The 239333-nt window shown below is 46.1% G+C and overlaps 12 protein-coding genes, 3 long non-coding RNA genes, 1 other non-coding gene and 2 pseudogenes across 42 annotated transcripts in view; 11 read left to right on the top strand and 7 right to left on the bottom strand.

The window, feature by feature from the left end:
* Nucleotides 1-842, top strand: part of PELP1 (proline, glutamate and leucine rich protein 1) — a gene marked incomplete in the record, with an annotated part of 3920 nt that extends 3078 nt beyond the window's left edge. Inside the window, 2 exon segments of the mRNA XM_045164864.1 lie at nt 1-598; nt 696-842. Of these exon segments, the coding sequence (XP_045020799.1) occupies nt 1-598; nt 696-788 (691 nt within the window).
* Nucleotides 843-21629: 20787 nt separating this feature from the next.
* LOC102398273 lies at nt 21630-133591 on the bottom strand. Of its 5 annotated transcripts, none has more exons than XR_006549599.2 (5): nt 133023-133591; nt 130763-130843; nt 73897-74061; nt 22695-24341; nt 21630-21688 (listed from the first exon to the last, which is right to left on the bottom strand). It is a non-coding gene; the product is annotated as an uncharacterized LOC102398273 (long non-coding RNA). The 5 variants fall into 5 exon arrangements; XR_006549598.2 differs by lacking the exon at nt 21630-21688 and having other exon boundaries at nt 22049-22831; nt 24077-24341; XR_006549600.2 differs by lacking the exon at nt 21630-21688 and having other exon boundaries at nt 22049-22831; nt 24204-24341.
* ALOX15 (arachidonate 15-lipoxygenase) lies at nt 28833-36621 on the top strand. The gene is made up of 14 exons (XM_006060107.4): nt 28833-28973; nt 30366-30570; nt 30831-30912; nt 30999-31121; nt 31279-31382; nt 31565-31725; nt 32585-32728; nt 32888-33097; nt 34652-34738; nt 34823-34992; nt 35167-35288; nt 35857-35957; nt 36080-36247; nt 36354-36621. The coding sequence occupies exons 1-14, from the start codon at nt 28839-28841 to the stop codon at nt 36531-36533; spliced, it is 1992 nt and encodes a 663-aa protein (XP_006060169.3). The 5' UTR covers nt 28833-28838; the 3' UTR covers nt 36534-36621.
* LOC102396987 (polyunsaturated fatty acid (12S)/(13S)-lipoxygenase, epidermal-type) lies at nt 57493-66954 on the top strand. 2 transcript variants are annotated; one of them, XM_045164862.1, is made up of 15 exons: nt 57493-57610; nt 58401-58566; nt 58947-59148; nt 59351-59432; nt 59517-59639; nt 60153-60256; nt 60399-60559; nt 61385-61528; nt 61624-61833; nt 64757-64843; nt 65303-65472; nt 65594-65716; nt 66309-66408; nt 66515-66682; nt 66775-66954. In XM_045164862.1, exons 2-15 carry the CDS (start codon nt 58432-58434, stop codon nt 66952-66954), a joined length of 1989 nt encoding a protein of 662 aa, XP_045020797.1. In that variant the 5' UTR covers nt 57493-57610; nt 58401-58431. The 2 variants fall into 2 exon arrangements, with proteins under 2 accessions (XP_045020797.1, XP_025136522.3); XM_025280737.3 differs by lacking the exon at nt 57493-57610 and adding an exon at nt 58142-58276.
* LOC102396680 lies at nt 85976-87449 on the top strand (annotated as a pseudogene).
* Nucleotides 86356-87330, top strand: LOC102396376 (annotated as a pseudogene).
* Nucleotides 118389-131314, top strand: ALOX12 (arachidonate 12-lipoxygenase, 12S type). Of its 2 annotated transcripts, XM_006060101.3 has the most exons (14): nt 118389-118523; nt 119083-119284; nt 120566-120647; nt 120752-120874; nt 120992-121095; nt 121358-121518; nt 122369-122512; nt 123307-123516; nt 127333-127419; nt 127625-127794; nt 128302-128423; nt 130438-130538; nt 130660-130830; nt 130951-131314. In XM_006060101.3, exons 1-14 carry the CDS (start codon nt 118389-118391, stop codon nt 131128-131130), a joined length of 1992 nt encoding a protein of 663 aa, XP_006060163.1. In that variant the 3' UTR covers nt 131131-131314. The 2 variants fall into 2 exon arrangements, with proteins under 2 accessions (XP_006060163.1, XP_006060165.1); XM_006060103.3 differs by lacking the exon at nt 130951-131314 and having other exon boundaries at nt 130438-130570; nt 130660-130794.
* A 200-nt stretch (nt 133592-133791) lies between the features above and the next one.
* Nucleotides 133792-135488, top strand: RNASEK (ribonuclease K). The gene is made up of 3 exons (XM_006060116.3): nt 133792-133948; nt 134643-134719; nt 135103-135488. The coding sequence occupies exons 1-3, from the start codon at nt 133871-133873 to the stop codon at nt 135242-135244; spliced, it is 297 nt and encodes a 98-aa protein (XP_006060178.1). The 5' UTR covers nt 133792-133870; the 3' UTR covers nt 135245-135488.
* A 127-nt stretch (nt 135489-135615) lies between these two features.
* C3H17orf49 (chromosome 3 C17orf49 homolog) lies at nt 135616-138522 on the top strand. Of its 8 annotated transcripts, none has more exons than XM_006060117.3 (6): nt 135616-135833; nt 136019-136113; nt 136745-136846; nt 137523-137713; nt 137922-138044; nt 138252-138522. In XM_006060117.3, exons 1-6 carry the CDS (start codon nt 135813-135815, stop codon nt 138314-138316), a joined length of 597 nt encoding a protein of 198 aa, XP_006060179.1. In that variant the 5' UTR covers nt 135616-135812; the 3' UTR covers nt 138317-138522. The 8 variants fall into 8 exon arrangements, with proteins under 8 accessions (XP_006060179.1, XP_006060182.1, XP_025136524.1 ...); XM_006060119.3 differs by having other exon boundaries at nt 135622-135833; nt 138256-138522; XM_025280738.2 differs by having other exon boundaries at nt 135672-135833; nt 137940-138044; nt 138256-138522.
* A 5850-nt stretch (nt 138523-144372) lies between these two features.
* Nucleotides 144373-152049, top strand: BCL6B (BCL6B transcription repressor). 3 transcript variants are annotated; one of them, XM_044939365.2, is made up of 9 exons: nt 144373-144528; nt 145075-145265; nt 145503-145724; nt 145835-146179; nt 146440-146564; nt 147318-147482; nt 147563-147693; nt 147808-147945; nt 150581-152049. In XM_044939365.2, the coding sequence occupies exons 2-9, from the start codon at nt 145087-145089 to the stop codon at nt 150596-150598; spliced, it is 1323 nt and encodes a 440-aa protein (XP_044795300.1). In that variant the 5' UTR covers nt 144373-144528; nt 145075-145086; the 3' UTR covers nt 150599-152049. The 3 variants fall into 3 exon arrangements, with proteins under 3 accessions (XP_044795300.1, XP_006060184.1, XP_006060185.1); XM_006060122.4 differs by lacking the exon at nt 150581-152049 and adding an exon at nt 148348-150417; XM_006060123.4 differs by lacking the exons at nt 147318-147482; nt 150581-152049 and adding an exon at nt 148348-150417 and having other exon boundaries at nt 144374-144528.
* On the bottom strand, nt 151759-152631 carry LOC123332661. Its single transcript, XR_006549596.2, has 2 exons — nt 152414-152631; nt 151759-152163 (listed from the first exon to the last, which is right to left on the bottom strand). It is a non-coding gene; the product is annotated as an uncharacterized LOC123332661 (long non-coding RNA).
* A 16-nt stretch (nt 152632-152647) lies between these two features.
* SLC16A13 (solute carrier family 16 member 13) lies at nt 152648-156183 on the top strand. Of its 2 annotated transcripts, XM_045164863.1 has the most exons (5): nt 152648-152928; nt 153070-153257; nt 153407-153550; nt 154190-154927; nt 155606-156183. In XM_045164863.1, the coding sequence occupies exons 2-5, from the start codon at nt 153101-153103 to the stop codon at nt 155803-155805; spliced, it is 1239 nt and encodes a 412-aa protein (XP_045020798.1). In that variant the 5' UTR covers nt 152648-152928; nt 153070-153100; the 3' UTR covers nt 155806-156183. The 2 variants fall into 2 exon arrangements, with proteins under 2 accessions (XP_045020798.1, XP_006060186.1); XM_006060124.4 differs by having other exon boundaries at nt 152648-153257.
* A 586-nt stretch (nt 156184-156769) lies between these two features.
* Nucleotides 156770-159487, bottom strand: SLC16A11 (solute carrier family 16 member 11). Of its 3 annotated transcripts, none has more exons than XM_044939367.1 (5): nt 159345-159487; nt 158534-158741; nt 158069-158212; nt 157136-157903; nt 156770-157041 (listed from the first exon to the last, which is right to left on the bottom strand). In XM_044939367.1, the coding sequence occupies exons 2-5, from the start codon at nt 158733-158735 to the stop codon at nt 156812-156814; spliced, it is 1344 nt and encodes a 447-aa protein (XP_044795302.1). In that variant the 5' UTR covers nt 158736-158741; nt 159345-159487; the 3' UTR covers nt 156770-156811. The 3 variants fall into 3 exon arrangements, with proteins under 3 accessions (XP_044795302.1, XP_044795301.1, XP_006060191.2); XM_044939366.1 differs by lacking the exon at nt 159345-159487 and adding an exon at nt 159000-159176; XM_006060129.3 differs by lacking the exon at nt 159345-159487 and adding an exon at nt 158995-159175.
* LOC102403883 (C-type lectin domain containing 10A) lies at nt 159362-168419 on the bottom strand. Of its 4 annotated transcripts, none has more exons than XM_044939371.2 (10): nt 168284-168419; nt 167248-167437; nt 166530-166643; nt 166131-166226; nt 165970-166041; nt 165792-165863; nt 165529-165615; nt 165284-165438; nt 164942-165048; nt 159362-159493 (listed from the first exon to the last, which is right to left on the bottom strand). In XM_044939371.2, exons 2-10 carry the CDS (start codon nt 167312-167314, stop codon nt 159472-159474), a joined length of 792 nt encoding a protein of 263 aa, XP_044795306.1. In that variant the 5' UTR covers nt 167315-167437; nt 168284-168419; the 3' UTR covers nt 159362-159471. The 4 variants fall into 4 exon arrangements, with proteins under 4 accessions (XP_044795306.1, XP_025136506.1, XP_044795305.1 ...); XM_025280721.3 differs by lacking the exon at nt 159362-159493 and adding an exon at nt 164537-164785; XM_044939370.2 differs by lacking the exon at nt 159362-159493 and adding an exon at nt 164537-164785 and having other exon boundaries at nt 165284-165423.
* Nucleotides 168420-186878: 18459 nt separating this feature from the next.
* On the bottom strand, nt 186879-197145 carry LOC102404203 (asialoglycoprotein receptor 2). Of its 3 annotated transcripts, none has more exons than XM_006060131.4 (9): nt 196862-197112; nt 196384-196658; nt 194921-195040; nt 194635-194730; nt 193698-193769; nt 193485-193571; nt 193236-193381; nt 187515-187621; nt 186879-187259 (listed from the first exon to the last, which is right to left on the bottom strand). In XM_006060131.4, the coding sequence occupies exons 2-9, from the start codon at nt 196502-196504 to the stop codon at nt 187103-187105; spliced, it is 906 nt and encodes a 301-aa protein (XP_006060193.4). In that variant the 5' UTR covers nt 196505-196658; nt 196862-197112; the 3' UTR covers nt 186879-187102. The 3 variants fall into 3 exon arrangements, with proteins under 3 accessions (XP_006060193.4, XP_025136505.1, XP_044795299.2); XM_044939364.2 differs by having other exon boundaries at nt 187093-187259; nt 187515-187589; nt 196862-197145; XM_025280720.3 differs by lacking the exon at nt 193485-193571 and having other exon boundaries at nt 196862-197128.
* Nucleotides 190782-190889, bottom strand: LOC112584039. Its single transcript, XR_003108398.2, has one exon. It is a non-coding gene; the product is annotated as a U6 spliceosomal RNA (small nuclear RNA).
* Nucleotides 197146-199926: 2781 nt separating the features above from the next.
* LOC112583742 lies at nt 199927-206949 on the top strand. Its single transcript, XR_003107931.3, has 3 exons — nt 199927-200233; nt 205908-206078; nt 206298-206949. It is a non-coding gene; the product is annotated as an uncharacterized LOC112583742 (long non-coding RNA).
* A 20191-nt stretch (nt 206950-227140) lies between these two features.
* On the bottom strand, nt 227141-230896 carry LOC102404528 (asialoglycoprotein receptor 1). Of its 4 annotated transcripts, none has more exons than XM_006060133.4 (9): nt 230704-230896; nt 230342-230425; nt 228887-229003; nt 228652-228747; nt 228509-228580; nt 228208-228294; nt 227968-228119; nt 227787-227893; nt 227141-227557 (listed from the first exon to the last, which is right to left on the bottom strand). In XM_006060133.4, exons 2-9 carry the CDS (start codon nt 230406-230408, stop codon nt 227395-227397), a joined length of 861 nt encoding a protein of 286 aa, XP_006060195.1. In that variant the 5' UTR covers nt 230409-230425; nt 230704-230896; the 3' UTR covers nt 227141-227394. The 4 variants fall into 4 exon arrangements, with proteins under 4 accessions (XP_006060195.1, XP_025136504.1, XP_006060194.1 ...); XM_025280719.3 differs by having other exon boundaries at nt 230342-230514; nt 230708-230895; XM_006060132.4 differs by having other exon boundaries at nt 230708-230895.
* Between the last annotated feature and the right edge of the window lie 8437 nt (nt 230897-239333).

The raw sequence follows: 239333 nt of genomic DNA, 5'->3' as shown, positions 1-239333 counted from the left end.
AGAGGAGGAGGAAGATGAAGAGGAGGATGAGGAGGAGGATTTTGAGGAGGATGAGGAGGAGGAAGAGGAGTACTTTGAGGAGGAGGAAGAGGAGGAAGAAGAGTTTGAGGAGGAGTTTGAGGAGGAGGAAGGTGAGCTGGAGGACGAGGAGGACGAGGAGGAAGACGAGGAGCTGGAAGAGCTGGAAGAGGTGGAGTTCGGCCCGGCAGGCAGGGAGGTGGAAGGAGGAGGGCCTACGCCCCCGAGCCTGCCTCCAGCGCTGCCCCCTGCTGAGTCTCCCAAGGGGCCTCCGGAGCCAGGACTGGAACCTGGGCTGCTGTTGGAAGTGGAGGAGCCAGGGACCGAGGAGGCACCTGGGCCTGAGACGGCCCCCATGCTGGCCCCTGAGGTGCTCCCCTCCCAGGGGGAGGTGGAGAGGGAAGAGGGGAGCCCCCCTACAGGGCCACCGCCTCAGGAGCTTGTGGAGGAGGAGCCCTCTGGGCCACCAGCCCTGCTGGAAGAGGGGGCTGAGGGTGGGGGTGACAAGGTATCACCCCCCCCAGAGGCGTCTGCAGTGGAAGAGACGGAGGTGGAGGCAGCAGCTCTCCCCCCGGAAAAGGTGAGGGGGCCTGGTGGGGAGGAGGGGTGGGAGCGACCCGCATCCTGACCTGGTCTGTGCCTGCAACTGTTCTGAACTTTCTGTTTGCCCCTGGAAGGAGCAGCGTGACACTGCTGCCATGCTGGCTGACTTCATTGACTGCCCCCCGGACGACGAGAAGGCGCCCCCTGCCTCAGAGCCTGACTCCTAGCCTGCCCCACCTCGCCCTCTTCTTTTCCAATAAATTCACATCCTTCGATAGCAACAGCTGCTTCTGCCTTTTGCCACCATGCTGTCCCCAGGCAGAGGCCCAGGTGTCTGCTGGGCTTGGCCTGTACCCACAGTGTTTCCCAGGCATCCTGTGAGCCCCGCTGTCCATAGAGGAGCCATTGACCTACAGGGGTCACTCTACAAGCCAGTGTCAGAAGTTCAGCGCGTTGGCCCACTGCTCCTGCTACACTAAGTGTGTGCTCGGTTGCCTGGAGAAGCGAGCAGCCCTGCTTCTGCTAGTCCGGGGGGCAGGGCTGTGATGGGATGTATGAGACTGAGTATCCCAGTGAGTGAACCTGTTATAACACACACACACACTGCCTTGGTCTAAAAGAGCAGGCTGAGTGACTGATAGAAGTTTAGAAAGTTATGATAAGGTACAGCGTTTAGTCAGGGACTCCTGTGAATTGGAACCTGGGGCGTCCTAAATTAACAGGGGCATCCACCATGGGTATGGACGATGCATTCTAGGGCTGGTCCTTGTACTGACAGTACCCCCGGCAGGAATCTGACAAGCTCACTGTCGGCCTTCCTACCTGCTCTTGAGGTTTGGACGTTTCCCAGCCAGGATCTGATCCCTCTGAGCGTTGGGAGACTACAGATCCTAGGACTTGGGGTGCCTATGTGAGCATCAATACAGCGGTGTGTATGTGAGACAGTATCGAGGCTTATGGCCTTGAGGTAGGTGCCTCGTGGGTTTTTTCAGTCTGTGAACGTAAGTGCCTTGGAAGTGCAGAAAAGGGAGTGACTTCCTAGCTGCACGTATCCTGAACAGCCTCTTTGAGAAGTGACATCTGAGCTAATTTGTGGAAGATTAAGTAGATGTTTAAAAAATATTCCTGCCCTCCTTTCCCTAACCTGCCAGAAGGGAGGAGATAAGATGGAGTAGAAGGACTGGAGCTCACTTCCTCTCATGAAAACAACAAAATCACTGCTCACTGCTGAACAGCCACTGACAAAACGAACTTAAAAACAATGCCGTATATGCAAAGAAGAAAACAAGATGGTGGGCGGGGTGCTCATGTATGCCAGCTGGATGACCCACAAACTGGAAGATAATTATACATCTCAGACCCACAGGAGAGTTCTGAGCCCCATGTCAACTCCCCAGCCTGGGGGCCTGGTATTGTGAGGAGCCCCCAGAGCATTTGGCTTTGAAGGCCAGTGGGGCATGAGTGCAGGAGCTGCACAGGACTGGAGGGAGCACACAAGTTCTCATGGGCACTGCGACCCAGGGCACAGGCTATAACTCCATAGGAGCCTGGGCGAGACCTACCTGTGGGTCTTGGAGGATCTCCTGGGGAGATGGGGGTCGGCTGTGGCTCACTGTGGGGACAAGGACACGGGTAGTGGAGGCCCCAGGGAATGTTCATTGATGGGAGCTCTCTCAGGATCAATGGAACAGGATAGAAAGCCTGGAAATAAGCCCACACACCTATAGTCAGTTAATCTGTGACAATGGAAGCAAGAATATACAATGGAGAAAAGACAGTTCTCTTCAAAAAGTGGTGCTGGGAAGACTGGACAGCTAGATGTCAAAGCATGAAACTAGAACATTAATGTCACACACAAAAGTAAATGGATTAAAGACCTAAATGTAACATCGGATTCTGTAAAACGAGTCCCCAACCTCCAGGATCTACTGCCTGATGATCTGAGGTGGAGCTGATGTAATAATAGCAGAAATAAAGCACACAATAAACGCAAGATGCTTGAATCATCCTGAAACCACTCCCCACCCCCAGGCTGTGGAAAAACTCTTCCACAAAACTGGTCCCTGGTGCCAAAAAGGTCGGGGGCTGCTGCTGTGAAACTCTTAGAGAAACGCAGAGGCAGAACACTCTGACATAAATCACAGCAAGATCTTTTTGGATCTGCCTCCTAGCGTAATGGAAATAAAAACAAAAAGAAACCAATGGGACCCAATGAAACTTAAAAGCTTTGGCACAGCAAAGGAAATTATAAACAGAAAACCCTTGCAATGGGAGAAAATATTTGCAAACGAAACGACCGACAAAGGATTAATCTCCGCAATATTCAAACAACTCATGTAGCTCAATATCAAAAACAAAAAACCCCAAACCAACCCAATCAAAAAATGGGCAGAGGATCTAAACAGACATTTCTCCCAGGAAAACATACAGATGGCCAAGAGGTACGTTAAAGTAATGTCTTGCCACATTTGTTATATTCTGAATTCCTGTATGTGCGTATTTGGGTCTATTTCTTGACCTTGTGTTCTATTCCATTGATCGCCCTGTGCATGCTTATTTATTGTGGCTTTATGAAATGTTCCAATATCCGGTAGAAAGAGTAGGTTATTAAATTGGTGTTAAGCAGGGTAGCAATGCTAAAGAATGTCAAACTGCTGCACAACTGCATCCATCTCACATGTTAGCAAAGTAATGCTCAAAATTCTCCAATCTAGGCTTCAACAGTACGTGAACCAAGAACTTCCAGATGTTGGAATTAGAAGCTGGATTTAGAAAAGGCAGAGGAACCAGAGGTCAAATTGCCAACATCTGTTGGATCATCAAAAAAGGAAAATAATTCCAGAAAAACATCTACTTCTGCTTTATTGACTACGTCAAAGCCTTTGACTGTGTGGATCACCACAAACTGGAAAATTCTTAAAGAGATGGGAATACCAGACTACCTAACACCTGCCTCCTGAGAAATCTGTGTGCAGGTCAAGAAGCAACAGTTAGAACTGGACACAAACTGGTTCCAAATTGGGAAAGGAGTATGTCAAGGCTGTATATTGTCACCCTTATGTTATGCTTATTTAACTTACATGCAGAGTACATCATGCAAAATGCCAGGCTGGTGAAGCACAAGCTGGAATCAAGATTGCCAGGAGAAATATCCATAACCTCAGATATGCAGATGACACCACCCTTGTGGTAGAAAGCCAAGAAGAACTAAAGAGCCTCTTGATGAAAGAAGGAGTGAAAAAGCTGAATTAAAACTCAACATTCAAAAAACGAAGATCAAGGCATCCAGTCCCATCACGTCACAAAGAATAGATGGGGAAATAATGCAAACAGACTTTATTTTCTTGGGCTCCAAAATCACTGCGGATGGTGACTGCAGCCATGAAATTAAAAGACACTTGCTCCTTGGAAGAAAAGCTATGACCAACCTAGACAGCATATTGAAAAGCAGAGACATTACTTTGCCGACAAAGGTCCACCTAGTCAAAGCTATGGTTTTTCCAGTAGTCATGTATGGATTTGAAAGTTGGACTATAAAGAAGTCTGAGCCCTGAAGAATTGATGTTTTTGAACTGTGGTGTTGGAGAAGACTCTTGAGAGTCCCTTGGACAGCAAGGAGATCAAACCAGTCAATCCTAAAAGAAATCAGTCCTGAATATTCTTTGGAAGGACTGATACTGAAGCTCCAATACTTTGGCCACCTGATGTGAAGAGCTGATTTACTAGAAAAGACCCTGATGCTGGGAAAGATTAAAGACAGAAGGGGACAACAGAGGATGAGATGGTTGGATGGCATCACCTACTTGATGGACATGAGTTTGACCAAGCTCCAGGAGTTGGTGATGGACAGGGAAGCCTGGCGTGCTGCAGTCCATGGGGTTGCAAAGAGTCAGACACAACTGAGTGACTGAACTGAGCTAAGCAGGGTAGCAGGCATTGGAGAAATCAGTAGTACATTGTTCAAGATATTTCTCTAAAGGGATTCACAATCTGGCAATAGAACACTCTGAATAAGGGTTCCTCTAGGATAGCCAGCAGCTGGATATGTGGGGTTTGGAGCTGAGGAGGGGTGTGGGGGCTACTGAGAGATTTGGTGGGGCAAGTCATCCTGGGGACACAACTGGAGAAAAAAAGTGGGCTGCATATGGAACTCAGAACACCAACATTTTAGGGGCAAGAGGAGCCTTGAAGGGAACTTGGAGAAGGTGATGTCCCAGAAAATGAGAGAAGAGCTTCAAACGGAGGGGGAAAACATGAGAGTCCATGGGACTTGTCAGTCATCAGCAGGTTTGGGCAAAGCAGTCTCAGAAGCGTGGTGGGGATGGATCTCAGGGATAGTTGGAAGGTGAAAAAAGGGGACAGTGAGATTCTGCTGGGAAGGAGATGAGAGAAAATAGGGCAGTGGGGGCCCTGGGGCGGGCAGACTCCTGCCACCTCCCTCCACCCAGGGACTGTCCACTGTGAAGCCCACTGCCTGTCCTGCCCCGCTCCTGTTCTGTCCTCTGCACCATTCCATCTCTCGGGATGGCACTCCTCAACCCAGCCCGTGGTTCCTGCCACAACCTCCAGGGAGAAGGCACAGCTCCCCAGGCAAGTCTCAGGCTCTGGCCACCCCTAACCGAGGTGGAAAGCCGACATGTTCTGAGGGGCTTTGGACATCCCTTGTAAAGTCACAGCTCCAGGGACTCCCTTGGCAGTCCAGTGATCAATGCTGCGCTTCCACTGTAGGGAGTGAGGGTTCAATCCCTGATGAGGGCACTAAGATCCCGCATACCATGTGGTGCAACCAAAAAATTAAAACCATCCCACCTGTGTCCATCTCCCATCATCCAGCCCTCCCCGCTTCCCTACTCTCCACTCTAGCACTTATCACCATGTGACATATATGATCTATATGAATTTATATGGCCTTGTCTGCTCCCAATAGAATGTAAGCACCATCAGAGCAGAGACCATTTCGTTTCAGTCTGTCCACTGAAGTAACTGTGTCTCAGATTCCTGGTCTGAGGTGGGGGTTTGGCAACCATTGAACAAGTGAAGACAAGTGAATGAGTCACTGAGGCAGAATCTCTGTGGGGCCCTGGGAGTATCATGACATGGGTAACTGAGGTCCTCTCAGTCCTGTCGGAGCTGAAAGTGGGGTCCGAGCCAGCTTCACCCACAACTTGATATGCTCTGCAGGGGCCCATGAGGCTCCCTCCCCACTGATGGGTGTGTTTGTAGAGAGAGAGTTCAGCAGAGTTTATCCTGTCAAGCTGAGGTTGCCAAGCTATTCTTCCCGCGCTCGTCTGAAGGGGTCACCCAGCATTCAGCTTACACAGCGACTGTCCCTCTTAAAAGGCTGAAGGCAGTGTTGAACGAAGCTTGAGCTGGGCTTTAGGGCCCCTGGGACCACTCTACCCCTGCCAGCCAAGGGGACCTTTCCAGAGGCGGCTCTCAGAGCACCGGTCCTGCAGAGCCCACAGTGGCACCTCCCTGGCTTCTGTCTTCCTGGGGTCACACTGATCTCCTGCCCATGGGCCTGGTGCAGTCTCCCCGTTTCGGGCTTTAGCTGCCCAGGCCCATGTGGAGCTGCTTACTGATGCTGGATGTTGCACCTGCCCTGGTGTGTGTGAGTCATCTGCTCTGCTGGTGGCCACCCCATGGACTGTAGCCCGCCAGGCTCCTCTGCCTATGGGATTTCCCAGGCAAGAATACTGGAGTGAGTTGCCATGCCCTCCTCCAGGGGATGTTCCCCACCCAGGGATCGAACTGGGGGTTCCTGCATTGCAGGCGGATTGTTTACCATCTGAGCCACCAGGGCATGGTATCTTAATTCCCAGATCAGGGATTGAACCCATGCTCCCTGCAGTGAAAACGTGGAGTCTTAACCACTGGACCACCAGGGAAGTCGGTTAAGCCACATTTTTGAACCTCAAGACACCAAGAATCTACACCCATTTACATGTTGATCATTTAGTCGCTGTCAACCTGCCTGGAGGTTACTTGCTTTCATGTGTCACACTCCACCCACCTTTCTCTCTCCATCCCACGAGTCGTTCACTCCCTCACTGCTTCCACAGCAGCAGTACACCTGTAACGTACCTCCTGGAGGCCACACATGATGCCACGTGCTGCGGGAACACACATGAGAACTAGCCAGGCACTGCCTCCAAGGACAGCTCAGACTCCTGGGGAAGAGGAAGCTAAACAGAGGAGTAAAGGAAGATCTGCGTGTGATGACAGAGCACAGTGGGAGCCCTGGAGGAGAGATGCTGGGTCCATGAAGGGGCAGGGAGGGTGGGGAGAACTATGAGTACCAGGGCTTTGGGGAGCAGTGCCCTTTGTCTGGGGACATTTGGGATAGAAGGTTGGGGAACTCCACCAATCCTAAGTGACTAGAGCCAGGAGGAAGGATATTTCACAGTAAAATTTGAAAAAATTTCATAACTGTAGAAAAGTAAATGATAGCAGTACAACAGACCCCCATACACCTTTCACTTAGATTAATCAAATATTAACATTTCGCCACATTTACTTTTTCTGTATCTTGAACCCTTTGAGAGTAAGTTGTAATATCATGATACTTTCAATACTCCCACACCTCTAAATATTGATACAGTATTTTGTAAGATTAAGGACGTTCTCTGACACAATCATGATATGATTATCAGTCAAGATATTTAACAATTCAGTTCAGTCACTCAATCATGTGCAACTCTTTGCCACCCCATTAACTGTAGCACAGCAGGCTTACCTGTCCAACATCAACTCCCAGAGCTTGCTCAAACTCATGTCCTTCGAGTCAGTGATGCCATCCAACCATTGACAATTACATTTAACAATTGAGAGAGTACTATTACCTAATGTGTGAGTGAGTGAGTGCGTGCCAAGTCACTTCAGTCATGTCTGACTCTTGGCGACCCCATGGACTGTACCCAGCCAGGCTCCTCTGTCCATGGGATTCTCTAGGCAAGAATACTGGAGTGGGTTGCCATGCCCTCCTCCAGGGGATTGTTTCAACCCAGGGATCAAACCCTTGTCTCTTATGTCTCCTGCATTGGCACACTGGTCCTTTGCCTAATAATATGCTGCCCATATTCGAAATTCAATTGTCCCACTAGTTTCCAATATAGCTGTTTGTGAATTTCAGCTTTTTATGTCACTAAGTCATGGCACCCTTGCCCATCTGTGAACTGAACTCTCTACCTTGTCCTGTTCCTGAGTCTCCTCCCTTCCCTGACCTATATCCATACACATATAGGTCACCTATATGTGGTCATCATTCACATGAATGTAGGTCATCATTCACAGCCCTTAGTTGAATCTCTGTAGCATGGGCCACCTCTGCTAACCCCTGCTTTGTTGTTAAAGCATTTGAGTCTAGAATTAGGATTTACTTCTCCCTTTCACTCTGATCAAAAGCCTAAATAATCCTAACTAACAAGAGATTCATAACTTTCTACTAAAAAGAAGTCTGTCAAACAAAAATGCCATACATGTCAGACAAAGGCAAGGTCCATATTGTGGGCAGGACTGATAGACCATCAAGCTCCTGACAACCATCTCTCATTCATCTGCTCACACAGTCATGAAAGGTGAGGCTCCTGACTGCTGGAATGAGACGCACACAAACATCCAACCTAGACTCACCACTTGCATCACTTCTTCAGCTTTTCCAGAACACGGAGGTTGGTGCTCAAAAACCCCTCTGAACTTGGCTGTGAGGCTGATTAGGTGATACAACTGCTCTTGTGATAACACAGGAGGCATTCATATTTTGGTGGGATGAATGAAACATAAAATGGAAGGGATGGGGGAGCCAGGAATTGACTGGACAACAGGCAGCGGGAAAAGGAAGTCTGGGATTGGTGTGAGCCATTCCATTATTTTATTTCCCTTCCAGTTTTGTTGAGATATAACTGACATACAGCATTGGATAAATTTCAGGTGGAGAGCATAGTGATTTGACTTTGATATATCATGAAATGATTATCACAGTAAGTTTAGTGAACACCGGTCATCTCATGTAGTTACAAAATTAAAGAAATGGAAACTATCTTTCCTTGTGATGAGAACACTTAGGATTTACTCTTGAAAGTGAAAGTCACCCAGTCGTGTCAGACTCTTTGTGACCCCATGGACTATACAGTCTGTGGAATTCTCCAGGCCAGAATACTGGAGTGGGTAGCCTTTCCCTTCTCCAGGGGATCTTCCCAACCCAGGTATCAAACCCACATCTCCCACAGCTACCAGGGGGATTTACTCTTAACTTTCATATATAATATACAGCAGTATTACTTATCATGTATGTCACATCCCTACTATTTAATCTTATAACGAAGTTTGTACTCTTTGACTGCCTTCATCCAGGTCCCACCTGCCTCAGTAACCACAAATTTGATCTTTTTTCCTGTAAATTATTTTTGAAGTACAGTTGCTCTACAATACTATGATAGTTCCTGTTATACAACACAGTTATTTGATATTTGTATACATTTCAAACAGATCACCATGATAAGACTAGCTCTAATATGTCACCATACAAAGATTATATAGATGTTGGCTGTGTTTCCCACGCTGTACATTCCATACCTGTTATTCATTTTACTTTGCACCTGGAATTTGTACCTCTAAATCTTCCTCACCTATTTCTTTCCTTCCCTCACCCCTCTCCCCTCTGGTAACCACCTGTTTGTTCTCTGTATTTACAACTGTCTCTGCTTTGTTATAGATGTTATATATGAAGTGTGGGCCCAATAGTCATGGTGCACAGGCTCAGCTGACCCATGGCATGTGGGATCTTCATATCTGGATCAGAGATCAAACCTGTGTCCCCTGCATTCGCAGCTGGATTCTTAACCACTGGACCACCAGGGAAGTTCCTGTTTCGCTTTTCTTAATCTTGTCTCTTAGAGTCTTACGGCTCAAGTTACCTATATTGAATCTGAGATGTTTCTGAAATTTCACAGTCATATATTCATGATGTCATAGATGGGTTTGGGTGGTCCAAGCTTCTTAATCCTTCACTTTTAAATCCACACACTAAATTACTTCCAAAGTAAACCAACTAAACAACAACCAACATCTAATTTCTTTTAAAATTGTTTGCAAGATTTCACTGGAAAAAGTATCATTTTTCCACTGACACCATATCACTTGGAATTTCACTAGAAAAATTTCCAGCTGCCATTTCTTCTTCTGGGTTCTGGAGTTTGCAAAAAATGACATCTCCTTTTCCAATTCCCTGACCTAAGTCTCTCAGAAACGTCCTTTGTTTTTCAATACACTGTAGCCAAGTTTAAGCTTATTATATTATCACTTCCAAATGATAAAAACACCAGTAACCTCATTCTGAGAACAACCATAGTTTGAGCCAATTTTACAAATAATTCTTGCTTCCAGTGGTTTGGATTATACCCAGAATATAACTGATCACACACACACACACAGATTTTATCCATTAGATAGAGCCAGATAGAAATCTTGGAGAAGGCAATGGCACCCCACTCCAGTACTTTTGCCTGGAAAAATCCCATGGACAGAGCCTGATGGGCTGCAGTCCATGGGATCGCTGAGAGTCGGACATGACTGAAGCAACTTAGCAGCAGCAGCAGCAGATAGAAATCTAACTTATTGAATTCTCTATATTTAGCTATTCCATTTTAAGACAAAATTAGGAAGACAAAACCAAAATAAAATGAATCTGTCTCACTTGCTGCTTTCCTTCTTTGTGGTATTTAATGTTCTATTCAATCTATTTCCGTAATGTGAAGTACTACTGCTTATTGATTTAGCCAATCCACCTATTGGTGCTTTTAATTTAAAATCCTTTAAGAGTTTTCTACAAGGCATTTTTCTTTTATAATCACCTCTTAGACTTTACTCCCATATAAACACTTGGGATTTAAAAATCCCAGGTGGGCGTTCTGAAATTTAAAATGTCGTTTTCCTCAGCCACACCATCAGCTGGGTCCACATACACATGGAGGAGCAACTAGACCCCACCATTCAATCAATGAGAGGAATACCTATTACAAAAAACACTTCAGATGTTTTTATAATTGTGGGGCTTCCTAGGGAGCTGACTCCTTATTGCCAAATTCAGACTGAAATTGAAGAAAGTGGAGAAAACCAGTAGACTATTCAGGTATGACCTAAATCAAATCCCTTATGTCTATACAGTGGAAGTGAGAAATAGATTAAAGGGACTAGATCTGATAGACAGAGTGCCTGATGAACTATGGATGGAGGTTAGTGACATTGTACAGGAGACAGTAATCAAGACCATTCCCAAGAAAAAGAAATGCAAAAAAGCAAAATGGCTGTCTGAAGAGGCCTTACAAATAGCTGTGAAAAGAAGGGAAACGAAAAGCAAAGGAGAAAAGGAAAGATATACCCATTTGAATGCAGAGTTCCAAAGAATAGCAAGGTCAGATAAGAAAGCCTTCCTCAGCGATGAATGGAAAGAAATAGAGGAAAACAATAGAATGGGAAAGACTAGAGATCTATTCAAGAAAATTAGAGATACCAAGGGAATATTTCATGCAAAGATGGGCACTAGGACAGAAATAAGCAGAAGATATTAAGAAGAGGTGGCAAGAATACACAGAAGAACTGTACAAAAAAGATCTTCACGATCCAGATAATCACAATGGTGTGATCACTCACCTAGAGCCAGACATCCTGGAATGTGAAGTCAAGTGGGCCTTAGGAAGCATCACTACGAACAAAGCTAGTGGAGGTGATGGCATTCCAGTTGAGCTATTTCAGATCCTGAAAGATCATGCTGTGAAAGTGCTGTACTCAATATGCCAGCAAATTTGAAAAACTCAGCAGTGGCCACAGGACTGGAAAAGGTCAGTTTTCATTCCAATCCCAAAGAAAGGCAATGCCAAAGAATGCTCAAACTACCGCACAACTGCACTCATCTCACACGCTAGTAAAGTAATGCTTAAAATTCTCCAAGCCAGGCTTCAGCAATACGTGAATCATGAACTTCCAGTTGTTCAAGCTGGTTTTAGAAAAGGCAGAGGAACCAGAGATCAAATTGCCAACATCTGCTGGATCATGGAAAAAGCAAGAGAGTTCCAGAAAAACATCTATTTCTGCTTTATTGACTATGCCAAAGCCTTTGACTGTGTGGATCACAATAAACTGTGGAAAATTCTGAAAGAGATGGGAATACCAGACCACCTGATCTGCCTCTTGAGAAACCTGTATGCAGGTCAGGAAGCAACAGTTAGAACTGGACATGGAACAACAGACTGGTTCCAAATAGGAAAAGGAGTATGTCAAGGCTGTATATTGTCACCCTGCTTATTTAACTTATATGCAGAGTGCATCATGAGAAACACTGGGCTGGAGGAAGCACAAGCTGGAATCAAAATTGCCGGGAGAAATATCAATAACCTCAGATATGCAGATGACACCACCCTTATGGCAGAAAGTGAAGAGGAACTAAAGAGCCTCTTGATGAAAGTGAAAGAGGAGAGTGAAAAAGTTGGCTTAAAGCTCAACATTCAGAAAACGAAGATCATGGCATCTGGTCCCATCACTTCATGGGAAATAGATGGGGAAACAGTGGAAACAATGGCTGACTTTATTTTTGGGGCTCCAAAATCACTGCAGATGGTGACTGCAGCCATGAAATTAAAAGACACTTACTCCTTGGAAGGAAAATTATGACCAACCTAGACAGCATATTCAAAAGCAGAGACATTACTTTGCCAACAAAGGTCCATCTAGTCAAGGCTATGGTTTTTCCAGTGGTCATGTATGGGTGTGAGAGTTGGACTATAGAGAAAGCTGAGCACAGAAGAATTGATGCTTTTGAACTGTAGTGTTGGAGAAGACTCTTGAGAGTCCCTTGGACTGCAAGGAGATCCAACCAGTCCATCCTAAAGGAGATCAGTCCTGAGTGTTCATTGGAAGGACTGATGTTGAAGCTGAAACGCCAGTACTTTGGCCACCTGATGGGAAGAGCTGACTCATTTGAAAAGACCCTGATGCTGGGAAAGATTGAGGGCAGGAGGCGAAGGGAGGATGAGATAGTTGGATTGGGCATCACCGACTCGATGGACATGGGTTTGGTTGAACTCCGGGAGTTGGTGATGGACAGGGAGGCCTGGTGTGCTGCAGTTCATGGGGTCACAAAGAGTCGGACACGACTGAGTGACTAAACTGACCTGAACTAGGTGGCACTAGTAAAGAACCTGCCTGCCAACGCAGGAGACATAAGAAACTCAGGTTGGATCCCTCGGTTGGGAAGATCCCCTAGAGGAGGATATTTGCAAAACACAATTGGTCACAGTCCACCCTCTGACCACAAGTCACATCCCTTCCATGTGCAGGTGAAACCATGTAACTCAGATTGGGGTTTCAACCCATGAGCTGGGACTAGAACTCAGCCGAAACCCAGAGTGGGATTTGAACCTACAGTCTTTTAACTAAGATCACACCTGATCTCAGGACTTAATGCAGCTGAGGTTCTTAATGTCTCATTGAAGAAAGAATTCAGTGAGAGACAAAATGATAGGTAAGAAGTGGATTTATTTAAAGAAAAACACTCCACAGACAGTGTGAGTCATCTCACAAGGCAAGAGCAGCAGCCCCATGGTATTGGGTTTTCAGTTTTTATAGGAGTGGGTTATTTCATAGGCTAATGAGTTGTAGTATTCTAGCTATTTTGGGGAACGGGTGGGAATTTCAAGGAATTAGGCCAGACCCATTTTTTTTATCTTTATGGTTGGCCTGGGCTTCTCTGGTGGCTCCAGATGGTAAAGAATCTGCCTGCAGTGCAGGAGACCTGGGTTCAATCCTTGGGTTGTGAAGATCCCCTGGAGAAGGGAATGACAACCCACTCCAGTATTCTTGCCTGGAGAATTCCATGGACAAAGGAGCCTGGAGGACTACAGTCCATGGGGTCAAAAAGAGCCAGACACGACTGAGCAACTTCCACTTCACTCACTTGGAACTGTCATGGCACCTGTGGGTGTGTCATTTAGCTTGCTGATGTGTTACAGTGAGCCATACTGAGGCTCGCGGTCTACTGGAAATCAACTCATCCACCATCTTGGACCTATTTGGTTCTATCAGTTTCTGTTGTGTCCTTGGGCTTTGTCGTTCTTTTAAAGGCTGTGCCCTGACCCCTTCCCTCCTGTTTCACAGGTACACGCAGTACCTCCCTCAAGTTGCTTCTCATTTATGGTGTATAAGCTATGGTTTTTCCAGTAGTCATGTATGGATGTGAGAGTTGGACCATAAAGAAGGTTGAGAGCTGAAGAACTGATGCTTTCGAACTGTGGTGCTGGAGAAGACTCTTGAGAGTCCCTTGGATGGCAAGGAGATCAAACCAGTCAGTCCTAAAGGAAATCAACCCTTAATATTCATTGGAAGGACTGATGCTGAAGCTCCAATATTTTGGCCACCTGATGTGAAGAGCCAACTCATTGGAAAAGACCCTGATGGTGGGAAAGATTGAAGATCGAAGGCAGGAGAAGAAGGGGATGACAGAGGATGAGATGAGTTTGAGCAAGAGTTAATGAAAGACAGGGAACCCTGGTGTGCTGCAGTCCATGGGGTTGCAGAGTCGGACACGACTGAGCAACTGAACAACAATGGCCTCAGCTTATAGCCCAGGGTCTCATCCAGGTGTGGATGAAGGGTTTGGGTGTGGTTTCTCAGGTATAGCTACTTAATTAGGGCTCAGTTCTATTTCCTGCAAGTCCACTGTGGCTCTTGGCATTGCCCCTAGGATCTTTGTTTCCTCTTCTAAGTCCTCCTTCCTTTTCTGTACAGAGGCCTCTGTTTGCAGGTGAGTAGTTTTCTTAGCCTAATCCTAGCCTATAGCATTTCAGGGTCCAAATTCTTTTTTCTGTTTGTATTGTTCCTTTCAGTTCTAGTGCATATAATATTTAAAAAAACAAAACTTGTGGGTATTACATGCAATTATAATCCAATTTGTCAGACAAAAGCCATACACAAATCTCTTCCTGATAATTCCTGCTCTAGTATTTGCCCTTACAATTCTTAGAAACCTATTGTCCTATTAGAGAAGTTTTTCCAGCCATACCCTTACTATCTGTCAAAGGCCTTTATTTGAAACACCACCTTAAATTTTTATGAGGCTTTAACAAAAGTCTTCTATTACATTTTTGGCTTAATCTTTAGAACATGTTTTCCTGAGAAACACCCTGGATTTGACCTCTGCCTATGAGCCACTTCTTAATTTTGGCATTGTTAATCATCTAGAGTGGCTAAGAAACAGCTTTATTTCTGAACTCAGCAAATCCTGAATCATTCACGTATAATATTTGATCTTTTAGCTTCACTCTCTTATTTTTAATCTCAGGTAGCAAGAAGTCAAGTGGTACTTTCAACATTTTGCCTAGGAATTTCCTCAGCCAGTTGAGCTACTTAGCTACATTTCCCACTTTTCATCTAATACAGGGGACAACAATGCACTACTTCATAAAGATACTACACATATAACAAAGTTTCCCTTGCATACATCATTCTTTTCTTCTAGTTTCCAGTAGCATTTTTATTTTCTTTATGTCCTTACCAATATCCTCCTTAAAGTACTTTAGACTTCTGCTCAACATTTGACCCTAAAGCCAGTGCCACACATTTCAGGTTTTTGTTTCAGCAGCACCCCACTCACAGTCCCAAAATCTGTTCTGGGTGCCTCTTGCTAGTAACAAATCACCCCAAAACTTGGAGACTTACAAGACAGACAATTTCATCATCTCTAATGGTTCTGAGGGTCACCAGAGCTAGGTGGGTCTCACTTGGAATCTCATGTGACTACAGTCAGGCTGTGACTGGAACTGGAGTTGTCTTGAAGGCTTCCTTAGGCAGACATTCGTCTCTGATGCTTGTTATTAGTTGGAACACCTACATGGGTCTCGCCGTGTAGCTTGGGCTTCCTCACAGCATGGTAGCTGGGCTCCAAGAGAATAAGGTGGAGGGGATGCATGAAATTTTTATGACCTAGCCTTGGGAGTCAGAGAACATCATTTCTATTGTACTCTCTTGGTCGAGGCTGTCACCAGGGTCCACTCAAAAGCAAGGTGACTGAACATAGAGAGCATCTCTCAATGGGAAGAAAGCAGTAAGGCAGTCATGTTTGGAAAATACAGTCCGTCTTAATGTCCCAGGTTAAGTTTTAATCACAAGTGCCATTCTTGCTACAATAGAAACCAGGGGGCAGCTGTATACCTAGCTTATTTGACACCCAAAACAGGTAAGCATATTAAAAATTATGTTTTAGTAGTCATGATGTGAAAATAATTATAATAATCATGGCTAGAAAATGGAAGATAATGAAGCATTTCTTTTATTGAACTTAAGTCTGTATCATGTGAGTAAAGGTTTTAAGTGAATTTAAAAATTATAAAAATACAATTATATAAATTATAAATATAAATTTTACTATTTATATAATATAAATTATATATAAAATTATATAAATAGTAGAAAAGTTATGGATTCTTACTTTTTTAAAAAATTCATCTCTTCTTTGCCATTTGATTTTTTTCTATGTAAATACCTATTTTCTTAACATTTTGCTGTTGGATAGTTAATGACCTTCTCCACAATTTCTGTGGCCTGTCTTCAACAGTTTAGAGCTTGGTGCTTCACTATGAGTTGCTTAAGGTTAATTCCAGTTGATTGCAACTATTTTTGCACCTGATTAATTACATTACCTTCACAGCAGAAAAAAGGTAACTCAGGATAGAAAAACTGCATACAGCTGAGGGCACCATCTCGGCCAATTCTCTTTAAAAAATTAATTGATTTGCCTGCACTGGATCTCAGTTGTAGGCAGCATGAGGGATCTTTAGTTGTGACATTGATCTAGTTCCCTCATCAGGGATCAAACCTTGCCCCTACTCCTGCCCTAGGAGTGGGGAGTCTTAGCCGCTGGACCACCAGGGAAGTCCCAGCACTGATCCTCTTGTGTCTGCATTTTTAAAAAATGCAAGTGTACTTCAGAGATTTAAGTTGAAAAAAATCATCTTTGCTGTTTGCACAGGTTAACTATAGACTCTACTCATTAAAAGACTAATAAGGGAATATTACGAACAGTAGCACCACATATCTGACAGCTCAGATGAAATGGACTAACTACGTGAAAGACGTGTGTGTGTTAAGTTGGTTTAGTCATGTCTGACTCTTTGCAACTCCATGGACGTGGCCTGCCAGGCTCCTCTGTCCACGGGGATTCTCCAGGCAAGAACACTGGAGTGGGTTGCCATTTCCTTCTCCAATGCATGAAAGTGAAAAGTGAAAGTGAAGTTGCTCAGTCGTGTCCGACTCTGTTGGACCCCATAGACAGCAGCCCACCAGGCTCCTCCGTCCACGGGATTTTCCAGGCAAGAGTACTGGAGTGGGTTGCCATTGCCTTCTCCAGGGAAGCCCTATAATTCAACACAATTCTCACTCTTATCTACCTGGAGATAGCACCAGATCTCACATGTTAAAAGTTCAGTCTTGGACTTTCTGGGTGGTGCAGTGGGTAAGAATCTGCCTGCTAATGCAGGGTTCAATCCCTGGTCCAGGAAGATCCTACATGCCTCAGAGCAACTAAGCCCATGGAGCACAGATTCCAAGCATGCATGCCACAACCACCGAAGCCAATGAACCCTAAGGTCCGCAAGCTGTGACTACTGAGCCTGTGCTCCTCAACAAGAGAATCCACCGCAGTGAGAAGCCTGAGCATCACAACAAAGAGTAATTCCTGCTCGCTGCAATGAAAAATAAATATTGAAAAAGAAAGGTTCAGTTTTTTTCTTTTTTGGCCACACTGCACGGCTTGTGGGATCTTAGTTTCCTGACCAAGGATTGAACCCAGATGCCCCATAGCAGTGAAAGCACAGAGTCCTAACCACTGGACCACCAGGGAAGTCCCCAAAGTTCAGTCTTACATGACTGCCTCTCCCTTCCTTGGCCCCCACGCACGCACACACGAGCACACGTGCACACATGTCAGATGCCAACTGTGAGTCCAAGTTATCAATTGTGCTTCTAACCAACTGGCTAAAGATGGGAGGTTCCAGCAAACCGCTGCTGCCCGCCCCCACCCCCACCCCCACCCCCGCAAATTGGGTTCAATTAACTTGCTAGAGAGCCTCATAGAACTCAGAGCAACATCTTCCTTACTAGACCACTGGTCTGTTGTAAAAAGACATAACTCGGGAATAGCTAGATAGAAGAGATGCATAGGGGAAGGTATGAGGAAGGGCTCAGAGCTCCCAGGCTCACTCTGAGGGTAACACTCCCCCTAAATCTTCATGTGCTCACTAACGCAGACACTCAATCATTTTGGGTTTTTATGGAGGCTTCATACATTGTCATGGGGCTTCCAAGGTGGCACTAGCAGTAAAGAGACCTCCTGACAATGCAGGAGATATAAGAGACGCAGGTTCGACCCCTGGGTCTGGAAGATCCCCTGGAGGAAGAAATGGCAACCCACTTCAGTATTCTTGCCTGGAGAATCCCATGGATGGAGGAGCCTGGTGGGCTGTGGTCCATGGGGTCACAAAGAGTCAGACACAACTGAGCAACTGACACACATACATATCATTACGAAGCAGAGTTCCTCAAAAAATCAAGTTCCTCACCCGAATTTATGATTAACCTTTCTATCCAAAGCTTTACTCATTTTCTTGACCCATACACGATCCCCCTCAAGATTGAGAAGGATCAGAGAAAAGGGGGGGTTGTGACTGAGCAGGACCCTATGAGGACTTCCCAGGACAGATCCCCACTCTCCTGCCCACCACCTGCCTTGTTTGTAGAAAGCCTTTAGCCTTTGAGGCCTTCCCAGAGCTTGAAAGAACAAATTTAATGGGAAGAGAGAAAAATGCAGAAACAAAGGAAAACAGTTAAGCAAAACGAAATAATAATAGCTTACCCATTAAACAAAGTCAAAGACCTTTAGTACCTCCTCAAGGGCTACAGGAAATATTCGGAGTCATATCCCTTGAGCTGTTTTGCAAATGCTGAAATCCCACCAGGTGAAAGTAGTTGACTGGATGCTGACCACAAGCACGTAGACCCCCAGACAGGTTGGAACCAGAAATTTGATGATGCTGACCCCCAATTCCCTCACCACCAACCAGTCAGAAGAATGTCCACGAGCTGACCATGCACTCCACAACCCTCCCCACTGCATCTTCAAAAACCGTTCTTTTGAGTACTAGCTGCCTAGAGAACTTGCTTGGCTTTAGAGCAAACGCTGCACTTTCCTTCACTACAACCCTGTGTCAGTAGAGTGACTTTATTGCACCCAGGTGAGCAGACCCAAGTTTGGTTTGGTAACAGTCACAATTGATTAAATCATTAGCTTTTGGTGATTGATCCAACCTCCAGCCCCTCTCCTCTCCCCTCCCCAAAGGTCAGGTCTATTGGACGGAAATTCCAACCATCTAATTACTTACTCACCTTCTTTAGCGCCCAGCTCCCATCCTTAGGTCCTTTCCCAAAAGTCACTTTATTGACAGTAAAAACACCTTATTGCTCTTATCATTTAGGAAATTCCAAGCATTCTAGGAGCTCTGTGCCAGAAATGGGGATGAAGACCAAATACATATTTATTAAAATCACATTAATATATCTATTAAATAAATTGAATTTATTGTTAAAAACCTTCCAACAATAAAAACTCCAGGTCCAGAGAGCTTTGCTACCAGACATTTGGGGGTGAAATAATACCAGTTCTACACAAAATCTTCTGGGAACCACAAGAGAGAAGACTCCCCAGTTCATTTGATGAAGCCAGTCTTACTGAATCACTAAAGCCAGGTAAAGTGCTGAACCAGGTTCGTTTATCTGACGTACAGCCAGCCAAACACCAAGATGTTGAGGTTTGTGGTAGAGATAGGATTTATTCACAGAGCAATCAAATGAAGAGAACAAATCTCATCTCTACCTCCCTCAACATGAGAGGCTTGGGGTATTTATAAGAGGCAGCTGGGAGTGGGGAGCGTGGGGAGCATAAGGAGCATGGAGAAAGGGGATGGAGATAAGCAAATATTCAACAAGCACCATTCTGCACAACTAACCTCAGGCTTCTTCATGGGATGCCTGTCCAAAGAGTGGCAGCAACTCCAGACAGTGGCAGCATAGCATGTTCTGAGGCTGACGCTCCCGGCCTTCTGACCTCAAAAGGTTGCTGGATATGCGCATGTGCCCAGTTGGTCTGTAGGTAGTTCCTACCAGTCGTTACCAGCTCTACCTTGAACTGGAAACAGCTGACTCCAAGTTTCTGAAAAACAACTTGGGCAAACACTTTATTGTTTAGGCTACGTGATGCTTGGAGGACACACAAGTTTTTGCAGAACCAAAGCAAGCCTACTGCATAGCACAGGGAACTCTAGTCAAAGCTCTTTGGTGACCTAAATGAAAAGGAAATCCATAAAAGAGGGGATATATGTATATGTATAGCTGATTCACCTTGCTGTACAGCAGAAACTAACAACGTTGTAAAACAACCATACTCCAATAACAATGAGTAATAAAAAGAAGAAGAAGATGTGCTGGAACACCATTTCCATATGCAATCACATGCAAAAAAAAAAAATCACCCTTGGCCCATTCCTCACACTTCATACAAAAATTAACATGGAATGGGTCACAGACCTAAATGCAAAATGTGAAAAAATGGGAATTCCCTGGTGGTCCAGTGGTTAGGACTCAGCGCTTTCACCACCATGATCCCTGGTCAAGGAAATAAGATTCTGCAAGCTGTGCAGCCAAAAACAAAAAAGGGGGAAAAGTAAAACTTCGAGAAGAAAGCACAGTAGAGAATCTTTATGATCTTTTGTTATGCATGCTGCTGCTGCTGCTAAGTGACACGACTGTCACTTCAGTCATGTCTGACTCTGTGCAACCCCAGAGACGGAAGCCCACCAGGCTCCCCCATCCCTGGGATTCTCCAGGCAAGAACATGAGTGGGTTGCCATTTCCTTCTCCAATGCATGAAAGCATAGGAAAACACAATTCATAAAAGAGAAGTGTATCTCATTATAATTGGAAACTTCTGCTCTGCTGAAAACACCGATAAGAGATGAAAAGATATCCTCACTTCCTGAGACCTTGCTTGTTGAGAGAAAGTATTTGCCAATCACATATCTTAGAAAGGTCTTATATATGGAATGTATAAAACACTTTCAAAACAATGAGAAGCAACACAATAAAAAAAATGGGCAGAAGATACTTCCCCAAGAAAGATATACAAGGATCAAAGTAGGACATGAACAGATGCTCATAGTCATTCAGTTCAGTTCAGTTCAGTCGCTCAGTCATGTCCGACTCTTTGCGACCCCATGAATTGCAGCACGCCAGGCCTCCCTGTCCCTCACCAACTCCCAGAGTTCACCCAAACTCATGTCCATCGAGTCGGTGATGCCATCCAGCTATCTCATCCTCTGTCGTCCCCTTCTCCTCCTGCCCCCAATCCCTCCCAGCATCAGAGTCTTTTCCAATGAGTCAACTCTTCGCATGAGGTGGCCAAAGTACTGGAGTTTCAGCTTTAGCATCATTCCTTCCAAAGAAATCCCAGGGCCGATCTCCTTCAGAATGAACTGCTTGGATCTCCTTGCAGTCCAAGGGACTCTCAAGAGTCTTCTCCAACACCACAGTTCAAAAGCATCAGTTCTTCAGCACTCAGCTTTCTTCACAGTCCAACTCTCACATCCATACATGACCACTGGAAAAACCATAGCCTTGACTAGACGGACCTTTGTTGGCAAAGTAATGTCTCTGCTTTTGAATATGCTGTCTAGGTTGGTCATAACTTTCCTTCCAAGGAGTAAGCGTCTTTTAATTTCATGGCTGCAGTCACCATCTGCAGTGATTTTGGAGCCCCCAAAAATAAAGTCTGACACTGTTTCTACTGTTTCCCCATCTATTTCCCATGAAGTGATGGGACCAGATGCCATGATCTTTGTTTTCTGAATGTTGAGCTTTAAGCCAACTTTTTCACTCTCCTCTTTGACTTTCATCAAGAGGCTTTTTAGTTCCTCTTCACTTTCTGCCATAAGGGTGGTGTCATCTGCATATCTGAGGTTATTGATATTTCTCCTGGCAATCTTGATTCCAGCTTGTGCTTCTTCCAGCCCAGCATTTCTCATGATGCACTCTGCATATAAGTTAAATCAGCAAAGTGTAAACTAAAACCATGATGGTATACTTCTATATACCTACCAGGATGGCCAACACTCCCCACCACCAGTCACCCCATCTCTGCCAGCTGTACTGGCAAGGATGTAACGCAACTGGAACCCTCCTCAAAAAAAAAAAAAAAAAAAAAGAATCAGAAACTGGAACTGCTTGTAAGAGACTGCTGCTGCTGCTGCTCCTGCTAAGTCGCTTCAGTCGTGTCCAACTGTGTGCAACCCCATAGACGACAGCCCACCAGCCCACCAGGCTCCCCTGTCCCTGGGATTCTCCAGGCAAGAACACTGAGTGGGTTCCCATTTCCTTCTCCAATGCATGAAAGTGAAAGTTAAGTCGTGTCCGACTTTTTGCGACCCCATGGACTGTGGCCCACCAGGCTCCTCCATCAATGGGATTTTTTCAGGCAACAGTACTGGAGTGGGGTGCCATTACCTTCTTCAAGTGAGAGACTGAATCAACATAAAGGCAATGACCAGAATTGTATAAAGAAACAGAGCCATGACCTACAACCTCTGAAGCAACCAGCCAGAGAAATCAAACCACAACCTCTGTAGCAATTGGACCCAAACGGTCAAGACTTGGTCAGTAACTGCCAGCTTCCCCATTTTGCCCCTGTTTCCAATTTCAGATGAACCAGAGAAAGACATACTTGCTCCCTTAACCAATCACATAGGATGCCCCGCTTCTATTCAACTCGCCTACAGTCTTTCCATGCTAACAGCTTCCAGTCAGGAAATACCTGAAATCTTCCCTTTTTTTCCTACCGTAAAGCTTTTGAACTACCCTGCTTGCCAAACTCGAGTGATAACGGCTGGTTCCCCTGCTATATAGTAAGCTCTGAGTAAACAGCCTGTTTGTTCTCATTTGGGCAATCTTTGTTTATTTCCTCATTGGTGGCAATGCAAAATGATAACCATTATTTGTAACTGTTGGGGGGGGGGTTCTTATAAAGTTAAACACACACTTACCATATGATCCAGCAATCTCACTCCTAGGTATTTATCCATAAGGAAATGAGTTCCCGTGTGCAAACCTTTATAGTAGTCTTATTTTAAATCACCCAGAATATAAACAACCCAATGTTCTTCAAGTGGATAATGGAACCCTGTTTCAGCAAAGAAACAGAGTAGAGGATGATAATTTCAAGCATATCGTAAGTTTCCTGGAAAAAACCCACCCTCCTAAGGAATGGGATGTCTACAGAGGTGAACGCCAGACGTTGAGGTCTTCTGCCACTAATTATTTCACCAGGCATTTCTTCGGCCCCAGTGGCTCTAAGTTCACATAAAGCTTCCTGTTGAAACATCTAATTCGAGATTGTACATTCATTCTCTGAAAACTATATGGGTGATTTTAAAGTAATTAACACAACTTCCCTTTATCTTTGAAATTGATTCCCTGGGACCATAGAGGGTTCTGTGGAATTAGCATCAGTATCCTGGCATCAACCATCTAAGAGTTGGCAGTAGTGGGGAGGGTGTACTCTTCGCTCAGGATCAACGTGTAGCTGGTTACATACAGCACCTTAGTTCATTTTGTTGTGTGTGTGTGTTTACACCACCTTAGTTCAAACTATCCTGGATAGGTCCTCAAAATGTAGCATGATGATCAATTAGGAACACCCCTATTCCTTACATTCTAGAGGAAATCTCCTTATACCTCAAATTTTCAAGGCCTAGAGAATTCCAAAAGTTTCCCTAAATTTCTGTGGATGTCTTCCACAGAAGACTCAGTTTCGTCTCAGTATAACTCTGGCCTCTGACCCCAACTCCCAACATGGGGATGGCTCCTGAACAAACTTAGATGCAAAATTCGGTTCACATCAGATCACATCACATCAAGTATTTCAGAACATTTATGGAAGGTCCAGAAGGTTTACTGGAGGAACCACATCACGCAGCACAAAATACTCAGTAATCTCTTTGGCCTTCTGTCCCCTCCTACCTTTCTCCCATGACTGTTAGGAGCAATATTTATAATCAGTTAAGTTACATAGCTGGGTTCCACTTTGATGTAATACTTGTAAAATACAATGGAAACATAGGTTAAGGTCCTGATACTTTCTTCCACAATTTCAGCTGGCCCTACTCTACTTGAGCCTTAGTTTTGGATTTCTGAGCCACAAAGCCTGGGATTGGAAAAGACTCCCGTGCATAGATAATGGCTGCGGGAAAAGACAAGCCATGCCTGTCCCTTTGATTGTGGCCAATGTGTCACCTGTTGACTGTTTGCCCTAAAACCCTGCTTAGCCCCTGTCTGAATTATCTCAGGTGGGTGACCCTTCTTACTGTGTATGTGTATTAGTTGTTCAGTTGTGTCCAAATCTGAGACCCCATGGACAATAGCTCACCAGGCTCCTCTGTCCATGGAATTCTCCAGGCAAGAATACTAGATCGGGTTGCTATTTCCTTCTCCAGGGGATCTTCCCAACACAGGGACTGAACCCAGGTCTCCCTCATTGCAGGCAGATTCTTTACCGTCTGAGCCATCAGAGAAGCCCATCCTTCTTACTACATCCATGTTATTTGTTAACGCTTCGCTGATTGATCAGTTTTCTAATAGCACTTCCATGGACTTGGTTCAGTCTTCTCTTTTTCAACACTTGGAGTTTCATTCTGCAACCAAAGGGATAAGCAAGGTTGGTAACTGGTACTAATAAGGGAGAAATAGCTGAGTAAGGGGCTTCCCGGGTAGCTCAACTGGTAAAGAATCCATCTGCAATGCAGGACATGCAGAAGACATCTTTTAGGACCTAGCTTCAGAAGTCATATGCCATCACTTCCACCACACTCTATTGGTTACAAAGACTAACTCTGATACAATTTGGGAGGAGACTATGCAAAGGCACGAATACCATGAGGTATGGGTCCCTGGGGGCTGCTCTGGAACCTGGCTACCACTGTATGCCCTCTGCCCCCTGATAATTTATATTCTTCCCACATGCCAAATACACCCATCCCCTCTCAAGGCACCCCAAAATCTAATCTCATTATTGTATCAGCCTGAAGTCCAATGATGTGAAAGTCACTTGGTTGTGTCCAACTCTGCAACCCCATGGACTATACAGTCCATGGAATTCTTCAGGCCAGAATACTGGAGCAGGTACCGTTTCCTTTCTCCAGGGGATTTTCCTAACCCAGGGATTGAACCCAGGTCTCCCACATTGTGGGCGGATCGGTTACCAGCTGAGCCACAAGGAAGCTCAAGAATCCTGGAGTGGGTAGCCTATCCCTTCTCCAGGGGATCTTCCCACCCCAGGAATTGAACCGGGGTCTTACTGCATTGCACACAGATTCTTTACCAACTGAGCTATCAGGGAAGTCCTGAATTCCAGAATTCCATCATCTAAATCAGGTTCAGGCATGGATGAGGGTTCTCAAGTATATATCCTTAAGCATTGTTTCTCCAGTGAAATTCCTCTCCTTCTGAAGATCTGTGAACTAAAGAGGAAGTCAACTGCCTCCCCACCTCCCCATCCCCTATATGAGGGTGGAAAAGGCATAGGGTAACCAAGTCATATGCAGAGTACATCATGAGAAACGCTGGGCTGGAAGAAGCACAAGCTGGAATCAAGATTGCTGGGAGAAATATCAGTAACCTCAGATATGCAGATGACACCACCCTTATGGCAGAAAGTGAAGAGGAACTCAAAAGCCTCTTGATGAAAGTGAAAGAGGATGGAGAAGGAAATGGCAACCCACTCCAGTATTCTTGCCTGGAAAATCCCATGGATGGAGGAGCCTGGTAGGCTACAGTTCATGGGGTCACAAAGAGTCGGACACGACTGAGCGACTTCACTCACTCATGGATTTCCCTGATAGCTCAGCTGGTAAAGAATCTGCCTGCGATGCCAGAGACCTGGGTTCAATCCCTGGGTTGGGAAGATCTCCTGCAGAAGGGAAAGGGTACCCACTCCAGTATTCTAGCCTGGAGAATTCCAGGGACTGTACAGTCCATTGGGTCGCAAAGAGTCAGACATGACTGAGAGACTTTCACTTTTACATATGTATAACTGAATCACCTTGCTGTGCACTTGAAAGACGGCAAGTCAACTATACTTCAATAAAATATATATGGTAAGAAAAAAAAAGAAAGTGAAAGAGGAGAGTGAAAAAAGTTGGCTTAAAGCTCAACATTCAGAAAACAAAGATCATGGCATCTGGTCCCATCACTTCATGGGAAATAGATGGGGAAACAGTGGAAACAGTGTCAGACTTTATTTTTTAGGCTCCCAAATCACTGCAGATGGTGACTGCAGCCATGAAATTAAAAGACGCTTACTCCTTAGAAGGAAAGTTATGACCAACCTAGATAGCATATTCAAAAGCAGAGACATTACTTTGCCAACAAAGGTCCGTCTAGTCAAGGCTATGGTTTTTCCTGTGGTCATGTATGGATGTGAGAGTTGGACTGTGAAGAAGGCTGAGCGCTGAAGAATTGATGCTTTTGAACTGTGGTGTTGGAGAAGACTCTTGAGAGTCCCTTGGACTGCAAGGAGATCCAACCAGTCCATTCTAAAGGAGATGAGTCCTGGGTGTTCTTGGGAAGAACTGATGCTAAAGCTGAAACTCCAGTACTTTGGCCACCTCATGTGAAGAGCTGACTCATTAGAAAAGACTCTGATGCTGGGAGGGATTGTGGGCAGGAGGAGAAGGGGACGACAGAGGATGAGATGGCTGGATGGCATCACTGACTCGATGGACATGAGTTTGGGTGAACTCCGGGAGCTGGTGATGGACAGGGAGGACTGGCGTGCTGCAATTCATGGGGTTGCAAAGAGTTGGACACGACTGAGCAACTGAACTGAACTGAACTGAACCTAGTCATTCCTATTCAAAGGGGGAGGGAAGGATCTCTCTGGTGGTCCAGTGGTTAAGACATCAGGCAATTAGATTCCAATTGATCAGGCCATTAGATTCCACATGCAGCAACTAAGAGTTCATTTTTAAAATTCTAAAAAGAAAAACAAAACAAAAAACCAAAAGTAGGGAAAATGTCCTGGGTTTGCTTTATTCTTTTTAGCTGCGCTGTGCTGCATGTGGGATCTTAGTTCTCACCATCTCTGCAGTTGAAGTTCAGAGTCCAAACCACTGGACCACCAGGGAAGTCCCTCAATCACACTTTTAATCTGCAAGAAAAGTAGTATGTTCGTGCTATTGCTACAGGTAATGACTTTTATCCACTATATTTCTGAATTTCATTTAGAAAAGAAAACTTGAACTTCAGTTTTGGGGCTTCCCTTATAGCCACACTTGATTATAGTTACTGCTTTTATGATAGCATTTCTCTCATAGCCTTAAATCTTATTCAAGATTAAATTTTTGAGATTATGAAAATAACTCATGCTTCTCTAAACATTTGAAAAATTCTAAAGTATGTAAAAAATGAAAGTCTCTTCTCCACCTTTTCCCATTCCATAGAAATAATCCTTGCTAATATTTTCATATCCACTCTTTCAGCTATTTTTCTATGCTTATTGTGAACACATATTATGCTCATTGTTGACAGAGTTTTTAAAGTTTGAGGAAAACTTTTGTCCTTGAAGAGGACACCCCACAAATATCTGTATTTTGCTTAATGCCTGACTTACTAAACATATATCTATAAACAGAACTTTGAAAAATACATTTAATTTTTTTATTTTTTTATTGAAGGATAATTGCTTTACAGAATTTTGTTGTTTTCTGTCAAACCTCAACATGAATCAGTCATAGGTATACATATATCCACTCCCTTTTGAACCTCCCTCCCATCTGCCACCCCATCCCATTCACATTTTAATATTTAAACATTGATTGCAGAGTTGATTAAATTTCCTTAAAAAGAATCTAAACTGCAATTACAAATTTAATATGATGATTCTTTTGAACACACTTTAAATAGTACAGAAAAGAATCACAAAGGCAATGATTAAAAGATTGTCATTATATCTATTTTTGAACTCCAATATCATGGATTTAATTACTTTATTGGTTTTCTTTGTTCTTGTTTTTTTCTAGGAATAAGATACTTTCTTAAGGTTGTTAAAATACTTCAGATATTTTCTTGGTGTTAACGAAATTTTGCCAGATTCCCTCATTCCCTCCGAAGAATATTGTCGCAGATCCTCAAATGCACTGAGGCTACAGAATCTCAGGCTTCTCAGCAGGTTGATTCATGCTTGGGCCTCTGAAGCATGTTTCTCCCAAGGAGCTCTCTTTGCTCCAGTAAAACTTCTCCTGTTACCTCAAAATTTCATTTTCTACATAACTTTTTAATTTCCGCAATCTCTTTCTCCTCTGAAATGATGGATTCCTTTAGTTTCACTTGGCCAGTCTGGAACTCCTGAGTTTGTCATTATGATAAATTGACTTATGTATGCATTACTAATATCTTGTTATGGTTAAGAGGGCGTCTAGTGCATTCATTTCCTGGAAGAGGAGGGATGTGTTTGCTTCTCTTTAGGGCATGTGGCTAACCCAGCATCTCAGGACCCTCTTTCTCCTTGGTGACAGAGTGTGAGTGCCAGTGTTGGTTAACTGGTTGAACCTCCTTTCTGCCTGGTTATCCTGGGCAGCCAGATGGGCTGCTCTGTCTTTCCTGTCCTTGGAACAGTTCTTATTCTTTTCCTGGGACTACTTGGCACACAAATGCTGTGATGACCACATCTCCTTGCCCTTTCCATCTTCCCTTGCAACCTTAAGCACGACCCTTAGCAGAGGTGAGCCAACTTGGGAGGCACGCATGTTCGTGAGTTTGTGTGTGTGTGTGTTTAAATGGAGGGGGCTTCCAGCCACATCATCTGTCTGCTGGCCATACATCGATTCCTTCTTTCAGGTTTTCTGCCCAAATCCTCATCTGCTTGAGCCTACCATCTTCCTCCCACCAAGATACTGGTTTGCGCGCCCTACACTCCCCCCGCCCCCTGCCAGGGCCCCGCCTTCTCGAGATCAGGGCTTAGCTCTGGGAGGCGCGGAGGTGGGGGCCCCAGAGCATGGCCAGACCGGGCTGGTTGGAGATCTGCCACCCACACCCTGAACTTCGCAAGGCTTTGGAGGGGCGGGGTCTCGCGCCCCGTTATTTGGCGTCCTCTCTTCTTCCCCCTCAGTAGAGGGGAAACGTCTTTGGGCAAGATGGGTCTCTACCGCGTCCGCGTGTCCACCGGGTCCTCGTTCTGCGCGGGCTCCAATAACCAGGTGCATCTGTGGCTGGTCGGCGAGCACGGGGAGGCGGCGCTCGGGTGGCGCCTGCGGCCGGCGAGGGGAAAGGTGAGCTGGCCAGAGCCGGGCGGGGTCCGCTGCGCCCCTGGACCCCAGGCCCGCGAGTCCCCGAGAAGAGACGCGCCCCAGATGGCCTCCAGCTTTCCCCAGCGGCTCCTGGCGCACGCCCCCAGCCCGGAGAGAGCTCGGAGGCCGCTGGGTAAAGCGCTTTAGTGCGGGACGCGGCACACAGCAAGTGCTCAATAAGTGTTCTTCTGCCCGGCCTGCTTGGAATTGGGATAGTCCCGTGGTTCCTCAGAACTCGGTCTTTTCCGGAAACTCCGGGGTCCTTGGAGCGGACATCGGTCTCCTGTTTCCTCTTCTTAGAAGCTGCTATTTCAGATCTGTAAGGTTGCTAGATCTCCGACCTTGCAGGTTTTATCTCCCGGATGGAGCGCGAATGGGGACGCGGGAAGCGGGGGAGAACGGAAGAAGCCGCCTGAGAGCACTCTTATTTCCCGGCCCACCCTCTTTCCCATCACATCTACCTGGTATTCGCCCCTGGCTCCTGTTACTTTTTGCCTCCACCGATTCCCAGATTTCCATCTCCCATCCGGCTCTCCCCAAGACCCCCAGACCCGACGTTTATCCCATGGACACTTCAGAGAACCGTGCTCACGTGAGGTCCTCCCCTCTTCCCACCTCCCAAACCGGTCCTTTTTTCTCCCAGGTGCACTCGCGCCTCCGCCTCTTTTCGCCTGCGTCTAACCAAAAATCCAGCGTAGTCCAGTTCGTCTCTTAGACATTTCTCGAATCCGTGCCCTGATGTCCATCCCACTCTGACGGCCAGTGTTCCCTCGAGCCTACTACATCACCTTCTTCCTCTTCGCCCGCCTCATTGCTCCAGCTCCAAGCCCTTCTGCAGTCAGCGATTTCTTCCCAATACATTCCCACCCTTAAAACACACCCCCAGGGCTTCCCTGGGGGCCCAGTGGTAAAGAATCCACCTGCTAATGCAGGAGCTTTGGCTTCCATCCTTGGTCTGGGAAGATCTCACATGCCTCCGAGCAACTAAGGCCCTGCGCCACATCTATGGAGTCGGTGCTCCAGAGCCGGGGAGCCACAAGTGCTGAGCCCACGGCCCTGGTGACAGGTTAGGGGGACGCGGTAACTGTCTGGTTACCAGTGAGCTCGCCCAGGGCGCAGCCCAGTGCTCCACACAATCAGGGACTTCGGGGAGTCATGCCCCTCTCCATCTTTTGTCCCCCACCTCACCCGGGGCTGAGGAATTCTATGACCGAGAATGGGGTCGTGGAGCCAACTGCTTGGTGCTTGCGCCCGCTTCCTCTCTGGCTCTTTTTGCGCCGCTTTGCCAGAGGCCCAGGGGGAAGGGCGTCCAGGGCTCATCCGAGGATCCCTTCCAGAGAGCCCCGCTTGCTGATCCTCTTTTGTCTCCGGCAGGAGGTGGAATTCCAGGTGGACGTGTCCGAGTACCTGGGGCGGCTGCTGTTTGTGAAATTGCGCAAACGGCACTTCCTCTCGGATGATGCGTGGTTCTGCAACTGGATCTCCGTGCAAGGCCCCGGGGCCAGTGGGAACGAGTTCAAGTTCCCGTGCTATCGCTGGGTGGAGGGCGATGGCATCCTGAGCCTGCCCGAGGGCACCGGTGAGCCGCGGGGGCTTGGGAGTGTAAGACGCCTGGGGCTGGAGAGAAGTTAAGGGGGAAGGGAGAAGGGAGCGTGGCCTTTGGGGTCACAGAAGAGGCAGGATGCAGTAGCTGGCACAGGGCAGTGGAGGCTGGGAGAGGGCAGAGATGCTGAAGGGTCAGGGGCCAGCCACAAGGGTGGGCTGAGGGTCCCCTGGCAGGGACAGGGGAGAGGCTCTCAGGAGGAGCCTTATAGCCAGTGCCCTTCTCCCCACTTTCAGGTCGCACTGTGGTCGATGACCCTCAAGGTCTGTTCAAGAAACACAGGGAAGAGGAGCTGGCAGAGAGAAGGAAGCTGTACCGGTCAGCCCCACCCCTGCCTCCTGGCCCCACCCGCGAGCTGCTTGACCCTTTCCCAGTACCAATGCCTGGTTTCTTTTCCACTGCAGGTGGGGTAACTGGAAGGACGGGTTAATTCTGAATATAGCTGGGGCCACAATAAATGACCTTCCTGTAGATGAGAGATTTCTAGAGGACAAAAGAATTGACTTTGAGGCCTCACTGACCAAGGGGTAAGAACAAGGCAGGCCGGGTGACAGGGATGTTTCCTGGTCCAGTGGTCAGTCCAGGCTTGTGGACTTCACAGGGCTGGACCAGCCCAAGAGGGCTGTATGGGGTTGTAAAGATGGATTCTGAGAATAACAAACTCTTCACCATCCTTCCTCAAAGGCTGGCAGACCTAGCCATCAAAGACTCTTTAAACATTCTGACTTGCTGGAAAAGTCTGGATGACTTCAACAGGATTTTCTGGTGTGGCCAGAGCAAGCTGGCTGGTTAGTACCCCTACCCCAGTACTTATCCCAAGACCCTTACTCCCAGATCCTACCCATTCTAGGGAACCAGGGGTGGGAGGCCAGAGGCTTGGTAGGCTAGGGTCAAGTGGGAATGGTTCGGTGGGGGTTGGAAGGACCAGGGGCTCAGATTCCATAGCAAGCTCCACAAATGCCATCCCCAGAGCGGGTGCGGGATTCCTGGAAGGAGGATGCCTTATTTGGGTACCAGTTTCTCAACGGCACCAACCCCATGTTGCTGAGACGCTCCGTTCGCCTTCCTGCCCGCCTGGAGTTTCCTCCAGGGATGGGGGAGCTGCAGGCCGAGCTGGAGAAGGAGCTCCAGGTGAGCACAGAAGAGCCCTCAGGAGACGGCACAGAGGCATGGGGGTGGGGTCAGCGTTTGTGCTGCTGCAGGGTCCACCGTGGACCCAGCCTGCTGCCAGATGGCAAGACAGAGTTCCACAGTAGAAATCTTGACTGATCCTGGGGTGACCCTCCATACTCTCCTCTCCTAATGAGAATAGCATGCTGTGGAGGGAGAGAATGTGATGGGTGACAGAGTCAAAATGAAGAGTTATAACGGGATTTAGGGAGAGTGTGGAGTAAGAGAATCAGGATCAGGGCTGGGGTTTTTGATGGGGTCAGCACGGAACAATTCAGAGAGAAAACTCAGGAGACTTTACTAGTGGTCTAGTGGTAAAGAACCCTCCTTCCAATGCAGGGGACGTGTGTTCAAACCTTGGTCAGGGAACTAAGAAATCACTTGCTGTGATGCAACTAAGCCCGCATGCTGCAACTAGAGAAAGCCCAGGTGCTGCAAGGAAGAGCCTTAGTGTTAGTGAGTATTAAGAGCCTTAAAATTACCCAGCACAGCTCCCCCCAAATAACAGTATATTTGAAAAAAAGAGAAAACTCATGAGATTTTGGGTGAGACAGACTTGAGCTTGAATCTTGGCTCTGCTGTATTATAAGCTGTGTGACTTCAGGCAGCATATCTATCCTCTCTGATCATCGGTTTCCTCTTTCATAAACCTGGGGCTAATTCAAGTGCACCTAAGAATTATATGAGGCCGTAAGTACAGGAACCATTACCCAGTATTAAATAGGTGATGGAAACAAGTTAGTTATTTCTTCCTTCAGGGAATCAAGGCAGGAAGAGATGCCTTATGTTGATGTAGCCCTTGCCCTCTGCCCCCATCCAGCAAGGCACGCTATTTGAAGCTGACTTCTCCTTGCTGGATGGGATCAAGGCCAACGTCATCCTGTGTACCCAGCAGTATGTGGCTGCCCCTCTGGTTATGCTGAAACTGCAGCCCGATGGGAAACTCTTACCCATGGCCATCCAGGTGAGAGAACCCAGGCTGTAGGGGAGTGGTAGCGGTCAGATAGAGAATGCTAAGTGACTTTGGAGAGAGAGGGAAGCGTTTAAACATGCAAGGGGCGTGGGAGTCTGCTGTGCACTGGCCCTCACCCCTCCCTTCCCCCAACTCTTGTCCCTGCTCCAGCTCCAACTGCCACACAAGGGGTCCCCACCACCACCGCTTTTCCTGCCCACGGATCCCCCGATGACCTGGCTCCTGGCCAAATGCTGGGTCCGGAGCTCTGACTTCCAGCTTCATGAGCTGCACTCTCATCTCCTGAGGGGACACTTGATGGCTGAGGTCATCGCTGTGGCCACCATGAGGTGCCTTCCGTCTATACATCCTATGTTCAAGGTAACACTTTAAACCGCCTCCCCCTGCCCCCAAACTCTCTACCCCACAGTGAGGTTCCATCTCTGGAGGCACCTTTTCCATGGAATCTCAGCGTTTGGGGAGAAAACCAATAAAAGTCAAGTGAACAAGACGTGAGAGCGTGGCTTGCTCTGCATTTTTAACAATATCACTTGTGAGGAGATAAAAGTGACTCCCTAATGGGGTGGAGAGTGGTGGGAGGGTGAAGGGTGGGGAGTGAGAAATCTTACACTTCTTATGTATAAAGCACAGTTACATATACAGTATATAAACAGAATATACAAATGACTGAGGATTCCCTCAAAAAGAGGGGACCGTGCAAATAATATAGAAGACTTTTTCCAGTCAGTTTTGAAGGGTTCTCAAATAGTAGTAACACAGAGGCCAGTTACAGGGGCTCAGGTCAACAAGAGCGGCCTGGCTTATTACAGTTAGAACAGGGTGTTCATCCATTAACTTTTCTTGAGAGCCTCTGACGTGACAAAAAAATAAAAAGGCATTCTAGATACCAGTGCTAAACAAGACAGGCAAGGTCCTAGTCTTTGGGGGTTGTCATTTCCATTAAGGGCTAACAGACAGTATTGTAATAGATCAGCTGTGATGAGTCCACTGCAGAGAATCAGAGCAGGGTGACATGATAGTGAGTTTAGACTGGGTGGTTGGGAAATGCTCCTTTAAGGAGGTGGAAGAGAGAATGAAATTATATGGATGGACTTCCCTGGTGGTCCAGTGATTAAGAATCCCTCTGCCAGTGCAGGGGACATGGGTTCAATTATTGGTTCAGGAAGATGCTGAGGAGTAAGCCCGTGGGCCACAACTACTGAGACCACGTGCCCAGAGCTCATGCCCCACAACAAGAGAAGCCATCACAATGAGAATTCCCTGCTCCCCAAAGGAGAGTAGCTCCCCTTTGCCTCAACTAGTGAAAGCCCGAGTGCAGCCAGGAAGACCTAGTGCAGCCAAAAATCAATAAATAATAAAAAGGGAGCCAGTCATAAGATGAGGAAGGGGCATATTGCTCTAGGCAGAGGAACAAACAGTTCCTGAGGCAGGAACAAGCTTGGTGTGTTTGAAGGACAGAAAGAAAGTGAGTGTAATGGACAAAGAGGAGGGAACTGGGTGAAGTTCTGGAGGTAGTAGATTAGATCATGTTCTGGGGGAGGCAAAAAATCTTATTTTTTATATAAAGGACATACATACATAAAGTACATTACAGATGGCATATCTGTAGCACTAAATGTCATGCGGCAGGTGAGAGTACAAAAAAAAAAAAAAAATCTCAGAAGCCTCCTTAGAAAAATGATAATGAAAAAACAGTGGAGAAACATTGAGCTAGACCTTGAATGGTCTTACACGAAGAGAAAAGGAGAATGGCTTCCTTCAATCATCAAAGAACATTATTGTCTAGAGGCTACTGGACTTCAGTCTGCTTTTCCTGAAGACTTGGCACCTTTCCTGCTTTTCAGTCCATATTTCCTTCAGGGACCAGCCACAGCTGTCTTCTGACCCTGTCCTTCCCTGTTCCTCTCCCTCCAGCTTCTCATTCCGCACCTGCGATACACCATGGAAATTAACATCCGGGCCAGGACTGGGCTGGTCTCTGACTCGGGAGTCTTCGACCAGGTACGAGGAGAGGAAGTGGGATTCATGCTCCCTCTGGCCTGAGGGCAGGTGGATATGCCTGACCACTCTGTCTTTGCTCCTCAGGTGGTGAGCACAGGTGGGGGCGGCCATGTGGAGCTGCTCCAGCGAGCAGGAGCCTTTCTAACCTATAGCTCCTTCTGTCCCCCTGATGACCTGGCTGACCGGGGGCTCCTGGGAGTCAAGTCTTCTTTCTATGCCCAAGATGCCCTGAGGATCTGGGAAATTCTCTCTCGGTGAGGTGGGAGGAAGGCAGGGCTGGTGGTGGGGGGAGGCTGGGAGAAGAGGAGGTCTGTGCCCCAGCCAGGGGGCTGCGGGCCCTGGCCTGTCCACGTAGGTAAGGACCGTAAAGGGCCTGGGGCTCCATGTCATCAGCCTCCACTCTCCCGCCCTGACCCCTCCACTGGCAGCTACGTGGAGGGGATTGTGAGTCTCCACTATAAGACGGACGAGTCTGTGAGAGACGACATTGAGCTGCAGGCCTGGTGTCGAGAGATCACTGAGATTGGGCTGCTGGGTGCCCAGGACCGAGGTAGGATGAGCCCCAAGACTCCAACATGTGACTCTTCCCTAGAACTTCCCCAGAATCTTCTCTACTTCTATGGAACCTTCCAGAAGCATTTCCAACTCCTATGAACACACCCAAAGCTTTCCCAGACTCCTTTTCCTCTCAGCTAGAGGCAGGTCTCCATCCTGTGCAGAGGGAGCCCCTCTAGGTCCCAGATGCAGTGGGACCAGTGGTTGCTCTCTGAGAAAAAACAACAAAACAAACAGCCCTGATTTGTAGCATTTGCCCATCCCCATGGTGTAAATAGTCCCATCGTGGCTACCAGGGTGATGTCATTTGGCTTGCTTAATACTTGAACATTTGACATCCTTGGTCCCTGTGAGCCAGTGTGAGCTGCACCAGCACCCCACTGAGTGGGACCCTCCCCCAAATCTCCCTGCTTCCACCACCCCAACCCACATTCAAGTCACTCCCCACCATGGTTGCTGAGAGCCCTTGGTCTCCTTCTCACCTCTCATTCTCCTCCTCAGTTCCTATGAGCTCTGCCTCTAGCCTTGGCCTCCCAGCTTCTAACTCTCCGTATCCACTGCAGGGTTTCCCGTCACCCTACAGTCCAAGGACCAGCTTTGCCACTTTGTGACCATGTGTATCTTCACCTGCACTGGCCAGCACTCCTCCACTCACCTGGGCCAGGTACTTATCACAGAGGGCCAGCTGGGCATTTGTGCCTGGAGTGGGGAAGGCGGCCATGTGCAGGTGGCCTAAGGGATTCTCATGCTTAGCAGACAGTGAGTTTAGATATTTGCCCTTTGTAGCTGGACTGGTACTCTTGGGTCCCTAACGCACCCTGCACAATGCGGCTGCCGCCACCGACCACCAAGGATGTGACACTGGAGAAAGTGATGGCAACACTGCCGAACTTCCATCAGGCTTCTCTCCAGATGTCCATCACCTGGCAACTGGGCAGGCGCCAGCCCATCATGGTGAGAGCTAGGCACCGGGTCCTGAGGAAGGGGTCAGGACAGGGAGGTGTGACACTCCAAACTGAGGGCCAGTAAAGCTCTCAACTGCCTTTTCTCTCTGTCCCAGGTGGCTCTGGGTCAGCATGAGGAAGAGTACTTCTCAGGCCCTGAGCCCAAGGCTGTGCTAAAGAAGTTCAGGGAGGATCTGGCTGCCCTGGAAAAAGACATAGAGATCCGGAATGCCCAGCTGGACTGGCCCTACGAATACCTGAAGCCCAGCCTGGTGGAAAACAGCGTGGCCATATGAGCAGCCCCAGCCGTGGGTTGTTTCAGCCCTTTTCCACCAACCCCATCCTCTTCCCAACTTCCATCTTCTCCCAAATCACCTTTCCACTGTCCACACCCACTGTAAACAAATCTGACTTTAGATACACCACCTAGGGAAGTCATTCCCATTTCTTCCTCTCTGCCCCCGCCCTTCCTCCTTGATCATTCAGATCTCCCATTGAGCAGGTAATAGCCACATTTATACAGTTTCAAGAATAGAATAGGGATAATACATATTACTCTATACCTTTAGAATCAAGTATGACTTTGAACCTAAATTGAGTTTAATGACAAGAAAAATGGCATTTTAGACTAAGGAAAGAAAAGAATTTAGTCCAAACTCCTAAATCAAGGGCTTCCCCAGTGGCTCAGTGGTAAAGAATCCACTGGCAATGCAGGAGATGCAGGTTTGATCCCTGGGTGAGGAAGATCCCCTGGAGGAGGGCATGGTAACCTACTCCAGTAGTCTTGCCTGGAGAATCCCATGGACAGAGCCTGGAGGGCTATGGTCCATTGGGTCACAAAGAGTTGGAACCAACTGTAGTGACTAAGCATGCACACACACATCCTAAGTCAAATACTGGCAGAAGAATATATAGCATAGCTTTCTAACTGGGTGGGATTCACCACTTATCCTGAAACCAGACACAACACGAAGCAATTAACATTAACACAGCAGTTCTCACAATTTTCATTTCATGACTCACTCAGTTAGAAAATGATCAATGGAAGGAAACTGGTTAAACGACAGAAACTGCTCTCAGTTGGAGGTATCTGGCCTCAGTGTTTTTCCCAAAGGATCCTTATCTGTAACCCATTTGCACTTCATCAGTTGAGAAGCACCAAATAAAAATGATTAGCTGGAAAAGTACTAAAAATCTCATTATTTTAACAAGCGACAACAAAGGAGTCGGTAAAATCCAACTTCTGTATCTGATTAAAATTTTGGAAAAATAAACTAGGAAGTTTGATTTCTTAATATGATTGTCTGGATATTTTAAAATAGAAACTAACAGTAAACACAAGCCAGAAGTGTTTCCTTTACAGTACGATCAAAGTTGCTTCTTGCTTCTGATTCTGTTTAGTTTGGCAGAAGACATGTGGGTGATGCTGGGTCTGATCCTTGAAACTTCTTTTCTTCTTCTGATTCTTGAAATTTCTTAGGAAATAAACAGGAGAGGTGGGAGTAGAGTTTAATGATGGGTCTATCTCAGTTCAGTTCAGTTGTTCACTTGTGTCCGACTCTTTGTAACCCCATGGACTGCAGCACGCCAGGCTTCCCTGTCCATCATCAACTCCTGGAGCTTGCTCAAACTCATGTCCATCAAGTAGGTGATGCCATCCAACCATCTCATCCTCTGTCATCCCCTTCTCCTCCTGCCTTCAATCTTTCTCAGCATCAGGGTCTTTTCCAAGGGGTCTATCTAGGACAACCCAAAGGGGCTTCCCTGGTGGCTCATGGTAAAGAATCTGCCTGCAGTGCAGGAGACCTAGGTTTGATCCCTGGATCAGGAAGATCCCCTGGAGAAGGGAATGGCTACCCACTCCAGTATTCTTGCCTGGAAAGAGGGGCAGTCTCCAGACCAATGTGGTTCACGTCAGGAAATTAGGCTTGACCCTTAGGGAACAGCCACAGAAGAACTGTAAGTAAGGGTATGACAGGGTCCTGGAAGTCACACCCACAGAGGCATCCCTTCTCCTTGGAGGCCACACCCCCTTCTCCATAGAGGCCAGAGGGAGGTGGGGAGACAAATTAGGAGTATAGGATTAAAATATAGAAACTACTATCCATAAAATAGATAAGCAACAAGGATTTGCTATATAGCACTGGCTATTACACCAAATATCTTGTAATAACCAGTAATGTAATGTAACCTACAAAAAAACCCCAAAAAACCTGGAATCACTCTGCTATACACCTGAAACTAACACAATATTGTAAATCAACTATACTTTAATTAAAAAAAAACAGTATGCTTGCCAAAGTTGTCAATCCCCCAAGGATTGACACTATACATACTTCAAGGATAACAAAGAAAAATAATTTCCTTCAGAAAGGAGTATCTTTGAATTTGAGATATTATAAAGGTCATGAAATCTTCCAAGTTAAACAGAGTGTCTATTTTGTTTAATTATAAGAAATCAGTGAGCACTTGTAAAAACCTAAGATGATGAAGTGGCAGGACTTCCTGGTGGTCCAGTGGCTAAGACCCCAAGCTCTCAACCTAGGGGCCCTGGTTCAGTCCCTGGTCAGGAAAGTAGATCCCTCATGCCCACGAGGCAAGAATTAACATGCCTCAAGGGAAAAAAAAAAGATCCTGCGTGCTGTAACGAAGATGGAAGACCCCTTGTGCCAAAACTAAGACCCAGCGTAGCCAAATAAATGAATATTAAAAAAAAAAAAAAAAGGAAAAGTGCAAAGACTAGGTAGGCTGGGGCTAGATAGAGATAATACCAAATTGACAATGTTCTATTTGTTAAGTTTTTAAAAAATTTTTGGCCATGCTGTGCAGCGTGTGGGACATATAGTTCCTCAAGCAGGGATGGAACCCACATCCCCTGCAGTACAAGGCAGATTCTTAACCACTGGACCACCAGGGAAGTCCCCTAGATATGTCTTTTTAAAAGGCTAAAACAAACGTCACTTTCTAAATTCCCTATATTTGCTTTATAGGTCAGAAAAGTTACACAACACTATTATTTAAAAATATATAAAAGTGAGAAGGAAATGGCAACCCACTCCAGTATTCTTGCCTGGAGAATCCCATGGACAGAGGAGCCTGGAGGGCTACAGTCCATGGCGTTGCAAGAGTCAGACACAACTTAGTGACTAAACCATACATGTGTTCAACTAAATTGGTACAATTTAAATTTTATAAATCTTTATAAACTAGCTCTTACAAGTATTAGATAAAATTGAAAAATATGTGTAGCTATGAGTTATTCCATTTATACTATCTGGATAGAAAGTTTTAAGATGGCATATATTTCTGATCCTGTTGCTGGGAAAGGCTGAAGGCAAAAGAAGAAGGAGCCAGCAGAGGAGAAGATCATTAGATAGCACCACCAGCTCCATCAAAACTTGAATTTGAGCAAACTCTGGGAGATGGTGGAGGACAGAGGAGGCTGGTGTGCTATAGTCCATGGGGTTACAAAGAGTCGGACACAACTTAGCAACTGAAGGCCAACAATTTTTCTGATGAATGCTTATTGTCAATAATGATTATGTTTTATGGTATTAGTTTTATGGTATTATTATATACTTTCTAAAATTCTTTTTTTTAATTTTATTTATTTATTTGCCTTGCCAAGTTTTAGTTGTGGCATTTGACATCTTTACTTGTGGCCTGTGAATTCTTAGTTGTGGCATGTGGGATCTAGTTCCCTGACCAGGGATAGAACCTGGGCCCCCTGCATTGGGAGCACGGAGTCTTAGCCACTGGACCACTAGGGAAGTCCTAGTACTTTCTAAAATTCTTAATTGCTTATGAGACCTTAATCTAAATCAAAGTTGAGGTAACTGGGTAGTTTTATTTTATATGGAGGCTACTAGTGAAAATAAAAATTACAGAGCAGAGGAAATAAAGCATGGTCATTGTATAGCTTCCAGCTATCTTTTTGAGTAACATATTTTTTTTTTTAGGAGAACCAGTAAAACTTATTTAAAAGAACCAATGCTTCCCATGCACTTCTCATGTGTGCAGTTAAAGAATCCGCCTGCCAGTGCAGGAGACTTGGGAGACTAGGGTTCAATCTCTGGGTCAGGGAGATCTTCTGGAGGAGGAAATGGCAACCCACTCCAGTATTCTTGCCTGGAAAATCCCATGGACCAAGGAGCCTGGTGGGCTATATAGTCCATGGGGTCACAGAGTCTGACACGATGGAACACACACACACACACACACAATGCTTCTCATACTGATGGATTTCTTAGTCTCAGTAGGGGAGAAAATTCTGGATCCTATAAAGGGAAATAGCGTGTGAATGGGTGGGACATATATTGGAACTAACCCAGCATTCTTATGTCTCGGGGTCTTAGTTTCTTCCTGTGCAAAATGCCCAGGTTTTATGGCATCTAAACTTCCTTTTCACAGCTATTTGTAAGGCCTCCCCAGACAGCCATTTTGCTTTTTTTTTTTGCATTTCTTTTCCATGGGGATGGTCTTGATCCCTGCCTCCTGTACAATGTCACAAACCTTAGTCCATAGTTCATCAGGCACTCTATCTATCAGATCTAGGCCCTTAAATCTATTTCTCACTTCCACTGTATAATCATAAGGGATTTGATTTAGGTCATACATGAATGGTCTAGTGGTTTTCCCTACTTTCTTCAATTTAAGTCTGAATTTGGCAATAAGGAGTTCATGATCTGAGCCACAGTCAGCTCCTGGTCTTGTTTTGTTGACTGTATAGAGCTTCTCCATCTTTGGCTGCAAAGAAAATAATCAATCTGATTTCGGTGTTGACCATCTGGTGATGTCCATGTATAGAGTCTTCTCTTGTGTTGTTGGAAGAGGGTGTTTGTTATAACCAGTGCATTTTCTTGGCAAAACTCTATTAGTCTCTGCCCTGCTTCATTCCGTATTCCAAGGCCAAATTTGCCTGTTACTCCAGGTGTTTGTTGACTTCCTACTTTTGCATTCCAGTCCCCTATAATGAAAAGGATATCTTTTTTGGGTGTTAGTTCTAAAAGGTCTTGTAGGTCTTCATAGAACTGTTCAACTTCAGCTTCTTCAGCATTACTGGTTGGGGCATAGACTTGGATTACTGTGATATTGAATGGTTTGCCTTGGAAACGAACAGAGATCATTCTGTCGTTTTTGAGATTGCATCCAAGTACTGCATTTCAGACTCTCTTGTTGACCATGATGGCTACTCCGTTTCTTCTGAGGAATTCCTGCCCGCAGTAGTAGATATAATGGTCCTCTGAGTTAAATTCACCCATTCCAGTCCATTTTAGTTCGCTGATTCCTAGAATGTCGACATTCACTCTTGCCATCTCTTGTTTGACCACTTCCAATTTGCCTTGATTCATGGACCTGACATTCCAGGTTCCTATGCAATATTGCTCTTTACCAGCATGGGACCTTGCAGAGGAACCAGAGATCAAATTGCCAACATCCACTGGATCGTGGAAAAAGCAAGAGAGTTCCAGAAAAACATCTATTTCTGCTTTATTGACTATGCAAAAGCCTGTGACTGTATGGATCACAATAAACTGTGGAAAATTCTGAAAGAGATGGGAATACCAGACCACTTGACCTGCCTCTTGAGAAATCTGTATGCAGGTCAGGAAGCAACAGTTAGAACTGGACATGGAACAACAGACTGGTTCCAAATAGGAAAAGGAGTACGTAAAGGCTGTATATTGTCACCCTGTTTATTTAACTTATATGCAGAGTACATCATGAGAAACGCTGGACTGGAAGAAACACAAGCTGGAATCAAGATTGCTGGGAGAAATATCAATAACCTCAGATATGCAGATGACACCACCCTTATGGCAGAAAGTGAAGAGGAACTAAAGAGCCTCTTGATGAAAGTGAAAGTGGAGAGTGAAAAAGTTGGCTTAAAGCTCAACATTCAGAAAACAAAGATCATGGCATCTGGTCCCATCACTTCATGGGAAATAGATGGGGAAACAGTGGAAACAGTGTCAGACTTTATTTTCTTGGGCTCCAAAATCACTGCAGATGGTGACTGCAGCCATGAAATTAAAAGACGCTTACTCCTTGGAAGGAAAGTTATGACCAACCTAGACAGCATATTCAAAAGCCTCTGCCAACAAAGGTCCATCTAGTCAAGGCTATGGTTTTTCCTGTGGTCATGTATGGATGTGAGAGTTGGACTGTGAAGAAGGCTGAGTGCCGAAGAATTGATGCTTTTGAACTGTGGTGTTGGAGAAGACTCTTGAGAGTCCCTTGGACTGCAAGGAGATCCAACCAGTCCATTCTGAAGGAGATCAGCCCTGGGATTTCTTTGGAAGGAATGATGCTAAAGCTGAAACTCCAGTACTTTGGCCACCTCATGCGAAGAGTTGACTCATTGGAAAAGACTCTGATGCTGGGAGGGATTGTGGGCAGGAGGAGAAGGGGACAACAGAGGAGAAGATGGCTGGATGGCATCACTGACTGGATGGACGTGAGTCTGAGTGAACTCCAGGAGTTGGTGATGGACAGGGAGGCCTGGCATGCTGCGATTCGTGGGGTCGCAAAGAGTCGGTCACGACTGAGCGACTGAACTGAACTGAACTGAAACTTCCTTTATATCACCCAGAACTGTACCTGGCAATTTACTGCTCAATCTATCAAGCTGTTAGAATCACACCCACATGTGACACAACATACTGAACTCAGAATTTCTGTTAAGCCCACCTATATCAACAATTTCAGCTTGATGTAAAATAATGCTCCTCTTCCCTTGGCTGGCTGCCCTCAAAATCTGCTTCCCAGAAAAGTCCTTGGAATTGTGTTGACAGTAATAAATAAAATATCTCTGATCTTCTCAATATGCAAACTTTCTCTTCCAGAATCTGGTATCACACTTACGTGTGGTTTACATTTACATGTCACTGGTCCCTTTCTGAGGACTGGCTCTTGTTGAGGAGTGGGTACTGAGGGGAGGTGTTGGTTGGTTTTCTTGCATGGGATCTTCTCTAGTGAGGTGGCTCCATCGTGTCTAAGCCAGTGAAGAGGAGGGGAGGGGAGGTTCATCTCTAATAGGACAAATGCCAGGAGCCTGACTCCCTTTTTTGGATATGCACTTAACTATGGAATTTCACCTAACAAGGAGAGTAGAAGATAAAGTTCCTATGAACTTTCTTTCCAGGCAATAACTGAACTGACTAAGTAATACAAGATAACATGGAATTATAACATAACTGTTTTGGGTACGAATAAACATTCTATTACATAAGAGTGTTTGAAGCAAAGCATTTGGAGCTTGGCTAGCAGCTTCTTATCATCATAAAAATTATTTATTTCTTTTTGGTTGCACTGGGTCTTCACTGCTGTGTGCTTTCTCTAGTTGTAGCGAGCGAGGACTACTCTTTGTTGTGGAACACAGGCATCTCAATATGGTGGCTTCTCTTGTGGCGAAGCCCAGGCTCTAGGGCGCATGGGCTTCAGTAGCTGCAGCTCAAGGGTCCCCTGCATTGGCAGGTGGATTCTTATTCACTGGGCCACCAGGGAAGTCCGCTAGCAGCTTTTAAAATGCAACATTAGGTGGCAGTTAACTCTAAAAGAGCAGAGGAAGGAGAGTAGTGACTCTCCACATTTGGTGAGGCTCCCAGATTTCTAACCTATCGTGAGACGGGGAGTGAGTCTGAGGGAGAATTATTATCTTATTGTAAATCTGGCTCTTCCTCTAGTGAGGTGGTAACACCATGTCTAAGCCAGGGAGGAGCAGCATCTTCAGGAAAAGGTTAATAAGGACTTTCAATCCACTTCCTCTGGCCAATTGGAGGCAGACCAGTCATTCAAAATTCACAGCTCTCACTGGGGAAGCAGGGTGCTTAGAAAGTTGAAACACCAGTGTTTCCCTGAGGGTGAGAAGCAGTCCGGGCTGGCGGAGAGCATTCAGACATTCCTTTTTCCACCCAAGATCTGCCCTCCTGACCTAAACTGCTAGAACCTATGTCAGAGAACCAAGCTAAGATATTCAGTCCATTGGCCATGGTGGTGCAATTCCAGTCATGACCCAGAATGGATGTTGGGGCTCGGGGCACCCGGCTTGGCTCTGATAGGCATGATCTCCTGGTAACAGTGTGTGAAACACAGATATCTGGGGACCAAGCTCAGAACAAAGTCCAGAAGCAGAGGCTAGGAGCCAGAGAAACGTGGTGCTGAGCCAGGGCCAGGATCTGAGAGGGAGAGAGGGGGCCACTGGGCGTTGTGGATCAGAGACGCAGCATCCCAGGGCACAATGTTGGTCTCTGCGAAGGTAGATCCATCCTTAACTACGAGCTGAAGAGCGGCATTTGTGACTGGGGAGGAACAGTGTGTGTGTTAGTCACTTAGTGGTGTCTGACTCTTTGTGACACCACCGACTGTAGCCCAGCAGGCTCCTCTGTCCATGGGATTCTCCAGGCAAGAATACTGGAGTGGATTGCCATTTCCTTCTCCAGGGGATCTTCCTGACCCAGGGATTGAACCTAGGTCTCCTGCATTGCAGGCAGATTCTTTACCGTCTGAGCTATAGGGAAGCTGAAGAGAGGCATTTGTGACTGGGGAGGAACAGTAAAGCCAACAAAAGGGGCCAGTCCTCTCCATCCCATCTATCCTGCTCATATCCTACCTTGGGCCATAGATGCACACACTCCTGATGCCTGAATTTCCACCATTACTTGGACTTTGAGCCTCTTTCTTCTCAGTTAAGAAGCAGTTCCTGGGGTTTCCCTCCTGGTCCACTGGTTGAGAATTTGCCTGCCAACGCAGGGGATGTGGGTTTGATCCCTAGTCTGGGAAGATCCCATATGCTGTGAAGCAACTAAGCCCGTCCACCACAAGAACTGAACCAGCACTCTAGAGTCCACAGAGCCCGTGAGCTGCAACTACTGAAACCTGAGCTCTGGAGCCATGATCCGAAACAAGAGAAGCCACCGCAATGAGAAGCCTGCACACCGAAACTAGTAGCCCCTGCTCCCTGCAACTAAAGAAAGCCCACGCAGCAACGAAGACTGAGCACAGTCAAAATAAATAGGTATGTCTTAAGGGGAAAAAAAGAAGCAATGCCTCCATCAGTGATGGACAATGTACTTCATCTATGAGAAGTGAATCTGACTGCTTGAGTCCCAGGGCATTTAACCATCCTTGAATTATCTGTCCTATATCACCCTGTCTCCACTTTATTTTCTTGGGTTCCAAAACCACTGTGGACAGTGACTATAGAAATGAAATTAAAAGGTGCTTGCTCCTTGGAAGAAAAGCTATGACAAACCCAGACAGCACATTAAAAAGCAAAGACATCACTTTGCTGACAAAGATTTGTCTTGTCAAAGTTATGGTTTTTCTAGTAGTCATGTGTGGATATGAGAGTTGGACCACAAAGAAGGCTGAGGGCTGAAGATCTGATGCTTTCAAACTGTTGTGTTGGAGAAGACTCTTAGGAATTCTTTGGAGAGTAAGGAGATCAAACCAGTCAATCCTAAAGGAAATCAACCCTGAATATTCACTGGAAGGACTGATGTTGAAGCTGAAGCTCCAATACTTCGGCCACCTGATGCAAAGGACCAACTCATTAGAAAAGACGCTGATGCTGGGAAAGATTGAAGGCAGGAGGAAAAGGGGACGATAGAGGACGAGATGGTTGGATGGCATCATCGACTCAATGGACGTGAGTTTGAGCAAACTCCAGGAAATGGTGAAGGACAGGGAAGCCTGGTGTGCTGCAGCCCATGTGGTCACAAACAGTCACACAGGACTGAGCGACTGACACCACCACCTGGGAAGCCCCCATCTTCAAAAGATAACTGACAAATCCAGGAAGGCTCTTTAGCCTACTTTGAGCTTTGTGCGCCACCTGCTGACTACCAAGCAGTACTAGATGGAGGAACCTCAGGGTGCCCACAAAGCCAAGAGAAACAGGCCAGCTGTGGGGAATTCAGAGCTGGCCTAAGAACTTTGAACACTTCCTGCCTCCCTGTGAATAAAACAAGAGCGGCCAGAAGGGCCTGAATTTTTCTTCTGCAGTTTATGGATGGGCTGGGGACTCTAACATAGTGATCACAATCCTGGGGCAAAATGAACAACACCAGCATTGTGCATTTATTTTGTATATACATTTTTACATTTAAAAAAAAGATTTCATTTTTCAAAAATTGAGTGACTGAATAGATACGTGAAATCCCAGGAGGAGGAATGGAGTTCCTGATGGGCTCAGAGGCTCCCACTTCCAACAGTCTCTCCATCACAGGATTTCAGAAGAGTGGTGGTTAAGAACATAGGCTCTGGACTTGCACTGCTTAGGTTCTAGTCCTGGAAGAAGGAAGATTGAACGTGTGTGCTCAGTCGTGTCCAAATCTTTGTGAACCCATGGACTGTAGCCGGCTCCTTTGTCCAGTCCTGGATCCACACAGCACTTATCAGCTGTGTGGCCCTGAGCAAGATTATACTTTGTCCCTAGACATCCTTGCCTACTGGCTGGGCTGATTAGACAAGCATGCTAAAAAAAAAAGCAACAGGTGTCTGTCCAATGGAACTGTGAACAAACCAGGCATACTTCCTTGACAGACAAAAGAAATACAAACCCAATAACATGTTCACTCCGGAGAAGGCAATGGCAACCCACTCCAGTACTCTTGCCTGGAAAATCCCATGGACGGAGGAGCCTACTATGTTGCAGTCCATGGGGTCGCTAAGAGTTGGGCACGACTGAGTGACTTCACTTTCACTTTTCACTTTCATGCATTGGAGAAGGAAATGGCAACCCACTCCAGTATTCTTGCCTGGAGAATCCCAGGGACAGAGGAGCCTAGTGGGCTGCCATCTATGGGGTCGCACAGAGTCGGATACAACTGAAGTAACTTAGCAGAAGCAGCAACATGTTCACTCACTTAATATATATGTATTGATTGTTTATTACTTACTGTCCCTGTGCTCTGGGAGGTGAAGATGAGTTGACATGTGGTCTCTGCCACCACCGAGATGCTTATAATCGAGTAGATGTCACCCTAATGTTTGACCAAAACAGGACAAACCAACCTTGATCACAACTCCTTCCTCCCCACATACCTTTCTCTCAAAAGTAACTAACATACTGACTCTTATAGCCATCATTTCATTGCACTTCTTCTTGGTTTTATCACTCAAGTGTGCATGTGTAAACACTGTAGTAATGCTCATTAATTAAACATGATATGTCTTTTCCATCTCCTTTACTCCATAGTTTCTCCTTCCCTCTTTTCCCTACCCTTATAATTTATGTTGGAGAACCCAGGCTGTTTGACCAGTGGAGTTACTGGATTTTGCTGATTGGCTATTGATGGTGCAGTTCAACACCTCTGTCCCATGTATTTTCCACAACCAAGCAGCTAGATCAAGAGACTTGATCTGATCCAGATTTAATCCTTTTTGCAAGCCTATATTAATGTTGTCATCATTCCTTTTGCCAGGAAAGAAAGAGTGGAGTAAACAAGCAGGTACCCTAGACTTTGGGGGCACCTTAGGAAGGCCGTGTATATATTTCATCCCATCCAGACTAGCAAAGCTAACATATATGGATACGGTTAGGAACAAGGAAGAAGAGCAGGGTCTGCTAATAGTAATGATACAGTAGGAATGACTGTGGTCAGTGACCAGCTACCCTCGAAATAAACTCAGCAGCTTTAGATATTGAAATAGGAACCAATGACAAGTACAGCTACTTTGAAACTCCTGCAGGTTTATCAGCTTTCATCCCATAGGTATAATCTTTGGATTTGCTAATGCCAAGATTAGCATTGTGAGTCTCTTTGAGTCTCTCCCCTTCCCTCTCCACCCAGCCTGGAACAGTACCTATAGCCCACCCAGAACTCTACGGCTGTACAAATTCAAGACACTAACGTACATGAAAAGACGCTTAACTGCTAATTATTAGAGAAATGCAAATCAAAACCATAATGAGGTATCACCACACACCAGTCAGAACAGCCATCATTTAAACGTCTACAAATAATAAATGCTGGAGAGGGTGTAGAGAAAAGGGAACCCTCCTACACTGTTGGTGGGAATGTAAGTTGGTGCAGCCACTGTGGAAAACAGTATGAAGATTCCTTTAAAAACTAAAAATAGAGCCACCTTATGATCCTGCAATCATTCCTGGGCATGTATCTGATAAAGATGAAAACTCTAATGCAAAAAGATATATGCACATCATATTCATAGCAGCGCTATATACAACAGCCAAGACATGGAAGCAACCTAAATGTCCATCAACAGATGAATGGATAAAGAAGATGTGGTACATATATACAATGTTATACTATTCAGCCATAAAAAGAATAAAATAATAAATACCATATGTAGCAGCATGGATGGACCTAGAAATTATCACACTAACTGAAAAGTAAGCCAAACAGAGAGAGATCAAATATCATATGATATCACTTATATGTGGAATATAAGAAAATGATACAAATGGTTACCAAAGGGGAAAAGGGTGGTGGGATAAATTGGGAATTTGGGATTAACAGATACACATTACTAGATATAAAATAGATAAACAAGAATTAACTGTATAGCACAGGGACCTATTTCAATGTCTTGTGAACGTGAACATGAAAGTTGCTCAGTTGTGTCTGACCCTTTGCTCAGATTGTAGCCCACCCAGCTCCTCTGACCATGGGATTCACTAGGCAAGAATACTGGAGTGGGTTGCCTTTCCCTTCTCCAGGGGGATTTTCCCGACCCAGGGATCGACCTGCGTCTCCTGCATTGCAGGCCGATTCTTTAACAACTGAGCCACCAGGGAAGCCCAATAATATCTAGCAGCAATAATTAAAAGAATCTGAAAAAGTATATAGAGATGTGTATCACTGGATCACTTTGCTGTACACTTGAATAATTGTAAGTCAACTCTACTTCAATTAAAAATCTAAAATATCCTCCTTTTAATCCTTATTTTGTTCTACAAGTAACAATCAGTTCAATGCTTATCACCAGTTCTGACTCTCCAGCAATTTTGTTTTTGTTTTGTCTCAAGGTCATTTTCTAGTACTGGATAGTTTAGGAAGGACTCACAGGAACAGTATTCTCCAACTTCTTGCATTTTGATAACAGTCTGTCTAGACTTTTTATATTTGAAACCAGTTTTGTTAGATCTAAAATCCCTAACTCACATTTTCTTTCTATGAGCATCTTAAATATATCTCTTCATTTTCTTTTGGTACAAAGCATCGATTGTATCAGTCAGCATTCAACCAGAGAAGCAGAATCCTGTGAGTGATACAAAATTAGGGATTAATACAGGAATTAGACCTTACACAATTGAAGGAGCTGTTGGAGAAGACTATGCGTGCCTGCTGCCTCTGTGACTAGCATAGAGATTAAAGTCTCTAAAAGCCAGCTCAGCTAGCAGATGGAAACTTAGATGTGAAGTGGAAGAGAGAAAGGACAAATTGGAACTTGTGAGGACAAACTGGAACCTGTATATATCTCTTTCTACTGTCAGCATCAATGGTGTGAAGCCCCCCAAGAGAATTTAGTGCATTCATCATGGAGCTCTGTATTCTGCTGGCCCAGGAGTTAAAGATCTGAAGGAAGTGATCTGGTGGAAATTTGAAGAAGCTGTGGTCCCAGGTGGTATCCCACGTCGATAAGGTGAGCCAGCAGACAAGCAGCAACCTGCTTGAGTTGCCACAGTGCCTGGGGCCCTCCTCCAACCCTCCAAGTGTGAAAACAACAACAAAATAGCTGCTCTTTCTCTTAAGCATTCCAAATCTTATGCAAATTTCTCTCTTGATCAACCCTCATCCAGAACCACAGAGGTAAATTTGAGTTTAACTAAATTGACATAGTACATTACTATGCTGTTAAAAAGGTCTGATGACAATTTAATTATACTTCCCTAATAAGTCATATGCCTTTTGTCTAGATGCATCAAATATCTTCTTTTCTTTTTCTTTAAAAGTCAGTGATTTTATCAGATCATGTCTTAGTGCTGGTCATTCTAAGTTGATTTTCTTAGGTATATATTATACTCATAATATGTTGCATCATATTTGCTCATGTCTTTTACTTCAGGAATATTTTCTTGATTATAAGTTTTAATATTTGTTCTGACCCCTTGCTCTGGTTTTTGATCATCTTTCTGGTATTCTTTCATTTTCTGTAATGATGTTATTTTGTACTTTTTTTTTAAGATAATTTTTTAAGAGTAGTTTTAGATTCATGGCAACATTGAGAGGAAAGTAGAGATTTCCCATAGACCCCTACCCCTACACAAGCACAGCTTCCCCCATTATCAGCACCCCGCACCGGAGTGTTACTTTTGTTAAAACTGAGGAACCTACACTGACACATCGAAGTCACCCAAAGCCCACAGTTTACATCAGGGCTCACACTTGGCATTATATTCTGTGGGTTTGAACAGATGTATAATGACACATATCCATCATTATAGTATCATACAGAGTTTTCTCACTGTCCTAAAAACCCTCTGTGATCCACCTATTCATTCCTTCCTCTTTCCTAATCCCTGGCAACTATGATATTTTTATATCGTAACCTGTGTCCACAGGTTTGCCTTTTTTGAAATGTTATATAGCTGGAATCACACAGTATGTAGCCTTTTCAGATTGGCTTCTTTTACTTAGTGAAAGTATTTGGGGTTCCTCCATGTCTTTTCATGGCTTGATAGCTTATTTGTCTTTAGTGCTGAATAATATTCCACTGTCTGAATGTACCACAGTTTATTTATCCACTCAGCTACTGAAGGGCAACTTGGTTGCTTCAAAGTTTTGGTAATTACGAATAAAGATGCTATAAACATCTGTGTGTGTATTTTAATAGTTTTGTTCTTTAGTCTCTCTTTTCCTTATAGTAACTTTGCATGGCATTTCACCTCACTCCCTTTGTATTGCCGTTTCTATGTGAATTTAGTTTTCCTGTATTATTGGAAGAGGCTCTGCTCAGCTAGCATTTCTAACTTTCTAGATCACCTTTTTTTTTTTTTCTTGTAATGTTCACAACCATGGTGTCTTGATTGTTGAGATTTCCTGGATCTGTTCCCCTTCCCTACTTTTATCGGGATCTTTTCTTTCCTTCATCTTTGTTGAACTTGTCCAAGGAGTTTCTCCTCAGTGTGAAGCTTTGTCCTGGCATTACTTGGTCGGTTTCAAGAGTCCATGGACTGTTCCAGTTCCTTTAGGTCTAATCACAGGCCCGAGCACTGACCTGCTATTAGAGTAGGGAAAAAAAAAAAAAAAATCCCTCTCTAGTTTCAACTGCTGTTCCCACATTGGCCTGCTCCCATCTGTCGTGCTGTCAGGCTTCCTGTTGCTTCCTTCTGTGTTCTCTCGCCAGATGAGCTGCTGAAAACTCATAGTTCTTGTGGCTCTCGGTGGTTTGTCCCAATTCACTTGTATTACAGGATTTGTGGGACAACTTGCTGTCCAAATTTCAGTAAATATAAAAATATAAATGTAAAAATCAATGGATTTTGGGGACTTCCCTGTCAGTCCAGTGGTTGGGAGTCTGCATTTTCACTGCAAGGGGCACGGGTTCAATCCCTGGCTAGGGAACTAAGATCTTGCATACCATGCAGCACAGCCGAAAAAAGAAGAAAAAATCAATGGGTTTTTGGTTTTGATACGTAGTTGTTTGTCTGTTTTTATGTGAACATTCAGGAAAATCCAAAATCTATTGCTGCCTCTGCTGATATCATCTTCCAGAATCTCTATGCACTACGTTTTATAGTAAAAAACTGAGGTATAGGAAGATTCATTGGTAATTAGCTTGTAGTGGGATTTTCTGAGGTTGCAGTGATGGCAGGGAGCCAGTGTTGATTGCTGAGAATGGGAGTGTCATCATCAGATCAGCTCATTTGAAAGATCAACTTGGCAGAGGTTTAGTGACTAGAGAAAGATACTGGAATGGGAAGACCAGTTATGACAGTATTTCCCTATTCCTAATAGGGGATTATAATAAGGGAGAGGTGAGGGGGAATGGCAAGAAATAGACATGAGAAATACAAAGGAGGCTAAATCAAGTGGCTTGGTGACTGAGGAGAGTTAGAGAGGAGTCAGAGTCATTTGAAAATTCCCAGGATGAATGTCGAGGGCAGTGGCATTGCCCCAGACATCAGTAGAGATGAGCATGAGGATCTGGTGACAGTGAGAGTGAGGGGGTTGAGGGAGAGGAGTGAGTAATTTTTTGAAAACTTGAGTTTGATGCAAGATAGAGATGTTGTATATGAATGTATGGAGCTCAGCAAAAGTTCCATGCTAGACACACATTTGGGAGTCATCCGCATTTTTTAATTTAAATAATACCAATTTAGCTGAACACATATATACTTTCATATGGGCTTCCCAGGTGGCGCTAGTGGTAAAGAACCTGCCTGCCAATGCAGGAGATGTAAAAGATGCAAGTTCAATCCCTGGATGGGGAAGATTCCCTAGAGGAGGGCATGGTAATCCAGTGCAATATTCTTGCCTGGAGAATCCCATGGACAGAGGAGCCTGGTGGGCTACAGTCCATATGGTTGCAAAGAGTTGCAACTTAACACACACACATACACTTTTATATATTCTTAAATAATAGTGTAATGTAACTTATCTGACCTATAAAGCAAGTATAGGGAATTTAGAAAGTTACATTTTTTAGCCTCAATTCTTCCATAAACTTAAATATCATTTTGTACTTTTATTTCACATTTTGGAAAATTCCAGGACACTATGTAGAGCCACCTTCTACCCAAAATTTACAGAACAACTTAATATACCAGAGGGTTTGCCTTGATTTAAAATTTAGAGTGATTAAAATGATTCACTTATTTTTTCTTCTACTGATTAAAAGTAAGTTCTTCTATGTCTTAATTAAAAGTCTCTGTAAAAAGTGTTTGAGGCTTTTTAAGATCACTAAAAGTTGGCTTGATGTAAATTCATATGAGTAAAAATTTCCCTTTTACTCATCCAAACACTTTGGAGAGGTAGGGAGAATGTATTTTGAGATAAGAATATTGAGTAAATTTTTGTTAATAATATAACAGTTGTTTTGCACAGTTTATTATATAGATTTTATTTTTCTCATCAGTATGTAATATTTATCTTCTTAAAATGAGGTATAGTTGGTTTACAATATTATATTACTTTCAGGTGTGCAAGATAGTGATTTAGAATGTTTATAGATTATAACTCCATTTACAGCAGGACTGATGTTGAAGCTGAAACTCAAATACTTTGGCCACCTGATGTGAAGAACTGACTCATTGGAAAAGACCCTGATGCTGGGAAAGATAGAAGGCGGGAGGAGAAGGGGATGACAGAGGATGAGATGTTTGGATGGCATCATTGACTAAACTGGACATGAGTTGAGTAAACTCCAGGAGTTGGTGATGGACAGGGAGGCCTGGTGTGCTGCGGTTCATGGTGTAGCAAAGGGTCGGACACGACTGAGAGACTGAACTGAACTGAACTGAACAGTTATTTTGGCTGTAGTCCCTGTGCTGTACAATATATCCTTGTAGCTTATTTATTTTATACATAGTAGTTTTTATCTCTTTTTAAGTTTTAATTTATTTATTTTTGGCTGTGCTGGGTCTTTGTTGCTGCACGGGCCTTTCTCTGGTTGCAGCAAGTAGGGGCTACTCTTCAGTTGAGGTGCATTGGTTTCTCACTGCGGTGGCTTCTGAAGCCCGGCTCTGGGGTGCGTGAGCTCAGTAGTTGCGGCTCCCTGGATCTAGAGGGCACGCTCAGTAGTTGTGGCACAAGGGCTTAGTTGCTCCACGGCATGTGAGATTACCCAGATCAGGGATGAAAACCATGTCTCCAACATTAGCAGGTGGATGCTTCATCACTGAGCCACCAGGGTAGCCCTCCAGAAAGTTTAAATGGTTGTTATTTAAAAATAATTTGCACTAGTTTCACTAGAGATTAGGTCCACTGAACTCCTCAAAGTGTCATGTCAGGAGAGGAACTCCCCTCCTACATTTTCTATTCCATCTTCTTTAGTTCCTTCTTTTTGTGCACAAAAGTACTCATTCTATTTCTTTCCCTTTCAATAGATGCTTATGGCCCGTCAGAAAGTGTTTAGTTTCCATCAGCAAGAATTATACCCTAACAAACTATTTACTCAATCAAAAAAATAGATTTTCTGATTGGATATTAAGAACTGAGGGCTCTTTTTCTCTTTTTCTTCCCAGTTCAGTTCAGTTCAGTTCAGTCACTCAGTCGTGTCCGACTCTTTGCGACCCCATGAACCACAGCACGCCAGGCCTCCTTGTCCATCACCAACTCCCGGAGTTTACTCAGACTCACGTCCATCGAGTCGGTGATACCATCCAGCCATCTCATCCTCTGTCGTCCCCTTCTCCTCCTGCCCACAATCCCTCCCAGCATCAGAGTCTTTTCCAATGAGTCAACTCTTCGCATGAGGTGGCCAGAGTACTGGAGTTTCAGCTTTAGCATCATTCCTTCCAAAGAAATCCCAGGGCTGATCTCCTTCAGAATGGACTGGTTGGATCTCCTTGCAGTCCAAGGGACTCTCAAGAGTCTTCTCCAACACCACAGTTCAAAAGCATCAATTCTTCGGCACTCAGCCTTCTTCACAGTCCAACTCTCACATCCATACATGACCACAGGAAAAACCATAGCCTTGACTAGACGGACCTTTGTTGGCAAAGTAATGTCTCTGCTTTTGAATATGCTATCTAGGTTGGTCATAACTTTCCTTCCAAGGAGTAAGCGTCTTTTAATTTTATGGCTGCAGTCACTATCTGCAGTGATTTTGGAGCCCAAGAAAATAAAGTCTGTTTCCACTGTTTCCCCATCTATTTCCCATGAAGTGATGGGACCAGATGCCATGATCTTAGTTTTCTTCCCAAGATGCTATTAAAATGATCATAAAGGAACAAGGAAGGACCCATACTGAAAAGGGCTGGAGAAGGTCCGAAGTGAATGGAAAATTCCAACAACTTTTAGATGGAAAGGAGATGCGGGGTTGAATGATGAAGTTGGGTAAAGGAAGCTGCAGACTTGAAAAGGTGAGAAGCTTGTATTGTGGATGAGCTGATCCTTTTTTCAGATCCTTAGATAGGGTCATCCATTCCAGGTACAAAGTATGACGAAAGAGAACTGAGAAGCAGGGTTAAAAATAGATATTAATTTAAATATTGTTTTCAAAATAGTTGATTTCTTCTACTCCCATTCACAGAATACCCAGCACCCAGGTGTTCCTAGGGGGTTTTTGTTCCAAAATGGGACAAAATGGAAAACTATTTCTCTATCCAAAATGGAAAACTGTCTGGAAAGTACTTGAAACAGTGAAGGTGTTGTTTCCCCAGAGTAAATTCCTGTATTAAGGTGTTTCTATTTGAGGTGTGCATGTGTGCTAAGTCGATTCAGTCGTGTCCAACTCTTTGCAACGCCATGGACTATAGCCCACCAGCTCCTCTGTCCATGGAATTCTCCAGGCAAGAATACTAGAGTGGGTTGCCATTTCCTTCTCTATTTGAGGCAGAGACTGCTAATTGCTCTCCAATATCCACTGTCCTCTTTAGGAGGGAACATACCTGCATGGAAAATACCAAGTGCCATGGAGTGAGATGGTGGAGCAGACAGAACCCTCATGCACTGTGGGAGTATGAATTGGTACAACTACTTTAGAAAACTATTTGGCAGTATTTACTAAAAATGAACATATACATACCCCATGACCCAGCAATTCCACTCCTAATTATACAGCCAATAGATGTATGTATATACGTTTGCTAAAATTCACTAGAATGTTCATAGCAGTACTATTCACAATATCCCCAAACTGGAAACTACCCAAATGCCAATTAACAATGAAAGAGATATGTTAGTTATAGTCTATTTGCACAAAGATTTTGCAATAAAAAATAAAACAAATGAGACCTAATCAAACATAAAAGCTTCTGCACAGTAAAGGAAACCATCAACAAAACAAACAGACAACCTACTGACTGGGAGAAAATATTTGCAAACGCTGCAACCAACAAGGGGCCAATTTCTAAAATATACAAACAGCTCATACAACTCAGCATCAAAAAAATTCAAACAATCCAATAAAAAATGGGTATAAGACTGAAATAAAATATTTCTTCAAAAAAGATATACAGATGACCAAGAAGCACACAAGATATTTAATATCACTAATTATTAGAGAAATGCAAATCAAAACCATAATGAGGTATCATCTTACATTGGTCAGAATGGCCATCATCAAAAAGTCCATAAATAATAAATGCTGGAGAAGCTGTGGAGAAAAGGGAACCCTACCACACTCTTGGTGGGAATGTAAATTAGTGCAGCCGCTATGGAAAACAGTAGGGAGAATCCTTAAAATAGAGCTACCATGTGATCCAGCAATCCCACTCCTGGGCTTATGTCCAGAAAAGATGAAAACTTTAATTCAAAAAGATATGTGGACCTATTTATAATAGCCAAGACATGGAAGCAACCTAAGTGCAAATGAATGAATAAAGAAAATATGGTATATATAGTGGAATATTACTTGGCCATAAGAAGAATGAAATATTGCTATACACACTACTATATATAAAATAGACAAACAACAGGACCTACTGTACAGCACAGGGAAATATTTTCAGTATTTGTAATGACCTATAAGGGAAAAAAATCTGAAAAAGAATATATACATGTAAAAACTGAATCACTGTGCTGTATATCTAAAACTAGCTTGACACTATAAATCAACTACTTCCATACAAAAATCAAATAAAAAATAAATGTCAACTCACTTGGGTGTGATATATGTAAGAAAGACTGAAAGAATCTCTTATTTTGGACCTACTCTCGAAAACTCCCTGCCCTATACAAAAACATTGACCAGTAGCTAGCTATGAAAGGGAAAGTTGCAAAGGGAAAGATGCTCAGTCATGCCTGACTCTTTGTGACCCCAAGGACTGTATAGTCTCCAGGACAGAATACTGGAGTGAGTAGCCCTTCCCTTCTACAGGGTATCTTCCCAACCCAGGGAATGAACCCAGGTCTCCCACATTGTAGGCAGATTCTTTACCAGCTGAGCCACAAGGGAAGCCCAAGAATACTGGAGTGGGTAGCTCATCCCTTCTCCAGGGGATCTTCCCGACCCAGGAATCAAACTGGGGTCTCCTGCATTGCAGGCAGTTTCCTTACCAATTGAGCTATGAGGGAAGCTCATCAGTAGCTATACATTTATGATTTCATTTAAAAATGTTTACATATGTCTGTATACTTTTTGATTCTCACTTGATCCAACTATTCTGATTAACTATTGCAGCAGAGGAGATGGAAGCAGGGTTTAAGCAAAAAGTGGATTCAAAACCTCTTTGTTCACAATGGAACAGGACGTCCAGGGAAGAGGCAAGTGGACTGGAGAGATGAAGTACCTTAAACGGGTGGGTAGAAATGAACATCCAAAGAAGGAATCTGGAAGGGATTTGTACCTGGGACAGGAGTGGTCCCTAAAGAGGCTTCGGAGAGCAAAGATTGGGAGGTGTGGGGTACGGGGTGGAAAACTGGATGCAAAGGGAGTGTGTTGACCGGGTACATTACTGGTGCTCCATCTATGGTGCTGGCCCCAAGGAGCTCATTTCAGGGGAAGTCCAATGGAAGCTTCAGGACTGGACTTGAAGGGGAATTCCAAACTCTCCTCTTGGCTGAGGAGTCTGGACAACAAACTCCTCCTCTGTTTCACCTGTATGGCATTATCTCATCCTCATCCTCGAAAAAATGCCAAGATGGTTAACTCACTCTTCACTGAAAACACCCCCACACTTCAAATGACCCCACCTCCCTTATCTCTCTTGCCTGTTACTGTCTTATTTATTCACCAAAATTGGGTGGGCATGACAGGCAAACAGTGATGATACTGTTCAGCTGTCATCATCCGCAGGCAGGCGTGTGTGTTCAACTCCTAGCTGGGAGTGCAACTAGCATCACGAAGTGCTTGCCAAATGCATAAGGGTGGGTGAGTTTTGCTCTCTTTTGCTCACCTGCCTGAGCTTGTGAGAAACCCTGCAGACACAGAGCAACTGACAGGACAGGGACCTGCGCATCTGAGGGTGAGACGAACCAGTGGGTGTTAGGTGGGGACCCTGAAACCAGACACAACAGAGACAGTGGTCTGGGTGTGGTTTCCACGGGGGCTGGGCCTCAGATTCCCATAAATAGCTTATTTTCCTTCAGGTCCCCCACCCCAGGTCCAAGTCCGGGCAAGATGGGCAAATACAGGATTCGCGTCGCCACCGGAGACTCGCTCTTGGCTGGCTCCAGCAACCTAGTGCAGCTGTGGCTGGTGGGCGAGCACGGGGAGAAGGACCTGGGGAAGATACTGCGGCCGATACGGATCAGGGTTAGTGGAGAAGGTGGTGACTGCGGCGGTCGCGGAGGGGCGCACATGCGGGGCGCTGGGGCCTCGGCACCGAGGGACCCCTGGGTATCTGGGGAAGGAGGTCGGGCACGGGTGGGGTGCCAGGTAGCAAAAGGGAAGGCGAGAGGTCTGGGAGAGAAGCGCTGCACTTCCTTGCCCGGGTGGAGGGGCAGAGAAAAGGAGACGCCTGCCGGCCTGAGTTCCCCTCGGAGTGGCTTGTTCTTCCTCGCCTCCAACGCGGATTCAGGTCTCTTCCGGGGAGCGGTCGGAGGGGAAAGAGAAGCCCGGCTTCTCGGGGGGTTCTCTGACCCGCCCTCTCCGAGAACCCTGCACCCCATGTCTGAGCGCGTCCTGTGTTGCAGGAGGTGCAGCTCGAGGTCGAAGTCTCCCTATACCTGGGGCGCCTCCTGCTGGTGAAGCTGCGCAAGCACAAAAGCCTGGTGGGTTTCGACTGGTTCTGCAAGTGGATCGCGGTCCAGGGTCCCGGCACCCAAGGCGAGGCCTTTTTCCCCTGCTACCGCTGGGTGCAGGGCAACGAGATCATCTGCTTGCCCGAGGGCACCGGTGAGAACAGTGGGAAAACAGGGGGCGGCACCTGGTGGGCTGGACGTTCTAATGTAAGAGGGAAAGGAGAGAGAGAGATGGAGGGAAGGGCAGAAGGGAAAGGATGGGGCTGAGCAGCTCAGCTGAGCAGCCCAGCTCGGAAGGGGTCCCAGAACGAAGCTATGTTAATGGAGACCCTGTTCTATTGCAACCCCTTCCCCAGCCCGGACCGTGAAGGATGATCCGCAGAACCAGTTTAAGAAACATCGGGAGCAAGAGCTTGAGGAAAGAAGGAAGGTGTACCGGTGAGCCCCAAGAAGACTTTGATCCCTAACAGATCCTAAGAAACCCACCACCCTACTTACACCAATTCCATCTTGTTCCTCCAGATGGGGTTTCTGGAAAGAGGGATTAATCCTGCCTATAGCAGGGAATACGCAATGGGATCTTCCCAGAAACGAGAGATTTCTTGAAGATAAGGATTTAGACTTCAGTCTCTCTCTGGCAAAAGTGTGAGTGCCAGGTTGTTGCTGTTCAGTTGCTAAGTCATGTCCAACTCTTTGCGACCCCATGGACTGTATGTAGCACATGAGGCGTCCCTGTCCTTGATTAACTTCCTGAGTTTGCTCAAACTTTTGGCCATTGAGTTGATGATGCCATCCAACCATCTCATCCTCTGTCACCCTCTTCCTCTCCTGCCCCCAATCCTTCCCAGCATCAGGGTCTTTTCCAATGAGTCAGTTCTTCACATCATGTGGCTAAAGTACTGGAGCTTCAGCTTCAGCATCAGTCCTTCCAATGAATATTCAGGGATGATTTCCCTTAAGACTGACTGGTTTGATCTCCTTGATGTCCAAGGAACCCTTGAGTCTTCCCCAGTACCAGAATTCGAGAGCATCAGTTCTTCGGCACTCAGCCTTCTTTATGGTCCAACTCTCGAATGCCAGGTTAAGGCTGACATCTTCATCCCAGGATGCAAGGTGGGATTCTTTCCTGAACTTCTTGCACTTGCCTTCTCTGCACAGGTTGAAGGACTTGGCCTTAAAGGGGTCATTAGATCTCACAAATTCTGTAAGAAGACTGGAAGACTTCAATAAAGTATTCCCGCAAGGAAAAACTCCTCTGGCTGGTCAGTTACCTTAACCTCCCCAGACCTAACCACATATTTCTAACTCAGGGATCTGAAAGGAGAGGGGAGAGGGTCGGAGAGTAATAGGGCAGTGACATCAGGAGCTCGGAGCTTACAGCGTCCTCCCACCTGATGTCCCTAGAGCGGGTCCGCAATTGCTGGAAGGATGATGCCCTATTTGGGTACCAGTTCCTCAACGGGGCAAACCCCATGCTCCTGAGACGTTCCACGAGTCTCCCATCACGGTTGGTGCTGCCTCTGGAAATGGAAGACTTGAAGTCACAGCTGGAGAAAGAACTCCAGGTGCTGTGCTTCATCTGTTCACCCATCACCCCAGCCATCATTCTGGTCTCCTTCTCTTTGCCTCATTCTTCTCTTCCCCCTTCCCTCATTTCCTCCATCAGCACCTGTTTAATCTACACCCTCCTCCATCTATACTTCAGGGTTTCTCAACTTTGGCACTTATATTTTTGGGTCAGATAACTCTGTTGTGGGAGGCTGTCCTGTGCATTGTAGAATGCTTAGTGGCATCTCTGGCTACAACCCACTAGCTGCCAGCAGCATCCCCCAGTTGTCTTCAGGCATTGCCAAATATCTTCTAGGGGGTAACATCTTGGGTTGAGAACCACTGATCTACACCAACTCCTTCTGTTATCTCCTTCTGCTATTATTCCTCTTCCATCTCCATTTTCATCTCTTCTTTCTTCATTAGCTATTTCTCAGCCTTAGCAAAGAGCCCAAGCTTTTGGAGGGAAATAGCAAGAGAGACTAAACAAAGCCCTGGGAGACAGTTGGGGCTATGTTTTTTGGGGGGAGGGGAATTCAGATCAAAGAAATGTGCCACATTTGGCTAAAGCATGAAGGAGGGTGATAAGGGAAGAGTTTTGTTGTGGGGGAAGAGGGTACAAGGAAAACCACAAAATTCACATCAGAGAGCTCCAACTCTGATGAAAGATACTGGTCATGGAAACTCTGCATTTGGGGTTTTGGTTATGGGAGAAGTGATTGGCATTTAAGTAAAAGACTTGATGGATAGGGAAAGGAATCAGCCTGACCAATGAGAGAAGGGCAGGGCAGGTCAAGAACTAACCTCAACCCCTTTATCTATCCCTGTTCCCCACCCCCTAGACTGGATCTCTGTTTGAAGCTGACTTCTCCCTGCTGGATGGGGTCAAGCCTAATGTCATCATTTTTAAGCAACAGTATGTAGCAGCCCCTCTAGTCATGCTGAAGCTCCAGCCCGATGGAAGACTCTTACCTATGGTCATCCAGGTGAGAGGACCCAGGTGTCCTGCCCCCAGTCATTGATCTTCCCTAGGGACTTGGACACCCAGGTCCTTGGCCCCCAACTCTCTCTCCTGCTCTAGCTCCAGCCACCTCGGAATGGATGCCCCGCACCTGTGTTGTTCCTGCCTTCGGATCCCCCCATGGCCTGGCTCCTTGCCAAGACCTGGGTCCGGAGCTCTGATTTCCAGCTCCACCAGCTACAATCACACCTGCTGAGGGGCCACCTGATAGCCGAGGTTATTTCTGTGGCCACCATGAGGAGCCTGCCCAGCCTGCATCCTATCTACAAGGTATTTCGTGCATGCGTGCTAAGTCGCTTCAGTCCTGTCCAACTCTGTGAGACCCTATGGACTGTAGCCCACCAGGCTCCTCTGTCCAGGGGATTCTCCAGGCAAGAATACTGGAGTGGGTTGCATTTCCACCTCCAGGGGATCTTCCCGACCCAGGGATAGAACCAGCATCTCTTATGCCTCCTGCACTGGCAGGCAGGTTCTTTACCACTAGCGCCACCTTTCAGCATTTCTTAATTCTGCATCTGACTGCCCTTCAGATTTCACACTCCTAGACTCTGGAGATGTTTACACATGACCTTGTGGCATGTTAGGTTAGTAGCAATCTCAGTTTACATAGACACACATATACACAGTGTTATGGACATGGCTAAGATTAAAGAAAGAGTGAGAATGGGTTTTACAAAGAAATTGAAATTTGGGCTGAGGATGTTGTCGGTTGGATAGTAAGGGGCAGGACATTCCAGTAAGAGAGATCTGTGGAGGTACATGGATGCTGACTGATATCAGGTGTGACTGGAGAGTAGGGTGTGAGTGATCGAAGTGCTGGGTACGAGGAAAGGGAGGTGGGAGAAGATGAGGGGGAAAGCCCTGTTACTTGGTGGGGAGAAGAATCAATAGCTCTGCTTGAAATGTCAGGAAAGGGAGTTCCCTGGTGGCCTAGTGGTTAGGATTAGAGCTTATACTGCCAAGGCCTGAGTTCATTCCTTGGTTGGGGAACTGAAATCCCACAAGTCATGTGGTGTGGCAAAAAAAAAAAAAAAGAAGTAAAGAAAAGAAAAAGAAAAAGTCAGGAAGGCAGGTAGATATATGAGCCTGGAGTTCTTGGAACGGGTCAGGATTAAAGATATAGATTTCTTTCCTTTTTTTTTTTTTTTTTTTTTTTTAGGTAAGAAGTGGATTTATTTTGAGAGAAACACACTCCACAGTGTGTGGGCCATCTTAGAAGGCAAGTGTGGCTGAAGGTATAGATTTTAAAGTTATCAGAAAACAGACATATCTAAAGTCATTATGAAGACAAGATTAAGCTGTCTAGGGTTTGTAGCTACAGCAGAGAATTTGGCCCAGATATAATTCTAGGGTGTCACAACCCTTATAAATTGAAAGGAAGGAATGAAGTAAGAAAAGGAGCAAGAGGAGAGCTATCTACTGAGGAAGGAGGGAAACAAAAAGTGTGATACCAGGGCAACCAAAAGGAAAAAATGTATCAAGAGAGAGGTGTGATTGTATCACATGCTGTTGAGAAGCAAACACAGTTACAGAGAAGTGACATTTGGATTTGTTGATATGGAAGTCATTGGTTAATCCACTGGTTAATCCTATCTCAGGGGAGTGGAGGTGGCAGAAGCCTGATCAGTGTGGGCTGAGCAGAAAAATATCATGTGAGGAAGTAGAGACAATACTGCTTCTGCTGCTGCTAAGTCGCTTCAGTCGTGTCCGACTCTGTGCAATCCCATAGATGACTCCTTTAAGACTTGCTATGAGAAACAGATTTACAGACTGACAGAACGAACTTATGGTTACCGGGGTGGGGGAGGGGGTAAGGAATAGTTAGGGAGTTTGGGATTGACATGTACACACTGCTATATTAAAGGTGTCCATTGGCAGATGAATCGATAAGGAAGTTGTGGTACATATACACAATGGAATATTACTCAGCTATAAAAAAAAAAGAACACATTTGAGTCAGTTCTAATGAGGTGGATGAAACCGGAGCCTATTATACAGAGTGAAGGAAGTCAGAAAGAGAAACACCAATACAGTATATTATTAATGCATATATATGGAATTTAGAAAGACGGTAATGACGACCCTATATGCGAGACAGCAAAAGAGACACAGATGTAAAGAACAGGCTTTTGGACTATGTGGGAAAAGGAGAGGGCAGGATGATTTGAGAAAATAGCATTGAGATATGTATATTACCATATGTAAAACAGATGACCAGTGCAAGTTCGATGCATGAAGCAGGGCACTCAAAGCTGGTGCTGTGGGACAACTCAGAGGGATGGGGTGAGGAGGGAGGTGGGAAGGGGGTTCAGGATGGGGGGACACATGTACCCTGTGGCTGATTCATGTTAATGTATGGCAAAAACCACCACAATACTGTAAAGTAATTAGCCTCCAATTAAAATAAATAAATTTAAAACAAAACAAACAACAAAAAAAAGATGGACAATCAACAAGAACCTACTTTATAGCACAGGGAACTCTGTTCATTATTATGTAACAACGTAAATGGGAAAAGAATTTGAAAAAGAATAGATACATATATATGTACAACTGAATCACTTTGCTGTACACCTGAAACTAATACTTTATTAATCATCTATACTCCAATATAAAATTAAAAGTTTTTTTAAAAAAGAAGACTTGCTATGAAAGGGGAAGCAAGCAATGAGGATGCTGCTAGAGAGTGGTTTAAGTTTAAGCCAAGGGTTTTTTTTCTTTAGAGTATCAAATACTAAGCGAGAGAGAGGACAGAAAGAGAATGAGCAGGAGTGACATCCCTAGGGAAGGCAAAGAGGAGGTGAAGAGTTTGCATTGGAAGGCAGTAGAGATACTTTACTGATAGGAGTAAGACTCAGGTATAAGATAGAATTTCACATGTAGGAAACTTTCTAGTTTTTTGTGATGTGAGACAAAGGACTCCTAAAATTCTTATATATTACATGAAACTGTGCAAATAAGTGAACTCCTAAAACCTTTGATCTTGGGTGACCCCAAGAAGACAGTTCCTCATCTTCCTTCTCCCAAATCTTAACCTGACCCAATACAATCCAACAGGCACTCTCTTCTTTTCATGAAGACCCATCCTCTCCCCTGTTTATTTCCTCTCTCAGGTCTTCAAATCTCCTTTCAACTCATGGGTCCTGGGACCCCTCTTATTTGACTGTGTTCCAATTCTTTCTTCCATAATCAGCTCCTGATTCCACACTTTCGCTACACCATGGAGATCAACGTGCTGGCCCGGAGTAATCTTGTCTCTAAATGGGGAATTTTTGATCTGGTATGGACAGGGATGGGTAAAGAGGGAGGAGGGTACAAGGATGAAGGAATTCACTTTCCCATTCCTCCCTGAAGCTCTGTGTCCTCTACCAAAGGCCTTCCCCGATCTGCCTCACACCTGAGTAGCTTTCTTCATAAAGGGACCTGAGTAGGGCCACTGGGCTTGAATCTCCTGACTGCCATCCCCCTCAGCTGACATGTGCTGTGTGCTTAGTCACTCAGTCATGTCCTACTCTTTGCAACCCCATGGACTGCAGCCCTCCAGGCTCCTCTATCCATAGAATTCTCTAGGCAAGAATACTGAAGAGGGTTGCCATGCTCTTCTCCAGGGGATCTTCCCAACCCAGAGATTGAACCCAGGTCTCCCACATTGCAGGCAGATTCTATACCCTCTGAGCCACCAGGGAAGCCCTCAGCTGACATGGCAAACACTAATTTATCTGCTGTGGGTTGCCCTCAGGTGGTGAGCACTGGGAGTGGCGGCCATGTAGACATTCTCCAGAGAGCCACAGCTGGTCTGACCTATCGCTCCTTCTGCCCTCCTGATGACCTGGCAGACCGTGGGCTCCTGGATGTGAAGTCTTCTCTCTATGGCCAAGATGCGCTCAGGCTCTGGGGAGTCATCAGCCGGTGAGAACACCACCAACAGGGAAGACCCAATGGGCCCTCTGGTGAGAACAAGGGGGACTGCAGATCCAGAAGGCCCTAGGCTGGCCATCTGAGACCCAGTGTCTTCTTCCCCGGGGAGCAGGTATGTAGAGAAGATGGTCAGTCTTTTCTACAAGAGTGATGGAGCTGTGAAGGATGATCCAGAACTGCAGGCCTGGTGTAGAGAGATCACTGAGACTGGACTGCAGGGGGCCCAGGACCGGGGGTAAGGCCCAGATCCTCCCCACTGACCCTCTGTCAACTCACACCCACCTGTCAACAGTCCATACCTTTTCACAAAACTGTAAGTCACCCTAGGGGAGTTTGGGGGGAAATGAATACATGTATATGTACCGCTGAATCCCTTTGCTGTTCACCTGAAACTCACAAGTTTGTTAACTGGCTATACCTCAGTGCAAAAAAAAAAAAAAAGTTTAAAGCCAAAAAAAAATTTAAGACACCCTACCTCAAGACTCAGAGCTTCCTCCAGAAATTCTAATTCTAACCATTCCTAATTCCCCAGCCCCTTTCCTTTCTCACCCTCTCATACAGCATTCCCCATCCTTATGCAACTTGCTAAGAGCTTCCTCTAGAACCAAATATATTTCCCTTAGTTACTTTCCCTCACCTTTTCCTGCCCTCTCTCCCTAATGCCGACGTTCACCCAAGCCCATAAACATGTGAATACACACTATGTGTGTACTAGAGGCACAACCACACACAAGGAATTCTTTTCTGTATCCCCAGATATCTTTCACTGCCTGAGATCAACTGTCTCCTGTCCTGGTCTCAAAGCCTCAAATTCTTACCTCACACAGGTTCCCCATCTCCTTAGAGTCCCGAGCTCAGCTCTGCCACTTCATCACCATGTGCATCTTCACGTGCACTGGTCAGCATGCTTCCACCCACCAGGGCCAGGTAACCTGTTGTGATCCTCGCCCCCTGGGGCTCCTGGGAGGTAGAAGATAGGGGACCAAATGCCTGGGTCATCAGCCTGGTTTCTGAGAGGCTCTCCTACCTGCAGCTGGACTGGTACTCCTGGATCCCGAATGGTCCATGCACCATGCAGAAGCCTCCGCCCATCTCCAAGGATGTGACAGAGAAGGATATAGTAGACTCACTGCCCAGTCTGCACCAGGCCCGAACACAGAAGACCTTCATAAAATTCCTTGGCCGACGCCAGCCTGTCATGGTTAGAGATGGATGCCTACACCCTAGGGGAGAAGGAGCAGTGTTCTTGGCTGAGGGGTCCATGGGCTGAGCCTTTTTGTTCTCCCCTGTCAGGTGGCCTTGGGGCAGCACAAAGAAAACTATTTCTCTGACCCTGGACCTCAAGCTGTGCTGAAGCAATTCCAGGAGGAGTTGGCTGCCCTGGACAAGGAGATTGAGGTCCGAAATGCAGGCCTGGACCTGCCCTATGAGTATCTTCGACCCAGCATGGTAGAGAACAGTGTGACCATCTGATGCCTTGCTCACATCATTCCCAAATTCCGCCCTCCCTAAGTACCCTTTGAGTACCCCACCCTCCTTGGCCACAGCCTCTGGTGAACAGACTGACCCCTAAGCTGTGTGGTCAGTGCTCAGGGATGCTGCATCACTCAACTCTAGGTAATACATAATGAATGGTTCTCACTGAATTTTGGAACCCATCCCTACCCACAGCTGCCCTACCTTAATGTCCACCTAGCCCTACACTTCTTTGTCCTTTGTCCCCATCTCCTCTTTTTCAAAGAATCTAGTTTGTATATAAATGAAATGAAAAGATATATAAAATAAATGAAAAGATCTAATTAAATAATAAAGTTTGTTATGCATGGTGAAGGAAGGAGGTAGGAAAAAAAATCTTAGTTTGTTTCCTGTTCTCTCATTCAGATTCCAAGGAAGAAAAATAAAGATGTTTTCCTGGAACAAACATTTCTTCCTGTAGTTAATACATCCCTCAAAGATTTTCTTAAACCTTTTAAACCTAAATTAGGGAAGTTCTGACTGACTGCCCAAAGCATTTAATACCAGCAAAGCTGTATAGGACACTGTATAAATCAGGGTTGAGAGCAGCGTGGAAGAAAGGAGAAGGCAAGGAGGGCCTATTGGTAGAACTGAGAAATCACCAGGGAAAATATACATGTGAAATGTCAAGGGGTTACCCTGAATGACTAGGTCTGTACCTTTGACAAGGGCCAGTGAAATAAATAGGGGCATGTAGGATTTAGAATAGAATCCATTTGAATTCTCCTTCTAGTTGTAGGAAAACACATTTTAAGAAAACAGTCCTTAAAAACAGGAGTTGCACACCCTGGAAGATTCTTCTTGTTCTTTTCCACCTGCATCTGTACAGAGACACATGTGGAAAAGAACAAAAAAAATCTTCTGTATGAAGAGGACTCTCACCAGAAACATACTTCTAGGGAGCAGATCAAAATTATACTTCCAATATGAGTTTAGGAAAAAACCTCATGATTAAATCACAACTGTGAAGGAATATCAAAAAGAAGGGGTAAGAAGGGAACTAGCAGAATTATTAGAGAAATGGAAATCGAAACTACAATGAGGTACCACCTCACACTGGTCAGAATGGCCACCATTAAAAACTCTACAAAAAACAAATGCTGGAGAGGGTGTGAAGAAAAGGGAACTCTCCTATACTGTTAGTGGAATGTAAGTTGAGGCAGCCACTATGGAGAACAGTATGGAGGTTTCTCAGAAAACTAAAAACAGAATCATCACATGATCCAGCAATCCCACTCCTCAGCGTATATCCAGGCAAAACTCTAATTCAAAAAAGTACATGCGCACTATTCACAATAGCCAAGACATGGAAACAACCTAAAAGTCCATTAACAGATGAATGGATAAAGATGTGGTACATATATACAATGGAATACTACTCAGCCATAAAAAGAGTAAAATAATGCCATTTTCAGCAACATAGATGCAACTAGAGATTATCATACTAAGTGCAGTAAGTCAGAAAGAGAAAGACGAATATCATATGATATCACTTATACGTGGAATCTAAAATAAAACATGAATGAACCCATTGATGAAACAGAAACAGACTCATGGATACAGAGAACAGATTTGTACTTGCCAAAGGGGAGGGTTTTGGGGAAGGGATGTAGTGGGAGGTTGGGGTTAGCAACTGTTAGCTATTATATATAAAATGGATAAACAACAGGGTCCTACTGTACAGCATGGGGAACTATATTCAATATCCTATGATAAACTATAACAGAAAAGCATATTAAAAAAGAAGGTATATATGGACTTCCATGGTGGCTCAGTGGTAAAGAATCCACTTGCCAATGCAGGAGACACAGGTTGGCTCTCTGGTCCAGGAAGAACCCACACATTGCGGAGCAACTCAGTCCAGGCACCACAACCTCTGCGCCCATGTGCTGCAGCTACTGAAGCCGGCATCTAGAAGCAGAGCCTGCAGCAAGAGAACTCGCCACAATTAGAAGCTTGCGCACCACAACCAGAGAGTAGCCCCCATTCACCATAACTAGAGAGGAGCCCGAGTGCAGCAATGAAGATCCAGCACAGACAAAAACAAATAGATACATAATCATTTTTAAAAAATAATATACAAAACTGAATCACTTTGCTATACAGCAGAAATTAATACAATATTGTAAATCAACTATACTTCAATAAAGAAAATCAATGGAATATGAAAAAAAGTTAATTAAGAGAGCACAGGATAGGGGGAAGATCAGGAGCACAAAAAAGAAAATAAAAATATTTAAGAACTATATATACATATATATATATAAAGAAGGGAACTAGCAGAATTCTGGGAAGAAACACAAGGCAAAAGAAAAAAACATGGAAGAAATGTAAGATAAAATTAGGAAGAACAAAACAGGGACTAGACATAGAAAGCACAGTAGAAAGGTTAGAAATTTAAAAGCTAATAAAACATAATGCAAACCAAAATAAAGAAGAAAGGGTTAGAGGGAAAATACACAATGGGTATGAATGACTGAGATTGAAGAACAGACAGATTAATTGCAATTCCTAAAAAAGAAATGAGATAGAACAATGGAATAGAATACATATGTTAAAATGTATATAATGGAAGAAATCTCTCTTGAAATAAAAATCTACATATTGAAGGAAAAATCAAGTACCAGTGAAAACTGACCTACAATTGTCAACTCAGAGGTATATCCCTAAAGTTACTGGATTTTAAATATGAGTAAACAATCCTGTAGGCAGAAGGCCAATGGCAACCCACTCCAGTACTCTTGCCTGGAAAATCCCATGGACGGAGGAGCCTACTATGTTGCAGTCCATGGGGTCGCTAAGAGTCGGGCATGACTGAGCGACTTCACTTTTACTTTTCACTTTCATGCATTGGAGAAGAAAATGGCATCCCACTCCAGTATTCCTGCCTGGAGAATCCCAGGGACAGAGGAGCCTAGTGGACTGCCGTCTATGGGGTCTCACAGAGTCGGACACGACTGAAGCGACGCAGCAGCAGCAGCAGCAGCAGCAGCAGGCAGAAGGGCAAGAAGATCAAGTCACAGTATTCAATGCCAAACAGCAGTGGGTCCATCCCTTCAAAATATTGAAGGAAAAAGCAAGCCAAGGATTTTTCCTGTCTGTGAATTCTTTTTTCTTTCTCTCTCTCTTTTTTTATTGTGTTAAAATACACATAATATAAAATTTGCCACCATAACCATTTTAAAGTATAGCATTTCAGTGGCATTAAATATATTCACACTGCTGTGTAGACATCACCATCATCCACTGCTCTCTTCATCTTATAAAACTGAAACTCTATAGCCATTAAACAATAATTCTATATCCTACCCTTCCCCCCAGACCCTGGAAACCACCATTATACTTTCTGTCTACATGATTTTGATTCTTCTAAGTATTTTATATAAGTGGAATTATATAGTATCTATATTTCTGTGGCTTTGCATGAACACTGACTTCTCCATTTATTCATCTTGAAACTGACTTTTTTAAAATATGGGGACTTCTCTGGTGGTCCAGTGGTGAATAATCTGCCTGCCAATGCAGGGGACACAGGTTTGATCCCTACTCCAGGAAGATTCCACACGCACAGGACAACTAAGTCCGTGCATCACAACTACTGAAGCCCACATGCCCCGAGTTCAAGCTCCACAACAAGAGAAGCCACTGCAATGAGAAGCCCCCGTACTGCAAGGAAGAGCAGCCCCCCTTGCCACAGCTAGAGAAAGCCCACTCGCAGCAATAAAGACTCAGTGCAGCCAAAAATTAACTAATTAATTAAAATAAAATTTTAAGATATGGTGTGAAATAATGGTCCATTTTTTTCCCACCTGGATAATTAGTTATCCCAGCACTGTTTGCTGAGAAGTCCATCTTTCCCAACTAGGTTATAATGCTGACATAAATTAAGTTGCCATGTATGAATGGGACTATTTCTGGCTGTTTTACTTCCTTTATCAGTTTGTCTTTCTCTGTTCCACACTAACATAATTACTACATTTTTATGATGAACATAGCCTATTATTTGAAAATACATATTCATTTAATTTGTCCTTAAGGGTGCTTTCACTTTTCTTCGACTTCTGGCCTTCCATATAAATATTAGATTCTGTTTGTGAAGTTCCATAAAGAAACCTGTTGTGAATTTGTTGCTGTTGTTGCTCTGGGTCTTAGGTTGCTGTGCACAGGCTTTCTCTAATTGAGGTGAGCAGGAGCTACTCTCAAGTTGCGGTGTACAGGCTTCTCCTTGCAGGGGCTTCTCTTGTTTCAGAACATGGGCTCTAGAGCTTTCAGGCTTCAGTAGTTGTGGCACTCAGGCTTAGTTACCCCTCAGCAAGTGGGAGTCTCCCGAACCAGGAAATGTTCACTGCATTGGCAGGCAGATTCTTATCCATTGGATCACCAGAAAAGTCAAAACCTGTTGTGATTTTGACTGGCATTGTATTGCATCTACATGACTTTTTAAGTCTTAAGCTAACTCTGTACGTTTGAGATGTATCTAACCCAATCATTTTTTATATTGCTGAATTCAATTCGTTACCATTTTGCATTTTTTACCTCTATGTTATTGAGAGAAATGTCTATAATTTTCTTTTCTTAAGCGATCTTTCTCTGATTTTGTCAAGGTTTTAACTGCCCAGTAGAGGTATTTGGGTATGGTTTCTCCTTTTGTTGTTGTTGCTATTTTTGGAAACATCTTATCTAAGACTGGAATTATCTTTTCCTAGAATATTTTACACAACTCTAAAACATCTAGGTCTGCTTGAGTGTGTGTATGTGTGTGATTTTTGTTGCTGTTGTTTTGTTCACTTGTTTGTTTTGGTAGGAAGATTTTTAACTATATGATAAAATTCTTTTAATAGTTTAAAATATATTTAGGTTTTCTATTCTTGAGGAAGATTTAGTTCTACTTCGGGAATATGTCAACACTTCATCAAATTTATTATCATTTTGTATTTACAGTATTGTTTTATTTATCAATTACCCTCAGCAGCAAAGGACACAAGACCAGAAATGAGAGCGTAGACCTTCCCTATGAATACCTAAAACCCAGCTGCATAGAGAACAGCATCAGTATATTAGCCCCAATCTATTCCCTTTTCAAAGACCTCAGACTACCATGATAGTTAGAAAAAGGAGAAGAAAAAAATCCATAAAATATCAGGGAACTGAAACAATGAGTTAAAAATTTTAAGATAATACATTAGGAATAAAGATACAGTTTATAGGATCAATAAAGTGAAAAACTGACTCCTTGAGAAGACCAACAAAACTGACAAACTTCTGTCAAGCCTGGTCAAACAAAAAAAGGATGAAAGTATAAATAAATACTTCTAGCAACGAAAAGCATCATATTAACAGCTCTAAACCTGTTCTACTTATAACAATTGACATAAACAGAGATAAAGAACATGGAATATCAGTCTCTGATCCGGAGATAAAGATGATGAGGGGTTTGGGGGGGTGGGGAAGGAGGGGGGGGCTTGCTAACAGAGCGTGAATTTCTGGGACTCTCACTTAAAACTTTGATACACACTAATTACAACAGCTCATTGGTAAAAGAATCTGCCTGCCAATACAGGAGATGCAGGAGACTCTGGTTGGATCCCTAACTTGGGAAGATTCCCTGGAGTAGGAAATGGCAACCTACTTCAGTATTCTTGCCTGGAAAATTCCATGAACAGAGGAGTTTGGTGGGCTGCAGTTCATGGGGTCACAAAAGAGTCAGATACAACCAAGTGACTGGGCACAGAACAGCACATTTACAATAGCCAAGACAAGGAAGCAACCCAAGGGCCCATTAACATATGGTTGGATTAAGAAATATCATATATATTTTTTTCCAATATACTCAGCCGTTTAAAAAAAAAAAAAAATGGGGCTTCCCTGGCAGTCCAGTGGTTAAGAATCTGCCTTCCAATGCAGGGGACCTGGGTTTGACTCCTGGTCAGGGAAATAAGATCCTACATGCCATGGAACAACTAAGCCCGTGAACTGCAGCTACTGAGCTCGCGTGCTATGGAGCCTGTGCGCCACAACTAGAGAGTCCGTGTGCCACAACAAAGCAACAATAACAACATAAAACAGTGAATAACGTAGAAACAGACACATACGGCCCATTAAAAATCACCCACTGCTGCCAACCTTTCAACAACTCCATCACCACCTCACCCAGCAGGAGGTGGAGTTTGAGCTTAGAACTTGCCTTCTCAGAAGGATTATAAAAGACAGTCTCAGAAATAAACTCTCAGAATTTTTTCACTGGTCATAAGCTTTTCTGGAGAAACTCTGTGAGGTAAAGACTGAAAGAACTTGAAGACTGAGTTTCAGAAGAGGAATGGATGAAGGAGGTTAAAAGACTGAGTCTGGGTTTATGAGTATGGGCACGACTGGGCTGGAGAGAAGAAAAATTGAGTTAGATGAACAATGGACATTTATGTGAAGAAATTAAGCAGACAATTGGACCAGGATTACTAAGACCCAAATTAAACTAGCAAGACTGAATGTGGGTAGGCCAAGGACTCACTCCAGTCTTCAAATCATTTCACCATAATAAACAAGGTCCTTCAGTACAGCACAGAAAACTGTATTCAGTATCTATGATAAATCATAATGAAAAATAATATGCTGAAAAAGAATGTACATACATATACACATAACTGAATCACTTTGCTGTACAGTAGAAATTAACACAACACTGTAAATCAACTATACTTCCAAAAAAAAAAAAAAAAAGCCCACCATAATCTTCCAGGAGAATATGGTACAATCATTCTTATTTTACTGACAAAATCTGCCCAGGCATCATTGGACATAAGAGACTCTACATCTTTGTTAATGTTGATTCCTGTATGAACTCCACACCCCTAATTCTCCCATCAGTGATCTTTCTCCCCTCCTTTTATACCAGACTCAAAACACCTTCAAGAATCCTGGTCACATCCCTTTGATGTGACTTTGATCGGTTCTTCTCTTTTACTCCATCTGTACTCATGCAGGGCGGTACTGTTGCACCAAATCCAGGTGGGCACTCACACTGGATTCTCCGTGAATGGTTTACACTGCCGTATGTGACATGGTGGCCACCTGTAAGCAGTAAGAGAAAGGGCCAAGGGTTGTAATGCTAAGTGTTCTCCTTGAGCTAGAAGCTCTAGACTTGAGGTCACCATTTTGTCTCCTCTCTCCACAAAGGCCGAACAGCAGCTCCTGTTATTCCACTGCTGCCCCCTAGAGGGCTCTCTATTTAAACCGTGAACAATAAACTGAAGAATTAAAATGTGTGGTTCTCGAGTCTCATCTTCAGACCAGGTGGGTTATATTTTTCACTATGTGGACTGGCTGAAATCGAAGCAACAATTCCCATTACTTAAAAAGAGGACCGCTGACACTTAACTGGATAGAACGTTACAGCATAAACACTAGACATGGCAAAATGATGAAGTTCCAGCAGTAGGCTCTGTATCAGGGATTCCTAGGGCACTCCCTCTTTTCTATTTCTGCTACAGTTACTGTGGGTTGGTTTTTGTTTTTGCTTTTGTTTTAAACCTATATTGTATAAGTAATGTTTCTTTTATTCCTTCCTAATATGGCTTATTTTTATTCTCTCACTTTGTGGAAAAAAGATTAAACTCGTTTGAGATTTGCTTATTTTATTGGTTTTATTTTTAAATGTTTTATGTGTATTCTTGTTTCTCCATTTCCTACATTAGCAATTTGTGTTATTTGCTTCCTCCTATTCTCTTCATGTTTAAAGCCCTCTACTAATCTAAGATTTTAATAACAGACAAAACTAGGTGTATAGGTACATGAAAACTCTTAGTACAATCTTCATAATTTTCCTGTAACTCTAAAACTAATCTTAAAGTTTATTTTAAAGATTGGCAAGGGTATACAACAAACTATTTAAAACAGAAGTCATGATCTTAATAATAGACAAGGTAGAATATGAGCCAAGAAAGCAAGGTTACTTTAGAAAGCTAAAGGGTACAACTGGCAATGAAAATACAACAATTATGAATATTGATTTACAAAATAACATAAAAGTAACCTTCATAGAGCAGAAATTACAAGATAAGCAAGGAAAAGGAAACAGAAACATGCTAATAAAAAGGAGGCTTTAGGGACTTTCCTGGTGGTCCAGTGGCTAAGACGCCATGTTCCCAGTGCAGGGGGGGAGGGGCCTGGATTGGATCCCTGGTCAGAGAACTAGGTCACATATGCTGCAACTAAAAGATCCTGTGTGCCGCAACTAAGACCCAGCAGTCAAATAAATAAATACATTTTTTTTTAAAGAGGCTTTCATTTACTTGTGTCATCCAATTCAAAACAAGTTATAATTTTTTAAAAAGCTAAAAACAGAGTGGCCCTAAACAATATAATTAACATAGTAGACCTTACTGCTGCTGCTGCTGCTGCTGCTGCTGCTAAGTCACTTCAGTTGTGTCCGACTCTGTGTGACCCTAGAGACTGAAGCCCACCAGGCTCCCCCGTCTCTGGGATTCTCCAGGCAAGAACACTGGAGTGGGTTACCATTTCCTTCTCCAATGCATGAAAGTGAAAAGTGAAAGTGAAGTTGCTCAGTTGTGTCCGATTCTTAGCCACCCCATGGACTGCAGCCCACCAGGCTCCTGCATCCATGGGATTTTCCAGGCAAGAGTACTGGAGTGCGGTGCCATTGCCTTCTCCGAGTAGACCTTACTAATATATATCAAACATTGCATCCTGAAAGTGGAGGACACTCCATTTTTTCAAGTGTCCAATAGTATTTATGAAAATTCATACTTAAGACTTAAGGACTATTGCAACCCCCCACCTACAGAAATAATGCACAAACTATCCTATAATCACATTGCAACAAATGAATTTAATAAGAAAATCAAAGAGTCCTCTCTATTTGGAAGTTTAAAAATAAAACTCTCTTTCATATAATTATTGGGTCAAAAGGAAAACATACCCAAAACTAAGGAATTAATGGAAATAATAATAAAAATAATGTAAAGAATATATACCAGAATCTATGAAATGCAGTTCAAGTAGTACTCAGAGGAATACTTAATCACCTTAAATACATACTTCAAAACAAAATGCAGAAATCAGAGTTCCTCTTTAAAAGTTAGAAAATAATAACAAAATAAACTAAAGGAATGCTGCAGAAAGGAATAAATGAAAAAACAAATTATAATAAATTTTAGAAAACAAGAAAAGCAGAACTATTATATAAATCTAAAATACTTTTTTAAAAAGTAAATAACTCATTAGTCCAAACAAAACTAGGAAGTGAGAAAGCGTAAATACAAAAAAGAACAAATAACGGAAGGAAATAAAGAGATAGAAGATATTTAAAATACACAGAAGGGGAAAAAGTGGAAGCAGTGACAGATTTTATTTTCCTAGGCTCCAAAACCACTGTGAATAGTGACTACAGCCAAGAAATCAAAAAACGTTTGCTCCTTGGAAGGAAACCTATGAAAAAACTAGACAATGTATTAAAAAGCAATGACATCATTTTGCAGATAAAGGTCCATATAGTCAAAGCTATGGTTTTCCCAGTAGTCATATATGGATGTGAGAGTTGGACAATAACGGAAGAACTGATGCTTTCGAGTTGTGGTGCTGACTCTTGAGAGTCCCTTGGACTGCAAGGAGATCAAACCAGTCAATCCTAAAGGAAATCAACCCTGAATATTCATTGCAAGGACTGATGCTGAAGCGGGAGCGCCAGTACTTTGGCCACCTGATTTGAATAGCTGACTCCTTGGAAAAGACCCTGATGCTGGGAAAGATTGAAGGCAAAAAGAGAAAGGGGTAGTAGAGGATGAGATAGTTAGATAGCATCACTGACTCAATGGACACGAATCTAAGCAAATTCCAGGAAACAGTGGAGGACAGAAGAGTCTGGTGTGCTGCAGTCCATGGGGTCGCAGAGTCATGACTTAACATGCGTTAGTGACTTAGCAACAACAACAAAATACCATAACTGACTTTGCTCAACATCATGCAAATCAATTTGAATTGAATGATAACTGTTTAGTAAAATAGAATGTTTTCAGACTAGAACTTTTCATGTATACTGTTTTGGTTTTCAGTGAGTATAAATTTCCTTTCCAGGAATTCTAAATGGTTCTTTTACATGTGCTGGTTAGCAGGGAGCTAGAGTGTTGTGGAGAAAGAGAGGCAAGTTTTCAGCCTGTGTGGTCAGGCAGCCAGGAAAGGCAGGGATGCACAGAGTCCAGATTTCTAGGGGAATAATGTTGTAGGGGGCATTTAACCTTGAAACACCAGCATGCAACTCCTAATCTGAGCCAATACCTTCAAAGAAAGGATAAAGTGGTCTTACATTGGAGCACTCCCTGACTGTTCCAGAAACCAAAGCAAACACTCTCTGGAAGAAAGCTTCTTCCACATACTAAGAGCAAGCAATGCCTAGGAAATCCCTTGGACGGAGGAGCCTGGCAGCTAGTCCATGGAATCACAAAGAGTCAGACACCACTGAGCATGCAGGCAATCAATCAAATCAATGGATTCACAAAGATTATCAACTATATAAGGAAGCCAGCCACTATGAGTAAAAATCAGAAGTAGCAAGAAAAAAAAACAGAGTTAGATTCCAAGGGGATAAAGCTATTAGAAGCAACAAATACAGGGCTTCCCTGCTGGCTCAGGTGTAAGGAGTGCACCTGCTAAAGCAGGAGACATGGGTTTCATCCCTGGTTTGGAAAGATCCCACATGCCTCAGAGCAACTGAACCTGTGCATCAGATCTACTCTGAGTCTGTGCTCTAGAGCCTGGGAGCTGCAACTGCTGAGCCCACAAGCCGCAACTGCTGAAGCCTGCATGCCCTAGAGCCTGTGCTCTGCAAAAGAAGAAGCCTGTGCACCGCAGCTGGAGAGTGGCCCCCGCTCACCACAACTAGAGAAAAGCCTGCATGCAGCAGTGAAGATCCAGCACATCAAATAAATAAATAAATAAAAATTTTAAAGTGACAAATATAGAATATAGAACACACATACACATAGGAAATGTTAAAGAGTAAAAATAGTTGATTTACAAATGAAAGCATATAAAAAGATGATCAAGATTGAATGGATAGATCAGGAAAAAATATATTCTAGAAATAAGAAAAAACAAGATTGTTGAAATTAAAGTCTTAAAGGATGGCTTAAAAAGCAGATTTGGGACAACTGAAGAAAGGATTAGAGAATTAGAAGATTTGTCAAAAGGATATATCCAGAATATGAGAAAAATAGATACGGAAATGAAAAATATAAAAGAAAGATTTAGAGACATGGAGGATAAAATGACAAGGTATACCATAGAAATAACTGGAGTTTTGAAAGGAAAGTATGGTCATAAGAGACAACAGAAATATTTTAACCAATATTGGTTAACAGTATTCTAGAACAAATGAAGCATTAAAACTCACAGATCAGTGTATCCCAAAGAGAAAAAAATGAACATAAATTCATAACCAGAAACATTAGAGTAAAATTTCAGAATACCACAGATGAAAAAGTCCTGAAAACAGCCATAAAGAATGAAAGATCATCACCAAGGGCAAGAGTTAGCATGACAACAGAAGTCTCAGCAGCAACAATGGAAGCCAAAAAACAATGGGATTGGGTATTTATCACATTGAAAGAACGCACAGGTGAACCAAGAAATGTGAACATGCCAAAACTCAAATGTGTTTTCAAACTAAAAAATAATAATAAAGAGGAAATTTACTCCAAAAAATATACTTGAAAACAACTTCTGGAGTCTTCCCTAGTGGTCCAGTGGCTAAGATTCTGTGCTCCCAGTGCAGAGGGTCAGGGTTTGATCCCTGGTCAGGGAACTAGATCCCACATGTTTGTATACCACAACTTAAAAAAGACCCTGCATGCCACAATGAATACTGAGAATCCCACATGCTGCAACTAAGACCCGGTACAGCCAAATAAATAAATGAAGATAAATATTTAAAAAAGAAAAGAAACAATGGAGGCCAAAATAAAGTAGAATCATATTTCTTTAAGGGCTGAGAGGGGGGGAAAAAAAACCTGTTAACTCAGAATTCTATATCCAGAAAAAAAAACAAAAACCTGGAGGATAATGATGAAATAAAGACATTCTCAAATGAAGAAAGACTAAGAGAATCCATTGCCAACAGAGCTGCTCCAAAAGAATTGCTAAAAGAAGTTATTCAGACAGAAGGGAAATGATATGAGCAGGAAACTTGGGTCACTGGGAATAAAGAACAACAGAAATTTTAAATATCCTCTCCTAGTGAATTAAACCTGTTCAACATGTTTGATGGTTGATAGCAAGTATTATAGTGTTACTAGGGCTTCCCAGGTGGCAGGGTAGCAAAGAATCCACCTACCAATGCAGGAGACAAGGGCTAGATCCTGGGTCAGGAAGATTCTCTGGAGGAGGAAATGGCAACCAACTCCAGTATTCCTGCTTGGAGAATCCCATGGAGAAAGGAACCTGGTGGGCTACAGTCTGTGGGGCTGCCGAGTTGGACACCACTAAGTGACTGAGCGCACACACACACATTATAACACTATAATGGGTTTTAATCTATGTAGACGTGATATAACAGGCTGACCTCTGATTCCATCTGCTTCTCTGAAAGCAACTGCTTCTCCCTCTGCTCAGCATGTCTTTTCTCTGCCATGTGGCTTCTAGTTTTTTTTGTAACTTCTGTTTCCTGTGGTCATCTTGGCTTCTCTGCTTCTCTCCATCTTTGATGCTATGGCTACTGCCTGATCTCTGTGGTTTCCATACCGTTGCTGCCACCACAACCATACACACTCACAGCACAGTGAGAGACTAGCCCTGTTCCTTCTGGTTTGGTCAGTTGTTCCACTAAAGTGTAACTCTTAGGGTCCTAGACAGCTTATTATTTGCCTGTGGCTGAACAGCAGTTTCATTTTGTGTAAAGTAAGAACACCCAGAGCTTCCCCTCAGCACAGGCTGTGGATGGACACTATTTCCTTCTAAGGGGATGGCAGGCATGATGGCTGCCAGGTGGAGTACAGCTGCACTAAACTGTCAGTCTGAGAACCATGTCATGCACTTTCACCCTTCTAGGCCCTTATATGTTCTATTCTTTCTTCCTGGAATGTCTTTTCCTCTTCTCTGCCCAGAAAACTTTAAAACCCAGCACAACTCACTCCTTTTCCCCATGAGTCCTCCTTGCCCATTATATCCATTCTATTCAAGCATTTAATATGCTGTTTGACCCTGTCTATGCATTTGTCTCCCCAAGCTTTTGGGATTCAGGAGATACTCATTGCTATTTTCATTACCAAACATGTTCATTCATACATTCAGTTAGTCATTCAACAAACACTAATTAAATGTCCACTGTGTATCAGTCACTGTATCAGGTATTGGGATGCAAATGTGGACAAGGCAGACAGAATCTCTCCCCCCTTGGAGATTAGTGTGTGTTGCACCGTGTGGTACATAGTAAATGCTCAATAACTTATTTTGAATTGAATTGCACTTGCTTATAGTTCCTCTACCAAAGAAGAACTTTTGGCAGGTAACTTTTGACCTTTCTCAGACATCAAAGCCTTACACATGCAAAGCAGTGGACAGTAAAGTGGGCCATAAGGTACCCGTCTACAATTTCAAGAGGTTCTTCAAACTTTTTTTTTAATCTTCTCTTTTAGTGTTTATTTGGCTGTGTCAGGTCTTAGTTGCAGCATGCAGGCTCTTCCTTGCAGCGCGAGGGCTCCTCTAGCTGTGTCGCACGGGCTCTAAAGCACTCATGCTTAGTTGCCCTGCAATATGCGGGATTCTAGTTCCCCAACCAGGGATCGAACCTGCATCCCTGCACTGGAAGGTGTCTTCTTAAGCACTAGAGCACCAGGGAAGTCCTGGTGCTTCAAACTTGACTTAATCAAAAACCAACTTGATCACATGTCCCCACATCTCTGTAAATGACTCCATCATACACCTACTTGCCCCATTCAAGAACCAGGGAGTCATACTGAATCAATCTCTTTTGCCATCTCTCCCTCTTCTCTGCCCTCTCTCTCTCTCCTTTCTCTCTCCCTACCATCACCAATGGAACAACAGTCTTGACAATTCCACTTCCTTAGCATCTCTTTCACCCTCCCCCATCTCTATTCCTGCTAACCCTGCCCTGTTTCTGGTCCTTATCATCTCTCACCAGCACTCCAAAGAACTTTTCTCATGGGTCTCCTGTTTCCTTTGCAACCATATCACTTATCTCTTCCTGGCCCCAACCTCATGGATTTCCCTGAAATTTCACCAGCATCCTGGAACTCTTGCTGTCTATTTGCCCAGAATGCCTACCTTCTCCCCAACTCTCCTCCATCTCTGCCAACCTGGCAGATGCCTACTCAAATTTCAAGACTCATTTCAACTTGCTCCCCAAGCAGTCTCTTCTGTCTTCCCAACATAAACTGACCTCTCCCTGCCTTGTGCTCCACATCCTATACAGAATTCATTCTTCACAGTAGTACACAGTTGCATTTTATTTTTTTTTATCATTTTGTTTCCCCCACCAGGTTAGGAACTCCTTGAGGGCACAAATTGCATTTTCTTAATGGCTTGTGTATAATAAGGGCTTCCCAGGTGGCTCAGTAGTAAGAATTTGCCTGCCAATGCAAGGAGATGCAGGAAATGTGGGGTTTGCCCCTGGGTGGGGAGGAGTGGAGGAGGAAATGTCAACCCACTCCAGTATTCTTGCTTGGAGGATCCCATGGGCAGAGGAGCCTACTGGGCTACAGTTCATAGGGTCACAAAGAATCCACACGACTGAGCACGCAAGCATATAATAGGTACTCAGTAAATACTTTGTGAATGAATCCAGTAAACAAACAAAATACTTTCCTATCTTTACCCTTCTTTTTCTGTGAAACAAACAACCAGTCCTGGGGAACTTCCCTGGTGATGCAGTGGTTGATAAGAATCTGCCTGCCAATTCAGGACGTGGGTTTGATCCCTGGTCCAGGAAGCTCTCACGTGCCACAGAGCAACTAAACCCAAGCGCTGCAACTAGTGAGCCTGCTCATCACAACTAGAAAGTAGTCCCCGTTTGCCTTCAACTAGAGAAAGCCTGCATGTAGCAGTGAAGACCCAATGCAGCTGAAAATAAACAATAAATGATATGTAAAAATTACTAGCAATGCAAAGAGGCAAGAAAATATTACCAATAATCCGAAGAAAATAAAGTCAATGGAAGCAGACCAGATATGACAGAGATGATGGAATCAGAAGACAAGGGCTGTAAAACAACTATTGTAAGTATTACAATAAGATAATAAAGAGGGAATTAAAGATACAAAATAATAAAATGGTAGATCGAGATAAGATAAATATAACTACAATAAACATTTCACGAGACACATGGACTCACAGATTTAATAACACACTCTTCTGTGCATGCATAATAGGATAATACAATGATCACAGTCTCAAACATTGCTGCTGCTGCTGCTGCTAAGTCACTTCAGTCGTGTCTGACTCCATGGGACCCCATAGATGGCGGCCCACCAGGCTCCCCCATCCCTGGGATTCTCCAGGCAAGAACACTGGAGTGGGTTGCCATTTCCTTCTCCAATCAAAAATTGCTACTGGGGATGTAAATAGATATCGTCCTTCTGAAGGGCAATTTGGTAACATCTAACAAGATCACAGGCTTCCCGGGTAGCTCAGACAATAAAGCATCTGTCTGCAATGCGGGAGACGCAGGTTCAATCCCTGGGTCAGGAAGATCCCCTGGAGAAGGAAACAGTAACCCACTCCAGTACTCTTGCCTTGAAAAATTCCATGGATGGAGGAGCCTGATGGGCTACAGTCCATAGGGTTGCAAAGAGTTGGACACGACTGAGCAACTTCACTTCTTCAACAAGATCACTAGTGCATCTACCCTGTGAACCAGCAGTAATGTTTCTGAGAATTTATTATTCAAATCTACTTGCACACAGGCAAAATAATGTGAGGGGAAGGTTAATCATCTCCTTGTTTGCTTTAGCAAAAGATTGGGGGGAAAACTTAAATGTCCATCATTAGATGACTGGTTAAGTATATCATAGTAAATTTATTCAATGGAATATTCTACACTTCTAAAAAGAATGAGGAAGTACTCTGTTCTGATACAGAAAGATTTCCAAAATACAAATTCAAAAGCCAAAATTAAGAATGGTGTGTTTACTATGCTCTCTTTACATGCATTCATTTTGCTGGCTTGTTCATGAGAAACTCTAAATCATATGAGAAATGAATACCATGGTCTCCAGGAAAGATGTGTGTAGGAACTAGAAAGATTGGAACAGGAAGAAGGTTTTCATTCTCTACCTTTATATTTATTCTTAAAATTGAAGGGAAACTAAAGCAATTATAAGTTCTTGGAGACAGTAGGTATTAGTACTATCTTATAGGAAATGATTTGTCTTTAGGGGGCCAGAAACATAAAAATATCCATGACCTTTTCCCCATTAATTCTTCTCCTGGAAATTTACTCTCCAGAAGGACTTCAATAGGGACTTCCTTGGTGGTCCAGTGGTTATGAATCTGCTTTCCAATCAATGCAGGGGATGCAGGTTTGATCCCTGGTGGAGGAACTAAGATCCCACATGCCACACAGCCAAAAAAAAAAAGAAAGTTGAACTCATAAAAACGAAGAATAGAATGGTGTTTGCTAGGGGCTGGGGGATATATATATCTAATGTATAACACAGTGACTATAGTTGATAATGCTGCATTGTATGATTGAAATTTATTAAGAGAATAGAACTTTAGTGTTTGCACCAAAATAAATTTGTTGTTGTTGAGCAGCTCAGTCATGTCTGACTCTTTGTGACCCCATGGACTGCAGCACACCAGGCTCCTCTGTCCTCCACTATCCACAGAGTTTGCTCAAATTCATGTCCATTGAGTTGGTGATGCTATCCAACCATCTCATCCTCTGCCGTTCCCTTCTCCTTTTCCCAAATAAATAAATAAATGATAAATATGTGAGATGATGGATGTGTTAACTCAATCATGGGAATCACTTCACAACATACATGCATAATCAAATCATTACAGTGTACACTTTAAATCTATTAATATTAAAAATTTATTTATCAATTATATTTCAATAAAGCTAGAAGAAATATTTGGGAGCCAAAGTACTCTTATGGGGGTTAGCCACTTCCATATCCTCTGATATAGCTTATTGTACATGTGTACCATTCTCTCATTTACTTACTAAATATGGCATGCTAGATTTTTTCCTTCATGCCAAAACAATTCATATCCAATGCAGAAAATGTAGGTAATGTGGATAAACAAAAGAGAAGAAAAAATAATATGAAAATCACCCAAAATTTTACCACCCAGCGATGTTACGTTTTTGTACACTTCCTTTCCGTGTAACCAGGGAGGAGACCTACAGTGCATACTCCTCCTTCTAAAACAATTTCCCCTCTTATAGCCCCTGCTGCTAATGCTGCCTTAGTTTATACCACATAACTCCATCCCACAGGTCACCAGGATTAGACACCCTCCCTGTATTAGTCAGGGTTTAGTCAGGAAAGCAGACACCACCCTGGGTTTTTCAAACCAAATAAAGGAAATTGGTTCCACGGGAAATGGAAAAGCTGAGAAGCCAAACACAGGATGGTGAGGAGACTGAAGGTTAGCAACTGGCCAGAAACAACTGCTGCTCTAGGCAGAAGGGACAGCAGGAGAAGGAGGTTTTATCAGACCACAGAGTTTGGGGCCAGTCAGAAGGAGCCAGAACCAAGGAGGGGGATTTCCAGGGAACTGGAATCACAGAGGCAGGGTCTGTTTGTTGGGGAGAGGAGACTTCTTGGGAGAGAAGTAGCCACAGTCAAGGACCTCACAGCAAGAGAGAAAGAGGGGGAACTATCCCAGCCTTTTCCCTCCTCCTGTTCTCCAACCATCTGTCTTCTCTTGGCCGAACTTACCTAGAAGGCTCTGGGCTAAGGAGCCTGAGGAGTGATGGGGAAGGGGACAAGGGAAGGGGGATGCAAGTGAGTACAAATAGGCAACTGGCCAGGAATTGTCTAAAAGCAGCCAATCAACAGGTTAGCCACACATCACCTATGTAGTATTCTTTCTTTTTTTTTTTAGTTAATTAATTAATTTTGGCTGCACCAAGTCTTAGTTGCAGCTTGCAGGATCTTCCATCTTCCTTGCAGCATGTGGGATCTTTAGTTGCAGCGTGTGAACTCTTAATTCCCATACCAGGGATTGAACCCGGGCCCCCTGCATTGGGAGCACGGAGTCTTAGCCACTGGACCACTAGAGAAATCCTACCTATATAGTATTCTTACCAAAAAGGTTTAAGCTGAATCTAATCAAGAGGAAATAATCAGGCAAATCAAATTGAAAGAAACTGTGCAAAACAGCTGGCTTAGCCTCTCCAGAAAGTCAATGTCACAAAAGATGAAAAATATCCAGAGAACTTGTCTAAATTAAAGGACATTAGGGAGACATGAAAACTAATTTCTGTGTGTGCTCATTATTTGAATACTGGATCCAAAAAAATCATATGTCAATTGTGGAAATATGAATCTGAGTAGCAGATTAGATTACAGTTGTATATAATTGCTAAACTTCTTGAGTGTGACTGTTTGACTGTGGTTATGCAGGAGAATGCCCTCTGTTGTTATGCAGGAGAATGCCCTCGATCTCAGGAGATATATACCAAAGTATTTGATATCTTCAACTAACTGCATACATATATACATGGAGAAAGAAAATGTGATCAAGCAAATGTAGCAAATGATAAAATCAGTGACTCTAAAGAAAAGGTCTATAGACTTTCAATGTACTATATGTGCGACTATTCCAAAAGCTGAACATTTTTCAAACTAAAAACTTGAGGAAAAAAATAGGCTTTGACCAGTGGCATAAGGTGAAAAAGATGAACTGAACCAATCAGTTCTTAGGAATTTGAATCTAAAAGCATAAAAAGAAACTGCTAGCTCCAAGGGAGGTGGGTACGCTGCTGATGTGGCTGGCTGGTGGGATGGTGGATGAAGAAGAGAATCCTGCCTTTGAGGAAGAAAGTGAAGAAATTGGAGGAGGTACAGAAGATGGACAGGGTAAAAGAAAGAGACTTTTTTCTAAAGAATTAAGGTGTATGATGTATGGGTTTGGAGATGACCAGAATCCTTATACTGAATCAGTAGAATTCTTGAAGACCTTGTCAGAGTTCATCACTGAAATGACTCATAAGGCAAAGTCAATTAGAGGAAGTCATGGTCAGGTACAAGTTGAAGATATCATCTTCTTGATTCAAAAGGATCCAAGAGGCCTTTGATCTCGTTGGTGGGGCTGGGGGCATGCGAGCTGCACCCCGCGGGACAAGTCGCTGGCGGCGCCCGACAGAGCAGCAGAGGAGAGAGCATGGAGCTGGAGAGGATTGTCAGTCAGCCCTTCTTGCCTTTGTCCAGACGCACCTCCCAGAGGCCGATCTCAGCGGCTTGGATGATGTCATCTTTTCCTATGTGCTTGGGGTTCTTGGGGACCTGGGCCCCTCAGGCCCATCAGAGGAGAATTTCGACATGGAAGCCTTCACTGAGATGATGGAGGCCTATGTGCCTGGCTTCGCCCACATCCCCAGGGGTACAATAGGGGACATAATCCAGAAGCTCTCAGGGCAGTTGAGTGGTGCCAGGAACAAAGAGCCCCTGTAGCGGCCTGAAAAGCTCAAAGAAGAGACGATGTCTTCTGCTGGGGACACCCAAGATGAGGCAGCCGGCCCTGAGGAAGAGCTGCTGCCAGGGGTGGACGTACTCCTGGAGGTTTTCCCCACCTGTTCAGTGGAGCAGGCCCAGTGGGTATTGGCCAAAGCTCAAGGGGACTTGTAAGAAGCTGTGCAGATGCTGGTAGAGGGGAAGCAGGGGCCTCCAGCCTGGTATGGCCCCAACCAGGACCTGCCTAGGCGTCTCAGAGGCCCCCCAAAAGATGAGCTGAAGTCCTTCTTCCTGCAGAAGTACATGATGGTGGATAGTGCAGAGGATCAGAAGATTCACTGTCCTATGGCTCCTAAGGAGGCTCCCAAGAAGCTGATCCAATACATCGACAACCAGATAGTGAGCACCAAAGGGGAGCGATTCAAAGATGTGCGGAACCCTGAGGCTGAGGAGATGAAGGCCACATACATCAACCTCAAGCCGGCCAGAAAGTACCGCTTCCACTGAGGCACTTGCCAGACTCTGCCCGAGCCATCTAGGCACAGATCCCAGAGGGATGCAGGAGCCCTACACACCACACAGGGCCAGCCCTAACTCCTGTCCCCCTTCCTTCCCAACTTCCTTGCTCTACAGTGTTAACCTCCTCTTGGAGCTGCCACAGGCACAGTAAAGGTAGCCCCAGGAAGGTGAAAAAAAAAAAAAAAGGATCCAAGAAAGTTTGCTAGGGTTAAAGACTTGCTTACTATGAATGGCAATTTGAAACGTGCTAGAAAAGCATTTGATGAAGCAAACTATGGATCTTGACACCTATTGTACTTTCTGAAGCTTCATTATCTTCTGGGGAAACCATACTTAGTAACTATATTTTCCACAGTAAGGTCCTGATACCTAACCATGTGAATGAAAAACAGAGAACCACAAAGTTTTCAGGTTTTATTTTCACATATTCAATTTTAGAATGATATATGAGCCTTTAATTGTCTGCCATTGTATTACCATACTTGAATTACTTATTGGATTTTAATGACCACATGTAAGTCAAAGTATCTTTGGTTTGCAAATCATTCAGTTTCTTCTGACTCTTGACCATGTCGATGAATTAATATTTATATAAGGCAATGGCACCCCACTCCAGTACTCTTGCCTGGAAAATCCCATGGACGGAGGAGCCTGGTAGGGCTGCAGTCCATGGGGTCGCTAAGAGTCAGACACGACTGAGCGACTTCACTTTCACTTTTCACTTTCATGCATGGAGAAGGAAATGGCAACCCACTCCAGTGTTCTTGCCTGGAGAATCCCAGGGACAGGGGAGCCTGGTGGGCTGCTGTCTATGGGGTTGCACAGAGTCGGACATGACTGAAGCGACTTAGCAGCAGCAGCAGCAGCCATTAATTATATTGTGCCATTGTAGGTTGTACTGTAGCTGTTTAATATGTGAAATCTAAATGGCACCTTTGACTTTGATAGCTAAGATGTGTTTCATGTATTTCTAAAGCTTTTAGACTATAGTAGTGTAAGTTATTAAAAGATAGTGAACTGGTTTGTTTCTTTTAAGGAGAAAATGATATTAGAAAATACAGCCTCTTGTAGGAATGTTTATTTGCCTTAAGATAATGTGTTTTAATACTCTTCTTTAGATAACAAGAGTAATTTGATTTTAATTTTTTATTTTTTGAGAAACTAAAAATTTCCTATGAATGTTTCTGTGTTGGAAGACTTACTGGATTAAAAATCTTTGGGGTTTATATACACTATTTGTCAGATTTTAAAAGAACTCATTTCCCCAGGTCAGATTATAACTTCTGAAAGTGCTTTCAGTAGCAGGAATGGTATTGCTGAAAAAGTTGATTGCAGGTAAGCATTTGGGGTTTCATTAATGTATTTGTTAGCATTTATTTATTGTGAAAGTGTGTACTTGACTAAAACCATGTGTGGCTATGGAAACCACTTTTGTAGTTCAGGATATACAAATTTTGTGTGTATTTAGCTCATTGTATTATTCCTGTACTTAGCTTAAAGTAAGGATTAAAATTGCATCTAAAGGGATCACTGGATACTACTCTTTGTGAAACTGAATGTTTTGTGTGCCACTTATAAACATTATCTATGAATCAGTACTTAGGAAGATTTCACTTTCTTAACCTATTAATATAAGGAATAAAATATGAAAAATTAAAAAGATTACTTAAAAAAGAAAGAAACTGCTAGTTAGCAATATAGTTGTAGGTGACAGAAAAACACGGCTGGAGTTAAGTGAAAGAAAATGAAAGTTGCTCAGTCACGTTCAACTCTTTGTGACCCCATAGACTGTAGCCCACCAGGGATTGTCCATGGGATTGTCTAGGCAAGAATACTGGAGTGGGTTGCCATTTCCTTTTCCAGGGGATATTCCTGACCCAGGGCCATCTGAGCCACCTGGGAAATCCAGCGCAACAACAAACTAGGGAATTCCCCGATAGTCCAGTGGTTAAGACTCCGTACTTCTGCAGCAGGGCAACAGGTTGGATCCCTGGTTGGAGAACTAAGATGCTGCATGCTGCAAGGGCAAAAACAGAAACAAAATAAAAAGTCCCAACAAACTAAAATTATATGCAAATCAAAATTATGTGGTGGGAGAATGCTACATAGCACTGTTTGAAAAACAGCAGCCAAGTATTCTTTCCATCTCTGTAAGCACATGCCACTTCCCCCATCAGGAGGTGAAGTCTATTTCTCCTCTCTGATATGAACTTGCTTTGGCCAAAGATATGCAGCAGAAGTGACACAGTGCCAGCTCTGGACCTAGAGCTGAAGGCGCCTGACTGCTTTATTCCTCTTGGAGCCTTGAGTCACCATGTAAAGAAGCCCTGCTGGAGAGACTGGTCCAGCCAGCTCCCAGCTATTCAGAAGCCACACTTGTCAGTGAAGCCAGCATCATCCTCCAGCCCCAGTCAAGCTGACCCAGCCAACACCTGACAGAGCAAGGATGAGCTGTCCCTGCCAATCCCTTCCTAAATCACAGTATCATGAGTCAATAAATAAATGGCTATTGTTGTTTTGAGTTAAAGAATTTGGGGGAGGTTTACTATGTAGCCAATAGGGAACAGAGTAGACAATCAAGGACACAGAGATGCCTATAAGGAGAGTGAAAAAATTCCTGAGTTTTATCATTCTAGATCATTCCACAGGTAGACTCGAAACAACCCCCACTCCTTTCTTGAGTTAAATTAAGCAGGGAGGGATGGATTGGGAGTTTGGGATTAGCAGATGCAAACTATTATATAGAGAATGGTCCTAAAGTATAGCACAGAGAACTATATGTGATAAACCATAATGGAAAAGAACATGAAAAAAAATATATATATAACTGAATCAATTTGCTGTATAGCAAAAATTAACACAACAATGTAAATCAACTATACTTCAGTAAATTTTTTTTAATGAATTAAGCAGGTCTCTGTTCCCTGTAATAGAATTAGCCAGACACAAATGTCCCCTCCTATCTTTTCTCTTTGCAGATGTTTTCATTTTTCAAAGAGTCTGATGAATATCTCTTAGTTGTGCTTGTCCTCACTCATTTCCTTATTTATTAACAGCACCTGATTTTTTCAACGGTTTGTTGTGAAATGCATCATCAAATAAAAGGGGGGATAAAATCATTCATGCAACCTAAATATAATTATAGTATAAACAACCATCTACTAAGTTTGAGATATAAAACAAAGCCAGTCTTTCCAAACTCTCTGTTTAGTCCTCAACTGCAGTCTCTTCTCTACCTCCCAGGACGAAACACTGTGATGACTTCTGCATTGATCATTTTTTCTCTTCATTTTTCCACCTAGACATTTTTCCCTAAACATGACTTAGTTTTGAAAATCTGAGTAGCAAGCACCAGTGAAGGAGGGTAAGGAAAGGGTGATGCTGCAAATGTTGAAGGAGATGAACTCAACTGTCTCTGGGTCATTGTCTGGGCTTCAGCTTCCTTGAGCATTTACAAGAGACTTTTATAGGAAAATCATTGAGGAAGACGATGAGTAACACTGGGCATGGGGCTCAGCACCGTTGAGACATGAGGCAGTGCCGCAGCATGGGCCAGTGTTTAGGTGTTCAGCCAGGACACAGTCAGAAGGAAAGGCTGTTCTGTATCTTCTGTTCACCAGGACTTGCCCTCCAACTCTTCCAAGAGGTCAAAGCAGAGCATTTCTAGACACTATCCACAGCAGGTCAGGCAGCAGGGCATGCAAGAGTGATGAGCGGATTGATGAAGTTCAGAGAAAAATTTGGGCCAGACTCTCTGGGCATTTTGTCCTTGATTTAAAAGTCTGTATGAGAGTGGGGTAGGGGGCGATGGTGGTGGCGGCCCTCCACCATTTGTCTCCCTCTGGGGTGGTACTGCTTCAATCTGTTTCCTTCCGAATCTAGCACACAGCTGTCATCCTCAGGTCGCCCATCATCCTCAGATTCCTTTCACCTTTCTCCTGTGTCAGATGCCTATTTACAGCATTCCATGCTGGAGGAGGAAATGGCAAACTACTCTAGTATATTTGCCTGGAGAATCCCATGGACAGAGGAGCCTGGCGGGCTACAGTCCATGGGGTCACACAGAGTTGGACATGACTGAGTGACTGAGCATGTATGCACGCCTTCCTTAGTTTATTCTCTTGTTCAAAAAGCACAGCTTCCAGTAGCTTCTTCAGAAAGCATGCATGGGAGGGAAATGCATCCTTGAAATCTTGCCTATCTGAAAATGTCTTTATTTACCCTCAAATTTGACTGATAATTTAGTTAAGTGGAGAATTCTAGATTGGAAATCATTCTGCTTCAATATTTTTTAAAGATTTGCTTTATTATTTTTTTAGCTGAGCTGGGTCTTCATTGTGGTGAATGGGTTTTTTCTAGTTGCAGTGTGTGGGCTCAGCAGCCCCTCAGCATGTGGGATCCTAGTTCCCCAACCAGGGATTGAACCCAAGTCCCCTGTATTGGAAGGTGGATTCTTAACTCCTGGACCACCAGGGTAGTCCCTGCTTCAGTATTTTGAAGGCATTGCTCTGCTGCTTCCAGTGTTATTCACTGAAGTATGAAAAGTCAAACCTAATTCCTGATCTCCATCTCTTTTTCTCTCTCAAAGATTTTTAAATCTCTTTGGCCCTGTGTCCTGAAATTTCATGATGATGTGTCTGGCTGGGTGGGACTCTTTTCATCCTTTTTTCTGGGCATTCGAAGGACCCTTCAGTCTGGAAACTCATGTCCTCGAGCTTGGTAAATTTTTCTGTACTGTTCTATTGATGGCTCAGACAGTAAAGAATCTGCCTGCAATGCGGGAGACCTGAGTGTGATCCCCGGGTTGGGAAGATCCCCTGGAGAAGGGAAAGGCTACCCACTCCAGTATTCTGGCCTGGAGAATTCCATGGACTACACAGTCGGAAAGAGGTGGACACGACTGAGCAACTTTCACTTTCACTTTTGTTGATGACTACCTCCTTTAAATGTTCTCTGTTCTGTCTAGAGCTCCTATTATTCAGATATTGAACCGCCGAGGCTTATACTCTAATATTCTCATCTTTTCTCTCCTATCCATCTCTTCATCTTCTTCAGGATTTTTTCAAGTTTATCTTCCAACTCTTCTATTACTTTTTTCAGGTCTACTATCCTGCCTTAATTTTTAAGGCTCTTTTTTATTCTCTTAATATTTATAAATTATATAATCCTGTTCTTACAACAGGCCTCCCAGGTGGTTCAGTGGTAAAGAATCTGCCTGCCAATTCAGGAGACACAGGCGACTCGGGTTTGATCCCTGGATCAGGAAGATCCCCTGGAGAAGGAAATGGCAATCCACTCCAGTATTCTTGCCAGGAAAATTCCATCAGAGGAGCCTGGTGGGCTATAGTCCATTGGGGTCACAAAGAGTTGGACATGACTGAGTGAGCATGCATACGTGTCCTTACAACATGAATTTGATATATTCTCTTATCTTTAGGAATGTATTAGTGAGAGATTTTTAAAGTATTTTTACCCCTGTACCCTGTGTGGTTGTTTTGGTGTGTTTTTTATTTTGTTTTTAACTCTTACCTTCAATGTCAGAAGCAGCATCTGATTCTTTTGCAGGGAACTTGCTTCCAATCACATTTTCAACCCATACAAGTGGACTTACCATTTGCTAATTCTTTTGTCCTGAATAATATACTTAACTTGCCTGGGCTTTAGTTTCTTCATCACTTAAATGAGGATGATGATAGAATCTATTTTATTGGGGTTGTCAAGGATTAAGTAAAATAATACAGAGGACACTGATTAAGTGCCTTTTCAAGCTTGGGAAGTCTAAATTGTCCAAGGTTACACATCTAATCATAGAAAACTCAGACTTAGATTTATGATTTGACACATAATTAGTACTCCATAAATTTTACTATTATGTAATAATAGTTTAGAAGAGAGGAGCACACAATCCAAGCCTGGCCAAAGAGATTCAGCACTGGGATTGTTACTGGAATGATTTGAAAGGAAAGACTCTTTTCTTATTAGGTTATTAAATTGATAAAACACCATCCCAGAGCTGCTACTAGCCTTCTGTGATGGTTAATGTTTTATGTCAAATTGACTAGGCACTGGATGCCCAGGTAGCTGGTTGAACCTTATTTCTGGGTGGTCTGTGAAGACGTTTCCAGAAGAGACTAGCATTTGAATGAGTGGGCTGAGTAAAGCAGAAGCCCTTCCCCAATGTGGGTAGCCTTATCCAACCCACTGAGGGCTGACTAAAACAAAAAGGTGTGAAGAGGTTGCACTTTGCCTGACTATTTAAATTGTCCTCAAGCACTCCTAGTCCCTAAGCCTTCAAACTCAGACTAGAACCTATGCCATCAGCTTTCCAGCTCTCTGGCCTTTGATGCACCATCAGCTCTCTTTGGTCTCCAGCTTACAGATGGGAGATTATGGGACTTCTCAGCCTCCATAATCACATGGGCCAGCACCTTATAATAAATCTCTTTCTAGTATTCATATTCACATATAATTTACAACAATATATAATTTAAGATTCCCTAATCTATACAGACAAAAATCTGGGGACCATGTAGGAATGGATAATAAGAGTGTGAGATAATGGAAGGAACAAAAAATTGATCAGGCCAAATTTATTGCTATGGGCTCATTAAGCAGAGATTCTACATTTAGTCTACAGCTTGGGAAGTTAGAAAGGGCTCTGACAGTTAGGTTGATTGGCTGAAACATGGGCCAAAAGGGGTTGGGGGATGGCGCAGTGAGTGAACTGGAAATGCTGAACCCACCTTGGTTAAATGTGGAGGAAAGGATTCAAAGGATTAGTGAGATGGGAATATTACAGGGCATCTGTCATTTATGGCTTACCCACCTGGGAGGGCCTGGAAGACACCACCACCGATACTGTGAGAAGTAAACTTGTGAGGGGAGCCTCCTCAGAGCCTGGAGGAGCTCTGAGATTGCTCTTCCCTATAGGCCAGACCTCCCAGTGGGAACTGCAGCCAATGAACTGGAAAACCTAAAGGCGATGGGAATAGGAGATCCAGCATCGATCCCTGAGTCAGGAAGATCCCCTCAAGAAGGAAATGGCAACCCACTCCAGTATTTTTGCCTGGGAAATCCCATGGACAGAGGAGCCTGGCAGGTTACAATCCAGGGGGTCGCATAAGAGTCAGACACGACTTAGTGACTAAACGACAACAACAAAAGGCGACAGAAGTAACTGGATTCCAGGATGGCGAAGGCCAGGTGGTAGCACGCAACTGCCCAAAGGCAAGATGGGCTTGATTATCATAATGGATAGCAGAGTCAAAGTAGTAATCAGAAGTATTAATCAGACCTAGTTGGATGGTTGATGATGGTGTTCCAGAAATGAAACAGATAGGAAGCCTATTAAACTTGATCTGTGTAAGCAAAAGAATTCCAGGTCAAGTGAACAAAATGTAACTAGAATAATGGTTCAACAGTCAATTCCCAGACTTGAGCCAGTTTACAGACCCAGAACCCCTTGAATGAAGGGGAGGCCAGTCCCCTTGAGGAAAGACCCTCGTATGCTACCCAAAATTTATGCTGTTGATCTTTCTCCCAGCCTTCCCCTAAGGGGACCTATAGCTTTTACCAGGGTAACTGTGCATTGGTGGAAAGGAAACAATCAGACCTTTCAAGACTTTGGGGCATTGGCTCTGAACTGAAATTAATTCCAGGAGACCCAAAATGTCATTATGAACCCACCAGTCAGAGGAGAGCCTAATGTAAGACAGATTAATGGAGTTTTAACTCAGGTCTGTCTCATAGAGGTTCAGGGGCCCTTCAACCCATCTTGTAGTTATTTCCTCAGTTCCAGAATGCTTAATTGCAATAAATATGCTCAGAAGCTAGCAGAATCCCCTCACTGGTTCCCTGAAACTGTGAAATGCTAGCTAGTATGGTGGAAAAGGCCACGTGGAAGCCCCCAGAGTTGCCTCTATTTAGGAAGGTAGTAAACCCAAAGCAATACTGCATTCCTGGAGGCATCACAGAGATCAGTGCCACCATCAAGGATGTCAAGGATAAAGGGGTGTTGATTCCCACCACATCCCCATCCAACCTGCCTTTCTGGTCTGTGCAGAAGACAGATGGGTCCTGGAGAGTAACAGTGGATTATCATAAGCTTAACCAGGTGATAACTCTGATAGCAGCTACCGTACCAGAGGTGGTTTCTTTGACTGAGCAAAGTAACACATCTCCTGGCACCTCACCTGCAGCTACTCATCTGGCAAATGACTTTTTCTTCACCTCATCAAGCAGTCTGCTTTAGGTGGCACTGCCAATAATAGACCTTTACTGTCCTACCTCAGGGATATTTCACCTCTCTAGCCTGATGTCATAATTTAGTTCACAGGAATCTTGATCACCTTTTCCTGGGGCTTCCCTGGTGACTCAAACATAAAGAATCTGCCGGCAATGTAGGAGACCCAGGTTCAATCCCTGGGTTGGAAAAATCCCCTAGAGAAAGGGATTTTATCCCTTTATGGCAACTCACTCCAGTATTCTTGCCTGGTATCCCATGGACAGAAGAGCCTGCCAAGCTACAGTCCATGGGTTTGCAAAGAGTCGGATACGACTGAGCGACTAACACTTCACACACTTCCTTTTCACAAGCTATCACTCTGGTGCACTACACTGACATTATTCTAATCAGACTAATGACTAGAGCACTAGTGAGCAAGAAGTAGCAACTACTCTACACTTGGTAAGACTCATGCCCACCAGAAGGTGGGAAATAAACCCAACATAAATTCAGTGAGTAGAAGGTAGTTATCAATACCAGCCACATGGCTAGTCAGAGAAATGAGGAATGTTAACTCATAGAGGCTTCCTTCTTATTTTGTTATGATTGTGTGTGAGTTATCTTTCCTTTCCTCTCTTATTTCCTTACCATGCAACTTAAGATGTACTGACTTGAGATCATAGTATTTAAGTATTGTTAATTCTACATCATACTGTTTAAGTTATAGGATAACAAGGAGAGTAAACATCACTCAGGGGCTTTACCTCCTCTTCTGAGGAAGGGGCTAGTGCATTTTCAGTTGTATTGTGGCCAGCGGAATTAAACCTTTGTTATTCTTTACTTGGAGATTAGTATGGTTTAAGAAGATACATATGAGCCTCAGCTTAACAGGGGGTGGACTTGTGATGGTTCATTTTATGTGTCAACTCGATTGGGCCACAGGGGTGCCCAGAAAGCTGGCTACAAATTATTTCTGGGTGTGCCTGAAGGTGTTCCAAGAGGAGATTAGCTTTTGAATTCATGGACTGAGGAAAGAAGACGGCCCTCCCCAGTGTGGGTGGGGCTCATCAAATCCACTGAGAGCCCAATAGAACAAAATGGTGGAGGAAGGCTGCATTCACATTCCACCTGATCCTTTGAGTCGGGACTTCAATCTTTTGCTCTCAGCAGTTTGGGTTCTTGGGCCTTCAGACTCAGCCTAGAATCTACACTGTCAGCTCTCTGGCTGTCAGCCTTTGAATTACACCATCAGCTTTCTGGGTCCCCTTGGCTCTGTTTATCTGGAGAAAACTAACTAATACATCCTCTTTAACAGCTCTCAAGGAGAGTCTATGTGAAAGTAAAACCAACACAAAATAAGAATTAAGAGATGGAAATAGATTACTCATGATGACGTGAGTGCCCAGATCCAACCTGCCTGGGGTATATGTGCCCTGACTTTCTTGTACTATGAATCAATACATTTCTTTCTCTGAAGTCACTTTTAGTTGAGTTTTCATCACTTGCACAGACAAATTGCAACACAATGAGAACATATCATTTTGAACTTAGGTATTTCACTTAATATATCATTACCATATTTTCATGTCATTAAAATTATACTCCAACATTATTTTCTTTGAAAATGTTTGCTCCTTGGAAGGAAAGTTATGACAAACCTAGAGAGCATCTTAAAAAGCAAAGACATCACTTTGCCAACAAAGGTCCATATAGTCAAAGCTATATAGTTTTTCCAATAGTTATGTATGGATGTGAGCTGGACCATATAGAAAGCTGAGTGCCGAAGAATTAATGCTTTTGAGCTGTGGTGCTGGAGAAGACTCTTGAGAGTCCCTGGCAAGGAGATCAAACTAGTCAATCCAAAAGGAAATCAACCCTGAATATTCATTAGAGGACTGATGCTGAAGCTGAAGTTCCAATACTTTGGCTACCTGTTATGAAGACCCAACTCATTGGGAAAGACTGATGCTGGGAAAGACTGAAGGCAAAGGAGTAGGGTGCTGCAGAGGATGAGATAGTTAGATAGCATCACTGACTCAATGGACATGATTTGAGCAAACTCCCAGGGATAGTGGAGGACAGGGAAGCCTGGCGTGCTGCCATCCATGAGGTCGCAGAGAATGGACACGACTTAGTGACTGAACAATAACAACAAATCAGAATTAAGAGACACTCAACAACTTCCACACAAGTTTTAACCCTCACTGTTGAGATACACTTTTCCCCCCAACCCTTTCAAGTATTTTTGAGGCTCCACCTTCCTGAAGATTGCCCCCAGACTCAGGAGGAACAAGCAGGTAAATCCTTCAAACAGACAGAAATGATAGCAGTGATAGCCACCTAACTCCACGTGTGAACGGGGTGGGGGGGGGGCAGGTTCAAGGAAAACTCCCTCTTATTCTTGAATAGCAACAATAAAGTTTAAGTAAGCAAAGCTGAACAGGATTTATATTCAAAGAGCTCAAGTAGGAATTCTGCAACAAAGTTCTTCCTTTGTTACATTTATCTTTTGCAAGGAAGGTAGAACTTTGTGGCTATTTGTTTAATATGTAGTCTGTCATCTCCATCTTTTTCTCCAGAAAGAAAAAAAAAAACAATTTTATGACTAATGTCAGAGAGTTTTTATGCTTATAAACAGGAATTTAAACAGTGTTTCCTGAGAGTCATAGAGTAGAAGTATTTTGATATGGGTCATACAAATCCACTTAAACCAGCTTACATTTGTGAAGGAAATTGTATTTTAAGGACCTGGAGTTAGTCACAGAACTCAAGGGCAGAGATCTGGCTGGTCCTCAAAAACAGGCTCAAAAGAGTCTGGAATCAGGGACTAGATGCTTCTGGAGACACCGGAAGTCCTGTTTATCTCATCAGTCTGAGCTGAAGTCTCAGCCTTCCAAATTTCTGGGAAGGAAGGATTGGCAAGCCACAGTCAGGTACTTATCTCTAAAGCAATCAACCTCACCCAAGAAAAGGGTATGAACCTGAGGATTGGGGGAGGTCAAATTCCCAGAAACCTGGCACTGGGAGCAGAGCAATAGATAAATGAGTCCTTCGGGTGACTCAGAGCCCCTAAGCCTCACAGAAGAAAAAGCTTGTAGTTCAGTCGCTAAGTTGTGTCTGACTCTGTGACTCCATGGACTGCAGCATGCCAAGCTTCCCTGTCCTTCACAATCTCCCGGAGTTTGCTCAAACTCATGTCCACTAAGTTGGTAATGCCATCCAACCATCTCATCTTCTGCAGCCCCCTACTCCTTTTACCTTCGATCTTTCCCAGCATCAGGGTCTTTTCAAAAAAAAAAAGAAAAGCTTAGAGGAGGGAAAAAAATGGGGAAGGGGCAGACTTCCTGATTTGATCAAATATTCTAGACACTCCCTTTTGGGTGGAGGAGGCTGGATTGAGTCCTGGCATCCTGGCTACTTCCTTATTTAGCAACCAGGTGCAGGCAGTGCCCCCTGGGTCAGGATTCTGGCCATGGCCATCTTCTCTTCACATAACCATCCTTGGCAAAGCTCATCTATTTCCAATGCCTTGAAACACCATCTATATGTTGACTGTTGTTGTTCAGTTTCTAAGTCGTATCCAAATTTTGCAACCATGGACTACAGCACGCCAGGCTCCCTTCACTCTCTCTCAGAGTTTGCTCAAATTCATGTCCACTGAGTCAGTGTTGCCATCCAACCAACTCATCTTTGGTCGTCCCCTTCTCCTCCTGCCCTCAATCTTTCCCAGCATCATCAGGGTCTTTTCCAATGAGTTGGCTCCTCGAATCAGGTAGCCAAAGTATTGGAGCTTCAGCTACAGCATCAGTCCTTCTAATGAATATTCAGGGTTGATTTTCTTTAGGATTGACTGGTTTGATCTTCTTGCTGTCCAAGGGACTCTCAAGAGTCTTCTCCAGCACCGCGATTTTTTCAACTGATGAAAGCATCAATTCTTCGGCTCTCAGCCTTCTTTATGGTCCAACTCTCACATTCGTACATGCCTGTTGGAAAAACCATAGCTTTGACTATACAGACCTTTGTTGGCAAAGTGATGTCTCTGTTTTTTAATATGCTATCTACGTTTGTCATAGCTTTCCTTCCAAGAAGAGTCTTTTAACTTCATGGCTGTAGTCACTGTCCATGGTGATTTTGGCGCCCAATATTTTGACAGCGGAGTCATCCATATAGCAGGGCATAAGCCTAGAGGCACTGGGAGCCAACACATATGAAAACCTTCTGGGAATGGATCCAGCCATAAGAATCCTAAATAATTCAGATCAATTGGCTTTGGTGTGGTAAATGAACCAGATGCAGGTCAGAAGGGGTGGGCAAAGGTGGACAAATTAGGGTCCTGCTGCAATAGCCCAGACAACTTCAACAGGGGAAAAGATCATGGAGATGCAGGGATACTAAAGAATTCAAGAGACATTTAAGAGATAAAATCAACAAGGCTTGGAAAAGGGGAGGAGACGAGTAACTTCTAGATTTTGACATGCATAACTAATATCTGATGAAAATGATTCAGAGGTTGGGAACATTAGAATAGGATCAGGTTTTGGGAGGAAGATCATGAGTTCAGGTTGAATGTGTTGAGACTGATAAGTCTTTTAATAGTGAAAAGATGATACACAGCAGGCAACTGTGTACGGGGAACCTCGGTGGAGAGGTGTGGGCTGGAGGTATAAATGTAATCTTGTTAAAATTATTTGTAATTGGAGGATAATTGCTTTACAATATTGTGTTAGTTTCTGCCATATATCAACATGAATCAGCCATAGGTATACATATGTCTTCTCCCTCTTGAACCTCCCTCCCACCTCCCACCCCATCCCATACCTCTAGGTTATCACAGAGCACAGGTTTGAGCTCCCTGTGTCATACAGTAAATTTCCACTGCCTATCTAATTTTACATACGGTAATATGTATGTTTCAATACTACTCTCTCAATTCATCCCACCCTCTCCCTTCCCCAAGTCTGTTCTCTATGTCTGCATCTCCACTGCTGCCCTGCAAATATATTCATCCATACCATCTTTCTAGATTCCACATGTATGTGTTAATACATATTTGTCTTGCTCTTTCTGACTTACTTCATTCTGTATAAGAGGCTCTAGGTTCATCCACCTTATTAGAACTGAGTCAAATACATTCCTTTTTATGGCTGAGTAATATTCCATTGCATATATATACCACAATTTCTTTATCCATTTATCCGTTGATGGATGTCTAGGTTGCTCCCATGTCCTAGCTACTCTAAATAGTGCTGCAATAAACACTGGGGTGCATGTGTCTTTTTAAATTATGGTTTCCTCAGGGCATATGCCCAGCAGTGGGATTGTTGGGTCATATGGTAATTTTATTCCTAGTTTTTTAAGGAATCTCTATACTATTCTCCATAGTAACTGTATCAATTGCTGGTGAGGGTGTGGAGTAAAGGGAACCTTCTTGCACTGTTGGTGGGAATTCAAACTAAATGTCATCTTAATCCTTGTCGCCATGCAGTGCTCTAGTCCACCCCCAACTTCCATCACAGCCTCTTGACTGTGTTGCCTAATCCACGGGTCTCCTCCAATCTACTGACATGGAAACTTCAGTGAATGGCTCAGAATGTCACTCCCCAGTATGGAATCCTTTCCATTAATTTCATGATAGAATTTCCCAGCAGGGCACAGATTCCTGGTATTTTCCTGACTACATCAGACTGGACACAATAGAAGGTCAGATAATAATCAACCTGACACTAGTATAAAAGGGCAGGATTCAATAGGACACAATCAAAAATCTCTTTATTTATTTATTTTTTTTTAATATGTATATACAGGGCTTCCCTCATGACTCAGTGGAAAAGAATCAGCCTGCCAATGTAGGAGACACGGGTTCGATCTCTGGTCTAGGAAGATCACACATGCCGTGCAGCAACTGAGCCCATGCATCACAACTACTGAGCCTGTGGTCTAGGACCTGGAAGCCCAACTACTGAGCCCACTCGATGGTGCCCTAGTGCCAGTGCTCCGCAACAAGAGAAGCCACTGCAATGAGAAGCCCACACACCACAACTAGAGAGTAGCCCTTGCTCTCCATAATTAGAGAAAGCCTGTGCAGCAATGAAGACCCAGTACAATCAAAAATAAATTTAAAAATTATTTTCAAATATGTATATATAAATCCCATTTTATTTTTGATTTTATTATTTTTAAATTATTTTTATTTATTTGGCTGTGCCAGTTCTTAGTTGCAGCATGAGAACTCTTATTAATGGTTGCAGCATGTGGGATCTAGTTCCCTGACCAGGGATTGAATCTGGGCCCCCTGCATTGGGAGGACAAAGTCTTAGCCACTGAACCACCAGGGAATCCCCAAATCTCTTTCTTCTTAACCTTCCACTGTTCTCAGACCTGCTGTGTAGCATCTCCCTTCTGGACCTCTGGATTATATTACCACCTGTAGCTTTCTTTTAAATTGTTATCAAAATATAAGATACACATAGAAAAGTATACATATCATGTATATACAGTCCAGTGAATTTTCACAAATCTGAATAGACTTGTAGAAGTAGCATCTGAGATCCTATAGCCTGTTGTGTTACTTTGGCTGTTGGAATTAGGATAATTTCAGATATTAAAAGGCCTAGTCTAATCTATTACTAAATTTGCATTTCTCATCCAATTCAAAGCGTATTCACATTCTCCTAGGTCAGGTTTGAGACTCAGAAACCCTACAAAAAGGAAAGTGGAGGGAGTAGTCTATAACTTTAAATATTTTCTTTCTGGTTTCTCCCTTCCTTCATCTCCCCTACCTATACTGCTCTGGCTTCTCCAGAATCAGGATGAGGAAAAGGATGAAAGGTGAAAGAGCAAAGATCAGGTACCTTTCTGTGTACCTCCCCAATCTCCAGATGGTGTAACTCAAATTATCCCAAGAATTCTTTCTCCACACTTTCCTCATATCCAGGAAGCAGCACAAAGCAGCCTCCTTTTTGTGGCTCAACCAGCATCCACCTAGGAAGGAGAGGGGGGATCCTCTTGGAAAGTACCCCAAGTCTTACTTTTATTTTTTGGCTGGCCGCACCATACAACATGTGAGATCTTAGTTCCCTGACCAGGGATCCAACCTGCACCCCCTGCTTTGGAAGCATGGAGTCTTAACCACTGGATTGCGAGGGAAGTCCCAAAAGTACCCCGGGTTTGTACAAATGGTTCTTTCCATACCACCTAACTTGGCTACACTGAGCCACCAACTCTTCAAAAAAATGACTGCACACTTTCTTCCTGATTAATCCCTTTCTTCTGTTAAATATAGATTGGAATAGAAGAATTACAATTCATAAGTACAAAAGCAAGGACAGAACATCACCATTTTGTAATCCTTGATGAAGCAACAGATCTAGGTAATAGCCATAACAACTAGTCAAATCATTAGGCAAATGGTCAACACAGTGGATGGATCAAACTGATAACCTACTCTATTATTACATATTAATATATGTTAATTTATGGAATAGCAACATATATAGTGTGTGTGTGTGTTTGGTTGCTAGCAGTATATTGGCATAAGGATAGATGTATAAATCACTGGAATAGAGTACAGATATAGACCCATATATGTACAGTCAATTGATCATGAACAAAGATTCTGAGGTAATTTAGGACAGTTTTTTCAACAAAAGATTAGTCTTCTCAACAAAAGGTCCTGGAATAATTGGATGTGTGTGCATGCTCAGTCATGTCCGACTCTTTGCAACTCAATGGACTGTAACCTGCTAGGCTCCTCTGTCCACAGAATTTTCCAGGCAAGAATACTGGAGCAGGTTGCCATTTCCTTCCCCAGAGGATATTCTTGACCCAGGGATCAAACCTGTGTCTCTTGCGTCTCTTGCATTGGCAGGCAGATTCTTTGCCACTGAGCCACCTGGGAAGCCCAGAATAATTGGATATCCTTATGCAACCCATTTCAGTATTCTTGCCTGGAGAATTCCATGGATAGAGAAGCCTGGCAGGCTACAGTCCATGGGGTCACAAAGAGTCGAACACGACTAAGCAACTGACACACACACACACATAATGCAAAAGAACGGATCTCAACCCTTACCTCATACCATACACAAAATTAACTCAAAATAAATTATAAGCTTCAGTAATAACTGAAACTATAATATGTTTAGACAAAAACATAGGAGAATTTTTTAGTTTTGATTTGGGTAAAGTTTTCTTAGGTAAGACAAAAAATGTATCAACTATGAAAGAAAAAAACTGATAAATCAGACTTCATCAAAAACTTCAAAAGACACTATTAAGACAATGAAGATGCCACCGTCGAGACCAAGATGACCACAAGAATCGCAGCCTTCCTTAAGAATGTCTGGGCCAAAGAAGCAGTGCTAGCGGCATCCTTCACCCTTGGGGGCCTCGCTATGATTCCGCCCGCACTCAGTCCCTACACCGAGTACTCACTGACCATCAACCAGGCCACACCCTACAACTACCCAGGGAGAGGCCCCCTCCTCGATGGCACCAAATAAATATGTGAAAACCACACACACACACACACACACACACACAAAAGACAGGGAAGAGATATGCCACAGACTGGGAGAAAATATCTGTAAAACATGTATCTAATAAAAGAATTGCATCCAGAATATATAAAGAACTTTTACAATTCCATAATAAGAAGACAAACAACACAGTAAAACAAAATAGGTCAAATATTTTAACAGACACATAACCAAAGAAGACATATGAATGGCACACAAGCATATGAAAGGATGTTCAAGATCATCAGTCACCAGGGAAATGCAAATTAAAACTGGAATGACTAAACCTTAAAAGACTGTCAATACCAAATGTCGGTGAGGATGCAGAGCAACTAGAACATTGCTGGTGGGAAAGTCAAATGGTACGACTACTTTGGAAAACAATTTCACAGTTTCTTATAAAGTTAAACATATAATTACCATATGACTCAGCAATTTCACCCCATGTGTTTATCCAAGAGAAATGAAAACATGTGTCCACACAAAGCCTTGATGATATATATTCATAGAAGCATTAAATCATGTTCAAAGCAGAATTATTCATAAAGCCCCAAATTGGAAACAATCCAAACATACATGGACAAGTAACTGAATAAACCAACTGTGGTATTTCTATAGAATAGATTATTACTCAGGAAAAAAAAAGTGTCAAAAAAAAGGAAGGAAGATGAAATAGATACACTTCCTCCTCTACTTCCCACTAAGTACAGCTAAAAACTATGAGCATCATACATAAAAAAAATTAAGGCTCTAAAAGGTAGAGATAATAAGACAGACAAGCTAGGGACCTTGGGAACAACATGGCAGTGAGTTTCCTGGGTTTTCTTTTTGCCTCACATAGCTCAGTCTGGACACTGGAGAAGCTACCAACCTGGAACACCAATGGGCACAAACAAAATAATCCCCAAGAAATCTATCTGGTCAAAAGAATAGAAAAGGGGCAAATCAGCAAGACAAAAACCTCCTTCCTTCCTTCCTATTCCAGCCAAACACCATGGGAAGAACCATAGCCCCATCACCACTGATATCAGCTGAATGGGGAGCCCAGACTTCCACTCTTTTCCTTTTTTTTTTAAACATTCATTACTTATTTATTTAGCTGCACCTGGATCTTAGTAGCAGCACACAGGATCTCCAGTCTTTGTTGCAGCATGTGGGTTCTGTAGTTGTGGCATGCAGGATGTTTATTTTAGCTGTGGCGCGTGAACTCTCAGGTGCAGCATGTAGGATCCAGTTCCCTGACTAGGGATCGAATCCAGGGCCCCTGCATTGGAAACATGGAGTCTTAGCCACTGGACCACCAGGGAAGTCCCTAGACCTCCATTCTTGCCTGGGTGTAACAAGGTACCTCTAAGGTACTGCTGGGGTGGTATGGGAGAAGATGTGGTAGAGATCTAGGACTTTCATCCCTACTTGGAGCCTCCCTTCACAAGGTGATCACAGACTCCCATTCCCACCCAGTGATAACAAGGTGCCACTCCCACTAACCACCAGACTCAGAGGAGGCCAAGGGCATTGATAGAGTAGATTAAAAAACATGACTCAACTAGATGCAAGAACACTACGCTGAGTGAGAAAAAAAATAAGCCAGTCTCAAAAGGCCATATACTATTCATTCCATTTGTATAATATTCTAGAAATGACAAAATTACAGAGATGGAGAACAGATTTGTTGGTTGCCAAGGATCAGGGATGTTGAGGGGAGGAGGGAGAATGTGAAACCAGGAGGGATGCGTGCGTGTGTGCTCAGTCATATCTGACTCTTTGTGATCAAACCTTAGCATCTCCTGCATTGGAAGGTGGATTCTTTATACTACATCACCTGGGAAGCCCTGAAACTGGGAGACCTCTGGGATAAGGGAACAGTTATGTATCTCATTTGCAGTGGTGGTTACACAAATCTACACATATGATGAAATAGTGGACAACTATATACACCTTTTGTGCCAGTGTTAATTTCTGGGTTTTGATCTTGTACTATAGTTAACATTAAGGACCTCTTTGCAGTTTCCTGTGAACCTATAAATATTTAAAAATAAAAGGTTTTTAAAAATGAATGAACTAATGATACCCATAATAAAGTAGAAATCACAAAGAAATAATGTTGAGTGGATAAAGCCATATATATATGTGCATTTTAAAAATATGATTCCATTTATATAACTCTAGAAAAGAGAAATCTAATCTATAGTGACTGAAAGCAAACCAGTGGTTGCCTGGGGCTAAGGAGGTTGACAGGTGTGGGGCACAAAAGAACATTTTAGGTTAATAAAAATGTTCTATATATTTATGTGGTTACAGATAGAAGGTCAAAACTCATGGGAATTTACACTTAAAATGAATGCATTTTATTGTACCTAGCCATGAAATTAAAAGATGCTTACTCCTTGGAAGAAAAGTTATGACCAACCTAGACAGCATATTGAAAAGCAGAGACATTACTTTGCCAACAAAGGTCTGTCTAGTCAAGGCTATGGTTTTTCCCGTGGTCATGTATGGATGTGAGAGTTGGACTGTGAAGAAAGCCGAGCACCGAAGAATTGATGCTTTTGAACTGTGGTGTTGGAGAAGACTCTTGAGAGTCCCTTGGACTGCAAGGAGATCCAACCAGTCCATTCTGAAGGAGATCAGCCTTGGGTGTTCTTTGGAAGGAATGATGCTAAAGCTGAAACTCCAGTACTTTGGCCACCTCATTCAAGGAGTTGACTCATTGGAAAAGACCCTGATACTGAGAGGGATTGGGGGCAGGAGGAAAAGGGGATGACAGAGGATGAGTTGGCTGGATGGCATCACTGACTTGATGGATGTGAGTTTGAGTGAACTCCGGGAGTTGGTGATGGACAGGGAGTCCTGGAGTGCTGCAATTCATGGGGTCACAAGGAGTCAGACACAACTGAGTGACTGGAGTGAACTGAACTGAACTGAACTGAAACTATTCCTCACTAAAGCTGATTCCCTGGTAGCTCAGACGGTAAAGCGTCTGCCTACAATGCGGGAGACCTGAGTTCAATCCCTGGGTCAGGAAGATCTCCTGGAGAAGGAAATGGCAACCCACTCCAGTATTCTTGCCTGGAAAATCCCATGGATGGTAGAACCTTGGTAGGCTATAGTCCATGGGGTCACAAAGAGTCGGACATGACTGAGCGACTTCACTTTCACTTTCAAATCTGATTTAAGATCACAATAAAATGAAAGAAGATTATCAAATCAAAGAAAAAAGAAAATATTTTAATGTACAGTAAGATTAAATTTTGTTTTCATTATAAAATATGGCATTTTTTGGCCATTTGAGTATAAGAGGGATGAGAAAGTCACATCCAATTGTAATATCCAATATTTACATAAAAGCCTTGCTAATATTGACACTTTGCATAGATTTTCCAGGTAATATTCGGACATTGTATACCCTCAGATCATCCTCAAAGACTGAGAGCTGAGCCTTCAAGGCACACGTGTTGATCAATTACTTCACTAGCTATGTATGGTGTAGGCCACCTGAAGCCAGAAAGTGACCACAGTTGCACAAATATAATGGAGGGGAAGTGATTTTTCAGTATAAGGATTTCTTGATATAATCCAGTCTGATTATAAGAGAGAGAGGGTGAGATCTAGCCACCGCCTGAAACAGGCAACTTAGTACACAGAAGTACAGAGTCACCACCATATAACCCCAGAGAGAACCCTCAATTTAAAACTTTTCTAAAAAATGGCAAATTATTGATGACAAAATCTCTACACTACCTTCACAGTTTTCCTGTAAATCTAAAACTATTATAAAATTAAAGTTTACCTTTTAAAAAGAACTTATTCCTTTATAAAATAACCCACTGGGCTTCATATACAAATACTGTTGATGCTGCAACCTGAGCAGGAGTTGTGACATTTTTGAAACATGAATCGGTAAAACCTTTATGACGTCACCGGCTTTAGGTGCTGCTTTTTGATGTTAGGTGGAGACCACAAAAGTGCTCATGTATGCTTGCTCTAGAGTGGATTTGTGGAAGAGAGACTTAGAAAACTACACTCAAAATATACCCCCCACTATTGCTGCTGCTCATAAAAATGCTTTTAGATGCCAGGAACAATGGAAAAGATAACCAATACTACTATAAAACTCACATAAACTTGTTGACCAGTGGACAGCTGCTCTCTGCCTACTGATGAAAAGATCTGGAATAATAACTGTGAACAAATACAAATTTAATGAGAGAAGCCACATTAAGAAGACCTACTTTTTTCTTTACTGAAGTATGGTTCATTTACAATGTTATGTTAATTTCTGCTACACAGCAAAGTGATTCACTTATACATAAAATATATTCATTTTCATTTTCTTTCCCATTAAGGTTTATCAGAGGATACTGAATATAGTTCCCTGTGCTATGCAGTAGGGCAGTGTTGTTTATCCATCCTATAAATACTAGCTTGCTTCTAACCCCAAACTCCTAGTCATTCCCTCTCCCACCCCCACTCTTGGCAGCCACAAGCCTATTCTCTATGTCTGTGAGTCTATTTCTGTTTCATAGATACACTCATTCGTAAGGAGACTTACTTTAAAGTAGCTCATCCAGGTCAGCTGGTGGGCAGAACTGTCCTGCCACCCCTTCGAAGCTAGGCAGATAGGCACTGAGACAAAACCCACACCCCCTCAAAAAAAAATACCTACCACAGTTGTTCAGAAGAAAAAAAAAAACCACCCAGAATTTCTACTGCCAATTATATATAAGAGGAAAGAGGAAATATTAAATAGTGACTCAAAGTAAAAATATAAGGCCAGTCACTGGGCAGTCTTCCCATACCCAAATGCAAGGCCTTTCAAACTAACTGACTCACCCAGAGAGTTTCTAGAAATAGGAAAAAAGCCAGATGCCAGGTTCCTGCCCCTGAGAAGAGAAAGTCCCAGCAAGTAAGAAAAGAGTACCAGGACTTCCCTGGTGATCCAGTGGCTAAGACTCCGAGCTTCCACTGCAGGGGGCCTGGTTTGATCCCTGGTCAGGGAACTAGATCCCACTTGGCACAACTGTGAGTTTGCATGCCAAAATGAAGATCAAAGATCCTGTGCACCACAACTAAAGACCTGGCACAGCCAAATAAATAAATAAAAATAAATATTTAAAAAGGAAGAGTACAACTTGGAAAAGGACCCTAGAAAGAGAGTGAGAAATCCATATCCAAACCCACTTATACATATTCTAGGCTGCCTGGAGAGAATGGCGCTCACAGGCTAACATCATGTTTTAAGTCACTCTCTCTTAAACTCAGATCACAGCTGCCAGGTGCTCTAGCCTACAGACTGTCACTGCCCTACACTTCACATTATTAGCATTCTTTGTATCCATGTATCAGAAAGTCAATTCAAAGTGGCTTTTAAAAAAGGAAAAGACGTTGATTGATTCCTGTAATCTGAAAAGCCAGGAGCAATCTGACCTCAAATGTGGCTGAATCATGGGGTTCAAACAATACCATCAGGACTCAGTCTCTCCCTCCATGATTCAGCTTTGCTTTCCTTGACGTTGGCTGTATTCTGTTAGGTTTTTTTTAAGTGGAGGCCACTGCCGTCAACAGGGCTATAGTCTGCAAGTTTGGGAGCCACCATGGAAACACAGAGACTTCATTTTTTCCATTTCCATCCAAGTCCCAGAAGCAAGCATCTTTGGCTCTGATTAGCCCAGCCTGGGTCATGTGTCCACTTCTTAAGAAATCACTGCCCAGGAGGATATGTTACTGTCATTGACTGGTGTTCAATGGGTCACTTATTAATAGACAAGGATCAAAATCATTAGGCAACCTGAGATTCACCAACAACCCACATCTGAGTAAGGGCAACGACAGTCAACACACACACAACACCCAGGCCTCTCTGGCAGACTGAGCAGTCTTTCAGAGTTTGTTCTCCTCGAGATAATAATAACAAGCATTATACTTTAAAAAAACTTCCCTGAGGAGTCTGGAATTATTATGAGCTAATATATGTAAAAAGCACTTACAAGAATGTCTGACCCAATGTAAATACTATAGAACTGTTAATTATCATCATGGAAGAAGGATCCCAGAGAAGGAAAAATATAATAACAAGCAGGGTGGAGGTATAGAACAGTTTAAATACTGAAAGGAGGGACTTCCCGGTGGTCCAGTGGTTGAGACTTCACACTTCCATTGTAGGGAGCACGGGTTTGATCCCTGGTTGGAGAACTGAGATCCTGCATGCCACGGAATGGTGTTGCCAAAAGAAAAAACTGAAAGGAGTGTGACCTAATTTTGTAACAAACTGGTAAGGCAGGATATATTGGTTAAACTACTTTTTGCTTCTTTGATCCAGAGTTTGCCACAAGATTGTTTTAAAATATCTTTTCAGTCATCTCTACAAGGGGATTTGGGAGTGAATAAATACTCAATACTGATTACAAGATGGTAGACTGATAGATGCTGGAGTCCACCCTCCTACAGCAAACTCTACCCATAATGGAAATGAATCTGAAAAAAAAAAAAACGTGCACACACACACACACACACCCCTAGATCATGCTGCTGTACACCTGAAACTAACACAACATTGTACATCAACTAAAGTTCAATTAAAAAAATAAAATAATAAATAAAATAATGGATGATTTTTTAAAAAGTCAAATGGCTCCAGGGTATGTGTGGAGCAATCAGCTCAGGTCCCCAAAAAGGCTCAGAAATTAGAGTTCCAATGATCCCTGAAGACAGGGGTGCATGTTAAGACTGAACACAGTAAGACTGACTGAAAATCTGTATGAAAAGCAAACAGACAGCCTCCATTAATCCCTGGGTTAATGAGCTGAGGCTCAAGTTCATCAGAGAGAAATTTCTGGTGCCACAAATGATCGCAAAAAAATTTCAGAATACATGGAGATAGATAATATTAAGTCTTTCAACTGATCCTGTCATTATTTAAAATTTTGATATTTTGTTGACTATTAATTTTTTGCACTAATTTTTATTTTTTTCAAATATTGCATTAAAATACTATTTACCTTGATTACCGGGTTTTGAGACACCCAAGCTAAGTGCCTCACTTGCCTCTCTCTAGTCCTCACCTAGGTTACTGCCTTTTCAAACCTTTAGTACAAATCTGTTACAAGGAACAGCTTTGGGTTAGTGATCACTTTTAAACATGGTCCAACACAGGGTGGAGCAGAGATTCAGCAGCAGCAGACAAGACATGAAAATCATCAGTGTGATTCAGAAATCTGGGCCTTTCCTGGTAGCTCAGTGGTAAAGAATCCACCTGCCAATGCAGGAGACATAGGTTCAGTCCTCAGTCTGGGAAGATCCCACATGCTGAGGAGCAACAAGGCCTGTGTGCTACGACTACTGAGCAAGCTCGTGCTCGAGAGCCCGGGAGCTGCAACTACTGAGCCCAGGTGCTGCAAACACTGAAGCCCACATGTTCTACAGCCCGTGTTTTGCAACAAGAGAAGCTACTTCAAAGAGAAACTGGTGTGCTGCAACTAGAGAAAAGCCCGTGCAGCAATGAAGACCCAGCACAGCCAAAAATAAATGAATAAGATTATTTTAAAAAAAAAGAAATTTGAATACGTAGAATTAGAACAAAGAGTTTAGGCTGGTTTCCGGTATTGGCAGGGATCCCAGAGAAGGGGTGGAATTTCTGTGTTCTCTATACCCTCTGATGAACCCCACAACTCATTTGTCCCTTAATCTTTGTCTCTCCAAGATGGAGTGACAAGCCTGAGATGCCCCAGGTCTGGGCTTGCAGTTCAGTCCTGAGAAGAGAGTCCAAGGGTTTGAGACTGGATCCCTGAGGAACAGAGATAAGCAGTGGGAGCGGGAGAAAGGCCCAGGATTAACCTTACAACGTCTTTACAGAAATGTTGAGAAGAACCAGCGTCAGAACAAGTAAATCCAAGTAGTTTCAAGATGCCAATCTAGTGGAAAGGGATTCTGAGAGGCCTTTATTGATACAAGGTTTACATAAAATGCTAATTGGTAACACAAAAGTGTGGGTCCCTGCCTGTTCTACCAGTGATGCTGGGGAGATAAGAATGAGAGAGGGGCTCACATCAGCCTCTGCCAGACAGAGTCTCAGGATAATGTTCTGGATTCTTTGATTTTTTTTTGCATCAGCAACCAAGCAGTGAGTACTCCTAGGGAAATCACACCCCAAGTCAAGTTACTCTACCTTTTTTCTGTGATTGCCCCCTTACAAAGCCTTTACCATCCTGTATCTGCTTATGTATGTGACCCTTTGAAGGGCCATAAACCATTATGGAATCGATGATGTTGTGGCTCCACCCATGAGAATGCATGGCCTGTAGCCAGTTCCTCCCCACACTTCCTGGATTTTATATCCCCCTCAGGGTCTTCCCCTCATCACTTACACTCTTGTTCCTCCACATCTCAACCTTTCCACCCACCACCAGCCACGGCCCCCTCTCTGTTCCCTGACTGGCCCTCTTTCTTTCTTTCTTTCAAGAAATTCTGGTTTAATTGAAATGGGGTATAAATGACAGGCTTGCAGTACACTGTTAGGTTTAGAATTTTAGATGATCTACTTAAAAAAAAATTTAAGGGTAATACATTGTAAATAAGTTTTATTTTTATTTTAGTTTTTGGCTATGTGGCATGAGGGATTTAGTGCCCTGACCAGGGATGGAACCCATGCCCCATGAAATGGAAGCATGGAGTCTTAACCAATGGACCACCAGGGAAGCCCCCAGCCTTATTTCTTGAAGGGCATGCTACACTCTGATCTGCATTCTGATCTGCGTTCCTTCTGTCTACTGAACCTGTTCTCCATAATATCACAAATGAACTCCAAGCCCCCGGACCAACATATACTCTTCTACCCAGCAATCTCCATGTCAAAGAAACCTTACCAGCATGTGCCTAGAAGATAGCAAAACTGGACACAATGTTTCACCACAACTCTTTCTAACCAGCCAGATTTTAAATGGTTGTGAATATTGAGTAACATTGGTCTGCCCAATCCCTAGTGGTCCTAACTTAAGACTCCCTTGGAACAATAGGACTTGTCTCTACTGTGTACAAACCTGTGGACTCTCTCAAGCCTCTCCAGGGTAAAACTTGCAACTTTTAATCATCATAAACATTAAGAACAGCCCCTTTCAAGCAGTCAGAAATCCCTGACTTAGGCTCCTCCCTGAATAATTCAGTTAATGTCTTCTCTAGTGGGTTCTTCTGCCTGACCAAAAAAGACACTTAATTTTGTTGACTGTTTTTATCTGTTCATTTTATTTTGTTCTTGTTTTTTTATTTGGTGGTCTTTCACCCTTTGTAACTTTTCTTGAACTTTAACCCATAGAAATAAAGCCACCAAGTATATAAGGATATAAATACAAACATGCTCTCTGTAACATTCATCATATGTCTAAAAAGTGTAAACTGAATGATCACTGGCAGAGGAATGGTTAAAACCAACGTGGAGCACCATGCAGCTGTTAAAGAAAAAGCCCAAGGAGTTCCCTGGTTGTCCAGTGGTTAGGACTACATACTTCCACTGCAGCGGGGTATGCGTTCAATCCCTGGTCAGGGAATTCAGATCCCACGTGCCAATGGCCTGGCCAAAAAAGAATGAGTCCAAGGTATAAGTACTGAACCACAGAGATGTCCATGAGATAGAGCTCTTAAATGAGGAAGAAGCATACAGTATGGCACAGATTTGTTAAACAACAAAAACCAGCCACTCCTAGAAGTGTACTCATGATTGAAGATGATTCTATGCAACCCACAGAAACCTGAGCAGACTCTCTTTGGGCTTGACTTGGGGATACTTGCTGGGATCAAGGCAGCAGAGGTGGTGGGGACAGGTGGCAAGGGGCCAAGAATCTGCCAGCTTTCTTCTCTCTGAATGAACATAGCTCCCTGGGAGCAAACCTTCTTTGACTCTCCTCTGAGCTTTGAGTATCCCCTCACCAGCACCCGTTTGAGGTCCCACAAAGGCTCTTCTCTCTTAGCCCCATCCCAACACTCCCTTTGTAGGCAGAGCTGGTGGATGGGGACGAGGGGGCAAATACGCCTGAAGTACCAAGACTCTACCTGGAAGAAAAGAGATTGAGACTGAATTCTTTTTCACATTGTTTGATATGAATGAAGTTCTCTCTGAAAGTTGAGATGGTTCCAACAGAGATCCACTGGCAGGAAAGAACCCTAAAGTTCTCCAAAGGGAAGCCCCTGTGAGCAAAGTCATCTGGTCAAATGACCAGGCTCAGAATCAAGACTCAAGGTTGAAGGGGCTGAGGCTGGACATGGCCCTGACCCTGGCCCCTGGCACCACAGTCACTCTGGGAGACCCTGTGTGAGCTAAGAGCTGGGAATCCCAAGTGTGGGCCACTCTTGTGGCCTGTGTAGCAGGCCCATGCAGCACTAGAAATGACCCATCAGATGGTGCAGGAACAACGTTTCCCTAGTGCCACCAGTGAACAAGAACAGAAGTGAGTACCACACTCAGGCGGAGGTGGGGGGAGGGGGGGTGCTGGGCTTCCTGCACACTGGGGAGGGGTACTCAAATTACTAACTGGAAAAATACGTGATATAGTCAACCCTCAAATCAGAGCCTATGTTTAGTTTAAACTTAAATAGTTTATAATGCTGTGTTTATGTCCAATTTGTCCTCAAGGAATAAACACAAACTTCTGTAGTCCTATGCCAAATATGGGCTCCAAACACTCATGGAGTGGGGACAGTGGGGTGACCCTCTAGCCAACTGAAGTCTAAGCCACACTGGTACAGGAGAAAAGAAGGGGATGAAATTGCTCTTGTGTTCAGAACACTTAAACAAGACTTTTTGGCTATGAAATGCAAGGTCCACCTCCCTCACCCACAGTCCCTGGGGAAGTATCTAGTGAGAGAAGCTTTGATCAAGAAGCTAAATTGTCCTGCAAAGAGAGGTGGTAGAAAAGTGAGACAGAAAACAGGGCCCTGGGGATCTGGAAGAAGAGGAGAGTTCAGCTTTGGAGTGCACATACGGGCTTCCCTACTGCAAAACCCAGCCCCTGGTCCTTCCTGTGGTAAACAGAAGAACAAATGGTAACTGTAAGGACCAGTAAATGTTTTAAAATAAGAAGCTTAATTCTCTCTGTTGAAAATAAGAGACTTCTTCCAACCCTTTCTTTTCTTTTACTATTTATTTATTTGGCTGCGTCGGGTCTTAGTTGAGGCACAGGCAAATTTTCAACCTTTGTTGCGGCATGTGGGCTGTTCAGCTGCAGCATGAGACCTCTTAGCTGTGGCATGTGGGGTCTAGTTCCCTGACCAGGGATGGAACCCGGACTCCCTGCACTGGGAGTGTGGAGTCGTAGCCACTGGGAAGTATCTCCAATCCCTTCCTTAGAGCATTAATGTTAGAAAAGACAGAAAAGTTCTTTCTCTGTCTCTTTGAAATGTATGGGAATCTTTTTAGAAGCTAAACCAGCTTCTTGCAGCTTTATGACCCAGGAATGCCTCTCTCTCAAGGCCCTGGCAGTCATCTCTTTGAAATGGAGAAATCAGGACAGAGAGCACCCCTACCTCCCAGTTTCTGTGAGAGGATAGGACCCTATCTGAGGTGAGCACCTTGCTCTGAGATGCAAAACTACTTCCTGTCATAAAGATATGAGGATGTGGGTTTTCCTGTGATTAACCCTACTAATAACACCAAGGATCACCAATCACCAGGTAAAGTTAGGATGAACGGTGTGTGACAAATGGTGCTCTCAAGCCTCTTACTTGAGAACTAGTTACTGTTTATCTTGAGAACATGTGTAAAAGCTGCATCTGTTTGGCACTATAACAGGATGGGATTACTTTATCTTTACAATCTCTTAGCAGATGGCCTGTGACGCACATCACATTCTGGTAATGCTTATTCAAGTATAAAACTATTTTCTTTTCTCCACTGCCTTTGTGGAGAGCTTTTCCTGGGTTGGGAAATCTTGTTTTTCATTATATTTCCCAATATAATGCATGAGCTGAAAAAGAAAAAAAGAATAAGTGAGAAGGTTTTGAGGAGTAAGACCTCTAAATGGAAAGGATGTGGGAAAATAATATGGGGTGAGGAGAGGCAGAGAAAGTTCTAGAAACACTGATGCTGACATTCAATTGAAAACTGTTTCCAGAATGTAAGTAATAGAATAGCAATGAATACATATGGAGACTACTGCCAGGTATTGTTCTGTTTTAAACATTAACTTATTAGCATATGTAGTAGCTTGGATTATCCATCCCCACCCCCACCCTGCCTCTGAGTACGCTCCAGCAGGCAGAAAAGGTGTCACAGAACAGTAGAGAAGCAGGCTGGAGTATGGACTAGTCTTGGAAGCATCACGCAAACTTTCTTTTTAGGTAAAAGTGACACTTGAAGGTCACGTGTGGAAAGGCCAGGTTCAGCTACTACAAAAGACGGGGAATGTGAGCCACTATTTGGATATTACAGGATACCCCCAAACTGGAGGAAACTGGGAGCCAGCAGACACCAGCCCCGAGCACTGAGGATGCAGTAGGCGGGAGTGGGCCCAGAAGATAAGAAGGGGAAGGGCACCCAGTAAGGATCAGACACTTCTGTAAGGTCTGGAGGCTGGAAGGCAGGACTGGAATCCCTCTCATGCCCACCAAAGACCAACATGTTGAGTCATTTTTGAGGGTCTGGCTCAAGAAAGCAGGTTTACCTTGCCCTGGCCTAGCCCAGGCTGCCAAGCACGTCCACTGTGAGCCAAATGCTTATAAAGACTAGGGCCAAGAAGACTTGGGTAGGGACCAGCAAGAGGCTTCCTGGGTGGGTGCTAAAGCCTGAGCCCTGAATCATCCTTCTGCTCCCTGGTTCCCCAGTTTCTGGCCCTGAGTGCCACATACGACCAGGAGACAGTGGGGGTGGGGGTGTGTGCTCAAAGTGGGATAAAGACAAGGGGGAAGATGAAAAAAGTAGAAAGTCATGACTAATAAGAACTTTACACCTGAGTTTTTTAGGAGAAAATTGGATTCTTGTGGGGAAAGCAAGCACCAGGGTCAGTGCTGCTGCTGCTGCTGCTGTCACTTCAGTCGTGTCCGACTCTGTGCGACCCCAGAGACGGCAGCCCACCAGGCTCCCCCGTACCCGGGATTCTCCAGGCAAGAACGCTGGAGTGGGTTGCCATTTCCTTCTCCAATGCATGAAAGTGAAAAGTGAAAGTGAAGTCGCTCAGTCCTGTCCGGCCCTCAGCGACCCCATGGACTGCAGCCTTCCAGGCTCCTCTGTCCATGGGATTTTCCAGGCAAGAGTACTGGAGTGGGGTGCCATTGCCTTCTCCGCCAGGGTCAGTGAGGCCAGAATAAAAATGTACCTGGAACATATAGAAGAGAAAGAGGCTGTATTCATTCTGGAGGGACAAAGTCCATGGGAATCGGCCAAGGATGCTGGGTCCCTAAGTGGCTCCACATTGCACCTTCACACCTGGGTCCCTAACATTCTCTGCACCCACTATGAAGACAGGACAAAAGGAAGCTCTCATCGCCCTGCCTCAGTTAGGCCTCCCTCAGTATCTGAAGGGGTTGGCAGGTGGCGCTAGCGGTAAAGAACCCATCTGCCAATGCAGGAAACATAAAGTGATGCGGGTTGGATCCCTGGGTCCAGAAGACCCCCTGGAGAAGAAAATGGCAACCCGCTTCAGTATTCTTGCCTGGAGAATCCCTGGGACAGAGGAGCCTGGTGGGCTATAGTCCATAGGGTCCCAAGGAGTCAGACACGACTGAAGCGACTTAACATGCATAGCATGCAGTATCTGATGTGTATGTGTTTGTGGGGGGGGGGGGGGGGTGTCCTAACCCAGCCATGTTTGACACGAGGTTGGGGGTGGGGTGAGGAGCAAGTCTCTCAGCCATTACTTTTCCAAGTTTTAGGCAACCTGGGGAAACTCTGGTCATTTATTGAAGGACTGCGCTCAAATCAGGTAGCGATCAGAAACTGAAGACTGACTGGGCTGCACTGGGTCCAGAGAAGCCCACTCCCCAGGAATGTCCCACGGCAGCCACCCAGGTCGACCTTCCAGGGCTCGGCCCAAGGTCTTCCCCAGGTCCCAGCCCACAAAAGCAGGGACTTTCTCCTCCGTTTGGAAGACTGACACACTCCCTCTTCCTTCAAGCTCCCCAAAAGTCCCGGCGACCTCGGGGAGTGTCCTCGTCCTGCTCCCGTCAACCCCGAGGTCTCTGACCTCCTCGGGAGGAGAAACTCGGGCATATCCGTCCTCTCGGCTTCCCCCAGGCCGGGGCCCCTTTATCTCCCTCGCAGCTGCGCTCGGGCCGGGAGGCGCGGCTCTTCCCCACAGCCGGCTCTGCGGCGGCTCGCAGGTTCGGGCTAGTCTGGGGCGGAGACTGGGAACGCCTGAATGTGGTGAGGAGGGCGGGGACGCGGGCCCATCTTTAAAGGCCCGGGACCGGCCCTGAGGCTCCTCGACACCTGCCGGCGGCCCCGGGCGGCCTCGAGAAGCGCGCACGGACCCGGCTCCCCTCGCTTCAGCCGCCGGGGTGGCCATGGGCCGCTACCGCATCCTCGTGGCCACCGGGGCCTCGCTCTTCGCCGGCTCGCACAACCGCGTGCAGCTGTGGCTGGTCGGGGCTCTCGGGGAAACGGAGCTGGAGCTGCAGCTGCGGCCGGCGCGAGGCCAGGTCAGCGGGCGAGCTGGGACGCGGGAGGCCGGCGAGGGGGCGGGATAGGGGGCGAAACGACGGCAGGACCATGTCCTCTGGGGCTTTCAGGTGTTGGGCCGCCGGTGCCTGGGCGGAGAGGATCGGGAGCCAGGGTCCAGGCAGGGTGCACACCCTTCTCCCTCCCCGACGGCCCTGGTCCTCACAGCCTCCAACTCCTTCAAGTGACCCGTGCCAGTGTCAGTATAGGATCTGAAGTCAAGCGGGATGCTCCTAGTAAGGAGGGCGCGGGGGGAGGTCAGTTAAATGACCGATTGAGGTGCTGATGCTAGGACATCAATTCAAGACACTGCGGGCCACGCGCCGGGCTCCCTCATTCTGCCGGTGCGGTAGGGGTGAGACCCACCGCGCAAGCGTCCGGAGGCAGAACGAGGAATGCTGTATTTAGAGGCCTTGCCAACCGAGGCTACACAAAGGTCCCCTCCTCTCTTATCTCCACCGCATTACTTACCCCCCACCCACCCCGGGAAAACGGCCTTTCCTGGAACCCTGCTACTGTCTCTGGGTTCTGGTCCCACAGAAGGAGGAGTTTGAACACGAAGTTCCGGAGGACCTGGGGCCGTTGCAGTTCGTGAAGTTGCGCAAACACCACTCCCTGGTGGACGACGCGTGGTTCTGCGACCGCATCACGGTGCGGGGCCCTGGAGCCTGCGAGGAGGCCGCGTTCCCGTGCTACCGCTGGGTGCAGGGTGACGGCGTGCTGTGCCTGCCAGAGGCCACCGGTGAGGGGCAGTGTCGGGAGGAGGGGTGCACGGTCCTGGAGAACAGATGGGAAAGGGTGGGATGGGGAGCTGAGGAAGGTCAGAGGGCCTTGAGGAAAGTGAGTGTTCAGCAAGTGTGGAGAAGGCAGGGCACTGGAAAGTTATAAAATGCCAAATTTATACACAGGGAAAAAAAGGCTGCAAGTGGAGCTGGACAGGGACATAAGTTCAGGTGTAGATCCCACCCTCCAAGATGAGGGCAGGGGATGGGAGTCGCAGCAATGATGGGAAACAGAAGTGCTGAAGTAAAAGCAGAAAGGAGATCTGTATGGGATGAGGAACAAGTTGGGGCAGGGCAGGTACAGGTAGCAAGTGGAATAGCGGATGGAGGCGACCCTGAGAGGAGACAGCTATGGGAAATAATAAACAATGTGACTTGGAGAGCTGGTTTGGTTGGAAAAACACGGAAGCAAACCATGAGGGACAGGGTGCACACTGACAGCGGGTGGGGTGAATGAGGACAGCCAATTCAGAATCTATTACCATGGGAAATAGTAAGAGAGATGATCACGGAGGAAAATGCAGGCCAGGGCAAGTAAGGATAGAAAGACATCACTTTGACACTGGTGAGTAAATATGCAGCTAAGAGCAGGAACAAGGTGATAATAGACTCTGAGGGTCTCAACAGAGTGAAATCAGAGAAAGAAAGCAAAGAGCTGTTCCTCATAGCTTTCCAAAGATGGCTGAGGTGTGGTAGGTGAGGTTCAGCACATATGAAATTAACCAGGGCAATATACAGAAGAAAACAGGTAAGGGCATATGGGTGACTAAGACTTTACCCCCCACCCCGCCCTGCCTTTTTTTTTGGCTACACTGCTCAGCATGTGGGATTTTAGTTCCCCAACCAGGGATTGAACCCGTGCCCCCTGCAATGGACTTGCAGAGTCTTAACCACTGGACTGCAAGGGATTCACAAGATTTTATCACCTTAATTACAGTGATTTTTCCAACAATAGATCCTGATGAAATAGGATCAAGTGGGGAAAGGCGAGTTAACGGACAAGAAAAGATGTCAAACGTGAGACTGTCTCAAGGCAAGAGATGAGGGTTGAGATTAACAAAACCCAGAGTACACAGTTGGCAATGACAAAGTAAATGTGTCTCAGAAATCAATGGAGTGATGCAAGGCCAGAGATAAAAGCAACAGAGAAGGGCCCATGACTGCTGAAAGGAAGATGAAGACAAGCGGGGGAGAGCCCAAGACCACAAAGACTGTGGCCAATTGTCTTAACATTTCCACAGCCCGCCTGGCAGGAAACAATGCATTGGATGTGTTCCAGAGACATCGAGAGAAGGAGCTGAAAGAAAGACATAAGATATACCGGTGACCACCCACCCACAGGGCCTCTCAGTGGTATCCCCCTTCCCTGACCCCACCCCCACTACTGACCTGGGCACCCTTCCTGAAGCCTTGTCCCCATTTCCTAGCTGGGCCACCTGGAAGGAAGGGTTACCTCTGACAATAGCTGCAGGCTGTGAAGACGATCTACCTGCAAATATGAGATTCCACGAGGAGAAGAGGCTGGACTTTGAGTGGACACTGAAGGCGGGGTGAGAACAGGCTTGGAGATCAGAGTGGCGAAAGGGCCGGGAGGTCTAAAAAATGGTGGTAGATGGTGAGGGGCTGAGGGATGGGCAAGTGGGTTCACGCCTTGATTCCTGTTCTAGGGCTCTGGAGATGGTCCTCAAACGTGTTTACACCCTCCTGAGCTCCTGGACCAGTCTGGAGGATTTTGATCTCATCTTCTGGGGCCAGAAGAGCCCCCTGGCTGGTCAGTGGTTCCCCACGTCTCTATAACCTGTTGATGGCCTCTCTTGATGTCCCGACCTTCACACTCCACAGTCCCTCATAAGTGTTTCACAGATGAGACTATATTGTGCTGGGTCATTTCTCAGAGGCCTCAAGATGAAAAGATAGGGACTGGATATGGGGTGGTCACATGCCTACATTGCTGGGGTAGGGCCTGGAGGAGGGACATCCCTACCATGTAAACCTCCTCCTCCACTCCACTCCACTCCACCCCGACCCCACAGAGAAGGTTCACCAGCGCTGGCGGGACGATGAGTTGTTTGGCTACCAGTTTCTCAATGGCGCCAACCCCATGCTGTTGAGACGCTGCACCTCTCTGCCCTCCCGGCTGGTGCTGCCCTCAGGGATGGAGGAGCTACGGGCCCAGCTGGAGAGAGAACTCCAGGTATCCCTCCCACCCTGCGCTGTTCTCACCTTGGCAGTGCAGCCAGAAGTGGTGAAGGGGAAGGACCAAAGATGAGTTGAGGAAGGGAGGCTGTGGTAACCCTTGGTCCAGACTCCAGTGCTGGAAAAACTAGAGGTGATACAGTATGTAGGGAAAACTCTGAGGAGCTCCCAGCATGGAGGAGAAACAGGATGGAGCCCCAGGGCACAGACAGGGCCAGTGGTGTTACCAGGGACAATGTCGTCTCCTGGTTGACGTCAGTGCCCTGGACACCAGTGTCCAAAGGGAGGAAGAAAGATGGAAAATGTGCCATCAGGGGGGTAGAACTCTGGGGGAGAACTGTGGAGGTTACTTGGGTTTGGAGGAGGTGAGCTGCAATAGAGGATGATGAGCGAGGCCAGATGTGAGCATGTCATGGGCATGTGGGCACTGGACTGGGCAGCAGTGCTGGCAGGGCAACCTCTGCGGATTCTTTGACACAGGAGGTGAGTTTTGGAGGAGTGAAAGAGCGTTTGCTGAGCTGGTGACAGCTGAACACAGGGAGCAGATCACTGCAGGATGGTGGGGTAGGGGCCTGGCCATGTGGACAAGGGGCCAGCGTGCACACTGGGCTGGGCAGGCCCGTTCTGAAACCGGACCTGCACAAGACGTCTACCTTCACTAGGCTGTTTGTCACTTAAAATGAGAGGAATCAGGCCAGATGCTCTGGTTCTGCCAATAAGACTCTGTAACTGACACAGGATGATGGCAAGAATCAAGATAAATGTCTTGAAATGTCTTCCCCCTTTGCCCCTGCCCTCTTGGGTTAGACTTGAAACTCAAAGGATGGATACATTCCTCCTTTCCCCAGAACGGTTCCCTGTTTGAGGCTGATTTCATCCTCCTGGATGGAATTCCAGCCAACGTGATCCGAGGAGAGAAGCAGTACCTGGCTGCCCCCCTCGTCATGCTCAAGATGGACCCCAGTGGGAAGCTGCTACCCATGGTCATCCAGGTGAGGTGCCCCAGGCACCCCCTCCCAACACTGCTGCTGTTCACCTCCACCTCTGCACCTGACGACCCACCCCCTGGTTCTTGGCTCCCAAGCTCCATCCTCACACAGTGAGACCTGTCCTCATGTCACTCTGCTTACAGCCCGGTTTTTCCTGACTCACCCAACTGGAAGGACTTGTTCAAGAGTCATAATGGCCTTTTGGAGTTCTCATCCTATATGCAGTGGTTCTTGAACTGCAGTGTGCCTCAGAATGACCTAGAGGACTTGTTAAAACACAGTTTGCTGGGTCCCAGCCTGAGACTTTCTGATTCAGTCCATCTGGGATGGGGACCGAGAATTTGCTTTTCTAAATTCCAAAGTGACGTGGATGCTTCAAGACTGGGAACACATTTTAAGAGTCACTAATTAATCCCTCAGTCCACTCTTTTCTCCCACTGTTCTCAATAGTCAGTTTAACAAACCCTGTCAATTATCTCATACACCCAGCTTCCCCTTCCATCCCCCACCATAACTCAGACCCCCATCACGTTTCTCCCAAACCACCATCAGGACCTCTTCACTGGACTCCCTGCTTCAGACCCCCTGCATTCACCCTGAAGACCATGATGGGTGCACGGTGCCACAGCAGTGAGAGGCAGGGTGGAAGGGGCCTCATTCTTCCTCCTCCTAATCCTCTAGATTACAACCTCCTGGATGGCAAAAATCGTACTTACTCATCTGTCTCCCCAAGATGGCTGACCATAAGGTCACACATAAAGTGGGAATTAAATGAAGGCTTAATTTCTTTTTCCCAGATCCAGCCTCCCAGCCCTATCTCCCCGACCCCCCCACTGTTCCTGCCCTCGGATCCTCCACTTGCCTGGCTCCTGGCAAAGACCTGGGTCCGAAATTCAGATTTCCAACTGCATCAGCTCCAATACCATCTGCTCAACACCCATCTGCTGGCTGAGGTCATCGCTGTGGCCACCATGAGGTGCCTCCCAGGGCTGCACCCTGTCTTCAAGGTACCACCTCTACCCTCCACGTCCTACTTCATTCAGACCCCAAAGAAAGGAAAGAGGCCAATATATGATACTGCATGTGTGCATGCTAAGTTGCTTCAGTCATTTCTGACTCTTTGCAGCCCTATGGACTGTAGCCCAGGCTCCTCTGTCCATGGGATTCTCCAGGAAAGAATACTGGAGTGGGTTGCCATGCCCTCCTCTGGGGGATTTTCCTGAACCAGGGATCGAACCAGAACTTTTACATCTCCTGCACTGGCAGGCAGGTTCTTTATCACTAGCACCACCTGGGAAGCCTCATCATATGATATTATAGCAGCAAAAAAATTTTATCACTTTGTAAAAGATGGGAGAACAGAAGAAAGAAAGACTGTATCAATATTTTGAGACTTGTGTTTTAATTGAGTCACTTAACATTTCTTCAGGACATATTACAAAGGAACCTTCTGAGATTCTCAGATCTGACAATCTAGCAATGGGCCGAGAGTACAGCCAGAATATTGCCAGTAAAACAAAAGCCTTGTTCCTGCCTTAGTAGATTACGATTTAGCCAGAAAGACACATGGTGCCCATAAGAACTACCCAGAGAACAATACCTGGACCTAGAATTTGAAATCACGAGACAGCTGGTAACACTAGAATATTGATAGAGAACGTTCCACCCCAACTGAGAGTGCGAAGTAGGAACAGAGCAAGAGGCAAAGAGAGTGGCCTAACAGGGTGCTTATCCCAGCCCAGGAGAGAAATGGAGAAAGACATGTGTTGGCAAGGTGGTGACAAGAATTAAAAAAAAAAAAAAAATCAAGGACTTCCCTGGCCATCCACTGGTTAAGACATCACACTTCCAATGCAGGGGGTACAGGTTCGATCCCTGGTCTGGGAATTAAGATCCCACATGCCACATGGCTCAGCTAAAAAAAATAATCATCATCAGACTTGGGGAAGGGAAGGAACAGTAGCTGCAGCAAGCTTGGGTATCAGAGCACAGACAGAAAAGTCAGAGGTCTAAGCTTCTACAACAGTCAGGAGCCTAAGGGTGGGTGTGGGAGACTGATCTAGAAATCCTGTAATTTTCTAAAAGAGTGAGCTCAGCATCTACTGCTCAGCTGACAGCAGCAACATAAGGCTCATGCTTGCTTAAAAATGTCCTCAAAATCTTGATGACATTTTAGATATAGAGAACAAGGCAAAAGGGACAAAACTGCATATGAACATATGCATATGAAACAAGCATATGAACCAGAGCAATTGTCAGAAACAGGAAAGCCAGGAAAGAAGCCAGCTGGGAAGCGAAGATGAGATTCAGTTTGAGGTTCATGGAATCGGAAGTGTTGGCAGGACACACAGGTGAGCACCTGGCAGGAAGAAGGACTGAACTGTACTTCAGCCGGGGGCCTGCCAGGTCCCTTAAAGCCTGGCCAGCAGTAGCTGTGGCCTCTCGGGAGGCTGGGGTGGCACCGACAAGATGGAGTCCGGTGTGATGAGCAGAATCTTGGATTTTACTCATCTCATGGTGCTCCTACACCACTCACTATCTTCTGCTCACCTTGGATAGGCTAAGCCTCTTTTCACACTGAAAATATCCCCCCTTTACGAGTTGAGCCCTGTGCCCACCTGTCTCCACTCCCAGAGCAACATCATGTCAAAGAGCTGCACTGTTATCAGCACACAGAGGAGAGCCAAGCTGGCCAATGTCCCAGAGGTGATCTGTGCAGGCTCTGGATTCAGACTGCCAAGGCCTGAATCCTGAGTCCTAACCTTTGTACAGGTGTGAGCTCAGTGTCCTCATGTCTAAAAGGGGACAAAAGGAACACCATGGTGGGGCTGCTAAAGGATAAAATGACCTAATAGCATAACACAGGCTAAAAGCTAGAAAAAAATTAGTTCTTGCAATTTTTATTATTATTACCTTTTTGGGGCGGGCTGTGCTGGGTCTTCATTGCTGTGCACAGGCTTTCTGTAGTTGTGGTGAGTGAGGGCTACTTTCTAGTTATGGTGCGTGGGCTTCTCACTGCAGTGGCTTCTCTTGTTGTGGAGGACAGGCTCTAGGGCAAGTGGGCTTCAGTAGTTGCAGCTTGTGGGCTCTAGAGCTCAGGCTCAGTAGTTGGCATATGGCTTAGTTGTCCCCCTGGAATGTAGGATCTTAGTTCTTGGACCAGGGATCAAACCAGTGTCCCCTGAATCGGCAGGCGGATTGTTAGCCACAGGACCATTGAGGAGGTCCCAATTATTATTAAGAATTGTTTGTCCTCAGGCTTCTCCTCTCAAGTGGATGTTGGGCTTTCTATGACACTCAGCAACTTTCATGAACTTTCTAAAGTTTCAGTCCAGTGTGAGCTGCTTTGACCTTCTGACCCCATAGTTCTCTCTGGCTCATTCTGAAGTCTCCAGCAACAACTACTTAGATAAATATCAACCCTTTGTGAAATCTGTACATAAACTGGGTGGAAATGAAAACAAAAAGGTCTGAGATAAAAAGAAATGCATGGAAGATCAGATAGCCTTTTTTAATAGCTAAGGAAAAGCTATTTCTTGAAAAGCTTGCAAAATAGAGGGAGTCTAACTGCCTAATTTGGGGTGGGAGGAGATTTGATGACAGCCTCTCTGCTGTCCTGGTGGCTCAGTTGGGAAAGAATCCGCCTGCAATGCAGGAGACCTGGGTTCGATCCCTGGGTTGGGAAGATTCCGTGGAGAAGGGAACAGCGACCCACTCCAGTATTCAGGCCTGGAGAATTTCATGGACTGTATAGACCGTGAGGTTGCAAAGAGTCAGACATGACTGAGTGACTTTCACTTCACCTCTGCTGCTTACACAGGTGGCACAGTATGGCTCCTCTTCACTGAAGGTACCCAACTCTACCCCTCAAAACCTGACAATGAAGCAACCAGGGGATGGAGGTGTGACTTTGGAAATAAGTAGAGAGATTAATTTAAGCTGTGAGGATGACAGAGTATAAAAGCAAATCAGCCGTGGAGTAGGAAATGGCAACCCACTCCAGTATTCTTGCCTGGAAAATCCCATGGACAGAGGAGCCAGGTGGGCTATGGTCCATGGGGTCGAAAAGAGTTAGACATGACTAAGTGACTGAGCACATCTGCACATACTATGATTTAAAATGGTTGTTTTCTTTTGTATTCCTACCAGAAGAGTCTGGGACTTCCAATGCTTCCATATCCTTGCCAATATGTTTAGTCTCTTTAAACTTTTGACCTTTTTAATAAATGTGTAGTATTAAAAAAAAAAAAAAAGCAAATTAGGGACCCTGGTGGTCCAGTGGTTAAGACTCCATGCTTACAATGCAGGGGCTGCAGGTTTGATCCCTGGTCAGGGAACTAAGATCCCACATGCCACACAGCCAAAGAGGGGAAGAAAAAAAGTAAAAGCAAATCAAAAGGGGCTGCTTCTCAAAGGCCACCTACACTCCAGGTGGAAATCATCAAGATAAATAACAGCTGCTATTCAAGGGCATCACTCATGTAAGCATCACTGTAGCCTCCTGAGACAAAAGGCAAAAGACCCTATAATCAGCCGCTGTTATCACATGAGGATAGGAGGTGAGAAAGGTCAACACTTAGAGGCTCCTGTACCTTGGACAAATATAAAATGACTGCTGAAGTGAAACCAGGTCAGTGTGGCTAGAGAGAATGACGACTCACAGAGGTGACAAGATCATGAGATGGGAGTGATCATGGAGACAGGAAGAGACCAGCCTGTCAAGGGAGGAAGCGTCAAGAGAAGAGAAGGCCATCATGCTGCCTACAAGGAAGGACCTGAGCATGTCCCCCATAATCAACCCCCTCTATTCTCCCCCATCCCAGCTCCTGATGCCACACATCCGCTACACGATGGAAATCAACACCAGGGCACGGACTCAGCTCATCTCAGACGGAGGCATATTTGATAAAGTGAGTGGGGCTGCATCACTGTCTGACTTTCTACCATCTCTTGCCACTTTCAAGATCCCAGACCAACCTGGATGAATGTCCTGACCCTTAAACCTATGAGCCCTTTATATCCATGTCTCTAAAATGTGAAAATGCCACATCTGAAAACCCTTTATATACTGTGCACTGGCTTCTTCCTCAAGGCCTTGCATCTCTCTTGTCCCAGGCAGTGAGCACCGGTGGAGGGGGCCATGTGCACTTGCTCCGCCGGGCCCTGGCTCAGCTGACCTACCGCTCCCTCTGTCCTCTTGACGATCTGGCTGATCGCCGCCTGCTGGGAACCCCGGGTGCTCTCTACGCCTGCGATGCTTTACGGCTCTGGGAAATCACTGCCCGGTGGGTGAGAGGGAAGCCAAGAAATGAGTCGGTGTGGGGGTGAGGTGGGGAGAAGGCGAGTGGGGCTCTGGTCCCAAGGTCAGCATGGGGCAGAAGGAACATGAAAACAAGAAAGTCCAGGCAGGAAAAGCAGAGGAAGGGATCCTGGGGAGAGATGAGGAAGCATGAGGAGTCAGTGGGTGGGGTCTGAGGAGCAGACTGGGGACAGACAGCATAGATTGGGAAAGCTGTGGATGCAAAGACTGAGGGATCTGGACAAATCAGCGGTTTTGTTAGAAAGAAAGGCTTTCAACAATGTCTGGGAATGCCTAGAACTAAGGACCCACGTGTCCTTCCTCTCTAGGCTAGTTTGTAGAAACAGCTATGAGTGACCCAAAAGGCAGGCCTAGAAGACTCGATACCCAGACGCAGCAACAGTAAGCTGGCCAGAGACCATGGAAAAGTGTAGAGGTCAGAAGCCAGAGCCTTCTCCTCTTAAGGAGCTCACCTCCCTTCTCCCTGGGGCAGGTATGTGGAGGGGATTGTCCACCTCTTCTACCATGGGGATGACGTTGTAAAAGGGGACCCTGAGCTGCAGGCCTGGTGTCGGGAGATCACTGAGGTGGGGCTGCTCCAGGCCCAGGAGCGAGGTGAGATCCCTCCCAGAGATGGGAGCTCCTCAGACACTCTGCCCAGAGCAGAGTCTGAGTTCAGAACCCCGCCCGCTCATCACACCCTCTGCCCTCCACTCTTCAAACATCTGAATACCATTTCCACCTCCTAAGACTCAGGACAATTCCCAATGCCCAAGGATCGGCCTCCTCAGAGACCCTGGCCATCATCCTTCACTTTCACCCCCTCCCCTAACCTGCCACAGCATGGCACCCCTCAGGAACAGTGGGGGATCTTCCCAAGCCCTGCTGGGGCTCACGTTCTCTCCTCGTGGCTGTCTATTCCTTCCTGAGGACATAAATGGGAACAGTTTTCCACCAAAGTCCATGATGACCCCTTCTGTTTTCCCTCTTCTTCTCCTGCCTCCCACTGTCCAACACACACAGAGAAAGTCCAGGCCAACTGCACAATGACCACAGTGCAAGGTCATTTCTAGATGTAAACACAACGCTCTACAGGCTTTGTATCAACCCTGAAGTCAGTGCCCCCTTGAGGCTCATGTCGCTTTGGCTGATCCAGCCTCCCCCACAATCAAGTCACTGCCTTTAGCACCCCTACTGGCATTCTATCCTCTGGGGAAGTAGCAGCCTTTCTTGGCTCTTCCTGGCTTACTCCTCCTCTAACACAGGCCAGCATGGCCTGCTCCAAATCTTCCTTCCGTCCCTGTCCCTCACATTTCACACTGACATCTCTGCCTCTGTGAGGTAACTACAGATATTTACTGGGAAGCTGCTGTGGCCAGCCTCTGGGGGTGCTGTGAGCACTAGCCTGACACTCGCCCTCAAGAGGGAGCGTCCCTCTGGAGCATCAGTGGCTGCACCACCCCCCTTCCAGGACCAAACTTTTTCTAGTACATCTGAGTCTGTCCCCTGGGTTCCACAGGCTCCCGGGAGACCCCTCCTCCTCTCCTTGGCCATCTTTTCCCCACCCAGCATCTACATTTGGAAAATGAAAATAAACATCCACATGTCAACTTTAGCCTCCAATAAGTGCTTCTCATTTTCTCTTCATCCACTCTCCCTCAATTCTCACAGCTCACCTTTGCCTCATTTTCTCAGCAGACTTTTTAGAAAAAAATGTGCTAAAATAAAAACAAACCTGAGATTAGCAGTTAGGAACCCAAGTTCAAGGTCAGCCTCTGCCTTTTCCCAATTACCACAGTCCTGTTGTTTGTTTAGCCGCTCAGTCGTGTCCAACTCCTATGAGATGGCCCAGACTGTAGCTCACCAGGCTCCTCTGTCCATGGGATTTCCCAGGCAAGGATACTGGAGTGGGTTGACATTTCCTTCACCATGGGATCTTCCCCACCCAGTGAACTGAACCCATGAACCCACACCTGCATTCTTTATCACTGAGCCACCAGGAAAGCTCTACAAGCAGTTTAATCTCTTTTGTCTTTGATTTTTTTTTAATCTATAAAAAGGTAGTGATTACATTTGTTCACCTTAACTGACAGGATTACTGGGTCTCTGAGCCCCACCTCCACCATAAATTGAGTGGCTTGAACATAATCTTTGCAGAAAGCCTCTCTTGCCTGTGACATTGTAAATCTATAACTTTGCTTATCTTTCATATTATAAATTAGACACCTGCAATTCCCTGTCTGCAAACAAAAGGAAACATCCCTAAATTCTCAACCACTTTTTGAGGCAAAGGGTTTCTGATCATTCAAACCTTTTCAGCTCCCCCTCCACCCTTCCAAAGTAACAATAATTGCTTATTGGAAGACTTGTTCCACACCAGGTGATTAACTCATTTATAAAGTAAGTATCACTCACATTTTACAGGTCAAGAAATTGAGGTTCAGAGAGGTTAAGTAACCCAACTGTACTACTTGAGTCTGAGTTGAAGCCCACGTCTGATGCAAATATATTTCAACAAATGAACTAAACAAACATCCATCAATTCTAAAATCTAGACATCTGAAGACATCGGCCTTTATTTCTCTCCTCTCAGACTGTAGCCTCTAAATCCTGCTCCTTTTCTGCCCAGGCTTCCCTGTGTCCTTCCAGTCCCAGAATCAACTCTGCCATTTCCTTACCATGTGTGTCTTCACGTGCACTGCTCAGCATGGGGCCATCAACCAGGGCCAGGTATGGAGCGCTGAAAGCCCAGACCCCTGAAGGCAAGTGTTTGGACTTGGGATGCCCATGGGAGAGATGGGGGTTCAAACCCTAAGTACTAGGATCCTAGGGTTGCAGTTTCTTCCCCCAGCTGGACTGGTATGCCTGGGTCCCTAATGCCCCATGCACAATGCGGATGCCCCCACCCACCACCAAGGAAGATGTGACAATGGCCACAGTGATGGGCTCACTACCTGATGTCCGACAAGCCTGTCTTCAAATGGCCATCACATGGCATCTGGGTCGCCGTCAGCCAGACATGGTAAGAGAGGACTCTGGGGAAATGGAAATGACAGTTGGAAGGGAACAGCAGAGTAGGGCAAGGCTCTAAGTGTCTCTGCCTTTGAACTCAAAACTGACTAGATCCTTTGTTCTTTCTTAGGTGCCTCTGGGGCATCACAAAGAAAAGTATTTCTCAGACCCCAAGGCCAAATCTGTACTAAACCAATTCCAAACAGATCTGGAAAACTTGGAAAGGGAAATTACAGCCCGCAATGAGCAACTTGACCTGCCCTATGAATACCTAAAGCCCAGCCACATAGAGAACAGCGTCACTATTTGAGCTCTAGGGCGCCCCCCATAGGCAGACAGCAGATCAGCTCTGGGACTGACAATTCCATCTTGAGTTTCAGTTCAGTTCAGTTCAGTCCCTCAGTCGTGTCCGACTCTTTGCGACCCCATGAATTGCGGCACGCCAGGCCTCCCTGTCCATCACCAACTCCCGGAGTTCACTCAAACTCAAGTCCATCGAGTCGGTGATGCCATCCAGCCATCTCATCCTCTGTCGTCCCCTTCTCCTCCTGCCCCCAATCCCTCCCAGCATCAGAGTCTTTTCCAATGAGTCAACTCTGTGTTGCTGTTCAGTTGCTAAGTCGCATCTGACACTTTGCAACCCCCAGCACTGTAGCACACCAGGCTTCTCTGTCCTCCGTTATCTCCCAGAGTATGCTCAAATTCATCCTGCTGCTGAGGTTATTTCCTTTCCCAATTAAACCACCTACATCTGTATCCTGTGAGCCCAAAGGCCTTTGCAGGCGTGCATGCTGAGTCACTCAGTCATGTCCAGCTCTTATGTGACCCCCATGGACTGTAGCCCACCAGGCAAGAATACTGGAGTGGGTCACCATTTCCTATTCCAGGGGATCTTTTCAATACAGGGATCAAACCTGCGTGTCCTGCACGGGCAGTTGGATTCTTTACCATTACACCACCTGGGAAGCCCCTAAGGAAAGGGTCTGATAATATGTTAGGCTTTGGAGGCCACACTGACTCTTGTCACAGCTATTCAACACTCCTGTTGTAGCACAAAAGCAGCCACAGGCAACGTGTAAATGAATGTGACTATGTTCCAATAAAACTTTATTTATGGACCGTGAAATATGAACTTCTTGTGTCACAGAATATTCTCTGTTCAGTTTAGTAACCATTTTAAAATGCAAAAAGCACAACAACAAAACCCCGTGGATTTTCGCCCTCAGGGGCAGTACCTGCACCAGGGTGCCCCTGAAGCAGCCTGAGGCACTGACCTTATCTGAGAAACATCCAGAGAATGTTGGGGGGTGGGGGGGTGGTAAGGGAGGGAGGGTGGGCAAGATTTCTTGGAGAAATCGACCACCTCAATTCATCCTCCTTTCCCAGAAGCTTGACTTCACGCTTGGTGGCCAACTTAAAAATTCCTGACTCTACCTTGGCAGCTTTCCCTCCACCCCTGTTTCTCCTATTCATACACCTACCCCCAAAGTCCCCGAATGAGAATGGTGCTTCTAAGGCAAAAGAAAAACTTTTCACTCCAAAATGGTTTCCTTCCAGACAGTCTCAAACAAAAGAGACACAAAATACATGTCTGAAGGTCACTTCCTCAGGAGCTTCAGTGCCCTGGGGTCTCTAAGTGCTTCCCAGGTTCCAAGTGCTCTTTCAGGATCCTTTAAAGAACAATACGTACAAAATAAAGGGGAAAATATCACAAAGTTATGCTAACCACTGGCAGTGTCTGTCTGGTTCTGGGGTCTTGGGATCAAAATGACCCCTCTCAATTATACTATGACCACTGTCCTCACTAGAAAAGGTACAAAAAACTCAGGGAAAAATTATTTTCTTCAAACACCACTATTCCCCTGAATAATGTCTATAGACCTGTTTCTCACCAGTGCTGCTGCTGCTAAGTCGCTTCAGTCGTGTCCAACTCTTAGCGACCCCATGGACTGCAGCCCTCCAGGCTCCTCCGTCCCTGGGATTCTCCAGGCAAGAGTACTGGAGTGGGGTGACATTGCCTTCTCCGTTTCACCAGTGAGGTATACAAAATTTTTCTTTGGAAGGTACATAACCTATTCATATCTTTAAATCTTGGACTCTATCGTGTTCAAAGTTTCCGTCTTCTCAGTTTACAGTAAGGAAGAAAAGTGACATTTCTGTGCACTTATTGCCTTCTCCAGCACACTTGGCAGGGCCACTCACCTTAACAGTTTGTTCGTTGAGTCCGCTTCCCCTGGACTTTCCTAACGCCCATATTTTTCCTGGATTTGGTATCCAAAACTCTTCAGTATTCCATGTTTGGTAACAAAACGTTACTTAAGGATCTCCAATGCCAAGAACTCTCAGCAATTTTAAAGCGTTCTAGCCACGACAGCACGCCTGGGCTTGGGAAGGGGTTGCCATCTCCTTTTACCGTGTCAGAGTGTCTATTTCAAACGGTACGGATGAGTAGAGAGGAGACAGAAGCGTTCTCTCGGTGTAAATCTGTCTCAATTACCATTTTCCCAGCGCAGGACACCACTCAAAACTAAGGTATATGAGACCAAAATGACATAATCTCAATCCTCGGCTGCTGACAGCCCATCGCCAAGTTTACCTGGAGCTCCGCCAGAGATAAACGCTGTTCCAAAACCGGGCTACCCGTTCTTCCTCGTCAGCTGACTTGACAAACTTGGTCACGTGACACCATGGTTCCTCCCATTCCAAACTGGAGAGGGGGGTACCCAAGAAATCGGAGGACTTTGCTCCTACAAAACTCGAGCCCCAGTTATTGATCCATACTGGTCAATAGTGGACTCTAATTTCAGAAATACCGCCCTTCTCCTCGGAAGTCCCGAGAGGACCCGGAGGCGCCAGCGTTCTCCGCCTGGCTGCCCTCCCCCCCGGCCCGATGGTTGAGCCCGGAGGCTACGCCCCCTCGGTCTCCCTCACAGCTCTACGTCCTCCGCAGCTCGAGCCCCCAAGTCCAGCTCTTTTTCCAGCTCCTACGGCCTTCCTTTCACCGATTTCCTGCCTGGCCCATATCTAGGCGATCCCCGACTCCTTTCTTCATGGCGTCGCTTCTGTGCTGTGGGCCCAAGCTGGCCGCCTGTGGCATCGTCCTCAGCGCCTGGGGAGTGATCATGTTGGTGAGGGGACTGCCGGGCGACAACCGGAGAGGAGAGGGCCTGAGGGGCTCAGTGTCGGAGGGCTGGAAGGCTAGGAGACTCCAGGCCTTGAAAAGCAGCGAACAGGCTGGAGGGGGTAGTTGATTAGCCTCTGGAGAATGAGACAGAAGTGGATTGAGAAATGGGGATTTGGAGGGGCGAGGGGAAGCTGGAGCTTGGAATGGGAGCCGGGGCTGGTAAATCTGGAGTACCCTCAAGGTAAAAGGAGACCTAGGTTCTTGAGAGATCCTTGAGCTGAATGGAGGGCAGTGGGGAGAGGGACCGCTTGTTCCCGAAATGGATAGCTAGGCCTTATTTCCTCAGGACTCTACCCGCTCCACTAAAGGGAGAAATAATATGGAGAAGTGCCGATTCCCTCTACCCCCGCCCCTTCGCCCTGTCCCGTGATAATGACGCCTCCAGAGAGGAGGATAATCAGGGTTCCTGGGTTGTTCACTATTCCTGCCCTTGCCCCAACCACGTCTTCTCTGTGTCACCATTCAAGCTCTATTCCAGGTGACCGGAGTCCAGATCCGGGAACAACCATCCCTAATCCCAGCTCATTCTGGTAATTCCCAGACCCAGATGTTGTGGCAACATTCGAAGTGGGAGGAGTTCAGGCAGCGACCAGGTCAGATGCCTGAGTTAAAACAACCTACCCTTTCTCTTTTTTCAGATAATGCTCGGAATCTTTTTCAATGTCCATTCTGCTGTGCTAATTGAGGACGTCCCCTTCACGGAGAAAGATTTTGAGTAAGTTGGAGAGGCAGGGGATGGGTCAGAATTGGGGGCGGGGGGAGGGGGCGGAGAATGGCAGGAGGCTAGACACTTGGGACCCGGTGCCTGGGAAACTGGGTGCTCTCTCTAGCACCCAGGAACAGTCTTGGGAGTCAGACCTCAGAGACCATCCTAAACCCACCGCTTTAGATGTGGCTGTTAAGAATTTTACTGGACTTCTCTGTGCCTCCGTCCACCCCTGCAAAGTGGATGCTATAACAAAACTCACCCCAAAGGGTTATGAAGATTGAATAATACACGTTAAAGCGTTTAAAACGGTACAGGGCACCTAGTAAGTGCTCCGCAAATGTTGTATGCTGTTAATGTTTGATATTTCTCTGCCTAATCCCCACCCCTAGGAATGGCCCCCAGAACATATACAACCTTTACGAGCAAGTCAGCTACAACTGTTTCATCGCGGCGAGCCTTTACCTCCTCCTCGGAGGCTTCTCTTTCTGTCAAGTTCGGCTCAATAAGCGCAAGGAATACATGGTGCGCTAGAGCACGGTCGCGCTCCCCCTCTCCAGCTCCCTCCTCTATTTAAAGATTCTCCTCACCAGGTCACAGCCCCCGCCCCCCATTCTGGCGCCCTCTGCGGACTAGGTTTTCTTGGCGAGAGACTCAATCCCTTGTTCTCCAAACTGGCGCCCGGCTCCTGTGGAGGGAGGTTGGGGTTGGCCGTTCCCTGTCCCTCCGGCCCCCTCGCCTCGTCCCGTTCCACAATAAAGAGAAACTGCTCTCTTAAGACTCGTGTGTGTGTCTGGGTTAGAAGGCGGGTACCCGGGTTAGAGGTCGGCCTCCAAATAGGGAATCCCGACCCCTCGACGGAAGTGGAGTGAAACCGGGCCGGAAGTGAGGCGGCGTCTTCCACTCTCCTTCCCGCGCGCCGAGGCGGCCTAAGTAACCGCGGCTGGTGAGGCGGTGAGCGCCCAAACTGGAGCCAATCAGCTGCGGGGAGGGGCGGGACTTCCTGCGCGGGGGCCGGAGCCGTTGCACCGCCTGGCTTTTCGTGGTCCCGGCTCCGAGGTAGCGGCAGCGGCGGCGTCTCCGTGAGGAGGCGCGCGGGGCCATGACGTCAGCGTCCACAAAGGTTCGACCTCCCTCGCGGACAGCGCTCCCTGGCGGCCACGGGAGGGCGGGCCCCCCAGTTGGCTCGCGGCTCTTCCGTCCCGGGCGGGGGGCGGGCGGGAGTCCAACCTGGGGTGGGGCTAGGGGCTCCGGGCGGGACGGCGCGGGGCTGTGCGCCGGCCCCCCGTAACGCTGCCCCGCCCCCAGGTCGGAGAGATCTTCTCCGCGGCGGGCGCCGCCTTCACGAAGCTCGGAGAGCTGACGATGCAGCTGCATCCCGTGGCCGACTCTTCCCCCGCGGGGTACGTGAGCCCGGGCTGGGGACCTGGACGCTGAGAGCAGACGCTGGGACTCGATCACAGACACCGACACTCTTCTAGGGCAGGGACAGATGTTAGTTTCCCTTCGTGCCTGGCACAGCGCAGAGTAGGTCTTAATAAATGATTATTGAATGAATGAATGAATGACAGATAAACCACAGACTGAGGCTCGTAATCCGGACTCATTTCACAATTCTGTCCTGCTGCGCATTGGCAGAGCATAGACCATCACCACTACCCATTCACCCCAAATCATGTGGAATTCCGTCAGATTGCAACAGATTGTGTTTAGGGGTTCTGTTTGTAAGACACCCCCCCCCCACTTGTTGAATTAGTTTCAGTGGGCTGTTTACAGCAGCTGTTTCACGTTGATGGGGGAGCCGTTTTCTTCTAAGGTTGTTGCATTATCGTTTGGATGGGAGTCCTCAGGGTTCCCACAGGGCCTTAAGAATTTTTTTGCTTTTTTTGTTTGTTTTTTAAAGAGGACCTCTTTATGGAAGGGGCCCTGGACATTGCAGGGAGGAGGCTGGTTGCTGTGGAATGCGTAGCCTGTGGGCTGGCTCCACATCCCTCCTCCTCCCACTTTAGCTATTGCCCTCTCCCCTTCTGACAGTGCCAAGTGGACGGAGACGGAGATAGAGATGCTGAGGGCTGCTGTGAAGCGATTTGGGGACGATCTTAATCACATCAGCTGTGTCATCAAGGAACGGACAGTGTGAGGGAGGGCTGGCTGGCAGAGAAAGGGCGGGTGGGCAGCTTTCTTCCTCCATACCCATTTGTTCCATCTTCCTCAAACTCCCTTCCAGCTCAACATCTTTCCTACTCTGTGAGTCCCTCGAGAACTGAAAGAATAAAAGAATTGTCACAATTGGTCAGAAGTTAACTAAAATGCTGTGGTCATCAGGACCTTACATGAATTTAGTTTTAGGTTACCCAGTAGTTTAAGATACCCAGTAATTGAATTTGCTAATAGGAATCCCCTGGTTACTTATACGGATCTTTTGAACACTCCTGTGGTGTTTCCAGAGATATTATGATCCTGAACTAGTCGATCAGGATCTGTTAATAAGTTTCAATCTACCTGTAGGTCACCCAGGCTAACCTGGTAGCCTTCCACATCCATACATCTCTCCCACAAGAGAATTAGGGGGTGGGCCTTTCCCACTCCTCAGTTGAGGGACTCCACTCTTCACGCTCCATTTGCCCTCATTGGCTGCAAAGCTTCCAGGAAAACAAGAACCGTAGCAAAGGTCGTTGAGGCCTTCACCTGAATTCCTATGAAGGGGCTCCCTAGTGTTCCTTCAGAGTGGCCCATCTCCCCTGCCCCCACCCCCTTATTCCCTCAGCCTTTTTTATGACTCCCTTCCTAACTTGCTCTCTCATCTCTTTAGGGCTCAGATAAAGGCCACCGTGAAACGAAAGGTATATGAAGACTCTGGTATCCCCCTTCCAGCCGATTCACCCAAGAAAGGGCCCAAGAAGGTGGCATCTGGTGTATTGTCGCCTCCTCCAACTGCTCCTCCACCAAGCAGCTCCAGTGTCCCCGAGACCGGGGGTCCCCCCATAAAGAAACAGAAGGCTGGTGAGGGCTGTGGAGTTGTTGCCTGGGGATTAGATGTCTATCCGCGGTTCAGTGAGAGAGTTGGGCTTTGGTCAGAGGACAGATCTCTTTTCCTCTCCCAGTGAAGCTTCCAGAAACTGGCTGGGGTGGGGAAGGGAGGGAAGGAGAGGTTGAAACTTTGGGAAGTGGGTGGGGTGGGGGGAGAACCATCAGGGAACCTAGTACCTAGCTTGTGCCCCCCTCCCAGATGTGACACTCAGTGCTCTGAATGACTCGGACGCCAACAGTGACCTGGTGGATATTGAGGGGCTAGGAGAAACTCCTCCAGCCAAGAAACTCAACTTCGACCAGGGTAGGAGTCCTCTTCCTCCCACAACAGCTAAAGGGATGGGGGATGGTGGGGAGGGTCTCAGCAGGAGCCCCCTCCTGTGAACTGGGGAAGAGAAAGTTCCCTGCTATGCATGCAGGGGTCAGGTCTGTAAGGAGCCAGGTGCTCTGGGGAGGCGGGAGTCCTACTTGGGACTCGCTCCATCTCGGCCCATTTTACTTCCTGTTCCAGACAGCCTGACCCTGGATTCTGGCCTTCTCTTGACCTCCGCTGATCCTCCTCTGCTCTCATGCTGAGCCTTCCACCTCTGACCCCTCTCACTGTTCACCCTGGACCTGTGGATCGCCTGGGACTCTGAGCAAGGCCTGCATGTGACAGGGTGGAAAGGCTGCCGGGGCAGCCCACCTTGCTGTTCTTGTATGAGCATCTGCACCCCAACGCCTGGGTCCCCCCGCAACTGATGGACGTTTTTATACAAAAAACAATAAAGATCTCCCTCTCAGCCTGGTGCTTTCCGCCTGACATTACTGGAGTACGGGGGACACTTCTCTCTCGGCTTAGCCCCTCCTCGGCAGCTCTCACCACCCTGCCTGGAGCAGCACAGCCAATATTGGCAGGCTTTCTTCCCAGTGCCAATATTTCTGTGCTGCTAGAGCCAGGGGAGCTGGGCGTGGGCAACAAAGACTCCACTTTGCTCTCTGGAGGCAGCACGTACTCCGGGGTCTCTGGCAGCCAGTACTCCTGAGACTGCTCTGGGGACTTCAGAGGGGCAGCTTCCAGGGCTTTCACACCTCCCATTCCCCGCCCCACCCCACCCCACCTCCCACCTCACCAGAAGGCCCCAGATGTTTTCTGTGTCGCTTCTCCAGGGTGGCCTCCCGGGCCAAGCCTCAGCGGTGCCTCCCCCACCCTCGCTCTAACACCACAGTGTGGTTTGGACGTGGCCACAGTGCCGTACAAACCACAGTGTGCTGCTGGGGCGGGAGCAGGACTGGGGTGGGTTGAGAGAAAGGGAGCACAAGACAGTGCTGTGAAGAACCCCCACCACCAAGGGTGGGGAGAGAGAAGGCTGAAAGGCAAACATGGCCCCAAGAAGGGTTGGGGAAAACAAGAAACTAGAGCTAGGAGCTGAGCAGGCAACTGAAGGGAGAGGGGCCTATGGGGTGAGCTTACAGTGTAGTAAGACTGGAACCATCTTCCCTGTAGGAACTCTGCTCAAGGGATCCCTAGTGTGTGGTGGGGGTGGGATCTGAGGAAATAGGGAATGACTGTGGAGGACCAACAGACTGCCTCTCGACTCAGCAAGGGCAGGGACCCAAGGCTTCCTGTGTCTGTTCCTCCCCTGCCTGGGTCAGAACCCAAGAGAAAGCAAGGAAAGACAGAAGGCCAAGGACAGCAGTGTTGGGAGTTGGCAGTCCAGAGGTGGTGGGGCCGGAAGATGGTTGGGAGAGGGGGGCCGGAAGTCGCCCTGGGCCCTGGGCCTGCCACAAGATGGAGGCCAAAGGCAGGAAATGGAGGCCAGGGGGAAAGGGGAGCAGCAGGGCCCAGGAAGAGGGCCTTCTGGACCTGGGGGCCAGGTATTCAACCCCCGGGACTGTCCCCACTCCTCATGGCCCCCCAGGACCCAAGTCCCACCCCCCGCGACAACCCCTACCAGCCTATTCACCAGGCCCAGGAAGGCGGGCCCACCCCAGAAAGCCACGTTTAAGCTGACAAACATGCCTCTCCCCACCCCCACCCTAGGCCTTCCCTCAGCCTTTTTCTCCTGTCCAGGACTTGATTTTTAAAAAACACCCCCCAGAAAGCAAAATCCAAGGGCCAAAATCCCTTCCGCAAATCAAAATAATATCCTCTAAAACCCAAAAGTTATCCTCCCTTTACCACCCCCTCTTCCGACACACCCCCCAAAACTCTTAGCAATCAAAAAGATCTAAGATGGTGGTGTAAGCAGTCTTTTTAGGCCCCAGGGGATGCCAGACCCCCTCAGACGAGACCCCTATCTGTCCCACATCAAATTCGGCCAAGGCTTCCTGCTCTTCACATCCCCCTCCATAACCCCAAAACTGAACAGCTGCCCCCAGCTCCCATCCTCGGCAGAGCCTTTGTGGGGATGGATGAAACAGAAATCAAACACTATACTAACGGCTGGGGATGTTGGGGGGCCCTCTGGTCTCAGTCTTTGGCTTCCATCTGGGGGACTACAGTTTCGGGGTGTAAGAGAAAGCCTCTTCAATCATCCCCCCAATTTCAAGACTGACAAAGCCCAACCCCACCCCAGCACGCACCTCCAAACCTCCCCCCCAACCGCCACGTCTCTCCTGAAAACAGGGGACACTTTCCTCCCCACTTACCTCAGCTACTCTCCCCTGAGATCCTGGTCCCCTATTTTGAAGGGAACAAAATTTGGGGTGCATCCCTCACATTTGGGGTGCAGGAGAAAGGAGCCGCCCCAGTCGCATCGCTGGCCTCCTTCCTCTCGGCTGGCTCAGGGAGTGGGGAGTGCCCTAGGGAGGGGGGACCCCCACAAGAGAGCACAGGAGGGGGTTCCTCCACTTCCAGTCAGAATTGGGGACACCCCCCCCAAACCCGTCCCAGCCCATCCGTCTCCAACTCGGCGGGAGAGGCAGCTGCAGTGCCCCAGTCAGATTCCCCCAACACTACATTCCTCACCCCATCTAGAGGGGTCCCGGGGGCCCCAAAAAATCCCAAAAAAATCTAGGATGTTGGCAGGACGGTCCTGGACTAGCTCCCCAAATTTGGGGTCCTCAGATCCCCCCGTTTTTTCAGGAAAATTCCGTCTTTCACCTGCCTCCCGCCAGCCCTGCTCTGTCCCGATGCCAATTTTGGAAGTCACTCCCTCCTTCCTCCTCCCGTCTCTCCAGGCCCCCCCGCTCGGGGGCTAGGGTCCAGGACACCTGGCTTCCAGGCCGGGGGAGGGGGGCACTCCTCGAAGGGCTAGGGGCCAGGAGGTCAAGCTCATAGCCCCAGTCTTAGGGAAGCAGGAAAGCCCGATCCTCCCTTCCCCTCCCCCCTGGCTGGTCTCCGTGGTGGTTTAGGAAAGCCTGGAGGATTGGAATCTGCCATTGCTGTTGCACAGGCAGTTTTTTTTTCCTTGGGTTGGGGGGGTGGGCGGTGGGAGGGAGAGAGGGGAGGAGAGCTGAAGAGAGCAGGGACCGGGGTGTGCAGAACTGGCCTGGCTTACCCCCCAGCCCCTGCTGCCGTGGGGAACCCCCCCTCATCTCACCCACACTCCCAGTCCTCTGTCTGCTTTCTGTTTGGGGCTCTTATCCTAGAAAATCAGGGTACAAGATTCACCTCCTTGTACCTCATCACCACCTCTCCTTGCCACAATTTCAACAGCATTGCCCTAGTCAGGAGTGTCCACTTGACCACGATATTCCACTTCCCCCCGCCTTCCCCTAAGTAGAGGTGTGTGCCCTTAATAAATTGGGGTTCAGAATCTGAAACCGCCTTTTCTCCCTCAGATCTATCCAGGCCACATAAAAATAAAAGGAGATACACTCCCTTTCCAAATTTCTTCCATCAAATCTTGGGTATATTTGGAGGTTCACTAAAGAGACTTCTAGAGTCTAGGGTGAGAGGGAGCTAAAAGCAAAGGATATCCCAAACCATTATCATAGTCCAAATTAAGTGAACCCTAAAATTGATCTCACATCATGATCTACCACTCAGCTTCAACAAATGCAACAAGCAGTGGCAAAACACCCCAAAATAAGGACACCGCAAAACTGTAGTCTCCTACCCTCAGCCCTCACCTTGTTTTTCCCCCTGGAAAAAGCCTCCTGGCTCTCATGCATACATAGAAATATCCCCCTCCTCAAAGTAAGCTTGCACAACATTCAAATATAAAACCTTGCTCCCCGGCAAGGACCCACAATCACAGAAGGCCTTCAAACTTGCACAACATTCAAATATAAAGCCTGGCTCCCCAGCAAAGACCCACAATCACAGAAGGCCTTCAAACTTGCTCCCAGGTTCCTATTATGTTACACCTCAAGCTAATAAAAGCCCCAAATTGAATTTCATGCCCCCCCAAATATAATCTGAACCTCAAATTTTATCTGGTACCCCCATCAGACTATACCCTAAAACCACCATGATTACTGTACTTGAAATCAGATTGTCCACATACACCAATGACTATGAATACCCTAAACCAAATTTTCATCCATCTCCGAAGAACCTAGCTGACTGTGGGTGTAAGAATCCCAGAACTAATATAGCTTCAAAATTAGCTCCATGAAAGTGTTAGTCACTCAGTCGTGCCCAGCTCTTTGCAATCCCATGGACTAAAGCCCACCAGGCTCCTCTGTCCATGCGATTTTCCAGCCAAGGATACTGGAGTGGGTTGCTATTTCCTTCTCCATGGGATCTTCCCGACCCAGGGAGTAAACCCAGGTCTCCTACATTGCAGGCAGATTCTTTACTGACTGAACCACCGGGAAGCCCAAGGTCAGCTCCATACCTCAGACTTACTACTGACCCTCAACCCTGAATGCAGCCCTCAGGGCCCAGAATGATCACAGTAACTCAACACCCCACATCTGACAGATAGACCAGATAACAATAAAAGTAACTCCACCCTGATACCAAAGGAGCTGCAGGTCTAACTCCCACCTCCAACTGGGCAGAGACCAAAGTAACCCTCATTTGCAGAAGCCACCACACCATCTCGAATTCCTAGTTCCCCATTCCCAATGTCTCAGCAGTTCTTTCCTGCACCCAAATAAAGACATCCTCAGTTCTGAAGAGGGCCCAGGTCTCTATAAGCAGCTTCACGGATTATGGCCAGTCATTACTGGGCAATTGTAGACGTTCCTGAGCCCAAATGCAAGGCAGCTAGACTCAGCTCTGGCCCCCGTTATCCAAATGAACCTCATCTCCGTTCTCCAAATGAACCTCATCTTCCCAAACAAAATACGAGGGTGTGACCCGTGCCTATCTCCCAGATCAGGGACTTAAATTGGGGTTATCAGCCCCTTCTGCCCTCTCTCGTTACCCTGAGACCCTCCCTTTCCTCTTCTGTTGGTTCAGTGTATCTAACTTTTACATTCAGTTCAGTCGCTCAGTCGTGTCCGACTCTTTGCGACCCCATGAATCGCAGCACGCCAGGCCTCCCTGTCCATCACCAACTCCCGGAGTTTACTCAAACTCATGTCCATCGAGTCGGTGACGCCATCCAGCCATTACATTAACGTTCACTTAAAAAAAAAAAAAAAAAAAAAAATCACCTCTAAATATAGATAATAGCATCTAGGTTAATAAGAATCCTGGGCTCCCAGGACTCAGAACCCTGGCTCTTTGTCTCACTCATTTCTCTGGTTCCCAAAGCCCGCGGATTTCTCACCCCAGGCAGGAACCCCAGGTTCAGAGGGAAGTCCCCTCTGTCGCCTAACTCTCCCTCCCTCCGCCCAACCCTAGTCCCCTGGACAAAGTAAATGCGAGCAAAGAAGGGGAGAATGACCGCCCAGACCTAAATGATCCTGCGCCCCCGGATGAATGGACCCCCAGCCGAGTGGAGACGAAGGGCGCGGCGAGGCTAGTGCTCTTCCGCCCCCTCGTGGAAGGAGCCGAACATTGCCTAGCTTCGCCTGCTTGCCGCGCTGGACCGCGGCGTCCCGCCAGCCTCTAAGCGTCGCCGACGGGCGGGTGCTCAAGGCCCTAAAGAGCTGGGACTGGGGGAGGGCGAGCAGGCTTTGGGCGGGAATCTGCCTCTCTGGATCCCTAAAAGGATTGAGAAGAGCGTCGGGAGCGAAAAGTTCGGACCCTAGGTCTCTTGAGCGTCTCTCGGCCGCCACCCGGGGCTTTCCCCACCTCCTCGAGGGGAAGCAGCTGGCGGAGCCGTCCGGTCGCAGGACAATGAAAGGAAACGAACTAGAAATCATATCCGCCCCCTCCCTATCGCGCCCGGTCAGAGCCCCTCTTTTGCAGGCCCCGCTAGAGAAGTCTGTTGAATGACCACACCCTCCCTGTCTGAGACCCCACGGGAGCCCACTGTCTCCTCCCCAAACCCGGTGTTTCTTTGGGCTCCCCTCAATCTTCCTTAATACCGTACATTGCAGGCGCAGGGGTTTGCTGTATTCCCTCTCCTGTAAGAGGCTCCTTTCTAAAGCCAACACATAAATTTTCGCTGTCCCGGGTCCCCCGACGACCTAAGTCACCCAACGACTTAGTCACCCATGTTTCCCATCTCAACATCCCCAACCTCCTCCCCAATACCAATGTCCCACCCTCGGTTCCACTTTCAGTGGCCCAAGACCCCTTACGTTACGACCACCCAAGCGTTTCCGAGGTCCCGCCCTGGAGCCGGAGACCCCGCCCCGGGTTCGCCATCTGGAGAGCGAGGAAGGAAGGATACAGACCCAGGCGTTCACCCCACCTCCACCCCCGCCCCCGACATCCCGGCCAGATAAAGGAGCCGAGGCCAAGAGGGGAGAGAGACCCCGCCCCCCTTGAGAAGAGAAGCTGAAGCCCCTGCAGGACGGGGGTAAGAACCAGAGACTGAGGGAGGCAGACTCCTGGGTCCCTTAAGAGGGTTGGGGCTTGTTGATGGTAGGAAGACCGAGGCCCAGAAATTGGGCTAAACTAGGGATCCAGGACTAGAGAGTGGAATTTCGTGGTTCGGGGAAGGGAGCTTCGATTGGGATATGGAGGGATGAGGACCACAGGTCGTCTGGGGTCTCCAGGCAGGATCGTACACCTGAGACCAGGCTCGCGGTGAGGCAGAGGGGAAATGGGGATACTAGAAGGGCATTGGGAGTCTAAGTAAGGGCGCTGCAGACTGGATTCCCAACGCTTGCCATCGACGCAGCGGTGTGGGACACTTCAACTCGCTCCAAGCGCTGTGGAATCTTAGAGGAGGAAATCGGTCGATACTGAGGTTGAGGGCTGACAGAACGAGATGAATTAAGTAAAACTGTGTGAGCCGGGGCCGGGGACTTTCCCCTGCACCTCAGGAGGAAGAGGCAAACTGCGGAAGGGAAGGCGTCTTGGGACGACAAGGATCCCTGAGCCCTTTCCTTGGCACCCGCAGGCCTCCGTCGCTATGGGTTCCACCGCTACCCCGGAGGGAGCGCTGGGCTACGTCCGCGAGTTTACTCGCCACTCCTCCGACGTGCTCGGCAACCTAAATGAGCTGCGCCTGCGCGGGATCCTCACTGACGTCACGCTGCTGGTTGGCGGGCAACCCCTTCGAGCTCACAAGGCAGTTCTTATTGCCTGCAGGTTCGAGGGGTGGTTCATGAAGTGGGGTGGGACCAAATAGGAAAGGGGCGGGGCTATAAGGTCTTTGGGAGGACACGGAAGCCAAGCCTTCCACAAACAGGAGGCGGAGCGACAGGGAATTGAGGGAGGGGTGAGAGTTAGGGAGGCGGGGCTTCTTATAGGAGCGGGGCTTTCGACAGGGTAGAGTTCCCCCTTGGTTCCCCAGCCCCTAACCCGACATATCTTCCCTCTCTCCAGTGGCTTCTTCTATTCAATTTTCCGAGGCCGTGCAGGAGTGGGGGTAGACATGCTCTCCCTGCCCGGGGGCCCCGAAGCCGGGGGCTTCGCTCCCCTTCTGGACTTCATGTACACTTCGCGCCTACGTCTCTCTCCGGCCACCGCACCAGCAGTCCTCGCGGCCGCCACGTACTTGCAGATGGAGCATGTGGTCCAGGCATGCCACCGCTTCATCCAGGCCAGGTGAGGGAGCCCCAACTTGGTGTTCCTCGTGGGTGAAATGGCATCCCAGGTGTCAAGGGCAGAGGCCAAGATTAGGAAATAGCACTAATGTCCATCGCACTTTTTCTCAGCTATGAACCTTTGGGCATATCTCTGCGGCCCCTGGAGGCAGAACCCCCCACGCCGCCAACGGCCCCTCCGCCAGGCAGTCCCAGGCGCTCGGAAGGGCACCCTGACCCACCTACTGAGTCTCGCAGCTGCAGTCAAAGGCCCCCCAGTCCACACAGCCCAGACCCCAAGGCCTGCAACTGGAAAAAATACAAGTTCATCATACTGAACTCTCAGGCCTCCCAAGCAGGGAGCCTGGCGAGGGAGAGTTCTGGTCAACTTTGCTCCCAGGCCCGGCTCCCCAGTGGAGATGAGGCTTCCAGCAGCAGCAGCAGTGAAGAAGGACCCATTTCCAGTCCCCAGAGCAGGTACAGAAACTGGAAACCACCCCATCCCACCCCAACCCCAGAATTCGTAGCAGTAGCCTCAGCTCAAGAGGCACAACCATTGGGCCTGGGTGATCAGTAACAGGAAGTGAGGGAGTGGGCTTCACCTTAGGGAGCTGGCCAGAGGCCAGGCTTACTTGCTGAGGTGCGCCCTTGGCAATACAACTGGATAGGGCACATTGGTCAATAACCCACCATATGATGTCTCCTAATCATTTTTCTGGGCCTTGACATCTGCCTAGGCTTTCTCCAACTGCTGCCACTCTACAGTTCAAATGTGAGGCTCCAGTCAGTACCCCCCATCAGCTCACACCCCAGGCTCCAGAGACCACTGGGTCACCTTCTGGGAGGGCTCATCCACCACCAGGTAAGAGCCTCTCCTTCTACCCCCTTGGCTTTTCTCCTGTGGCTCCTCAAGGCCAGTTGGGGCCAAAAGACCTCAGGGAAGGCCTAGTCCATTTTCAAATTAGAATCACCTAGAGAGTGTTTTTAAATCGCATTGTGCAGGTCACACCCCATAGATCGGAATGTCTGCAAGGGGAAGCCAGGCATCAGTATTTTTTTAAAGCTTCCAATGAGCAGCAGTGTTTGGGAACTTCTGGCGTGTTCCCATCCAGGGCTGAGTGGTCAGCCCAGGGCTGGCAAAGCCTCTCTGGCAACCTGTCATCCAGGGTGGTGCAAGAGAGAAGAGAGGGGGGGACTCCCTGGTGGTCCAGTGGCTAAAACTTCATGCTCCCAATGCAGAGGGCCTGGGTTCAATCCCTGGTCAAAGAACTTGATCCCACATGCCTCCACTAAGACTGATGCAGCCAAAGAAATAAATATTTTAAAATTAAAAAAAAAAAAAGAGAGAGAGTGAGAGAGAAAGAGAAACTTCCACCCATAAGTAGGGGCCTCCACCTCCTACCACCACTATTGGAGTGATTAGCAGAATACTCTCAAATTATACAGACATAGAGACAGATCCTGGCTTGTCCTCTCAAATAACCGTGTGGCCCAGAGCAGGTCAAATGAGCCTCAGCAGCCTTAACAGTAAATTGGGGGCAAAACAAAACAAAACCTATTACCCTGTAGTCTGAGAATTCACTGGTATTGTTGTCATGACTCACCCCCTCCCCAGGAGGTGAATTTTTCAGCTGCCAGAACTGTGAGGCTGTGGCTGGGTGCTCATCGGGGCTGGACCCCGTGGCTTCTGGGGATGAGGACAAGCCCTACAAGTGTCAGCTCTGCCGGTCTGCCTTCCGCTATAAGGGCAACCTGGCCAGTCACCGCACGGTGCACACAGGTAGGGGAGGAGCAAGGAGAGGACCCTGGCCTTGGTGCCCACTGCTATTCTCCTTGACCTCCCTTCCTCCCCGCCTCCAGGGGAAAAGCCCTACCACTGCTCCATCTGCGGAGCCCGCTTTAACCGGCCGGCTAACCTGAAAACGCATAGCCGCATCCATTCGGGAGAGAAGCCCTATAAGTGCGAGACATGCGGCTCGCGCTTTGTACAGGTACGACAGTTTCAGAGCCTGATCGCAGACAAATTTGCGAGAGGGCGAGGTGGGCCGAATGGGGAGGGCTTCGTCCCTCCCAGGGGCGCGGTCTGAGATTCCCTCCTTTCCCAGGTAGCGCATCTGCGCGCGCACGTGCTGATCCACACCGGGGAGAAGCCCTATCCTTGCCCCACCTGCGGGACTCGCTTCCGCCACCTACAGACCCTCAAGAGTCACGTTCGCATCCATACCGGAGAGAAGCCTTACCACGTGAGTACCCGACCTGGCCTAGCCCAAAGCCTTGGAATTACCTCCTGTTTACCGACGGGCGGGGCTCTGAAAGGAGCGGGCCTGGAGGCCTTTAGATCGAGGCTAGGTGGGCGGTGTCCTTGTGAGGAAGGGGTGGGGCCGAAGGTAGGGGTGGCAGGTATAGAAGTTAGGCTCCTGGAGGGGGCGCAGTCCTGGAGAGGAGGTGACAGGTGGAAAAACGCTTTGCTGAAGGGGACCTCCTAGGCCTTCCCCTGAGGATTTGGGAGGATGTGGGGACTCAAGAGGCTTCCCTATATCCCCAAGAGCTTCTCTCAGGTGGAGTGCTGGGCGGTTCTCCCTCGCTCAACATCTAAAAGGTGGTCGTGGGTGGGGAAGAGACCTGACCCGGCTGTCATCTTACAGTGCGACCCCTGCGGTCTGCATTTCCGGCACAAGAGTCAACTTCGGCTACATCTGCGCCAGAAACACGGAGCTGCTACCAACACCAAAGTGCACTACCACATTCTAGGGGGGTCCTAGCCGAGTGCCGCCCCGGCCCCACTCCCTTCCCGGAAGACGGAAAGCTGCGGCTCACGCCTGGGTTCGCTGCCAGGCTTGGGCGTGGGGGTGTGCGAGGCCCCTGGATATCAGCGACGGCCACCACCTTTAATTTCTCACTGCGGGGATCAGGGGTGGGAGATCCTGGCCTGATCTGCCTCTGTTTTGCTGGTCAAAACCTCTTCCCCGCAATCGATATTGTTTCTGAGCAGAGAACAAGCTAGGAGCTGGAGCGGAGAGACTGGAAGCCTGATTTCCTTAAGGAATCAGGCCTCCACCTGCAGCCCCCGTCTCATTTGATTTATCTGTAAATATAATTTATTGAGGCTTCTGGGTGGCACCAGGGCCTTCATACTAGTGCATTTCCCATGTCCCTCTTCTACAAGTGTGATCAAAAGTGACCTGAAACTCAGAATGTGAGGTCACAGCTCTGCTGGCAGAGATTAGCACTTGGCTGCCTCCTTTGGCTTGAGTGTTTTATATTATTATTGTCTAACTTTTATCTTTTCCCACTTGCTCGTTGGTTTGTTTAAAATGGAGAAAAGAGTTCCCTGTGCCCTGCCCCTTCAATTCTAGGTCTGGAACCTTTATTTGTTCTAGGGCAGCTCTGGGAACATGTGGGTTTGTGGAATTGGGTCAGGAACCCTCTCAAATATTCTGAATATTGTAGGTTTTCTAGCAGGCTAGCACTGGATATAGACTTTTTCTGTTCTTCAAAGAACCTATGATGAAGTGGAGGTAATACATACCTCCTGGAGGCAGTACATACCTCCTGGAGGCAGTGGGTGTGGGGCCTTTGTCAGTCCTGGAAATTGGGGGATGATTTGAGAGGCTTTCTCTTAGGCCCCTGACTGTCCTATTAGTCTGGCCACCTAGGTTTGGCTCCATGGTAGTTTTGGCTATCTGATAGAACTCACCCAGGAGCTTGAGCTGAGCCCACAGTCCTCCCTCTAGGGCCTGTTCTTAGCACGAAGTTGATCCCTCTATGCAGGAGAGATCTGCAATTCCATATCAGAAATGATGCAATCTTTTCGGAGTCTTCCCAGTCTCTTAAGAATGCTATGACCTAGGGGAGAATTATCTTGAGTAAAGACTATGACCTTTCCTTTACTGCAGAGCCATCTGGGTTAGAATGTTCCCTGGGGGTTCTACATGAGATGACCTTTTCTTCCTTTGGTAGGTATTTGGACATCTTCTGGCAAGTGTCCAGATTTCAGAGATTTCTTTGCCTCTAGAAGTCACAGGTGCTTGGTAACTTTCTTACCTTAGAAAAGCTGAGTCTGTGACCTGGTCTTCCCGTCACTACATTCCTGTCTGGAACCAGTGAAAGCACTAGAACCTTCCACGGGACAGAAAAGGGGCTGAGTTCCATTATGGATTTGCTATAGTTGGGATTATGATCGAGATTAGTGTTGGGATTAAAGCTTTAAAAGACTGACTGATGGACCATCTAGTTGACCAAGTCTCCCGTAGGATTAAGAGGTTGTTTGAGGGACACAGTCTCTGATTTAGGCCAAGTAGGTAGAAAGTTAGAAATGGGTTGTCTCTTAACTGTGTGGAGTGTCTGGAATGTTAGGTGATACTCTGAAGTATTACAGTCCTGCCCCTGTTGCTCTGGGGCCTGTTCGTTTAGGGACATGTGGTAGAGGGTAAGAAGCACTTTGAATTTGTGGGATGGAGCTTCCTCAAGACAGGTCAGTCCTAGTGGCTGTCACTTGGGGACTGATTAGAAAGCTACTCTTTTCCCTCTTTCCCTCTTAACCTCAGTGCAGAATTGAAGGAGGGAGGGAAAGCAGAGGAAAGAGTTGAGAAGAAACTATATATATATATATATATTTAAGCAGATTGGATGGGCAGGTGGAGAGTGCCAGGGGGTGGAGATGTTAGATCTTGCAAGATCAGAATCATGGAATAAAGAAGCCTCTCTGTGCTGCTTGTTGTGTCCTGGGTTCTTGTCTGTGGCGATCTGGGGACTGGGGAAAGAGGGTTCTTCCTCATGGATACCATCTTGGATTTTGTGCCCATCCCACTGTCCCATCCATTTTAAGCAGCCCTTGTTCTCCCCTTCCCTGCCCTTGCCTTCCGGCTCATTGTGTAGGAACCAGTGACTTCATGAAGTCTCTCCGGAGCCACCTGCATCCTGCTGCTCTGAAGTCACTTCCTGCCTTGAGATGTGGAGGTAGCAGGGAGAAACCAGGAAGCCACAAATAATACCAAGATGCTGGGGGATGCATCTGTGCAGGGGAACTTGATGCTTGGGACACCCCCTACCACCATGGACAATGGATAGGACTTGGGTCCCCTAAGGACAACAGATGCTAGAGGTGGCGGTGAGAAGACCATGTGGTTAGAGCCAGTGTGCCAGCACTACCCGTCCCCCAGCAGTGATTTCTTGGAATCCATCCAGTGCCTAGTACTCAATTCTCTTCAACCCTTTCTCTTGTCCTGTGTGTCTTGGATGCACAGCTTGTTCTGCCCAGAGGGTGAAGGGTCACTAATTCTGATAAATTACCTCCCTCTTGGACTTAAAATTCCTCATCTGTGAAATAAGTCCATTAACATGGAAGGAATAATTTCCTCCCAACATTTATAGTTTGTGGTTGTGTGTCTCAGTCTTTTAAAACCCATGACATGGGTTAGATGTTTTTTAAGCACAAAACAAACTAAAGGAAAACCTCCCTTCCCCTCCCTCTATGGCTTATCCCCTGTTTAAAATAAGACCCGCTAATATTACTTATCTCCTGCTTCATGTGCATGCTAAGTCACTTCAATCATGTCTGACTGTTTGTGACCCCATGGACTATAACCCACCAGACTCCTCTGTCCACAGGAGAGACTGGGATTCTCCAGGAAAGAATACTGGAGTAGACTGCCATGCCCTCCTCTAGGGGATCTTCCTGACCCAGAGATCTAACCCACATCTCTTACATCTCCTGCACTGGCAGGCAAGTTCTTTACCACTAACACCACCTGAGAAGCCCAAGGCATTTTAGTGTATAGATTTTCTAATTCAACCCCCTGACAACCTAAAAGTAGGAATTATTATTAACCTCAGTTTACAAGTAGGGAAACCAACTGAGAGATTCAGTATCTTGGCCAAGTTAGTAAGTGATGAAGCCAGGACTGGAACTACAATTTGATTCTACAGACTGTGCTCTTAACTATTATGTTATATAGCCATACCAACTTCTACATCTTTGATATAGTCCTTACCGGTCAAAGTTCTGCTCCACTTACAAAAAAAGAGAGAGAGAGAGAAAGAAAAAAACTTTTTGGGTATGACTATTTTTATTTCCCACATATAAAAAAGTATAAGGCTCAATATGCTTTTTAAAATTACACAGCCGCCCTCCCCACCCCAGCCCCACTTGTCTGACCCCTTGAGCTCAGATTTCAAGGTCAGTGTTTTAAGGAGCTTGAAGCCAAATCATTAGTGCTACATAAGGTTGGAGGAACTGGGTACTGGTTGGGAAGGAAGGGCTGATTGTACCAGTGGTCATGGCTTGTCTCTTTAGTCTATCCCATTATGGGATCGAAAAATGTGGTTAGGAAGTGGTTGTTACCAGAGGGCAGAGGGAAAGTTTCCAGCCCCACTGGAGACGGGTGCTGGTGGGGCTGAGTGAGTTCACAGATGCACTTCCTCTGCCCAGTTATTTTTGGTCTCTATGATCTGTAGGTTTCCTGTTAGTGGGAACAGAAGAGACAGGAACAAGTTCCCATTACAGAAATATATGCCAGGAATCCAACAGCCCATTCTCTTTCCTTGGCCTCTGAACCCTCTCCGGGATCCAGGCATCTAGATTTAATCTTATTTTATAATCGCTCTACGCCCCCCACCCCCGCCCCGCGTTTCAACTCCTGGACCCCTAATTAAATATGTTTTCCTCTCCTGAACCAGCTTACCCACTACTAACCCCCACGGACTCCTTACGTGCGCATCTCTGCAGAAATCCGGTCAAATTAGCCCGCTAGGTGGACACGAGACCGAAGCTGCAGCAGAGCACACCCCTGGGTCACGTGGACCCAACTATTTGGCCTCCGAAAGTCCCCTCTGCACGCATGCGCCCCATTCGTTGCCCAGTACAAGACAGGTTCTAAACTCCGCCCCGCCCCTCTGGCTCCGCCCCCTGATGAGGAGTCCCGCGTCCTTATTGGTGAGCTTCGGACAGGGATGCAGACCCTGGCTGGCCAGGTGCTAACATTTCAATGATAAAATAGATAAGCCACCTGGAGACCGGCGCACCTCAGGGGTGGGGCCCAGTTCAGGCCCCTCCCTCGTCTGTCCCGCCCAGGCCTCGACTCCAGATTTGAAGCCACCGGAGCCACGCCCCCCGGCGCTGAACGTCGGGGCCAGCGCGGGCCTGGTCTCCCCATTATAATCGCCCCCAATAGGGGAGAAGCGCAGGCGTCTCACGCAGCCTCTCTGCAGCTTTCAAGCCCTCGTTGGTACTTTCCTCTCTGCCACCCTCGCCTCTCCCGCGCGGCCCCGAGCTGTCCGGCCGGATGGGTGGGCAGAGGTGGAACGACCCGAGCTCCGCTCCGGAAGGGGCTTAGAGGCAGCACTGTTAACACCCAGATGGCTTATAGGGCCGAGCCCCCCGACGGGGGCTGGGGATGGATGGTGGTGCTCTCAGCGTTCTTCCAGTCGGCGCTCGTGTTCGGGGTGCTCCGTTCCTTCGGCGTCTTCTTTGTGGAATTTGTGGCGGCGTTTGAAGAGCCGGCCGCGCGAGTCTCCTGGATCGCCTCCATAGGAATCGCGGTGCAGCAGTTTGGGAGTGAGTGCTGCGCCTGGGTCCGGAGTCCTGTGTCCCTCGACCCTCGGAAGGGAGTGGGGGTTGCGGGGACAGTAAAGGACATGGGGAGGGGGAGCGGTGCGGGAGAAGGACGCCTGAGATCTTCTCGCAGAACTCTTGCTCTTCTCCAGGTCCAGTGGGCAGTGCGCTGAGCACCAAGTTCGGTCCCAGGCCTGTGGTGATGACCGGGGGTATCCTGGCTGCACTGGGGATGCTGCTTGCCTCCTTTGCTACCTCCTTAACCCACTTGTACCTGAGTATTGGGTTGCTCTCAGGTGAGACCCTGAGCAGGGCCGGTGAGTCAAAACCTGAGTCTTTTTGGCCTCAGGACTTTTACCTTCTTCCTGCTCCTTCCGAAGGACTTAGGGGAAACTCTCAGAGAAAGTTTTAGCTAGCACCTCTGCCTGGAAGGGTATTCTTAACAGAGGTAACTAAAGTGATAAACAGGTTAGGGGAAATCAGGAAATTCAAAGATGCAAGGCAAGAACTAGTGGAATTGGAATGTAAAAGGAAGAATTACTGTAAAGTTGTATAAGATACTGTGGCTGTGAAATAAACATTATTATCCTATTTACATATGCGGAAAGTCTTTAAAGCTTATGCAATTTGGCAAATGAAGTTCACACAGCCAGCAATGGTACAGCCCAGGTCTAACTCCAAAGTTCTGTGGTAGTGACTTTACAAACATTGTCTCTAAGCTTCCAGAGTCTGCTAAGTTATATTACCTCCATTTTGCAGATGAGATTGAGGTCAGGAGGTTAAGGTACATAAGGTCATACAGCTAGAAAGTATGGAACCAGGGTTGTAATTTAGGCCTGTGTTCCATTTTGTTGCTGGGCAGTGTTGGGATGACTGGGTGTTCTGAGTTCCTTAAGGGGTCCTCAACTCAACCCCCATTTCTTCCTTTTTGACAGGATCTGGCTGGGCCTTGACCTTCACTCCAACCCTGGCCTGCCTGTCCCGTTACTTCTCTCGCCGGCGATCCCTGGCCACCGGGCTGGCACTGACGGGCGTGGGCCTCTCCTCCTTTGCTTTTGCCCCACTCTTCCAATGGCTGCTCAACCACTATGCCTGGCGGGGGGCCCTACTGCTGGTGTCGGCCCTCTCCCTTCACTTGGTGGCCTGCGGTGCTCTTCTCCGTCCACTCTCCCTGGCTGAGGACCCTGTTGTGGGTGGCCCTGGGGCCCAGATCACCTCCCTCCTGCGTCACGGCCCCTTCCTGCATTACACCGTTGCCCTCACCCTGATCAACACTGGCTACTTCATTCCCTACGTGCACCTGGTGGCCCATCTTCGGGACCTGGGTTGGGACCCACTGCCCGCTGCCTTCCTCCTCTCGGTGGCGGCTATTTCTGACCTCGTGGGGCGTGTGGCTTCTGGGTGGCTAGGCGATGCTGTCCCAGGGCCTGTGGCAAGACTCCTGATGCTCTGGACCACCCTGACTGGGGTGATACTGGCCCTGTACCCTGTGGCTGAGGCGCCTACTGGCTTGGTGGCCCTGACTGTGGCCTATGGCTTCACATCAGGGGCCCTGACCCCAGTGGCCTTCTCCGTGCTGCCTGAACTGGTGGGGACTGGAAAGATATACTGTGGCCTGGGACTGGTACAGATGGTAGAAAGCATCGGGGGGCTACTGGGGGCTCCTCTGTCAGGTAAGGGGAATAAGATTTCCAGGTGGGCCATGGCTGCTGTGTTTTACCATGGGGGGTGCAGAGAGGAATTGACATAGTATATGTTAATACTGCCCTCTGCCATGGTAGATACACAGCCCATATGGTCAGTCACAGCAGCCTTGAAACAGGTCTGAGGGAAAGAAACTGGGGCTGTGGAAAGATTAAGAGGACCTCTGAGGCACCCTTGGCAGTGTACCTACAGCTGGGGTTTTCAGAGGATTCTGCCAGACATAGCATGCTAGTGCCTGACTTTTCCCTTGGCCTACTGGGCCCCAGGCCAGGGGCCTGAGCCATCTGGTCAAAGTTCCCCACACTTCAGAAGCCAGAACCTCCAGACCCTTAATGTTTTCCTCTAACTATTAACTGAAGGCATGGAAGGGAAAGAAAGGCACAGGTGTGGCTGATTCGATCTGTATCCCCAAATCTGGGGATGCCCTAAACTGGCTAGTTTGGCGGTCCTTTATGAAGGCAGGAAGGTAGTTGAAGTGACATTTTGAGGCCCCTTGGGAAACCAGAGTTCTCATGCTCACCCAGTCTGAACTCTTCCAAGATGATGGGTTAAGGATCATTTTCATCCCTCCACCCCAAAATGTGTCAGAGCCATCAGTTCCAGGAAACAGATCACCCATGTGTATTCTTCTTCTCTCTTGAACCTAGGCTACCTCCGGGATGTGACAGGCAACTACACAGCTTCTTTTGTGGTAGCTGGGGCCTTCCTTCTGGCAGGAAGTGGAGTTCTCATCACTTTGCCCCACTTCTTCTGCTTCTCAGCTGCTACCTCCAAGCCCCAGGATCTTGTAACAGAGGCACTGGATACCAAAGTCCCCCTGCCTGAGGAGGGGCTGGGAGTAGATTGAACTCCAAGAAGGGGCAGACAGACCCACAAAACAAGAGGTTGGTGGCTCCAGGTCTTCTCCTGCCCCATCTTGGCACCCACAGAACCACAATGCCTTAAGCATCTTGATCTGCCCCCCTTCCCCGCCCCTCAGAGCAGGCGTGGGGCTCCTGCAGTGTGTGTGCCAACCCTTTGTATTTTCTCGAGGATTCTTGTCTGTTTGCTCCCACAACCTTTTCTGAAGGATCCAGGAGTTCAGCCTGCTCCACTGAGCTGTGAATCAACTGTGGAAAATCAAAAGCCAAGATACTTATCAAATTCTTTTTACATGTGATCTCTAGTGTTGCCCTCCTTGGAAAAAAAATCTGTCTTTGGGATAAAACTGAATAAGAAAACTGGACAAAGTTCAGAACCTCAGAAAGTGCTTGGGCCCATAAGCCTGAGTGGGCTGAATGGAGTCACACTGGGGAGTGGAGGGGAGGTATCCAGGACCTCTGGTGACCCAGAGCATTTAACCCTGGACTCTGCTCTCTGGACCACAGTTCCTCCCACTTGCCCATGGACTTCCCTCTTTCCTACTTTCCCCTATAACTTAGAAATTAAGAAAATGGTGTGGGATGTGGGGGAGGGGTGCTAGTTTGGAAGAGAGAGATAAAGCTAAGAGAGCAGAAGCCTGAGATGCTTGTATTTTCCTCAGACCAGTAAAGGGGGACTGAAATGCAGAAAGACTTTATCTGGGAAATGAGGATGGGGCAGCTAGCACTCATGAGCACCCCGGTGCCCCCAACAAACCTGAAGCAGACAAACAGGCAGTTCCTGGAAGGTTTCCTGTTATAATGGCAAGCACTTGGGCAAAGAGAAATGGACTGACAGGACAAACACCCTTCCCGCCTGCCATGGCTTAGGGGGATCCTGTTCCCATCAACCAGCTTTTCTGGATATCTTAAGCAGAATGTTTGCAGCATAGATTGCCTAACAATTGGAGCTTGCTGGAACAGCAGATAAAAAGTCTTTATTAGGGGAGGGGCTCAACAAGTGGTGTCCAGAGTGGAGTGAGGGTCTCCCGGGGAGAGCAGGGCAACCTGAGGGACCGGGAGCAGCTCCCCCATCTCAGGGGGTGGAGTGCCTGGACGTGAGGCCTGACGGCAGGAGGGCAGCGCCTTGGGCAGCCCCAAATAGACGAAGCTGCCAGAGAGGACGAAAGAGCCGCACATGAGGAAGGAGGCGGTGAAGTCTCCGGTCTCATCCCTTAGGAAGCCTGAGAGGAGAGGGAAAGGAACTTAGAGGCCTGGGTCCCCAGATGCAGGTTGGGGGTGAGGGTGGCGAGCGGATCTGCTGGCTCTGGCCCTTACCTGACAGGGGAGGGCCTAGAAGCCCCCCGAGGCTCAGCAGCATCATCACCAGACCAGTGGCCTGTACCACATTTCCGATGCCCACTAGCTCCGGGAGCACACAGAAAATCAACGGGGCGTAACTTCCGGCGCTCAGGCCGTAGACCCCAGCCGCGGCCAGCAGGGGGCCCCCCCAGCTGTCCTCGTTCCCCATCACAGGCACCAATCCCACCGCCAGCAGCCCCAGGCCTGTCAAAGCCCCGAATATCGTCAGCAACCGCGGGAGGGGCACCCAACCCTGGTCTGCCAGCCACCCGCAGAGGAGCCGAGCGCCGATATCCCCCACCGCAGCCGCCGCCACCACCAGCGCCGCCGCATACCCGCCCAGGCCCCGATCTAAAGCGTGAGGAGCCAAGTGCACGTAGGGGATGAAGTAACCGACCCCCACTAAGGCCGTGCCTAGTGTCAAAACTAGGAAGGCCCGGCGTCTGAAGAGACCGAGGCCGAGGGCAGCTAGAGGGCTTCGTGGTAGGACCAGGGGGTCGCCAGGAAGCGCCAGGGGTCGTAGCAGGGCGCCACAGGGGATGAGGTGGAGGGTGACGGCTCCGAGGAGGAGCAGGGCGCCCCGCCAGCCAAAATTATCAAGGAGGAGCTGTAAAGCGGGTGCCAGGAGCAGCGAGGAGGCCCCGTTGCCCGTGAGTGCCAGCCCCACGGCCAAGACTCGACGGCGGGAGAAGTAACGGGAGACGGTCCCCAGGGCAGGGGCGAACACCAGGGCCCAGCCGGAGCCTGCGAATGGATAGGACCGGGTAAAGACAGAAACCAGGGTTACCAGGCCCTGCCATCCTAGCTCTGTTTCTCACAGGAGGCCCCCGCCCTCTTGGCTTCCGTACCCGACAAGCTCCTATCTCCACCATCACCCCCTTAAGAACCCGGGTATCCCTCTTCCCTCACCAGCAAGGACGCCCAGGCCAAGGTAGAGGTGCAGCAGACTGTGGGCGAAAGCCGAGAAGACGAAGCCGAGCGAGGTGAGGACGCCCCCAACCATCACGACAGGGCGCGCCCCCCAGCGGGTGCTCAGGGCACTGCCCACTGGACCTGGAAGGGGGCGGAGTCAAGGGAAGGCACGCCCCCTGGACCCCCAAACTCGCTCCAACACTTCTCATTGGCTGTTTTCCTGGCCTAAACTTCTCCCCCGCCTTATAGCAACACCACCACCACCACCACCCCGCCCCGCTTCATCTCAAGACCCACTCAATTCTAGAATTTAGAACTCTAAATTCGACCTAGGTCTGAAGGTCGAACTCTAAAGGTCGACTTTTCTTAGGTTGTTTGGTAACCAAGTATGTCCTCTACCACTGCTCTCACGGCACTTCCCCCCACCCAGTTCCTGCCTCCCACCTCGGGGCCCCTCCTCACTGGCTGCCTGCTGCACTGCCAGGGCTAGGGCGCTGACCCACGCCGTCTCCTGAGCGTTTCGGTCAAAATACTCCGCGAAGTCAGGGAAGGCGAGGCCCAGGGAGCGTAACACCCCGTAGGAGAGTCCATTCACCGCGAACCCTGCGGCCGCCACCACCCAGCCCCAGCCCCCGTCCGGGGGTCCGGTTGGCTTGGGGGTCATCGTCTCCTGGGGAAGGGGGAACATCTATCAGAGAAGTCGCCACATCTGTGTCTCCTTTAGGAACCTTAGCATACCTGAGATCCAGCCCTGAGCACGACAGGACGGAGGCGGGGGGCGGGGGGCGGGGGGCGGAGGTGGGGTGGGGGCGGTGTTCGGGCCTAGGGCTAGAACTCCAGGTCTGCGCCGTACAAGAGCAGGATAACAGCCAGATCCCCCAATTCTGAGACTCCCCCTCCCACAGACACCAGGTTCCCCTTACCCGACCTTTCCGGGCGGTCCGGGGGAGGGGAAGGGCGAAGAAAGGCTTGGCCCGGTTTTCTCCCCGCTTCCCCGGAGGGCGGGGCCTTAGAGGGGAGGAAATGCAGAGATGGAGCCCAACTTGGACCTGCTCTCAAGGTAAACAGAGCGCGCCACAGGGCGCCTGAGCCACCTGGGGCGCGCGGGGTGGGGCCGGGGGTTGGGGGGGGAGGTAGTGTCCAGGGCCGGGGCGAGCTGAGACAGCCAATCCACCGAGCCGAGTCCCACGGGGATTGAATTATCCATTTACACCCCCAATCCCAAGGAAGGGAGGGGCGAGGAATGAACACCTCCCCGCCCATGCCCACGCACCTGCAGCTGGCTGCGCACCCGGGAGATGCATGGATTGCAATCGCCAGCCTCCCCAACGTTGGTAGGCAACGCACGGAAATAGGGGTGGTCCTCCCAAAGCCTGAGGGGATGAGTAGCTCCAACGTTCTCAGGCAATGTTGCTGGAGAACCTGGTAAACCTCAGGTGTTAAATCACAGACCTCCATGCAGTGCATGTTGCGTGCTCAACGACAATAAGCCCTCCAGGACAGAGCGAAAGGAAAAGGACTTCCTTGTGATGGGCCAGGGACATATACACGTCATGTTGCATCTTCACAATCACCCTGTGAAAAGGTGTTCCCCCCATTTTACAGATGAAGTCACTGACACAGAGAGGTTATGTGATTTGCCCAAATCGCCAAACTTAAAAAAAGAAAAGAAAAGAAAAATATTTGAGTTTGGATCTGTCCAACTGTGGAACCATCCAAGAACAGACCTACTACTGAAATAGACTCTGCCACCACGGAGGGAAACGGCCTGTAGACAATTTGATGCCAAACTGACCTGGAAATGGTAGATTGATTCTGTGCTAAGGGCTTCTGGGACTAGAAAGGATTCTTGAGATCAGAATCCCTGAAGATTTAGATGGGAATTTTAAAAACAAAGTAAGAAATCCGAAAATTGAACCCAGGTATTGATTTCTTGGAGAAACTTTCCTTTTTACATTAAGGTTGATTTACTTTGAATCAAGGGATGTGGTCTCTCGTTTAATTATTAAACAACATCAGAGAAAAGCTGGCAGTTTGCATTAGTTTGGCCAACAGCCACATGGTGGCAGTGTTTCCTAATTGTTGAGAAACTCTCGGCAAATAAAGAAAAACAATTAGTGAAACTGTAAACCTGACAACACAATATGGTCTTCGAGGGCTCTCTATTGCCTATAAGAGGAAACAAAACAAAATTCTTTACTTTGAATAAAAGCCTTTCCCAATCAGAGGTAGACCCAGAGTATCTTTCCATCCCTGCCCCCCTCCCCTCTTTTCTACACTCTTCCATCAGCTATCAGCAGCTCATCTGCTCTATAGGCATTTCTAGCTTTTCAGTTTAGTTGCTCAGTCGTGTCGAACTCTTTGCGACTCCATGAATCGCAGCATGCCAGGCCACCCTGTCCATCACCAACTCCTGGAGTTCACTCAGACTCACGTCCATCCAGTCAGTGATGCCATCCAGCCATCTCATCCTCTGTCATCCCCTTCTCCTCCTGCCCCCAATCCCTCCCAGCATCAGAGTCTTTTCCAATGAGTCAACTCATCGCATGAGGTGGCCAAAGTATTGGAGTTTCAGTTTTAGCATCATTCCTTCCAAAGAAATCCCAGGGCTGATCTCCTTCAGAATGGACTAGTTGGATCTCCTTGCAGTCCAAGGGACTCTCAAGAGTCTTCTCCAACACCACAGTTCAAAAGCATCAATTCTTCGGTGCTCAGCCTTCTTCACAGTCCAACTCTCACATCCATACATGACCATAGGAAAAACCATAGCCTTGACTAGATGGACCTTTGTTGGCAAAGTAATGTCTCTGCTTTTGAATATGCTATCTAGGTTGGTCATAACCTTCCTTCCAAGGAGTAAGTGTCTTTTGATTTCATGGCTGCAATCACCATCTGCAGTGATTTTGGAGCCCAAAAAAAGAAAGTCTGACACTGTTTCCACTGTTTCCCCATCTATTATTTCCCATGAAGTGATGGGACTGGATGCCATGATCTTCGTTTTCTGAATGTTGAGCTTTAAGCCAACTTTTTCACTCTCCACTTTCACTTTCATCAAGAGGCTTTTTCTCACTCCTAAATTTTTTAATATGTCATGCTTTGTGCTTGAAATGTCCTGGAGTGGATACAGGAGCCTTGCCATGTACCACCCTAGGAAAGTGGTATCATCAGTTTCCCTAGTCTGGGGTGCTATTGTGAAAGGCACCTGGAAGGCAGAACCAGCCTATCCTCAGGCACCAGGGAGGGCAGGGACCCCACTTCCAGCAATGGCCAGTGAGGACCCTGCTTAAAGCTGAATGAGGCCAAGTGAAACAAAGCACTCCCTCCCCATGGTGAAGTAGAAATGCAGGGGGGTGAAAGAGGAGCCTGGGTCCTTAGGGCCTGGGAGTTGTACAAAGTGATGCTGAGCACCTTTACAAGATACTTATGAACCCACACCACTATTAATGCCTGGAGAATCCCACAGACAGAGGAACCTGGCAGGCTACAGTCCATGGCGTTGAAAAGCGTCAGACGCAATGAATGACTGAGCGCGCACACACGTTTTACTGTGTAAGAATTACATCTCAATAAAGCTGATTTTTAAGGTTAAAAAAAATCTTAGATTGGTGAGGATGTAGAGAAAAAGAAACTTAGCAAGCACTGTTGATGGAAATGTAAACTGGTATAGCCAGTATATAGAAGTGCCTCAAAAAATTAAAAATAGAACTGCCATGCTGTGCTGTGCTTAGTCTCTCAATCATGTCTGACTCTGCAACCACATGAACTGTAGCCCAGAAGGTTCTTCTGTCCATGGGGATTCTCCAGGCAAGAGTACTAGAGTGGGTTACCATGCCCTCCTCCAGGGGATCTTCCCAATCCAGGGATCAAACCCAGGTCTCCTTCATTGCAGGCAGATTCTGTACAGGCTGTCAAAGAGATATCTGCACTTATGTGTTCATTGGAGCATCATTCACAATAGTCAAGATATGGAAAGAACCTAAGTGTCTATCAATGAATGAATGGATAAAGAATAATACTCCATTAGTTTGTTGTCCAGTGGCTAAGTCTTGTTCAACTCTTTGTGACCCCATGGACTGAAGCATGTCAGGCTTCCATGTCCTTCACTGTCTCCCAGAGTTTGCTCAAAATTTTGCCCATTGAGTCCATGATGCTATCCAACCATCTCATCTTCTTTCACCCCCTTCTCCTCCTGCCCTCAATCTTTCCCAGTTTCAGGGTCTTTTCCAACAACTCAACCCATCACATCAGGTGGCCAAAGTATTAGAGCTTCAGCTTCAGTATCAGTCCTTCCAATAAATATTCAGGATTGATTTTCTTTAGGATTGACTGGTTTGATCTCCTTGTGGTCCAAGGGACTTTCAAGAGTCTTCTCCAACACCACAGTTTGAAAGTATCAGTTCTTTGGTGCTCAGCCTTCTTTATGGTCCAACTCTCACATTTGTACATGACTACTGGAAAATAGTATATATGATCTATACATCATATATACCTATATATAATATTCTACCATATAGCCAATATATATTGTGCATGCTGAGTAGCTTCAGTCATGTCTGACTCTTTGAGACCCTATGGACTGTAGCCCAACAGGCTCCTCTGTCCATGGGAATCTCCAGGCAAGAATACTGGAGTAGATTGCCATGCCCTTCTTCAAGGGATCTTCCCAACCCAGGGGTGGAACCTGCATCTCTTACGTCTCGTGCATCGGCAGGCGGGTTCTTTACCGCTAGCGTCACCCAGGAAGCCCATATCCAACATATACGTAAATGTATGCATAAAATGACAGCATATTATTCAGCCTTGTGAAAGAAGGAAACCCTGCTATTTGCAACAACATGGATGGACATCAAGAGCATTTATAACAAGTAATATAAGCCAGATAGAGAAAGACAATACACTATGGTATCACTTATCTGCAGAATCATTAAAAAAAGACAGAAAGTGGATGCCAGGGGCTGGGGGTTGGAAGGGAATAGGAAGAGGTTGGTAAAAGGGAACAAACTTTCAGTTATAAGATGAATAATGTCTGAGAATCTAATATTAAAAAAACATGGTAACCATAGTTGATAACAAGGAGATCCAACCAGTCCATTCTGAAGGAGATCAGCCCTGGGATTTCTTTGGAAGGAATGATGCTAAAGCTGAAACTCCAATACTTTGGCCACCTCATGCGAAGAGTTGACTCATTGGGAAAGACTCTGATGCTGGGAGGGATTGGGGGCAGGAGGAGAAGGGGATGACAGAGGAGGAGATGGCTGGATGGCATCACTGACTCGATGGACGTGAGTCTGGGTGAACTCCGGGAGTTGGTGATGGACAGGGAGGCCTGGCGTGCTGCGATTCATGGGGTCGCAAAGAGTCGGACACAACTGAGCGACTGATCTGATCTGATCTGATAGTTGATAACACTGTATTGTATATCAACAACAATATACAATATACTTTTGGGCCCCACCAAAAGTCATCTCTACTCCTTAAGTGGTGCATTTTATTGTGTAAGGCTTACACTTGAGTAAAATTGATTTTTCAGGTTAAAAAAAAAAAACCTTAGGTTGGTGAGGATGTAGAGAAAAAGAAACACCTATGCACTCTTGGTGGGAATGTAAATTGGTACAGCCAGTATGGAAAGCATATGGAAGTTTCTCAAAAAATGAAAAATAGAACTACCATATGATCCAGTAATTCTATTTCTGGGTTTATATCCAAAGGAAATTAAAACAGGATATCAAAGAGATACCTGCACTCCTGTGTTTATTGAAGCATCGTTCACCATAATCAAGATATGGAAATAGCCTAAGTGTCTATCACTGGATGAAGGGATAAAGAATAATATAATATTCTATCATATATACATATATAATATTCTGTCATTATATATATATAATGACAGAATATTATTCAGCCTTGACAAAGGAAATCCTGCCATTTGCAACAATATGAATTGAACTAGAGGGTATTTATATCAAGTAATATAAGCCAGACAGAGAAAGACAGTACTGCATGATATCACTTATCTGCAGAATCATTAAAAAAAAAAAGTCAGGAAAAAAAATAGAAAGTGCAAAAGTCGTTGCCAGTGGCTGGAGGTTGAGGGGAATAGGAAGAGTTTGGTAAAAGGGAACAAGCTTTCAGCTATAAGATAAAAGTCTTATAGCTGAGAATCTAACATAAAACATGGTGACCATAGTTGATAGCACTATTTTATAATTGAAATTTGCTAAGAGAGTAGAACTTAAGTGTTCTCACCTAGGAAAAATAATAAACATGAGGTTATGGATATGTTCATTAACTAGATGTGAGAATCCTCTCACAAAGTATACATGTATCAAATCCTGACATTTAAATATCTTACAATTTCATATGTCAATTATACCTCAATAAAGTAGAAGTTTTTTAAAAATACCTTAGGAACTCTAGATAGTCTTTTCAAAGTTAAGGGGAAAAAAAGAACCTCAAATCAATGGCAGTGCTCTAATCTCCCAGGGTTTATTGCTCTCCTACAAGGAGAAGGGTCCTCCTTCCCCACCCTGCCATTTCCTAGGCAGGGGGCCACTCTCTTAGTTGCCTTGGCTCAGTCCAGCCTCGCAGATCCAGTAGTTGAGTCTTTGGCAGGCATCGTCATTCCACTCGCCATCAGGGTAGAAATGGGCACAGTCCTCACCCCCACCCAGCCCATGCCCATGAAAGTCATCCGGTTGGCCTGGCTTCCAATTCCTGGTTGGGGGGGAGGGGAGGTTGGTGTGAGAGGAAAACAGCCAGCTAGGAAGAACAGATGGAACAGAATCCAGGTTGGGGAGAAGGGGCTGTGGGCCAGACCCTGGAGGAGCAGAGCTGAAGGAGGAAGAAGGTACAGAAAGCCAAGGCACTCACTTGATGTTGGTCTCATAGTCCGACCCATCCACCCATTTCCAGACTCCATCCAGATCACTGAGGCCCATCCAGGTGAAGTAAGGACGTAGGTTGGCCTGGATAAAATCCTGGGACAACAGAAGGGCAGTGGTGACTTCCCCCCGCCGCCCCCAGGCCAGCTCCTTGGACTAGCAGTTCTGAACTTCATGGGTTCATTAAAGCCATGGAGGAAATTCAGGGTGTTGATCCCAATGCTGGAACCAGTGGAACCTCTGAGGATCTGGCTCAGATTGCAGTGGTTATTAAAACTCCCCAAGTGATGCCAATGAGACCAGTCCTGGGACCTGAGCTTGAGGGGCTCACCTGTTCGTCTCTGGAGTTGATGACGACCAGCTGGGCATTCTTCAGTTGGCAGTCCTTCTCAGCTTCTGGCCAGGGCTTCCGCAAGGAAGAGAACCAGTAGCAGTGGCCTTCATGTTCCAGCCAGTTGGCAGGACAGCAGGCTGTGTTTTGAGAGCCTAAGGGGCCGGGGTTGGGGGAGTGGCTGAGATGCTGCCCAGGGGATGTGGGCAGGAACTGGCTCCAGGCATGCCCCACACAGCTCTTACCATTGCTCTTGAGAGCATCCATCTTGCATGTCAGGGAGTTCAGGTTCTTGACCAGCTGCTGGACTCGAAGGAGCATTTCAGAATCACCTTCAGGATGAAGCATTTCAGGATGCACACAGATGGGCAGTAGGTATAGTGCCCTGGGTGTGGCTTCTGCTCCAAGAGTCCCTGGAGACTGGGGGTCCATGCCCAGGACCCAGCCTAGGAACCCCCTTGCCCTCCCACACACCTCATGCCTAGGTAGAAGGCAGTAGGGGCCTGACCTGCTTTGAGTTCTTCCAGTTGCTTCTCCAGCCTGTTCTCCAGAGAAAGCACCTTGTCATTCAAGCTATGGGCTGGAGGGGAGGGCACTCAGCACCCTGTGACTGCTCCCATCCCCCACCCTCCAGTCTGAGAGCCCAGCCCCCACCTCTCCACACCCTCTCCCTGAGGGTCTCTTACCAGCTTGCAGTTCTTGCTTGTGACTTTCCACCTCAGCTTTCAGTGATGTTATCATTTCTTGCAAGTTGCGACCTGGAGGACTCAGGGACTCAGGAGTCAGCCTCCACCCCTGCTCCACCCCACCCCACCTCAGTCCAGAGCCCCTTTCATGCCAGGCTCACCCTGGGAGTTCAGTGCCTGGACCTCGGCCATACTGTTTGAAGTGAAGTTACTGAAACTTGTTCTCAGGGTCTGCAGGTCACTCTGAAACTTGAAATCTGATCAGGAGGATGGGACAATCAGTGCTAAGGGTTATCAGGCCCTCTCTGTGCCAACATTGGGCCCCTAACATGCATCATCTCGTGGGTCCCTTCAGTGACCCCACCCAAAAGGACAGGCCCTATTTTTATCTGATACTGCAAGTGAGGCAATTAAGGCTCAGAGAGAGGACATAATTTGACAACATTCCCCAGCTGACAAGTGACAGAATCAGCAGTCATTCTCATCCAATCACTCTTGCATTCAGCATCCCCACCACACCTCGTTATTTCTCTCTTCCTTGCCCACCATGTGCCACTCACTTTGGTATCCCATCACACAGATGCTGGCCAGCAGGAGGCTGAGGGCCAGGGAGAGCAGGAGGAGGCAAGGGCTGGAGAGGAGCCGCTTCAGAAAGTTCTGGGAAGAAAACAGCGCTGCAGGAGGAGAGGGTGTCAGGAGGAGGGGGTCCAGGTGGTGGGACAGACGGGGCCGAGGATGGGGCCACAGGGACCTCTCAGGGAGGAGGCCGGTGCAGCTCATGCTGGTGGGAGGCTGGATGAGAACTGTGGGGCCAGGGGTGTCCAGGTCTCTGACTCCTCATGGACCAGCCCAAGTGCTCAGATACAGGGGCCCCTCACATGCTTGGGGACACGTGTACACAAAGACACACAGACAGAGGACCATCACGATGTGTAAGGTCCTCTCATCACAGTTGGGGAGGTAGAAGGAGGACCCAGAGAGAGCGAGGGGCAGCCCACACTCCAAACCCACAAGGCAAGCTCACACTCAAGGGTGAAAACACATTAGAAAGACAGTTTACGCTCTTGCTCTTCCTCAGCGCATAGGAAGTCAGGCCCACTATGGATCTTGAATTCTCTTCATACTGGGTCCCCCGGAGGCTGGGCCCTGACCCCCTTCAGAGTCGGGGACCCCACCAGGACACATGGTAGAGGTGCAGACATGACACACTTGACAGCAGAAAGCCTTCTAAACATATTAAGAAGAGGTTTAGCAAAGACTGTTTCCCCTTTCCCTTACCTTCTGTAAACCTCTGGCTTTTTTTCTCACTCTCCAAGTACTGAAGGTCTTCGTACTTCACTGACATGTTTGGACCAACACGGTCTCTGAGACTGTTGGAGCAGAAGTGGAGGCCGAGCCAGTAGGCAGGCTGGGGCAGGAGCTGGATTAAAGGGGGAACGCGGGGACCAGGAAGGAGCTGCAGGCAGGGCTGGAGATGAGAGAAGAGTGAGATTTGAAAAGGAACCCATGGTGAAGGCTGGGAATGGGGATGGGCTTGGGTTTGCAGCTGAGGTGAGAGGTGGGGTCAGGGATGAGGTTTGAACTAGGGTCAGGTTGAGTTTGGAATGACGGTGGAGGTGAAGTTGGAGCTAAATGCATTGCTAGGACTGGGTCTGATGTTGGGGCTGGAATCGAGGTTGCATCTCCTACTAGGATCAGTACTCATGCTGGGGTCAATACTGGGATCAGTACTCATGTTGAAGCTATGAATGGAGATGGACCTAGACTTGGTGCTGAAGTTGAAAACAGGACAGAGTTGAGGTTCAAGCTTTGGGGGGTGAGGGAGCGGGGCAGGCTGGTGTTAAGAGTCAAGTTAACTTGGGAATTCTCTGGCAGTCCAGTGGTTAAGGCTCCATGCTTCCACTTCACAGGGCAGGAGTTTCATCCCTAGTTCCTAGGATCCTGTGTGCCCTCCCGGGCTGCCCCCAAGTTTTTTTTTAAATGATGTAAGAACTCTGGGGGTGAAGCTGCCACTGGGGTTGGTATGGGGTTTGAGATGTGGCTGGAGTAGGGACTGAAGATAGGGCTAGAACCGGGCTAGGGAAGGGGTTGACTGTGAGCATCAGTTTGTGACCAAGGTTATAGCTGCCCTAATTTAATCCAAATCCAATGAAGGGAATAGAGTCGAAAATCTCCACTGAGTCATTAAATCCCCAACCTGCCCCCTTATGTATCTTACCATTCAGTTCCACCAAAGACCCATGGTCCCTCCTCCCTGCTTTCTCTGACATCCTCCCTGCCCTTTTAGCCTCACATGCATCCCCAGCCCCCTTACCTGTGAGAAGTCAAGAGGCTGTGATTCTTGAGTTCTTTGTGCAGAAATGACCAGAGTTGGAAAAAACTAAATCCCGGACAGTTGGGATGGGGGTGGCCAATGGAAGAGTCACCTAACTGAGTGGAGACCTACTGGTCTTTGTGTTTGAACGACCAAGAGTCTATAAACTGGGAAACTCCCATTTCCTCAATTTGGGGCAGTAACTAATAAGAAGGAATTGAAATCAAAACTCAGGCAGAGGTGGCGTGTGTGGGGCAGCTGGACTTTTTAACTTCCTGTGACTTCCTTAATTTTACTATTTATCAGTGGAACTGGATCAGAAGGAACCAGAGTTCCAGTGTTGCTTTTCCTCTGTCCCACACCTCCTTTCACTTCCTTCATGTGAACATCTCAGAATTGTTGATGTCTCCATCATTGCAAACCCAGGTCCAGAGGAGCCCTTTGCTCTGCTCTTGCTCAATCCTGACCCAGGGCCCCTGGCATCTTCCTCTGGGGCCTCAGCCAGCAAGCTCCCTGAGTTCTGCCCAGCTCTCCTTGTTATCAAGTCCAAGTTTGCTCTGATCACTAAACGACAGGGACAAGGTGTTGAGGCAAGGAAAAAGACTTTATTCAGAAAGCAGGCACTGGACTGCCAGAAGATGGCAGAATAATGTCTCAAAATAACCATCTTCTTTTATAGAACAGAGATGGGGTCAGGAAAGGGGTGAGGAAACAAAGTAAAAAGGCCATTAGTCTTGCAAATATCTCCTAGAATGGCAAACCTCAGGCAGGGAGGTGTTGATTTCTTCCTTCCTTCCATCCACAGGTGGACAGGGTCCTGAACACTTAATAGTCAGGCAGAGGGGCAGATGCTCTGAGGCAGGTCTTTATGTATGATTATAATAACAAAATCCAACTCAGAGAAACAGTTCCAACATGGAGTGAGAATTGGCTTTTCCCTGGCACATCCTCATTTCATTTGAATGGAGGGAAGAGGTGGCGGAGAATAGGATCTCCTGGCTGGAATGGGAAGGGAGGATCCAGAAGAAAGAATAGAATTTATTGAGCATCAAATCTGTGATGAGGATTGTGCCTGACATTTGCATTAACCATTCAATTCCCACAAGATTGTTGGGAGGAATTTCGGATGAAGAACTTAGGCTCAGAACCATCCTGTGACTTGCCCAAGATCACTCGCCTGGTAAGTATAAAAGCCAGAATTCCAGCCTAGGGCTGCCCCAAACCCTAGTCTGGGCTGTCTCTGAATATACTATCTTCATGAAAGGGGTTCAGTTTAATACTGTCAGCTCTCTAAATCCCTCTAAGGGGTTTTCCCTGAATTCACACATACAATCTTTTCATAGGAAAGATTCTTAGTGTCTTAAAAGGGGAAGAAGGAAAGCAAATACGTTTCAGATTCTGTTTTCTAGTTAAATGGGATTGTGCTCTGATAATTGCATTTTAAAACTCATTTAATATTGTATCAAGAATATTTGGCCACATCAGTTCATAAAATGTCCTTTATCTCTTTTTAACTTCATCTCATTTCATAAGCTGTGCCATAATTTATTGACTAAGGTTTTTCTCTTATGATAAACATTTAGGTTGTTTCCAGTTTTCTTTAGCTTTCTTGCTTTGCATTTATTCGGTGTTTGGATTTGTATGTTACAGGCTGGGTTTTTGGAATCAATGTGGAGACTGAATTTGGGGTACAGTTTAATTATTAGGGATCAGCACCTGTGAAAGGAAGGGAAAAGAAGGTGGTGGTAGAGGGAGAAGTTAAAGAGTTACAAAGACCCTACAAAGCTTTAGCACATCTGACAGGGGTTTCTAGGGGTTCAAACTACATTGGCTGTCAGAGCTGCCCATTACTGCATGGAAATGGGGCCCTTATTACCTGATCTCGCTCAGTTACCAAATACAGCTACCACAGCAGGGGTGGGACCTCAGGGGAGGTGGCTGTGTGTACAGGTTACACACTCCATGACTGGGCACCAAGTCCTTTTTGGAAGTGAGGTCTGGACGTCTTATCTTTGTGTCTACCACAGTACTGCTTTGCATTCACACATTAATTGGGGGATAATCAAATTTTTTTTTATTGAATCTTTCCCACAAAGAACATTGTATGTTTCTCCATTCATTTATCCAAGTGGTAGAGACAGAATGAAGGGACAAAATAGGTGATTAAACAGTTAATCCCACTAGGGGTTTGTAAGTAGAAAAATATGGGAGACTTCCATAAGCTAATGATTATTCGAGAAAGCAGGTTTGCTTAACAACAGAACCACACAACAGAAGCACGGGACATGCCCCAAAACAATAAAACAATGGTTGCATAAGACCTACTTAGTGAGTGCCCAGTGAACTCAGTCAGTTAATGATCTCTAGTACATGTTCTCTGAATGTACAAAAAACAATAATTTGTAGGCCTAGCTTGACCACACAGGGACAGGGCAACTCCCCTGCTCAACCAGGAGGAGGAGCTGATGATGGAAGCATGACGTCTACTCAAGAAAGACAAAGAAGGGTTCTCCCTTCCACTACTTTCCCTTTGATTAAAAAACTGCAGCCCACTAAGTTTTCAGGGTGCAGCATTTCTCGCCTACCCACTTCTAGGCCCCTAAGTATCCTAGTCTAATAAATAGCTTATCTACCACTTTGATCTTGCTGAATTCTTCTCTGCACCAAGACATAAAGGACTACGATACTGGAGCTCTTTGGAGCCTGCCTGACACCAATTGGTTTCACAAGTATTTACCCACCCATTTAAAAATATTTATTGGGTGTTAATAAAAGAAAGTGTCATATATGGAGGTATGGGAAAGTAATTCTGGCTTTTTCATGAGCTAATTTGAATTTTATGCCAAGTTATGACAGTGTGTTTGTGAACTATCAAATACATTGTGCATTCACTTTAATTATTTACAGGGAAGAACACACTGACCAGAAGTAAAGAATGTCCATGTCAAAAATAAAGATGAAATTCTCCTTTTCCTGGGATGCCAATGCTGTTCCTCCTTTGACCATAAGAATCCCTTCCCAGGTGCCAAAGCCATGCTTACTGTGTATGTTTTGGTCTGGTTGTTTTTAAAATCTGGAAGAAACATATTTCTGAATTATTTAATGTTCTAACACAATAGAAAACTGTGCTGAAACTCCGGACCAGATAATTTCTCAGAGAAATCTGAGAAGTTGGCTTCAGGGCTATAGTCCTCAGATGGGCTCAAACAGAATTCTTTTCTATTCTTATTATGGTTTATTGATTATTTTCATCAACAGTGTCTACAATATGCCAGGCCCCCTCCTTCAGAAGAGACATCCTGCAGAAGTAAACAAACAGATAAGAAAGGACCTGGTCACAGAGCTTATATTCTAGTGGGTAGCAGATAAACAGAATAAGTGAGTAAAACACATATAATGTCACACAGTGATAAATGCTAAGGAAGACAATATAGCAAGGAGGTGGGTACAATAAGGTCAATTTTTAACAGGCTGTCAAGACTAGGATGTCAAGAACAACCTAACTGAGGGACTTCCCTGGTGGTCCAATGGTTAAGAATCCACCTTCCAAGGCAGGGAACACGGGTTCAATCCCTGGTCGGGGAACTAAGATCCCACATGCCTTGGGGGGCAGCTAAGCCAGCAGCAACAAACCATCCCGATGCAATAAAACATAATTTTTTTTTTCTTTCAAAAGAATAATCTTAGTGAGAAGTTTATATCCGAGCAAAAGCCCAAAGGAGGTAAGGGAGAAGTAGATGAGACTCGGCTAGGAAACCTGGAGCTCCAACTCTTCAGGGCCTGTAGGCTATTGTCACAGATTTGACTTAGAGGGGCAGGCTTTGTGGGGGTGAGAGCAGAGGAGTAAGTGAGCTGATTTACATTTTAACTGTGACAATGTGACTCTTGCGAATTTTGTGAAAAGGGACCAGAGTCGGGTGGGGAGGGGAGAGATGAGAGATAAATTAGGAGCTTGGGACAAGCATATATACACACTGCTACGTAGTGGCTCAGCTGGTAAAGAATCTGCCTCCAATGTGGGAGACCTGGATTCGATCCCTGGGTTGGGAGGATCCCCTGGAGAAGGAAAAGGATACCCACTCCGATATTCTGACCTGGAGAATTCCATGGACTGTATAGACCATGGGGGTTGCAAAGAGCTGGACACAACTGAGCGACTTTCATTTTCACATATAAAATAGATAACTAAAAAGAACTTCCAGTGTCACACAGGAAACTACTCAACATTCTGTAATAACCTATATGGGTAACAAATCTGAAAAAGAATGAATATATATACAGTATATGTATGATTGAATCACTTCTCTGTATACCTGAAACTAACACAACATAAATCAACTAGACTGCAATAAAATTAAGAAAAAACTATTGTAATATCTGGGTGAGAGATGATGGTGGTTTGTGCATGGTGCTGGTGAAAAACATTTTGATTCTGAACACATTGTGAAGGTAGAATTGATGGGATTTTTTTGCTGATAAACTGTATGTGGATATCACACACACATGAAACTGTTCTCCTTCTATGCCTCTAAATAAATGAAACTTTGAGCATTTTCCATAAGTTGCTAACTCTCTAGGAAAAACAATTTTCCCCCTGGCTATGCAATGCTGATGTCTTAAGATCTGTCATGACATTTTGTGAATAGGATAATCATTGAGAGAAGTTCTGTTCTGCCATCAGGAGCAGACTGATAAAAATTTGCTAAATCTGGTAATTGTGCAGAATTTTTCTTTGGATATGTGGTGTGATTTACTTGATAAAATTGTCCTACCAAAGTCTGATTCCCTTACAATTTTTTTTTTTTTTTTTTAGTTTCAGCACAGCAGTTTAATTTACTACTCATTCCTTGAGTAAGTAAATGAGTAATTTACTTACTCATTCCTTGTAAATATATTTATTATCCACATTGCTATTTAATTTTTCTCAAAAACTGTTACACAGAGGCTTGTATTGTTTACATATCAATCATGACACAGGTCTGAAACAGACACTTGTCTCTGTCCTCCTGGGAACCCACACATAAAAGAATCAACAAATGAGAACTTAGTCAAATATGCTGTTGAAACTGTTTACCTCAGACTGGGACTCGAACCCAGCCAAAACCCAGTCTGGGACTCAAACCCACGTGGCTGGGACTCAAGCCCAGCCAAAACTCTGCTTGAGACTTGAACCCATATGGCTGGACTCAAACATAGCCAAAATCCACGGTACCTGGTTTCAGGACCTAATGAAGCTTGGGTTCTTGATGTCTCACCATAGAAAGAATTCAGTGAGAGACAAAGTGATAGGTAATAAGTGGATTTATTCAGATACAGAGAGAAGCACACTCCACAGAGTGCGGGCCATCCCAGAGGGCGAGTGCGGTGAGGAAATGCAGCATGGTTAGTTTTTATAGGCTGGGTAATTTCATATGCTAATGAGCCAATCCTAGATCAGATCAGATCAGATCAGTCGCTCAGTCGTGTCCGACTCTTTGCGACCCCATGAATCGCAGCACGCCAGGCCTCCCTGTCCATCACCAACTCCCGGAGTTCACCCAGACTCACGTCCATCGAGTCAGTGATGCCATCCAGCCATCTCATCCTCTGTCGTCCCCTTCTCATCTTGCCCCCAATCCCTCCCAGCATCAGAGTCTTTTCCAATGAGTCAGCTCTTCACATGAGGTGGCCAAAGTACTGGAGTTTCAGCTTTAGCATCATTCCTTCCAAAGAAATCCCAGGGATGATCTCCTTCAGAACGGACTGGTTGGATCTCCTTGCAGTCCAAGGGACTTGCAAGAGTCTTCTCCAACACCACAGTTCAAAAGCATCAATTCTTCGGCACTCAGCCTTCTTCACAGTCCAACTCTCACATCCATACATGACCACAGGAAAAACCATAGCCTTGACTAGACGGACCTTTGTTGGCAAAGTAATGTCTCTGCTTTTGAATATGCTATCTAGGTTGGTCATAACTTTCCTTCCAAGGAGTAAGCGTCTTTTAATTTCATGGCTGCAATCACCATCTGCAGTGATTTTGGAGCCGAGAAAAATAAACTCTGACACTGTTTCCACTGTTTCCCCATCTATTTCCCATGAAGTGATGGGACCGGATGCCATGATCTTCATTTTCTGAATGTTGAGCTTTAAGCCAACTTTTTCACTCTCCTCTTTCACTTTCATCAAGAGGATTTTGAGTTCCTCTTCACTTTCTGCCATAATGGTGGTGTCATCTGCATATCTGAGGTTATTGAGATTTCTCCTGGCAATCTTGATTCCAGCTTGTGTTTCTTCCAGTCCAGCGTTTCTCATGATGTACTCTGCATATAAGTTAAATAAACAGGGTGACAATATACAGCCTTGAAGTACTCCTTTTCCTATTTGGAACCAGTCTGTTGTTCCATGTCCAGTTCTAACTGTTGCTTCCTGACCTGCATACAAATTTCTCAAGAGGCAGATCAGGTGGTCTGGTATTCCCATCTCTTTCAGAATTTTCCACAGTTGATTGTGATCCACACAGTCACAGGCTTTGGCATAGTCAATAAAGCAGAAATAGAAGCTTTTCTGAAACTCTCTTGCTTTTTCCATGATCCAGCAGATGTTGGCAATTTGATCTCTGGTTCCTCTGCCTTTTCTAAAACCACCTTGAACATCAGGAAGTTCACGGTTCACATATTGCTGAAGCCTGGCTTGAAGAATTTTGAGCATTACTTTACTAGCATGTGAGATGAGTGCAATTGTGTGGTAGTTTGAGCATTCTTTGGCATTGCCTTTCTTTGGGATTGGAATGAAAACTGACCTTTTCCAGTCCTGTGGCCACTGCTGAGTTTTTCAAATTTGCTGGCATACTGAGCGCAGCACTTTCACAGCATCCTCTTTCAGGATTTGTAATAGCTCAACTGGAATTCCATCACCTCCACTAGCTTTGTTCGTAGTGATGCTTTCTAAGGCCCACTTGACTTCACATTCCAAGATGTCTGGCTCTAGGTCAGTGATGACACCATCGTGATTATCTGGGTCATGAAGATCTTTTTTGTACAGTTCTTCTGTGTATTCTTGCCACCTCTTCTTGATATCTTCTGCTTCTGTTAGGTCCATACCATTTCTGTCCTTTATCAAGCCCATCTTCGCATGAAATGTGCCTTTGGTATCTCTGATTTTCTTGAAGAGATCTCTAGTCTTTCCCATTCTGTTGTTTTCCTCTATTTCTTTGCATTGATCGCTGAGAAAGGCTTTCTTATCTCTTCTTGCTATTCTTTGGAACTCTGCATCCAGATGTTTATATCTTTCCTTTTCTCCTTTGCTTTTTGCTTCTCTTCTTTTCACAGCTATTTGTAAGGCCTCCCCAGACAGCCATTTTGCTTTTTGCATTTCTTTTCCATGGGGATGGCCTTGATCCCTGTCTCCTGTACAGTGTCACGAACCTCATTCCATAGTTCATCAGGCACTCTATCTATCAGATCTAGGCCCTTAAATCTATTTCTCACTTCCACTGTATAATCATAAGGGATTTGATTTAGGTCATACCTGAATGGTCTAGTGGTTTTCTCTACTTTCTTCAATTTAAGTCTGAATTTGGCAATAAGGAGTTCATGGTCTGAGCCACAGTCAGCTCCTGGTCTTGTTTTTGCTGACTGTATAGAGCTTCTCCATCTTTGGCTGCAAAGGAAATAATCAATCTGATTTCGGTGTTGACCATCTGGTGATGTCCATGTGTAGAGTCTTCTCTTGTGTTGTTGGAAGAGGGTGTTTGTTATAACCAGTGCATTTTCTTGGCAAAACTCTATTAGTCTCTGCCCTGCTTCATTCCGTATTCCAAGGCCAAACTTGCCTGTTACTCCAGTTGTTTGTTGACTTCCTACTTTTGCATTCCAGTCCCCTATGATGAAAAGGACATCTTTTTTGGGTGTTAGTTCTAAAAGGTCTTGTAGGTCTTCATAGAACCGTTCAACTTCAGCTTCTTCAGCATTACTGGTTGGGGCATAGACTTGGATTACTGTGATATTGAATGGTTTGCCTTGGAAACGAACAGAGATCATTCCGTCATTTTTGAGATTGCATCCAAGTACTGCATTTCGGACTCTTTTGTTGACCATGATGGCCACTCCATTTCTTCTGAGGGATTCCTGCCCTCAGTAGTAGATATAATGGTCATCTGAGTTAAATTCACCCATTCCAGTCCATTTCAGTTCGCTGATTCCTAGAATGTCGACATTCACTCTTGCCATCTCTTGTTTGGCCACTTCCAATTTGCCTTGATTCATGGACCTGACATTCCAGGTTCCTATGCAATATTGCTCTTTACAGCGTCAGACCTTGCTTCTATCACCAGTCACATCCACAGCTGGGTATTCTTTTTGCTTTGGCTCCATCCCTTCATTCTTTCTGGAGTTATTTCTCCACTCATCTCTAGTAGCATATTGGGCACCTACTGACCTGGGGAGTTTCTCTTTCAGTATCCTATCATTTTGGCTTTTCATACTGTTCATGGGGTTCTCAAGGCAAGAATACTGAAGTGGTTTGCCATTCCCTTCTCCAGTGGACCACATTCTGTCAGATCTCTCCACCATGACCCGCCCGTCTTGGGTTGCCCCACGGGCATGGCTTAGTTTCATTGAGTTAGACAAGGCTGTGGTCCTAGTGTGATTAGATTGACTAGCTTTCTGTGAGTATGGTTTCAGTGTGTTTGCCCTCTGATGCCCTCTTGCAACACCTACCGTCTTACTTGGGTTTCTCTTACCTTGGGCGTGGGGTATCTCTTCAGGGCTGCTCCAGCAAAGCGCAGCCATTGCTCCTTACCTTGGACGAGGGGTATCTCCTCACCGGCGCCCTTCCTGACCTTCAACGTGGGATAGCTCCTCTAGGCCCTCCTGCGCCCGCGTCAATTGATAAGGAAATCAGTCCTGACTATTCATTGGAAGGACTGATGCTAAAGCTGAAATCCCAATACTTTGGCCACCTGATTCGTAGAACTGACTCATTGGAAAAGACCCTGATGCTGAGAAAGATTGAAGGTGGGAGGAGAAGGGGACCACAGAGGATGAGATGGTTGGATGGCATCACCGACTTGATGGATATGAGTGTGAGTAAACTCCAGTAGTTGGTGATGGACAGGGATGCTTGGCGTGCTGCAGTCCATGGGGTCTCAGAGAGTCGGACATGACTGAGTGATTGAACTGAATGAGTGGGAGGATTATTCCAACTATTTTGGGGAAGGGGTGGAGATTTCCAGGATTTGGGCCACTGACCACTCCTTGGTCTTTTAACAGTGGTCAGGGGACCTCTGAGTGTGTCATTTCACTTGCTGATTGAGGATCAAGGTCTAGTCTTATCTGCCATCTTGATCCCATTTGATTCTAATCAGTTTATGTTGTGTCCTTGGTCTATGTCATTCTTTCAAAAGTTGTGCCCTGCCCCTTTCCCTCCTGTTACACTTTCAGTTATCTAGATAATGTTCTTTCTTTGATCTGAGGTGGGATTTAATTTTTTTAGAGTAAGAAAAGATTAAGTATAGGGACTTCCTTGGTAGTCCAGTGGCTAAGACTTTTCTCACAATGCAGGGGGGATGAATATGATTCCTGATCAGGGAACTAGACCCCACGTGGCACAATTAAGAGTTCGACAGCCACAACTAAAGACCCCACATATTGCGATGTTAGGCAAATTAAGAGGGAGGAAGTCTTGTCCAGGCTTCAGAAACAGGAGAGCAGGCCCTTGACCTTGCTTCTGATCTGCCTGGACACTGTCCAGATACTGCCTGGATTCCATGCCTTCCCTCAAGCGCGGCACTTGAGATAAGAAAAGGAGTGGGTCTTGGAATTCTAGGGCTCCTGGAGTCTGACCAGCCGCTCAGGGTTTAATGAAATCCTAAGACTCACAAGATAAAACACACCGCATTGTAACAAGGTTAAAGTGAAACCAGTACTACATTTTTGCGCACAAACTGCTGATGATACCAGTTTGCGGCCTGGGATTACAAGCGGGAGCCCCTGAAACTGCAATCTGAAGTCTCAACCCATGGAGTGGACGCACTGCCTGGGACCTTTTCCCAATTAGGATTCCAGATTGCTGTTACTTGGGACTTCTCAGAGCTGTTACTCCGAAATTTGAAATTCATAAGAGCACATCCACAGCCTCCCTGCAATTTTCTTGCCTCCCTCAAATAGCACTCCAGGATCCCAACAAAGTTTGCAGCTTAACTATGGGCTTCCCAGGTGGCTCAGTGGTAAAGAACCTGTTTGCAGTGCAGGAGACGCAGGAGACTTGGGTTCAGACTCTGGGTTAGGAAAATCCCCTGGAGAAGGAAATGGCAATCCATTCCAGTATTCTTGCCAGGAATATCCCATGGACAAAGGAGCCTGACAGGCTACCGTCCATGGGGTTGCAAAGAGTTGGACATGACTGAAGCAACTGAGCACATTGGGCTAAGAGGAGGTGAAGAAACAGTCTTCTCCCCTGTATGACTGTCTGGCTACATGCATGAATTCCCTCGAAATCATCTCAACTCCCTACTTTTCACTTACAGAGTCTGGGAAGGAGAATGGTTTCTTTTTTATCACCTCTTAGTAAGTCCTGCGGAGAAGGCAATGGCACCCCATTCCAGTACTCTTGCCTGGAAAATCCCATGGATGGAGGACCCTGGTAGGCTGCAGTCCATGGGGTCGCTAAGAGTCGGACACAACTGAGCGACTTCACTTTCACTTTTCACTTTCATGCATTGGAGAAGGAAATGGCAACCCACTCCAGTATTCTTGCCTGGAGGATCCCAGGGACGGGGGAGCCTGTTGGGCTGCCGTCTATGGGGTTGCACAGAGTTGGACACGACTGAAGCGACTTAGCAGCAGCAGCAGTAAGTCCTGACTCCATGTCTCCTGCTCCTCTCTGAGTTTCTTCTCCAGGTTTATTGAGATATAATTGACATGTAACATTTGTAAGTTTAAGGCATACAATGTGTTGATTTGATATATTTATAAGTTGTAAAATGACTGTCTCCACAGTATTACCTACCACTTCCAGCTCATTTCATATTTACCATTTCTTTTTTTTTTGGTGGTGAGAATATTTAAGAACTCCTCTATTAGCAACATTCAGGTATATGAATAAAATATCGTTAGATATGATTGCCATGCTGTACATTAGATTCCCCAAACTTGTGAATCTTATCATGGAAGTTTGTGCCCTTTGCCTATATCTCCCCATTTCCCCCATTCCTCAGTTCTTCTTGGCTTTAAATGTATTAATTGAAGCATTTGTCAACAATCATTCTCACTTTGCAGAATTCAACCAAAGTTCTATCAAAACAGGAAAAGCATCACTTAACTTCCTATTTCAAATGGCCTTGCCATGTCTCTCATTTCCTTAATTGGGCTTGGCAAATTTTTATTTATCCCATTAGTCTTTTCAGAAGTGAGATTTTGGGAATTACCTGGTGGTCCAGTGGCTAAGACTCTGCACTCCTAATAACGGGGACCTGGGTTCGATCTCTGGTCAGGGAACTAGATCCCACGTGCCACAACTAAGACCCTATGCAGCCAAAAAAAAAGCCTTCATCAAGAGGCTTTTTAGTTCCTCTTCACTTTCTGCCATAAGGGTGGTGTCATCTGCATATCTGAGGTTATTGAGATTTCTCCTGGCAATCTTGATTCTAGCTTGTGCTTCTTCCAGCCCAGTGTTTCTCATGATGTACTCTGCATATAAGTTAAATAAGCAGGGTGACAATATACAGCCTTGACATACTCCTTTTTCTATTTGGAACCAGTCTGTTGTTCCATGTCCAGTTCTAACTGTTGCTTCCTGACCTGCATACAAATTTCTCAAGAGGCAGATCAGGTGGTCTGGTATTCCCATCTCTTTCAGAATTTTCTAGTTTATTGTAATCCACACAGTCACAGGCTTTGGCATAGTCAATAAAGCAGAAATAGATGTTTTTCTGGAACTCACTTCCTTTTTCCATGATCCAGCAGATGTTGGCAATTTGATCTCTGGTTCCTCTGCCTTTTCTAAAACTACCTTGAACATCAGGAAGTTCACGGTTCACATATTGCTGAAGCCTGGCTTGAAGAATTTTGAGCATTACTTTACTAGCATGTGAGATGAGTGCAATTGTGTGGTAGTTTGAGCATTCTTTGGCATTGCCTTTCTTTGAGATTGGAATGAAAACTGACCTTTTCCAGTCCTGTGGCCACTGCTGAGTTTTCCAAATTTGCTGGCATATTGAGTGCAGCACTTTCACAGCATCATCTTCCAGGATTTGAAATAGCTCAACTGGAATTCCATCACCTCCACTAGCTTTGTTCATAGTGATGGTTTCTAAGGCCCACTTGACTTCACATTCCAGGATGCCTGGCTCTAGGAGAGTGATGACACCAGCGTGATTATCTGGGTCATGAAGATTTTTTTGTACAGTTCTTCTGTGTATTCTTGCCACCTCTTCTTGATATCTTCTGCTTCTGTTAGGTCCCTACCATTTCTGTCCTTTATCGAGCCCATCTTTGCATGAAATGTTCCCTTGGTATCTCTAGTTTTCTTGACAAGATCTCTAGTCTTTCCCATTCTGTTGTTTTCCTCTATTTCTTTGCATTCATCGCTGAAGAAGGCTTTCTTATCTCTTCTTGCTATTCTTTGGAACTGAGTTCAGATGCTTATATCTTTCCTTTTCTCCTTTGCTTTTCGCCTCTCTTCTTTTCACATCTATTTGTAAGGCCTCCCCAGACAGCCATTTTGCTTTTTGCATTTCTTTTCCATGGGGATGGTCTTGATCCCTGTCTCCTGTACAATGTCACGAACCTCATTCCATAGTTCATCAGGCACTCTATCTATCAGATCTAGTCCCTTTAAATCTATTCCTCACTTCCACTGTATAATCATAAGGAATTTGATTTAGGTCATACCTGAATGGTCATACCTAAAGTGGTTTTCCCTACTTTCTTCAATTTAAGTCTGAATTTGGCAATAAGGAGTTCATGGTCTGAGCCACAGTCAGCTCCTGGTCTTGTTTTTGCTGACTGAATAGAGATTCTCCATCTTTGACTACAAAGAATATAATCAATCTGATTTCGGTGTTGACCATTTCGTGATGTCCATGTGTCGAGTCTTCTCTTGTGTTGTTGGAAGTGGGTGTTTGCTATGACCAGTGCATTCTCGTGAAAAAACTCTATTAGCCTTTGCCCTGCTTCATTCTGTATTCCAAGGCCAAATTTGCCTGTTACCCCAGGTGTTCCTTGACTTCCTACTTTTGAATTCTAGTCCCCTATAATGAAATTAGCCAACAGAGAATTGCAAATTAAAACCACAGTAATATATTACCTCACACCTATCAGAATGGTTAAAATTCTTTTTAAAAATAGTGTGTGCATGCTAAGTTACTTCAGTTGTGTCTGACTGTGTAACCCCATGGACTGTAGCTCATGAGGCTCCTCTGTCTATGGGATTCTCCAGGCAAGAATATTGGATTGGGTTGCCATTTCCTTCTTCAGGGGATCTTCCAGACCCCAGGATCGAATCCACATCTTTTAAATCTCCTGCATTGGCAGACAGGTTCTTTACCACTAGCACCACCTGGAAAGCTCAAAGCAATGAACACCTCTGGAGGTACCACTGGGATTAAAAAATAGTGATAGCAACCAAATGCAGGTGGGGATGTGGACAAACCTCTCTGGAGGTTTCCATAGGAACCCCAAGGGCAATGGGCAAGGCAGAACACAGCATGGGACACAGGAGCAGAACTCGAGCAAATAGCATCAGTACCTTCATGATGGCCCCAAGGACCACCAAGCGCCTGGCTCTCAGCCACGCATCCCTTACACCATATCTTTCCTCCCTCCCAGATGAAAGAAGCCTGGAGAGAGCTAAGTGTAATGACTGTGAGCCCCCCAACTGAGGCTTCAGTGGTGATTTTCAGACCTGTGAGATAAAGGGAACATCACAAAGTTGGGGAGGAATTTCCTGTCCAAGAGATCAGGCCTAGAATAGGGTCAGCTCTCGCTGCAGCTCATTGCAAATGGAAAACGTGGGAAATGGTGACAGATCATTTTCAACCTAGAATTCCATATTTCCACAAATGATCAATCCTTCTATCCCAAAAGAGTCCATTCCTTTCCCAGGAAGCTACTGGAGGGGATGCTTCAACAGAATGAAGGAATAAACCAAGAAAGAACACATGGATCCAGGGAAGAGAGGATCCAGCCCAAAAGAAAGAGGTGGTCCAGGGATTTCTCAGGAGGAATGGGAAGTCCCAAGAAAACTGCTGGCAGGGGGAGGGGAGCGGAAGGGGGAGCCAAAGTTACAGAAGTGGATCAACAGGAAGTCTATGGGAGCTTGAATTCAAGGGGCCAGCTATAGGCCCCTTACAACGTCTCTGAGGTCATGATTACAATTTTTTTTTTATATAATTATGAAAACAACTAACTGACTATTGACTTAGCCACTGAACAACCACAACAACATATATAATAGTCAGTTCTTTGCAACCCCATGGACTACAGCACACCAGGCTTCCCTGTCCTTCATTATCTCCCAGAGTTTGCTCAAACTCATGTCCATTGAGTCAGTGATGCTATCCAACCATCTCATCCTCTGTTGCCCCCTTTTCCTCTTGCCCTCAATCTTTCCCAACATCAGGGTCTTTTCCAGTGAGTCAACTCTTTGCATCAGGTGGCCAAAGGATTGGAGCTTCAGCTTCAGCATCCATCCTTCCAATGAAGATTCAGGGTTGATTTCCTTTAGGATTGACTGGTTTGATCTCCTTGCTGTCCAAAGGACAATATAATATATATAATAATGTATATTATATATATAATATAATTGGTTAGGATGACCACCATCACTTTCCACTTCAGTTTCCCCTCCTTCACATCTTCCTCTGTGTCAGGTGGCATTTTTTTTAATCCAACCAAGAAATTGGGTTGGAAAAACAGGTTTGGCTTGAATGGAGAGGGACCCTGTTATTTGCTTTAGAGTCAATTTATCCTTAGGGTTGGCCCACCTACCCAGTCATGGCTTTTGGGGGTACTGTTGGCACCCATTGTGTAGACTCCCTTAGGGGTGAATGAAAGTGGGCCATGAGCCTCCCTCAAGCACTGGCATCAGTAGTAAAGAAGAAATATGCTGGAGGAAACCCTCAATGATCTTTCTCTTCTGAAAGTCTTACAATACCTTTGTCATAGGCAGAAGGAAATAATAAGTATGCAGCCAAAAAGCGGGGGAGGCGGGGAGAATGGATTTCACAGGTGTATTGGAAGGTTATTAAAAATGTTATATCAGTTGTCTGGATTTTGTGATGTTTGTAGTAGCTTTCAGCTTTTGGGTCTTCTTTTCTTTATGCTTAATTTTGTATCCACAATTTTGCATCTTTTCCTAAGGAGGGCGCCCCAAATCGTGTACATTTCATGCCCTGTAAAACTTGGATTCACCCTGATGGCTCTTGGAAAAGAGTACAACGGAAGTGCTGGTGACGTGACCAGATCACATGTGCAGAATATTACATTGTCAGGCTTTTTACAGTTAAGGAAGACTTAGTAATTGATTCACAGAATCTGATGCAAAATTTTCAAGTATTCACTTCAGAAGAAACAAAAGTTGTTCAAAAAAGGAAATGTAAGCATATTATATTACTTGGCTCAGCAATTAACAATATTGCCACAGCCCTAACCAGCACAGATTCTGAATTAGGATTCAAGTAAAAACTGTTACAGACTAAAGTGGAAAATTATACCCATCTACAAGATAAAAAGTGATTGAATAATGTCTACAATTGATAAATAAAGAGATATCAATTTGTGTGTGTGTTTTGAAAGTACAAATGTCTAAGGGAAATAGCTAAAATACTGAAAGTGGTGTCCCAGAACAGCAGGAATGGCTGAAGGAAAAAAACAGGGTTTGCTAACTGCTTCTAGCCCTATAAGACTTTAAATTGTATGTATTATTTGTGTCATAAGTGTTTAAATTCAATGCCAATTATATACATTTTGAAGGAGAAGTCCTAGAAAAATTTGCAACTGAAAACTGGGAAGTCTTGACCCAAAACAAGCTTAGACGCAAAAATTGCTTGAAGTATTAGATGTGAAAACAAAAACAGCAACTACTTGCCCACCACAGAGGATGATTTAATAACATCTGGCACATCTATCGGAGAACGCAATGGCACCCCACTCCAGTACTCTTGCCTGGAAATCCCATGGACGGAGGAGCCTGGTGGGCTGCAGTCCATGGGGTCACTAAGAGTCGGATACGACTGAGTGACTTCACTTTCACTTTTCACTTTCATGCATTGGAGAAGGAAATGGCAACCCACTCCAGTGTTCTTGCCTGGAGAATCCCAGGGACGGGGGAGCCTGGTGGGCTGCCGTCTATGGGGTTGCACAGGGTCGGACACTACTGAAGTGACTTAGCAGCAGCAGCAGCGGAACATCTATATTTTGGAATTCTCTACTCCGGCTAAATTCAATGAATTAAAACCTCTCAGGCAACAGCATAGACTGGATCAATGTCCATAGGACATGGGAAAGTGAAAAAAGCTAACTACATCATGATACACGGTATTGCATATGGGCACATACACAGGAAACTTCCTACAGAAACCCTGAAATGGTTCATTTTTATGTGTCAGCTTGACTGGGACACAGATGGTGGGTCCAACATTATTCTGGGTGTGTCTGTGAGGGTGTTTGGGGATGAGATGAACATTTGAATTGGGAAAGCAGATTGCTCTCCCTAACATGGGCTGGCCTCCTCCACACCATTGAAGCCCTGAATAGATCCAGAAGGCCGGTCCTCTTAAGGTAAGAGAGAGTTCTTCCTGCCTGGCCCTCTCCAAACTGGGACAACGGTTGTTTTCCTACCTGCAGACTCAGGTGGAGACATTGACTCTTCCTGGGTCTGGAGCCTTTAGACTCAGACTGCATCTTACTCTGATGGATTTTGGGGGTTTCCAGATCACCGACTCATCTGTGGAACTTATCCATACTCCCATGAGCCAATATATCTCCTATTGATACACACAGATCCCATTGGTTCTGTTTCTGTGGAGACCCTTGACTAATACAATATCCATGAAATGGTTAACTCTGGGTAAAAGTAGGAGTGGTGAGGGGAGGACACGCAGTGTGTGTGTGCGTGTGTGCAAAACATTTTTTACTATTAGTTTATACTACTTTTGTAAATAAAAATAAAACCAAAAAACCTAATTGCTTCAAGACTCGTTTAAGGTTGGTCGTAGTGATCTTGGAAGGTGCAGTTTACCCACTGTGGAGGCTATTGGAGACACCCTTTACTGGAGAGCTGTCTAGGTCAGTCTGGGGTCTTTTTAATCCTGCTTCTCTTAGCAAACTTTTTCACTGGCCTTTGCCAGCCCAGTTCACAGTTCACAGACTGACAGGGTGTTCTTTGGAACAGGGATGTTCAGTGGAGCAGGGGTGTTCTTTGAAACCTCTTTTGCAGTGAAGCCCTCAGGGCAGACTCTGTGGCCCCAGCCACGTTGGCTCCACCCCCACCCCATGCCAGCCCACCAGTGCCATCCAGGGGCCCCTCTGTGCCCATCTCTGGCCTGTGTGCTTTAAGATTAGGTGTTAAACATAGAGCGCTGGTTACCAGGGGTTGGTGGGGGAGGGGGTGACGATGATCAAAGGGTACATGCTTCCAGTTTTAAGAGGAATAAGTTCTGGGAATCTAATGTAGAGCACGATTATTATAGTTAATAATACTATATATGTAGTTGAAGGTTGCTAAGACAGTAACTGTTAAATGTCCACACTGCAATAAATGGTAACTGTTTAACATGAAGGAGGTGTTAAATAAAGCTATGGTGGTTAAAAAAAAAAAAAAGATAGGTATCAAGCCTTATTTTATATCCCTGGATACATTCCAGTGTCTCCTGGTCTACAGCCTATGGGAACTTGAATGGAATTTGCATACTACTGTTGCGTGAAAACTGTATAAATATTAATTATGTTAAATTGGTTCATAGTGCTTTTCAGGTCTGCTAGAGCCTTTTACTTTTCTGTCTATTCAGTTTATTAATTTTTGAGAGTTTGATATTGAAACTCCAATTAAAAATCTTTAAATACTTAAAAAAATAATTTGTAATATATAGTGAAACTATATATAACTTTGTTCTGTATTTTCCAAGTCTCTTATAAATGTGTTATCATACTTCCATAATTCAAAAAATAAAATATTAAAAAAAAAACAGCAAATTACCAAGCAAATAAGCAAATAAAAATATAAAACTTCATAGGTAGGGGAATATAAAAAAAAAGATTAAGTGTCAGGGACAGCTGTCCAACGCTTGAGCTCTCTCTTCGAGACCCTCTCCCTCCCTCTTCTTTGAATCCTACACTTCCCAGTTCCAAATAACCAGTCCACACAAAGTTTCAAGTATTTGTCCTTTTCCTACTCCCTGATGGCTCAGCAGGTAAAGAATCTGCCTTCCATGCAGGAGACACAGGAAATGTGGGATCGATCCTTGGGTTGGGGAGAACCCCCTGGAGAAGGAAATGGCAAACCACTCCAGTATTCTTGCCTGGGAAATCCGATGGACAGAAGAGCCTGCCAGGCTACCGTCCAATGGGTCGTAAAGAGTCGCACATGACTAAGTGACTAAGCACAAGTTACACACTACTCCACTGAGGAAGCTGAAAATTATAATAATAATAATTACAGTGAATTTCAGAAGAAGGCAGGAGCTGTCTCCCCAGGGTCAGAGCTTCTTCAGCCCCTCGCTTCTATCCCTCTTCAAGCTTTCCCCATGCTTCTGAAGACTCTCCTCTCCTTCCTTTCTTCAAAATGCCCAGGCAGGAGGGTTTGCGGATCAGAGGTCTGCTGGAGGCTGGGGGAGGTGGGCGGCTACATGGTGATGTTCCGCTTTGTCTCACACACCCAGCGTTTCACTTGCTGGCAGAAATCGTCATTCCAGCGCCCATCCCATCTGATCTCTGCACAGTCCTCGCTGGCCCCCAGTTCGTGCCCCCGCCAGTCATCAGGCTGAGCGGGATCCCAGTTCCTAGGAAGGCAGGACAAAGCTCCGCTCCAGATGGCCCCCCCATCCCAACAACCCTCACCCCCTACCTCAGAAATGCATGGCTTTTGGGGGTTCAGGGAGCCATGACTGCAGTCTTGGGAGCTGAGAATCTGGGTGAGGGGGGAGATGGTGGGAGAATTTGGTCCCTGAGGGACGAGTGGGAGTGTACCGGGAGCAGAGACCAGATGGCCATCCCCAGGACAAATTAATGGGGAGAGACAAGGAGAAGCCACTTACTTGTAGCTGTGCTTGTAGTCTGTGCCGTCCACCCATTTCCAGGAGCCATCGCTGTCGGTGAGACCTATCCAGACTCTAAAGGGGTTTGTGTGTTGTACAATGAACTTCTGGAAAACAGGTGGGAGGGAAGTTTCTAGTCCCTTGTGCCTCCATGCAGGCCTTAGCTGTGGCTCCCTCACCCCACCCCCAGTCTGATCTGTCCCCACCTTGAAGCAACAGCTCCCAATACAAGTTCCTGGCTTTTTCTTCTGCAACCATATCCATTATTTAGTGAACATTACTGGGCTAAACATTGTACTAATTGCTTTACAAGATTATCTTATTTCATCCCCATAACGCTCTGTAAATTGGACACCCTAATGGTTTACACTTTACACGTGAGATTAAGGAACTGAGGGTATCTGTGGAGCTCAGGGTAACAACCCAGGGCCTGAGTTGGTGACCCTTGTCCCCTGACCTGGCCTCCCACTTCATTCCTAACTCACGGCTGCTAGACCCCTATTCTAATTTTTTCCCTGTCTTCTGCCCACAACCTCAAACTCTGGGATCCTGACCCCTGCCACCCTCAGGGTGACCCAGTGACCCAGTAAAGATCTGGGTTTCACTTGCCTCTCACGTACATTTATCTGCTCCTACTTCTACATACAGGTTTCCCTGGTGGCTCAGATGGTAAAGAATCTGCCTGTAATGTGGGAGACCTGGGTTAAATCCCTGTCTTGGAATCATCCCCTGGAGAAGGCAACAGCTACCCACTTCAGTATTCTTGCCTGGAGAATCCCATGGACAGAGGAGCATGGCAGGCTACAGTCCACAGGGTTGCAAAGAGTCAGACACAACCGAGCAACTTTCACTTTCACTTCACTTCTACATACAGCTGTCATGTCTGTTGTTCTCCAGGCCCTACAGCTTCTAAGCTCGGACCCACTGCTCAGAGCTCTGTTATGACTTGGCTACAGGGGCTTTGGCAGTCTGGCTGAAAATAAGAAGATGCCCTATATGTGAGGGGCAGCCAAGCTGTCCAGCTGGTGGGGGTGGGACAAAAGTGGTCTTTGAGATAGCTTCCCAGGATCCATGCATACCTCCTAAGAGGAAGTGGCTTTCTCTTAAGAGATATGGCTCTTTCTGAGGCCTTAAGAGGGAGGCGTGGCATGCTGCAATTCATGGGGTCGCAAAGAGTGGGACACGACTGAGCAACTGAACTGAACTGAGGCCTTAAGCCCCCTGGCTTGGGAGGGCAGCAGCATAGAGTGTGGTCACCTTGTTTTATGAAGGAAGCAGAGGGGGTCGGTTCACCAACATGCATATGTAGCAGTTTCCTTTGATAGCATATGAAGGGTCTCCAACTGCATCTGGAGGAAAATTTCCTAATTCCACTCTCCCTTCCTAGACACCTAACTAAAACTGCAGTTAGTCACTTCATCTGAAGGCAGATACAGTAGCATTCTTGAATTCTAGACTCCTGCAAATAGGTTGATATCCTGTGCATGAAGGGACAGCTCTCAAGGCCTCCTAGGGCTATTCCCCAAATTCAGGAGGGTCAATGAAGCTGGAGGGAAAATGCCTGGAGGCAAGATATTATCTTTGCTGCTGCCCACTGCCCCAGTCCCCTCTTCCCATCACCACAAGAAGTTGAATAACTGAATGAACAATACAAAGCATCAATATCCAGCCCCCTGTGTTGAAGACTGAGTGTGTGTGCGCATGTGTCTGCTCAGTCATGTCTGACTCTTGGTGACCTCATGGTCTGTAGCCCACTAGGCTCCTCTGTCCATGGAATTTTCCAGGCAAGAGTACTGGAGTAGGTTGCCATTTCCTACTCCAGAAGATCTTCCCAACCCAGGGATTGAACCCACATCTCCTGTATTGTCAGGCAGATTCTTTACCACTGCGCCACCTGAGAAACCCAGGTGAAGACTGAGGGGAGGGATGAAATAGTGTCAGATGATCAGAAAAGACAGTCCATGAGAACACGTCTGCCCTATTCATGAGTAAATAACAGGCAAGAAAGAATTCAGCCCATTCAAAGAAGGAGCATGGGGGAGTTTTATCATGGAAACTGAGAAAAAATAAAGAGGATGGAAAGGAAGAGGAGGAAGAAAAAAGCACTGTGATATCAAGAAGAGAAGTGAAAAATATACTTTGTAAAGAAAGCATGTTTCTAAACCTAAGAAGCTATTGGAGAATAGCTTATATCCTCAGAAACATTAAAGAGGAGATGAACGACATAAAACTACAAAAGAAGAATCAAAGAAGAAAGATAACAATGATAAATAAAGAGAAGAAAGGGAAAATTTTGAGCTACATTAAAAAAAAAAAACTCAACAAAAAATCAAGTCTGAGATACAAAAGACAGTCATGAAAAAAGAGCCCAGAAAACTAAGGAAAAGAGAGAAAGAAGGTGAAGTGAAGTCACTCAGTCATGTCCGACTCTTTTTGTGATCCCATGGGCTGTAGCCTACCAGGCTCCTCAGTCCGTGGAATTTTCCAGGCAAGAGTACTGGAGTGGATTGCCATTTCCTTCTCCAGGGGATCTTCCCAACCCAGGGATCGAACCCGGGTCTCCTGTACTGCAGGCAGACGCTTTACCGTCTGAGCCACCAGGGAAGCCCAATATTTCTTTGAGCCCCTTTTTTGGGGCAGGGGAGGCAAGAATACTGGAGTGGGTTGCTCCCTTCTCCAGGAGACCTTCCCAACCCAGGGTTTGAACCCGGGTCTCCCACATTGTAGGCAGATGCTTTTAAACAGAAACGAGATGAAGGCTATGGAGGGTAGACAATGGAGATCATTTTGAATGGTGTGCTCCAGAGGAAAAGAGAACAAATGGGCAAGAAAAACTATTCAAATAAATGGCTTAAGAAAAATTTCCAAAACATATGAAAATCTAACTTTATGTGTTAAAAGAACTCTCCTAGCCTCAGAGCAAAAGTATAGAGAATGTATAACACTGAAATATATCTGAGATTAATGAAATTCAAAGAAAAACTATTTGCACACACATGTAAGGAATGTGAGAGAGATATGAATGAGGCGTTATAAACTTCAAAGTTGCTAAGAGACTAGATCTGAATTGTTCTCAGTGAAAAAGAAATGATAATGGTGTGATAAAGGTAAGAGCTAACACTACTTTATTCATCATATTGCAATATATAAATATATCAAACCAGGGTGTTGTGCACCTCAAACTTACAGTGTTACATGTCAATGATATCTCAATTTTATTTTATTTTATTTATTTATTTATTTTTGTGTGTGTAATAAAGTTTTATTAAAAATATGGAATGCTTCATGAATTTGCATGTCATCCTTGCGCAGGGGCCATGCTAATCTTCTCTGTAATCGTTCCAATTTTAGTATATGTGCTGCCGAAGCGAGCACGATATCTCAATTTTAAAACAGAGAAAAGATTGAGGCATGAGAAGAAGTGTACTGGTTTCCTCATCTTTTATATGAAAGTTATATAAATTCTTTTATTTTTTAAAGCCAAGAAGTTTCAGCCCATTATTTAAAGTTATGACAGTAATTACTAGTGTAGCTAAAAACAAGCCACATTTAGTCCAAAATAACACAGTGGAGAAACCAAAAAGAATACATCTCACATAGCAAATGGGAGAAAATAAAAGAAGCATATAAAACAGAAAAGAAGTAGACTGATTAAAGATATGTATTTTAAAATAAATGCAAGTGCGAGAGCCCAGAAATAAACCCACACACCTACGGTCAATTAATCTACGACAAAGGCGGCAAAAATATACAATGGAGAAAAGACAGTCTCTTCAACACGGTAGTGTTGGGAAAACTGGACAGCTACATGTAAATCAATGAAATTAGAACACTCCCCCACACCATATACAAAAATAAACTCAAAATGGTTTAAAAACCTAAATATAAGACATGACACCCTAAAACTCCTAGAAGAGAACATAGGCAAAATATTCTGGGACATAAATCACAGCAGTATTTTCTTAGACCAGTCTCTCAAGGCAAAAGAAATAAAAGCAAAAATAAACAAATGGGACCTAATCAAACTTAAAAGCTTTTGCACAGCAAAGAAAACTATCAACAGAACAAAAAGACCACTTATGGAATGGAAGAAAATATTTGCAAATGATGCAATTGACAAGGGGTTAATATTCAAAATATAAAAACACCTCATACAACTCAACATCAAAAAAACAACTCAACAAAAAAATTGGCAGAAGACCTAAACAGACATTTCTCCAAAGAAGACATGCAGATAGCCAGCAGGCACGTGAAAAGATGCTCAATATTGCTAATTACTGCTGCTGCTGCTGCTGCTGCTAAGTCACTTCAGTCGTGTCCGACTCTGTGTGACCCCACAGACGGCAGCCCACCAGGCTCCCCCGTCCCTGGGATTCTCCAGGCAAGAACACTGGAGTGGGTTGCCATTTCCTTCTCCAACGCATGAAAGTGAAAAGTGAAAGGGAAGTCACTCAGTCGTGTCCAGCTCTTAGCGACCCCATGGACTGCAGCCCACCAGGCTCCTCCATCCATGGGATTTTCCAGGCAAGAGTAGTGGAGTGGGGTGCCATTACATGTGGCTAAACAATAGAGTAGCATCATTTATGGGGGGTGGGGTGGGGGTGCCTAAAAAATTCTCAGTACTCAGGATTAATTAAATCAGAACCTTTGAGTGCAAGACCAAGTGTCAATATGTTTTAAATTCCTCAAGAGGTTACAATACACTGCGATGGCTGAGAATCATTCATCTAAAACAGAGGCTCAAAACGGTTGGAAATAAGAGGGATGGGCAGAGATACACGAAGCAAATGTAAGTGAAAAGAAATCAAGGACCAGTCCCTTCATATCACATGAAGATGAATTCAAGGCAAAAAGCATTAATCAGGACACTGACGTTCATTTCACAATGATAAAGGTACCATCCCATCCTCCATAAAGTTGTAGGTAGCATGAACTTGTGAGTCAAATCACAGACTGAATCTTAGGTTGATTCACATGAAACTTTATAGGCCAATACTGATAGAATATTGGCAATTTCAACCTGATCAGTAAAGTAAAATATGTCTGTAATCCATATCCATATATATATCTCTACCCTCACCTCAAAGTGGGGATAACGAGAGTGCCTGCCCCATAGGGTTGTGAGGGTTAAAGCAATGGATATATGAAAGTGCCTGACACATAGTAAGGGCTCAGTAAATGTTATCTTTAATACCCTCCTTTGCCCGAACATGTCCACTTGTTCGAATGGGTTGAATCTTCCCTCTGGACTTTGGAGTTGTGATCTGGTGGCAGCAGTGGGCAGGGAGGCTTGGGGTGCTTTGGAGGGACCCAGTAACTCATGCCAGGTGCGTTCCTGTGAATCCCACCCACTCTGTCCCTTTCACCCAAAGACCCATCACGTTCCCCGGGCCAGCACAGAGCAAGCAGGGACTGTCAGCGCCTCCAGTGTTCTCCACAGAAGTCCTGGCCCTTTAGTTCATCCTGCCACTCATTCTGTCTCCTGCCCTGATCCTCATCACCTGGTCTCCTGGCTCCTATCCTTTGCCCTGGCTCCTGGATGTAATCTCCCACCTCTTAGAATCAATGGCTGCTCCATCATGAACCTCCCAGAGCGGGCACAGATTTCTGCTTCTGGTTTCTTCCTCGGGTTAGAAAAAAATAAAAAACAAGCCTGACCCAGCCTCCCAGAGTTTGCATTCCCAAGGTTTCCTTCTGCCTTTGGGAAGGTTGTGGTTTCACCTGTTCCTCTCTGGAGTTGATGACCACCAGATGGGCATTCTCCAGCTGGCAGTACTTCTCGGCCTCGAGCCAGGGCTTCCCCGAGCGAGAGAACCAGTAGCAGCTGCCCTCATGGTCCACCCAGTTCACTGGGCAGCATTCTGTGCCTGAGGGGGTTGGAGGGACAGAGGGAGATAAGATCCAGCTGGAGGGGACAGGCAGAGGGACTGGAGACGCTCACCCCCCAACCCCGCCCCACCACATCCCTACCATTGCTCTGGAAGTGTGCCATCTGACAAGTCAGTGTGCGCAGATCCATGGGGAAGTGCTTCAGATGGAGCCGCAAAGTGGCATGATCTAAGGGTCAGAGTGTGGCAAGGGTGTGGTAGGCCGTGTGCATGGCCCACAGACCAGGACTCCAGCGTCTGGCTGGGGAGATACAACGCTAGCACACACACGCACACTCAGGAGAGAGTCTCTGACCTGCTTTCAGGTCTTGCTGCTGTTTTCCCAGCTTGGCTTCCAGAAGTCTCACCTTGTCACCGGCGAAGCCTCCTGCAACAGAGGAAAGCTAACCTGTCTCCCTTCCGCTCTGCCTCCCCAACATTTCTCCATCCTCATGCCACTGACACGTCAGTCCGGGCCACCATCACCTTGACCTAGGATGTTGCATGCTCTGCTCTCTGTTGCATGCTCCCAACCCCACCACTCTTCTCTTGGCTGCACGCTGGTGTTCTGAAGCACAACCTGCTCAGGCTACTCCCGTAGCTCCCTATGTTCTCAAAGTAAAGCCCCACAAGTTAACACAGCTTGCCTGCATGGCCTGGCCCCGACCCACCTCTCTAGCCCACCCTTGGCCCACCCCTCCAGCCACACTGGAAATGTTGAGAGTCTAGGACATGCAGTGGTCTTCCTCACGTCCTGGTCATCAGACTCTGCTCTCTACCTGGTTCCCACCTCCATCCTCTACTCTAACCCTTATTCATCCTTCAGGGACCCTCGGCTCAGGAAGCAGCATCCTTGGAACCCTTGCCTGGCTTCTCAGGTTGGGTTATCCGCCCTAGTCTGTGCTTCCTTCCCAGTGCCCCTAAACACTCCCCTATTGCACCCAGCATGCATGCGTGTGTGTTTAGTCACTCAGTCATGTCTGACTTTTTGCAACTCCATGGACTGTAGCCTGCCGGGCTCCTCCATCTTTGGGATTCTCCAGGCAAGGGTACTGGAGTGGGTAGCCATCCCCTTCTCCAGGGAATCTTTCTGAACCAGGGATCGAACCCAGCTGTCATGTATTGCAAGCAGACTCTTTACTGTCTGAGCCACCAGGGAAGCCAGCAAGGAACCCAGCCAACCCTCGCTGCTAAACCAACCCCTTAACCACCCAGCACATCCCAGTCTCTCCCCTCGGGGCTTGCCCATTCACCGTGGGAGCTGAGATTCAGGATGTCCATCAGGGTGCCCGACGAGAAGTTGCTGAAAGCTTCCTGTAGGGTCTGCAGCTCCCCTTGCAGCTGTGCTCCTTGTCAGGAGACAAAACAGGACAAAGTGGATCGCACCCTGTCCCACCTGACAGCCCTCATCGCCGTCTGTGGGATGGTCTCCTTCCCTGCCCCAGCACTGCCTCCATCTCTTCCCTATCGTGGCCCTCACTGGCCCCAGCACTGCCCGAATCCGCGCCCCCATCGCTGCCCCACCCCTGCGACCCTCACTTTGGGACCCTGTCACACAGATGGCCACCAGCAGCAGGACGTTGAAGACCAGGACAAGCAGACTGAGGCGGAACTTGGAGCAGAGACGCTGCAGCACAAGAGGCTGGGGAGGAGGCATCCCTGTAAGAGAAGGGGTGTCAGGACAAGGGGCATCAGCCAACCTCATGGAGCATCAGAGGAGCAGAGCCTGAGGAAGTACAGCCTTGCTGGGCGAGGGCAGGCGGAGAAAGTAGATTCCGAGATGAAAAACACTCTGGATAAAATTAATAGATGAGACAGGTATATGTCTCAATGAACTTGGAAGCATAGCAACAACAACTGTATAAAAAGAAACGCCAGGAAAGAAAAGAATCCCACACTCCTCCATAAAATAGAAAGAGCACCAATGAGCTGTGGGATCATTAATATATGCGTAATTGATAGAAAGGGGAGCTGGAGAGGCAGAAAGAAATTTTTTTGAGGAAAGAATAGCCAGTGTATCTCCAAATCTTCTGAAAACTCTAGGCCTATAAAAGGCTGGGAAGAGTGGAAGCTGCTCCCAGGTGAGCAGGTGCCAGCTGTCAACCCACTTTCAGGCGGCAGAGGCTGCTAGAAGCTGGCTGATGGTTGCACCCCTCAGGCATGCTTTGCCAGGCTGTCCATCCCTCCTCTTTCGGGCGAGGCCCCTGTCCCGTGAAATCCAAAACCGCTGGACTCTCTCCAAGCCTCCTGCTGAAACACGAATCCTCTCATTCTCAGAAGATCCAACAATATCCAAAGTTACTTTTGTGTGTTCACTACCTACCAGGCAGCTTGTGGGACCTGAAGGGGCAGAGGGGTGTAGGTGGGTGTGGCCTCTGCCCCACGCAGCCTGTTGAAAAGGCTTGTGAATCTGCTGCCGGGGAAAGGAGAAGCCTGGTGGGACAGCAGCCTTCTCCCCTGCCCAGCTCCCACCCGCAGCTGCAACAGGGGCAGTTCTTCCAGCGTCAGGCAGGAAGGGGTCCCTCTTCCCAGCCCAGGCTAACCAGTCCCCCTCCTTGAGCTTCAACCCCCAACCCCTCCTGGTCACCACCACCCACACCTGACACCCCCTCCCGCATCCTGGCTCCTGCCCTTCACCTTGGAAATGGCTCAGCTCTTCCTCGCCTGAAAACTTTCTCCTAGACACTTAGGGACTTTGGTCAAGATTTGCTAGAGAAAGATTCAGGCAGGGGGCTTGGAGGGGAGTGGGGATCTTCCAGAATTTCTCTGTGCCCTTTCCCTCCAACACACCCTTCCCCTATCCCCCACCACACACAGCACATACTGGTCAGGTTGGAAGGAAGAGGGGAGACCCCTTTCCTGGGATTCTGGGGGTGGAGAAGGGGGTGAGGTCAGAGGACAGTCCCTGGTCACAGGGTGAATGTGACAAAGGCCTCGGAGGGACAGAGAGTGACCGGGAGCTAGACTAGGGTGGACCAGAGCCCCAGATACCGGACACTTGCCTTTCCAGAATGGTTCTCTCCTGGGGCTGTGCCCACAAGTGCCTGGGCCCTCGCCTCTGCCGAGCTGGTGGTCATTCTCCTCGGAGTCCAGCTGCTGGATGTCCTGGAAGTCCCTGGCCATGCTGGGTCCTGTGTGTGGCTGGACCCTGCCTGGGCTCAGGGCTGCTTTAGGGCTGGGACTGAGCTGGGGTTGATGCTCGTGCTAAGATGCTAATTGAGGTGGAGGCTGATGGATGTAGGCTCAGAGTGGGTCTAGGCGATGGCTTGGGTTGGATCTGAGGTTGGAGGGGAGATGGAAGCTGAAATGCTGCTGGGTCCCATCCCCTCTCAGGAGACCGCTTGGGCCTCGAACCTCCCCTCCACACTTGCCAATCACCCCACAACTTCCCATCGACTCTCTCCCACTGTCTCTGAACCAGGGTCTGTCTAATCCCAGACATCCCCAGGCCCGCCTGCCTCCCCAGTGACCTCAGTTTACCTGTTCAAGGTCTAGAAGGCCACCCAGGCCCCAGGATGCAGGAGGGCTTGAACCAGGAGAACTGGGGGCCAGGTGGTGCTGGAGGAGAGGAGGGAAGGGGTGAGCACCAGTTCAGGCGAGGGCCCTGAACCCGTGTGCCTGAGCGTCCAAGCGCTTCTAACTTGGCATCTCCTGCCCCTGGGACTTTGGACAGTAAACAGAGTGAAAACTGAGTTGGAAACTCAGTCAATATGTGGTGGGGGCAGAGGGCAGGACTGTGTCTCTGTCCTTCACAGAGAAGGGGTCTCCTGGCCTGACCCTTCTACCCTCGGAAGCTAGTCACCTCACTCTTCACGGGACATTTGGGAGGGGGGCCAGCCAGGAGGAACCAGGGTGCAATTGGCTATTTCCTCTGTACCCCACTCCCCTTTCACTTCCTGCCTCAGATTCCTGGAATTGTTAGTCAGACAACCCTGACCAGGATTGGAGGGGCCGCTTCTGTGCTCTTGCCCAATCTGGCCTCTGAGCCAAGGCCCCACATCCTGTAGGCCCAGCCATCAGGCTTCCCAGCTTTGGGCCAACTGGCTTCACTCTCCATGGGAGTAAAGCCCCTCAGAGACCGGAAATTCAGGGAGGGCGGAGAAGAGGGAAGAGCATCCAGAAAGCAGTGGATAGGAGAGTTTCAACCTTGTAAATAAGCCCCTTCTGTGGCCCTGGCTGGGCTTCCCTGGTGGCTCAGTGGCAAAGAATCTGCCTGCGATGCAGGAGACACAAGTATGATCCCCGGGTCAGGAAGATCCCTTGGAGGAGGAAAGGGCAATCCACCCCAGTATTCTTGCCTGAGAAATCCCATGGACAGAGGAGCCTGGTGGGCCACAGTCCATGGAGTCACAAAGAGTCGGACATGACTGAGCGACTGAGAGGCCCTCTCGTGGCCCTAGTTCCAGAAGCCTTGGGCCTCACATCCAGGCATGGTGCTAAATGACCCACAGACATGCTCTCTGGTAACTCTCACAACATGTCGCAACAGATCACTTCACTTCTGCTGATCCCACTTCACTTCTGCTGATCCCACTTCACAGAGGAGGGAACAACCTGGAGGAGATTAAGTGACTTGACTGTGTAGCAGGGGACGGGGCGGGGCAGGGGGTGGACAGTGGGAGGCAAAACGGATGGAGGGAAAATGCCATCCCATCAGACTGGGGGGTCTTCACAGTCCTGTGAGGAAGACAGGGCTTCACGAACTGAAAAATCAGAGCTCAGTTGGTAAAGAATCCGCCTGCAGTGCGGGAGACCTGGGTTTGATCCCTGGGTTGGGAAGATCCCCTGGAGAAGGGAAAGGCTAGCCACTCCAGTATTCTGGCCTGGAGAATACCATGGACTGTATGGGGTTGCAAAGAGTCGGATATGACTGAGCGACTTTCACTTTCACCATCTACACTTGGGCTAACAACAGCTTAGGAGAGAAAACCCAGTTCTCATTCCTGATTTTATATACATATATACACATCAGTTATTTGGCTGCACTGGGTCTTCATTATGGCATGAGGGCTCTTCAGTTGCAGCATGTGGGATCCAGTTCCCTGACACCATATGGAGACAGAGAGAGCACAGAGAAGAACCGAGGCCCCCCACACATGAACAAAGCCTTCTGGGAGCTTCTAGTCTAGCCAACAGCTGAATGCATCCAAGTGTATGACCCTAGCCAAGACCACATGGTCTACCTGGCCTAGCCCTGCACGGGTTCCTGACCCAGAGAATCTTGAGAAATAAATACAATTGGCCCTTGAATGGTGCAGGGATTAGGGGCACTGACCCTCTTCCTGCAGTTGAAAACTTGAGTATGACTTTACAGTACCCTTTGTATCCCCTGATCTGCATCTGCAGATGATGTAACACATTTTTTGTGGGAAAAAATCTGCTTATAAAGTGAAACTGTGCAGTTCAAACCCGTTGTGTTCAAAGGTCAACTGTAGTTGTTTGTTTTAAGCCACTGGAGCTTTGGGTTAGACTGTTATGTATCAATAGGTAACTGAAATAAAATATATCCTTAAGTATGAATCCTTATCAAATATGTAGCATAGTTTGCGTGCCTATTTTTTAGATAGATAAGTGAAGCTTTCATACATCTCATTTGTTCCTGACTTTTTCACACAAGAATAAATGTTTAAGATCTATCTGTGTTGCTATTTGTACATCTGGTTTGTTGCTATGAACCTCTGCACAATATTCAATGGTGCGTATTCGTCATTGTATATTTACCCAGGCCCCAAATGAGGAACACCCAACTACTGCAATGGACACAGCATGTCCCATGAGGACCTAGGTGAGACTCTCTCAGGACTATATCCAAGACTGAAATTGCCAAGTCACAGAATATTCTCACACTTAATTTAATGCATACACACACACCATTTTTTTTTCCCATCAGTGAGATCCTATTCACAATACTCTTTTTCAGTACAGTTTTTATTCCCTTTCATTTCTCACTTGCCTCATGCTCCTCATCCACTCACTGCATCCTCCATCCTTGCCCCTCCTGTGATATTAATGGTCTTCTGTTTTATCTCTGCTATTAATGCTTCATCAAGTTCCCACGTGGAGCTTGGTGAGAATTTTCCTGTGAACCATATCCGGGAGTGAAAGTGTCATGTCACAAAGGATTCTCAAGCTTAATTTCACCTGAGTCCAGCCAGGCTATACCTCTTCCAGAACGGCCGTGCCTGTTGACACTCCCATCACCAGCATATGAGGGCTCCCTCTTTTGCGTCATCCTTCTCAACACTTGTTACTATTCAGCTTCCCACCACCCTGATGACATCTCACTGCTCTTCTATGCTACATTTCTGGTTAATAGAGGGTTTGAACATTTCTCCATCTATTTTCTATTTGCACAGATTTCCTCTGCTATGGGCAGCTTTTCCACATCCTATATCCATTTTTCTATTGGGTTTCCTGGATTCACTTTGCTGACTGGAGGCATATCCTGTATATTCTAGATACATGTTCAGAAAACAAGAAAGGTCTTTTGAAAATTAAAAACAATTTTTTTGTTGTTAAAGCCAAAACAGTTAATAGAAGTTCTGGAAGATAAAAATCAGGAAATCGTTCCAAAAAAGGGACAAAGCTGTTTTTTGTTTTTTTTAAATGAGGAAACAGCTAAATTGAGGGCATTTTTTACCCCCTGGCCTCATGTTTCCATGTATACTTCCTGCTAGGGAACTCTCCAGGCCTTTCTCAGACATGCCCACCACACCTCCCCAGGAGAGGAAGCTTGCCTGTGGGCTCTCTTTGGTTTTCTCTCTTCTCAGCCAGTGATCTGTGTTCTGCCAGGTGACATTGAGCCCGCCCCTGCAGAGAAAACCTGCTTTGCCCAGCTCTGCCTGTGACTAGGTAAATATGTCTGTCTAATTCTTGGATGAAATATTAACAAGTCCTTTTGATTTAAGGGGCTTCCCTGTAGCTCAGCTGATAAAGAATCTGCCTGCAATGCAGTAGACCCCAGTTCGATTCCTGGGTCGGGAAGATCCACTGGAGAAGGGAAAGGCTACCCACTCCAGTATTCTAGCCTGGAGAATTTACAGTCCATGGTCTCGCAAAGAGTCGGCCATGACTGAGCGACTTTCACTTTCACTTGATTTAAGGTTTGACGCCAAGTCCACCTTAACTGTATATCAGCAAGAAAGCTAGCAGCTTGACATCATTTATCTGTCTACTGTGTCTTGGTTCTCAATTGGTTTCAAACTTGAGAGGAAAATAAAGCACCCTGCTCTTTTTTCACCAGCCTTGTTAAATCTCCAAGAATAATATAAAAGATCAATTGATCCCAAACATTCAATTAATAGTTCTAGAAGATACAGAAGGAAGTAAAAGGAAATAATACAAGATTGTTACTTAGAATTAAAAGCATGAGGCTCCAAATTTAAATAACCTACTAACTGCCCATCTTTTCATTAAAGAATGACCGAAGGACGTAACTGTGAAATTTCAGAATACCAGCAATAAAGATTCTAAAAGCTACTGGAGGCAGGGGGGAAAATCACCTATAAAGAAACAAGAACTGGAACAGATTCTGCTTTCCAGTTGTTACACTCAACATCAGGAGACAGGACAATGCCTTCAAATTTGCAAGGGAAATTTTTTTCAACCTAGATTTGTCAGTGCAAATGATCATTGACATGAAAAAATAGGGGGGAAAAAAGAGTTTTCAAGGACTTCCCTGGTGGTTAAGACTCCATGCTCTCAATGCTGGGGGCCTGGGTTGAATCCCTGGTCAGGGAACTAGATCCTGAATGTAGTAACTAAGACCCAGCACAGCCAAATAAATAAATTAAATAAATAAATACAATTTTTAAAAACTTAAAGAACTTTCAGACATTCCAAGGCTCAGAATATTTATATCATATTTCTACTATGTTTACAAGTACCCTAGAAAGTGAAGAAATAATCCAGAAACAAGATACATAAAGGAATATCTCAGTATGGGACTTTCTGTTATTATTAAATAAAATTTTATTAAACTCTTTCTGTATTTCTGTCTACAAGTTGACTTTTTGTCTTAGAATGCTAACTAGTGAAATTTGAGAGCCTGGCCTTAAAAGTGCAAGTCATAATAATAAATTTAAGAGATCTAAGGAAGAGATGGAGGGCTTCCCAGGAGGCTTAGTGGTAAAGAATCCACCTGCCAATGCAGGAAACACGGGTTCAATCCCTGGTCAGAGAGGATACTACATGCAACTAAGCCCTGTGCACCACACGATTGAGCCTGTGCTCTAGAGCTGGGGAACCTCAACTACTGAAGCCCTTGCATCCTAGCGCCCGGCCTGTAAAGAGGGAAGCCATCCCAATGAGAAGCCGGAGCATCGCAACTAGAGAGTAACCCCCACAAGCCACAACTAGAGAAAAACACACAGCAACGAAGACCCAGCACAGCCAAAAATAAATAAATAAATGTGGTCAGTCTTATTAAAAAAAAAAAATACTATAACAGGCTTTCAAAGTCACTTCGTATTTTGGTTTACTCTTTCTTAAGCAGCTAGGTTTTTCTTTCTTTTTGCTATTATATTCCTAACATCCAGGATAGTAGCGCCACCTTGTGGTCATACCTGCATGATGCACGTGTCTTCGAGGAGGGAGACTGCCAGCGACCTGCGCCTTAATATTCTTTTAACTTCTTCAGTTCAGTTCAGTTCAGTCGCTCAGTCATGTCCGACTCTTTGCGACCCCATGAATCGCAGCACGCCAGGCCTCCCTGTCCATCACCAACTCCCGGAGTTCACTCAGACTCACGTCCATCGAGTCAGTGATGCCTTCCAGCCATCTCATCCTCAGGCGTCGTCCCCTTCTCCTCCTGCCCTCAATCCCTCCCAGCATTAGTCTTTTCCAATGAGTCAGCTCTTCGCATGAGGTGGCCAAAGTACTGGAGTCTCAGCTTCAGCATCATTCCTTCCAAAGAAATCCCAGGGATGATCTCCTTCAGAATGGACTGGTTGGATCTCCTTGCAGTCCAAGAGACTCGCAAGAGTCTTCTCCAACACCACAGTTCAAAAGCATCAATTCTTCGGTGCTCAGCCTTCTTCACAGTCCAACTCTCACATCCATACATGACCACAGGAAAAACCATAGCCTTGACTAGACGGACCTTTGTTGGCAAAGTAATGTCTCTGCTTTTCAATATGCTATCTAGGTTGGTCATAACCTTCCTTCCAAGGAGTAAGCGTCTTTTAATTTCATGGCTGCAATCACCATCTGCAGTGATTTTGGAGCCGAGAAAAATAAAGTCTGACGCTGTTTCCACTGTTTCCCCATCTATTTCCCATGAAATGATGGGACCAGATTCCATGATCTTAGTTTTCTGAATGTTGAGCTTTAAGCCAACTTTTTCACTCTCCACTTTCACTTTCATCAAGAGGCTTTTTAGTTCCTCTTCACTTTCTGCCATAATGGTGGTGTCATCTGCATATCTGAGGTTATTGATATTTCTCCTGGCAATCTTAATTCCAGCTTGTGTTTCTTCCAGTCCAGCGTTTCTCATGATGTACTCTGCATATAAGTTAAATAAACAGGGTGACAATATACAGCCTTGACATACTCCTTTTCCTATTTGGAACTAGTCTGTTGTTCCATGTCCAGTTCTAACTGTTGCTTCCTGACCTGCATACATATTTCTCAAGAGGCAGATCAGGTGGTCTGGTATTCCCATCTCTTTCAGAATTTTCCACAGTTTATGAAAGCCTTCCTCAGTGATCAATGCAAAGAAATAGAGGAAAACAACAGAATGGGAAAGACTAGAGATCTCTTCAAGAAAATTAGAGATACCAAGGGAACATTTCATGCGAAGATGGGCTCGATAAAGGACAGAAATGGTATGGACCTAACAGAAGCAGAAGATATCAAGAAGAGGTGGCAAGAATACACAGAAGAACTGTACAAAAAAGATCTTCATGATCCAGATAATCACAATGGTGTGATCACTGACCTAGAGCCAGACATCCTGGAATGTGAAGTCAAGTGGGCGTTAGAAAGCATCACTACGAACAAAGCTAGTGGAGGTGATGGAATTCCAGTTGAGCTATTTCAAATCCTGAAAGAAGATGCTGTGAAAGTGCTGCACTCAATATGCCAGCAAATTTGGAAAACTCAGCAGTGGCCACAGGACTGGAAAAGGGCAGTTTTCATTCCAATCCCAAAGAAAGGCAATGCCAAAGAATGCTCAAACTACTGCACAATTGCACTCATCTCACACGCTGGTAAAGTAATGCTCAAAATTCTCCAAGCCAGGCTTCAGCAATACGTGAACCGTGAACTTCCTGATGTTCAAGCTGGTTTTAGAAAAGGCAGAGCAACCAGAGATTAAATTGCCAACATCCGCTAGATCATGGAAAAAGGAAGTGAGTTCCAGAAAAACATCTATTTCTGCTTTATTGACTATGCCAAAGCCTTTGACTGTGTGGATCACAATAAACTGTGGAAAATTCCCAGCATCAGAGTCTTTTCCAATGAGTCAACTCTTTGCATGAGGTGGCCAAAGTACTGGAGTTTCAGCTTCAGCATCAGTCTTTCCAAAGAACACCCAGGACTGATATCCTTTAGAATGGACTGGTTGGATCTCCTTGCAGTCCAAGGGACTCGCAAGAGTCTTCTCCAACACCACAGTTCAAAAGCATCAATTCTTCGGCGCTCAGCTTTCTTCACAGTCCAACTTTCACATCCATACATGATACTGGAAAAACCAAAGCCTTGACTAGACGGACCTTTGTTGGCAAAGTAATGTCTCTGCTTTTGAATATGCTATCTAGGTTGGTCATAACTTTCCTTCCAAGGAGTAAGCATCTTTTAATTTCATGGCTGCAATCACCATCTGCAGTGATTTTGGAGCCCAGAAAAATAAAGTCTGACACTGTCTCCACTGTTTCCCCATCTATTTCCCATGAAGTGATGGGACCGGATGCCATGATCTTCGTTTTCTGAATGTTGAGCTTTAAGCCAACTTTTTCACTCTCCTCTTTCACTTTCATCAAGAGGCTTTTTAGTTTCTCTTCACTTTCTGCCATTATGGTGGTGTCATCTGCATATCTGAGGTTATTGATATTTCTCCTAGCAATCTTGATTCCAGCTTGTGCTTCTTCCAGTCCAGCGTTTCTCATGATGTACTCTGCATAGATGTTAAATAAGCAGGGTGACAATATACAGCCTTGAAGTACTCCTTTTCCTATTTGGAACCAGTCTTTTGTTCCATGTCCAATTCTAACTATTTCTTCCTGACCTGCATATAGGTTTCTCAAGAGGCAGGTCAGGTGGTCTGGTATCTCCATCTCTTTCAGAATTTTCCACAGTTTATTTTAACTTCTTACCTCTCTCCAAATAGCTGAAGCTAACATGAAACATCAAAAGGGATCATTCTGATAGCTAAAAATTTCCCACAAATCAATTCCTGGGGGCAATGTGGCAACTTCTTCCTCTGATCAATTTCTCTTTTATTAACTTTCATTCACTTAGTTCCAGTCCTATACACTTTCTGGTTACTTTGAGTTAGAGTCAGTAAAGGTTTGCAAAGACCCTGAAGGTGTCGCAGGGGCATGAGAAGATGATAGTTTCTGTGTAATGACCAGATCCAATGAACTCAAGTTCAGAAACCAGAATGACTGAGTTTATAAGCCCCAGGTTTATAAGAAAGGCCTTCCCAGGTGGCTCAGTGGTAAAGAATCTGCCTGCCAATGCAGGAGACATAGAAGATGAAGCTTCAATCTCTGGGTAGGGAAGATCCCCTGAATGAGGAAATGGCAACCCACTGCAGTATATTGCCTGGAGAATCCCATGGACAGAGGAGCCTGATGGGCTACAGTCCATGGGGTTGCAGAGTTGGACACCACTTAACGACTGAGCATGTGCGCGCGCGCACACACACACACACGCACACACACAGGTTTACAAGAACTGGAGTGGGGAGGGGTTCTTGAGTTCTACTTTTGTCAACTACAAACGTGCTTGCCAAGGGCATTTGGCATCTGCCTCTGTAGAGACTGAACCCTGTGCTGCTGCAGCTATTGACCTTCAACATCCCCTGAAGCAAGTCCAGGGTGGAGAGTGAGGCTCTCTGTGCTCCAGGGAAACTGGTGGAACAGGTATTTAGGTAGTTAGGTATTTTCAGGAACTGATTTCATGATCCCAATCCTTGCATCTCCTCATATCTAGAAAAGCACGAAATCCCTTCATGGTGACATCAGCTCCTCGTGACTAGCAGAAAATCTTTTGTAAAGTAAGTGCTTGATTGCACTGAACTCTCCCTTTCACCCAAATCATGTACATTGACCTTGCCCCACTACCTCTTTCTCAGAGCTATCTGAGATGCCGTCTCCTGGGCTGCAGTCCTCAATTTGCTCCCAAATAAAACTTAATTCGCAACTCTCACCTTGTGCATCTTTTGAGTCCACACTTTCCACAAAAGGACTTAATTACTGGGCAGCTTCTATCAGATCTTTGCTTCCCTTCTGTCTCTTAGTCAAATTAGGAAAGTGGAGGGACCTACACAGAGCAACTCCACTCTCCTCCTGTCTTCGTTCTCCAGGAAGGAGAGCCTCTTGGCTTTTGTGGGAGAAAGATGGGCCACTCCTGCCAAGCAAGATCAACAAACACCTCCAAGGCCAAGGCATCTCTGCCAGCATCACCCTGCAGATGACTCAGTAGCCTGGCAGCTTGACAACTGGCCTCAGCGAACCCTCGAGCTATTGCCTTCGGGGTAAGACGTAAGCATATCTTTGTTGTTGTTTTTCAGTCTCCAAGTCGTCTCCGAACTTGAGACCCCATGGACTGCACCCGCCAGGCTTCCCTGTCCCTCACCATCTCCTGGAGTTTGCCCAAGCTCATGTCCATAAGCATATCTTTACCCATCATCCTTTTAGCATCCCCCTTGGCAAGTTTCTGACAGGGAAATTCCATGTGGTTTTGCAATATGCAGATCTGCCTGAGAGCACCTGAGCAGAGGCTGAGGAGGCCAGTGTGCTGGGAGGCCAGCGGGACCCAGCAGCCTTCGCCCACGTTGGAATCTCCCCCTGTTTCCCAAAGTCGGTGCTGGAGGCGGAGGTGGGGGTGCCCTTGTCACCAGCTCCGTCCAGAAAGCGTGATGAAGGGCATCTGCCAGGCCTCGGGGTGAGGGTAAGGGGTGGGTGGAGGTGGGGATCCGTGGCCCACTCCCTGCTCTACCACCCTCGGCCTCCACTAGGGACCCTCTGTTCCCCCACCCCCATCTGGAGAGTACCCTCCGTCCTCTCCAGGCCCAGGCTCGACTCAGACTTGGTCTTGGGCCTCCTCCTGGGCTGGTTCTGAATGTAAACCGCCATCCGGGTCTTCAACTGGTCAGCAGGTGGCGGTGGGTGAGTTCTACACTTCCTGGTTCCATCTTGGATTCATCTCCCAGGTTGCTCCCCACGCCTTCACACCACACAGGCCTCTGGGGTCTGTCCACTGACGCTCCCAGTCCAGCCCCCTGCCTCGAGCCCCCGTTCAGGGCCACCTGGCTGCCTGTGACCCTTCTAGGCAATAGCTTTTCTTCTAATTAACTTTTTTTTTTTTCTTTTTGAGAAAAAAATAAAACCTTTATTGGACTCTGTTACACTTATTTTACAGTTTAGTATTGCTTTGCTTTTAAGGTAGGGGAGGGGTGGTACACGGTGATGTTTTTAAAGTTCAGGACCCTTAAAAAGTCTTAATCTGGCTGGCTCTTCTTTAAGGAAAATGGGGTGACTGCTTTATACGGGCAGAGTAAGGGGCTATACCTTCCCTAACTGTCCCCCACATCCCTGGCAATTTTCTCTCTGAGCCATGGTATAAAGAACTGGTTTAAATGGTGGCAGTTCCAACAGTTCCTATCAAGCCCTGCTTCCTGACCCCGCACCTACAGCTCAGCTGAGACTGTCCCCTCTAGGCCCTGTCTAATTCTGTAAGAACCCTCAAATCTCACCTCCATTAGATTATGGCTGAACATCTCTGACCTCTGACTATTGACCAGTCTCATTTTAGCCCATGTGGAGATGAGCAGCTAACACCAGCATGCTTACAATGGTTAAGCACTTTGCAAAGTAATTTTACTCTCTAAATGCTCTTCTGTACCAAGATAAACTTTCAAACAAAGGAGACACTGAGGTTCAGATGGCTTGTCATTTGCCTAAGGTTGTAAAGCATAGTATATACTCAGTAAATATTTACTGACCAGCCTGACAGAAAATAACAAAGCATACTTCCAAACCCAAACAGCCATCTTCAGAGACCACCTCCATCTTTCTTCTAGCGCAGGCTGTTCCTCCCCTTCTGGTTTTTCTCATCATATAAACAGAACCACCAGAGATTTCAGGTGGCTAAACTAGCATCGCTCAGGAATCGACCTCTCTCCCACAGCTAATCAACTGCCAAGTTAAAACGTTTAATTACTGAGGAGCTCTCAGCTGTCGATTTCTGTTCTCACTTGACTTCTCTGTTTCAGATCTCGTAAGGACTGCCCCGGTCTCATTCTCTAGATCCCTTCTCCATACATCAGCCGCAGTGACTGATGAGACCATCTGCCCACGGCACTCTGCGTTCCCTGCTGCCCCTGCACAAGGTCCAAACTCTTCAGTGTGGTTTACAAAGCCCTTCGTGGCCTGGTCCCAGACCATTTCTCCCCATTAAAGCTCCACTGAACACGATGTATTTTTTTTAAATCTCCCTACCCTTAACATACAGTTTAGTCTATCCTTCAGCAATGCCACTCCACTCCTCTATTCTTCTCATTAGTGAACTCCTAACATTTCTGGGCTTAGATATCACTTTCCTCAGGAAGCCTACCATGACACTCCCCACCCAGGGGAGTCATTAACTTTTTGTTTTGTTTTAATGTGGACCACTTTTAAAGTCTTTATTGAATTTGTCACAATATGATTTCTTTTTTATGTTTTGGTTTTTTGACCATGAGCCATGAAGAATCTTAGCTTCCCAACCAGGGATGGAACAAACACCCCCTGCATTGAAAGGTGAAGACTTAGCCACTGAACCTCCAAGGAAGTCCCTATAATTAACTGTTTATGATGAAACACGATGTCTGATTAGAGGAACAGAAGCTTGTTCTGTTTGCCCAAGCTAACAGGTAAAACTTGCTAACAAATCCTCTGTCAGCAAATGACCTTGCAAGGGATGGTGCTCTGCTAGAAGCCCTGCAGTCCCTCCTCAACTGTTTAAGTCGGGAGCCCAGTGCCCTGCCAGGGGAGGGAACGCAGGATCTGGCCCCAGGTTCGGCCAAGACCACTCCTCTCCGGAGGCCTTGGTGCAGAGAGGCTGCTGAGAGGACGCGGGGACATTCCACTCACCACTGTGTATACCCTACGTCTGGCAAACACCAGTCTGTTCTCTGGATCTGTGATTTCAATTTCTGTTTGGGGAGGTTTTTTTTCTTACAATTCCACATGTGAGTGAGATCATGCGATATTTATCTTTGTCTTATTTCACTCAGCATGATGTCCTTGCTGTTGTCAAAAATGACAGGATCAAAAGTCTTCTTTACTTGAGGAAATGACTTAAAAAAAAAAAAAAAAACCCAGTTAGGCTCTCCCTAGTGCATCCCTGCATGCTAAGTCACTTCAGTCAGGTCCGATTCTGTGCAATCCCATGGACCATAGCCCTCCAGGCTCCTCTGTCCATGGGATTCTCCAAGCAAGCATACTGGAGTGGGTTGCCATGACCTCCTCCAGGGGACCTCCCCAACCCAGGGGTCAAACCCGTGTCTCTTACGTCTCCTGCATTGGCAGGCGGGTTCTTTACTACTAGTGCCATCTGGGAAGCCCAAACCCAGAAAGGGCTGATGACAAAAGAGTTTATTTGCTTCTAAAACAAACCTAAGTTATTATTTCCCTCATGGGAACATGACTCTCTTTTTCTTTTTGAGGTCCTTGATTGTTTGCAATAAAAATACAGTTAGACGTTTGTTTAAGGACTGAGCCTCTCCCTTGAACCACAAACCTTGTGGTTGGAACACCATCCTGTTGTTAGGGGAGGTTAGAATATCTTTATTATGTTTCTGAACAGTATCCAAGACAACGAATACCAGTTGGACTGTTGTTGTCGAACTGGAGTTGTAAGATCAAAAAATATTATTTATACGTTGAATTGAATTGCAAATAACTAATTTTGTATTTTAGTTTGTGAGTTGTTCTCTTTTTCTCCCTAAGAGCAGAAAACACAGCCCTGCTTTGGGAGTGGGTGGGAGGGCAGAATGGTTTCCCCACGTGATAAAGCCGCCAACCGCAGGAGAGAGAGAAGGAGCTGGCTGAGAAGGATGACAAAATGCAAACCGAAGTTCAAAGCTGCCTGTTGAACTTTTGCTCCTTTCACTCCAGAAATTTCTCCACAGCAAAACAAACTGCTGAAAATACAAGGCTGGCTTGTTTGATAGCAAAGCCCCTACTCCACTTTATGGATGATAGAATGCCAGTCGCTATGACGATGAGGGTTTAGATTGGAGGAAAGAAGGCTTTTCCTCTGCTGCATGGCCTAGAAACCTCAGAGGGGATAGGGTGGGGGCATGTGCCTAAAAGACCACAGGGAGCTAACCTCTTGATAGAGCTCCCAGTGTGCATCTGTGTTCAAAGCAGTGCTATCTTGGGACTTGCCTGGTGGTCCAGTGGTCAAGACTCCATGCTCCCAAAGCAGGTGGAGCAGGTTCAATCCTGGTTAGGGAACTAAGATCCCATATGTTACAGCGTGGCCTAAAAAAAAGAAAAAAAGACAGTGCTATTCTTTCACGTCGGCCTTCTCTGCCCACACTGACTTCATGCAAAGGAGACATGCCATCAATCAATTGGGATTCCAAAACAGGAATACATTAGTACAAATCTTGCTGAGTGCCTTCCTCCCTGTAGGGTTTTATTCCTTAATAATCCTAAATGCTTTGGAGAGAGATTTTTTATTGGTAGATTTGGTTCTTTGGTAGCATCACAGGTTTTCAGAGGTGACTGAATTTTACAAGCATCCATCCAGGAAGGAAGCTGCTTTTGTTTGCTAGCGCTGCTCTGACAAAGTACCGGAGACTGGAGGGTTTAAACAACAGAAATTCATTTTCTTGGAACTTCCCTGGTGGTCCAGTGACTAAGACTCTGTGCTCCCAACAGAGAGGCAGGGGACCCGGGGTTTGACCCCTGGTCAGAGAAGCTGACCCCACATGCTGCTAAGATTCACTTGCCGCAGTTAAAGATCCCTCACGCCACAAAAGAGAAGATCCCACGTGCTGCAGCTAAGACCTGCACAGCCAAATAAATAAATTTTTAAAAAAGAAAGTTGGAGACCAAGATTTGGACAGGGTTGATTCCTTCTGAGCGCTTCTTACCCTGGCTTGTAGACCGCCATCTCCTCCTCTGTCTTCATGGCATCTTCACTATGTGTGTCTGTGTCTAAATTTCCCCTTCTCAGTCATATGGATGGCATCACCGACTCAACAGACGTGAGTTTGAGCAAATTCCGGGAGATGGTGAAGGACAGGGAAGCCTGCCGTGTTGTAGTCCATGGGGTGGCAAAGAACTGGATACGACTGAGCGACTGAACCACAAGGATGTCATGTGGATTAGCGCCCATCCTAATTACCTCTCTTTAACTTGATTATCTATTTAAAGTTCCTGTCTCTCAATACATTCACATTCTGAGGTACTGGAGGTTAGGACTTATGTATGCATATGAGGGGGACACGACACACCTCATACATAGTAAGAGTATAATACAAAGTTTATGCACCTAGTCTCTGATGGCTAACTTGAAGATTTGCTTTCTGGACAAGCAAAGGCTGCATTTGAGGACTGCTTCTGTATTTGTACACAGGTAACGAATGGCCTCTGAATATAGCTCTTTCTGTGGCTTTCAGTTCAGTTCAGTCGCTCAGTCGTGTCCGACTCTTTGCAACCCCATGAATCGCAGCACACCAGGTCTCCCTGTCCATCACCAACTCCCGGAGTTCACTCAGACTCACGTCCATCGAGTCAGTGATGCCATCCAGCCATCTCATCCTCTGTCATCCCCTTCTCCTCCTGCCCCCAATCCCTCCCAGCATCAGAGTCTTTTCCAATGATTCAACTCTTCGCATGAGGTGGCCAGAGTACTGGAGTTTCAGCTTTAGCATCATTCCTTCCAAAGAAATCCCAGGGCTGATCTCCTTCAGAATGGACTGGTTGGATCTCCTTGCAGTGGCTTTACCCCCCACGAAAAAAAAAAGAAAAGAAACTGACTTTCACTGACTGCTGTAATATTGACCTTTGGTCTCTTGGGCTCAGGGAGACCAGTCCTAAAGTCTTTGGTCGTAAATGTCAAGAGTGAGACAGAAGGACTCTGCAGCCCAGAGGAGTCCTCCTGACTCCCCCTGAGAGATGCCCGCCTGCCCTTCCCACCTGTCCAGGGCTCTCCTCCAACTGTGGAGGTCTGCCTGTGACCACCTTGAGGCACCCTGGGGTGACCCACAGCCAATGAAGATTTGACTAGGAAGCTGTTCCTGATCTGATTAAGCACAAGCTTCCATGGTCACGACATGGCCAGGCTGCCGTCGGTGACACAGAGGAGACTTTCACCATTGCCCATTTCAAGCCATAGGATTAAAGAGACAGGTCTGTGTGACACCAGTTATCCCAGGTATTTTATTGTTACAAATGTACTTTTGAGGGATTCTGGCTTCACTGAGTTAGTCAAAGGAGCTGAGAGCCACTCTAACAATTTGGTTGATTGAAATCTGGTGGAGCTTGTTGTTTGTTGTTCAGTCACTAAGTCCTGTCTGACTCTTTACAACCCCATGGACTGCAGCAAGTCAGGCTCCTCTGTCCTCCACTGTCTCCTGGAGTTTGCTCAAATTCACGTTCATTGAGTTGGTGATGCTATCTAACCATCTCAATCGTCTGCCACCCCCTTCTCCTGTTGCCTTCAGTCTTCTTTCCCAGCATCAGGGTCTTTTCCAATGAATCGACTCTTCACATCGGGTGGCCAAAGTATTGGGTCTTCAGCTTCAGCAAGTGTCCCTGGTATCATGCAGGGGAAAGAATACAAAAGCTGGACCTCATGCTGGGGCTGTTTCCCCTGGTTGGAAACCAGCCAGTCACCCACCTAGTAACCCTTTAGCAGGTTAATGGTGTTAGACATCGTGGAGGGGGCAACATATATATCAGGTTGTAATTCAGCATATAGATTTGCCTTCACTGCCTACAATGGTTCTGCCAGCACCACCATCCATGCCCAGACTTTCAGAAAGCCTTACAGAATGATGGATCGTGGTTTCAAGGTAGAATGGGATTGCTGCTACACAATGGGTGCAGGAAAGAGTATATCTAGAATTTAAGGGATTTGTGGGCAGCCCTTGGTCCATCCATACCTTGTAGTAAAACTTACTAGAAGACTACAACAATCTAATAAAGGCAGAAAAACCAGAGACTCAGACTCTTCAGGAATGAAGGTTTGTGTTTCCCACAGAGAAAGGAGCCCTGTCTGCCTGCTACAGTGCTTGCAGAGGGCAGAGGGAACAGGGGATGGGTGAGTGGAAGAATGACATTATAAAAATGAAGTACGGGAGGCTTCCCTGGTGATCCAGTGGTTGAGATGCCATGCTTTCAGTGCCAGGGGCGTGGGCTCAATCCCTATTCAGAGAACTTGGATCCCACATGCTGCCTGATGTGGCCAAAAAAAATTTTTAATACAAATAAAATAAATAAAAATGAATTACAGCTCTGTACCCACAACAGAAATAAGGACTGTAGCAGATATGTATTTCTTCTTCCTTGCTTGTTACAAATTTCAATATGTTAACCAAGTCTTTCCTTTTCTGCCTCCCCACCCCCTCCTCCCATTTCATATAAAGAGTAGTGTTGGTGGTTAAGTTTAAGTATTATTTTCCAGATCACATAATATCCAAATGTGTTTGTGACAGAGCTAGGACAGAAACTGGCAGCCAGTGATGGATAAAGGGGCTGCTGAGACTTTCTGTCTCCTCTTCTTTGGGCATCTTTACTGGGATGAAAAATAGCTGTCCCATGTTGGGCAGAAGTGTGATACTGTTATTATTGTATATAAATTAAACATGAGCAGAAGGGCGATAATACTGAACCGTCGTTGCATTTCCTAAATCAAGTCTATTTGGTCATAATGGTCCCAATTCTTTTTTCCAAACAATTTTTTAAACTGAAGTATAGCTAACTTACGGAGAAGGCAATGGCACCCCACTCCAGTACGCTTGCCTGGAAAATCCCATGGACGGAGGAGCCTGGTGGGCTGCAGTCCATGGGGTCGAGAAGAGTCAGACATGACTGAGCGACTTCACTTTCACACATTGGAGAAGGAAATGGCAACCGCTCCAGCGTTCTTGCCTGGAGGATCCCAGGGATGGGGGAGCCTGTTGGGCTGCCGTCTATGGGGTCGCACAGAGTTGGACATGACTGAAGCGACTTAGCAACAGCAGCAGCAGCATAGCTAATTTACAATGTTGTGTTGGTTTCAGGTATCCTGCAATGTGTTTGTGTGTGTATATGTATTCTTTTTCAGGTTCTTTTCCATTACATATGGACAAGATAATGAATATAGTTCCCTGTGCTATACAGTAGGTCCTGTTGTTTATCTATTGTATACATAGATATTGAGTCCCAGTCCTTTTCATGTGTTTCTGGATTCCATTTGCTAATATATTATTTATCAGTAGAATTTTGTATCAATATTTATAAGTAAAATAGGTAAATAATAGTTAAATAGGTAAATTCTTATAAAACTTTGGAATTAATGATGTATCACCTTAATTAAAATAATTTGGAGATTTTTTTTTTCCCCCTCTTTTTCTGTGCCCTGGAACAGTATTCAAATAATCTCTAAAGGTTTGTTCGAATGTTTTGCAAAACCACCTGAGTCTGATCCTTTAGGGAAAGATGTTGGCTCTTGAAAAACTCTCTTTTATTAGAAATGTGTTTAAATTTCCTCTCTTCTGGGATATTTTTGATGAATAATTTTTAGAAAATGATGCAGCTTTTCAAATGTATTTTTTGCGAACAATGAATAAATTAGCTTACAGTCTCATCTTCCCTCCTTCCCTCTCTCAACTCTACCACCAACTTTTTGTTTTAGTCTTAGTTCTGTGTTAATTATATTCAACATTCATTCCCCTCCTCTTGCTAAAATTTACTCAGTTATCCCTTGGTTGACTCCAGTTCATCCTCTAGTAATTTCTTCAAGAGCTAATGAGAACAACATTCCTAAGATTGTACATCTTCAAAACTGCCGATGATTTAGAGAATAAAAAGACAAACCACAGTCTGGGAAAAAAGTATTTGCAAAATATATATCTGATAAAGGACTTGTGTCCAAAATTTACAAAGAACTCTTAAAATCAACAATAAAAAAATAAACAGGGACTTCCCTGGTGGTCTAGTAGTTAAGAATTCACTTTGCAATGCAGGGGATGTGGGTTCGATACCTGGCTGGGGAACTAAGATCCCGTATGCCATGGAGCAACTAAACCCATGAACCACAAGTAGAGAAGTCATACACCGAAACAAAAAATTCCACATGACACAACCAAGATCCCACAAAGCTAAGACTAACTAAGAGTTGATTCAGCCAAATAAATAAAACATTTTTTTGAAAAAAGAAAAGAAAATGAACAGGAATTTTCTTTGTGGTCCAATGCTTAAGATTGTGCTCCTAGTGCAGAGGGAGTATCAATCCCTGCTCAGGGAACTAGATCCCCCATGCCTCAGCTAAGACCCAGTGTGGCTACATAAATATTTAAAAAGAAAGAAAGAAAATAATTCAAAAATTAGCAAAAGATCTGAAGAGCCATCTCACCGAAGAAGACACATGGATGGCAAAGAAGTGTCTGGAAAGATGTTCCACATTATTTTTCACTAAAGAATTCTGTATGAAGAAAACGGTGGGTGCCATGTCACACTTATTAGATGGCTAAAATCCAAAACACTGGCAGTGAATATTGGCAAAAAGGTGGAGCAACAGGAACTCTTAACATCTCTGGTGAGAATGCAAAACAGCACAGCTTCTTTGGAGGATAATTTGGCAGTTTCTTACAAAACTAAACGTAGGCTTACCTTACGTTTAGGTAAATGCCCTGGGTGTTTACCTAAACAAAGTGAAAACATAAGTCCATGTATGTCTACAGTAGTTTTACTCATAATTGCCAAGAATTGGAAGCAACCATGAGTAAGTGAACTGTGGCACTTCCCTGCGATGTAATATTATTCAGTGCTAAAAAGAAATGAACTATCCAGACACATAGGAAATTTAAACGCATATTACTAAATGGAATAAGCCAATCTCCAGAATTCCTTGGTGGTCCACTGGTTAGGACTCTGCACTTCCAAGGCAGGGGACACAGGTTCAATCCTTGGTCATGGAACTAAGATCCCACGATCCTCTCAGCCCAGCCAAAAAAGAAGCAGCAGCAGCTAGTCTATAAAGGCTATATGCTATATGTTTCCAACTCTGTGAAGTTTAGGGGAAAGAAAAACTATTGAGACAGTAAAAAGATCAATGGTTGCCAGGAAGAGTGGGAGGTGAAGGAGAGAAAAAGTGGCCTTTTTATAAAACTCCTGACTCATATTTTCTTTCCCTGAATATTTTGTGCCATCTCTTCTGGCATTTGATCTGGGTCTGCAGACATCCAAGCATAGCCTGTTTTTTTATCCCCTTATAAGTGACTTGACCTTTTTTCCTGGCTGCTCAAAAAATTCTGTATTTTTTAAAATTCAATAACTTGATCAGTTTTTCCTGGCACTTACCTTTTCTCTTTCACTGGATAGAGTCAAGTCCCCTGTATCTCAGAAACACTTTTCTTGAATCATATATTCAAATGTGTATTCCCCACAGTGTGTTTCTTTTCTCTAATGTTTGTGTGTTTTTCTTCCATTGCTTCCTGTAATCCAGTCAGCCCTCATTCCATATGCCACTGTTGTCCCGTGATCTCTTTTCCGAGCAATTGTATTTCTGCCTTCTCATCTTTCTTCATCAGAATGATTGCTTAATGATTTTTTTTTTTAATTCCTAGCAAAATGTTCAGTCATTGCTTTCAACTGCTACCTGGCAAAATTTTTCCTGGTGAGTACTCTTCACCTGTTTGTGAATTTTACGCCTATCTCTCACATTTTGCCCCCTTTGGTATATCTGCTCGACGCTGTGCTAGTTATCTTTTTGGACTCATCATTGAATGAGTTGGGTTTTCCTAGATTAATATTTGCAGTGTCCTGTTCTGCATCACAGCCCGAGTCCTCTCTCTCTCGGACTGCTTCCTCTAAACATGACTTCACTATGGGAGTCTATGCGGAGCCCCAACTCCTCTGCTTCACAGAACAGAGAGTGAACAGAATAACGGCTCCCGCCTCACTCCCTCTAGTTTCTGCTTCCTGCTCTACCACAAGGATACACTAGAACTGTCATCGCGAGACTTCCCTGAAGGTCCAGTGGTTGGGACTTCACCTTCCAATGCAGGCGGGGGCAGGCTCAATCCCTGGTCTGGGAGTTGGGATCCCACATGCCTTGTAGCCAAAAAGCCAAAACATAAAACAGAAACAACGTTGTAACAAATTCAATAAAGACTGTAAGAATGGTCCACATCAAATCGAAAAAAAAAAAAAAAAAGGAATGGTCCTCTCACCTTCTGAAAGCTTATTTTTGTTCAGACTCTCAGAAAAATGCAGCCTCCCTCCATTTGCTTGCCTTGTTCCTACCTTCCCTTTCTCCTAATCACCGTCTCTGCCTTTTCACAGCTGGAATTTTGGTGTCTGTGAATAGGTCTATTTTCTCATTTTGTTGAAAACGGAATTTTCCATTTTCTTTATTCCTTTTACATGATCTTCAAGAAAAGCATCTAAAAAGCTGACTTCTGAGGCCGTGTTTGGATTGGAAGTCCTTTCTGGAGATTTGAGGACGCTAAAACAGAATGGTCAGCAGCTGCGGTTGTGGCCTCATGGTGAAGCGGGTCTGTCAGAAAGACGCCACCATGAGGAAAAAGAGTGTCCTAACAGCATTTGGGTTCCTTCCAGGAGCCTCAAAGATCAGCTCCACCTCTGTCCTTCACAAGGTTTGGTTTTATGAGTCAATAAATTCTCCTTTTGGTTTCCGTCACTTTCAAAAAGGGAGTTCTGGCTAATACAGGAAGTAGCTGCGCCCCCTGGTCATCTTTCCCTGTTTGCTTGGTTCCTCCATGGCCCGCTGCCCCAGGCTGACACATAACACAAAGCGGCTGTTGATCCCCAGTAGGCGTATAAAATAGGTCCCCTCCTATAAACCAGCATCAAACAAGCCAGGATGTCAGAAACAGCCAACCACTGGGAGCCCTACATCCTTCTACCTCGTCCAGCATGTCACATCCACCCTCCACGCCACGTTTCCTGCATCATCACCACATTCTCTCTGTCCCGTGTTCCCTTTCCACCTTGGACATCATTTCTAGGCTTGGCTGTTGCTCCCAAGGCTACCTCCAAGCTCTCAAAAAGGATGTGTTGGCTAGCGGTCTTGGACCCACAGAAAAGGCATTTCAGAGTTAGAGAGGCTTGTTATAAATGATCAAAGATTCATGAAAGATATAACAACTGTAAGATCTTATGTACTCAATGAAATCACCTCAACAAATATAAAAGGAACACTTACTAGAACTACAAAGAGAAACTGACAAATCCACCATTGCAGTGGAAGATTTCAACATGCTTCTTGCAATTATAGCAAAGACATGGAAGCTCTGGAAAACCCAATTTAAAAACTCAATTTGATAACATATATAAAGTCCAACGGAGAAGGCAATGGCAACCCACTCCAGTGTTCTTGCCTGGAGAATCCCAGGGACAGAGGAGCCTGGTAGGAAGCCGATAAAGTCCAAAGAATTAAAGATTACACAATTTACTTGACACCTGGAATCTATACTAAATTGGCTAAGTAACAGGCTGGAGGCAGATCTCAACAAGTCTCAAGGAAGGAACATCATATAGATCTCTCACCGAAACTCAGTCAGAAGAGTCAGAAGTCGTTAACAAGTAGAGAAATTGAAACATTCTTGTACAGTTGGAAATTTTTTTCTGACTGCACCTCGAGGCATGCGGAATCTTAGTTCTGACCTCTGTGAGACGATGGAGTTTTATTTTTAATTGGAGAATCACTTGAGTTGGTTGGTTTCCCTGCTGCCAGGAAACATCACAGCACCTTTATACAGCATGGAACAGAGCTGGGGCCGTCTGCCCCGTGGTTCTTGGGGTAGGGTTCAGGGTTCAATCCCTGGGTCAGGAAGATCCCCTGGAGAAGGCTCTTTCCAGAGGGAAAGTCCTCTCAAGGGACACAACAGGGCGGGGGGTGGCGGGAAAGGCTAACTTGAGCTCTCTTCTGACTCCCCTTCCCAGTATGCATGTGTGTGTGTGTGTGTGCACATATACACACATACACAAAAAGACATACACACTTACACACAGACACATATATACACATACATACACACACTTACACAAACATACAGACCTACACACAGACACATAAACACACACGTAACACAGTGACTCAAATATTCTTGAGTTTTCCAGCCTCCTGTGCCTTACAATCTCTTTTAATGCTTCTGACAAGTCTATGACTCCTCAGTCCTGCAACGCCCCTGCAAGCCTGCCTCCCTCAAATCCAGGCCACGGCCCCTCCCTTTACTCTGAAAAGCAAGGTTAGCCCAAGGCCATAAAGAGGAAGATAAGACAATGACTGCAGAGGGAACAGGAGGTCAGATGGGGAATTTTTGATGAAAAAGCCTTTGACTGTGGAGAGCATCCATGGAGAGGGAAAAGATGAAAACATTGAGAAAAGCAACAATCAGTGGACTGATTTAAGAAAATATAGAGCAACTGGAGGGATTTTTAAGAATCTGCCTGGAATGCAGGTGATCCGGGGTTCAATCCTTGGGTGGGGAAGAGCCCCTGGAGAATGGAATGGCAGCCCACTCCAGTATCTTTGCCTGGAGAAGTCCATGGACAGAGGAGCCTGACAGGCTACAGTCCATGGGATCTCAAAGAGTCAGAGACGACAGAGCAACTAACTCACTTTTCACTTTATTATACATAGATGGGATTATATTGTACATATTATCTTGCAACCTGGAATTTTTTTTTTTACTTAATTTCTTTCTTTTTTTTTTAAGATTCTTTTTTTAACCTGGACCTGATTTTCTAGTCTTTACTGAATTTGTTACAATATTGCTTCTGTTTTATGTTTTGGTTTTTTGGCCAGTAGGAATGTGGGATCTTAGCTCCCCTACCAAGGATCGAACCTGCACCCCCTGCATTAGAAGGCAAAGTCTTAACCACTGGACTGCCAGGGAAGTCCCTCTTCTGCTCCAACTACTCCCATAAATTTGCATCTTGCATTCCAGACTCTGTGCTCTAGGGGAATGGGTCCAGTGGGCAATACCTAACATACAAGACCATCCCAACTACATCACGGAGGCAAGGGGGCAGATATGGTCCCCCTTGGGTTTCTTGTGCCCTCAAGCATGCACAGAATGAGGGATTCCCTAAAACTGATGACAAGTGTTTACTACAATATCCTGCCTCTCTGTTGGGCTTTTTTTCCTTCTTGTTATTGTAGGAGTTCTTTATACTCTGAATATTAATTACTTGTTATAAATGTTGCAATTATTTCATCCAACTCTACTGCTTGTTTCCAATTTTAGTGAAGTCAAATCTGTCCATATTTTCTGGAGAAGTAAAATATCATTTCCCCATATTGCACTTGTAAAAAAACTACAATGTCCTGTATTTCTGTTAAATCATATCTGCAGATCTGCATTTTCTGTTTCAACTGTAGTGAATAAAACACATACAAAAGAGAGAGAATAGTACGATGAACACCCAAGTACTGTTGCTCCCCTCAACAATCATCAACATAGGACAGGTTTTGTTTCTTCTACACCCATCCCAACGTGCCCCCCGACCCTGCTGAACTGTTTCAGAGCACATCCCAGACATGTGATTTCACCTGTAAAGATTTCAGCATGCATATCTAAAATAGAGAATCTTCTGGTGTTTTGGCTGTGCCCTGTGGCATGCGGGATCTCAATTCCTCGACAAGGGATTGAACACTTGCCACCTGTGCTAGGAGAGCGGAGTCAGCGGCTGAAACGTCAGGGAAGTCCCGATTCTGTTTTTAACTTAACCAAAACACATCCTGTTATTCCAAAAATAACTGACGATAATGCCTTATCCAGGTAGTATTCAAAATTACCTGGTATTCCCATTATGTCTTTTTTCAAAAAAGTTCTATTTTTATTTTAATTTATTTAACTTAATTTTTATTGGCATATAGTTGATTTAGTGCATGCGTGCTTAGTCGTGTCTGACTCTTTGTGACCCCATGGACTATAGCCCACCCGGCTACTCTTCATGGGATTCTCCAGACAAGAATACTGGAATGGAAAAAAAAAAAAAGAATAATATTGGAGAGGATAGCCATTCCCTTCTCCAGAGGATTTTCCTGACCCAGGGATAGAACCCAGAGCCTGGAAGATTATAGCCCACAGGGTTGCAAAGAATCAGATGTGAATGAAACACTACACACGCTCACATGTTTTTTTGTTTTTGTTCTTTTCCTGGGCTTCCCGGTAGCTCAGATGGTAAAGAATCTGCCTGCCATGTATATATACAGTAGTGTGTATATATCAATCTCAATCTGCCAGTTTATCCCTCTCCCCCTTCCCGCCTTGTACCATAATTTTAGAAATTTTCTACATTCTAGAAAATAAAGTTTAGAAAATAAACATAAGTTTATTTTCTACATCTAAGGCTTCTCTTGTTAAAGAATCCACCTGCAATATGGGAGACCTGGGTTTGATCCCTGGGTTGGGAAGATCCCTTGGAGAAGGGAAAGGCTACCCACTCCAGTATTCTGGTCTGGAGAATTCCATGGACTGCATAGTCCATGGGGCTGCAAAGAGTCAGACATGACTGAGAGACTTTCACTTTCAACTTTCACTATGACTCTACTTCTGCTTTGTAATAAAGTTCATTTGTGCCATTTTTTTTTAGATTCAACATATAAATAATGTCATATATTTGCCTTTCTCTGCCTGACTTACTTCACTTAGTATGACAATCTTTAGGTCCATCCATGTTGCTGCAAATGGCATTATTTCATTCTTTTTTATGGTTGAGTAATATTCCATTGTATGTATATGTGCTGATGTGCTCAGTCGTGGCCAGCTCTTTGCCACCCCTTGGACTGTAGCCCACCAGGTTCCTCTGTCCATGGAATTTTCCAGGCAAGAATACTGGAGTGGGTTGCCATTTCCTTCTCCATGTATGTATATACTGCATCTTCCTTATCCATTCATCCATTGATGGGTATTTAGGTTGCTTCCATGTTCTGGCTATTGTAAATAGACCTACAATGAATACTGAGGTGCATATATCTTTTTGAATTATATTTTTATCAAGATATATGCCCAGGAGTGGAATTGCTGAATTATATGGTAACTCTAGTTTTAGTTTTTTAAGGAACCTCCATACTTTTCTTCATAGTGGCTGCACAAATTTACATTCCCAGCAACTGTATGGGAGGGTTCTCTTTTCACCACACTCTTTCTAGGATTTATTGTTTGTAGATTTTTGGTGTTGGCCATTCTGATCAGTGTGAGGTGATACCTCATTGTAGTTTTGATTTGCATATCTCTAATAATTAGTGACAGTAAGCATTGGGCTTTTGGGCATCTATATGTCTTCTTTGGAGAAATGCCTATTTAGATCTTCCACCAATCTTTTGTTTGGGTTGTTTGGGGTTTTTTTGACATTGAGCTGCATGAGCTGTTTGTATAGTTTGCAGGTTAACCCTTTGTTGGTCACTTCCTTTGCAACTATTTTCTTCCATTTTGTGTGTTGTCTTTATTTTTATGATTTCCTTTGCTGTGCAAAAGCTTTTAGGTTTAATTAGGCTCCATTTGTTTATTTTCATTTTTATTTTCCCCATAATGTATTTGTACAATTGGTGTGTTCAAATCAGGATCTAACATCCCCACATTGCACATACTGGAATGCCTCTTAATGCTCTTTTAAATACATGACAATTCCCCCTCCTTCTTTGTATTTTGTCATTTATTTGTTGAAGAAACCAGAAATTGGCTCTGTAAAATCTACCCGCTACTGGATTTGACAGAATGCATACCTGTGTGCCTGCTCCTCTCCCCACTAAATTTCCTGTAAATGAGTAGATAGCACTAGAAGCTTAATTAGATTCATGTTCAAGGTTCTCTTAGAAAACTCTTTCCCAGGTGATGTTGTTTAGCCCCCACTGCATCAAAATGGGAGATACATAATGTCTGAAATTTTTTTAATTGACCTCCTTCTTTCTAATCATTTTATTCTTATTTCTCGCTCTGGATCAACAAAGTCCAGGTGATGATTCCCCTCTTTTTCTGGGTTCTGTTTCTTGAAAGTGAAAGTTGTTCAGTCATGTCCGACTCTTTGCAACCCCATGGACTATACAGTCCATGGAATTCTCCAGCCCAGAATACTGGAGTGGGTAACCTTTCCCTTCTCCAAGGGATCTTCCCAAGCCAGGGATCAAACCCAGGTCTCCTGCATTGCAGGTGGATTCTTTACCAGCTGAGCCACAAAGGAAACCCAAGAACACTGGAGTGGGTAGCCTATCCCTTCTCCAGTGGATCTTCCCGACCCAGGAATCAAATTGAGGTCTCCTTCATTGCAGGCAGATTCTTTACCAACTGAGCTATCAGGGAAACCCTGATAAAAAGCCCCTGTTTCTTATCTCTCCCCTTTAAGGACCCCAGCAGGGTGGAGGCTGAGATGTGCATGAACATTTTTCCTGGAGATGGACTAGAGGTGAAGTGTGGGCTCCTCCCACTCTCAGCACTCAGCTCCGGTCTACTCAAGGTCCTTCTCTCAGTGATGCCCCTTCTTATCCTGGTCCCGTCCTAGTCTCCTCCCTTCCTTAAGCAACCACTTGAATGGGGTTGACATGTCCTTGAAAATGTATAGATTCTTGAAATGTATGTAGTGCTACTGTGTGTGTAGACTATTGATTTTTATCAGTGTTCTTGTGTTCTAGGCAGCATTCTGTTTTTTAGTTTTTTCATTTAATGCTGATTTTAGGCATCTCTGCATCCACACTACATGTGTGGACATATAGTCACTGTGGATTTTTTTCCTGTGTGATATGCTTTAGAAGTTTTTTTTCCAGGTTTATTGAAGTATGACTGACAAATAAAAATTGTATATACTTAAGTTGTACAATGTGATTTTTTAAAGGTGTACAACAGGGTGATTTAATATGCATCTACATTGGAAAATGATTCCCACAAAATATCACATCCATCACTTCACATGACTACCAATTGTGTGTGTGTGTGTGTGTGTGGTGAGGAAACTTAAGATTTACTCTCTTAGAAAATTTCAAGTATACAGTATGGTATTGTTAATTGTGGTCACCATGCCATACATTAGATCCCTATTCCATGCCATTGGTCTATTTGTTCTGTATCATTACCATACTGTCTTTATGAATATGGCTTTGCAATATAGTCTAATAGTGCTTCCCTGGTGGTCCAGTAGTTAAGACTGAGCTTCAATGCAGGGAGTGCAGGTTTGATCCCTGTTTGGGGAACTAAGATCCTATGTGCCCTGTGGTGCAGCACGTGGGATATATAGCTGATTCACTTCATTGTACAGCAGTAACTAACACAACATTGTAAAGCAATTATACTCCAACCAAAAAAACTAAAAAGTAAAACTATGCATCTGTGTTTCCTTTATTCTCCTTCATATTTGTTTTCTACCTTTGCCAAGTATCAGATTTTCTTTTATTGATGATATCTACATTTTTATTTTCTAGTGCTTTAAGTTTTGCTTTAAAAAAACAAACACGTTTCTCCCCCGCCCCTGCCAATTAAAAAAAAAAAAAAGCTCTTTCTACTTGGGGGAATTTATTGTGTCATTCTTTTTCTAAAGTTCTTTTTAAAATTATTAATTTTGGGCTGTGCTGGGCCTTCATTGCTGTGCAGGCTTTTTCTCTAGTTGCAGCAGGCAGGCTTCTCATTGCAGTGGCTTCTCTTGTTGTTGGGCTCTAGGTCACGCGCAGGCTTCAGTAGTAGTTGTGGTTCCCAGACTTTAGAGCACAGACTCAATAACTGGGGTGCACAGGCTTAGTTGCTCTGCGGCCTGTGGGATCTTGCCGGGCATTGGCAGAAAGATTCTTTACCACCAAACCACCAGTGAAGACCTATTTTGTTATTCTTTTTCAAGTATCTTGAGTTAAAAATTAAGCTTCTTTCCATTCAACCTTTCCTATTTTTTCAAAATAAATGCACTTAAGTCTATATACTTTTCCTTTGGGGAATTGCTTTATACTATACCACAATCTCAGTATGCAGAGTTCTCCTTGTTCACTTCTAAACTGCTTGACTTTCATTTTTATTTTTTCTTAAATTCAAAGTTATCTAGAAAGATGGTGAGAAATGTATATGTTGATAGATCTTTTTTGGCTATACTTTCATATTTAAATCTAACTTCATTTATTTATTTATTTTGTGGTCAGAGCATTGCTCCTTTTTAGAATTAGTGGAGGTCTTGTTGGTAGGCTAACACTTTGTCTATATTGGTTGATAAACCCATGTTGCTGTTGTTCAGTTGCTCAGTCATGTCTGACTCTTTGCGACCCCATGAACTGCAGCATGCCAGGCTTCCCAGTCCTTTACCATATCCTGGAGCTTGCTGTCCATTGATAAACCCACAAGTGTCCATAAAGTCTTCAATTGTTTGTCCTGTTAACTCCCATCAGGGTTGTGGGTTCTATTTGTTGGGCTTTCTCTCCCATGGTATTATTGGTTTTCCTGCCGTGTTGGTGATTCTGGGTTGTGGGTTCATCTTTGCATTTGTTACCTATCTTTGGATGCTGCTTTTGTTCACATTGGGGTGGTTCTGTTCCTGTGGGCATTGCTGGAGGTAGGATAGTCCCAGTGAAACTGAGCAGGACCCTGCAGGGACCTCCAGATACAAAAGCTCCTCTGTATCCCCAGTCTCTTGTTTATTAAAAAAGAAAAAAAGCTGTAGACTCCCATGCCTCCCCTGAGTCACAAAAGAGCAAGCTCAAGAAGTTAACAATTAGAACAACAGTCACAGAATCTTTAGTTCCTCCCTGAAGGACATAGATAACAGTTTCTGATGCACATTCCTGAGTTGTTTTGCAGATACTAAAATTGCCACCAAATGAAAAAAGTTAACTGCATGATGACCAGACTGTAACCATGACATAGGTGCTCCATCTTGCACAGTTCAAGAACTGTAGGAACAAATCAACTCTGGAACTGAAGATTAACTATACTTAAGACATTACAGAGTTTGGGATGGACGTGTACACACTGCTATAATTTAAATAGATAACCAACAAGGACCTACTGAACAGCACAGGGAACTCTGCTCAATGTTATGTGGCAGCCTGGATGGGAGGGGAGTTTGGGGAAGAATGGATAAGTGTATATGTATGGCTGAATCCCTTCACTGTTCACCCAAAACTATCACAACATTGTTAATCGGCTATCAGTTCAGTTCAGTCACTCAGTCATGTCCGACTCTTTACAACCCCATGGACTTCAGCACACCAGCACTCCAACTCCCAGAGCTTGCTCAAACTCATGTCCATTGAGTCGGTGATGCCATCCAACCATCTCATCCTCTGTCGTCCCCTTCTCCTCCTGCCTTCAATCTTTCCCAGCATCAGGGTCTTTTCCAATGAGTCAGCTCTTTGCATCAGGTGGTCAAAGTATTGGAGCTTCAGCTTCAGCATCAGCCCTTCCAAAGAGTATTCAGGACTGATTTCTTTTAGGATTGACTGGTTTGATCTCCTTGCAGTCCAAGGGACTCTCAAGAGTCTTATCCAATACCACAGTTCAAAACATCAATTCTTCGGCACTCAGCTTTCTTTATGGTCCAACTCTTACATCCATACAAGAAAAACCATAGCTTTGACTAGACGGACCTTTGTCAGCAAAATAATGTCTCTGGTTTTTAATGTGCTATCTAGGTTTGTCACAGCTTTTCTTCCAAGGAGCAAGCGTCTTTTAATTTCATTGCTGCAGTCACCATCTGCAGTGATTTTGGGGCCCAAGAAAATAAAGTCTCTCTGTTTCTACATCTATTTGCCATGAAGTGATGGGACCGGATGCCATGATCTTCATTTTTTGTATGTTGAGTTTATGTTATGTTGAGTGTTAATGTTGAGTGTTAATTGGCTATACCCCAATACAAAATAAAAAGTTTATATTAAAAATAAAATAAGAAAAAAAAAAGCTTAAAATATATGAAAAGGATGACACTGACCAGAAGACCATTGCATGACCAATTTCAAGATGATTGTCAGAGCTAACTCTGTTGTTATGCACGTAACCCCTGCCCCACCTATGTACCCATGAAACTCCCCTTTAAAATCTCTTACCCCCTGATCGGCAAGGAGGAGTTGATTTTTTGGGATATGAGTCACCTTCTTTCCTAGATTGCCAACTTCCTCAATAAAGTCATAGTTCCTTTTACTCGTCTCTCAGTATTGTATTCTTGAGAGATGAGCAACTGAACCTGAGTTCAGTAACAAATCAGTAATAACACTATTTTACAGCTGAAACACAGAAAGCAGACTAGCTTGCCCTAACTTGTATACCTGTAAATAACAAATCCAGGCCTCTTGGCCCAAAGTGCAGACAGTTCTCAGGATGACCCGTTGCCAGCCCAAGACTTCCTAGTGCTGACCAGCCCACTCCCGATTCCTAATCGCCAGCAAGCAGACAACTCAATGTTTTGTATATTTCTTTTCTTTTTACTCTAAAAAAATCCAGTTGATAATAATAACCTGCAAACCATAGAAAGCAGCATGGGTTTCAATCTCCTCGCCCCTCTAAACATCATTCTACATTCCTCAGACACCATCTTTCCCCCTTCCCTCTAAAATCTTAGATGAAAATCCAGAAGCCCCTAGATAGAAGGGCCCCAAACCAGGGCCCCTATGGCAGGTAAAGGCATTGAGGAAATAAATTAGGGGAGAGGAGGCTCTTAGCTGTCATTGCCTCCGTCCCGCTGGGCCTCACAGACCCAGCGGTAGGGCCTCGGGCAGACGTCATCATTCCAGCGGCCGTCCACCGTGATGTGGGCACAGTCTTCACCCCCTCCAAGCCCGTGCCCGTACCAGTCATCTGGCTGCTCTGGTGCCCAGTTCCTAAAGAGACCAGAGAGACGTGGACCCCAGAGCCTGAGACCCCGAGCCCAGCCATGGACCCCCGGCCCCCGGGACCTGCCAGGCTGGGATGATGGGCCGAAGATGGAGGGGCAGAGCCTCGGGGGTGCAATTCTGAGCCCAACCATGGACCCCCGGCCCTCGGGACCTGCCAGGCTGGGATGATGGGCCGAAGATGGAGGGGCAGAGCCTCGGGGGCGCACACACTCACTTGAAGCCCGTCTCGTAGTCCGTCCCGTCCACCCATTTCCAGGGCCCATTTTGATCCATGAGGCCTATCCAGGTATTTACAGGGCCCATGTGGTGCTGGATAAATTTCTGGGGAGAGAGGAGGGGTGGTGACCTCTCCTTAGACCTGCCAACCTCCCAGCCGGGCCCTACCAGAACCTTACCTGTTCCTCCCAGGAGCCCACCACCACCAGGTGGGCATTCTCCAACTGGCAGTACTTCTCAGCCTCAGGCCAGGGCTTCCCGGAGCGAGAGAACCAGTAACAGCTGCCTTCATAATCGATCCAGTTCACTGGGCAGCACGCTTTTTCAGAGCCTGGGGCGGGAGTCAGAGGGGGTGGTGAGGGGCTGAGAGGAAGTGGGTCGGGCAGGCAAGCAAGACTGGGCAACCCCCACCCCCTCACCATTGCCCTGGAGGACAGCCATCTGACAGCTCAGGCTTCGTAGGTCAGACACAAACTGCTTCACGTGGAGCAGCAAGCTGGAGTGATCTGGGGAGACAGAGGGCAGAGGTGGAGGGGAATGAGGGTAGGGGAAAGCAAGAAAGTCACGATGAACACTGGGGGCTGGGAAGGTTCTGTCATCTGCCTACTGGGGCGTGAAGATCGCAGATACTTCTGCCACAATGCCCCTTGGTTTGGTCTGAGAGACCACTGTATCCTGCAAGCGCATGCGCACTCACACACACACGCACCCCTCGCTGACCTGCATTCAGTTCCTGCTGCTGTTTCTCCAGTTGGGACTCCAGGGACTTCACCTTTCTGCCCACATTTCCTCCTAGGGAAGAGACTTGCTCAGTGTCTCAATGGCCCTACTGTTCCCAGCCCCCCAGCCCCAGCCCTCCTCACCCTGAACGCTCAGGGCCTTGACCTTGGCCTCTGTGCTCACTGTGAGGTTGCTGAAGGTCTCTCTCAGGGCGCTGAGCTCCTCCTGCAGCTTGGAGTCTGGGCAGAAGAGGGTGCAGACAGGACAAAATGAGGGGGCTGCTTCCCACATCACAGCAGCCAGCTCTTCCGCCCCCCGCCCCCTTACCATATCACCTTACTCCCTTCCCAAACACCCCCTACCCCCTGGGGAACCCACTCTGGGATCCGATCACACAGAGAACGACTAGCAGCAGGAGGCTAAGGCCCATGGAGACCAGGAGGAGGCTGGGTCCGGTGCAGAGACGCCGACTGAATGAATGAGGAGGCAGTGGCCCTACAAGAGAGGAGGTCAGGGGCTCAGGAACAGATGGGAGCCTGGGGCAGCTCTGGGGTCCTAGGAGGAGGGCAGCCTGAGCCTCCTCTAGGAGACTAGGAGGGACTTTATAGATGAAGAAATCTGGTTTGAAGGTGACCAGGAGGAGCTGGATGCATCGAGAGGTGAGAAGGGGTGCGAATCTTTCTGCGGGAGCCCTACCCAGGCTCTAGGAGAAGGCGATGGCACCCCACTCCAGTACTTTTGCCTGGAAAACCCCATGGACGGAGGAGCCTGGTAGGCTGCAGTCCATGGGGTCACGAAGAGTCGGACACAACTGAGCGACTTCACTTTCACTTCCCACTTTCATGCACTGGAGAAGGAAATGGCAGCCCACTCCAGTGTTCTTGCCTAGAGAATCCCAGGGGCGGGGGTGCCTGGTGGGCTGCCATCTATGGGGTCGCACAGAATCGGACACGACTGAAGCGACTTAGCAGCAGCAGCAGCAACCCAGGCTCTAGGCCTTTGCTGGCACCTAGTGGCCAGATCGAGTCACTGCCGCATCAGAACGCAGAGCCTCGAGAATGCAGTTTGCACGCTGGAGACTGGGGGTGAGAGGGTCTAGCAGGTGAGGCAAGAGAAACGGGATTCTTGCTCTCCCCGTGAATCCCACTCCTCTTTGTCTGGGCGCAGGGAGTCAGAGTAACCAGACTTCAGGTCGACCAAGTTGTGCCCACCCGGGGGCCCTATCTCAGTGAGCTGAAATGCGGGGGCTTCCCCTCCGTTTTTGCTGGTAGTCCCTTCCCCCATCAAAGGGCACTGCCCACTCCCTTCTGCCAAGCATTCCATCCTGGCTCAGCCCCAACAGAAACATCTCTGCTCGCAGGAGAAAGAAAGAGGGCTTGACTCATCCTCCTCCAGTCAGAGCTCCCTGAGGCCTGCCACAGAAATCTTCTCCTTGACCCAAAGGATCCCTGACACCTGTGCACTCATACATACTCACACTCACACACACACTCACACACATACACTTGGCCAAGGCTCACGGGTGTTGGAAGAGGAACGAAGAAGAGGGTCTAACTTCTTGCAGTTAACCCCCACATCCCCTGGGCAACCCCCTCCCCAGGGTCCTGAGAAGTCGGTAACAAGGCAAAGGGCAGGAGGGTCATGAAGGAGCCTGGGGACAACTGCCACCAAGAAAGGGTCTCCAATCCTACACCCTGCACCTCCCCTAAGAGGGGCGGCTCAGACACCACCAACCTCGTGAGCCGGGCAGACCCAGGGAGAGGCGGGGTCAGGGGAGGGGGCGAGAGCCACCTAATGCTCCCCTTTCAGAAATGGGGGGAGGTGTCCCCTCACTTTTTCTGTGCTGATGGTCATTCTCCTCGTTGTCCAGATGCTGAAGATCTTGATACTCCTTTGTCATGGTAGGGCCGGCTGGGCCTGGGACCAGGTCAAGGCTGGTGTTAGGGCTGAGGCAGGGGCTGAAGAGCTGGGGTGTGGGGTTCGGTCCCTTTCCAGGTGATCAGCGACTGCGTGGAGATCTTTCTTCTTGCTCCCGTTCCCTCCAGGCCTGACATCCAAAATCTATCTTCTGAAGTTTTTCCACTCCGTCTCCACCCCTCCAGATGTGGATTTCATTCATCCCCTCCCCCACCCCACTCCGCAGTTAGTTCCACCACCTCCTTTCTTCCCCCCACCCCCCTGTCTTCCCCTTTTACTTGCCAAAGGTCTCAAGGTTGACTTGTGGGTCCCTCAATGCTGCGCAGATCCCAGGCTAAGAAACAGGCTGAAGCCTGGAGAATTAGCACAGACAGCCCTGGGTGGTGGGAGGGGAGGGGGCAGGGTCCATTCAAGGGCCCTGAGCCCTGTGCATCTGCCTGTCTGTGTGACTGTGTGTCCAAACACACCAAACCTGGCATCTCCAGTGCCCGGGACTTTGGACGTAAACAGAGGTAGAAATGGATTTGGAACTCAGGGAGGGTGTGGGGGTGGGAGCAGGGGTGGGTTGCCTCACTTTCCTTCCCAGGGATGGAGAGTCTCCTTGTTCTGTCCCCCATCCTTGCATGCAGCCACCCCACTCAAGGAACTGTTTGGGAGAGGTCCAGACCAGGAGGGGCCGGGGTGCAGCTGGCTGGTTCCCCTCTGCCCCACTCCCCTTTTACTTCCTGTCTCTGAATTTCCCAGAACTGTTGATCTCTCCAAATATCTCTGACCAGGATCAGAAGGGCCGAGCTCTGCTCTTGCCCAATCCAGACCTATGACCCTGGCATCTGAGCCTGGGCCTGGATTCCTGGGGCTCAGCTACCAGACACCCCAGCCTGGGGCTGAATGGCTCTCCTGAGGAGTAAAGTCCTCCAAGCTGCCTGGGGATCAGGGGGTGGGGGCGGCAGGAAGGCAGGCTTTTCCCCACTCAGCTGGATTAGTGCCAGCAAACCTCCAGTGACTCCTCTGCGCTCCCTTGTTGCGTGTGTCACTTCAGTTGTGTCAGACTCTTTGTGACCCTATGGACCGTAACCCGCCAGGCTCCTCTGTCCATGGGATTCTCCAGGCCAGAATACTGGAGTGAGTTGCCATACCCCCCTCCAGGGGATCTTCCCGACCCAGGGATCAAACCTGCATCTCCTGCATTGCAGGTGGATTCTTTATCCACTGAGCCACCTGGGAAGCCCTTTCCCTCATTACCTCCTCTCATTAGCCCCAGAGCACACCTATTTGATTCAGAAATGAGGAAACTGAGGCCCTGAATGGTAAGAGCTTACCCAGAGTCCAAACAGCAGAGGCAAGCCTGGAATGTGGACAGCCGGACTCCCGGGACCTGTGTGCTGCTCCCAGAACCAGGGTCCCATCCTGTCACCACAGCTGGGCCCCGGGGTCCCAGAGATACTACAAGTGGTCCCTCACAGCCCCATGGAGAGTTCACGGAGGGATAAATTCTGGGAGTGTGTGAATTGGAATTATGCTAAATTAGAAACTGGGCTTCCCTGGTGGCTCAGTGGTAAAGAATCCTCCAACCAATGCAGGAGTCACAGGTTTGATCCCTCGTCCAGGAACATCCCACATGCCAACTAAGCCCTGGCACTGCAACTACTGAGCCTGTGTTCTAGAGCCCACAAACCCTAGAGCCTGTGCTCCACAAGAGAAGCCACTGTAATGGGAAGCCCAGGCACCACTAGAGTGGAGCCCCGACTCGCTGCAACTAGAGAAAAGCCCACACAGCAACTAAGACCCAACAGAGCCAAAAATAAAATAATCAATAAAAAAATTTTAAGAATTTGGACGATGTTAATGACGTTAGTAAATCTTGCTTTAGACCCCAAATATGACATAATGGGAATCCTATGTTATGGATGCTTCAGTGAGAAAACTAGACCCGAGTGAGAAGAGTTTACATTATGTGAGATATTCAGGAACACATCCCTCGCATAAAATAAGTCCTGGCTGCACCCTCATTTGTGTCTTGAAAAGCCTCACATTGTTTGCATGCACTGGGACTGTGGCCAGTAATTTTGGTGACTACTGGGCTATTGATTTCGCTTGCTCTGGTATTATCAGTTACAATCTGGTTTGTTCAGGCAAACAAACCTACGCTATTTTGGTCAGAATAGCTGTCACCCTTACAGGAGTGAGGATTGGAAGGAGTTTCTGGGGGATGGAAATGTCCTACTGCTTGATCTGCATGCCGGCTGCAAGGCTGCAAGTTTGTAAAACTGCCGAAACCCATACACTGAAGATCTGTGCATTCTTCTATTTGCATATTATACTGGAATAAGATGTTCTTACAAGCTGCTTCTACCCTATAACCATGTTCCCAAAGCCATTGCTTAGGGAGCAGTCTGTGAACCAGTAATGAAAAACACCCCAAAGTCAACAACTTTAGGGTGAGAGTCAGAGGTGATGAAACACCATGAGGAAAGCCAGATAAACAACATGAAACACCGGTGGCTGACTTACAAGCCAGCTCTCTGAGACCAGAGATAACCCTGAGAAACCAAGAAGTAGCTAAAAACAAAACAATGCCACATGGCGGCAGACACATGCACCCTGAGAACGCTTTACATCTGTCCCGTTAAGAATATATACCTTGGGAATTCTCTGGTGGTCCAGTGGTTAGGACTCCGTGCTTTCATTGCAGCGGCAAGGGTTTGATCCCTGATTGGGGAACTAAGATCCTATAAGCTGTGTAGCACAGTCAAAAAAAAGAGAGAGAAAATATATACTTTGCAAGGTCTTCAGAGACAGAGCCTCATGTGTTCATTTTCTATCGCACCCCAAACGTAGTGGCTTGAAACGACACCCATTTATTAGCTCACAGCTCTGTAGGGCAGAAGTCCAAGAGGAACCCCATCTGAGTTCCCAGCTCAGGGTCTCATGAAGCTGAGATAGAGGTACTGGCAGGACCGTATTCATTTCTGGAGGCAAAGGAGAAGAAGAATCTACTCTCAAATACGTTCCAGTTGTTGACAGAATCCAGTTCCTTGCAGCTATAGAACTGAGGACCCCGTCTCCTTGCTGACTGGCAGCCAGGGGCCACCCTCTGTTCCTCGAGGTCACCTGCCTTCCTCATCACATGACCCCTCCGTCTGCAAAGTCAGCAGCAGTGCCTGGTATCTTCCTGGAACTCCAGATTTCTCTGATTCCCCCTGTGCTCGTGGGATTAGATTAGGCCCACCTGGAGAATCTTCCTGTCCTAAGGTCAGCCGTGTATACAACATACACAAAAACTTAAGAATGGGAGTCCAAGGGACTTCCCTGGTGGTCCAGTCATTAAGACTCCACGCTTCCAATGCAGGGGGTGCAGGTTCAATCCCTGGCCAGGGAACTAAGATCCTGTGAGGTACAGCCAAAAAAAGATCTTTTGAATTAAAAAAAAAAAACTTTAATTGAAAAAAATAAAAGGGAGTCAGAGGTGATAAAACACTTTGAAGAAAGCCAGATGAAGGACACAATACACTGGATGCTGAATTACAGGTCAGCCCCCTGTACAATATGTATGGCCATCTGTAAGTTTCACTACCTACAACATAATGATTGAGAGAGCGCCGGCAGCATGCTCACAGGTGCTGGGGAGGACAGCATGGAATGTCCGAGCCACTTTTAGGACTCCCCTCATTATGCAGAGCAACCCTGTTCCCTCTGAGTACTCTTCCCCTCAGGATACCGAGCACCTGCAGAGAGCAATTCAGAGAGCCTGGGCTCCAAAACTGGGAATCCCACCTCCAGGGTGGTCGAGAAAGGCTCCCTAGAGGAGGTCTGTGAAGCTGGCCTGAAAGAACAGGAAGGATTTTATCAGTTGTAATAAGCAAGTTTCTCTTCAGTGGGATAAACAGCCAGAGGGGTGGCTTGGGCCACCCTGAGGAGAGCCTTGAATCTCAGGGGAAGGTAGCTTGAATGTCATTCAGGAGCACAGAGGTCTCCTGACTGGGAGGACATGAGCCCCAAGGGGGTCACAAGATCATCCACTAAGAGGGTGGCAAGAACATTTAGGGAATTTCCTGCCAGCCCAGGGGTTAGGATTCCATGCTCTCACTGCTGAGGGCCTGGACTCAATCCCTGGTTGGAGGACTAAAGTCTCAAAAGTTGTATGGTCCTGCCAAAAAAAAAAAAAAAAAACTTTATATATGTTTTTATCTTTTTTCTTTAGATGTCTACTTGGGGATATGCATTATAATGTACATAATAGACTTGTACAGTAGTATATGTGTATTAGTGATCTATTGCTGTAAAATGATCCCTCAAAACCTGAGCAATTTAAAACAAGGAATATTTATCATCTCAGTTTCTGGGGGTCAGGAACCTAGGTGCAGCTTAGCCAGTTGGTTCTAGCTCAGAGTCTCTTATGAGGTTGCAGTCAGATGTCATTCAGTGCTTCATTTGTTTGAAGACTTGACCGAGACTGCAGAACCAGCTTCCAAGGAGACCCACAGGACTGGCAGGTGAGTGCTGACTGTTGGCAGGAGGTCCCTCCACAGGAGTGCTTGAGCACCCTCATAACATGGCAGCTGGCTGCCCCCAGAGCAAATGATCTGAGAGCACAAAGTGGAGGCTGAAATTTCTTCTATGACCCAGCCTCAGAAGTAATGCTCCATCATCTCCACAATGTCCTAATGGTTCCTCAGTGCAGAGGGGAACCACGCAAGAGTGTGAATGCCAGGGGGCCATCTTGAAGGCTGGCTGCCACAGAATGGCCAGAATTATCAGATGAGTGAATATACACTGGGGGACACTCACCTGAAGGCATTTTACTGACTTTGGCACCTGAATAACAAAGTTAAAGACTGACTACAGAGGCCCATGACATGTCAACCCACTCTAGCATTCTTGCCTGGGAAATCCCCATGGGAGGAGGAGCTTGGCAGGCTACAGTCCCTGGGGTCACAAAGAGTCAGACGTGACTCAAGTGAGTTAGCATGTACACACGCACGCACAGGAGCCTGTGAGGAGCTGCAGGTAGGGTAGTGGTGAGGTCAGAGCTGTAAGCTGAGCAATGGCCCTGGCTTTGGGGTAGCCAACGGGTCAGAGGTGCCCCCCCCAAGAGGCAAAGAACTCAGCCAGGAGGCCGCTGATCTGGTCCCAGTGAGAAAGTGTGAGGCTTGAGGCCAGAGAGGGAAAGTAACCCGGACAAAAGTTTGCAGAGGACTGAGTGGACCTGTGGAGACCAGAGATTTCTGGTGATGATAAAGGCAGAGTCCTGGGTGCTGCCCTGTGATGAGGGCACAGAGTGAAGAAAGCCCAGGATGGAGTTTCCTCCTGTGGGGAGAAGCAGAAGAAAGAGCCCCAGGAAGTGCAGGTGACCTTCAGGGCCAGATCTGGGGAACCCAAGTGCCAGATTAAAGATGGTCAAGGAGAAAGGGGACTGAGCCTCCTATCAGGGTGAGTCAGGAAGAGGGAAGTGCTTTTCTGGCAGCTGGAGGCAGAGCCCTGGGCAGCCGGAGGATGAAGAAAGGGTTGGTGAGGACAGGGTGTGTGTGGACACTGGGAAGGAAGGCTATGATGGCCAGAGGTCCCCAGGAAGGATGTAAAGGGGATGGAAAACTAATGCAGCAGAAAGAACCTGGAGGCCACTGTCAGACGGATCTGAGTTCATTTTATGTGGAAAGTGCTTTAATGCCCACCTGAGAGTCAGGTCAAGGTTAAATACGTTCATGAGTGGAAAGCCCTTAGCACAGTGGCACATACCAAGTGCTCTGTGCACACTATTTTTATCACTGTTATTAGCAGGACAGCCAAGAGTTGCATTATCTCAGAGCCTCAGAGGGGAAGGCTGGTCAGCAGAGCACGGCGTGTCTTTCCCCAAATCCCAGAGGGTGTGAGCAACTTCCCTGGGACAGAGCTGGGGTCCTGGGGTGTCTCTCTGACACCCAGGTGTCTCAGCACTCTCAGTGCCTTCAACCTGGAATTTGGAGTGGACCCCAGACACAGAAGGTTGGAACTGCAGCCGCCTCTCATCACCCTGCAGGCTGCAGAGTCACATACCCAGCACCCCAGTAGAAGAGGTGATGACAGTCAGCCAGAGGGGCACAGAGGAGGCTCAGCGCCGACCTTCCAAAGAGGGTGACTTGTGGTTCCCCGGGTCTAGCCAAGGCTGACTTGGCCTTGAGTGGAGCGAAGACAGGAGAGGCTGGGGAGATGCACTTGGGCTGGAAGGGCTCAGTGCCAGGAGTTTAAAATGTGTCCTGATAAGCCCACCCAAGGGCTACAGCATCCCCTCCCTGGGACAGAGTGAGAGTGCACCTGCCCCACCCCCTCCCCCTCCCATGGGTGGTCCTGGCCCTGGCTCCACTGTCTTTTGTGCTGGGACAGCCAGGACCCTGTGACCCAGGACTTCTCTGGGACTCCTCCTTCCTACTTCGATTTAGAGGGTGAAATTTTTAGGAAATTTTAAAACTCCAAAATGCTTCCAAGTTTATTTAACTTTCCATTTTACTCAGTAACAGAGAATAGATCAAGAGGCCAAGAGCAACCATCCTTTGGCCAGGCAGTGTGCCAAAGGTTTTATGTGTTTTTTCCCTTTATTCCTCGCAAGAATCCAACCAGGTGGTTATTGTTGCCATTTAACAGCTAGGGAAACCAAGACCCAGAGAAGTGAAGCTCTTTGGCCAGTGAGTGACACCGCATCTCTCATCTGAAACTCATGACCACCTCCTCCCCGGCTCTCTACTGCCCCCTATCGTACCTTCTCCACCAGGACCCTGGGCAACCTGGCCACGCCCATCTTAACCGCCCTCCAAGAGGACTTTTCGCAGCGTTTATAACATCCACGTGATGTTAATAAGACTGCATGGAGAACACAGGTTTTGCCTCCATCACTGTAATTTTATTGCTGTGGTGACAGTGAGACCGGTTAACTTTTTTTTTTTTGCTAGGCTCCTGAGTAAAAATTGGATATAACAAGGCTTTTCAATATTAGGAAAGATGAAGGAATAAATAGCAACCTACTTGCTACATTTAACTTCTAGAGTCTTAAAGTAAATCGCTTGAGGAAATTGGATCCCAAAGATTACAGGTGGGGAATTTTTAAGTGTGTCCATATTCCACTGGTGCTCAAAGAGTCTCAACTAAAAGAATTATGGGCTGACTTACATAACAGCTGTGGATTGAGCAAAACTTTTTGAAAGAGCTATCTTATTTTGAAGATTATGACTGTGGAGGAACCAAGGTGATTGGCAGTGGAAAGAATCAGTGGAATTTTAAGGAATGCGAAATTCATTAAAATTTTATTGACTTAGATAAATTTTGCCTATGTTATACACAATTCAAAAGAAAGAAAAAAAAACTCTTTACACTTAAAAAAAAAACAAACCCACCTAAAGGCCTCAGGCCTGGCTGACTCCTCTGACCCCCTTTCTACTTCTCTCTCTCCCCCAACCCTGCTCCACTCCCTGACCTCCTCCTGTTCAACACTACAAACTTTTTCCTACTTCACTTCCTCTACCTGGCACACTCCCCGACCCCAGATTTTGTCCCCTCTCAACTCAAAGGCTGCTCCAAGAAGAGACCTCCCTGACCAACCTGTGTCAACCAGCAAAGATACACCCCCAGCAGTCACTTCTTCAACAGAATCATTACCTTAATTCCCTGAACACCCTTACTTCCCACTGTCTGTCCCCACTGAGGAGACCCAAGTGCCCTGAAGGCAGGGATACTGTGTCCCCAGCATTTCAACACTGCCTGGCACCAGGGGAGATTCAAAATAAGTATTTGTTGAAGGAAGTAGACGGGAGTGAAGAGGACACAGGCTTTTTAAAAATAATAAATTTAAAAATAAATAAAAGTGGTAAGGGGGGAAGGAGTCAGCTTTTGAACTCATTGGAAAAGTCCCTAATGCTGGGAAAGATTGAGGGCAGAAGAGGGCGTCAGAAGATGAGATGGCTGGACAGCATCACTGATACGATGGAGTGAATTTGGGCAAACTTCGGGAGATGGTGAGGGACAGGCAGACCTGGTGTGCTGCAGTCCACGGGGTCGCAAAGTCAGACACGACTGAGCGACAACTGTGTGGGAACCCACTGTAAAGAGCTCTTTATGGATTTGGAAGAATTCATCCCAAACTGCTAACACGCTTCTAAGGGGTATGTGGAATGAGACGGGGAAGGAACTTTTTTTAACCATATGTATTTCTATATTTATTTGCAGTTTTATAAGGTACATGTATCAGTTCTGTAATCTAGAACACAACGCATGCACAAGTAGGGGGTTTTACCCCTTCTTGGTGAATTCTCCTTAACCCCTTAGATACAGATGCATTACCTGCATACACCTTCCTCGGCTCACAGCTTTCTCCCTTCCGGCCCAAGGGTAGAGAATGTGAGCACAGCCTCAAACCATTTGCTCCTGCACAGAACCATGCTAAAAGAAGCGTTATTGGGAAAAGTGGTGCTTTCCATCCAAGCAAGACCTCAGAATCACCTAGGAAGTTTCTTGAAAGGCAGACGGCTGGGCCCGGCCTCCAGGACTGGCCTCTGCTGGATCCAGTGCTGCTCAGAAAACCATGGGGCAGTCCAGAGAGGACCCTTGGTTTAAGGGTCACACCTCTGGGGACCTGTGCCTCTAGCCTTGGATCCAGTCAAGCTAGGGCAGCCCCCCACCCTCCCAACCCCCTTCCATACCTACCTCCTCACCCCCATCACCTGCACACTGCCCCTGAGGGTTAGTCTTTTCCATCCAACTCTTAACTTTGTCAGGGATGGCTACAAAAACTGCCCTTTTGCACAGTTCAGGACTTAACCACCCCACCTCAGCCTTCCTTTCTGGGGTCCCTGAATGAGAGAGAGATGGGTAGGTGGGATCCCCCCAGAGGAGCCAGCAATGGCTCATTTATGCTGTAGTTGAGGCTGGAGTAAGAGGAGCC

This window comes from Bubalus bubalis, chromosome 3, assembly GCF_019923935.1.
Source record: "Bubalus bubalis isolate 160015118507 breed Murrah chromosome 3, NDDB_SH_1, whole genome shotgun sequence".
NCBI lineage: Eukaryota > Metazoa > Chordata > Mammalia > Artiodactyla > Bovidae > Bubalus > Bubalus bubalis.
Note: the sequence above shows the minus strand (reverse complement) of the source record. Positions and strands in the feature narration are given on the sequence as shown.

Excerpts from the sequence above, each read along its gene's own strand:
- ALOX15 (XM_006060107.4), top strand. The coding sequence starts at position 28,839 with ATGGGTCTCTACCGCGTCCGCGTGTCCACCGGGTCCTCGTTCTGCGCG. Across the intron at positions 31,122-31,278 it reads GAGGCCTCACTGACCAAGGG|GCTGGCAGACCTAGCCATCA; the intron begins GTAAGAACAAGG and ends CCTTCCTCAAAG. Across the intron at positions 31,383-31,564 it reads TGGCCAGAGCAAGCTGGCTG|AGCGGGTGCGGGATTCCTGG; the intron begins GTTAGTACCCCT and ends TGCCATCCCCAG.
- LOC102396987 (XM_045164862.1), top strand. The coding sequence starts at position 58,432 with ATGGGCAAATACAGGATTCGCGTCGCCACCGGAGACTCGCTCTTGGCT. Across the intron at positions 60,257-60,398 it reads AGGAAAAACTCCTCTGGCTG|AGCGGGTCCGCAATTGCTGG; the intron begins GTCAGTTACCTT and ends TGATGTCCCTAG. Across the intron at positions 66,683-66,774 it reads GCCGACGCCAGCCTGTCATG|GTGGCCTTGGGGCAGCACAA; the intron begins GTTAGAGATGGA and ends CTCCCCTGTCAG.
- ALOX12 (XM_006060101.3), top strand. The coding sequence starts at position 118,389 with ATGGGCCGCTACCGCATCCTCGTGGCCACCGGGGCCTCGCTCTTCGCC. Across the intron at positions 121,096-121,357 it reads CCAGAAGAGCCCCCTGGCTG|AGAAGGTTCACCAGCGCTGG; the intron begins GTCAGTGGTTCC and ends CCGACCCCACAG. Across the intron at positions 122,513-123,306 it reads TGCTACCCATGGTCATCCAG|ATCCAGCCTCCCAGCCCTAT; the intron begins GTGAGGTGCCCC and ends TCTTTTTCCCAG.
- RNASEK (XM_006060116.3), top strand. The coding sequence starts at position 133,871 with ATGGCGTCGCTTCTGTGCTGTGGGCCCAAGCTGGCCGCCTGTGGCATC. Across the intron at positions 133,949-134,642 it reads CCTGGGGAGTGATCATGTTG|ATAATGCTCGGAATCTTTTT; the intron begins GTGAGGGGACTG and ends CTCTTTTTTCAG. Across the intron at positions 134,720-135,102 it reads TTCACGGAGAAAGATTTTGA|GAATGGCCCCCAGAACATAT; the intron begins GTAAGTTGGAGA and ends CCCCACCCCTAG.
- C3H17orf49 (XM_006060117.3), top strand. The coding sequence starts at position 135,813 with ATGACGTCAGCGTCCACAAAG. Across the intron at positions 136,114-136,744 it reads GCCGACTCTTCCCCCGCGGG|TGCCAAGTGGACGGAGACGG; the intron begins GTACGTGAGCCC and ends CCCTTCTGACAG. Across the intron at positions 136,847-137,522 it reads GTCATCAAGGAACGGACAGT|GGCTCAGATAAAGGCCACCG; the intron begins GTGAGGGAGGGC and ends TCATCTCTTTAG.
- BCL6B (XM_006060122.4), top strand. The coding sequence starts at position 145,087 with ATGGGTTCCACCGCTACCCCGGAGGGAGCGCTGGGCTACGTCCGCGAG. Across the intron at positions 146,565-147,317 it reads GAGGGCTCATCCACCACCAG|GAGGTGAATTTTTCAGCTGC; the intron begins GTAAGAGCCTCT and ends CCCCCTCCCCAG. Across the intron at positions 147,946-148,347 it reads CCGGAGAGAAGCCTTACCAC|TGCGACCCCTGCGGTCTGCA; the intron begins GTGAGTACCCGA and ends GTCATCTTACAG.
- SLC16A13 (XM_006060124.4), top strand. The coding sequence starts at position 153,059 with ATGGCTTATAGGGCCGAGCCCCCCGACGGGGGCTGGGGATGGATGGTG. Across the intron at positions 153,258-153,406 it reads CGCGGTGCAGCAGTTTGGGA|GTCCAGTGGGCAGTGCGCTG; the intron begins GTGAGTGCTGCG and ends GCTCTTCTCCAG. Across the intron at positions 153,551-154,189 it reads GAGTATTGGGTTGCTCTCAG|GATCTGGCTGGGCCTTGACC; the intron begins GTGAGACCCTGA and ends CCTTTTTGACAG.
- SLC16A11 (XM_044939367.1), bottom strand. The coding sequence starts at position 158,735 with ATGACCCCCAAGCCAACCGGACCCCCGGACGGGGGCTGGGGCTGGGTG. Across the intron at positions 157,904-158,068 it reads TGGCCTGGGCGTCCTTGCTG|GCTCCGGCTGGGCCCTGGTG; the intron begins GTGAGGGAAGAG and ends ATCCATTCGCAG. Across the intron at positions 157,042-157,135 it reads TCTAGGCCCTCCCCTGTCAG|GCTTCCTAAGGGATGAGACC; the intron begins GTAAGGGCCAGA and ends CTCTCCTCTCAG.
- LOC102403883 (XM_025280721.3), bottom strand. The coding sequence starts at position 167,314 with ATGTCAGTGAAGTACGAAGACCTTCAGTACTTGGAGAGTGAGAAAAAA. Across the intron at positions 166,042-166,130 it reads CCAGGCACTGAACTCCCAGG|GTCGCAACTTGCAAGAAATG; the intron begins GTGAGCCTGGCA and ends TGAGTCCTCCAG. Across the intron at positions 165,049-165,283 it reads TCAACTCCAGAGACGAACAG|GATTTTATCCAGGCCAACCT; the intron begins GTGAGCCCCTCA and ends CTGTTGTCCCAG.
- LOC102404203 (XM_006060131.4), bottom strand. The coding sequence starts at position 196,504 with ATGGCCAGGGACTTCCAGGACATCCAGCAGCTGGACTCCGAGGAGAAT. Across the intron at positions 195,041-196,383 it reads GAGAGAACCATTCTGGAAAG|GGATGCCTCCTCCCCAGCCT; the intron begins GCAAGTGTCCGG and ends CTTCTCTTACAG. Across the intron at positions 187,622-193,235 it reads TCAACTCCAGAGAGGAACAG|AAGTTCATTGTACAACACAC; the intron begins GTGAAACCACAA and ends CCTGTTTTCCAG.
- LOC102404528 (XM_006060133.4), bottom strand. The coding sequence starts at position 230,408 with ATGACAAAGGAGTATCAAGATCTTCAGCATCTGGACAACGAGGAGAAT. Across the intron at positions 229,004-230,341 it reads TGACCATCAGCACAGAAAAA|GGCCACTGCCTCCTCATTCA; the intron begins GTGAGGGGACAC and ends CCTCTCTTGTAG. Across the intron at positions 228,295-228,508 it reads GCAGCAGGAACTGAATGCAG|ATCACTCCAGCTTGCTGCTC; the intron begins GTCAGCGAGGGG and ends CTGTCTCCCCAG.